The 250,076-nt window shown below is 40.8% G+C and overlaps 1 protein-coding gene and 1 pseudogene across 6 annotated transcripts, besides 7 other annotated features; both read left to right on the forward strand.

The window, feature by feature from the left end:
- Window positions 31,181-31,701: an enhancer, noted in NCBI's record as "H3K27ac hESC enhancer chrX:54556053-54556573 (GRCh37/hg19 assembly coordinates)". NCBI's record gives its function as "activates a minimal SCP1, AML or CMV promoter by ChIP-STARR-seq in naive and primed H9 embryonic stem cells {active_cell/tissue: H9 hESC(naive and primed)}" and the evidence as "EXISTENCE:reporter gene assay evidence [ECO:0000049][PMID:30033119]".
- Window positions 31,356-31,405: an enhancer, noted in NCBI's record as "active region_29671". NCBI's record gives its function as "activates an Ori minimal core promoter by ATAC-STARR-seq in GM12878 lymphoblastoid cells {active_cell/tissue: GM12878}" and the evidence as "EXISTENCE:reporter gene assay evidence [ECO:0000049][PMID:35858748]".
- Window positions 31,780-147,415, forward strand: GNL3L (G protein nucleolar 3 like). 6 transcript variants are annotated; one of them, XR_007068190.1, is made up of 19 exons: window positions 31,780-31,980; window positions 34,081-34,146; window positions 40,601-40,662; window positions 41,696-41,803; window positions 42,834-42,950; window positions 44,516-44,599; window positions 44,768-44,903; window positions 45,784-45,887; window positions 49,790-49,934; window positions 52,524-52,611; window positions 53,129-53,303; window positions 53,393-53,535; window positions 53,853-53,989; window positions 56,126-56,253; window positions 59,997-60,216; window positions 62,081-62,208; window positions 137,796-137,866; window positions 137,955-137,988; window positions 144,389-147,415. XR_007068190.1 is itself a non-coding variant. In XM_047442190.1 (17 exons), exons 2-16 carry the CDS (start codon window positions 34,128-34,130, stop codon window positions 62,161-62,163), a joined length of 1,749 nt encoding a protein of 582 aa, XP_047298146.1. In that variant the 5' UTR covers window positions 31,780-31,980; window positions 34,081-34,127; the 3' UTR covers window positions 62,164-62,208; window positions 122,406-123,122. The 6 variants fall into 6 exon arrangements, 4 of the variants coding, with proteins under 4 accessions (XP_047298146.1, XP_047298145.1, NP_001171748.1 ...); XR_007068191.1 differs by having other exon boundaries at window positions 31,780-31,863; XM_047442190.1 differs by lacking the exons at window positions 137,796-137,866; window positions 137,955-137,988; window positions 144,389-147,415 and adding an exon at window positions 122,406-123,122.
- Window positions 31,856-31,915: an enhancer, noted in NCBI's record as "active region_29672". NCBI's record gives its function as "activates an Ori minimal core promoter by ATAC-STARR-seq in GM12878 lymphoblastoid cells {active_cell/tissue: GM12878}" and the evidence as "EXISTENCE:reporter gene assay evidence [ECO:0000049][PMID:35858748]".
- Window positions 31,926-32,185: an enhancer, noted in NCBI's record as "active region_29673". NCBI's record gives its function as "activates an Ori minimal core promoter by ATAC-STARR-seq in GM12878 lymphoblastoid cells {active_cell/tissue: GM12878}" and the evidence as "EXISTENCE:reporter gene assay evidence [ECO:0000049][PMID:35858748]".
- Window positions 140,744-141,269: an enhancer, noted in NCBI's record as "H3K27ac hESC enhancer chrX:54665616-54666141 (GRCh37/hg19 assembly coordinates)". NCBI's record gives its function as "activates a minimal SCP1, AML or CMV promoter by ChIP-STARR-seq in primed H9 embryonic stem cells {active_cell/tissue: H9 hESC(primed)}" and the evidence as "EXISTENCE:reporter gene assay evidence [ECO:0000049][PMID:30033119]".
- Window positions 140,836-140,965: an enhancer, noted in NCBI's record as "active region_29674". NCBI's record gives its function as "activates an Ori minimal core promoter by ATAC-STARR-seq in GM12878 lymphoblastoid cells {active_cell/tissue: GM12878}" and the evidence as "EXISTENCE:reporter gene assay evidence [ECO:0000049][PMID:35858748]".
- Window positions 141,256-141,505: an enhancer, noted in NCBI's record as "active region_29675". NCBI's record gives its function as "activates an Ori minimal core promoter by ATAC-STARR-seq in GM12878 lymphoblastoid cells {active_cell/tissue: GM12878}" and the evidence as "EXISTENCE:reporter gene assay evidence [ECO:0000049][PMID:35858748]".
- PGAM4P1 (phosphoglycerate mutase family member 4 pseudogene 1) lies at window positions 173,546-174,395 on the forward strand (annotated as a pseudogene).

Genomic DNA, 250,076 nt, shown 5'->3' on the forward strand with positions numbered 1-250,076 from the left:
ATTTCAGTCTTGTTCTCTGGAATCTATTCTCTACACTATAGGCAGTGTATATCTTTTGAAAACATAAATAAGGCCGGGTGCGGTGGCTCACACCTGTAATACCAGCACTTTGGTAAGCCGAGGTGGGTGGATCACTTCAGGTCAGGAGTTCGAGATCAGCCTGGCCAAAATGGTGAAACCCCATCTCTACCAAAAATACAAAAATTAGCCGGGCATGGGGGCGGATGCCTGTAATCCCAGCTACTTGGGAGGCTGAGGCAGAGAATTGCTTGAACCCGGGAGGCGGAGGTTGCAGTGAGCCAAGATCATGCTGCTTCCAGCCTGGGCGACAGAGCGAGACTCGTCTCAAAAAAAAAAAAAAAAAAAAAAATATATATATATATATATATAATTAAATAAAAGTTAAATCAAATTATATCACTCCCATGTTTAGGACCCTTCAGTGAGTCTCTACTGGCTCAAAATGAAACCCACCTTCCTTAACAGGAAAGGTTAAATGGCCCTTCATGATCTGTGCCCCTGCCAGCCTTTCCGTGCTGAAATTCTTAGACTATTCCTTAGTCTCTCTAGCCTCCAAGTTTTTGCATATGCTGTTCTCGCTGAGTGAAACTTTCTCTGCATCTCCCCAATTCCACTTCATTTGTTCTTCAGATCTCAGCTCATTCAACGAATGTCTTTTGAACACAAACTATGGGCCAGGCACCATGTGATGCACTAGCTATGCAGCAGTGAATAAGACAGACATGAACAAGACAATGGTGAAAAAACTGTCCTCAGAGTTCATTGGCTGGTACTGGAGAGGATGTGAAATAAACACATAATTACAACACATAAACACACATAATTACAAATTGTGATAAGGTTATAAAGGGACAGAACAGGGTGATAGGAAAGAGAATAACGGGTATGTGTGTGTGGGGGGGTGTGATTTAGCCTGAGGGGTCAGGCAAGGGCTGCTATTTAAGCTGAGCCCTGAAGGAGTGGGAGTTGGCAGATGAGTGGACACAAAAGTGCTCCAGGCAAAGGATACAGCAAGTAGGAAGGCCCTGGGGAGAAAGAGAAATGGCCTATTTAGGAGCTATAGAAGGCTAATATGGCTAAAGCATAGTGCTTGGAAGGCAAGAGGGGTGGGATATGAGATTCAAAAGGTAGGCAGGAGCTAGATTATGCAGGGCTTTTTAGGCCATGTTAAGAAGAATGGGTTTTATTCTACAAGCAATGAAAAGGTATTGAAGCAGTGCTTTTAAATGTGGGTCAAACTGGAGAAGGTACTGAAATCAATTTAAGAATAGAAAATATAAGAATGGGCTGGGCATGGTGGCTCACGCCTGTAATCCCAGCACTTTGGGAGGCCGAGGTGGGTGGATCACCTGAGGTCAGGAGTTTGAGGCCAGCCTGACCAATATGGTGAAATCCCGTCTACTAAAAATACAAAAATTAGCCGAGTGTGGTGGAGCGTGCCTGTAATCCCAGCTACTCGAGTGGCTGAGGCAGGAGAATGGCTTGAACCCGGGAGATGGAGGTTGCAGTGAGGCGAGATCGTGCTACTGCACTCCAGCCTGGGCGACAGAGCAAGACTCCATCTCACATACACAACAAATAAATAAATTAATTAATAAAAAGAGTGTATCATAGGATCATGTAGGAAGGGTAAATATGTTTCATGAAATGCTTCAGTTTGTATCGTATGTGAACTGGATCCCGAGGAAATAGTATCTCTTTTGCAGATACCTCACATCCCCAAAATGCTGAAATACACATTGAAAGGTTTTAAGCTTGAGATTCACAGGGTATATTTAACGTTTTACAAAGATGACTTTGGTTGCTCTAGATTGAATTGCAGGTGGACAAGATTAGGAACCTACTGCGGCCAGAGATGATGGTGAGCTGACTAAGGAGGTGGCAGTGGAGATGGAGAGAGGCAGACTGATTTGAGAGATATTTAGAATTGAGAAGGCTTGGTGTGAAAGCTTGGGAGAAGGAGGGGGAGGGGGGAATCAAGGGATTCCATTCCAATCAAGGGGGGAACTCCAAGGGATCTGGTGATGGTAGGCCAGTCACTCACTGAGATGAGGAAGACAGAAAGAGGAACAGATTTTCAGGGGAAGATCAAGAGTTCAGTTTTGGATATGCTAAGCTGGACATGCCCTTGAGATATCCAAGTGGAGAAGTCAAGTAGATAGTGGTATATACATCCCAGGGGAGAAGTCTGTTTCAGATATAAGTTAGAGTTGTCAGCATAGAGATGGCATTAAAAGTCAAGAGTAGAAAAAAATCACCCTGAAACAGTAAAGACTGAGAAAGGAAGAGGATCCATGATTGAGCTTTGAGGAACTTCAACTTTACAGGTTGAGTGAAGGAGCAGGAGTTGGCAGAGACTGAAAAAGAAGTAAAGAGCTCCGGGCGCGGTGGCTCACGCCTGTAATCCCAGCACTTTGGGAGGCCGAGGCGGGCGGATCACGAGGTCAGGAGATTGAGACCATCCTGGCTAACACGGTGAAGCCCCGTCTCTACTAAAAATACAAAAAATTAGCCGGGCGTGGTGGTGGGCGCCTGTAGTTCCAGCTACTCGGGAGGCTGAGGCAGGAGAATGGTGTGAACCCGGGAGGCGGAGCTTGCAGTGAGCCGAGATCATGCCACTGCACTTCAGCCTGGGCGACAGAGTGAGACTCCATCCCCAAAAAAAAAAAAAAAAAAAAAAAAAAAGAGGCAGGGACATAACCAGGAGTGTGTCAAGGATGTTCCAAGAGTGCTGAGAAGATAAGGATTTAAAAGGGTCCATTGGCTATGGCAACATTGATATCATTGATGACCTTGATAGTAGTGGTTTTGGAGGAGTGGTGGAGGTGAACACCAGAATGGATGAAGAGTGAATGGATACCACTGGATACCATTGGTGGGAGTGTAAATTGATACAACCATTCTAGAAAAAGTTGGGCATTTTCTAGTAAAGCTGAATGATGCACATACTCTGTGACCTGGCAATTCTAGGTATATACCCCAGAGCAGCAGTTCTCACAGTGTGATCTGGGGATCCTGTGGATGGGGGTAGTGGGGAGAACCAAAACCAAAATATAGTAAGATGTTACTTGCTTTTTTACTCTCATTCTCTCAAGAATGTAGAGTGGAGTTTTCCAGAGGCTACATGACATGTGATATCACAACAGATTGAATGCAGAGGCAGATATGAGAATCCAGCTGTCTTCTATTAAGCCATACAGTAAAGAGATTTACAAAAATGTAAAACAATGCCACTCCTCACTAAATTCTTGTTTTGAAAAATAGTCATTTTTCATAAAAATATATTGTTAAGTGTAATTGGCTTATTGTTATTTTAATGTATTTAAACTTTTTCAGCTTTAATTTCAAACACGGCAAATATCAATTGATATAAACCACATAAATCAAAGCTCTTTGGGGTCTGCAATGCTTTTTAAGAATATAAAGGGATCCTGAGACCAAAAAGTTTGAGAACTGCTCCTTAAAGCAACCCTTGCACATGTATGTGTATTGGGAGTCATGTACAAGAATGTTCACAAGTCTGTTTGTAACAGCAAGAAACTGGAAACAAGAGTATAGGATAAATACACTCATACTTTTTTTTTTTTGAGATGGAGTTTCACTCTTGTTGCCCAGGCTGGAGTGCAAGGGCACGATCTCGACTCACTGCAACCTCCGCTCCTGTTCAAGCAATTCTCTGCCTCAGCCTCCCGAGTAGCTGGGATTACAGGTGTCTGCCACCACAACTGGCTAATTTTTTGTATTTTTAGTAGAGACGGGACTTTGACATGTTGGTCAGGCTGGTCTCGAACTCCTGACCTCAGGTGATCCACCCGCCTCTGCCTCTCAAAGTGCTGGGATTACAGGTGTGAGCCACGGCACCTGGCCCACTCATACATATTTACACAACAGAATACTATAAGGAAATTTTAAAAATGAATGAACTGTAGCTACATGTATCAACATGGATGAGACTCAGGAGACCTAATACTGATTCAAAAAAGTCACAGAAGAATATGTTTATATAAAGCTGAAAACCATGCAGAATTAAACAGTATGTGGATGCAGTCATATATTATAAAACAAGAAAAGCAAGGAATGAAAAATCAAAAATTCAGGATGGCAGTTACCTGTCACAGAGGTGAAGGAGACATGACTGGGGAGAGTCGTACAAGGAGTTTTGTCATTAGTAAATGATCTCTTATTGAAGCTAGGTGATAGGGACACAGATTTTTTAAATTGTTTATTCAAACTGTACAGATATGTATATTATAAAATTTATAATGTATATCATGAAAAACAAATAAATTAATTAATTAAAAAAATAAGACTAATTGCCTAGAGGGCCGGATTGTTATAGGATCCTCACTGAGGTTAGAAGGAACACTTCCTCCCACCCCAGTGAAGTGGGGTTATGTGCGTATGCAGTTCCCTTGAGAAACATGGCTGTGAAGGGAAATAGATCCTAGGGAGATAGCATGATCATAGGAAGAGGGTCAAATAATGTTTTTTTTTTAAGATGAGAGATGCTGGACTATGTTTCCTTCTGGGAATGATCCAGTAGAGAGAGAGAGAGAGAGAGAGAGAGAGAAAGGCACTAACACAAGGGAAAGGAAAGGTTGGGGTTGGGATCTAGGGTACTGAGCCTCAGAGGGTCCCTGGACCCTTAATTGTAACAGGAAGGAATGAGAAAAAGACAAATGCAAATACAGGTAACTTTACAGATTGAGTGGTGGGAAGATAAAGGCCCTGTAAAAAATTCTTGATGTTTGATGGCTTCTATTTTCTCACTGATGCATGAAGTAAGGTCATTTGCGATAGAGAAAATAGAGGGCCAGGCGCGATGGCTAAGGCCTGTAATCCCAGCACTTTGGGAGGCTGAGGTGGGAGAATGGCTGAGCCCAGGAGTTGGAGACCAACCTAGGCAACATAGTGAGACCTGTCTCTACAAAAAATTAAAAAATTAGCCAGGCATGGTGGTGCCTGCCTGTAATTCCAGCTACTTGGGAGGCTGAGGCAAGAGGATCCCTTGAGTCCAGGAGGTTGAGGCTGCAGTGAGCCATGATTGTGCCACTGCACTGCAGCCTGGGTGACAGAGCAAGACCCAGTCTCAAAAAAAAAAAAAAATTAGTCTTTTTTAGTAGCATGGTTGATAGAAATTTGTTTTTTACTATTGACAGTTTAGCAAAGTTTCAGTTTCATATAATAATAATATTTTATACATGTTTAGGACTGCTATCAAATTTGGGAAAACCCTTGTCTAGTTTCTTTCATATATGAGCTGTAAAATTTCAGGACATTTTAATTTTTTTGTAGAATGACAAATCTTCAGTACTATGATTGTTCACTGTTCATTAAACAGGGCCTTGGAAGAGACCTGTGCAAAGGAGGAGCCCTGAAGCTTAAGCTTCATTGATTTCTATGTAAATCTACCTCTGGCCTCTTTAAATTACCTCCTCCTCCAGGAAGCTTTCTCTGATTTTCCCAGGCTGAGTTTTTCCCACAGGGCTTTATTTCTGCCATTTCCCCAGTCTCTCTGAGCTTTCCCAGTCTCTCTAAGCTAGGTAGGTCTGCCTCAACTACTAGAAGGAGGGAGCTCCAGAGTACAAGGAGTCAGGACCCACTTACCCTAGAGACCGCAGTCTTCCATTAGTCTGTCAGCAAACCTTCAATTGAAGCAGTATGGCATTGTAGTCAAACATGTAGTCCTTGGAAGCAAGCAGACTGGAATTTGGCTTTTTGTATCTTCAGTGCATGGGAAAGGATTCATCCCAATCCTTGGTTTATGATATACTCTCACCATTGGTCCGGGCAGGAGCTTCATTCACTCCTAGCTCCTCTGTGTGATGTTGGGCAAGTTATTCATTGTTTGGAGTCTCAGTTTCCCCATGTGTAAACTGTGGATGATAATAACACCTACTACATCAGACCTGTGAGGTTCTGATGACATAATCCACGAAAAGGCATGCACAGGACATGGTGCCTAATGTTTAATAAATGGAGCTCTCCATGTGACTGGCACTCTATCATGAGTGTAGGATACAGTAAGGAATAACAAAGGCCTGGGCCTTGCCTTCCTGAACTCATAGTCTAGTGGGCCCCATATGGCCCAGTGCTCACCCTGATATAGCCAAGAGACTTGTGAATGATTGTTGGATCAGAAAGATTTAATCCTTTTGTCTCTATTTCTCTCTCTCCCTTTTTTTTTTTTTTTTTTTGAGACACAGTCTCACTCTGTCACCCAGGCTGGAATGCAATGGCACAGTCTCAGCTCACTGCAACCTCCGCCTCCTGGGTTCAAGCAGTTCTCCTGCCTCAGCCTCCCGAGTAGCTGGGATTACAGGTGCCCGCCACCACACCTGGCTAATTTTTGTATTTTTAGTAGAGACGGGGTTTCACCATGTTGGCCAAGCTGGTCTCGAACTCCTGACCTCGGTGATCCACCCACCTCAGCCTCCCAAAGTGCTGGGATTACAGGCATGAGCCACGGTGCCCGGCCACTATTTCTCTTTCATGTTTTTGTCTCTCTTCCTCCCAATTAGCCATCACTGTCACCACCTCTCAGACATCCCCTATCTCTGTCTCTATTTTGCTTTTTCTTGTCTCTCTGTTTACAACTGTCTGGCTGCTTCTTTTTCCTGTCTCTCCTATTCTCTTTCTCAAACTCTCTCCCCTCTCACTCTTGTTCTCTCATTCTATTAGTTATGTTGCTGGCTACCCTGTCTCCATCCTGTCTGAGTCTAACTCATGATCCTCATCTTGGTCCATGTCTCTGTCCTTATATATATGACCACATTGTTCTCTCTCATCTGTTTTTTTTTTTTTTTTTTTCTGAGACGGAGTCTCACTCTGTCACCCAAGCTGGAGTGTCGTGGTGTGATCTCAGCTCACTGCAACCTCCGCCTCCCAGGTTCAAGTGATTTTCCTGCCTCAGTCTCCTGAGTAGCTGGGATCACAGGCATGCACCACCACGCCCAGCTAATTTTTGTATTTTTAGTAGAGACGAGGTTTCACCATGTTGGCCAGGCTGGTGTCGAACTCCTGACCTCAAGTGATCTGCCTGCCTCAGCCTCCAAAAGTGCTGGGCGTGAGGCACCGCACCCTGCCTGTTTCTAAATTTCTATGTGTTCCAGAATTTCTGTCTTTTCTGTTTTCCTTTCAATTTCCCTTGGCTCCTTGGCCTCTTTTATGTATTTCCAGAAGTCTCCATCACTCTGTCCCAATTTATCCTATTTCTGGCTGTCTCTCTCAGTCCTCATCTCTGCATTGCTGCATTCATCTGTCTCTGCTCCCCGCTACCACTGTCTTTCTCTATTCTCACCTTTCTGTTCCTATCTCTGTATCTCTGTCTTCATTTTTTCCCTCTTAACATTTACATTCTTGTTTCTGTCTTTCCCTCTCTCACACACACTCCTATGTTGGTCTTCTTGCCTCCTTCTCCCTGTCTGATTCTCTCTCATTACTCTATATCCAATTTTTACCTCTATTTCTCTGTCACCATCTCTCTTGTTGGGCTGTTTTCCTCATGTGTCTGACTCTTGTCCCCATCTCTCTGTCGCTAGGTGTGCTTCATCTGCTATCTTGTCCCCAGCTCCACGTCCTTTTGTCTCTACCTGTGTCACTGACAAAGTAGTCAAGAGTATGGTCTCTGGTATTTGACTATTTATTTGGATTCCAGTCCTAGATGTGCCATTGACTTGCTGTGCCTCAGTGTCCTCATCTGTAAAATAGGGCTGATAATAGTACCTGTGCTTCATAGTGTTATTGTGAGGATTAAATGAGTTAATACATGTACACCTCTTAGAAGATGTTTCAGACAGAACACTCAAACATGTAGACTTTGACATCACTGACATTTCCCTCCCCATTGTCATCACCATCTCTGTTTCCATCTTTGTTTATCTAATCCTAGTCATTCCCCCTCCAACTACCTGGCTATTACTATTGCTTTGTTTTTCTCTCTGCCCACAATTGTTTTGTTTATAATTAATTTTATTTATTTATTTATTTATTTATTTAGAGGGAGCCTCATTCTGTTGCCCAGGCTGAAGTGCAGTGGTGCGAGCTTGGTTCACTGCAACCTCCGCCTCCTGGGTTCAAGTGATTCTCCTGCCTCAGCCTCCCAGGTAGCTGGGATTACAGACGCGCACCACCATGCCAGGCTAATTTTTTTTATTTTTAGTAGAGATGGGGTTTCACCATGTTGGCCAGGCTGGTCTTGAACTCCCGACCTCAGGCGATCTGCCCGCCTCGGCCTCCCAAAGTGCTGGGATTACGGGAGTGAGTCACCGCACCCAGCCTAATTAATTTTATTTTAAAACAATTTTTAATTGAGGCATAATATATGTACATATTTTGGGGATACATGATTTTTTTTTTTTTTTTTTGAGACGGAGTCTCGCTCTGTCACCCAGGCTGGAGTGCAGTGGCGTGATCTCGGCTCACTGCAAACTCCACCTCCCGGGTTTATGCCATTCTCCTGCCTCAGCCTCCCAAGTAGCTGGGACTACAGGCAGCCGCCACCATGACCGGCTAATTTTTTGTATTTTTTAGTAGAGACAGGGTTTCACCGTGTTAGCCAGGATGGTCTTGATCCCTGACCTTGTGATTCGCCTGCCTCGGCCTCCCAAAGTGCTGGGATTACAGGTGTGAGCCACCACGCCCGGCCTGATTTTTCTTTTTAAGATGGAGTTTCACTCTGTCCCCCAGGCTGGAATGCAGTGCTGTGTTCTCCACTCACTGCAACCTCTGCCTCCCAGGTTCAAGTGATTCTCATGCCTCAGCCTCCAGAGAAGCTGGGATTACAAGTGCGTCACCATGCCTGGCTAATTCTGTTTTTTTTAATTATTATTTTTATTATTTTTATTTTTTTTGAGACTGAGTCTTGCTCTATCACCCAGGCTGGAGTATAGTGGCGTGATCTTGGCTCACTGAAACTTCTGCCTCCCTGGTTCAAGCAATTCTACTGCCTCAGCCTCCCAAGTAGCTGGGATTACAGGCGTCCGCCACCACGCCCAGTTAATTTTTGTATTTTTGGGAGAGAAGGGGTTTCACCATGTTGGCCAGGCTGGTCTCAAACTCCTGACCTTGGTGATCCACTTGCCTCGGCTCTCAAAGTGCAGGGATTACAGGCATGAGCCACCGTGCCCAGCCTGATTTTTGTATTTTTAGTAGAGATGGTATTTCACCATGTTGAGCAGGCTGGTCTCGAACTCCTGACCTCAGGTGATCCATCCACCTTGGTCTCCCAAAGTGGTGGGATTACAGGTGTGAGCCACCACGCCTGGCTGGGGTACATATGATTTTTAACAATGTTTATTATTTTTTCAGATAGGGTCTCACTCTTTTGCCTAGGCTGGAGTGCAGTGGTGTGATCTTGGCTCCTATAGCCTCTACCTCCTAGGCTCAAGCCTTCCTCCCACCTCAGTCTACCAAGTAGCTGGGACTATAGGTGGGCACCACGTCTGGCTAATTTTTTGTTATTTATTGTGGAGATGGGGTCTTGCTATGTTGCCCTGGCTGGACTCCAACTCCTGGACTCAAGCAATCTACCCACCTTGGCCTCGGCCTTCCAAAGTAGTGGGATTACAGGCATGTGCCACTGCGCCCATCCACATATGATATTTTAATACATTTACACAATTTGTAAAAATCAATCAGTGTGATTGGGATATCCATCACCTTAAATATTTGTCTTTATGCTAGAAACATTTGAATTATTCTCTTCTAGCTATTTTGAAATGTGTAATAGGTTACTGTAAACTATAGTCACCCTACTGATCTATCGAACACTAGGTCTTATTTCTTCTATCAAATAGTATATTTGTACCCATTAATCTCTCCCTCATTTTTAATGTAGCTGCTTCTCTGACCCCAATCTCTGTCTGTCTCTGTTCCCATCTCTTTATATCTCTCCCTACATTCCTGCCTCATTTCAGCCAGTCCCTTGTTCTCCATTTTGCTCACTTCATCTTTCCATATATCTGTCTCCATCCTTCTGTTTCTTCATATTTATACAAAGAAATATTTGAGACAGGGTCTTACTCTGCTGCCCAGGTAGGAGTGCAGTGGCACAATCTCGGCTGACTGCAGCCTCAACCTCCCAGGCTCACGCGATCCTCCTACATCAGCCTCACAAGTAGCTGTCGTGGCATGTGCCACCACACCCAGCTAACTTTGTCTTTATTTTTGTAGAGACAAAGTCTCACTATGTTGCCCAGGCTGGTCTTGAACTCCTGGGATCAAGTGATCTTTCCGCCTTGGCCTCCCAAAGTGTTGGGATTACAGGCGTGAGCCACTGTGCCTGGCTTATTTTTAAAATTTTTTTTTGAGAGATGTGGTCTCATTATTTTGCCCAGCTTCGTCTCAAACTCCTGGGCTCAAGTGATCCTCCCACCTCAGCCTTCAGCCTCCCAAAGTGCTGGGATTACAAGCGTGAGCTACAGCACCCAGCCTCCTTCTATTTTTTTTTTTTTTGACATAAGGTCTAACTTTGTCACTCAGGCTGGAGTGCAGTGGCGTGGTCGTGGCTCACTGCAGCCTGGACCTCCTGGGCTCAAGTGATCCTCCTGCCTCAGCCTCCTAAGTAGCTGGGACTACAGGTGCACACAAACATGCCCGGCTAATTTTTTTATTTTGTAGAAATGGGTTTCGCCATGTTGCTGAGGCTGGTTTCGAACTCCTGGGTTCAAGTGATCTGCCCACCTTGGCTTCCTAAAATGTTGGGATTACAGGCATGAGCCACCGCACCTGGCCCTCCTTCTGTTTCTTTATCTCCATTTTTTACTGTCTGTTCTCACCCTTCAAACCCTATTTCTTGGTCTGTTTGTCTTTCTGTCCCTCTATATATCTTTATTTATTTACTTAATCTTATGCTGTTTCTTTGTCCCCATCTCCTTGTGTTTTCCTCTGGCTGCTCTGGACAATTTAGATTGGAATTGTTTTGGTAGATAATGTGGAGCTATAAAAGGGTTCAAGAGGAAGAAGTAGGCCTGGCAAGAGGTGAGTGGCAGGGTGTGGAATTTCATGGGTCTGCCAAATCCTCCTGAAAGACGTGGCCTCTGAGGTCAAGGTTAGCATAAATCCCCTCAACTCAGTCTCTTGAAAGACAAAGAATGCTGCATTTATTGGGAGGACCAGGAAGGGGTACTTTTCTGAGTGAAATTCCATCCGGAAGCTGGAATCCAGAGCATTTCCTGTTGTAATGTTTCTTCCAGACTTGGAGAGTCTGAACCTACCACGTAGCATGTGCACTCCATGCATATGCTTCTACAGCGAAAGGCATGGATACATACAGAATCCTCTACCCTTAGAGACCCAGATGTGTGCAGACACATAGAGACACACATAGAATCAGACTCTCACAGATGCAGATACTCAGAGACATGGAAAAGCACACAGAATGAATCACCCGCTGGCAGAGATGGAGACATGCATAGGGACATTGAGAGACCCACGGAATTACCCCCTCTCAGCTCAGGGACCTGTGTGAACAGATACAGAAGAATAGCTACACAGAGGATAATTTAACCAATTCCCTTTTGAAAAATTGTTCTTGCTGGGCGTGATGGCTCACGCCTGTAATCCCAGCACTTTGAGAGGCAGAGGTGGGTGGATCACCCAAAGTCAGGAGTTTGAGACCAGCCTGACCAACATGGTGAAACCCTGTCTCTACTAAAAATACAAAATTAGCCGGGCGTGGTGGCGCATGCCTGTAATCCCAGCTACTAGGGAGGCTGAGGCAGGAGAATCGCTTGAACCCGGGAGGCGGAGGTTGCAGTGAGCCAAGATCGCGCCATTGCACTCCAGCCTGGGCAATAAGAGCAAAACTCCGTCTGAAAAAAAAATTGTTCTCTTTCAGTCTTATATTTTCATATAAACAGAAGCACAGTAGAGCATCATGTATAAACATACACATTCCTAGAAGTATGCACAATCACATACAGTCACAAATATCCAAAGTCACAGAGAATCCCATTCCTTTGCTGGAAGTACAAAGGTAGGCAAACTCCCTCTGTTCCCCAAATGACAGGCATGCTGCTCCTCTGCTGCCCTCCCCTCTGTGAAGCCACCATCAGGCACTCAAGTCAGAAACCTGACCATTAGGAACTAGATGGGCTGGGTGTGGTGGCTCATGCCTGTAATCCTAGCACTTTGGGAGGCCAAGGAGATGGGGGATCACTTAAGGTCAGGAGTTCAAGACCAGCCTGGCCAACATGGTAAAACCCTGTCTCTACTAAAAATACAAAAATTAGCTGGGTGTGGTGGTGCTGTAGTCCCAGCTACTTGGGAGGCTGAGGCAGGAGAATCGCTTGAACCTGGGAGGAGGAGGTTGCAGTGAGCCAAGATTGCACCACTGCACTCCAGCCTGGGTGACAGAGTGAGAGTACGTCTGAGAAAAAAAAAAAAAAAAAGAGAGAAATATAAAATAAGAAAAATGGTATCTGAAGAAATAGAGAATTTGAATAGACCACTAAGTATTAATGAAATTAAAATCGGCTGGGCATGGTGGCTCACGCCTGTAATCCCAGCATTTTGGGAGGCTGAGGCAGGTGGATCACCTGAGGTCAGGAGTTTGAGATCAGCCTGGCCAATATGGCGAAACCCCATCTCTACTAAAATTACAGAAAATTAGCTGGGCGTGGTGGTGCTTGCCTGTAGTCCAAGACACTTGAGAGGCTGAGGCAGGAGAATTGCTTGAACCCAGGAGGCAGAGGTTGCAGTGAGCCGAGATTGCACCATTGCACTCCAGCCTCTGTGACAGAGCGAGACTCAGTTTAAAAAAAAAGAAAAAAGAAAGAAAGAAAATAAATTAAAATGGTAGTCAAGGATGTCCCCCCAAATTCAGGCCCAGATGGTTTACGGGTGTATTGTGCCAGATTCTCAAGAGAACCATTAATTCTCTTCTTGCAGAAATTATTCCAGAAAATAGAAAAGGAGAGAAAGCTTCCTGGCTCACTTTATCAGTCTAGTACAATCTTGAAATCTTGATTCTAAAACCCGATAAGGACAACAGAAGAAAAGAAAATTTTAGGCTCATTTCACTTATAAATATAGACGCACAACTTTTTTTTTTTTTTGAGACAGAGTCTCGCTCTGTCGCCCAGGCTGGAGTGCAGTGGCGCGATCTCGGCTCACTGCAAGCTCCGGCTCCCGGGTTCACACCATTCTCCTGCCTCAGCCTCCCGAGTAGCTGGAACTACAGGCACCCGCCACCACGCCTGGCCAATTTTCGTATTTTTAGTAGAGACGGGGCTTCACCGTGTTAGCCAGGATGGTCTCGATCTCCTGACCTGGTGATCCGCCTGCCTTGGCCTCCCAAAGTGCTGGGATAACAGGCGTGAGCCACCGTGCCGGGCCAGATGCACAACTCTTAACTGCCTGGGCAACATGGTGAAACCCCACCTCTACAAAAAATAATAATAAGGCCGGGCACAGTGGCTCATTCCCAGCACTTTGGGAGGCTGAGGCGGGTAGCTCACTTGAGGTCAGGAGTTTGAGACCAGTCTGGACAACATGGTGAAACCCCATCCCTACTGAAAATACAAAAATCTGGCCAGGCGTGGTGGCTCACGCCTGTAATCCCAGCACTTTGGGAGGCCGAGGCAGGCGGATGATGAGGTCAGGAGATTGAGACCATGGTGAAACCCCGTATCTACTAAAAATACAAAAAATTAGCCGGGTGTGGGGGTGGGCACCTGTAGTCCCAGTTACTCGGGAGGCTGAGGCAGGAGAATGGCGTGAACCTGGGAGTCAGAGCTTGCAGTGAGCCGAGATCACACCACTGTACTCCAGCCTGGGTGACACAGCGAGACTCCATCTCAAAAAAACCCAAAAAAACCAAAAAATTAGCCAGGTGTGGTAGTGGGCACTTGTAATCCCAGCTACTCGGGAGGCTGAGGCATGATAATCGCTTGAACCTGGGAAGCAAAGGTTGCAGTGAGCTGAGACTGCGCCACTGCACTCCAGCCTGGGCAACGGAGCAAGACTCTGTCTTAAAATAATAATAAAAAAAAATTAGCCAGGCATGGTTGTGTGTGTCTACAGTCCCAGCTACTTAGGAGGCTGAGGTGGGAGGATCATTTGAGCCCAGGAGGTCAAGGCTGCAGTGAGCCAAGGTGATGCCACTGTACTCTGACCTGGGAGACAGAGTGAGACCGTGTCTCAAAAAACAAAACAAAACAAAACAAAAACAAAAACAAAAACAAACAAAAAAAGAAAATACAGGCCAGGAACAGTGGCTAACACCTGTAACCCCAGCACTTTGGGAGGCTGAAGTGGGAGGATCACTTGAGCCCATGAGTTCAAGAGCAGCCTGGGCAACAAAGCGAGACTCTGTCTCTATAAAAAAAAAAACAAAAAATTAGCTGGGCGTGGTGGCATGCCCCTGTAGTCCCGGCTACTCCAGAGGCTGAAGTGGGAAGATTCCTTGAGTCCAGGAGGTCAAGGTTGCAGTGAGTTGTGATCATGCCACTGCACTCTAGCCTGGATGACAGAGTGGAAACCTTGTCTCAAAAAAATAAAAAAGAAAAAGGTAATAAAAAAAAGATACTTAAAATTAATCAGCAGACCAAAATATAAGCTTTTCTAAATGTCAGGATAATTACAAAAACAAGCAAACAAAACAGACTATATAGTGAAATGCTTTTAATATATAAACATATAGAAAAACATTAAAATAATATGACAGGCCGGGTGCGGTGGCTCATGCCTGTAATCCCAGCACTTTGGGAGGCCGAGGCGGGCAGATCACGAGGTCAGGAGTTTGAGACCAGCCTGGCCAACATGGTGCAACCCCATCTCTATTAAAAATACAGAAATTAGCCAGCTGCGGTGGCACGCACCTGTAATCCCAGTTACTTGAGAGGCTGAGGCAGAATTGCTTGAATCAGGGAGGCGGAGGTTGAGGTGAGCCAAGATCATGCCACTGCACTCCAGCCTGGGTGAAAGAGCAAGACTCTGTCTCGAAAAAAATAAAATAAAATAAAATAATATGGCAATACTAACACTAAACATCTTTCATATATATAAATACAAACTGTCTTAGCTCAAGTGTTTAAGGAAAAATATTTTTCTATTGGATCACTGAGCAAAACTCAATGCTATATTCAAGAGTGTCAACTAAAACAAACTGACTCAGAAAGGCTAAAAATACAAGAAAGGGCAAAGGCATGCTAATAAAAGGCAAACAAAAAAAGCAAAAATGTTGCATCTTAATTTCCGATAAGTTAGGAACTCATAAAAAGCATTGACAAGGTCATCAGAAACAAGGGAAGACTGGGAAACTGTCACAGATTGGAGGAGATATGGTGACTAAATGCAATGTCACATCTGAATTGAAGCCTAGGATAGACAAAGGATATCTAGTGGAAAACTGGTGAAATCTGAATAAAGTTTGGATTTTAGTTAATAATAACATACCAATGTTAATCTCTCAGCTCAGACGAAGGTAGTCATACAAGATGTTAACATGAGGGGCAACTAGGTAAAGGGTGTATGGAAACCCTGTACTATCTTTGCAACCTTTCTGTAAATCCAAAATTAATCAAAAATAAAAAGTTTATTACAAAGAAGCATTAATTGAGACAAAAAAGGCCACTGATATGGTTTGGCTGTGTCCCCACCCAAATCTCAACTTGAATATGTATCTCCCAGAATTCCCATGTGTTGTGGCTGGGACCCAGGGGGAGGTAATTGAATCAAGGGGGCAGGTAGTTCCAGTGCTATTCTCGTGACAGTGAATAAGTCTCACGAGATCTGATGGGTTTATCAGGGGTTTCCACTTTTGCTTCTTCCTCATTTTCTCTTGCCGCCACCATGTAAGAAGTGCCTTTTGCCTCCTGCCATGATTCTGACGCCTCACCAGCCATGTGCAACTGTAAGTCCAATTAAACCTCTTTTTCTTCCCAGTTTCAGGTATGTCTTTATCAGTAGCGTGAAAATGGACTAATATAGCCACAATTCACAATGAAGATATAAAGTTACTAATATTTTTGTACCACATGAAATAGCAATTTTCACAAAGCTGAAATAATGAGATACAAGGAGAAATAGATTATAAATTGAAACACACTAAGAACAGGAGAAATTAAACTTACCTTTCTCATTCCAGAACAGAGTAAAGGATCAAAAAACCTAGTAAGAACCAGAAAACCTAAACAGCAAACTCAATATTAGGACAAGAAGAAAATCTCAATAAATTCCAAAAAGTAAAACCAATGTAGACAATGTTCTCTGATCACAACTGGATAAAACTAGAGATCAGTGTAAAATGGATCTGAACATGTGAAAACTCAAACAACTCTTGGGTCAAGGGGAAACTCGAGCTGGTTTCAGTGGCTCATGCCTGTAGTCCCAGCACTTTGGGAGGCTGAGACGGGGGGATCACTTGAGGCCAGGAGTTTGAGACCAGCCTGGGCAACACAGTGAGATCCCTGTCTCTACAAAAAATAAAAAAGTAGCTGGGTGTCATGATGCATGTCTGTAGTCCCAGCTACTTGGGAGGTTGAGGTAGGAGGATCCCTTGAACCCAGGAGTTTGAGGCTGCAATGAGCTACGATTGCACTACTGCACTCTAGCTAGGGCAATAGAACAAGACCCTGTCTCAAAACAAACAAATGAACAAACAAAAAACAAACCAAAATTGCTGAATTTCTAGACAATAATGGCAATAAAAACATTCCGTATCAGAATCCATGGATACAGCTAAAGCAGTGGTCAGCGGAAAGTTCATAGCCTTAAAATACTTACATTACAAACAAAAAAACTAAATGAATAAGCATCAGATTGAAAAAGTTAGAGAAAGACAAAACAAATACAGGGAAGCAGAAGGAATGAATTAACAAAAATAAAAGTTAAAATAAAGGAGTTAGAAAATAGATAACAGTAGGACTAATAAATGAGTGGGTTGATTCTGTAAAAAAGAATTATATAAGCTATTAGATAACATAATCAGGAAAAGGAGAAAGCACAAATATACAAAATAAATGAAAAGTTGCACATAACTATAGTAAGAAGACATTTTAAATATCACAAAACACAACTCTATAGAAATTGTTCAAAGAACTGAAGAAATGGATAATGTCCTAGGAAAATATAATTTACAAACTGACCCTAAAAGACAAGTCCATGTAGATCAATTTTCTTTTCTTTCTTTCTTTTTTTTTTTTGAGATGGCATTTCGCTCTTGTTGCCCAGGCTGGAGTGCAATGGCACGATCTCGGCTCACCGCAACCCCTGCCTCCCGGATTCAAGCGATTCTCCTGCCTCAGCTTCCCGAGTAGCTGGGATTATAGGCATGCACCACCAAGCCTGGATAATTTTGTATTTTTAATAGAGACAGGGTTTCTCCGTGTTGGTCAGGCTGGTCTTGAGCTCCCAACCTCATGTGATCCACCCGCCTCAGCCTCCCAAAGTTTTGGGATTACAGGCGTGAGCCACCGCGCCTGGCCTTGTAGCTCAATTTTCATGGAAATAGACAAAGTTATAAAGAGCTCCCCAATTCCTCAAAGCACCAGATAGAGCAAGATCCTTTCACAAGGGGAAGTCTTTTCACACTAAAAAGCAGATAATTCAAATACTATTCTTATTTTCCTGAGCCTAAGGAAGGAACACTTTAGAAATGTTTTTATCAAGTGAATAATAACACTGATACCAAGATCTGACAAAGATTCCACAAGAAAAAGAAAACCATATAGACTAATTCTCACTTAGGAATATCGGCACAATATCCTAAATATTAACAAATAGAATCCATGACTGTGTGGGTTTTAATTGCAGGAATGCAAGAATTGTTCAATATTAGGAAATCCATTAATATAATCTAACCTATTATTAGATCTAAGTAAAAAAATCCTATCATTTTATTCAGAGATACCAAAGAGTTGTTTGTCAAAACTCAACACCCATTCTTTTATTTTTCTTCTCCTTCAGTAACTTTGGTATCAATACCCATTCTTTATAAAAACATTCAATAAAAGAGGAATATGTGGTTTCTTCCCTGATATATATTTTATCTCATTCTCTATAGATAGATAGATCCCCCAAATCCAGCATTTCACTTAACCAGGAAATACCACCAGTATTTATATGCTAAAATCAGAAACCAACTAAGGGTACCTACTCTCTCCACTACAATTTAGCATTTTATTGGAGGTTGTCTGGGCACTGTGGCTCACGCCTGTAGTCCTAGCACTTTGGCAGGCCAGGGCAGGTGGATTGCTTGAGGCCAGGAGTTTGAGACCAGCCTGGCCAACATGGTAAAACCCCATCTCTACTAAAGTTACAAAAATTAGCTGGGTGTGGTAGTGCACACCTGTAATCCCAGCTACTCAGGAGGCTGGGGCATGAGAATCACTTGAGCCTGGGAAGTGGAGGTTGCAGTGAGCCAAGATCGTGCTACTGCCCTGTGGCCTGGGTGAGAGAGAGAGACTCTGTCTTAAAAACAAAAAAACAAAAAAAAATTGCATTGGAGGTAGTAATCATTACAATTAGAAAAGAGAAATAAATTAAATATACAATTGAAATGGAAGAAGTAAAGCTATCACCATTTATAGATGATCAGATTGTACAGCCACAAAACCCAAACAAACCAATAGAGAAACTACTACAAACAAGAGAATTCTGTAAGGTAGCAGGATATAAAATTAATATATAGAAATCATTCAGTTAGAAGATATATGGAAGAGAAGGCTCCATTTATTAGAGCAACAAAAAAGATAAAATACCTATAAACAACCTTAACAAGAAATGTCTAAAACCTTAATGAGAAACATTCATAACACTCTGAAGGAACTAATGGAAAGGCATGCCACGTTCTCAGATGGGAAGACTTAAAATCATAAAGATGTCAAATTAATTTATAAATTTAGTATAAGCCCATTATCATTTTTTGGCTGCGCACGGTGGCTCACGCCTGTAATTCCAGCACTTTGGGAGGCCGAGGTGGGCAGATCACGAGGTCAGGAGTTCGAGACCAGCCTGGCCAATATGGCGAAACCCTGTGTGTACTAAAAATACAAAAATTAGCTGGGTGTGGTGGTGGGCGCCTGTAATTCCAGCTACTTGGGAGGCTGAGGAAGAAGAATCGCTTGAAGCCAGCAGGCAGAGGTTGCAGAGAGCCGAGATCGCACCACTGCACTCCAGCCTGGGCGACAGAGCGAGACTCTGTTTCAAAAAAAAGCATATCATTTTTTTTTTTTCTGAAACTAGACAAGCTGATTCTAAGTTCATATGGAAAAATAACAAGCAAGCATAGCCAGCATATCTCTGAAAAGAAAGAACGATGATGGGGGACTACTGCCACAATAATGCTGTGTTGTAAACCAAAGTGAATAATTATGTACCAAAACTCAGACAGAGTCTATGGGTCAGCTGGGAGGTTCTATGATCTGGACTAGGCTGTGTTAATCTCAACTGGGCTAGCTTATGTGTCTGCACCCAGTTGGTGGCTTGGCTGGAGGTTGGTTGGCTGCTATAGGACACACTGTCTGGGATGACCAAGCTCATTTCTACTTGTCTCTCACATCTCTCCAGGAGGCTAGTCTGAATATGTTCTCACAGCTGCGGCAGGGGTCCAAGAGAGGAAGTAGAATATGCAAGAGCTTTTTCAAGTCTCTGCTTATACCAAGTTTGCTACTATCCCATTGATTAAAGCAAGTTGTATGGCCAAACTCAAGAGTCAGTGTGGGAAGGTACTACCTTTACCAAAGTTAGATAAAGAGACACATGAAAAATTGGGGTCATTAATGCAATCTATCACAAAACTATGACTCAGTATCTAGAATCCATGAAAGAAAACATAAATTTATTTATATAAATATAAAATTTGCAGCTGGGTGCAGTGGCTAACGCCTGTAAGTTCCAGTACTTTGGGAGGCTGAGGTGGGCAGATCACCTGAGGTCAGGAGTTCGAGACCAGCCTGACCAACATGACAAAACCCCATCTCTACTAAAAATACAGAGGCCGGACACGGTGGCTCACGCCTGTAATCCCTGCACTTTGGGAGGCAGAGGCGGGTGGATTGCCTGAGGTCAGGAGTTCCAGACCAGCCTGGCCAATATAGTGAAGCTCCCTCTCTACTAAAAACACAAAAAATTAGCCAGGCATGGTGGCAGGCATCTGTAATCCCAGCTACTCGGGAGGCTGAGGCAGGAGAATCGCTTGAACCCGGGAGGCAGAGGTTGCAGTGAGCCGAGACCATGCCACTGCACTCCAGCCTGGGCAAGACAGCGAGACTCCGTCTCAAAAACAAACAAACAAACAAAAAACCTAAAAAACAAAAACAGAAATTAGCTGGGCGTGGTGGCAGGCGCCTGTAATCCCAGCTACTTGGGAGGCTGAGGCAGGATAATCATTAGAACCCAAGAGGCAGAGGTTGCAGTGACCTGAGATTGCATCACTGCACTCCAGCCTGGGCAACAGAGCGAGACTCCATCTCAAAAAATAATAATAAATAAATAAATAAAATAAAATTTGCTTTGGAAAAAAGTCCGCTAACAAAGTCTGAAGAATGATGAACTGGGGAAAAAATTGACAGCTGAGATCATTGACAAAGGTCTATCTCTGTTTATTTAATTTTTTTTTTGACAGAGTCTCGCTCTGTCACCGAGGCTGGAGTGCAGTGGCGCGATCTCGGCTCACTGCAAGCTCCGACCCCCCAGGTTCACACTATTCTCCTGCCTCAGCCTCCCGAGTAGCTGGGACTATGGCGCCCGCCACCACGCCCGGCTAATTTTTTGTATTTTTAGTAGAGACGGGGTTTCACTGTGTTAGCCAGGATGGTCTCGATCTCCTGACCTTGTGATCCGCCCACCTGGGCCTCCCAAAGTGCTGGGATTACAGGCGTGAGCCATTGCGCCCGGCCTATTTATTTAATTTTTAAAACTTGTATTTAAAGGAGTAGAGTTTATGATCTCTCTAATTATATAACAAAGTTCTGAAATGAATGAAAGGCCAGAGACCAAACAGAAAAAGGGACAGAGGATATAAATAGATAATTAATACAAAAACACATAAAAAGTCCCTTAAACACATGAAAAAATTATCATCACTCATAATAAATGAAAATCAAAACTACACTGAGATACCATTTTTTTTCTTTTTTTCCTTTTTTTTTTTTTTGAGATGGTTTTACTCGTTTCCCAGGCTGGAGTGTAGTGGCTCTATCTCGGCTCACTGCAACCTCTGCCTCCTGGTTCAAGCAATTCTCCTGCCTCAGCCTCCCAAGTAGCTGGGATTACAGGCATTCGCCACCACGCCCAGCTAATTTTGTATTTTTAGTAGAGATGGGGTTTTGCCATGTTGGCCAGGCTGGTCTTGAACTCCTGACCTCAGGTGATCTGCCTGCCTCGGCCTCCCAAAGTGCAGGAATTCCAGGCGTGAGCCACCGTGCCTGGCCTGAGATACCATTTCTATCCTATCATTGTCAAAAATCCAAAAGTCTCACAATACACTCCGTTGCTTGTGAGGCTGTGGTGAAACAGATATAATCACATTTGGCTGGTAGAAATGCAAAATGATACAACACCTGTGGAGGCAATTTTGGCAGTATCTCCCAAAGTTACAAATGTAATTCTTGGAATGTATCCTACAGAAATATTTGCATCTGTATGAACTATCTATCCTTTGTGGCACAGTCATTAAATAAATGTGCACATAACATACATTCACATTACCTAATACTTTGAGGTAGTAGTCCTATGTGCTTTCATACAGAAAGCTTTCTACTTTCATGCTTTCTACTTACCAGAAACTCTCTAGTGCTCTGATAGGGAAAGACCTCCAGGATGTATTAATTAATTAATTAATTAATTAATCTATTTATTTTGAGATGGATTCTAGCTCTGTCACCCAGGCTGGAGTGCAGTGGCGCAAACTCGGCTCACTACAACCTCTGTCTACTGCGTTAAAGCGATTCTCCTGCCTCAGCCTCCTGAGTAGCTGGGATTACAGGCGTGTGCCACTATGCCTGGCTAATTTTTGTATTTTTAGTGGAGTCTGGGTTTTGCCATGTTGGCCAGGCTGGTTTTGAACTCTTGACCTCAGGTGATCCGCCCACTTTGGTCTCCCAAAGTGCTGAAATTACAGGCGTCAGCCACTGCACCTGGCCTCCAAGATGTATTATTAAGTGAAAAAAGCAATATGTATAACAATATACATAGTACGGCACCTTCTGTGTAAGGCGGAAGGTGGAATACGCTATACATTTATATTTGTTTGCATCTGTATAAAGAAACACTAGAAGAAGACAAAATAAACTAACAAAACTGATACCTGTGGGGGTGCAGGGGAACTGGGTGGACTAGATGGGGATAAGAAATCTCAAAGTATAATTTTTAAATAGTTTCAATATTCAAAATGTGTATTTTATCTATTACAAATGACATATTCAGGCTGGGCGTGGTGGCTCATGCCTGTAACCCCAGCACTTTTGGAGGCTGAGGAGGGTGGATCACTTGAGGCCTGGAGTTCAAGACCAGACTGGCCAACATGGTGAAACCCATCTCTACTAAAAATACAAAAATCAGCCGTGCGTGGTAGCACACAGCTGTAATCCCAGCTACTCAGGAGGCTGAGGCAGGAGGATCACTTCACCCCAGGAGGCAGAGGCTGCAGTGAGCCAACATCACAACACTGCACTCCAGCCTGTGTGACAGAGCGAGACCTGATCTCAAAAAAAAAAAAAAAAAAAGTTCACAAAGTAACAAAACTCGAAGGCAATTAGAAATTTAATAAATATACAATTCTTTTTTAAAACTTACTTGTTAATGTATTTTAATGCATAAGTAATGCCTGAATACATCTGGAGGTTTTTTTTGTGTGTTGTTTTGAGACGAAGTCTTGCTCTGTTGCGCAGGCTGAAGTACAATGACGCCATCTAGGCTCACTGCAACCTCTGCCTCCTGGGTTCAAGTGATTCTCCTGCCTCAGCCTCCTGAGCAGCTGGGATTACAGGTGCCTGCCACCACGCCCAGGTAATTTTTGTATTTTTAGTAGAGATAGGGTTTCACCATGTTGGTCAGGCTGGTCTTGAACTCCTGACATCAGATGATGCCCCTGCCTCTGCCTTCCAAAGTGCTGGGATTACAGGCATGAGCCACCATGCCCAGTCCTGGAGTATTTTATCGCAAATTCCAGACCTGAGGTAATCTCACACATAAAAACCATGTTTCTCTAACACACTTTTTTTTTTTAAAAAAAAGCATAATTACAATAATGCTGACATACCCAGCATTTTTTGTGTGTGTGTGAGACATTGTCTAGCTCTGTCACCCAGGCTTGAGTGCAGTGATACGATCTGGGCACACTGCAACCTCCGCCTCCCGGGTTCAAGCAACTCTCCTGCCAAACCCTCAGGAGTAGTTGGGATTACAGGTGTGCACCACCACGCTTGGCTAATTTTTGTATTTTTTTTTTTTGAGATGGAGTCTCACTGTGTGGCCCAGGCTGGAGTGCAGTGGCACGATCTTGGCTCACTGCAAGCTCCGACCCCCCAGATTCACGCCATTCTCCTGCCTCACCCTCCCAAGTAGCTGGGACTACAGGTGCCTGCCACCATGCCTGGCTAATTTTTTTGTATTTTTAGTAGAGACAGGGTTTCACCGTGTTAACCAGGATGGTCTCAATCTCCTGACCTCGTGATCCACCCGCTTTGGCCTCCTGAAGGGCTGGGATTACAGGCGTGAGCCACCGTGCCCGGCCTAATTTTTGTATTTTTAGTAGAGATGGGGTTTCACCATGTTGGCCAGGCTGGTTTCGAACTCCTGACCTCAGGTGATCCACCCGCCTCAGCATCCCAAAGTGCTGGGATTACAGGCGTGAGCCACTGTGCCCGGTCTAACATACCCAACATATTTAACATTTATTCCTGAATATCATCTAACACCCAGTCCATGTTCTACTGTCCTTCATTATCTCAAAAATACCTTTTTTAGCCTGGCCAACATGGTGAAACCCTGTCTCTACTAAAAATGCAAAAATTAGCTGGGCATGGTGGTGCGCCCCTATAATCCCAGCTACTCGGAAGGCTGAGATGGGAGAATCGCTTGAGCCTGGGAGGCGGAGGCTGCAGTGAGCCGAGATCTTGCCACTGCACCCCAGCCTGGGTGACAGAACAAGACCCCATCTCGAAAAAAAAAATCTTTTTATACTTCATTGGAATCTGGTTGTTAACAAGACCCACACATTGCATTTGTTTGCTTTATCTCTGAAATTTCCTTTCCTTTTTATTTCTTTTTAATCTTTTTTTTTTTTTTTTTTTTTTGAGACGAGGTCTCGTTCTGTCCCTCAGGCTGGAGTGCAGTGGTGCGATCTCGGCTCACTGCAAACTCTGCCTTCCGGGTTCCAGTGATTCTCCTGCCTCAGCCTCCCCAGTAGCTGGGATTACAGGCATGTGCCATGATGCCCGGCTAATTTTTGTGTTTTTAGTAGAGATGGGGTTTCACCATGTTGGCCAGCCTGGTCTTGAACTCCTGACCTTAAGTGATCCACCCGCCTCGGCCTCCCGAAGTGCAGGGATTACAGGCATGAGCCACCATGCCCAGCCTTATTTTCTTTTTAATCTGTAATTTTCCCTCTCTTTTCTTCCTTCCATTTATTTGTTGAATATACTGGCTCTTTTGTCCTGTAAAATTTCCCAAGTTCTTGCTTTGGTGTATTGTTTCTCCCGGTACCATTTAACATGTTTCTCTTCCTATATTACCTGAATTTTTTGTAAATGAAGTTAAATAGAGATGCTCGATTAAATTGTTTCTTTTTTCCTTCTTGTTTAAAAGTATACTTCATGAATAGTGCTGTATACTTCTTATTGTACAACATAAGAAGGCACATATATCTTGTTTTCTGTCTTTGATGATAAGTTTGATGAGTAGGGTCAGATGGTATCAGCCTAATTCCTCTGTTATAATTCCCCAAATGTTTTTCACCTATGGTTTTAGCAGCCATATTTTTTCTTAAATCCATTATCTCATTAGGGATTGAATTGTAACACTGCCATTTCTCTTGCATTTATAAGTTGAGTCTTCCATAAAGAAGCTCTTTCCTTAATTATCTATTTGATTAACCTGCAATATGATTCATGTGGGAAGGCAGGAATAATGCCAGATTTTTTCCATTTGTTGATTAATTATCAGCAGAATGAGCTGATGCCTTAGCAACATCCAAGGTAACCAATTCATTTTTATTTTTATTTTTATTTTTTTTTGAGACAGAGTCTCACTGTCACCCAGGCTAGAGTGCAGTGGCGCAATCGGCTCACTGCAACTGCTGCATCCCGGGTTCAAGCGATTCTCCTGCCTCAGTCTCCCAAGTAGCTGGGACTACAGGCGCCCACCACCATGCCCAGCTAATTTTTGTATTTTAGTAGAGACGGGGTTTCACTATGTTGGCCAGGCTGGTCTTGAACTTCTGACCTCGTGATCTGCCCACCTCGGCCTCCCAAAATCCTGGGATTACAGGTGTGAGCCACTGTGCCTGACCTCATTTTTATTTTTTAAAATACACAATTCTTAAGAGAAAACTTTAATAAAGAACACAGAAGAAGATGAACTGAAGAAATGAGGGTATATTCCACGTTGTTGGATGGAATGAGTAATTATTACAATGATGGCAGTTCCTCCAAATTAATCTATAAATTTAGTGTGATCCCAATCAAAATCCCAGTTGGATTTTTGAAGACCTTGATAGACTCATTTTAAAATTTATGTGGCAATAGATCTAAGACACCTAAAAAGAACACTAAAGAGGAGGAAATGCTCCATGTGATATTTAGACACATTACAAAATACTAAAACCAAGGTGGTATTAGCCCAAGGACAGAAAAAGATGTATGTGTGTTTATGTGTGTATGCCTAATAACATATGATAATGGTGGCATGGCAAATCAATGGGAAAAGGAGGAATTGTTCAGTATTTGATGGTGGGAAACCTGGCTTACCATGTGGAGAATAATAAAGCTACATTCCCACGTATTACCACATATGAGGGTGGAATCTAGATGGATTGAAACCTATTCCACCTATTAGACTGGCAAAAATTAGCCATCTTGGTCGGGCGTGCTGACTCACGCCAGTAATCCCAGCACTTTGGGAGTCTGAGGTGGGTGGATTGCTTGAGGTCAGGTGAAACCCCATCTCTAATAAAATACAAAAATTAGCAGGGCATGGTGGCGGGCGCCTGTAATCCCAGCTACTAGGGAGGCTGAGGCAGCAGAATTGCTTGAACCCGGGAGGTGGAAGTAGCAGTGAGCCAAGATCGCACTACTGCATTAAGACTCTGTCTTAATATATGTGCTGCCGAGGAGAGCACAACAGAGACTCTGTCTTAAAAACAAAAAATAGCAAGCTAGAGAATGTCAAGTGTTAGTGAAGATGTGGGGATACAGAAATCCTCACACATGGTGAAAGTGTGAACTGGTACTGCCATCCCAGAGAACCATCTAGAAGTATTGGTGTTTTTAAGTCAAACTAAGTATATGCATACTTTAGAATGTAATCATGTGGCTCTTGAGTGTATGTTCCAAAAGAAATCCTCACACAGGTCAATAAGGGAATATGTACAAGGATGTTCACTGAAGTATTATTGGAGAGCTGGAGGCAATCTATGCAGTGAAGGCACAGTATGGTTACCATGAGCAGATAGAAGCAATGGATGAGGTCAGGTTGGGCGCAGTGGCTCACGCCTGTAATCCCAGCACTTTGGGATGCCAAGGTGGGTGGATCACCTGAGGCCAGGAATTCGAGACCAGCCTGGCCAATATGGCAAAACCCCGTCTCTACTAAAAATACACGGGCATGGTGGTGGGCGCCTGTAATTCCAGCTACTCGGGAGGCTGAGGCAGGAACCCAGGGGGCAGAGTTTGCAGTAAGCCCAGATAGCGCTACTGCACTCCAGCCTGGGCAACAGAGTGAGACACCATCTCAAAAAAAAAAAAAAAAAAAAAAAAAGAAGCAATAGATTAGATGTACACACAGCAATATGGATAGACCTTAAAAACACTAGGCTGAATGGAAAACAGAATGACTTTTTTTTTTTTTTTTTTTTAAGACAGAGTCTTACTCCATCACCCAGGCTGGAGTGCAGTGGTGTGATCTCAGCTCACTGCAACCTCTGCCTCCCAGGTTCAAGCGATTCTCGTGCCTCAGCCTCCCCAGTAGCTGGGATTAGAGGTGTGCGCCACCACACCTGGCTAATTTTTGCATTTTTAGTAGAGACAGGGTTTCGCCATGTTGGCCAGGCTGGTCTTGAACTCCTGGCCTCAAGCAATCCGCCTGCTTCGGCCTCCCAAAGTGCTGGGATTACAGGCATGAGCCACCGCACCTGGCCAGAATGAGATATTTATGTAAAAGAAAAACAAGTACAAAGTATGCTCAATAGTGAGACAATCTGATATCATGTGCCTCTTGAGGTGACACAATACAAAATAAAGGATATCCCCTATGTACTGTTCTTGCTAAAAATATTTATTCTGAATCTATTCATGTGAAAAGAACAAATGAATCCAGAATATGGGACATATTACAAGACAATTGGCCTGGACTCTTCAAAAACATAAATGTCATTTGAAACAAAAAATATAGGGGTATTATTCTAGATTAAAAGAGGTTAAAGGGATATAACAACCAAATGTAATACACAAACGTCAGGTGTGGTGGCTCATGACTGTAATCCCTGCACTTTGGGAGGCCAAGGTGGATGGATCACTCCAATGTGCAGAAACGCTGTCTCTACTTAAAATACAAAAATTAGACAGGCATGGTGGCGGGCGCCTGTAGTCCCAGCTACTTGGGAGGTGGAGGCAGGAGAATTACTTGAACCCAGGAGGTAGAGGTTGCAGTGAGCCAAGATTGCGCCACTGCACTCGAGCCTGGGCAACAGAGCAAGACTTCGTCTCAAAAAAAAAAAAAAAAAAAAAAAAAAAAAGAAACGTAGTACATAAACCTTGATTAGATCCTGGGATCAAAAAACGAAAGCTGCATTTTTGGGGATAATTGGGCGGAAATGTGAATATGGGCTATACGTGATGGCATTATTGAATTATAGTTAAATCTTCTTAGGTTTGATAATGGTATTGTGGTTATGTAGGATGATATTTGGTGAAGTATAAGGGTATATGGGCTTTCATTATACCATTCTTTCGACTGTTCTGAATTTGGAAACAATATAAAATAAAAATTTGGCCGGGTGCAGTCACCCACAATCCCATCACTTTAGGAGGCCGAGGCAAGCAGATTGCTGGAGCCCCGAGTTTGAGACCAGTAAAAAAATCTTTTTTTTTTTTTTTTGAGAGAAGTCTCGTGCTTGTCCCCCAGGTTTGAGTGCAATGGCTTGATCTTGGCTCACTGCAACCTCCGCCTCCCGGGTTCAAACGATTCTCCTGCCTCTGCCTCCCAAGTAGCTGGGATTAAGGCGCCTGCCACCACACCCAGCTAATTTTTTGTATTTTTCTTTTTGGTAGAGACAGGGTTTCACCATGTTGGCCAGGCTGGTCTCGAACTCCTGACCTCAGGTGATCCGCCTGCCTTGGCCTCCCAAAGTGCTGGGATTACAGGTGTGAGCCACAGTGCCCAGCCGAGACCAGTAAAAACATCTTTAAAAATTAGCTGGGCATGGTGATGTGCGCCTGTAGTTCCCCAGCTACTCGGGAGGGTGAGGTGGGAGGATCCCTTGAGCCCAGGAGGTGGAGGTTGCAGTGAGTGGAGGTCATGCCACTGCACTCCAGTCTGGGCGATAGAGCAAGACCCTGGCTCAAAAAAAAAAAAAAAAAAAAAGGAGGAAATACACATAAAGCAATAATACGTATTTTCCAAGAATGCATATATGCAAAAATATGCATAAAACACCTTTGAATGGCTGCCTATAGGAGGGAAATGAAAGTGGGAAGTAGAGATGAAAGAGATTTTAAAAAATAACACAATCTCTCACTAAAGTAATAAATATTCATCAAATACATGGAAAACACAGAAAAGTACAAGGAAGAAAATTAAATTCACTGATAATGTCACTTTGATTTGTTAGAAATGCAAATCCTGGGCCCTAAACCAGACTTACTGAATCAAAACTCTGGGCATGAGGCCCAGTAATTGGTGTTCTAACAAGCCCTCCCAGTGATTCTGATGCTGGGGAAAGTTAGAGAACCACTAATCTAGATTTAACTATTATTAACATTTTGTTTCAGATCCTTGTAGTCTTTTAAAAAATATGAAATATTTCGGACATACAAATAAGTATAGAGAAGATAACAAAAACCCACGTACCTACCACCTAGCTTAGAAAGTAAAATATTAGACAAACAGTTGAAGTTCCCTGTGTATCTCTCTCTCATTCTGTTCTTTTGTTTTCTTCCCCAGAGGTAATCAGTATTCTGGATTTGGTATTTCTCCTTAAAAATTATTGTTGGCTGGGGGCGGTGGCTCACACCTGGAATCCCAGCACCTTGGGAGGCCAAGATGTGGTTGGATCACTTGAGCTCAGGAACTCAAGATTAGCCTGGGCAACATGGTGAAACCCTGTCTCTACAAAAAATACAAAAATTAGCCAGGTGTGGTGGTACATGCCTGTAGTCCAGGTACTTGGGAGGCTGAGGTGGGAGGATGGCTTGAGTCAGGGAGGTGGAGGCTGCAGGGAGAGGAAATCAAGCCACTGCACTGCAGCCTGGACGACAGAGCAACATCTTGTCTGAAAAAAAAATTATTGTTTATATATCTATATAATCTATAAGCAACATTGTTTGCTGTTTTCTAGATTTTAAAACTTTATATAAATGGTTTCATACTTTATGTGTCCTCTGCAATTTGTATTTTATCTCAGTATTGTGTTTTTGAAATTTAGCTGGGTCAATGCATGCAACATGATTCATTCTTTTTCATTATAGTATTCTGCATAGTATTCTGTCATATGGCTATACCATAATTTACTTATTCATTCTCCTGTTGGTGGAATTTTGGGCTGTTCACATTTTTTTCTCTATTACAAACAGTTCTGCAATGAACATTCTTCCACATGCTCATTGAGCAAGTGTATAAGAATTTCTCTAGGAGTTAAAGTTTAGAGGTGATCTCTATCTATCTATCTACCTATTAATCAATCATCTCCAATACTAGAACTGCTGGGTCCCAGGGTCATCTTCAGCTATTCTGGATACTTCCTAATTGTTTTCCAAAGTCGTAATAACTAGTTTCCACAAGATTTCATTGTATTTTTTCCCTTATATCTTGTGCATTTGGGATTTTGTTTAAAAAGTCCTTCCCCAGTCACAAGTCACAAAGATATTCTCCTGCATATATTAACTTCATAGTTTTACCTTTCACATTCACAGTCTACCCTCTTAGGTGGAATAAATAGAGATCCAGTTTTATATTTCTTTTCATGGAGAGCCAAATTTCCCAATGCCATCTACTAAACAGCCCATTTCCCATTTTTTGTGGTGCAGGCCTGTAAACTCACCCATTTAACAAACAGTTGTTGAAGCCTGCCTCATACCAGTCTTGTGCTGGGTGTTGTTGAAAGCTTGAAGATACATGGCCCCTGCTCTCAGGGAGTTCACCCTCCTGTGGAGACACAGTCACATAAACAACTACAGTATTGTGATAAGTGCTAGCTTAGCTGTATAGGTAAGGTGCTCTGGGTTTCTAACTCATCTGCGAAAGTCAGAGAAGGTTTCATCGAAGTGACAAGAGTTAGGTCTTAGAGAAACAGAGCAAAATTGCAAATGCAGGGGGAAAGGTGAAAGTGGTCAGGGCTGGTTTCAGGTCCAGAGGAATTTCATGTGTCTCTAGGATGAGAGGTTAGAAGCCCTCCAACGATGTAGAGAGGTAGTGAGTCCTGTTTATGTAAGGGATAAAGGGACAGATGGAGTCATTTTCAGCCCGTCTGTGCTTGAAGTGGAGAAACAAACCCACCCTCGGAGGCACAGAGTTCCACCTACTCTGTGCCCCACCCCAGGGTTTAGGCTTGAGGAAGAGGAGGGGCTGGAATTAAACCATCAAGAAGAAAACATTTGCAGACTAATATTTACTATTTTGTGGGGGAGACCTCACTTCCCAGCCAGCTCCTTGAGATGGCTTCAGAAACCCCTACTTGCCCCACTCCAGAGATATAAATTCATTCCCTTCTGCAGACGCTGCTCCGGGATTGAGGGAAGGATGGAGTAGGAGGGGAAGAAGGCAAAAGGGTGGGAGAGGCTTCTAGTGTGGGAGAGGCTTCTAGTCGTTCTGGCTCCTGCTCCAGCTCGGGTTGGGTATGGCCATAGATCTGAACGTATGCAGAAAAAGCTAGGAGTGCTCAGGGATGGTCTGGGGCTCAAGGACCCGGGAAGGTGGTTGGGAATAGCTAACCAATTCACTTCAGGTGGGGAAATACTCGGCCAGACACGTGACCCAGGCGGCCATTTTCTCACACCCTGCTGTCGCCATCTTCCAGGCAGACAAAGACACCATCCCCCACCCTTGTCTGATTCGGGCGTGGTGACTGCCTGGTTATTGAGATTTGGGAGCACGCATATTTAACCCCAGACAGATGCCCGCAGACAAAATTTTGGCTTGCAAGTAAGGTATATGGCCGCACCAGTCGACCCGCCGCTTCTTCCCGGTCATTTCCCCGTCCTCCTTCTCCCTCCTCCGCTATTTCCTTAACTACGGGGCAGGCAGGAGGCGGGGCCAGCGTGGTCGCGAAGAAGGGACGGGCGGGCGTGAGCTGTCAGTCAGAAGCTCCGCCCCCCCCCCCCCCCCCCCGCGGAGACCGCACGGTGGGCGGAGTCGGGCGCCGCCGGCCTGGGATCCGGAAGTCGGAGCCTAGCTGCGCGAGAGTTTCTGCTCGCTCAACCGAGTTGTCGTGTTGCCCTCGCTTCTCAGATCCCCGCCGGAAGTGTAAGTAAGAAACTTCTCTCCTCTTTTCTCACAATGTGCGCTCACCTAGACGGCCGGGCAGTTAGGATCGTCTATTGGATGTGAAACCAGAGATGCCCGCCAACCTGGAATAGAGAGGTAAACAGCAGGATCCCTTCCAGGGTAGAAGGGACCGGAAGAGGGGCAGGGATCGCGGCACACGTGGAGACGCGCCGAATTGCCTTTTCGCGGAGTGGAGTTTGCCGGGAGAGGGGCATTGCCCCATCCCACCTAGAAAGGTGTAGACCCGGGACACACTGTGTAGAGAGGCACAAACTTCACTTGTGTGGTGAAGCGTTGATCGTCCTCAAGATAGTGAGGCTTCATTCTGCATTCACCTTGTATAGACAGGAGTCGACCCACCAAAGGCATGGGGGACATCCACCCCAACCGTGTAGAGACATCTCCCTCCACCCAGCTGAGCAGCGCAGACTTCTCCCGACTTAAGGCACTTCCTTGGCTTGGCTCTAGACAGCCGTCTCGAGGCACCTCCTCAGGACAGACAGAGGCTTTGATGTATCTGCCCCCATACCAGCATAGAGGAGCTTAGAAACATTTAATATACAGAGGGAGGGCACCTCCTCCCCATACGCGTAGACTCAGAGCCCTCAGTATCGCTCCCCAACTCACCCGTCCCCAAAGTGGTTGCAGTTACAGGCCTCAGCTTATGGACAACTAAGCCAATTGCCCCCTCCTCTTAGGTTAGAGTGAGTCCCCATTGTGGAGAATCAGACCTGATCCCTACTTCCGTAGCCCCCGTTTTACCGAATGTGTAATTTTTCGAAGCACCCAACATGCTTCGAAGCAAACAGGAACAGACCTTAATCCATGAAGAGACAGTCAGGTCTGCCCCTTGAGGGGCCGTGGGGGTAGAGGGGCTCAGATGTGTTCCTCTCCCTTTGAGGTAGACACAGATCATCCCCCTACCTCCCCCTACCTCCCCCAAAGATTTAGAATCACTAAATGTAGCAAGGGAGATACCCCACAGGAGCAGATATGCAGGTCTCCCTCCCTGTAATGTTGAGAGGGAGTGACATCGCTGATTACCTGGCAGTTCAGTGCGTATGGTCTCTCCCCTTTACCCAAGGTAGTGGAGCTCAGATCTGTTTCTCTCCACCCAGGGTAGAATCACAGACGCCCCCACCCCCAAGTATTAGGGCTGATCTATTAATTTATAGCTGCATTGCCAGCCCCCTCCACACACCACCCATGCAGAGAACCAGAGCCCCTATTTCTTTCAGTGTTAGTGTGCCGCTGACTTCAACCAGCATAAAAGATGAAAGTTGTCACAGTCCACCTTCCATAGAAGGGTCCAGAATAGCTCACTGCAGGTAAGGTGCAGACCCGCTTATTCAAAGCTGCATAGTTGTGGAATCAGGCATATCGATCCTGTACCACAGCCCTCTCCAGGGTGAAGAGACGCAGGACCCATCCCCACAATCTAGAGATAAACAGATCTGTGATTCTTTCCCCATGCAGCAGAGATGCACACAGCCACTTTGTGGGTTTCCCCAGTTTCTCTGCACCCCAGAGTAGAGGGACAGATGGCAATCCCCCCAACCCAAATCACCAAGGTATAGACCCCAGGCATATGCAGGCACAGATTTTTACCCCCTCCTCCAAGATTTTGTACTTATCTCAATCCATATAGACACTCAGGTAAGAATCCCTGTTCTCAGGCCCCTTTTCCCCAGGGTAGACTCCTGAGATCTATTTACGCCCTTCCCCACCACCTCTCCCAGGGTAGATGAGATATAGAATCCCCTACTTGGGAAAAGAGGCACTATTATCACCCCATATAGAAATAGACCATCCTTGCATGTCCCTTTCCCCTCAGTGTGGAGGTGTTGAGCACTAGTCCCCTACCTAGAATATAACACTACAGTGTGGAGGAATAAGGACCAAAGACCCCATCTGACCCCATTTGACCCCACTGGGCTCAAAGCCCAGTGGCTTTGAGCCACTGACTCCACCCCGGATGAGGTTGAGACCTATTCCTCCCTTTGGGTAGTATGACACTGCCTTCTCTGTGTGGACTCAGCCATATGAGGCTTTAGCTCCAGCTTCTCCCAGTTTTCCTAATTATTACGCCTTCCTCATAATGTTCTTTAACATTTTACCTTTAGGGGACTTAGGAGGGGGCTTGTGGCATTGTGATTCCCAGCTGTCTTCAAATTGCTTCTTCTCCCATTCTGACAGGAAGAGAGCAAGCAGATTTGAACCTATCTGCTTTCAAGCTGGTCATCATGATGAAACTTAGACACAGTGAGTTTCCTTTACCACCCCTCCCAATCCTGTGCTTTTAATGAATATTCATAGAATTTCACAGCAACTTTTTGTTTTTTTGGTTTTTGTTTTGAGATGGAGTCTCGCTCTGTCACCTAGGCTGGAGTGCAGTGGTGCAATCTCAGTTCACTGCAACCTCCGCCTCCCGGTTTCAAGCATTTCCTGCCTCAGCCTACCGAGTAGCTGGGATTATAGGTGTGTGCCACCATGCCAGGCTACTTTTTGTATTTTTAGTAGAGACGGAGTTTCACCATGTTGGCCAGGCTGGTCTCGAACTCCTGACCGCAAGTCATCTGCCTACGTCGGCCTCCCAAAGTGCTGGGATTACAGGCATGAGCCACTGCGCCCAGCCTTCACAGCAACTTTTAAAAACTGTTGAATATGTTTCACATCACTCAGTCTGGATCTTTTTCATATGGTATCATTGCTGTCCTCCTGACTTCCTTGTAAGAGAATGTTTCCATTATGCCCCATTCTCAATTTACAGATGAGGAAACTGAAGCTTAGCAAGGTTAAGTGACTTGATCTGAGGTGAATTGCGATAAAAACATATCACACTGCCTGTAACCCCGACATGTCCTAACATTTTTCTCTATCAGTTGGTACCATAAGTTGTACTAGTGATTAAGAGCGTGCCTGTAATGCCAGCTGCTTGGGAGGCTGAGGCAGGAGAATCGCTTGAGCCTGGGAAGCAGAGGTTGTGGTGAGCCAAGATCATGCCACTGCACTCCAGTCTGGGCGACAGAGTGAGACGCTGTCTCAAAAAAAAAAAAAAGGAATAAAACAAAACAAAAAAAGAAAAGAAAATGATAACATTTGGATAGCACACTGGCACTGGGCAGGCTGGATGAGGATTGTGCTCTGTTTTCTGTGTGAATGCTGGCCCTGCCAGTGGACAGCTTGGTGGGAAAAAAATACATTTTTTATATAATCATAAAAATGTCATCAAGAATCATACTGTTAATACCAAAAGCAAATAATCATACTTTTATTTTATTTTTTATGTTTTTTTGAGATGGACTCTTGCTTTGTTACCAGTAGAGACGGGGTTTTGCCATGTTGGCCAGTCTGGTCTTGAACTCCTGACCTCAAGTGATCCGCCTGCCTTGGCCTCCCAAAGTGCTGGAATTGCAGGCGTGAACCACCATGCCCGACCAAATAATCATATTTATAAGTAACACAAGAAAGGTGGTAATTATACTTTATTTAGGAACATCTAATACTAGATGATAGAAATATTGATAGTGATGGAAAAGACAAAAATTACCTCGTTAAATAAAGTAGGATATATGCATACTTAAGAATTCTGGCTGTTTAAAAGATAAAGTAGTATCATATAGAAAGATTATATGGAAAAACTGTATTGTGTGGAAAGACTATTAGATGGAAAGATCTTCAGATTTGCTAACTGAAAGCAGGCATTTGCCACTATGCCCCACTAATTTTTTTTTTCAATAGAGATGAGGGTCTTTCTATGTTGTCCAGGCTGGGCTTGAACTGCTGAGCTCAAACAATCCTCCCATCTTGGCTTCCCAAAGTGCTGGGATTACAGGCGTGAGCTACCACACCTGGTTTTTTTTTTTTTTCTTTTTAACAAGAGGGAAAAATAGTCTCAGCTTGGCACTGGTGAGTCTGGAGGGCTACGTTCTCTACCTACTGACCCCCGGATAAACGTGTGGCAGTGAAAACAACAACCACCTTTTGAGAGGCCTGCAAGTGAAGCATTGTCCTTGGGAGAGCCAAGTATCAAGGCAGGAGCTTGGACAATTGATCCCAGGGAGAGGTTGTTAGGGGAGTGCTGATCACCCAGGTGGGAGTTTCAGAGAATGTTGTGGGAAATTTGATGCTACGGCAGAGGAAGGATGAGGGGAATGAAGTCAGTGGGTGTACAGGGACATCTGTGGGTGACAGTATGGGAGATGAGGGATTAGCGAATACAGAGATCTGCTTTTGAGTACTGATGAATTGGTGATTTTAGGCCTAGATGATATTGGTGGATGCATTGAGGCTCAGAGAGGTTTTAAAAAATTCTTCAAGGTCATATAGCTAGGTAGTTGTTGAGCCAGAGTAAGAATGTCTGCTGGTTATAAAATGGTAGCTGTTTTCTCTCTGGAGTTGTTGAAAAACCTATGAGCAGAGGCTCCTGAGTGCTGGGAGGGATGACTGACTGCACCCCCTTCTCCTTTTTCCCTCCCCCCTTCTCTTCTCCCCTCTGAAGCACATTCTTTTTCTCTCCAAGTGATGTGTTTTCTTTCACTGTGTGCTTGTATCCATTGCAGGCACTCAGTTTCCAGGGAAGTTAGGCAGATGGAAATTGTTGAGTGAAATGTCCAGACCTGGTTCATTCCAAACCTCACATTTTTTTTGTTGTTGTTGTTGCAACATGAGTACTTTAGAAGAAAGGAGACTGGTGGTCTGTTTCGTGTTTATTTAAACTGTGTTTATTTAAATTCGACCCATTCACATTTGTTATGAGACGTTTATGTCTGGTCAGATTTCTACCGTCTTATTTTTTATTTATTTATTTTTTGAGATGCAGTCTCGCCCTGTCACCCGGGCTGGAGTGCAATGGCGCGATCTCAGCTCACTGCAACCTCCGCCTCCTGGGTTCAAGCGATTCTCTTGCCTCAGCCTCCCGAGTAGTTGGGATTACAGGTGCCTGCCACCATGCCCAGCTAATTTTTGTATTTTTAGTGGAGACAGGGTTTCACCATGTTGGCCAGGCTGGTCTCGAACTCCTGACCTAGTGATCCGCCCACCTCAGCCTCCCAAAGTGCTGGGATTACAGGTGTGAGCCACCGTGCACGGCTCTCTACCATCTTATTTTATATTTATTATTTATTTTGTTTCCTCTTATTCCCTTATTTATGTTTTGCTAACTTGATGAAGTTTTTAAACAATCCTCCATCGGTAATTAAGTTATGTTGGTAATTGTATTCATATTTATATCAAACATAATTAATTCTGTATTTATCACTTTACCAAAGTTAAATAATGACTATTTTGTAACCTACCCTTTCAAAATGAAACCTTTAGCATGCTTTCATGCTTTTGCTTTTCCAACCCCCATTACTTGATTCCTGGATTTTATTGAAATAATTTGGTATTTCAGTTCTGAGCTATTTCCTTATGATATGCTTCTTCGATTTTAAGAATCCTTTTTTTGTTGTTTTTTTGAGACAGGGTCTCACTCTGTCGGCCAGGCTAGAGTGCAGGTGTGATCATGGCTCACCACAACCTCCGCCTCCTGGGCTCAAGTGATCTTCCTGCCTCAGCCTCCTGAGTAGCTGGGACAACAAACATGTGCCATCACACCTGGCTAATTTTTTTTTTTTTTTGAGACAAGAGTCTTGCTGTGTTGCCCAGGCTGGAGTGCAGTGGTGCGATCTTGGCTCACTGCAACCTCCACCTCCTGGGTTCAAGCAATTTTCCTGCCTCAGCCTCTCGAGTAGCTGGGATTACAGGTGCGTGCCAACACGCCCGGCTAATTTTTGTATTTTTAGTAGAGACGGGGTTTCACCATGTTGGGCAGGCTGGTCTCAAACTCCTGACCTCAAGTCAGGCATCCGGCTAATTTTTGTATTTTTAGTAGAGACGGGGTTTCACCATGTTGGGCAGGCTGGTCTCAAACTCCTAATTTTTGTATTTTTAGTAGAGATGGGGTTTCACCATGTTGGCCAGGCTGGTCTTGAACTTCTGACCTCAAGTGATCCACCCGCCTTGGCCTCCCAAAGTGCAGGGATTATAGCTGTGAGCCATCGCTCCTGGCCTCAGTGATAAGTTTTAGTAGATTTCCGTAGATTTCCTGCCCACCACTGTTTGTTTCCTTTAGCTTGGGATCTTTATTCTGATTTAATTTTTATTTTGCCAGTAGTTTTATCCAAAAGGAAACACAGGGCCAGGCGTGGTGGCTCATGCCTGTAATCCCAGCACTTTGGGAGGCCAAGGCGAGCCAATGACTTGAGGCCAGGAGTTTGAGACCAGCCTGGCCAACATGGCGAAACCCCGTCTCTACTAAAAATAAAAAAATTAGCCAGGCACAGTGGTGCACGCCTGTAATCCCAGCTACTCCAGAGGCTGAGGCAGGAGATTTCCTTGAACCTGGGAGGTGGAGGTTGTAGTGAGCTCAGGTGGCACCACTGCACTCCAGCCTGGGCAACAGAGCGAGACTTTGTCTCAAAAAAAAAAAAAAACAGAGAGAGAGAGGGAGGGAGGGAGGGAGAGACGAAAGAAAGGAAGGAAGGAAAGGAAAGAAAGGAAAGAAAGAAAGGCAAGTGGTAATCTTTGCTCACCTGAAAATGTCTTTTTCTTACTTTCACAAAGTAAGAGTGATCTGTTGGTTAGAATTTTATCTCTTTATCTTTAGAGTTCAGAAATTTCATCAGGATATGTCCAGGGTATGTCTTTTTGGTTGTTAATCTTTTTTTTTTTTTTTTTTGAGACAGGGTCTCTGTTGTCCAGGCTGGAGTGCAATGGTGCCATCATAGCTCATTATAACTTTGAATTCCTGGGATCAACCAGTCCTCCCGCCTCAGCTTCCTGAGAGCTAGGACTACAGGTGCATGCCGCCACACCTGGTTAATTAAACTTTTTTTTTTATATAGACAAGGTCTCACTATGTTGCCTGGATTAGTCGCAAACTCCTAGTGTCAAGCGATCCTCCCACCTCAGCCTCCCAAAATGCTGGGATGACAGGGTGAGCCATGGCACCCGGCCTTGGTTGTTAATCTTGCTGCTGCCTGTGTCTTTCCAGTCTGAAACCTCAAGCCTATGTTCAACTTAAGGAACTTTCGTCTGTTATTCAGAAAATTATTGCTTCTCCATTTGTACCCTTTTCTCTTTCAGGAACTCCTGTTTAGATTTTAGCTGTCTTGGCTCTATTGTCCATTTTTTCTTTTATATTTTTGCTCATCATTTCAATTTCTTTGAATTTTTGCTCTAAGTAAGCCCCTCCTTTGGTCTTCTAGCTTATTAATTTGGTTGTTAGTGATGTCTTTTTTGTTTTTCACTATTTCTATTGAATTTTTTTAAGAGACAGAGTCTCACTATGTTGCCTAGGCTGTTCTCGAACTCCTAGGGTCAAGTGATCCTCTTGCCTCAGCCTCCCAGCTAGCAACAGGCAGGTGCTACTGTGCCCAGCTTAAGTTTTGACTGTTAAAGCAGTCTGTGTTTGTGTATTTTTTTAAGAGATGGGGTCTTGCTTTGTTGCCCAGGCTGGATTAGAACTCCTGGGCTCAAGGGATCCTCCTACCTTAACCTCTCATGTAGCTGGGGCTACAAGCATGCACCACGGCACCCAGCTTTTGAATTTTTATTCAGTGTCAAGTTTTGGAAAATCTTTTTTTCTCACACAGTTCCTTTGAAGTATCTTCTTGATTCTCCTTAAGAATTTGCAGTAGCTCGAGACTAGCCTGGCTAAATGGCAAAACCCCATCTCTACTAAAAATACAAAAATTTGTATTTTTGTATACGAATACGGGAGGCTGAGGCAGGAGAATCGCTTGAACCCGGGAGGCAGAAGTTGCAGTGAGCCCAGATCACACCACTGCACTCCATCCTGGGCAATAGAGCAAGAGTCGGTCTCAAAATAAAAAGAATTTGCAGTAGAACTTAAGTTCTGTTTCGTACCTTAACTCTGCAGTGGGAGCCAACTGATGTGATTGTGGAGCCTGTTCTCTGTGTGGTATTCTCGAGCTGCTCATATAATATATTTGTTTGTATATATCCTGAGCTTCCAGAAACTCCTGTCTCTCTAGGAATTCCTTGAGCCCCTATGAAGGTGGTAAGAATTAAAGGGAGCCATTCTTCCCAATAGGCCAACTGTGAACGGGTTGAGAGATGGGACTTCTTATTGAAGAAGGGGAGAGGCCTCATAAGTTCTTGGGCTTTGCTAAGTCATGATTGGAGAAGTGGTAGATCTCTTCTTTTTGTATCTGAGGGAGGCGGCAGCATTTTGGCTGAGTAGGTCAAGTCCCTTTGGAGGCAATGGCCTGAGCAGGGTCAGCAGGAAGGATGGTTCTTTCCCCACATACTGAGGGCATCTGCCCAGGTTTAGTGGGCTGGGACTCCTTAGATTACCTTCTCATTCTGCCAGCTCCCTCATCTCAGCCTGGCACTTAAATTGTTGAGTTTCCCCCAGTAGGAAGTTCTGGGGGAAAGAGGAGTCACAAGCACATATTCAGGTTTCTCTCTGTACAGAATTCCTCTCAGAATTATTTGAGTTTGCAGTGAAATAATGTGCAAATATTATATCCAGTACTTCCTCTGATACTATTGCTGCCATCCGCATCTCTTGTCTTGTGCTGGATCTAGACAGACATGGTATCTGAGGCTTCCTAGCTAGGTTCCCAGTGTGGCCTGGCCTTGATTCAGATGTCAACAAATATCGTGTAGATGGATGACGGCTCTTTTCTTTCTTTTTTTTCTTTTGTAGAAAATAAAAAGCCAGGTGAAGGTTCCAAGGGCCACAAGAAGATAAGTTGGCCCTACCCTCAGGTAAGGTATGCCTGTTGTTGAGGGTAAGGTCAAGAACAGGTTGCTTGTCCTGGGAGAGGCCCACTAAACCCAGTAAATATTGGGTGACTCTGGACAGAGTGCCACATTGGAGTCAGTGGATCTGGCTTTCCCTCCTTCTCTGGGTGGCCGCAGCAGAGAATCAGCAGCATTTTTCCCAAGTCATATGCAGCTTCGTGCTTGATTTACCTTGGTAGGGATTATCATTATCCCCATGTTTTAGTTGAGGAAACTGTCAGTGAGAAAGTTCCTAGGTTCAAGGTAACGCAACTGGGATTTGAGACTGTCTGATTCTCAAGTCCCTGTTTCTTATGGAGAAGAGGGAGGCCAAAACATCATCTTTGGTTCCTGGATCTCCTGGTCCTGCTGGGAAAGGTGTGGGTAAGTAAGGCTTGGGAAAGAGCAATGAGAAGAAGGTATAGGCCAGAGAAGGCTTGGGTTCTCACAATTTAGCATGGGTGAAGCTCTCAAACTTTAACCAGTCCTCTAGAATCACCTGGAGGATGGGGGAAAACATCGATTGCTGGGCCCCACCTCAGAGTTTCTGATTCAGTAGGTCTGGCATGGCATCCCATGATTTGTATTTCTAGCAAGTTCCCAGGTGCTGCTGCTACTGCTGGTCTGAGGACCACTCTTTTGAGAGTCACTTATCTAGAAAGGTTTTCCCTGGGCCTTGGGAAACCTTCCCAGCTGCCCTTCCCCTCTGAGAGGTCTCCTGTCAGTCCCTGCCTAGCTATAGGAGAGAGGACCTCTACCCAGCCAGATGGGCAGATCTTTGGGGATGGAGCCCTTTTTGCTTCTCTCCTTTCTTTGTCCCCACAACTACACTTATCTGAGAAGCTTTAACTCCTGCTGCTCACCTTGGGAGTGAGGGGATGAGAGGATGAGAGGATTGAGAGATAGAAGGGGCATTTATGAGGGGATGTTGTCTTCCTTCTAGGGCTTCTTGCTGCCTTTTTGAGGTGATTTCCATGGGTTCATTACCTCTGTTTTTTTTCTCTTATGTGGTGGCCAGCCTGCAAAGCAAAATGGGAAGAAAGCAACCTCCAAAGTGCCCTCTGCACCTCATTTTGTTCACCCCAATGATCATGCCAATCGAGAGGCTGAATTAAAGAAGAAGTGGGTAAGCTTTTTGCCTTGGTGGGGAGAGAGAGGGCCTGCCTTGAATGCCAGGTCCGCAGAAGTGTTGAATGGAAGGGCAAAGGCAAGAGTTGTTAGGGTTGTTGAGGCTATTTGTGGAAGCCGGGAGAGAGGGAGGTTACCATGATACTGGATTTATGTCTGCGTTTGTTCACCACCCAGTCCATTGCTGTCTGGCTTATGCTTCCACTGCTCTGCTGACACTGCCCCTGCTGGCCTCATCAGCGCCTTCCCTGACATCACATTCATGAATAGTATTCTTCCCTCATCTTATTGGAATGCTCAGCATTTGAGGCTATGCTTTCTTTGAAGCATGTGGACTTTCTTGTCATCTCACTCTCCTGGATGTCTTTCTTCTTTGACTAGCCACTGACAGTCTCTTTTGCCACTTTTTCCCCTTTCTTATCTTTTTTTTTGAGATGGAATTTCACCTTGTTGTCCCGGCTGGAGTGCAGTGGTGTGATCTCGATTCACTGCAACCTCTACCTCCCGGGTTCAAGCGATTCTCCTGCCTCAGCCTCCTGAGTAGCTGGGATTACAGGCATGCACCACCACGCCCAGCTAATTTTGTATTTTTAGTAGAGATGGAGTTTCACCATGTTGGTCAGGCTGGTCTTGAACTCCTGACCTCAGGTGATCCACCTGCCTTGGCCTCCCAAAGTGTTGAGATTACAGGCGTGAGCCACCCTGCCCAGCCTTCTTCCTTATCTTTAAATGATGAAGCATCCCAGGACCTTGGCTTCTTTCCATCTCTGGTCTTAAGTGGTTCCGCCTGCCTAGGATACATTCTCTCTCTGCTTTTTATACCCTCTTTTCTCTGCAACTCTTTCCTTCCCTTCATCTCTCTTTTTCTTCTTCTCAAACCCTCATCTCCTGATGTCATATCTTCCCTCTCCCTGGACCCTGCTCCTGCCACCTCTGCCATGTCGCACCATTTCCTCTGTCTGTCACCCATCCCTCCCTTAGGCTGCAGACCCAGTCAGCTCCAGTACCAGTGTGTGTTCACTTGTTAGGTTGAGGAGATGAGGGAGAAGCAGCAAGCCGCCCGGGAGCAAGAAAGACAAAAACGCAGGACCATTGAGAGCTACTGTCAGGATGTCCTAAGACGCCAGGAGGAGTTTGAGCATAAGGTAAGAGTGCAGCCCTTGCCCCTGGGTAGGTTTGCTCAAAGCATCTTTTGCCGTTTTTCTGTGAAAGGGAAGAAGGTGTGAAGTTGTTGGAGGGGAACAAGGGAATCAGTGTAGAGAGGATAGAAAACCATGGGGACGGACGAAGGGAGGGAGGGAGGGATAAAGGGAGATAAAGGGCCATTTTGAGCCTTACCCGTGACTGGACACCTCTGGAGAGCTCCTCTCTCCCAAGGTTGAGCCTGAAGACTGGGGCTGGTGGCGGAGTTGGGGGCTGGGAGAGTTACATGTGACCAGGGGATGGGGTTGGGGGAGAGGGAGCGAAAGTATGAGGAGAGGATTGAGAGACAGAGAGGAGCATATGTGAGGGGATGTTGTCTTCCTTCTAGGGCTTCTTGCTGCCTTTTTGGCAGATGTTCTTGTTTCACACACAGAATACACGCTTGCCAGCTCATACTCCCTTTTCTGATATGCAGTGTGTATGCCTCCCCCATCCTGTGTCCCTCATAGATTGTTTTTTTCACACCTCCCTCCTCCATCCCTCCCTTTCACACCCATGTGCACACTCAGGTCTCCACCTGGTGCTCGAGCACACGTATACACATAGGCGCACACATGAACCATGGGGTTCTGTCCATTTTTCTTCCAGTTCCCAGCTTTATTGGTTGGTCAAAGCTACTTTTTGGTGGCCTGAGACTCACATGATTTATTTTTTAAATTATTATTTTACTTTAAGTTCTAGGGTACACGTGCACAACGTGCAGGTTTGTTACATATGTATCCATGTGCCATGTTGGTGTGCTGCACCCATTAACTTGTCATTTACATTAGGTATATCTCCTAATGCTATCCCTCCGCCCTCCCCCCACCCTACAACAGTCCCCGGTGTGTGATGTTCCCCTTCCTGTGTCCAAGTGTTCTCATTGTTCAATTCCCACCTATGAGTGAGAACATGGGGTGTTTGGTTTTTTTGTCCTTGAAATAGTTTGCTGAGAATGATGGTTTCCAGCTTCATCCATGTCCCTACAAAGGACATGAACTCATCATTTTTTATGGCTGCATAGTATTCCATTGTGTATATGTGCCACATTTTCTTAATCCAGTCTATCATTGTTGGACATTTGGGTTGGTTCCAAGTCTTTGCTATTGTGAATAGTGCCGCAATAAACATACGTGTGCATGTGTCTTTATAGTAACATGATTTATAATCCTTTGGGTATATACCCAGTAATGGGGTGGCTGGGTCAAATGATATTTCTAGTTCTAGATCCTTGAGGAATCGCCACACTGTCTTCCACAATGGTTGAACTAGTTTCCAGTCCCACCAACAGTGTAAAAGTGTTCCTATTTCTTCACATCCTCTCCAGCACCTGTTGTTTCCTGACTTTTTAATGATCGCCATTCTAACTGGTTTGAGATGGTATTTCATTGTGGTTTTGATTTGCATTTCTCTGATGGCCAGGACTCACATGATTTTTTAAGCCTCCTATAGTTTAAAAAGCCCTGCTTCTCTTTCTCGCTCTCTCCCCCTCCTCCCCTGGACCATTCTCTTTTTTTTTCTCCTTTAGGAGGAAGTTTTGCAGGAATTAAATATGTTTCCTCAGCTGGATGACGAGGCCACGAGGAAGGCTTATTACAAGGAGTTCCGTAAGGTACAGGGTTCCATTTCTTCAGGCTTTTGCGGGAGGGTTCCAGTCCAGCCCCTTTTCCTCTCCATTTCTGTTTTTTCCTGACTGAGATGGAGATTTTTGTTTCACAGGCCTGCATCACTGCTACCCTATCCTTTTCCTGCCCTCATCTCCTGGTCCTCTGCCCTGCAGGTGGTGGAATACTCTGATGTGATTCTGGAAGTCCTGGATGCCAGAGACCCATTAGGCTGCCGCTGCTTCCAAATGGAGGAGGCTGTCCTGCGAGCACAAGGCAACAAGAAGCTGGTCCTGGTCTTGAACAAGATTGGTGGGTGTTAGGCAGGATTGGGTGTGACAGGGAAGGTGGGCAGGCCATCTTTAACGTCTAGCTTGGACCAGACACTGAACCCAGCAACTCAGTGATACTCATAATAGTCATGCAAAGTAGAAATTTTTGTTCCGATTTTCAAAGCCTGTATCACAGAGTATGGTACAAGTTAGGTGTGGAATCCAAGCCTGTCTGCCTTTCAGTCCCCTGTTCTTGCCATTTTGAGCCTTCTCTGTTTTTGGACAACCCTGGAGAGTTCCTCCTCCCTCAACTCAAAGACTGGGGCAGAGGAGCACATGGGCTCAGGAGTCACTCATGTCTAGGGTTCAGCCTCCCACCTGTCCTGATTCTTTTCTCTGAGACACTGGATAAGTCATGCCACCTCCAAGAGCTCCTGTTTCTCTAGCTGTAAAATGGGCCATGGGTATCCCAACCTCACAGATTTGTTGTAAGAATTAATGATAAAATGCTTGGTACATGGTGGTCAGTACTTCACACATGATAGCCATTCTTTTTAGGGTTATCTTTGTCATTTGGCCCAACCTAGAATGATCCAGAGAGGGGATAGGAAACACAATATTTGGGGGGTCTCTGATGCTCCTGGCGCTGTTTTGGAAAGAGAACATTTGGGACCAGATAGCTAGTTTGTCCATTTTCCCTGAGGGAACAGAGGCCCCTTCAGGGAGGGCTAACGCATCCCGTAGACCAGACTATCCTTTCTAACTCCAACCTGCGGACTGGATGGGAATGACAGGGCCAGTTGAGAGACCTGTTGATGGTAGGTGGGCCTAGCTTTGGGTACGGGTGGAGGTGTCTTTGGAGGGAACCATGGAGGTGTTGTTCTGCTTACCAGCCCCATCTGTTCCTATATTTACCCCAGACCTGGTCCCCAAGGAGGTTGTGGAGAAATGGCTGGATTACCTTCGGAATGAGTTGCCAACCGTGGCTTTCAAGGCCAGTACCCAGCATCAGGTCAAAAACCTGGTAAGCCTGGGGCTAGGGTCATCTAGCCGCTTTCAGGGTAGTTTGGGGCCAGAGCTGGGAGGGTCGTGACTTGGACTGGGACCTCCAGCCCTTTAGTAATTGAACTGGGCCTTCAACTTTGAGCTTTTTGCTCCACCGAGTGACTTTTTTTTTTTTTTTTGAGATGGAGTTTCACTCTTATTGCCCAGGTTGGAATGCAATGGTGTGATCTCGGCTTACTGCAACCTCCACCTCCTGGGTTCAAATGATTCTCCTGCCTCAGCCTCCAAAGTAGCTGGGATTACATGCACGCGTCACCATGCCCTGCTAATTTTTGTAATTTTTTTATTTTTAGTAGAGATGGGTTTTGCCATGTTGACCAGGCTGGTCTCGAACTCCTGACTTCAGGTGATCCACCCACCTCGGCCTCCCAATGTGCTGGGATTATAGGCATAAGCCAACATGCCTGGCCAGTGACTTCTTAATATTAGTTTCACTTGACTTCTTCCTGTATTATCACTCTTCAGGAAGCATTTCTTTTTTTTCAGTTGTAAGGATAAAACATAATGTCTATAGGGAATTTGTAAAATACAGTTAACTACTTGTTTGTTTGTTTATTTATTTATTTGAGACAGAGTCTCACTCTGTTGCCCAGGCTGGAGTGCAATGGCATGATCTTGGCTTACTGCAACCGCTGCCCACCAAGTTCAAGCAATTCTCCTGCCTCAGCCTCCCAAGTAGCTGGGACTACAGGCATGTGCCACCATGCCTGGCTAATTTTTGTATTTTTAGTAGACACGGGGTTTCGCCGTGTTGGCCGGGCTGGTCTCAAGCTCCTGACCTCGGGTGATCCACCCGCCTTGGCCTCCCAAAGTGCTGGGATTACAGGCGTGAGCCACCACTCCCGGTCTAACTTTATTTTTTATTTTTTGAGACAGAGTCTCACTTTGTCACCCAGGCTAGAGTGCAGTGGCACCATCTCGGCTCACTGCAATCTCTGCTTCCTGGGTTCAAGTGATTCTTGTGCCTCAGCCTCTAGAGTAGCCAGGATTGTGGCTAAGTTTTGTGTTTTTTTTTTTTAGTAGAGATAGGGTTTCACCATGTTGGCCAGGCTGGTCTCGAACTCCTGACCTCAGGTGATCTACCAGCCTTGGCTTCCCAAAATGCTAGGATTATAGCTGTGAGCCACTGTGCACAACCAACTACTTGTTAACTTTAAAAAATACGTATACCTCCAATCATTTTTCTCTTTGAAACAAATCACAGTTCTTCCCAATTATATCATTAATAGAGAAATATGTATGGTTTGTAAAATATTAATACAGAAACTGATTGTTTCTGGGAGAAAAATTGGATACTAAGGGACATTTTTTTTCAATTTTGCATTGGATGTTAAACTTATTTAAAAATAAAGTAGAAAAAATAAAATTAACTACAGATAAAGCTTAAATACCCTTTCACCAGTCTCCCTAATTCTAGTCTCCTTTATTCATGCCCAGAGGTAACTACCATTGACAGTTTGGTGTGCATTCTTCCAGACTTTATTTATTTTAGATACAGATATTTAGGGTCTCAATTGGTCATCCAGGCCTCAGTGCAGTGGCGTGATGATAGCTCATTGCAGCCTCAAACTGCTGGGCTCAAGCCATCCTCCTGCCTCAGCCTCCTGAGTACCTTGGACTATAAGTGCATGCCACCATGCCAGGCTAATTTTTATCTTTTTTATTTTTGTAGAGATGGGGGGAGGGTCTTGCTTTGGTGCCCAGGCTGGTCTTGAACTCCTGGCCTCAAGTGACCCTCCCATCTCAGCCTTCCAAAGTGCGGAGATTACAGGCGTAAGCCACTGCACTCGGCCTTCTTCCAAATGTTATTCTGTGCTTTGGATATACATAGAAGTGTATATATAAAGAGGGAATACTGTTTGGAAGTATTATGTATATCATTCTGTGGCTTAGTTTTTTTTTTCTCTTGGACATCTTTCTATAGAGATGTGCCTTTTCGAGGCTGAATACAATTAGTTTCCAGTTTTTTATCGTTATAACCTGGGCTTCCACAAATACCCTTGTACATGTCTCCTTGGCACATGGGCAAGTGTGTGTTTGTAGGTGAGGTAGAGAAAGGGAGTGGCTGGGTCATAGCCTTTCTGCATTTTACCTTTACCTAGACACTGATGAATCACCCTCCGTGATGGCTGTACCAATTTATACTCCCACCAGTGGGGTAGATGAATGTGTGAGAGGCCTCTTTTCCTACACCCTTGGCAACATTTGATAGCATTAAACTTTTAAACCTTTCAGAAACATGATACCTTATTTACATTTTCTTGGCCTTTTTAAAATTTAAATTTAAATTTTTGTTGAGATGGAGTTTCACTCTTGTTGCCCAGGCCGGAGTGGGATGGCACGATCTCGGCTCACTGCAACTTCTGCCTCCTGGGTTCAAGTGATTCTCCTCCCTCAGCCTCCCGAGTAGCTGGGATGACAGGCATGTGCTACCACGTCTGGCTAATTTTGTATTTTTAGTAGAGACAGGGTTTCACCATGTTGGTCAGGCTGGTCTTGAACTCCTGACCTCAAGTGATCCACCTGCTTTAGCTTCCCAAAGTACTGGGATTACAGGTTTGAGCCACCGTGCCCAGCTTCTTGGCCTTTTTGATGGCAAAAATAGAAGCCGCCTTTTCTTTCTTTTTTTTTTCTTTTTTTTTTTTTTGAGATGACGTCTCACTCTATCTCCCAGGCTGGGGTGCACTGGTGCAATCTTGGGTCACTGCAACCTCTGCCTCCCGGGTTCAAGTGATTCTTCTGCCCCAGCCTCCCGAGTAGCTGGGATTACAGGTGCGTGCCACCACACCCAGCTAATTTTTGTATTTTTAGTAGAGACGTGGTTTTGCCACGTTGGCCAGGCTGGTCTTAAACTCGTGACCTCAAGTGATCCGCCTGCCTTGGCCTCCCAAAGTGCTGGATTACAGGAATGAGCCACAGCACCCGGCCAGAAGCCACCTTTTCTAACAGCTGTATTTCATTTGTATTCCACTTTAAGGCTACAGCTTTTTAACCTGTTTCTTATTGATGGATATATAGGCTAATTCCAATTTTGTGATATTGGAAACAATGCTGTGGCTGGGCGTGGTGGCTCATGCCCGTAATCCCAGCACTTTGGGAGGCCAAGGTGGGCAGATTGCTTGATGCCAGGAGTTTGAGACCAGCCTGACCAACATGGCGAAACTCTGTCTTTACTAAAAATACAAAAGTTAGCCGGGTGTGGTGGTGCATGCCTGTAGTCCCAGCTACTTGGGATGTTGAGGCATGAGAATCGTTTGAACCCAGGAGGTGGAAGTTGCAGTGAGCCAAGGTTGTGCCACCACACTCCTGCCTGGGTGACAGAGTAAGACTCTGTCTCAAAGAAAAAAAGTAAGGGAAGAGGAGGGAGGGAATTCTGGGCAGAGGAAGTGGCATCAGGAGTAAAGGTTGGGATGGCTTTGTCCTGTGTGAGGAATTGAGGGAGGGTAGGCTGTGGGCCAGGCTCCCTCTCATCCCTGCGCAGGCAGGGAGGGTGGGCATCCCTGTTGTGCACACAGGGCACTGAGGCCTGGAGAAGGGAAGCAGGCTTTGCTGGACATAGGCCTGTGAGAAGTAGACCTGGAGCTCAAACCTGGCCTATTTAGAGCCAGGATGCCATCCTGCCACTGCCGAGGGAGGCAAGTGACATGTGTCGAAGCAGACGCAGGGGCAGAGGAGACTGGAGACACAAAGACAGTGGAGGGGAATGGGGAAATGACACGTGTTCAAGATCTGTGTGAGAAGCCTTCCGTTTCAGGCTGAGGAGCTCAGTGATCATAGGGAGGCCCTGAAAGTTGGAAATCTGGGCTCAGACCTCATCTGCCACCTGATGTCTCTTCTGTGATATTCAATTTTTTTTTCCAGAATCGTTGCAGTGTGCCAGTAGATCAGGCCTCTGAGTCACTGCTGAAAAGCAAAGCCTGCTTTGGAGCTGAAAACCTCATGAGGGTTCTGGGGAACTATTGCCGCCTTGGTGAAGTGCGCACCCACATTCGTGTGGGTGTTGTGGGTAAGACCTGCTGTGTGGTCATGGGGCTCAGGCTTCTTTCTTGAGCGGACACTTCGCTGGGGGAAAGGATCCTGGGAGCTTCATTGTCTTTTGCGGGGAGAGAGGAGTGGTTCAGGAGAAGGGTTTCGTGATTTGTAACTTGGATGGGTGGGCATCACTGCGTATTGAGTATTAGATTCATGGAGCAAATACAGGGTGCCAGGCTTGGACTTGGTACCATCTCATCCTATCAGAGCTATGGGAGGATGGGGTGACCGTCTACCTTTTACGGATGAGAATTCTGAGTGAGGCTCAGAGAAGGGCAAAGGGACTTTTGGAGCCCAGCCCTGTGCAAGACAAGGCAGAGCTGAGGATCAAAACCTGGGCCTTTCTGGAGCACAAGTTTCTGAGGGAGGGATGATGGGAATGGAGTAGGGAAATTGAGAGAGGCAGAGATAGATCACCAGAGAAAGAATGTGAAGCCACGTGAGAAAGACATTGGAGAGAGAGCTAGACACTGAGAAGGTATAGGTATGCATACCAGGATAGATACAGAAGAAGACACAGAGAACGCACTGGGAAGCCAGATGGCAGGATTGGTGGGGAATGGAAAGAGGAGACAGATTTACATGATGGAGGCATGTAAAGAGGGAGATACAATCAGAAACACCAAAAGGGACATAGAAACAGACATGCATACAGAGATCTGCCGAGGGAGACATAGGAAGGGTAGAGATAACCCATGTATGTAGAGAGGCAGACATGTTTTCTCAAAGAATGAGAGAGAAAAACATACTACAGGGATAGAGACAGATTCAGAGAGAGACATACATGGAAGCAGACTGGACAAGGCTGTAGATACAGAGGAACACATACACATAGCTCTTAAGTACACATACAGATCCACAAACACATACACAGACCCACGCTACAGACCCAGAGATCCAGAGGAGGCACATCTAGCGAGACAGAACCACAGTCAAAATGCATGTAGACCAAGCCCTTCCCACACACACCCACCCCAACGCTGCTCCCCCAACGCGCATAGAACCACAAGGAGGGCTGGATGTAGCAGCTCATTCATGCCTGTAGCCCCAGCACTTTGGGAGGCTGAGGCGCACAGATCACTTGAGGTCAGGAGTTTGAGACCAGCATGGCCAACATGGCGAAACCCCATGTCTACTAAAAATACAAAAATTAGATGTGTGTGGTGGCGGGCATTTGTAATCCCAGGTACTCGGGAGGCCGAGGCAGGAGAATCGCTTAAATCTGGGAGGTGGAGGTTACAGTGAGTTGAGGTTACAGTGAGTTGAGATCGTGCCACTGTTGAGATCCAGCCTGGGCAACAGAGCGAGACTCCGTCTCAAAAAAAAGAAGACACGCATGTGCCCACATACACTTTGACCCTCGAACATAATCACATACCTAGAGTTACAGAGGGACACAAATACCAGACATGTCACTATGAGGCAGGTATGTGTACCTGTACAGAGAGAAATAGAGACATACAGAGAGGAGGTTAAGGAGGCGCAGACAGGGAGAGAGTAGAAGAGACACCGTGAGACACATACAGAGAGGCATCCATGAAGTGACCAGCCCACAGAGATGAGGAGCATGGACAGAGGCTGACAGGAGTTGGCATGGAGGGAATTACAAATAGAGGCAGGATTGGTGGGGTGGAGAGAATCAGAGAGAAAAGAACAATGGCCAGAATGAGAGACAGACAAATTGGCAGAGAAAGAGGTGCTTAGATACAGAGACACAGAGAGAAACAAAGATAAGATAGAGAAAGAGACTGAGTGGGAGAGATACAAGAAAAGGAAAAAGTGGTGATACTGAGAATGGGAATGACCGAGAGAGAGAGAGAGAGAGAGAGAGAGAGATGTGTAGAGACTTCCATGCATGGTGATAATTTAGAATGAGAATGACCTAGAGAGAGGGAGGGGGGAGAGAGGTGTGCAGAGGCTTCATGCACGAGAGGTATACTTAGACATATACCTTTTTTTTCTTTAGGCAATCAGCTTTCTCGGGTTGAAACAAGCATATGCTTGAGACAATAGTACACACATGTAAATTGAGCACATACAGAAAGAGAACGGTGAGAATGAGGCCCAGTGAGGGGAAACACAAAGACATCCACAGGCTGAGAATGGCTGACAGATGCACAAACAGCAAAATACACACCTCAGGTAGACAGCTGCACAGAGAGACTGGCATCTGGAGATGACCTCCATCCCCATCCATGGAATGATACACCCAGACAGGTTGTTCTCTGTTTCTTAGACATTTCTCGATGTCCACCTTCTGTTGGATTGTGCCACTGAGGCCTTGCATTGAGGACCTCTGCCTGGCTGATTGTGAGTGGGAGGTTGGTGTCACGTCTAGAAAGAGGGACATACCTATCTAGCATGCTCACAAATGGAGGGGAGAGGTAGAAAGGCCCTGTAGGGGCTTTGTCAGGGCCTGGGGTGGGAAGGGAGGAGGTCAGGCTCAATTTTTTGGCTTCCCCATGGCCTGGTTACTACCCCTGGCTAGGCCTCCCTCACACAGGCTGGCCTGAGTGTTCCTGAGGGCCTCTTCTGCCCTGAGCCATCTGCTGCTATTTTGTAGGTCTTCCCAATGTTGGGAAGAGCAGCCTGATCAATAGCCTGAAGCGCAGCCGCGCATGCAGCGTGGGAGCTGTTCCTGGAATTACCAAGTAAGCACCTGCCTGCTCCTCCACTCCACAATTCCTTGACCCTACCATTTCCCCCCAACTCCCATGCCTTCAGCCCCTGTCCCTTTCCTTATCATGGACCATCCCCTGATGCTTTCCCCAGGCATGGGAGTCTCATAGCCCTCATTTTCCTGATACACCCTAGGTGTGGGCCAGGTCCCCACATGGGTGGTTCCCATTAGCGCCTTGAAGCTTCTGAATAACGATGCAAGATTGGGCTACAAATGGGAGCTCTGTTGACTGGATGAAGCAGCTGAGGCTTGGAGAGTCAAGCTTGCCCAAGATCCTGCAGCTCAGTCCCCAGTGGCAGAGGATAGATTAGAATCAGCCTCAAGTCTGTAGAGCCCCAGTCACCCCTCCTCCAACTCTACATCTCTCCACCTTCGTCTCTAATGCACCCTCCCCTCACTCCTTTACACTCCCACATCCCAGGCCCACCTTCGTGATTGGGGCCTCTACGATGCCAGGTACATCTGGGCTTTCTTCTTCCCCGCCCCAGATTCATGCAGGAGGTCTACCTGGACAAGTTCATCCGGCTCTTGGATGCTCCAGGCATTGTCCCAGGGCCCAACTCAGAGGTGGGCACCATCCTGCGTAACTGCGTCCACGTGCAGAAGCTGGCAGACCCTGTGACCCCAGTGGAGACCATCCTGCAGCGCTGCAACCTGGAGGAGGTCCGCAGCAGAGCCCTGGCTGATGCCCTGCCCTACTCTAAGGGCCCTTCATTCCTCCTCATGACTTCTCTCCTTCCTCCCTTCACCAGATTTCCAACTATTATGGCGTCTCTGGGTTCCAGACCACTGAGCACTTTCTGACGGCAGTGGCCCACCGTTTGGGGAAGAAGAAGAAGGGAGGCTTATATAGTCAGGAACAGGCGGCCAAAGCTGTCCTAGCTGACTGGGTGAGGTGAGGAGGGGGTTAGGGGTAAGGGTGAGGCCCGCTGGCAGCCTGGCTCCCCAAAGGGGCTCATCTGTGCTCATTGCCGCTGGGGCAGCTTGACTTCCTGGGTCTTGGGGCAGAGGATGGCCAAGGTGCCAGGTCATGTCCTGCTCGAGACTTTATGCCCAGTGATTATCCAGCAACTCAACTCCTTCTTGTTCAGAAGCCACTGTCTGGGTTTTCTTGTTCCGTTGCTGTTTCTGGCCTGCAAACTCATCGTCTCTTGGATTGTCATTGGTTCTCTCAGTGACAGCACCACTCATCTCCCCTATCTCCCAATGCAGCGGGAAGATCAGCTTCTATATACCACCACCAGCCACTCACACTCTGCCCACCCATCTCAGTGCTGAGATCGTTAAGGAAATGACCGAGGTCTTTGACATCGAGGATACTGAGCAGGCCAATGAAGACACCATGGAATGTAAGTGTGGGCAGGGTGGGTGCACTTGGTCTTGCACTAGTGGGGCCACACAGACCTGACAGCAAATCCCACTTTTGACCTCCCGCTTCCTTGGCCCTACTTGGGCTTTGGGCAAGTTGCTTAAGCAGCTTCAGGCCTAATTTCTTTTCTTGCAAGGTGGGGAATTCTAATCTGGCCCTGGCAGGGCGGGTTGGGGGAGGGTGGTTGTGAGCTTTTGGTAAATAACGAAAGAAAAAGTGCCTGGTACCCATTGAGGTGCTCTGGAAATGTGAAGCTCCATTCCTGTCTCTTGGGACCTGGAATGGACTGAGACATTCTCTCAAAAACTCTCTAATGTTGCCTTAGGCTTTTTCACAACCACTTCAGGTCCACTTCTCGATTTTCCTTCTTACCCCTATCGGTGAGTAAGGTACCCAAGTCACAGAAAGCTGATATTTGCCAAAAGGATGTCAGCAGAGGTGGCCTTTGACCCAGTTCTCCTGCCCTGTTGAAGACTCTTCCAGCTCACAGGAGCTGGGTGTCCAAAAGTATAGACTGCCTGGATTCAAATCCGAGCTTTGTTTCCTTTTTACTGTGTGATGCTAAACAAATTACTTCACTTCTTTGTCTCAATGATGTCATCTGTAAAATGGGGACAGTAAGTCCACCCGATAAGGTAGTTATGAGGATTTTTTTAATAATGTAAAAGACATTTAGAACAACAGTGCCTGGCATATAGTAAATAGATGCTCAGTAAATGTTAGTTTTTATTAAGATGATTATTTGCTGGGGAACAGAGATGTGACTCTCAGAAACTCCTGAGAATGTTTGCCCTCCTCAGATATTACTCTCTGCAGCCCTGGCTTGTGGCTCCCTGCTTCATTCTCTACACTGCCTAAGGAAGGTATCCAGTGCCTTCTGGGCTTGTCTGTAGACATTATGGGGTAGTTGAGGAAGCGTTGGCTAGCCTGGCTTCTAGATTCTCTGTTTTTTCTCTTGAGGTCCAGTAGTTTTCCTTCTCTGGGTCTTTTAGTGTCCTTGTGTTACACACGAGGTTAAGAGGACTTGCCTGCTTTCTAGTTTGTATTTCATGTGGCTTTGAGCAAGTCAGCCCCCTTTCTGAATTTGTTTCCTCTTTTTGTTTTTTTTTGAGGCAGAATCTTGCTTTGTTGCCCAGGCTGGAGTACAGTGGTATGATCTGGGCTTACTGCAATCTCTGCCTCCTGGGGTCGAGTGATTCTTGTGCCTCAGCTGCCTGAGTAGCTGGGACTATAGGTGTGCACCACCACGCCTGGCTAATTTTTTTTATTTTTAGTAGAGATGGGGTTTTGCCATGTTGGCCAGGCTGGTCTTGAACTCCTGGCTTCAAGCAATCTGCCTGCCTTGGCCTCCCAAAGTGCTGGGATTACAGACATGAGCCACTGTATCTGGCCTTAGTTTCCTCTTCTGTTAAATAGGGCAGTTGAGAGGGGTTTGAGTTTATGTTCTTATGATGATGCTTGACCCTGGCTGGATGTGAGGGCAAGAGGTGCTCCATCACTGAGAATACATTTTGGCCAAAGACTGAGGTCTGAGAAATTGAGAAGACAGTGAGGAACAGGTTTAGTGGTGAAGGTTTCCTGGAGGACTTGGCCCTAGTGCTGGATCTTGAAGGGTGAGTAGGGATTAGAAGGCCGAGGGTAGGGAATAGGGGCAAAATTATAGAAGCAGGCATGAGGGTAGTGGGGCACAGGGCAGTGGGCACATCTGAGGGTTGCAGTAGAGGCCAGCTCCAGGCAAGGGGCCAGAGAGAGGAGGAGAAAGTCTGGTCCTGGGGAGGGAATCCCAGTGCCTGCCATTTACAGAGCAGCATCTTGGGCCAGAGCATTACAGACATCTGCCATGTCTCACAGCAGCCCAGTGTGAAGAGGGCTTGTGGAATTCCCATTTTCCACATGAGGAAGCTGAAGCTCTGAGTCCAGCTCCCAGCAAGTGAATGTCCTACTGCAAAACCCATGCTTTTAATTCTTGGTGATGTGGCCTCTCAGCAGGAGTGAAAAAGTTCCTGCACCTGACTCCCCTGGGAAGCATCCATGTATCCTTTTCACTGAGGCCTGACCAGGGGGCTGGCAACAGAGGGGAGCCAGGGCCCTGACAGTGGTGTTGGTTGTGTTAAAGGCTTGGCCACCGGAGAATCTGATGAGCTGTTGGGTGACACGGACCCACTTGAAATGGAGATCAAGTTGCTCCATTCTCCGATGACGAAAATAGCAGATGCCATTGAAAATAAAACCACCGTGTATAAGGTACCTGTCATCTTTGTTCATGGCAACCCTCTTCTCTCCCCAGGGCTCTGGGAAGTGGTCAATCCCTTTTACCTGCCTTTCATGTGGTGAGATGTGGGTAGTTCACTCGCTCCCTATGGGCTTCTGGATGCCTGGCCTAGTATATCCTTTACCAAGCAATGACAGGTCCAGGAAACAGGCATGCTCTCTAAGGCAGCTTTCCCAGCTCTGGTTCTAGCCCATAGAACAGGTATCACTATCTAGCCACCCAGTTGTCCAACTTGCAAACGACTCTTTCTTCTCCCTAACTAGTACCAGGATTTTATTTTATTTTATTTTTTATTTTTTTATTTTTTTTTGAGATAGAGTCTCACTCTGTCACCCAGGCTGCAGTGCAGTGGCGTGATCTTGGCTCACTGCAGCCTTTGCCTCCCAGGTTCACATGATTCTCCTGCCTCAGCCTCCCAGTTAGCTGGAATTACAGGCATGCGCCACGACACCCGGCTTAATTTTTGTGTTTTTAGTAGAGACAGGGTTTTGCTATGTTGGCCAGGCTGGTCTCGAACCCCTGACCTCGGGTGATCTGCCTGCCTCGGCCTTCCAAAGTGCTAGGATTACAGGCATGAGCCACCATGCCTGGCCTGGGATCTTATACTCTGTCAGTCAGCAAGACCTATGTCTTCTCCCTCCTAAATCTTTTGACAAGCTTTTCATCCTTTTCATCCCTACCATTCCTGTTACCCTAAACTAAGCTTCCAGCCCTCACTTACTTGGACATATGTCCCAAGGTTTCTTTCTTTCTTTTTCTTTCTTTTTTGAGATGGAAACTCGCTCTGCCACCCAGGCTGGAGTGCAGTGGTGTGATCTCAGCTCACTGCAACCTCCGCCTCCTGGGTTCAAGCAATTCTCCTGCCTCAGCCTCCGGAGCAGCTGGGACTACAGGTGCCTGCCACCATGCCTAATTTTTTTTTTTTTTTTTTTTTTTTTTTTGTAGAGATGGGGTTTCACTGTGTTGGCCAGGCTGGTCTTGAGCTCCTGACCTCAGGTGATCCACCTGCCTCGGCCTCCCAAAGTGCTGGGATTACAGGCATGAGCCACTGCACCTGGCCGTGTCCCCTGGTTTCTAATGGCCCAGTCTGACCATGTCACCTCCCCTGCTTAAACTGATTTCATGGCTCCCCAACACCTACACAATCAAGTCCATATACCTGTGGCCTGCTATTGAAGATCTGCAGGGCATGATATGATGACTCCTAGAGGTTTTTTCAGCCTCTTCTTCTGCCAGTCCATCCTCCATCTCTGCCCTTGAGGAGTTCATATTTTAGTGGGTTTCAGACACAGACATCCGCACTGTGATGGGAGACACATAGGGTGCGGATAGGGGTCGAGGTTGGGACAGCATGGATCCAAGGACCCTAACCTGTACTACCTGTGGGTCAAGGAAGTCTTGCTTGAGTCATGTATTAGTCCGTTTTCATACTGCTGTAAAGAGCTGCCTGAGACTGGGTAATTTATAAAGGAAAGAGATTTAATTGACTCACAGTTCAGCACGGCTGGGGAGGACTCAGGAAACTTACAATCATGTCAGAAGGTGAAGGGGAAGCAGGCACCTTCTTCACAAGGTGGCAGGAAGACGAATGAACACAGGAGGAACTACCAAACACATAAAACCATCAGATCTCATGAGAACCCACTATCATGATAAGAGCATGGGGGAGACCACCCCCATGATTCAATTACTTCCACCTGGTCTCTCCCTTGACATGTAGGGATTATGGGAATTATGGGGTTTACAATTCAAGATGAGATTTTGGGTGGGGACACAGCCAAACCCTATCAAGCCACGTCTTGAAACCTGAGGAGTTCTCTGGGCAAGGGGGTCAGCAGCATGTGGTCCAGGACCCAGCCATGTCAGCCAGGCTGGTCTCGAACTCCTGACCCTAAGTGATCCGCCCTCCTTGGCCTCCCAAAGTGTTTGGATTACAGGTGTGACCCACTGCGCCCAGCCAGAGACAGACACTGTTTTTGGTACTCAGGTGTGCTCTATGTTTTTTCAGTGTTCAGTCAGGAATGACCCCTCCCCATCAGTAGTATGTTGACCACCACTATCATCCCTAACCTCAGTCACTCATCCTTCATGTTTCTGATGGGCAGTTACCATACTCTGATTAGTGGTATAGATCATTGTACCTTCTTTAGCCTGGTTGTTTCCTGAAGATGGAACCGAGGCCGGGCGCGGTGGCTCATGCCTGTAATCCCAGCACTTTGGGAAGCCAAGGCGGGTGGATCACCTGAGGTCAGGAGTTCGAGGCCAGCCTGGCCAACATGGTGAAACCCCGTCTCTACTAAAAATAAAAAAAATTAGCCAGGTGTGGTGATGCACGCCTATAATCTCAGCTACTCGAGAGGTTGAGGCAGGAGGATTGCTTGAACCTAGGAGGCACAGGCTACAGTGAGCCAAGATCATACCACTGCACTCCATCCTGGGCAACAGAGCGAAACTCCATCTCAAAAAAAAAAAGATGGAATGGAGTCACTCATTTCTCTGTCCCAGCATTGCCCCACACGGAGCTGGACACAAAGTAGATGTCAAAAAAAAAATTTTTTTTTAAGACAGGGTCTTGCTCTGGCACCCAGGCTGGAGTGCAGTGGTGTGATCTTGGCTCACTGCAGCCTTGAACTCTGGGCTCAAGCAATCCCCCCACCTCAGCCTCCCAAGTGCCTGGGATTACAGATGCAAGCCACCATGCGCAGCTAATTTTATTTTTATTTTTATTTTTTGAGACAGGGTCTTGCTCTGTTGCCCAGGCCGGAGTGCAGTGGTGCAGTCTTGGCTCACTGCAACCTGCACCTCCTGGGTTCAAGTGATTCTCCTGCCTCAGCCTCCCAAGTAGCTGGGATTATAGGCACCCCTCACCATGCCTGGCTAATTTTTGTATTTTCAGTAGAGAAAGGTTTCACCATGTTGGCCAGGCTGGTCTCGAACTCCTGACCTCAAGTGATCTGCCCGCCTCAGCCTCCCAAAGTGCTAGGATTACAGGAGTGAGCCACCATGCCCAGCCTCCCAGCTAATTTTTAACAGAATTGTTTGTAGAGACGAAGGTCTCATTTTGATGCTTAGGCTGGTCTCAAACTCCTGGGCTCAAGTGATCCTCCTGCCTTGGCCTCCCAAAGTGCTAGGATTACAGACCTAATCCTAGTGAACCACTGCGCCTGCCAGAAAATTTTTTTTTTTGAGACAGAGTCTCTGTTACCAGGCTGGAGTGCAGTGGTGCGATCTCGGCTCTCTGCAACTGCCGCCTCCCAGGTTCAAGCGATTCTCTTGCCTCAGCCTCCCGAGTAGCTAGGACTACAGGCGTGTGCCACCATTCCCAGCTAATTTTTGTATTTTTAGTAGAGACGGGGTTTCATCGTGTTGGCCAGGATGGTCTCGATCTCTTGACTTTGTGATCTGCCTGTCTCAGCCTCCCAAAGTGCTGGGATTATAGGCATGAGCCACCGTGCCTGGCCTACCTTTTCATTTTATTCTTGTAGAAGCCATGCAAACTACCCCTTATCCACCCCCCATTTGACAGATAGGGAACTGAGGCTGAGAGTTAACTAAGCACCTGCTGGAGTGTGGTGGGGCCAGAATTGGAGCCTAGTTCCACATGGCTCCAGGCTCCTGTTCTTACCCAAGCCTGTGTCCCTACCTTTTCTGCAGAAGTCTTTGGAGGTTCTCTGGGGGTTAAGACCTCATCGTTATGTTTTCTGTCTCTTCCTAGATTGGAGATCTCACTGGGTATTGCACCAATCCGAACCGTCATCAGATGGGGTGGGCTAAACGCAATGTGGACCACCGCCCTAAGAGCAACAGTATGGTGGATGTCTGCTCAGTGGACCGCCGCTCAGTGCTGCAGAGGATCATGGAGACGGACCCCCTGCAACAGGGCCAGGCTCTGGCATCTGCCCTGAAAAATAAGAAGAAGATGCAGAAACGTGCAGGTGGGAGCCCCAGACCAACCCTGTGCTCTGAAAGGGGCCCACATGGGATCTTTTTTTGTTTTTTTTTTCTGGCTCACTGCAGTCTCCGCCCCCTGGGTTCAAGCGATTCTCCTGCCTCAGCTTCCTGAGTAGCTGGGATTACAGGCACCTGCCACCATGTCCGGCTCATTTTTGTATTTTTAGTAGAGACGATGTTTCGCCATGTTGGCCAGGCTGGTCTCAAACTCCTGACCTCAGGTGATCCACTTGCCTCGGCCTTCCAAAGTGCTAGGATTACAGATGTGAGCCACTGCACGTGGCCCCACCTGGGATCTTGATTGGGGCTCCTGAATGAGTATCTCTCTGTGTCCAGCTCCAGTCTAGGGTTGGGGGCAGGGATGAGCTAGGAGGCTCAACTACTAGCACAGTGGCTCTCAAACTTCAGCTCGCATCAGGATTCCCTGGAGGGTTTGTTAAAACACAGATTTCTGTGCCCCTCCCTCATAGTTTCTAATTGAGTAGGTCTTCTGTGGGGCCTGTTAGAATTTGTATTTCTAACAGGTTCCCAGCTGATGCTATTTCTCTGGGGATCACACTGGGAGAACCACTGGCCTGCCTAGTCTATGTATCAAATAACGACCATTTATTTATCAGGTACTCTCTATGTGTTAGGTAGCTTGCAGGCTATATATCAATAGGCAATATACTCAAAATCCTACACGTACAAGAGGATATACAGTAAAATCTCTCCCACCCGCTAGTCATCCAGACCGCCCCCTCGTCAGCCAGTTAGTTTATTGTGTCTTTTCTGAGACACAAGCAAATATCTATATATTCTTTGTTCTCTTTTTCCACACAAATGCCAATCTACTGGACACATGGTTTTGCCCTATCATTTTTCCACTCACTATGTCTTAGGGATATGTCTATGTTAATACACAAAAGAACTTCTTCCCCTCGTTTTAATGGTGGTACATTGTGTAGCTGGCCCATTTGGGTTTCCATGCTGTACTTTTCACTAACTCATTGCAAAAGTCTTCCCCTTATTTGATAAGTGAGAAAACTGAGGTCCAGAGACATTAAGTGACACGCTAAAGGTAAGACAACTTGTAGTTGATGGAGCCAAAATACAGACTTTGGGTTGATTGACCCCAACAGCCCTATTCTTTGAACTAGATTGTGTTCTGTAACCAAACATACACAATCAGACATTCACTCTTGGCCTGGCTCCACACTGAGTCCTGGGAATTCAGATGAATTGCCTTTGAACTCCTAGTCTTATTAGGGAGTGAGGAGGAGACAAGAAAACAGACCTTGGCAGCACGAGCACATAGTAATCACGTTGAAGACCCAGCAAGCACAGTGAGGGAACCTAACCCAGCCTGGGGATGGTGGTTGGATAGGGGTGATCAGAGAAGGCCTCCTGGAGGAGGTGAAGTCTGGGGGGCATCCTGAGGAACAACAGGGTGTGTCTGGGGGATGGGAGGTGTGCGTGGTGAACGTTCAGGCTTATGGCGAACATACAGCCGTGTTGCCCTTTGCTGTGAGAGCTTTGTTTTGAGGGTAATGGTAGAGCACTAAGTTTGACATAGTAAAAGAAAATTATTGCTTTGGTATTTGGACAAAAATACTTGGAGCCCAGTGAGTCTGAAACCCTGAGATAGAAGCTGTGTTGGGATGATCATTTCACAGATAGAAAAATGGATTGTCTACCTGTGAAGCTGAGCAGTGGCTTCCAGCACTCACCAGTTTTGTGGTAGCGTTTGGGGGTAAGTGAGCCAGTTCAGGAGCTTGGTGTAGACCAAGGTAGATGTAGGCCAGCGTCAGCAGGCCTCCTGGTGGCAAGCCAGCCACCAAAAGATTGCCTGTATTTCTCCATTTGCAGATAAAATCGCCAGCAAGCTGTCTGATTCCATGATGTCTGCTCTCGACCTCTCTGGCAATGCTGATGATGGTGTTGGTGACTAATCGACTGATCTCACTTCCCTTCCGCTCCAAGCACCAGTTCCGGTGGTACGGGGGAATACCAGTGAAATAGTTTGGTTCTCCCTGAAGCATCTGCATATTGAAAGAACGCTTTCCCCACTGTGTGTCTTCTCCCCCTCCTCCAGTAAAAACAGTCCCGGCTAGGTGCTGTGGCTCACGTCTGTAATCCCAGCACTTTGGGAGGCCGAGGTGGGCAGATCACCTGAGGTCAGGAGTTCGAGACCAGCCTGGCCAACATGGTGAAACCCCGTCTCTACTAAAAATACAAAAAAATTTAGCCGTGCTTAGTGGCACCTATAATCCCAGCTACTTGGGAGGCTGAGGCAGGAGAATCGCCTGAACCTGGGAGACTAAGGCAGGAGAATCGCCTGAACCTGGGAGGCAGAGGTTGCAGTGAGCCCAGACGGCACCATTGCACTCTAGCCTGGGCAACAACACGAAACTCCGTCCCAAAAAAAAAAAAAAAAAAAAAATCCCAAGGGGCTGCAGCTGCCAAACCCAATACCCTCTATTTAACCCCTACTCTGTTTTACAAGAGAAATAAAAGAAGTATCAGCAGAGCTCAGGTGCTAACACCTGTTGAGGGCTGACCTACAAAACTCTGCCTACAAAACTCTCTTAGACAGGTGAATATGCCACTAGAAGTTAGGTTGCTGGTAGACCTGGGGGTCCCTGCGGGAGGGTGATGGTTTCTTTACCACCCCACAGGAGATTTCAGTGGCAAGGCATGCCTGCAGTGGGCTTTGGGCCATGCATCTTCCAAGTCCATAGGTCTTCACCTGGGTGGCAGTGAGAAAAAGTAGAAAGTAATGAGCCTCCTGTGTCTCTGGAAGGTTCTAGGGATAGGGTAGAGGGAAGAAGAGAACAAACAAGCCTGGCTTGTGCTGAAGTGTGGTAGGCACTACCCTGTTTGCGTGAAGAGAAAACAAAGCACCTGTTAGTAGGGAGGCTTTAGGGGGAAGCCCCGTCTTGGGGGCATTTCTGGGCAGATTGTGAATTGGAGGAATCTCTTTAACTGAAGTACTCTGGCTGGACCCTGCCCTTGTGTGACCATGTCTCCTATTGCACCAGCATTTGAATTCCATGGCTCAAGAGGGTTCTGGTACCATTTATTCACAGACTGTATCCTCGAGAGAGCTGCTATATATGGGAGTGTACCAGCCAACTCCTTTTCCAGTGTCTGTAAGTCACCTCATTAAAGTATAATTAGCTGTCTCCTCTGGGAGATCCTACCCCATCAGACAAGGGCAGTGAGCCCAAGCAGTGCCAGAGGCCCTCAGAAAGGGATTAGGGTAGATGATTGCAACTGAAACACAATCTTCTTTCTTTGCCAGGGTATTTTGGGGGTTTTGCCCCAAAATATACCCTGGGCATAGCATTACTGCAGTCTTGGATGTCTACCCCAAACTTCCACACCATCCTTCGACCCACAGCTGCACCTTTATTTATTTATTTTGCTCTGTTGCCCAGGCTGGAGTGCAATGGCGTGATCTCGGCTCACTGCAACCTCTGCCTCCCGGGTTCAAGTGATCCTCCTGCCTTAGCCTCCCAAGTAGCTGGGATTACAGGCACCTGCCACCACGCCTGGCTAGTTTTTGTATTTTTAGTAGAGACGATGTTTCACCATGTTGACCAGGCTGGTCTCGAACTCTTGACCTCAAGTGATCCACTCGCTTCGGCCTCCCAAAGTGCTGGGATTATAGGCGTGAGCCACTGTGCCCAGCCTCACAGCTGCATCTTAACCTTACCTTTGCCTCTGCCTCTCAAGCTGGTACCTCCTAATTTACATCCTAAGAGTGGAACCATGTGACAAGGACTGGAGTGCCATTGGCTGTGGACTGTTCAGGCAGGGAAGTACAAGACCACTCTTGTATTCAGGGGCAACCAAAGGAGAGAATTACGTACTTGTTGAGTACAAACTGCACCAAGCCCTGGAGACCCATTACCACCGTTAACCCTCAATACAGCTCTGCTAGTAAGGGATTCGTCTCCCCAAATGAAAAAAAAAAGTAATCTCAGAATGTTGGCCGAGCATGGTGGCTCACACCTGTAATCCCAGTTATGCAGGAGGCTGAGGCAGGAGAATCACTTGATCTCAGGAGGCGGAGGTTGCAGTGAGTCGACATCACACCACTGCACTCCAGCCTGGGGGACAGAGTGAGACTTCGTCTCGGAAAAAAAAAAAAAAAGTTGACAGGATGGCCAGACCCAAGTGGGCGTATTAAGTGGTGGTGCTAGGATTGGAACCCAAGCGTGATTAAAACCCTATGCAGGCCCTTTCCTCTATATTGTACTGCCTCCTTAACAAAGGAAGATTGATTAAGCCCCTACTTTGTGCCAGTCTCTGTTATCAAGTCCGTTAAATGCATTTAACGTTAAATTTTTTCTTTTTTGGTTTAAAAAACTCTAGTTTCTTAAACTACTAGTTTTTAGTGTCTTGCTAAAACTATGTGCTCTTGAATAGGCTACAACTTATTTCACACTATCTCATTGAACTCTCCTGGTATGTGATAGTGTTATAATGAAAAATTGCATACCAGGACAGCTAAGTCTATTTTGCAACCATACAGCGTTTCATAATTTAGCATTTAAAATACAGACAGTCCCCGACTTTTGGTGGTTTGATGTGGGATTTTTGGTGGAAAAGCAGTATACATTCAGAATGCACCTCTACTTATGATGGGGCTACTTCCTGGTAAACCCATTGTAATGTGCAAATTACGGGTTTATCAGGAGGTGACCCCATCGGTAATGGAGAAGTGCTGGGAGGTAAATATTAGAAATGGAAGTATCTAAATGAGTAAGAAACAGCATGGGAGCATAATTTGGCCAAAATCAAACAGAACTAAAGTAGTCATGTCGGTAAGAATTTGGGACTGCAGGCCAGTTACGATAGCTCTCACCTGTAATCCCAGCATTTTGGGAGGCCGAGGCAGGCGGATCACTTGAGGTCAGGAGTTCAAGACCAGCCTAAACAATATGGCGAAACCTCATCTCTACCAAAAAAATACAAAGATTAGCTGGGCATGGTGTCTCATGCCTGTAGTCCCAGCTACCTATGGGGCTGAGGCAGGAGGATCTCTTGAGCCCAGGAGGTCGATGCTGCATTGAGCCGAGATTGTGCCACTGCTCTCCAGCGTGGGCAACAGAGTGAGACTGTCTCAGGGGGAAAAAAAAAGAGGAAAACAAAAAAGACGTTGGGAGTGCAGTTTCTCTACCTACAGCATATCTCAAAGGTTTTTTTTAAAAAAGTATTTTCTTAACTTTTTACCTTCATTTTTCAAAACAATTAGGGTACAATTTACATATAGTAAAGTTCACTCTTTATAGTTTTAGTTATGTGAGTTTGTACAAACATATACAGGAGTGAACCACTACCACAATCGAAATATAGTTGCATCACCCCCCTAAAACTCTCCAGGCCCTTTTGTAGTCAACTCCTACCCCCGACCCTCAGATTCTGCTAACCACTGATTTGTTTTCTGCCCCTATAGTTTTGCTTTAGTATGACTGTCATATCAATAGAATCATACAATGAGTAGGCTTATTTTATGCCTTCAGGTTTTAAAAATTATAAACATTTACATTACAGTAAAATTCACTCTGGTATACAGTTCTATAAAGCTCTGATAAATGTGTAGAGTTGTGTAACCACCAATGCAACCAAGGTACAGAACAGTCCTCTTAGCCTCTCCCTACCAAATTTATTCCTGCTACTTTGTAGTCAAAACCAGTCCCCTACACCCAAACCCTGGCAGTCACTGGTTTTTTTCTTCGTTCTCTTTTTTTTTTTTTTTTTTTTGAGACAGAGTCTAGCTCTGTTGTCCAGGCTGGAGTGGTGCAGTGGCGTGATCTCGGTTCACTGCAACCTCCGCCTCCAGGGTTCAAGCGGTTCTCCTGCCTCAGCCTCCCGAGTAGCTGGGATTATGGGCGCCCGCCACCACGCCCAGCTAATTTTTGTATTTTTAGTAGAGATGGGGTTTCACTGTTTTGGCCAGGCTGGTCTCGAACTCCTGACCTCATGATCCTCCTGCCTCAGCCTCCCAAAGTGCTGGGATTACAAGAGTGAGCCACTGCGCCTGGCCTTTTTCTTTGTTCTTATATTTTTGTCTTTTTTTTTTTTTTTTTTTTGAAACAGAGTCTCACTCTTTCACTGAGGCTGGAGTGCAGTGGCGTGATCTTGGCTCACTGCAACCTCCACCTCCTGGGTTCAAGCGATTCTCCTGCCTTAGCCTCCCGAGTAACAGGGACTACAGGTGCCCACCACCATGCTGGGCTAATTTTTGTATTTTTAGTAGAGGCGGGGGTTTCTCCACACTGGCCAGGCTGGTCTTGAACTTCTGACCTCAAAAGATCCACCCACCTCGGCCTCCCAAAGTGCTGGGATTATAGGCATGAACCACCGTGTCCGGCCATATATTTTCGTCTTTTGAAGACTGTTATATACATGAAATTATATGGTATGTAGCATTTTGAGAGCGACTTCTTTTGCTATGAGTAATACATTTGAGATTCATCCATATTTCTCAGTATATTAATAGTTCTTATTTCTGAGTCACTCCATTGTGTGGATTTACTACTGTTTGTTCCCCAGTTGAAGGATGTTTAGGATCTTTGCAGTTTTGGACAATTACAAGTAAAGCTGCTATAAACATTTGTATGCAACATTTTGTGTTTTCATTTATCTATAGTAAATACCTAGAGTTGGATTGCTGGGATATATGGTAAGCATATGTTTGACATTTTAAGAAACTTCTAAACTGTTTTTCAAAGTGGCTCTACCATTTCACATTCCCATCAGTATGAAAGTTTCATTTCCACATCCTCTCTAGTACTTGGGGGTGTCAGTTTAGTTTTTTAATTTTTAAATTTTTTAATTTTTTTAATACATTTAAATAGAGATGGGGTCTCACTGTGTTGACCAGGATGGTCTTGAACTGCTGGCCTCAAGTAATCCTCCCATCTCGGTCTCCCAAAGTGCTAGGATTACAGGTGTGAGCCACCATGCCCAGCCAGGTTTTTTGACATTAAGTATGTGGTGGTATCTCATCGTTTTTATTTGCATCCTCTAATGATTTGAGCATATTTTATATGCTTATTTGCTATCTACATATCTTCTTTGGCAAGGTGTTCACATCTCTTGCATATTTTGGATTGTTTTATTATTTTTGAATTTTGAGGATTATATGCTGGATACAGGGGTGTTTTTTTTTTTTTTTTTTTTTGAAACAGAGTCCTCACCCAGGTTGGAGTGTAGTGGTGCAATCTCGGCTCACTGCAACCTCTGCCTCCTGGGTTCAAGTAATTCTCATGCCTCAGCCTCCTGAGTAGCTGGAATTACAGGCGCAGGCCACCATGCTTGGCTAACTTTTATATTTTTACCAGAGACAAGGTTTCACCATGTTGGCAAGGCTGGTCTTGAACTCTGGACCTCAAGTGATACACCCGTCTTAGCCTCCCAAAGTTCTGGGATTACAGGCATGAGCCATTGTGCCTGGCCAGTATCTTGTCTTCTCATTCTGTAAACGGTGTCTTTTTTTCATTATGGGAAAGCTTTATTGACACATTTGTTTTTATTTTTAAAAATTATGGTAAAATACACAGAACATAAACGTTACCATCTGATATGGTTTGGCTGTGTCCACACCTAAATCTCGAATTGTAGTTCCCATAATCCCCACACATATGTACCACATTTTCTTTATCCAGTCTTTCGTTGATAGACATTTAGGTCGATTCCATGTCTTTGGTATTGTGAATAGTGCTGCAGTGAACATATGTGTGCATGTGTCTTTATGGCAGAATGATTTATATTATGCATAACCAAAACTGTACTTATTAAACAATAACCTCCCAACCCCTTCTGCCCACAACCTCTGGCGACTGCCATGCTACTTTCTGTCTCTGAATTTGAATACCCTGATAGTCATATAATATTTATCTTTTTGTGACTGGCTTATTTCACTTTGCATAATGTATTCAAGCTTAATCTGTGTTGTAGCCTGCGTCAGAATTTCTTTTCTTTTTAATGCTGAGTATTATTCTATTGTGTGTATATACCACATTTTATTTATCCATTCATCCACTGATGGACATGTGCATTGTTCCCACCTTTTGGCTATTGTGAAAAATGCTGTTATGAATATGGGTATGGAGATCTCTCCCCTTATTTTGAGACAGGATCTCACTGTCACCCAGGCTGGGGTGCAGTGGTGTGCTCATAGGTCACTGTAGCTTCGACCTCCTGGGCTCAAGCGAACCTCCCACCTCCGCCTCTTGAGTAGCTGGGACCACAGGCATGTGCCACCATGGCTGTTAAATTTATTAATTTGTTTTTCTATGGATCATGCTTTTTGTGTTACATCAGAGGAGTCTTTGCTTAACATGAGATGACAAAGGTTTTCTCCCATGTTTCCTCCTAAAAGTTTTATAGTTTTAGGTTTTACATTTAGGTCTATGATCCATTTTGAGTCAATTTTTGTATATGGTACAAGGTATGAATCTATGCTTTTTAAAAAAATATGGTTACCCAATTTTTCTAGCAGTATGTGCTAAAACTTTGCTAAAGTCACTTAGTTCTAGTAGCTTTTTTTGCAGATTTAACCAGACTTTCTACATAGACAATCATATCTTCTGTGAATAAACATGGTTTTATTTCTTCATGTCTAATATATATGTCTGCATTTTTTTTTTTGTCTTATTGTAGTCGCTGGGACTTCCAGTACTACACTGAGTAAGAGTGGTGGCCAGGTGCGGTGGCTCACGCCTGTAATCCCAGCGCTTTGGGAGGCTGAGGTGGGCTGATCACCTGAGGTCGGGAGTTTGAGACCAGTCTGACCAACATGGAGAAACCCCGTCTCTACTAAAAATACAAAATTAGCTGGGTGTGGCAGCGCATGCCTGTAGTCCCAGCTACTTGGGAGGCTGAGGCAGGAGAATCTCTTGAACCCAGGAGGCAGAGGTTGCAGTGAGCCGAGATCACACCATTGCACTCTAGCCTGGGCAACAAGAGCGAAACTCCATCTCAAAAAAAAAAAAAAAGAATGGTGAGCACAGGCATCCCTGTCTTGTTTCTGACTTTGGGGGAGAGTATTCTTTCTGCCTTTAACCATTAAGTATGTTAGATTTTTGTATTGCCCTTTACTAGTATGAGGTGCTAAGGGTTTGTTTTAGGAATGGATGTTAGATTTTCTTAAATGTTTTTATGCATCTATTGAAATGATTACATGGTTTTTCTTTTGTGGTTTGTTTTTAATGTAGTTTTAATAAATTATATTGATTGATTTTCTTATGATAAACCAATCCTGCATTCCTGTGATAAACCCCACTTTGTCATGATGTATTATTCTTTTTTTTTTTTTTTTGTGAGACGGAGTCTCACTCTGTCACCCAGGCTGGAGTGCAGTGGCATGATCTTGCCTCACTGCAACCTCTGCCTCCCGGGTTCAAGTGATTCTCCTGCCTCAGCCTCCTGAGTAGCTGGGACTACAGGTGCGTGCCACCACGCCCGGCTAGTTTTTGTATTTTTAGTAGAGATGGGGTTTCACCATATTGGCCAGGCTGGTCTCGAACTCCTGACCTTGTGATCCGCCCGCCTCAGGCTCCCAAAATGCTGGGATTACAGGCATGAGCCATTGCACCCAGCCTATTCTTTTAATAAATTGTTGGGAAGTTATATTAGTTTCTATTGCTGCTGTAAAAAATTAGCACAGACTTTGTGGCTTAAAACAACACAAATCTATCATCTTACACTTCTAGAGGTGAGAGGTCCCAAATGAGTTTCACTGGGCCAAAATTGGTGTTGTCAGGGTTACACTCTCTCCAGAGACTCTAGGGGAGAATCCATTTCCTTGCCTTTTTCAGCTTCTAGAGGCTGCTTAGATTCCTAGAATAATGGCTTCTTTCCTCATCTTCAAAATAACTATGTAGTATCTTTTTTTTTTTTTTTTGAGACGGAGTCTCACACACTGTCGCCCAGGCTGTTGTGCAGTGGCACGATCTCCGCTCACTGCAACCTCTGCCTCCTGGGTTCAAGTGATTCTCCTGCCTCAGCCTCCCAAGTAGCTGGGATTAGAGGCATGCGCCACCATGCCCGGCTAATGTTTTGTATTTTTAGTAGAGATGGGGTTTCACCGTGTTGGCCAGGCTGGTCTTGAACTCCTGACCTCATGATCCATCTGCCTGGGCCTCCCAAGGTGCTGGGATTATAGGCGTGAGCCACGACGCCTGGCCAACAATGTAGTATTTTTTCTCTTTTCTGAACCTCTCTTCCAATCCTTATATCTTCTCTGACTCTGATCTTCCTGCCTCTCACTTAAAAGGACTCTTGTGATTACTTTGCATGCATTGGGATCATCTAGGATAATCTCCACATCTCAATATGTTTAAGTTAATCACATCTGGAAAGTTCCTTTAACCATGTAAAGTAACATATTCAAAAGTTTTGGAGATTAGGATCTGTAGATCTTTGAGGATGGGAGGCATTATTCAGCCTACTGCAGATGTAATTTGATAAATTTTTGCTTGGAATTTTTGCATCTACATAAGGATATTGGTCTGAAGTTTTCTTTTGTTTAATGTCTTTATCTTTGGTATCGGGGTAATGCTGACCTCATAGAATGGGTTGGGAAGTGTTTCCTGTTTTTGGAAGAGTCTGTGTACAATTGGTATCATTTCTTAAATTTTAGAGTTTACCAGTAAGTTTTATTTGTGGGAAGGTTTAAGACTACAATTTCAATTTTTAAAATATATATAGGGCTATTCAGGTTATATTTCTTCTTGTGTGAGGATTGGTAATTAGTATTTTAAAGAAAGTTCTTCATTTCATGTAGTTTATCAAATTAATTTTTGTAAAGTTGTTAATATCCTCTTATCATTTTGTATAAATTGTTAAAACGATTCTAAAATTGATAAGAAAATGCAAAGTAGTTAGAATGTAGTCAAAGCAACTCTGAAAAAGGAACAAAGTTGGAAGACTAACACAATGTGATACCACATTTGTCATTCCTGATATTAATAGTTTGTGCCTTTTTCCCCTTGATCATCTGGCTAAAGATTTATCAATTGTATTGATCATCTCAAAGAATCACATTTTGGTTTAATTGATTTTCTCTGTTTTCTGTTTTCTAATTCATTGGTTTCTGCTTTATCTTTATTGTTTCGTTTTGCTTATTATCCAAAAAGTTTATGATTTTTGTATTACTTAGAACTGTGTTATTTAACTTCCACATATTTGGACATTTTCCAGAGATCTTTCTGCTATTGACTTCTAATTTAATTACATTATGGTAAAGGAATGTACTTTATATGACTTGAATATGTTAAAACATATCAAAACTTGTTTCATGGCCCAGAATATGGTCTGTATTGGTAATATGTTTCATGTGCACTTGAGAAGAATAAATTTTGCTGTTGTTGAGTAGTCTTCTATAAATGTCAACCAAGTTAAGTTGGTTGATAGTGTTTTTCATGTCTACTATATCCAGGCTGACTTTATGCCTACTTGTTCTATCAGTTATTAAGAGAGGACTATCGAAGTCCCCAATGATAATTGTGGATTTGTCTGTTATTTTTTGTAGTTGTATCAGTTTTTATTTAATTGATTTTGAACCTTTCATGCTAGGTGCATAGACCTTTAGGATTGTCATGTCCTCTTAGTTAACTGACCCCACTATCATTCTGAAATGAACTTCCTTGTATTCTTTGTTCTGAAATGCATTTTGTCTAGTATAAATATAGCTGCTGCAGCTTTTTTGGGCTAGTTTAACTATGGTATATCTTTTTCATCCTTTTACTTTTTATGTATTTGTGTGTTTATGTTTAAAGTGCATTTATCATAGGCAGCATATAGTTGGTTCTTGCTTTTTTATCCAATTTGACAGTCTCTGCCTTTTAATTGATGTTTGGATCCATTTACATTTAATGTTATTATCAGTATGGCTAGGTTTGAGTCTATCATCTTGCTATTTGTTTTGTATTTGTTCCATGTATGCTTTGTTCCCTTTTCTCCCTTTTTCTGCCTTCTTTTGGATTACTGTTTTTTTTAATGATTCCATTGTTTTTTCTTCCTTGATTTATTAGCTGTACCTCATTGTTTTATTATCTTAGTAGTTGCTTTAGAGTTTATAGTATAAATGTTTAACTTCCTCCTCCTGGCTTTCATGCTAGTGTCATAAATTTTACTTGTAGATTTTATAAACCTTAAAATACATTGTTGTTATTTTTGTTTATACTTTAAGTCCTCTTTTAAAGAGATTTAAATAATAGAAAATAATTATATACTCACATAGTTACCATTTCTGGTATTCTTCATTGCTCTGTGTGGCTCCAGACTTCTATAAGGTAGCATTTTCTTTCTGCCTGAAGAACTTTCTTTAACATTTTTTGCATTGTGAGTCTATTGGGCAATGAATTAATTCAGCTTTTGTATGTCTGAATGTATTTTTTTTGCCGTCATCTTTGAAAGGTATTTTTGCTACATATAGAATTTAAGTTGATAGGTTTTGTCTTTCAGTACCTCAAAAGCATTGTTTCATGCTCTTCTCAATTATGTTGTTTCTAAGATGTCATCCTAATTTTTTTTTTTTTTTTTGAGACAGAGTCTTGCTCTGTTGCCCAGGCTGGACTGCAGTGGCACGATCTCAGCTCACTGCAAGCTCCACCTCCCGGGTTCATGCCATTCTCCTGCCTCAGCCTCCCGAGTAGTTGGGACTACAGGCACCGGCCACCACGCCCGACTAATGTTTTTATATTTTTTAGTAGAGATGGGGTTTTACCGTGTTAGCCAGGATGGTCTCGATCTCCTGACCTCGTGATCCATCCACCCGCCTCAGCCTCCCAAAGTGCTGGGATTACAGGTGTGAGCCACTGCGCCCGGCCTTTTTTTTTTTTTTTTTTTTGAGACAGGGTCTTGCTATGTTACTCAGGCTGGTCTCAAATTCCTGAGCTCAAGCAATCCTCCCACCTCCGCCTTGCGAGCAGCTGAGATTATAGGCGTGCACTGCTGCACCTGGCTTGAGACATCTGATGTCATCTTAATTTGTTTCTTCTATAGATAATGTGTTTTTTAATCTTTATCACTTTTGAGCAATGTAATTATAATATGCCTTGGTGGGTTTTTTTCTTTTATGTTTTTCTGCTTGGAGTTTATTGAACTTCTTGGATATTTAGGTTTATAGATTTCATCAAATTTGGAAAGTTTTTGGCCATTAATTTATCAAATATTTTTTCCTCTTCACCTGCTTTCCTCCTTCACGGACTCCAGTTACCTATTTTAAGCTGCCTGAAGTTGTCCCACAGATCATTGATGTTCTTTGGATTTTTTGGATTTTTTTTTTCTCTCTGTGTTTTATTTTGGGTAGTTTCTATTTTATTTTATTTTATTTTTATTTATTTATTTTTTTTTATTGATCATTCTTGGGTGTTTCTCACAGAAGGGGATTTGGCAGGGTCATAGGACAATAGTGGAGGGAAGGTCAGCAGATAAACAAGTGAACAAAGGTCTCTGGTTTTCCTAGGCAGAGGACCCTGCGGCCTTCTGCAGTGTTTGTGTCCCTGGGTACTTGAGATTAGGGAGTGGTGATGACTCTTAACGAGCATGCTGCCTTCAAGCATCTGTTTAACAAAGCACATCTTGCACCGCCCTTAATCCATTTAACTCTGAGTGGACACAGCACATGTTTCAGAGAGCACAGGGTTGGGGGTAAGGTCACAGATCAACAGGATCCCAAGGCAGAAGAATTTTTCTTAGTACAGAACAAAATGAAAAGTCTCCCATGTCTACTTCTTTCTACACAGACACAGCAACCATCCGATTTCTCAATCTTTTCCCCACCTTTCCCCCCTTTCTATTCCACAAAGCCGCCATTGTCATCCTGGCCCGTTCTCAATGAGCTGTTGGGCACACCTCCCAGACGGGGTGGTGGCCGGGCAGAGGGGCTCCTCACTTCCCAGTAGGGGCGGCTGGGCAGAGGCGCCCCTCACCTCCCGGATGGGGCGGCTGGCCGGGCGGGGGGCTGACCCCCCCACCTCCCTCCCGGATGGGCGGCTGGCCTGGCGGGGGGCTGACCCCCCCCACCTCCCTCCCGGACAGGGTAGCTGCCGGGCGGAGATGCTCCTCACTTCCCAGACGGGGTGGCTGCCGGGCGGAGAGGCTCCTCACTTCTCAGACGGGGCAGCTGCCGGGCGGAGGGTCTCCTCACTTCTCAGGCGGGGCGGCCGGGCAGAGACGCTCCTCACCTCCCAGACGGGGTCGCAGCCGGGCAGAGGCGCTCCTCACATCCCAGACAGGGCGGCGGGGCAGAGGCGCTCCCCACATCCCAGACGATGGGCGGCCAGGCAGAGACGCTCCTCACTTCCTAGATGTGATGGCGGCCGGGAAGAGGCGCTCCTCACTTTACAGATGGGATGGCGGCCGGGCAGAGACGCTCCTCACTTTCCAGACTGGGCAGCCAGGCAGAGGGGCTCCTCACATCCCAGACGATGGGTGGCCAGGCAGAGACGCTCCTCACTTCCCAGACGGGGTGGCGGCCGGGCAGAGGCTGCAATCTCGGCACTTTGGGAGGCCAAGGCAGGCGGCTGGGAGGTGGAGGTTGTAGCGAGCCGAGATCACGCCACTGCACTCCAGCCTGGGCGCCATTGAGCACTGAGTGAACCAGACTCCGTCTGCAATCCCGGCACCTCGGGAGGCCGAGGCTGGCGGATCACTCGCGGTTAGGAGCTGGAGACCAGCCCGGCCAACACAGCGAAACCCCATCTCCACCAAAAAAATACGAAAACCAGTCAGGCTGAGGCAGGAGAATCAGGCAGGGAGGTTGCAGTGAGCCGAGATGGCAGCAGTATAGTCCAGCTTCGGCTGGGCATGAGAGGGAGACCATGGGGAGAGGGAGACCATGGGGAGAGGGAGAGGGAGAGGGAGAGCTCTTTTTTTCTTTTCTTTGAGACAGAGTCTCGGTAGTTTCTATTTTATGCCTTCAAGTTCACAAATATTTTCTTCTGCATTGTCTAGTGTGCTGTTTGTCCCTCCAGTGTATTTCTTCAACTCAGACATTGTAGTTTTCATCTCTAGAAATTAAATTTGGGTGTTTGAAAATATTTTTTATTCCTCTATTTACCTGTTTGAACATACGGAATATAGATAACAAATGTTTAATGTACTTCTCTGATAATTCTAACATCTTTGGAAATTCTCAGTCAGCTTTGTTGATTATTCTCATTATGGGTCATATTTTTCTGCTTTTTTTTTTTTTTTGCATAACCAGTAATCTTTGATTTGATGCCAGGCCCTGTGAATTTTGCCGTTTTCATTGCTTGCATATTTTTGTATTCTTATGAACTTTTGAGCTTTGTTCTTTGATGCAGTTAAGTTATTCTGAAACAGTTTGATCGTTTTGGGTCATGCTTTTATGATTTGTTAAGCAGGTTCAGGGCATAAGTTTTTTCAGTTTGGCTGGATCATATCATCTGTGAATAAAATGGTTTTACATCTTCCTTTACAATCGATGTGCTTTTCATTTCTTTTTCTCAACTCACTATACTGACTAGGACAATGTTGTGTAGAAGTGGTGAAAGCAGACACCCTTGACTTATTTCCAACCTTAGGAGGAAAATACCGAGTCTCTTACTATTAAATATAATGTCTATTGTAGGTTTTGTAGATGCCCTTTATCAGGCTGAGGAAGTTCCATTTTATTTTTAGTTTGTTGAGAAATTTTTTTATCACGATTGAGTGTTGCATTTGTTACATGCTTTTTCTGCATTTATCGAGATGATTATATAGGTTTTCTTTTAATTCTACCAATATAGCGTATTGCATTAATTGATCTTTGAATGTTAAACCAACCTTACATGTTCGTGGAGTAAATAGCACTTGGACATAGTGTATAATACGTTTCATATGCCACTGGATTCATTTTGCTACTACTTTCTTGAGAATTTTTATGTCTATTCAAAAGGTATATTTGTATATAGTTTTCTTGTGATGTCTCTGTCTGTTTTTGGTATCAGAATAATGCTAGCCTTATAGAATAAGTTGGGAAGTGTTACTTTTATTTTTTGGAAGAATTTGTGAAAGATTGTTATTGTTTATTCTTTAAATGTTTGTTACAATTCAGCAGCAAAGCAAGCTGGGCTTGGGCTTTTCTTTGAGGCAAGATTCCTGATTCGGTATCTTGTTAAATTTCTGTTAGATTTTCTATTTATTGCATTTCTTCCTGAGTTAGTTTTGGTAATTTGTGTTGAATGTATTTGTATTTTTCAAGTTATTTAATTTGATGTCATAAAATTGTTCATAGAATTTGCTTATAATCTTTTTAACTTTTTTTCAGTAAGGTCAGTAGTGATGTCTCTTCTTTCATTCAGATTTGATAATTTGTGTTGTCTGTCTTTGTTTCTTGGTTAGTTTACCTAAAGTTTTGTCAAATTTGTTGATCTTTTTGAAGAATCAGCTTTTGGTTTCATTGACTTTCTCTATTGTTATTCTGTTTTCTATTTTGTAGATTCCTGCTCTAATTTTCATTATTTCCTTCATTTGGTTTGCTTTGGGTTCAGTGTGTTCTGTTTCTCATTTACTAAAGTACAAGTTTAGGTTATTGATGGGAGATCTTTCTTCTCTTGTGAAATAGATGAGTTTGTTCTGTTTTATTCAGCTCAATATATTTTAAATTTTCCTTGTGATTTCTTTTGTCCATGGATTACATAGAAGTATGTTGTTTAATTCCAAATATTTGTAGAATTTCCAAATTTCCTTCTGTTGTTGATTTATAATTTATCATTTTAATTTTTTGGATGAATGCACCTTCTATGATTCAAATCCTTTAAAATGTATTAATAAGGCCGAGTGCAGTGGCTCACGCCTGTAATCCCAGCACTTTGGGAGGCGGAGGCGGGCAGATCACCTGAGGTCGGGAGTTCGAGACCATCCTGGCTAACACGGTGAAACCCCATCTCTACTAAAAATACAAAAAATTAGCCGGGTGTGGTGGCGGGCGCCTGTAGTCCCAGCTACTCAGGAGGCTGAGGCAGGAGAATGGCGTGAACCCGGTAGGCGGAGGTTGCAGTGAGCTGAGATCTCGCCACTGCACTCCAGCCTGGGTGACAGAGCAAGACTCCGTCTCAAAAAACAAAAACAAACAACAAAAAAATTAGCCGGGCGTGGTGGCGCATGCCTGTAATCCCAGCAACTCGGGAGGCTGAGGCAGCAGAATTGCTTGAACCCGGGAGTCGGAGGTTGCGGTGAGCCGAGATCGCACCATTGCACTCCAGCCTGGGCAACAAGAGTGAAGCTCCATCTCAAAAAAAAATGTATTAATACTTATTCTATGGCATTGAATATTATCTGTCTTGGAGAATGTTCCATATGCATTTGAGGAAAATGTATATTCTGCCATTGTGGGATGGAGTGTTCTAAGGATGATATTAAGATCAAGTGGGTTGATAGTGTTCAGATTTTCTGTATCTTTGCTGGTATTTCTACCTTTTGTTCTAGCTATTATTGAACATCTGTTTGAAGCTTCCATATTATTATTCAGTTGTCTATTTCTCCTTTCAATTCTGTCAGTTTTCTTCATTTATTTTGGAAAATCTGTTAGATGGGTTTACAGTTTTTATATGTTCATGACAAATTGACCTTTTTATTATTATAAAATCATTGTCTTAGTCCTTAGTAACTTTTTTTGCTTTTGAAGTCTATTTTGTTTCACGTTAGTAAAACCATTTAAAGCCTCTTCTTAGAATGGTATATCTTTTACTGTCAACCCATTTTTTTATCTTTGAATACAAAGTGTGTCCCTTCTAGACTGCATATAGCTTGAACTTGCTTGTCACAGTCTGTGCCCTTTTATTGGAATATTTAACTTATTTATATTTTATTTTATTTTTTGAGATGGAGTCTTGCTCTGTTGACCAGGCTGGAGTTCAGTGACAGGATCTTGGCTCACGGCAACCTCTGCCTCCTGGGTTCTAGCAATCCTCCTGAGTAGATGGGATTTCAGGCACCCACCACCATGCCTGGGTGATTTTTGTGTTTTAGTAGAGATGGAGTTTCACCGTGTTGGCCAGGCTGGTCTTGAACTCCTGACCTTAAGTGATCCACCTGCCTCGGCCTCCCAAGGTACTGGGATTACAGGTGTGAGCCACTGTGCTCGGCCTTATTTATATTTTATATATTGTTGATATAGTTGAATTTATGTATGCCATTAAATTATTTGTTTCTATTTATCTCATGTGTTTTGTGTTTCTCTACCCCTTTTTAAATCCCGCCTTCTTTTTTGTTGTGGTAAAAAATACGTAAAGAAAAATTTACCATTTTAACCATTTTTAGGAGAACAGTTCTGTGACATTAAGTTCATTCACATTGTTGTGAACCATCAGTGCATCTATCTCCAGAACTTTTTCATCTTCACCAAATGAAACTCTGTACTCTCTAAACACTAGCTCCCCATTCTCCTTTCCCTCCAGTCCCTGGTAAACACCGTTTTGCTTTCTATCTTTAAGAATTTGACTATTCTAGGAATCACAAATAAGTGGAATCATATAATATTTCTGTTTTTGCGACTGGCTTATTTCACTTAGCATAACGTTTTCAAGGTTCATCCATGTTGTAACAGTTCACAATTTCCTTCCATTTAAGACTGAATCATACCCCATTGTATATGTATCACCGTTTTCTACCCCAGCTTTTGAAGTGTAATTGACAAGTAAAACTTGCATATATTCAAGGTGTACAGTGTGGTGCTTTGATATGCATATCCATTGTGAAATGATTATCACAATTCTGCTAATAACATCATTATCTCACATGGTAACTTTTTTTTTGTTTGGTGAGAATACTCAAGATTTCTTAAATTTCAAATATACATTATTATTAACTATAGTCATCATGCTGTACCATAGGTCTCCAGAAATTATTCATATTATAACTGCAAATTTATACCTTTTGACCAACATCTTCCCATTTCCCTCACCACCTCCAGCCTCTGGTAACCACCTTTCTACTGTTTCCAAGAGTTTAACTTTTTAAGATTTCACTTAGAAGTGAGATCATGCAGTATTTGTCTTTCTGTGTCTAAACTATTTTACTTAGCATAATTCCTCCAGGTTTACCTATGTTGTCACAGATGGCAGAATTTCCCTTTTTTTTTTGGCAGGGTCTCACTCCCGTTGCCCAGGCTGGAGTGCAGTGGCATGATCTTGGCTTCCTGCAGCCTCGAATTCCCCAGGCTCAGGTGGTCTTCCCATCTCAGCCTCCCAAGTAGCTTGGACTACAGGCGTGGGCCACAATGCCTGGCTAATTTTTTGTATTTTTAGTAGATACAGGGTTTTGCCATGTTGCCCAGGCTGGTCTCAAACTCCTGGGCTCAAGCAATCTGCCTGCCTCGGCCTCCCAAAGTGCCAGGATTACAGGTGTGAGCCACCGCACCCGGCCCTTTGTGGTAGTATTATCGTGTATTACTTCTACATATGCTGTAAAGACACACCAGATTGGTACTAGTTTTTCTTTAGTCAATTATCTATTAGAACAAATAGAAAAATAAAATTTATATTTACTTTCATTTATTCCATTTTGGCATTTATCATTTTTGTGTGTGTGTATTCAAATTTCTGTCTGAAATATTGCTTCTGCTGGAAAAACTTCCTTTTACATCTCTTGTAATGAAATTCTGCTGGGATTTTTAGTTTTTGTCTGATTTATTTCTCCTCATTTATTTATACTTTTAATTATCATATAGTAACATTTACTCTTTCTGTGTACAGTTCTATGATTTTTGACAAATACATAGATATTTAACCAACACTACAGTTAGGATAAATTAAAAACTTTATCATTCCCAATAATTCCTTGTGCTATCCTTTTTAAGTCAAATCTTTGGCCATGTATAATGTGATCTTTTAACTAACTCTAATAGTTTTGCCATTTTCAGAATGCCATATACATGGAATCATAAAGTATGTAGGCTTTTGTTTAGCTTCTTTCACTTAGCATAATGCGTTTGAGATTCATCCATTTTGTTGCATGTATCATAGTCTTCCATTGTATGGCTATACTAGAGTTCATTAGTCAATTCAAGTGCTTTCCAGTTCTTAGCAGTGTTGAATAAAGCTGCTATCAATATTTGCAAGCACATTTTTGTGTTAACCTAAGTTTTTATTCCATTTGGTAAATACCTAGAATTTGGATTTCTGGGTAGTGTATATTCTATGTTATTGGCAACTGCAAAAATGTATGGGAGTTCCAGTTTGTCTGCATCTTCACCAGCACTAACTAGTGTTAATGTTTTCTTTTAACTTTACCCATTTTAATAGTTCTGTAATAGTATCTTATTGTGGTTTGAATATGCATTTCTCTCGTGACTAATGATGTTTGGCTTTTCATGTTCTTATTTGACATTCATGCATAATCTGTAAACAAGGATTTGTTTAAATATTTGGCTTGTTTTTAAAAAGTGGGTTGTTTTGCCATTATTTAGTTTTGTGAATTATTTATATATTCTACATATATGTCTTTTGTCCTATATGTGATTTGCATATATATTCTATAAGTCCGTGGCTTGCTTTTTTATTCTCTTAACCATGTCTTTCACAGAGCAAAGGTTTTAAATTTTGTTGAACTTTATCTTTTTTTAATATGAATTATGTTTTTGGTGTTCTATCTTAGAAATCTTCGCTTTACCTGAAGTCACAATTATATTCTCCTATGTTTTTTCTAAAGTTCTATAATGTTATATTTAAAAGTTAAGTCTATTACCATTTCAATTTCTTATATAAATTTTGAGGTTTTAAAATTAATTTAGTTTAAGTTTTTGAGACAGTGTCTTGCTTTGCCGCCCAGGCTGGAGTACAGTGGCACAATTGGCCTCCAGGGCTCAAGCCATCCTCCTCCCTCAGCCTCCCAAGTAGCTGGGACCACAGGCATGCACAACCGTACCTGGCTAATTTTAATTTTAATTTTAATTTTTGTGGAGATGAGGTCTTGCTATGTGGCACAGGCTGTTCTTGATCTTGAACTCTTGGGCTCAAGAGATCCTCCTGCCTAAGCCACCCAAAGTGCTGGGATTATAGGCATCAGCCTCTACACCCAGCTAAATGGTGAGGTTTAGGTTAAAGATTTTTCTCTTAAAATGTATTTGTTTGCTCACTGCAGCCTCCACCTCCTGGGTTCAGTCGATTCTCCTGCCTCAGCCTCCCTAGTAGCTGAGACTACAGGCATGCGCCACAACGCCTGGCTAATTTTTGTATTTTTAGTAGAGACAGGGTTTTGCCATGTTGGCCAGGCTCGTCTTGAACTCCTGACCTCAGGTGATCCACCAGCCTCGGCCTCCCAAAGTGCTGGGATTACAGGCATGAGCCACTGTGCCTGGCCTAAAGTTTGTTTTTTTTTTTTTTTTTTTTTTTTTTTATACTTTAAGTTTTAGGGTACGTGTGCACAACGTGCAGGTTATTTACATATATATACATGTGCCATGTTGGTGTGCTGCACCCATTAACTCGTCATTTAACATTAGGTATATCTCCTAGTGCTATCCCTCCCCCCTCCCCCCACCCTACAACAGGCCCCGGTGTGTGATGTTCCCCTTCCTGTGTCCATGTGTTCTCATTGTTCAATTCCCACCTATGAGTGAGAACATGCGGTGTTTGGTTTTTTGTCCTTGAGATTGTTTGCTGAGAATGATGATTTCCAGTTTCATCCATGTCCCTACAAAGGACATGAACTCATCATTTTTTATGGCTGCATAGTATTCCCGTGGTGTATATGTGCCAAATTTTCTTAATCCAGTCTATCATTGATGGACATTTGGGTTGGTTCCAAGTCTGTGCTATTGTGAATAGTGCCGCAATAAACATACGTGTGCATGTGTCTTTATAGCAGCATGATTTATAATCCTTTGGGTATATACCCAGTAATGGGATGGCTGGGTCAAATGGTATTTCTAGTTCTAGATCCCTGAGGAGTCGCCACAGTGACTTCCAGTGTGGTTGAACTAGTTTCCAGTCCCACCAACAGTGTAAAAGTGTTCCTACTTCTCCACATCCTCTCCAGCACCTGTTGTTTCCTGACTTTTTAATGATTGCCATTCTAACTGGTGTGAGATGGTATCTCATTGTGGTTTTGATTTGCATTTCTCTGATGGTCTGGCCTAACCTTTTTAAGAATTTATTTATTTTTTATTTTAATTTTCTTTTGAAATAGAGTCTCACTCTGTCACCCAGGCTGGAGTGCAGTGGCACAATCTCGGCTCACTGCAACCTCTGCCTCCTGGGTTCAAGTGATTCTCCTGCCTCAGCCTCCCGAGTAGCCAGGACTACAGGCGCGTGCCACCACACCTGGCTAATTTTTGTAGTTTTAGTAGAGACGGGGTTTCCCCATGTTGGCCAGGCTGGTCTCGAACTCCTGACCTCAGGTGATCTGCCTGCCTCAGCCTCCCACAGTGCTGGGATTACAGGTATAAGCCACCACGCCTGGCCTAAACTTTTAATTTTTAGATGCAGTTGTACAAAACAATACTGAGAAATTCCATGTAAGCTTTACCCAGTTTCCCCCAATGGTAACATCTTGTAAAACTATAATACCATATAACTAACAGAATATTGATATTGATAAAGTCAAAATACAAAACATTTTAATTTTATTTTAGAGACAGGATTTCACTCTGTAACCGAGGCTGAAGTGCTGAGGCGCTCTCTTGGCTCACTGCAGCCTTGAACTCCTGGGCTCAAGTGATCCTCCCACCTCAGCCTCTGGAGTAGCTGGGACTACAGGTGCATGCCACCACACCTGGCTAAAATTTTTAAATTATTTTTTGTAGAGATGGGGTCTTGCTGTTGCTTAGACTGGTCTCAAACTCCTGGCCTCAAGTGATCCTCTTGCCTCGGACTCTCACAGTGTTGGGATCACAGGCATGAGCCACTGTGCCCCATCAATGTTGCCCTTTTATAGCCACCCACTTCTTTGCTGTCATTACGCCCTCTTTAAACCCTAGCAACTACTAATCTACTATGCATTTTAATTATTTTGTCATTTCAAGAATGTTATATTACTAGAGTCATATAGTAATCTTTTGTGATAGGATTTTTATAGTTAGAGTAATTCTTTGGAGATTCGTCCAGGTTGTTGCAACAAACAATAGTTTGTTCCTTTTTCTTACTGAATATTATTCCATGGTATAGATGTACAAGTTAGCTTAACCATTCATCTGTTGAAGGACATTAAGGCTGATTCCAATTTTTTACTGTTATCAATAAAGCTAGGATGAACATTTTTTTTGGTGCAGATTTTGGTATGAACATGTTTTAGTTTCTCTGGGATAAGTGCCCAAGAGTGGAATTTCTGAGTTATGTAGGAGTAGCTTTATATTTATTGATTGAAGAAACTGCCAAACTGTTTTCCAGAGTAGGTGCTGTCATTTGGATGTTTGTTCTCCAAAACATCATGTTGAAATTTGATCCCCAGTGTTGGAGGTGGTGCCTAATGAGAGGTGTTTGGGTCATGGGAGCAGTTCCCTCATAAATAGCTTAAATCTCCCCCTTTTGGGGGCTGCTGAATGAGTTCTTATTCTGTTAGTCCCTAGGAGAGCTGATTGTCAAGAGCTGATTGTCTGGCACCTCCCCTCTCTGTTGCTTACTCACTTGCCATGTGATTTCTGTACATGCTGGCTCCCTTTTGCCTCCCACCATGGGTAGAAGCTGCTTGATGCCCTCATCAGAATTAGATGTTGGTGTCATGCTTCTTGTACAGCCTGCAGAAGCATGAACCAAATAAATCTCTTTTCTTTATAAATTACCTAGCCTCAGGTATTCCTTTATAATAATACAAATGGACAGTAGGTATACCATTTTACATTTTCACCGACAATGTATGAGTGATACAGTTTCTTTGCATCCTCACCAGCATTTGGTGTTGTCATTAGTTTTTATTTTAGCCATTCTGTTCGATGTGTAGTGATACTTCATTGTGGTTCTAGTTTGCATTTCTTTTTTATTTTTTTGAGATGGAGTCTTACTCTGTCACCCAGGCTGGAGTGCAGTGGCACGATCTTGGCTCACTGCAACCTCTGCCTCCTGGGTTGAAGCGATTCTCCTGCCTCAGCTTCCCGAGTAGCTGGGATTAGAGGTGCGTGCCACCACGCCCAGCTAATTTTCGTATTTTTAGTAGAGATGGGGCTTCACCATGTTGGCCAGGCTGGTCTCCAACTCCTGGCCTCAAGTGATCCACCTGCCTTGGCCTCTCAAAGTGGTGGGGTTACAGGCGTGAGCCACTGCACCTGGCCTCTAGTTTGCATTTCTCTAATGGCTAATGTTGTTGAACATCTTTTATGTATTTATCTGTCACCTGTATTATCTCTTCAATGAAATGTCTGTTCATGTCTTTTGTATATTTTCTAATTGGGTTTATTATTATTATTTACTCTGGAGTCTTGAGAGAGTTCTTTATGTATTCTAGATATTAGTCATTTGTTGAATGCGTGGTTTGCAAATAATTTCTCTCAGTCTATAGCTTGTCTTTTCATCTTCCTAATAGAGTCTTTCACAGAGCGAATGTTTTAAAATTTGATGAGGTCCTATTTATTTATTTATTTTATTTATTTATTTTTTTTGAGACAGAGTTTTACTCTTGTTGCCTAAGCGGGAGTGCAATGGCATGATCTCGGCTCACTGCAACCTCCGCCTCCTGGGTTCAAGCGATTCTTCTGCCTCAGCCTCCTGAGTAGCTGGGATTACAGGCGTGCACCACCACGCCCAGCTAATTTTTGGTATTTTTAGTAGAGATGGGGTTTCACCATGTTAGCCAGGCTTGTCTCGAACTGCTGACCTCAGGTGATCCACCTGCCTCGGCCTCCTAAAGTGCTGGGATTACAGGCGAGAGCCACTGCACCCGGCCATTGATTTTTTTTCTTTATAGATCATTGATGTCAAGTCTAAGAATTCTGTGCCTGGTCCTAGATTCTGAACATTTTGCCCTATTTTTTCTATATGTTTTATGATTTTAGGTTTTACCTTTAAGTTTGCATCCATTTTGGATTGATGTTTATATAATAATTTTTTTTTTGAGACAAGGTCTCACTGTCACCCACGTTGCAGTGTAGTGGTGTGATCACAGCTCACTGCAGCCTCGACCTCCCCAAGCTCAAGTGATCTTCCTACCTCAGCCTCCCAAGTAGCCGGGACTACAGGCGTCTGCCACCATGCCCGGCTAATTTTTGTAATTTTTGTAGAGATGGGGTTTTGTCATGTTGCCCAGGCTGGTCTCCAACTTCTGGGCTCAAGTGATCTGCCTGCCTCAGTCTCCCAAAGTGCTAGGATTATAGGCGTGAGCCACTGCACCCAGCCCAAATTCAACATCTTTTCATGATAAAAACTCTACAAAATTGAGTTTGGAAAGAACATACCTCAACATAATAAAAGCCACGTATGACAGACCCACAGCTAGTATCATACTACAGTATTCTCCAGTATTTTCTTCTAATGATTTTTTTTTTTTTTTTTTGAGAGCGAGAGTCTCGCTCTGTTGCCTAAGCTGGAGTGCAGTGGCAATCTTGGCTCACTGCAACCTCTGCTTCCTGGGTTCAAGTGAGCACATCTGGGTAATTTTTGTAGTTTTATTAGACAAGGTTTCACCATGTATTCCAGGCTGGTCACAAACTCCTGGGCTGAAGTGATCCACCCGCCTCGGCCTCTGAAAGTGCTGAGATTACAGGCATGAGCACTGCTCCCGGCCATATTTATATTTTTAAAAATTTTTATGGATACATAATAGTTGCACATATATATGTGGTACATGTAATTTTTGATACAAGCATATAATGTATAATGATCAAATCAGGGTAATTAGGATATATATCACCTCAAGCATTTATCATTTATTTGTGTTAGGAACATTCCAATTATGATCTTATGAGATTGCCATCATATATGTGGTCCATGTTGACTGAAATGTTATGCAGCACGATTGTACATATATTTTATTTCTTCATCTGTTGATTGCCCAGGTTGTTAATGTATATTGGCTATTGTGAATAATATACAATGAACATGGTAGTACAGATAGCTCTTCAATATACTGATTGAATTTCCTTTGAATGTATACCCAGTGGTGGGATTCCTGGATCAAATGGTAATTCTGTTTTTAATTTTTTTGAGGAACCTCTATATTGTTTTTCATAATGGCTTTACCAATTTCCATTTTCTTTTGTTTTAAAATTTGAGACGGAGTCTCAGGCTGGAGTGCAGTGGGGAGATCTTGGCTCACTGCAACCTCTGCCTCCTGGGTTCAAGCGATTCTCCGGTCTCAGCCTTCCAAGTTGCTGGGACTACAGGCGTGTGCCACTACTCCCAGCTAGTTTATGTATTTTTAGTAGAGACGGGTTCACCATGTTGGTCAGGCTGGTCTCGAGCTCCTGACCTCAGGTGATCCACCTGCCTCGGCCTCCCAAAGTGTTGGGATTACAGGCATGAGCCACCGTGCCTGGCCTCCATTTTCAGCAACAATGCACAAGGGTTCTTTTTTCACCAATCTTCACCAAAACTTGTCTTTTGTCTTTTTGATAATTGATAGCATTTTGTTGAGAAATTTTTCATCTATGTTCATTGAGGATATTGCCTTGCAATTTTCTTCTCTTGTAGTGTCCTTATCTGGCTTTTTATTGGGGTAATTGTGGCCTCATAAAATGAATTTTGAAGTATTTTCCCTTATTTTTTTTTTAGAAGATTTTGAGAAAGATTGGTGTTCTTTTTAAATGCTTGGTATAAATCACTAGTGAAACCATATGACCCTAGTCTTTTCTTTGTTGGGATATTTTTTGATTACTGATTCAGTCTTCTAACTAATTCTAGGTCTGGTCAGATATTCAACTTCTTTATAATCCAGTCATTAGGTTTATGTTTCTAGAAATGTATCCATTTCTTCTAGGTTTTCCAATTTGTTGGCATGTAATTGTTCATAATAATATCTTACAATCTTTTATATTTATGCAGTGTCAGTTGTAATATCTCCTCTTTCATTTCTGATCTTATTTAAGTCTTCATGTTTTTTCTTAGTCTAGCTAAAGGTTTATCAATTTTGCTTATGTTTTCAAAAAACTCTTAATTTTGTTGATTGTTTCTATTGTTTTTCTAACATTTGTTCCATTTTTATCTCTAATCTGTGTTATTTTCTTCCTTCTACTTTTTGGCCTCAGTTTTTTTTTCTTTTTCTAGTTCCTTGAGGTGTAAAGTTAGATTGTTTATTTGAGATCTTTCTTTTTTGTCAATGTAGGTATTTATTGCTATAAACTTTCTTTTTAGAACTGTTTTTGATGCATGCCATCCATTTTGGCATGTTGTATTTCCATTTTTGTTTCTTTCAAGATTTTTTCTGGGTAAGGGGCTTCAAGATGGCTGATTAGAGGCATCTCCTACTACCCTTCTCCACTAAGTGGAACCAAAATAGTGAGTAGATAATCACACTTCAAATAGATCATCCAAGAGAGAATATTGGAATTCGACAGAAAAGTGACAGAAAACACCTAAAGCTAGGAAGGAGAAGGAAATGAAGCATCCTGCTGGGCCAAGATCACCTTGGATCTGGGGGAGACTCTCCAATGCAGGAAAAGGATAAGTGAGAGACCCTAGCAGTCCACATTCCCACCATGGACTCCTACAATCCTAGCTATGGGAGAGCCCCTTGACCCTTATGGGCCCTGAGACTAACATAGGGAGCTCCCTGGAAACTTCATGAAGGTTATTGCTCCAGAGGAAGCACTCATGCGGGGTCCCAAAAGCCCCTGAGTCCTAAGCAGCAGCAGCAGCAGCACAGTAGCATTTTAAGAGCCCAGCCCACAGCGGACTGCATCCTACTCTGTAACCAGGGCTGAGGCAGCAATCCTGCACCCACTGCAGAGGGGTGCCTGTGTATTCTCACATGCCCCAAGGACAAATTCCCCTTTGGCAACCTCCGTGGCTGCAAACTGCTGTGGGCCAAGACACAAGTAAAGCCAATACCCCCCAGCTTCTTACCTATGGCAACTAGGGAAAGCAATCTTGCCCTCCTCAGTAGTAGGGCCACAGTGCAGCTGCTGCTGCCTCTACCTGAGCATTCTGCCAACGGCCTGGGCCTCATTTCACCTCTACATACCACAGACAGCATCTATAGCACCATTGAGGTGCCTGAGGGCTCAGCTCAGCCCGGATCCAGCCCCCTTGTACCTGAGCACACCATCCAGGAGGCTGAGAGTGGCCCAGCCCAGTCCACCACCAGTGGCACCTAATCATTCCTCCTGGTGTCTGAGATCGGGCCCACTCAACTTGCTCCTACCACCACTGCTGGCACCCACCTACACGACCCACCTGTAGGTTTGGAGACAAGGCCAACCAACCCATCACAGCCAGTTCCAACACCAGTGCTGACTGACTACTTGGGTTTCAGAGGGTTTTCCCACCACTTCGATTGCTATCACCCATGCCATGAACACTGCCCAACGGTTTGAGAACCTGCCCACCTACCTGGTCCACTGCTGCCATTCCTGGTACCTGAGCAAGCCATCTGGAGGTCAAGAGTCAGCCTGCCTGGACACACTAACACTAGTGGCAGCATATGCTCCCATGGAGCCCAAGGACAGGCATGCTTAGCCCACCACTGCCACCATGAAACGTTCTGTAAATGTTTGTTAGGTATATTTGTTACAAAGTGCGGTTTAAATCCAATATTTCTTTGTTGGTTTTTCTCTCTGGATGATCTGTCCAATGCTAAGAATATGGCATTGAATTTTCCTCCTATTTATTGTGTTGGAGTCTATTCCTCACTTTATGCCTAATAATATTTGCTTTATATATGTGGGAGCTCCAGTGTTGTGTTTTGGGTTTGGATAGAAATTTCATTAAACCTGTGTATTAATTTGAGATAATTACCTTTTTAAAAAAACTATAATAGGCCCTCCAAAACTTGAATATAGTATAGCTCCACTAATTTAGGTCTTCTTTGATTTCATTCTTCAGTGTTTTATAGTTTTCAGAATGTAATTCCTATACATGTTTTGTTAGATTTACATCTGAGTGTCAATTTTTGGAACAATTGTAATAGGGTGTTTTTTTTTTTTTCTTTTTTCTTTTTAGACGGAGTCTCACCCTGTCACCCAGGCTGGAGTGCAGTGGCACGATCTCAGCTCACTGCAACCTCTGCCTCTCGGGTTCAAGCGATTCTCCTGCCTCACCCTCCCGAGTAGCTGGGATTATAGGCACCTACCATCATGTCCAGTTAATTTTTGTATTTTTAGCAGAGATGGGGTTTCACCATGTTGGCCAGGCTGGTCTCGAACTCCTGACCTCAGGTGATCCTTCTGCCTCAGCCTCCCAAAGTGCTAGATTACAGGCGTGAGCCACTGTGCCTGGCCAGGGTTGTACTTTTAATTTCCGTTTCCACATGGTCGTTGCTTTTATATAGAAATATAATTGAGTTCTGTATGTTTATCTTGTAATCTGTGATTTTGCTAAACTCACTAATGTGTACTAGGAGATATTTTGGTAGCTATTTTGGGATTTTCTATGTAGATTATCATGTCCTCTGCAAATTTGGACAGCTTTATGTCTTCCTTTTCAATCTGTATGTCTCTTATTTCTTTTTCTTGCCTATTGCACAGCTAGAACTTCCAGTACAATGTTGAATAGAAGTGGTATGAGAAGACATCTTTGCTTTGTTCCATATCTTAGGGAAAAGCATTCAGTCTTTTACCATTTTTTGTAATGTTAGTTGTATGTTCGTTTTTAGATGCTCTTTGTGAAATTAAGAAAATATCCATCTATTACTATTTTTTCTGAGAGCTTAAAAATTCTCATTCATAGGTATTCAATTTTATCAAGTGCTTTTCTGCATCACTTGATATGATTATATGGTTTTTCTTTCACTTTAGTCTGTTGACATGGTAGATTCCACTGATGGATTACAAATATGGAACCAGGCCGGGTGTGGTGGCTCACGCCTGTAATCTCAGCACTTTGGGAGGCTGAGGCGGGTGGATCACTTGAGGTCAGGAGTTCGAGACCAGCCTGGCCAATGTGGTGAAACCCTGTCTCTACTAAAAATACAAAAACTAGCCAGGCGTGGTGGCACACGCCTATAATCCTAGCTACTTAGGAGGCTGAGGCAGGAGAATCATTTGAACCCGGAAGGTGGAGGTTGCGGCGAGCCAAGATCGCGCTACGGCTCAAAAAAAATAAAAAATAAAAAAAAGTGGAACCAGCCATATCGGCAATGCTTTAACTTTATTCCTCAAATTTTATTATGCTTTATTTTATTTTTTATTCAATTCAATTTTTTTGATATCCTTTTGAAATACTTCCTCTTTGACCCATGTATCATTTTCAAAATGGGTTGTTTAGTTTCCAAGTGTTTGAAGATATTCTTGTTATTTTTTGATACTGATTTTTTCTTTTTTTAATTTAAAAAATTTTTGTGCGTACATAGGTATATATGTTTATGGAATACATGAGATGTTTTGATACAGGCATGCAATGTGAAATGAACACATCATGGAGAATGAGGTATTCATCCCCTCAAACATTTATCCTTTGAGTTACAAACAATCCAATTACACTCTTTAAAATGTACAATTAAGTTATTATTGACTATAGTCACCCTATAAATAGACGGAAAAATAGTCTATTATTGACTATATTCACCCTATAAATAGTTAGATGGAAAAAATAGTCTAACTATCATTGACTATAGTCACCCTATAAACAGATGGAAAAATAGTCTTATTTTTTTTTGTCCCATTAACCATCCCTACTTCCCCTCCCAATCCCCCATTACCCTTCCCGGCCTCTGGTAACCATCCTACTCTCTATGTCGATGAGTTCAATTGTTTTGATATTTAGATCCTGCATATAAGTGAGAACATGTGATGTTTATGTTTTTGTGCCTGGCTTATTACACTTAACATAATGATCTCTAGTTCCAGCCATGTTGTTGCAAATGACTGGATCTCATTCTTTTTATGACTGAATAGTACTCCATTTTGTATGTGTACCACATTTTCTTTATCCATTCATCTGTATAGATACTTAGGTTGCTTCCAAGTCTTAGCTATTGTACACAGTGCTCCAACAAACATAGGAGTGCAGATATCTCTTCCTTATACTGATTTCCTTTCTTTTGTGTACATACCCAGCAGTAGGATTGCTGGATCATATGTTGGCTCTATTTTTAGTTTTTTGAGGAACTTCCAAAGTGTTCTCCATAGTGGTTGTACTAATTTACATTCCCATCAACAGTGTGCAAGGGTTCCCTTTTCTCCACATCTTTGCCAGCATTTGTTATTGCCTGTCTTTTGGTTACAAGCCATTTTTTTTTTTTATTAATTATTATTTTTTGAGACAGAGTCTTGCTCTGTCGCCCAGGCTGGAGTGTAGTGGTGTGACCTCGGCTCACTGCAACCTCTGCCTCCCAGGTTCAAGCGATTCTCCTGCCTCAGCCTCCCGAGTAGCTGGGATTACAGGCACGTGCCACCATGCCCAGCTAATTTTTGTATTTTTAGTAGAGACGGAGTTTCACCAGGTTGGTCAGGCTGGTCTTGAACTCCTGACTTTGTGATCCGCCCGCCTCGGCCTCCCAAAGTGCTGGGATTATAGGCGTGAGCCACCGCGCCTAGCCCACAAGCCATTTTAAATAGGGTGAGATGATATCTCATTGTAGTTTTGATTTGTATTTCTCTGATGATGAATGATGTTGAGCATCTTTTCATATACTTGTTTGCCATGTATATGTCTTCTTTTGAGAAATGTCTATTCAAATATTTTGCCCAATTTTGATCAAATTTTTAGTTTTTTTCCTGCATCAATTGATATGATTATATGATTTTTCTTGTTTAGTCTGTTGACGTGGTGGGTTCCATTGATGAAAGAGTTGTTTGAACTCTTTATATATTGTGATTATTTAATCTCTTGTCAGATGGGTAATTTACAAATAATTTTCTCCCATTCTGTGAATTGTCTCTTCACTTTGTTGATCATTTCCCTTGCTGTACAGAAGCTTTTTAACTTGATGTGATCCTATTTTTGCTTTGGTTGCCTGTACTTATTGGGTATTATTCAAGAAAATTTTTACCAGACCAATGTGCTTGAGATTTTCCCCAGTGTTTTATTGTAGTAGTTTCATAGTTTGAGGTCTTAGATTTATGTATTTATTTATTTATTTATTTAGGTCTTAGATTTATTTATTTATTTATTTATTTATTCATTCATTCATTCATTCATTCAGTCAGTCAGTCAGAGCCTTGCTCTGTCGCCCAGGCTGGAGTGCAGTGGCACGATTTCGGCTCGCTGCAACCTCTGCCTTCTGGGTTCAAGCGATTCTCCTGCCTCAGCCTCCTGAGTAACTGGGACTACAGATGCACACCACCACAGCTGGCAGATTTTTGTATTTTTAGTAGAGATGGGGTTTTGCCATGTTAGCCAGGCTGGTCTTGAACTCCTGACCTCAGGTAATCCACCTGCCTCTGCCCCACAAAGTGCTGGAATTACAGGCGTGAGCCACCGTCCCCAGCCTGAGGTCTTAGATTTAGAATTTAATGCATTTTGATTTGTTTTTTGTATATGGTGAGAGATTGGGGCCCAGTTTCATTCTTCTTCATATGGATATCCAGTTTTCCCAGCACCATTTATTGAAGAGACTGTCTTCCCCCCAGTGTATGTTTTTGGCACCTTTGTAAAAAATGAGTTCACTTAGGCGGGGCGCAGTGGCTCGCTCCTGTAATCCCAGTGCTTTGGGAGCCCAAGGCTGGCAGATCACTTGAGGTCAGGGGTTCGAGACCAGCTTGGCCAACATGACAAAACCCCATCTCTACTAAAAATACAAAAATTAGCTGGGTGTGGTGGCAGGCGCCTGTAGTCCTAGCTACTCAGGAGGCTAAGGCAGGAGAATCGCTTGGACCCGGGAGGTGGAGGTTGCAGTGAGCCCAGATCACACCACTGCACTCCAGCCTGGGTGACAGAGCGAGACTTTGTCTCAAAAAAAAAAAAAAAAAATTGAGTTCACTGTAGGTGTGTAGATTTGTTTCTGAGTTCTCTACTCTGTTCCTTTGGTCTATGTGTGTGTTTTTATGCTAGTACCATGCTGTTTTGGTTACTAAAGCTCTGTAGTATAATTTGAAGTCAGGTAATGGGATTCCTTCAATTTTGTGTTTATTTTGCTAAGGATAACATTGGCTATTCTGTGTCTTCTGTGGTTCCATATAAATTTAAGGATTTTTTTTTCTATTTCTGTGAAGAATGTCATTGGTATTCTGATAGAGATTGCATTGAATCTGTAGATTGCTTAGGGTTATATGGACATTTTAATAAAACTGAATCTTCCAATTCATGAACATGGAATATTTTTCAATTTTTGGTGTCCTCTTCAATTTCTTTTAACAGTGTTTTATAGTTTCCATTATAGATATCTTTCACTTCTTTGGTTAATTCCTAGGTATTTAATTTTATTTGTGGCTATTGTAGATGGGATTACTTTTTTTCATTTCTTTTTCACATTGTTCACTGTTGTCATATAGAAATGCTACTGATTTTTGTATGTTGATTTCGAAACCTGCTACTTTTCTGAATTTACCAGTTCTAATAGAGTTTTCTTGTGGAGTCTTTAGGTTTTTCCAACTATAAAACCATATCTCCTACAATGAAGAATAATTTGATGTCTTCCTTTCCAATTACAATGCCCTTTATTTCTTTCTCTTGTTTGATTGCCCTAGCTAAGACTTCCAGTATTATGTTGAATAACAGTGATGCAAGTGGGTATGCTTGCTGTGTTCCAGATCTCGCAGGAAAGGCTTTCAGTTTTTCCCCATTCAGTATGATACTAGCTGTGGGTCTTTTGTATATGGCTTTTATTATGTTGAGGTATGTTCCTTCTATACCCAATTTTGTAGAGTTTTTATCATGAAAAGATGTTGAATTTTGCCTGGGCGCAGTGGCTCATGCCTGTAATCCTAGCACTTTGGGAGGCTGAGGCAGGTGGATCGCTTGAGCCCAGAAGTTGGAAACCAGCCTGGGCCACATGGCAAAACCCTGTCTCTACAAAAAGTACAAAAATTAGCCAGGCATGTGGCAGGTGCCTGTAGTCCCAACTACTTGGGAGGTTCAGGTGGGAGGATCACCTGAGCCCAGGAGGTTGAGGCTGTGATGATTCGTGATCATGCCACACCACTCCAGGCTGGGTGACACAGTGAAACCCTGTCTCAAAAAAAAAAAAACAAAAAGATGTTGAATTTTATCAAATGGTTTCTAAACATCGATTGAAATGATTATGTGGTTTTGTTCTTCATGCTGTTGATATGATGTATCAGAGTAGTTGATTTGCATATGTTGAACCATCCTTGTGTCCCTCGGATGAGTGTCACTTGGTCATGATGAATGATCTTTTTAATGCGTTGTTGAATTTGGTTTGTTAGTACGTTGAGGATTTTTGCATCAATATTAATCAGTGATATTGTCCTATAGTGTTTTTTTCTATTTTTGATGTGTTTTTGTCTGGTTTTAAGATCAGGATAATACTAGCTTAATAGAATGAGTTTGGAAGTATTTTCTCCTCCTCTATTTTTTGGAATAGTTTGAGTAGTATTGGTGTTAGCTTTTCTTTAAATGTTTGGTAGAATTCAGCAGTGAAGCCTTCAGGTTCTGGGCTTTTCTTTGCTGGGAGACTTTTTATCACAGCTTCTACCTTGTTACTTGTTATTGGTCTGTTCAGGTTTTGGATTTCTTCTTGTTTCAATTTTGGTAGTTTCTATGTGTCTATGAAGTAATAATTTCTTCTAGATTTTCCAGTTTATTCACATATAGTTGTACACAGTGGTCACTAATGATCCTTTGAATTTCTGTGGTATCAGTTGTAATATCTCCTTTTTCATCTCTGATTTTATTTATTTGGGTCCTTTTTTTTTTAGACTAGCTAAAGGTTTGTCAATTTTTATCTTCTCCCAACTTTTTGTTTCATTGAACTTTTATATTGTTTTCATTTCATATTTATTTATTTCTGCTCTGGTCCTTATCATTTCTTTTCTTCTACTAATTTTGTGTTTGGTTTTCTCTTGCTTTTCTAGTTATTTAAGATGCATCAGTAAGTTGTTTAAGTTTTTCTTCTTTTTTCATGTAAGCACTTATAGCTATAAACTTCCCCTCTTAGCACGGCTTTTGCTCTATCCCAAAGGTTTTTGTATGTTGTGTTTCCATTATCTTTTGTTTCAAGAAATTCATCAATTTTCTTCTTAATTTCCTCATTTACCCAGTGGTCATTCAGGAGCATATTGTTTAATTTTCATGTCTTTATATAGTTTCCAAAATTCCCCTTTTTATTGATTTCTAGTTTTATTCCATTGTGGTCAGAGAAGATGCTTGATATTATTTCAACTTTTTGAATGTTTTAAGACTTGTTTTTTGACCTAACATAACATATGGTCTATCCTTGAGAAAGATCCATGTGTTGAGGAAAAGAATGTGTACTCTGCAGTCACTGGATGAAATGTTCCATAAATATTTTTAGGTCCATTTATTCTATACTGTAGATTAAGTCTGATTTTTTTTGGTTGATTTTCTCTCTGCAAGATTTGTCCAGTGCTAAAAGTGGGATGTTGAAATCTACAGCTATTATTGTATTGGAGTCTATCTGTCTTTTTTAGCTCTAATAGTATTTGCTTTATATATCTGAATGCTCCAGTGTTGAGTGCCTATATATTTAAAATTGTTATATCCTCTTGCTGAATTGACACCTTTATCATTACATAGTGACCTTCTTTGTCTCTTCTTATAGTTTTCTGTCTTGAAATCTATTTTGTCTGATACAATTATAGCTACTCCTACTCCTTTTTGGTTTCTGTTGAGATGGAATATCTTTTCCCATCCATTTGTTTTCAGCCTATGTGTGTCTTTATAGGTGAAGCATGTTTCTTGTCAGCAACAGATCATTGGGCCTTTTTTTTTTTTTAAAAAAAAATCTATTCAGCCACTCTGTCTTTGGATTGAAGCATTTAGTGAATTTACACTCAGTGTTATTGATAAGTAAGTATTTACTCCTGCCATTTTGTTACTGGTTTTTTGGTTGTTTTGTGGTGTTCTTTCCTTCCTTCCTGTCTTCTTTTTAGTAAAGGTGATTTTCTCTGGTGGGATGATTTAATTTCTTGCTTTTTATTTTTTGTGTATACATTGTATGTTTTTTGATTTGAGGTTACCACAAGGCTTGTAAATATACTACCTTATTAACCCATTATTTTAAGCTGATAACAACTTAACACTGTTTGCCTAATTAAACAAACAAGCAATTGAAATGAAAACTAATAAAAACTCTACACTTTAACTTTGTCTCCCTGCTTTATAACCTTTTGTTTCTATTTATAGCTTGTACTATGTCTTGAAAAGTTGTTCTAGTTATTATTTTTGATTGGTTCATTATTTAGTCATTTTACTTACGATAAGAGTAGTTCACACACCACAGTTACAATGTTATAATATTCTGTGTTTTTCTGTGTACTTACTATTAGCAGTGAGTTTTGTAGCTTCAGATAATTTCTTATTGCTCATTAGTGTGTTTTTCTTTCTGACTGAAGTACTCCCTTTAGCATGTCTTGTAGGACAGGTTTGGTGTTGATGAAATCCCTCAGCTTTTGTTTGTCTGGGAAAGTGTTTATTTGTTCTTCATGTTTGAAGGATTTTTTTTTTTCCGCTGGATATGCTATTGTAGGGTAAAAGTGTTTTTTGTTTGTTTGTTTTTCCTTCAGCATTTTAAATAATTGTGCCACTCTCTCCTGGCCTGGAAGGTTTCCACTGAAAAGTCTACTGCTAGACATATGGGAGCTCCATTGTATGTTCTTTGTTTCTTTTCTTTTGCTGCTTTTAGAATCCTTTCTTTATCCTTTGGGAGTTTGGTTATTAAATGTTGTGAGGTTGTCTTTTTTAGGTTAAATCTGCATGGCGTTCTATTCCCTTCTAGTACTTGGTATTGATATATTTCTCTAGGTTTGGGAAGTTCTCTGTTATCCCTTTGAATTAACTTTCTACTCCTATTTCTTTCTCTACCTCTTCTTTAAGGCCAATAACTCTTAGATTTGCCCTTTTGAGGTTATTTTCTAGATCCCGTAGGTGGGCTTCATTGTTTTTTATTCCTTTTTCTTTTGTCTCCTCTGTGTATTTTCAAATAGCCTGTTCTCAAACTTACTAATTATTTTTTCTGCTCGATCAATTCTGCTATGACTGTGATGCATTCTTCAATATGCCACTTGGATTTTTCAACTCTAGAATTTCCACTTAATTTTTCAAAACTATGTCAATCTCTTTGTTAAATTTATCTAATAGAATTCTGAATTCCTTCTCTGTGTTATCTGGAGTTTGAGTTTGCTCCAAACAGCTGTTTTGGATTCTCTGTCCGAGGGGTCTGATATCCAGCATTGGTGCCTGGTGTCTTATTTAGTTCATCTGGTAAGCTAAATGATCTAATGAACCCTGGTGATTTATTTAGTTCATTTGGTGAGGTCATGTTTTCCTGGATGGCCTTCATACTTGTATATGTTCATCTGTGTCTGGACATTGAAGAGTTAGGCATTTATTGTAGTCTTCACAGTCTGGACTTGTTTGTACCCATCTTTCTTGGGAAGGCTTTCCAGATATTTAAAAGAAGTTAGGTGTGATCTAAGTTGTATCTGCTTTAAAAGGCACCCAAGCACAGTAACGCTGTGGTTCCTGCAAACTCATAAAGGTAGCCCCTTGATGGCCTTGAACAATATTCTGAGGAATTCTCTGGATTAGTAGGCAGAGAGTCTTGTTCTCTTCCCTTACTTTCTCCTAAACAAACAAAATCTCTCTCTGTTCTGAACCACCTAGAGCTGGGGATAAAGTGACAGAAGCACCCCTATAGCCACCACCAGTAGGACTGTGCTGTGTCAGACTTGAGAGTCCTGGGTCTCGCCCGAGGTTTACTGTAAACACTCTCTGGCTACTGCCAATGTTCGATCAAAGCCCTGGGGGCTCTACAATCAGCAGGTGGCAAAGCCACCCAGGCTTGTGTCCTTCTCTTTAGGGTAGTGAGTTACCCCAGGCTCTGGGCAGGTCCATTGTTGCCACTGGGGAGCCAGGGACTGGAGTCAAAAATCTTAGAAGTCTACCTGGTTGACTTCTAAGATTTGAGCTGGCACTCAAACCACGAGACACAGTCCTTCTCACTCTTCCCTCTCCTTTCCAAATGCAGAGTAGGCTTATCCCATAGCCACTGTCACCATAGGCCCATTGAAAGTACTGCCAGACTACTGCCTATGTTCCCTTATGGCCCAAGGTCTCTTAAGTCAGTTTGTGGTAAATGCTTCCTGGCCTGGGACTCACCCTGCCCTCCCCTCTGGCAAAGGGCAGGTCCAGAAATGCCGTCCAAGAGTCACGTCCTGGAATTGAAAACCCCAAGAGCCTGCTTGGTACTCTGCCTCCCTGCGGTGGAGCTGGTATCTAAGGTGCAAGACAAAGTCCCCTTTACTTTTCCCTCCATTTTTCTCAAGAGGATCCTTGCCCCATAGCCACTACAGCTGGTAATGTGCTGAGTCTCAACTGAAGCCAGCAAGTCTCAGAGTCTCACCCAAGGCCACTGACATAGTATCTGGGCATCACTGCTGGTTATTCAGGGCCTGAGGGCTCTTCCATTAGCAGGTGATTAATGGTGCCAGGACTGGGTCCTTCTCTTCAAGGCAGTGGCTTCCTTTCTGGCCCAGGGTGTGTCTAGAATTGTTGTCTGGGAGCTGGGGCCTGGAAAGGGGGCCTCACAACTCTGACGTATGCCTTATCTTGTGTGGCTGATCTGGTTTCCAAGATGCAAAGTAAAGTCCTCCCCATTCTTCTGTCTCCTCTCCTCAAATGGAAGGAAGGCATCTTTTTTGGGGCTGCAAGCTGTGCAGCCTGGGGTGAGGGGAGGGGTGATGCCAGCACTCCCTTAGCCACCCAGGCTGGCATCATAGTAGGTCCTGTGCCCCCCCGCCCCAATCCCGTGGCCTTGGGCCCAGTTTAGCACTTGGACTTGCCTAGGTGTTGCAGTCCTTGTGGCCTAGACTGCCTTTCAAGTTTATTTGTAGCCCCAGAACACTTTAGCCATGGTGGCTAGGCTTGCAGGAACTCAAATTCTGACTCCTGGGATCATTGATTCCCTCTGACTAGGGCTGGTTTAAATGCAACCTCTATGGGTGGGCATCAGCTGAGTTTGGTCTGGTTTTGCTTTCTGCTATAATAGGGTAGCATTGAGTTCAATGCTTCACAATTGCTGCACTCTCCCTGCCGCCAGCACACAGGAATGCTTTCTACACCCCGCTGCCACTGCTGGGGGGATGGTGGAGGGGTGGTGTTGGTGCTTCAGGACTGTTTTTGCTACCTTTTCAGTGCCTGTTTCAGCAATATGAAATTAAAACCAGGTACTGTAAGTGCTTACCTGATGTTTTGTTCTTATGAAGGTATTCTGTTGTGTGTAGTTAGTTGTTAAATTGGTGTTCTTGCAGGGGGGACAATTGGTGGAGCCTTTTATTCTACTATCTTGCTCCACCCCCTTACTATAATTATTGCTATATTAGGTAATAAGTTCATCACCTAATTTTTAATTTTCTATTTATTTCCTCTGTTTTCTTTTTCTCTGCCTTCCTCTGTCAACAAATTCTCTTAGTTTTCCTTTATCTGAAACAGATTTTCTCTGAGGAGGAGTATTTAGGAAAGCGCAAAGTCAAGAGGAGTGACAAAAACAAGGGTCACTTGAGGTATTTGAAGCCACTGGCACCAATAGCTACAGCACACATAAAAGAACCCAACTCCTAACCAGACTAACAAATTCTTATACTAAAGGTATTTTACTTTAGCTTGTATAACTTGATACCATATATTTGTCTTTTAACAAAAAAATTAGAAGGCACATCAAAAAGCAAGCAAAAGCAGTCTCAAAGGACCAAGCAAGTATCAGAACCAAACTCAGATATGATACAGATATTGGAATTTCAGACAGGACCTTAAAATATTTATGATTAATATATTGAGGGCTATAATGGAAAAATTAGAAAACATGAAATTAATAATATAAGTAGATTGGTAATATAAGTAGAGACATATAAATTCTTCAAAGGGATGAAAATGAAATACTAAGAATCTAACAGAAATAGATAGGCTCATCAGTAAATTCATTATGGCTGGGTTATTGAACTCAGTGAGTTTGAAGAGATGTCAATAGGTAATTCTAATATAAATCGCAAGATATAAAAGGATTTTTAAAAACTCAGAACATTGAATAACTATAGACTACTTCAAAAAGATGTAGCATGAACATAATTGGAATATGAGGAGAAGAAAGAGAATGGGGCAGAATAAATATTTGAAGTAACAATGGCTGAGAAATTTCCAAAGTTAATGATAGGCACCAAACCAGAGATCTGTAATTCTCAGAGAATAGCAAACAGAATAAATACCAAAAGTTAACCAAGGATATGTCATATTCAAACTGAAGGAAACTAAATACAAGGAGAAAATCTCAAACCAGAGGATAATAAAAATCGTTTCTATAGGGAACAAGAATAAAAGTTACAGTAGACTTCTTGTCAGAAATAATGCCGGCAAGAAGAGTATGGAGTGAAATATTTAAAGTACTGAGATTCAAAACTCACCAACCTAAAATTTTATATCCAGTGAAATTATCCTCCCAAAGTGAAGAAGATATAGTTTCTCAGAGACAGAGGAATACAGAAATTTATCAGCAGCAGACATACCCTTCAAGAAATGTTAAAATATTTTCTTTAGGGAGAAGGAAAATGATATAAATCTGAATCTTGAGTCTACATATACAGGAAATTATCTATCTATCTATCTATGAGAAATCTGTGTGCTATAATCATTTTTCCCCTGTAGCTAAGTTTGGTTTCTCTTTTGCTGCTTTTCAAGACTTTGCCTTTGGTTTCAGCAGTTTGACCATGGTAAGTTTGGGGTTCTTGTGAATTCTTGAATTTGTAAATTTCTTTGTTTCCAAATTTGAGAAATATATATCCATTATTTCTGAGTAGTGTTTTTTTAAGCTCTCTCTTTATTCTCTTTTCCTTTCAGGAGTCTGATAACATTAATGTTATATATTATTGTCTCTTGCTATAGTTCCACAGGTTGCTGAGGCTCTCTTCATTTTTCTGAGTCTATTTTCTCTCTGTTTCTCTGATTGGATAATTTCTACTGTTCAATGTTTGAATTCCCTGATTCTTCCTCTGTCCCCTCCATTTTTTCTGTTGGGACCATTCATTGAATTTTAAAATTTTGGTTAATGTAGTTTTCTATTCTAAAATTTCCATTTTCTTCTCTTCATATCTTCTATTTATTTGTAGAGGCTTTATATTTCTTTGATGAGACTTTCTATTTTTTCATTTGTTTCAAGCACATTCATAATTGCTTGTTGAACCAAATTTATGATGGCTAATTTAAAATCTTAGATAGTTAAAAAATCTCTGTTATCTTGGTGTTAGCATCTAATGGTTGTCTTTTGCATTCAGTTTGAATTATTTCTGGTTCTTGTTATGATGAGTAATTTTTTATTAAAATCTGGACATTTTGGGAATTATGTTATGAGACTCTAGATTTTATTCCAATCTGCTGCTTTTTTTTTTTTTTTTTTTTTTTTTTTTTTTTTTTTTAAGACGGAGTTTTGCCCTTGTTGCCCAGGCTGGAGTGCAGTGGCGTGATCTTGGCTCAGTGCAACCTCTGCATCCCGGGTTCAAGTGATTCTCCTGCCTCAGCCTCCTGAGTAGCTGGGATTACAGGCATGTGCCACCATGCCCAGCTAATTTTGTATTTTTAGTAGAGAGAGGGTTTCTCCATGTTGATCAGGCTGGTCTTGAACTCCTGACCTCAGGTGATCTGCCTGCCTCAGCCTCCCAGAGTGCTGGGATTACAGGTGTGAGCCACTGCGCCTGGCCCCAGTTTGCTTTATCTGGGTTCCTGTGACTACTCTGCTGGTTGAAGTGGGTGGGGATGGACTGCTTCATTACTGCCAGATGTAAGAAGAAGTCTAGGTTCTCCACTTGGCCTTCGTTGACACCCAAGGGTAGGCTCTTTATTATTGCTGGGCAAGGAGGGGACTTCTGTCTCCCTACTTAGGCTTTCACTTATACCTCTCTAGTGGGAGACGTTGGAGTTCCTTGTTATTGCTACTCACATGTAAAATGGTACAGCCATTTTAGAAAACAGTCTGGCAGTTCTCCAAAAAGAGGTACCATAAGTCCCAGCAACACCACTACTAGGTATAAGCCCAAGAAAAATAAAAACATATGTCCAGACAATAATTTGTACACCAATGTTTGTAGCAGCATTATTCATTGTAGCTAAAAAGTGAAACAATTTAGTCTGTCAACTGATGAATGGACAAACCAAATGTGGTATATCCATACAATGGAATATTATTCAGCAATAATAGGAAATGATGTATTGATCATGCTACAACATGGATAAACCTTGATACATTAAGCTAAGTGAAAGAAGGCAGTCACAGAGGACTAAATATTATATGATTCTATTCATATGAAATGCCCAGAATAGGTAAATATATAGGAACATAAAATAGATTCATAGCTGTTTAGAACTGGGGGGTGAGTTGGGGGCATATGAGAAATGACTGCTAATGGGTAAGGAGTTTCTTTTGGGGCTAATGGAAATGTTTTAAAATTGATTGTGATGGTGGTTGCACAATCCTGGAAATATACTAAAAGCCATTAATGTGTGTACTTTAAATGGGTGTATTATATGCTATGTGATTTATATTTCAATAAGGGTTTACAAATAAGAAAAGAAAACCCAGAGAACTTAACACGCTGTATTTCCTCAGGTTCCAACATCTCTAGCCAGTATGCTTTTTCTCTCCCCTTTCAGAGCCTTCTTATCTTTGTTTTATGTATAATATCTAGGATTTTTAGTGGGATGACCAGAGAAAATTGCATTTAATTCATCTTGTCCTGTTAGCAGAAGTCATTTGTTTTCAAAATTACCTTTTAACTTTTAAAATTAGCTTATTATAAATTTTTTGTTTATTGTCCTATAAACTTTAACACATATGTAGATTGGTTAACAGATATATGTTAATCCTGGTTATCACAACCAGGATACAGAACAGTACTATTAACCCCAAAACTGCCGTGTTTTATTTCTTTGTAGTCATGCCCTTTCCTCATTTCTAAATTCTGACAACCACTGGTCTGTTTTCTGTTACTATATAAATGGAATTATAAAAAGAATAAGTGATTTTTGAGAATAGCTTCGTTTATTCAGTGTAGTGCCTTTGAGATTCATTGAAGTTGGTTTGTGTATCAATAATTTGTTTTTTTCTTCTGGATTAGTATTCCATTATATGGATATACATACCACAGGTTGTCTATACATTCGGTCATTAAAGGATATTGGGTTGTTTCCATTTTTGATGATTATGAATGGACTTCTTAAAACATTTGTGTACAGGCTTTTTATGTACATAGTTTTAATTTCTCTAGGGTAAATACTTGGTATGGGATTTCTGGGTCGTATGTTAAGTATATGTTTAAGTTTATAAGGAACTGCCAAACTGTGTTCCAGAGCAGTTCTACCATTTTGCATATCTGTCAGCAAGGTTTGAGAATTCTAGTTCTCCTGCATCCTCACCAGCACTCGATATTGTTATATTTTTAAATTTTAGGTATTGTCATAGTATATGTCAGTAGTTATTGTACTTTTAGCTTTTATTTCCATAATGGCTAATTATGGTGAATATCTTTTCATGTGCTTATTTGCCACACTATAGCCTTTGTGGTCAAGTGTCTGCTTGGGTCTTTTGCCCATCTTTAAACTGGGCATGATTTAAACCTCCATGATACCTGCCTGCTGGTATCATGGAGGAGGTGCTTTAGAGTTTGTGAGTCTGTCCACCACAATTATACCTTTGAATAATCTATCCCCACTTTTTAGTGCAAACAGGACCCATAACTTGTGTCTAACTAGTAGAATATGACAACAGTGATGGGATGTCACTCCCACCATTAGGTTATATTACATAAAACTCTTGTCTTGCTGGATGGAGACTCTAGAGACTTTTCTTGGCTTGATGAAATAGGTGGCCATGTTGGAATAGGCTGTGTAACAAGATACTTCAGGTAGTCTCTGCAGGTGGCTTTTAGGAACTGTGGGAGACCTCTTGTTGCTAACAGCCGAGAGCTAGCAAGAAGCCAGGGCCCTCAGTCCTACTGACACAAGAAAACAAAGTCTGCCTACAATCTTAGCAAACTTTGAGGTGGATTCTTCCCCAGTCATGCCTCCAGATGATAAGGCAGGTTGGCTGACATCTTGATTTCAGTGTTGTTAAATCCTAAGCAGAGGACTCAGATAAACTGTTCCTGGAATCCTGACCTATAGAAATTGTAAGATAATAAGTGTGTAGTATTTTAAGCTGCTAATTTTGTGGTAATTAATTTGCTATGCAGCAATAATAAAATATAAGCCTAGAACATCTTGCTGTGTCAGAAAGTAAGAAGGGACTCAAATAACTGTAAGCTATGACAAAAGGACCCTGAAGTAAATTTGAAGGTGCTCTCACTAGCCATATCTGGGACAATATGAGATTCAAAATAAATAATAGTATTAATATAACTCATTGAATAAAATGGGAAATAATTAGTTCACATTTATATAAATAAATAACCAATCAATCAATGGAAAGAAGAGAGAGCTCTTCCTTGCTACTATAAGGACAACTAATTAGTATAGAAGAAATAATATAATTAGAAAATATTTATTTTGCAACCATCATAGTAATAGTTAATTCAGGCAGAAACATCAATAATTGCTAAAACTAGGGGTGAAAGTGGGATGATAAATGAATATTTACATAGCTTCAAAGTATCTTTCCACAAACTAATTAATTACAAAGGTAAAAGAATAAATTTACAGGGGAAAATCTGGAAGGTATCACCAAGAAATCAAACTTAACGTTAGCAGCAATTGGACATATTGACATTTGTACTTCTGATATGATGTACTGTGAAGGGTACAACATCACTTTCATAGTATTCCTGCCAAACATGCTTAACCTGCATCTAATCATGAGGAAGCATCAGACAAATCTTAACGTTTTGCCCATTATTGCAATAATGGCAAATGTAATAATTTGCCATTATTGCAATAGTTGGTGAAACTTGAATGTACTCTCTGGGTGAAGAATACATGGGAGTTGTTGTATTTATCTTGTAGTTTTCCCTCTGTAAGTTTAAAATTGTTTCCAAATAAAAAATTTAAAAAGGGGCCAGGAGTGGTGGCTCATATCTGTAATCCTAGCACTTTGGGAGGCCAAGGGAGTTGAGCCCAGGAGTTCGAGGCCTGGGCAACATGGTGAAACTCTGTCTCTACTAAATATATAAAAATTAGCCAAGTGTGGTGGCACATGCCTGTAGTCCCAGCTACTTGGGAGGCTGAGGTGGGAAGATCACCTGAGCCTGGGGAGGTCGAGGCTACAAGTGAGCTGTGATTGTATCACTGCACCCCAGCCTGGGTGACAGAGTAAGACCACCTCTCAAAAACACAAAGAAATTTAAAAAGGAAATATGTGCCAGGCACTGTCCCAGGTAGTAGAATACTTCTGGCAACAAAAACAGATACAAATTTCTGCTCTCATGGATTTTACCTTTTAGTGGGAGGAAATGAACACTAAATAAATCATTATACTGTAGTACGAATAAGAAAAAATATTTAAAAAATCATATCAAGTCATTTGGGAATAAATGCAATCATTAATAATAAACCAGAGGAAGAGCATAAGAGAGTGACTCCAGGACCTACCTATGTGGGCTGATAGGTGCTCTATTTAAATTAGGCTAGTCAGCAAAGGTCTCTTTGAGAGGTAATGTTTGAGTGGAGACCTAAAAGATAAAAGATTCAGTTATGCAAAGGTCTAGGGAAAGAGCACTCCAGGCATAGGAACCAGCAAGTTCAAAGTTCAAAGGACCTGAGGTGGGAATGAGCTTGGGATTTTTAGGAGTACCCCCTGGGATTATGAAGGTAGTTTAACATTGACTCCAACATTAAAAACAAAACCAAAAACAAACAAAAACAAAACAAAACAGGTGAGAATTTACAGCTATATAGTATGAACAGCAGAACTCTGAAATTTGACTTCTGGGTTCAAATCCAGTTTCTGCTACCAGCTATGTGACTCTGCGAAAACGCCTTAATCTTTCTGTGCCTCAGTTCCCTCATTTGTACATGAGAATTAATAATAGCTCCAACCTAAATAGGTTACTTGGAGAATTAAACGGATGAGTACGTGTAAAATGCTTAGGACAGTGTCCAGTGTGCTAACCCAATATATATTAGAAATTATCTTAACTGATTTGGCCTGGGCTCATTAACTGCCTGGTTGGTGTGTATGTGGCAGGATCCCAGGAAGTATAGCTTGTCTGGTTGTATGTTTCTGAGAGGGGACAGAGGAGCCCAGTCCTAAGAAATGTGACGTTGCACAGTAAGGGATGAAGGCTGCTTCCTGCTCATTCCTAGCCCCTACCAAAACCAGGTCCTGTGAAAGGGATTCTATCAGGTGTGACCCATTGAATAAAACAGGAAACCATGAATTTCCATTTGCATACATAAATAAAGACACAGTCAAAATCCCTTATTGAAGCCTAATTCTAATTTTTTATACTTAACCTAGACCCAAATTCAACTCATGTTTGAACTCTTCTAAATAAAAGCCATTCCTAATCTCTGTCCTGTATACAAATGAAGTCCTGACCCTTTGTCCAACCAAATCCTGACCACTTCTCCAGTCCGAAGTCTGCTGCTGGCTCCAAATCTAGCCTAGATCCGAATTTCACTCCAAGAGGTCCAAACTTGGCCCCATCTTCGGCCCCCCATCTTCACTTAATCTGTTACTGGCCTTGACTCAGGCCCCATTACAGCTCCGGTCTCAATCTTGGTGCTGTACTGGATAACTGTGCTGATCTTAGAAACATTTCTTATGAGGCACTCAGATTCCTGCCTTTCATTCCTAACATTTTTTAGGTGAACCATTGTGTTGGGGTGAATGAAATTATCTTGGGTGATGAGAGATGCTACTTCCATAATTTATTAGGGCCTGATCTTTCACTTATTTATTATTATCCCCTCAATGTGCTATTCCTTTTTGTCTTTGCTCGCGTTCTTCTCTTTAACTGCAATGCCTCCTCTGCTCCTGATCACCTCCCCAAATCCTTTAATGATCAACTCTTGATACTATATGTAGTGATACTATACTTCCCTTAGGACATGTTTCTGGGCCAGTGGATTCTATACCAATGTCTTTTGGACTTGCACTCACACTTTGTTTTACATCCTGATTTTTGGTGGAAAATTTCTATATAGGAGGGGCTGATCATTGGCATTCTGGGTGAATTGGTTCTTGAAAGTACATTTGCACAGCACTTTACCAGAAATTGAGAAAACAAATTTTCTAAATCAAATAATTTCAGGAGGGCTTCCATTTTGGGCAGCAGGATAACCTGAATGACCTTTCTGATTTAAACAACTAAAATTTTTAATAGAATATAAAGAAAATTAGATAGTTTAAAATGCCCTATTGAACTACCATTAGATTAAGAAGCAGATAAATCCTCAAAACAAGGTAGAGTATACGCATATAATGAGATTCTACTGAGAATTAAAGAGGACAAATGATGGAAACATGCTACAACATGGATGAACCTCAGAAACCTCATGCTAGGTGAAAGAAGGCAGGTACAGATGAGTATATACTATTTGATTCCACTTAAATGAACTTCAAGAACAGGTAAAACTAACCTATGGTATTAGAAACCAAGATAGTGTCTACACTTAGGGAGTAGTACTGGGAAGGGGCATGAGGGAAACTTCTGAGAGAAATGTTCTCTCTCTCTTTTTTTTAAGAGACCAGGTCTCACCCTGCAGACTGGAATGCAGTGGTGCAATCATAGCTCACTGTAACCTCAAACCCCTGGGCTGTAACAACCCTCCCACCTTAGCCTCCCAAGTAGCTGGGACTATAGGTGTGTGCCACTATGCCAGGCCAATTTTTTTTTTTTTTTTGAGGCAGGGTCTCAGTCTGTCTCCCAGTATGGAATGTAGTGGTGCGCTCTTGGCTCACTGTAGTCTCTGCCTCCTGGGCTCAAGTGATCCTTCCACTTTAGCCTCCCAAGTAGCTGGGACTACAGGTGCATGCCACCACGCCTGGCTAATTTTTATATTTTTTGTAGAGATGGGGTTTTGCTATGTTGCCTAGGCTGGTCTTGAACTCCTGGCCTTAAGTGATCCTCTGACCTCCGCCTCCCAAAGTGCTGGGATTATAGGTGTAAGTCACCATGCCTGACTGTTCTATATATCTTGTTCTGAGTGATGAAGATTTTTCTTTCTTTCCTTTCCTTTCCTTTCTTTCTTTCTTTCTTTCTTTCTTTCTTTCTTTCTTTCTTTCTTTCTTTCTTTCTTTCTTTCTTTCTTTCTTTCTCTTTCTTTCTTCTTTCTTTCTTTCTTTCTTTCTTTCTTTCTTTCTTTCTTTCTTTCTTTCTTTCTTTGTCTCTCTCTCTCTCTCTTTCTTTCTTTTTGTATATTTGCAAATTCATACAGCTGTTATTTGTGCTTGGAACCTACCCAAAGTCGGAAATGTAGTAGGAGAACCCCTGAGCAGAAAAAAAATGAAATTTCTAAAGACTGCACCTTAGTGTAAAGGTAAAGGAGAAATAAACCCTGTCAAGCAGAAGGGCAGAAAGAAAAATTGCTCATTTTGACTTTGTTGCTGAATTGAAAGAAAAAATTTCCCTATTGTAGCAATGGGGCACACCTAGGACCCAGATCTTGGATTTTAAGTATTATTTCTGACTAAAAAGGACTCAGAATGCCTTGGAATAATAGCTGATTCCAGGGCTGGATCAGGGAAGTTATAAGGCTGGAACATCTTGTGGTGGCAGAAAGTAAGGAAATGTCCTCCAGATGGTAGGTGCATGTCACAAGGACATAGGAGTCACCTTGAAGGAGTTTGCACTGGCCAGATCTGAGGCAATTTGATCATCATAATAAATAAAAATGTTAACAGATTATAACCATTGAATAAAATAGGGATCTATGAGTCTGCTCCAATAAATAAATAAATAAATGCAAGTCACATGTAGCTGGTGGCTACCTTATTGGATAGCACAGCTCTAGAGGATCTCACATATTTACATGAGGAGTCATGTATAAAAATGCCTATTGTAACATTGTTTGTAATAGCAGAAAATTAGAAGCAATATAAAAGTACATCAGAAGTAGAATGAATAAATAAAATTGTGGTTTATTTAGACAATGAAGCACATACAGCAGTGAAATGAATAATTTACTGTTACATGGGCCAACGTGGATGAAGCTCAGAGACATAATGTTAACTGAAAAAGCAAGTCATAAAAGAAAACACAAAATAATCTTTGATATAAAATTCAAAAGCAGGCAAAACAAGATATATAAGGATACAAACATAGCTAACAAATTAAATAGAAACAAGAAGCTACAAAATTTAGGGTAGTGGTTGTTTTTGTATAGGGGGAGTGCTGTGTGTATTGGGAAGGGCTTTTAAGGTAATATGTACCTGGGTAGTCATGTCTTTACTTTTTCTTTTTTTTGCCTGACACTTTCCACATGGAGATACATGTCATTATTTTTAAATTGCTTTTATATATGACACTTTAAGTTTTTAAATTAAAATTTTTTATTGAGGTGAAATTCACATAACCATAAAACTAACAATTTTATTTATTATTTTTTATTTTTCCATAAGTTATTGGGGTACAGGTGGTATTTGGTTACATGAGTAAGTTCTTTAGTGGTGATTTGTGAGATTCTGGTGCACCCTTCACCCAAGTAGTATACTCTGCAACATATTTGTAGTCTTTTATCCCTTGCCCCCCTCCTACTCTTTCCCCCGAGTCCCCAAAGTCCATCGTATCATTCTTATGCCTTTGCATCCTCACAGCTTAGCTCCCACATATCAGTGAGAACATACGATACTTGGTTTTCCATTCTTGAGTTACCTCACTTAGAGTAATAGTCTCCAGTCTCATCCAGGTCACTGCAAATACTGTTAATTCATTCCTTTTTATGGCTGCATAGTATTCCATCATATATACATATACCACAGTTTCTTTATCCACTCGTTTATTGATGGGCATTTGGGTTGGTTCCACGATTTTGCAGTTGTGGATTTTGCTGCTGTAAACGCGTGTGCAAGTATCTTTTTTGAATAATGACTTCTTTTCCTTTGGGTAGATACCCAGTAGTGGGATTGCTGGATCAAATGGTAGTTCTACTTTTAGTTCTTTAAGGAATCTCCACACTGTTTTCCATAGTGGCTGTACTAGTTTACATTCCCATCAGCAGTGTAGAAGTGTTCCCTGTTCGCTGCATCCACACCAATATCTACTGTTTTTTGATATTTTGATTATGGCCATTCTTGCAGGAGTAAGGCAGTATCTCATTGTGGTTTTGATTTGCATTTCCCTGATCATTAGTGATGTTGAGCATTTTTTTCATGTGTTTGTTGGCCGTTTGTATATCTTCTTTTGAGAATTGTCTATTCATGTCCTTATCCCATGTTTTGATGGATTATTTGTTTTTTTCTTACTGATTTGAGTTTTGTAGATTCTGGATATTAGTCCTTTGTCAGATGTATACATTGTATAAATTTTCTCCCACTCTGTGGGTTGTCTGTTTACTCTGCTGACTGTTCCTTTTGCCTTGCAAAGCTCTTTAGTTTAATTAGGTCCCAGCTATTCATCTCTGTTTGTATTGCATTTGCTTTTGGATTCTTGTCCATGAAATCCTTGCCTAAGCCAATGTCTAGAAGGGTTTTTCCGATGTTATCTTCTAGAATTTTTATAGTTTCAGGTCTTAGGTTTAAGTCCTTAATTTATCTCGAGTTGATTTTTGTATAAGGTGAGAGATGAGGATCCAGTTTCATTCTCCTACATGTGGCTAGCCAATTATTCCAGCACGATTTGTTGAATAGGCTGTCCTTTCCCTGCTTTATGTTTTTGTTTGCTTTGTTGAAGATCAGTTGGCTGTAAGTATTTGGGTTTATTTCTGGGTTCTCTATTCTGTTCCATTGATCTATGTGCCTATTTTTATACCAGTACCACACTGTTTTGGTGACTATGGCCTTATAGTATAGTTTAAAATCAGGTCGTGTGATGCCTCCACAATTGTTCTTTTTGCTTAGTCTTGCTTTGGCTATGTGGGCTCTTTTTTGTTTCCATATCAATTTTAGCATTGTTTTTTCTAATTCTGTGTGGAATGATGGTGGTATTTTGATGGGATTGTGTTGAATTTGTAGATTGCTTTTGGCAGTATGGTCATTTTCACAATATTTATTCTACACATCCATGAGCATGGGATGTGTTTCCATTTGTTTGTGTCATCTGTGATTTCTTTCAGCAGTGTTTTGTAGTTTTCCTCGTAGAGGTCTTTCACATCCTTGGTTAGGTATATTCCTAAGTATTTTATTTTATTTTTGTAGCTGTTGTAAAAGGGGTTAAGTTCTTGATTTGATTCTCTGCTTGGTCGCTCTTGGTATATAGCAGAGCTATTGATTTGTGTACATTAATTTGTATCCAGAAACTTGGCTGAGTTTTTTTTATCAGTTCTAGGAGCTTTCTGGAGGAGTCCTTAGGGTTTTCAAGGTAAACGATCATATCGTCAGCAAACAGTGACAGTTTGACTTCCTCTTTAGCAATTTGGATGCCTTTTATTTCTTTTTCTTGTCTGATTGCTCTGGCTAGGACTTCTAGCACTATATTGAAGAGGAGTGGTGAGAGTGGGTATCCTTGTCTTTTTCCAGTTCTCAGAGGGAATGCTTTCAACTTTTCCCCATTCAGTATTATGTTGGCTGTGGGTTTGTCATAGATGGCTTTTATTACACTAAGGTATGTCCCTTGTATGCCGATTTTGCTGAGAGTTTTAATCAAAGTGATGCTGGATTTTGTTGAATGCTTTTTCTGCATCTATTGAGGTGATCATGTGATTTTTGTTTTAATTCTGTTCGTGTGGTGTATCACATTTATTGACTTGTGTATGTTAAATCACACCTCCATCCCTGGTATGAAACCCACTTGATCATGCTGGATTATCTTTTTGATATGTTGTTGGATTCTGTTAGCTAGTAGCTTGTTAAGGATTTTAGCATCTATGTTCATCAAGGATATTGGTCTGTAGTTTTCTTTTTTGGTTATATCCTTTCCTGGTTTTGGTATTGGGGTGATGCTGGCTTCATAAAATGAATTAGGGAGAGTTCCTTTTTTCTCTGTCTTGTGGAATAGTGTCAAAAGGATTGGTACCACTTCTTTGAATGTTTGGTAGAATTCTGCTGTGAATCTGTCTGGTCTTGGACTTTTTTTTTGTTGGTAATTTTTAAATTACCATTTCAGCCTCGCTGCTTGTTATTGGTCTGTTCAGGGTATCTAATTCTTCCTGATTTAAGCTAGGAGGGTTGTATTTTTCCAGGAATTTATCCACCTCTTCTAGGTTTTCTACTTTATTTGCATAAAGGTGTGTTCATAGTACCCTTGAATGATCTTTTGTATTTCAGTGGTGTCAGTTGTAATATCTCCTGTTTCATTTCTTAGTGAGGTTATTTGGGTTTTCTCTCTTCTTTTCTTGGTTAATCTTGCTAATGGTCTATCCATTTTATTTACCTTTTCAAGGAACCAGATTTTTGTTTTATTTATCTTTTGTATTTTTTGTTTGTTTCAATTTCATTTAGTTCTGCTCTGATCTTGGTAATTTCCTTTCTTCTGTTGGGTTTGGGTTTGGCTTATTCTTGTTTCTCTAGTTCCTTGAGGTGTGAACTTAGAATGTCAGTTTGTGCTCTATCAGTCTTTTTGATGTAGGCACTTAGGACTATAAACTTTCCTCTTAGCGTTGCCTTTGCTGTATCCCCAAGGTTTTGATAGGTTGTGTCATTATTCTCTCAGTTCAAAGAATTTTTAAATTTCCTTCTTGATTTCATTTTTGACCCAATGCTCATTCAGGAGCAGATTATTTAATTTTCATTTATTTGCATGGTTCTAAAAGTTCCTTTTGGAGTTGATTTCCAGTTTCATTCCACTGTGGTCTGAGAGAGTGCTTGATATAATTCTGAAGTTTCCTTTTGGAGTTGATTTCCAGTCTTATTCCACTGTGTGTGGTCTGAGGGAGTGCTTGACAGAATTTCAATTTTCTTAAATTTACTGAGGCTAATTTTATGGCCTATCGTATGGTCTACCTTGGAGAAAGTTCCATGTGCTGTTGAATAGAATGTGTATTCTGTGGTTGTTGGACGAAATGTTCTGTATATATCTGTTAAGTCAATTTGTTCCAAGGTGTAGTTTAAATCCATTGTTTCTTTGTTCACTTTCTGTCTTGATGACCTGTCTAATGCTGTCAGTGGAATACTGAAGTCCCCCACTATTATTTGTTGCTGTCTATCTCATTTCTTAGGTCTATTAGTAATTGTTTTATAAATTTGGGGTCTCCAGTGTTAGGTGCATATATGTTTAGGATTGTGATATTTTCCTGTTGGACAAGGCCTTTTACCATTATATAATGTCCCTCTTTGTCTCTTCTAGCTGCTGTTGCTTTAAAATTTGTTTTGTCTGTTATAAGAATAGCTACCCCTGCTTGCTTTTGGTGTCCATTTGCATGAAATGCCTTTTCCCACCCCTTTACTTTATGTTAGTCCTTATGTGTTAGGTGAGTCTCCTGAAGGCAGCAGATGGTTGGTGAGTTCTTATCCATTCTGCATCTTTTAAGTGGAGCGTTTAGGCCATTTACATTCAATGTTAGTATTGAAATGTGAGGTACTGTTACTTTCATCATGCTTTTTGTTGCCCATGTACTTTGATTTTTTTGTTTTTTGTTTTTGCTTTTTAACATGTATTTTTCTTTTATAGGTCCTGTGTGATTTATGCTTTAAAGAGGTTCTGTTTTGATGTGTTCCCAGGATTTGTTTCAAGATTTAGAGTTCCTTTTAGCAATTCCTGTAGTGGTGGCTTGGTAATGGTGAATTCTCTCAGCATTTGTTTATCTGAAAATGACTGTATCTTTCCTTCATATATGATGCTTAGTTTTGCTGGATACAAAATTCTTGGCTGATAATTGTTTTGTTTGAGGAGGCTGAAGATAGGGCCCCAATCCCTTCTAGCTTGTAGGGTTTCTGCTGAGAAATCTGCTGTTAATCTGCTAAGTTTTCCATTATAGGTTACCTGGTGCTTTTGTCTCGCAGCTCTTAAAATTCTTTCTTTCGTCTTAACTTCGGATAACCTTATGATAATGTGGCTAGGCGAAGATCTTTTTGCGATGAATTTTCCAGGTATTCTTTGTGCTTCTTGTATTTGGATGTCTGGGTCTCTAGCAAGGCCAGGGAAGTTTTTCTTGATTATTCTACTGAATATGTTTTCCAAGCTTTTACGGTTCTCTTCTTTCTTAGGAACACTGATTATTCTTATGTTTGGTTGTTTAACATAATCCCAGACTCCTTGGAGACTTTGTTCATATTTCCTTACTCTTTTTTCTTTGTCTTTGTTGGATTAGGTTAATTCGAAGACCTTGTCTTTGAGCTCTGAATTTCTCTCTTCTACTTGTCCGGTTCTATTGCTGAGACTTTCGCAGAGCATTTTGCATTTCTAAAATTGTGTCCACAGTTTCCTGAATTTTTGACTGTTTTGTGTTTAAGCTATCTATTTCTTTGAATATTTCTCTCTTCAATTCTTGTATCATGTTTTTGGATTTCCTTGCATTGGGTTTCGTCTTTCTCTGGTCCCTCCTTGATTAGCTTAATAACTAACCTCCTGAACTCTTTTTCAGATAAATCAGGGACTTCTTCTTGGTTTGGATCCATTGCTGGTGAACTAGTGTGATTTTTTGGGGGGTGTTGAAGCACCTTGTTGTGTCATATTACCAGGGTTGGTTTTCTGGTTCCTTCTCATTTGGGTAGGCTCTGTTAGAGGGAAGGTCTAAGGCTGAAGGGATGTTCCCTTGATGTAGTAGTCTCCCCCTTTTCCTATGGATGTGGCTTCCTATGAGTCGAAATGCAGTGATTGTTGTCTGTCTTCTGGGTCTAGCTACCCAGCGAGTCTACCTGGCTCCCGGCTGGTACTGGGGGTTGTCCGCAGAGTCATATCATGTGAACATGAACCATCTGTGGGTCTCTCAGCTGTGTATACCAGCGCCTGTTCCTGTGGAGGTGGCAGGGGCAGGGTGGGGGGTGTGCAATAGATTCTGTGAGGATTCTTAGCTTTGTTGGTTTAATGCTCTTTTTTTGTGCTGGTTGACCTCCTGTCAGGAGGTGGTGGTTTCCAGAAAGCATCTGCTATAGTAATATAGAAAGGGACCGGCAGTGGGTGGGGCCCTAAAACTCCCAAGATTATATAACCTTTGTCTTCCACTACCAGGGTGGATAGGGAAAGACCATCAGGTGGGAGTGGGGCTAGGTGTGTCTGAGCTCACACTCTCCTTGGGTGGGCCTTGCTGTGGGTCTGTGGAGGGTGGGGGTGAGATTCCCAGATCACTGGAGTTGATTACCTAGGAGAATTATGGCTGCCTCAACTGAGTCATGCAGGTTGTCAGGGAAGTGAGGGAAGGCCAGCAGTCGCAGATCTCACCCAGCTCCCAGCAAACGAAGGGCCTGTCTCATACCCACTGTGCCCCCACAACAGCCCCAAGTCTGTTTCCAGGCGGAGGACATGACAGGCTTGAAAACTTGCCCCCGGCTACTCACCTTCCAGCTGTGATAGAAAAGGGCTTGGTTCTTCCCCTGCTTGTGGAGTCTGCACACCGGATTTGCGCCCTCCCCTGAGTTCTGATCAGGAGGCTTCTTGCCTGTTCAAATTGTTACAAAGTTCATCTAGAGATTTCCTTCTCCCTGTGGAGCTTTACCCCCTGCTCCTCTGGTCATCATCCCGCTGGATCCCTGTGGTGCCAGGCAGGAATAGCCTGTGAGGGGACGCAGCCAGCTCCCCGGGCCTTTCTGCTGCTTCCTCTACCCCTATATTTCGCTCGGCTCTCTAAATTGACTCAACTCCAGGTAAAGTCAGAAACTTGTCCTGCAAACAGAACTTCAGCTTCTCCAATGGGAGTGTGTGTTCAGGAGAGGAGGGTCTCCCTTTCCCATTTCCGCTGTTCGGGCGCTCACAGTATTTGGGGCGTCTCCTGGGTCCTGCAGGTGCAGTCTGCTTCCTTCAGAGGGTCTTTGGGTCCTCTTGGGATTGCTTGGGATTCTTGCAGTTGATCTGGAGCTGAAATTTACAACGTGAGCTTCCACCAACTGCTCTGTCCAGAGCTGCAATCTAATCTTGCCCTCCGTCCGCCATGATTGCCAAACACCTGAAACTAGTTTAAAGTGTCCTCTTCAGTGGCATTACTGTGCGACTACTCCATCTATCTAGTTTCACAACATTCTCATCACCCCAAAAGAAAACCCTATTACCATCAAGAAATCAATTCCCATTTCTCACTTCCACAGCATCTGGAAACTACCAATCTACATTCTTTTTCTATGCATTTATCTGTTCTGAATACCTCATATTAAATAGAATCATTAAATATGTGACCTTTTGTGTTTAGCTTCTTTCACTTAGCATAATGATTTTGTGGCTCATCCATGTTGTAGCATGTATCAGTTTTTCATTCCTTTTCATGGCTGAATAATATTTCATTGTAAGTAAATACCACAATTTGTTTCTCCATTCATATGTTGATGGACATTTGGGCTCTTTCCACCTTTTAGCTATTGTGAATAGTGTTGCTATGAACATACAGGTACATGTATTTGCGTACTAGTTTTCATTTCTTTTGGGTAAATACCTAGGAGTGGAATTGCTGGGTCATATGGCAACTCCATGTTTAACTTTTAGAGTAACTGTCAAACTGTTTTTCACAGCACCTTATATGTATACTTTACAATAAAAAATTTTTAAAAACCCAATAAAAGGCTGGAGATGTTAATGGAGTTAACTGGAGACGAAGTCTTCCCCTTTATCTCTACTAAGTATTTCCACCTCTGCTTTTCATCTAGTCTGTGCATTTTCTTTACCTTCGAAAACAGATGAAGGGAATTTTCCCAGAAGCCAGTACTTGCTTTTTTTTTTTTTTCCCTAAGACAGAGTCTCACTCTGTTGCCCAGGCTGGAGTGCTGTGGCGTGATCTCAGCTCACTGCAATCTCTGCCTCCCGGGTTCAAGCGATTCTCCTGCCTCAGCCTCCCGAGTAGCTGGGATTACAGGCGCCCACCACCACTCCCAGAAGCCAGTACTTCTGAATCCCAGGAGAAGCCTGTGTCAACAGCTTTTCTGAAACCTGGGAAATGTAACTGAAAAAGTAAAATATTTCCAGTAAGCATTTGTTATGTGCCAGGCAGTCTGTTAGCTGTTTCACGGATGTCATCACTTTGAAACTAATCAACTCTCCTGTGATTTTAATATTATCATGGTTTCAGTTTGTCTCTCTTGTGGTATCTAGCACAGAGCTGGAGGAACTCATTGAATGATATGGCTGGATAGGCAAGAGGTGGTGAATAAGAGGTTCAGTGTTCTCTGGGCACAGTGAGAAGGCCTGGCAAGGGCAGTGCCCGCCATATGGGCGCCACAAGCAGGCTACAGAAAGGGTTCTTCTTCAAACTGATATTCTTTAAATATTTGTTCAGCATTTATTTGGCAGGAGAAAGGAAAAACCAATTTTTTTTTAATAAAAATTGCATACCTTTCTGGATGTTCAAAATAAGGAACATATTATATGCACCAAACTTAGCATAATATTTTAACTTATTTGGAATTGCCTTTCATTTCATGGTTTTTCCATTTCTTGTAATTGGAGTGTGTTAGTCACTCACACTCACTAAGGGGAAAAGTAACTAACTGCCCATGGATAGAGACAGGAAGTCTTGTTTAAATATATTTGAAAAGTCTTTTGGCAAAATTATTTCTACTTTTAAGTAGTTTTTGTTCCCGTTTTAGTTTTTTCCCCCCCTGAACCTAACAACTCCTTAACAGGCACATTAAAATATTTTTATTTTGATAATAAACTGGATGACTTGTTGTAGACAGCCTTACACTGTGCATTTTTCAGTTTTAGGCTTTGAGAGTAAGGCTACTGCTGACCCTGGCTCCTTCTCCCCAAGTCAACTGGATAGTGTTAGCCTCAGGGCCTGGGGGGTATGAATGTGCACAATTGCAAAAATATTCCATAAATAGTATGAGCTTGTAAGGGGTTTGTTACTATTGTGTTTATTTCCATGTCAGTTAACTTTGGTAGAGAGGATGGGACCAATTTTTGCTTCACCAGTTAGTTGAGAAGTTTCTTATAGAAATCTGAGTTAATTAGCATAGATTTAATCCCATGATATTGTTTCCTTTTGTGTAGTGGGAAGCAACTGGCTAACTGGTCCACTACTTAAACTGGCTTGTTATTTGTGTGGGAAAAGGAAAAGGTCATTCTTAACCAAGAAGGAGGCTGTTCTTTAGATTTCAAGTCCATGTGCCAAGAATCTGGGGAAAGAGAAAACTTCTGTGCTTGTGCCTGGATCCCATCCTCTTCTGTTTCTTTAGCTACTTCACCAATTATCCCTTTCTTTTCAGAAGTTTCAACTTACCTTCTATTAGCATTGGAGGATGTTCAATATTTTTCCATTGGAAAAAGGAAACCCACATCCCTTTGGCTACTTCCCCATAAGCCTTCTCCTTCACACAAAACAATTTCTTGAATGAGTTGTTCACACTTACGTTTCCTCACCTTTTACCCACTCATCAACCCACTGTGATTTGGCTTTTCCCTCTGCCCTCTACTATAATTGCATCTACCACCATCAACCAACTATCTCTTACTTGTTAAATTCAGTGGCTTTTAGCTGTGTTTTCTCTCTCCTTAATTTGTCACCACATTTATCTCTGTTGACAATTTTCCCCCCGCTAGAAACTTACTCTGGCTTTCAGAAACTTCTCTGGTTGCTGGGGTCTGAATGTGTACTCCCTTCCCGCAAATTCATATGTTGAAACCTAACCTCCAAGGTGATGGAATTAAGAGGTATAGCCTTTGGGAGGTGATTAAATAATGAGGAGACCTCATAAATGGGATTAGTACCTTTATGAAAGAGGCCTGAAGGATCTTGTTTGCCCCTTCCACTGTGTGAGAACACAGCTAGAAATCACCATCTATGGGGAATGAGCCCTCACCAGACACTGAAATTGTCAGCAGTTGGATCTTGGACTTCTACACCTTCGGACCTGTAAGAAATACGTTTCTGTTATTTATAAGCTATCCAGTTTATGGTATTTTGTTGTAGCAGCCCAAACAGACTAAGACACTGATTCTCCCACTATTCCAATGGGTCTCTTTCAGTCTTCTTCATGGGCCTTTCTCAGTCTCTTTTATATATTCTTTTCCTTCCTATTCTCTAAATTTGAGTACTTTAAAAAAATTTAGCTCTCAGTTAAAAAAAATCTCATTTATTCCCCTGGCTTTCCCATGCTGGAGAGGCCACATATAGGAGCTGGCTTCAGTTATCATCTGTATGCTGATGGCTCCTAGATCTTTCCCTTTTGCTCATTCCTCCCTCTTGAGCTCTAGACATTTATATTTGAAGGCCTCCTGATTATCTGCCCCGGCAGTCTTGCAAGTATCTGAAACTCAACATATATTAAACTCTGCTTATCATCTTCATCCCCCTAGTCCTTCTAAACTTGCTCCTCCTCCTGGCTTTCCCAAGTCAGCAAATAGCCCCTCTGTCTGCTCAGTTATCCAAACAGAAACTTGAGCATCAGCCTAGAGTCAGCCCTTTCCTTCGAAGTCTTACGAATTCTCTCTTTTCAACAGATCCATGTTCTAGGTGATGTGGTAATCTTGCCTCTAGTCATTTTCCCTACAGTAAGATTGATCTTCTTGGAGTCTAGTTCTGATCACATGACTTCCATGCTCAAAAATAAGCACTAGATCACAATAGAAAAATGGATAAAGAACACAAATAGACAATTCCCAGAAGAAACACAAATGGACTGGGCTGGGCATGGTGGCTCATACCTGTAATCCCAGTGCTTTGAGAGGCTGAGGCAGGAGGAGTTGGAGCCCAGGAGTTGGAGACCAGGCTGGGCAACATAGTGAGACACCATCTCTGCAAAAAAATTTAAAAAAATTGCCAAACATGGTGACATACACCTATCATCCCAGCTACTTGGGAGGCTGAGTCAGGAGGATCTCTTGAGTCCAGGAGTTCAAGTCCATAGTGAGCTATGATTGTGCCATTGCACTCCAGCCTGGGTGGCAGAGTGAGACCCTGTTTTTAAAAAAAACCCACAAATGGGCAATAAATATCTAAGAAGGGGCTCAATCTCACTTATAATAAAAATTAAAGCACCATGATACCAGTCTTCACTTGCCAGATTTGCTAAAACCTAGGGTTAGTGAGGGGAAATGGACACTCATACACAGATGGTGGGAGTGTAAACTGGCAGAACCTTTTGGAGGCAATTTGGCAGCATGTATCAGAATATTAAGCATGTATACCCTTTGATGCACTTTTAGATTTTATTCTACAGAAATACACAAGTATATATATATACAAAGACATTTATTACATTATTGTTCACAATAAGGAATTGGAAATAATCGAAATATCAACAATGAAATTATTAAATAAGTAATGGTATATACAATATATACATAAAAGATTACTAAGCTGCTTTTAAAAATAATAAAGTATCTGTTTAACACGACATGGAAAGATGATGACAATTTATTAAGCAGAAAGAGAAAGTTTCACAATAGTGTATTAATCTCATTTCTGTAAATAATTATTTTTTGTATATATATAAAAACTTTTGGAAATATAGGTACAAACATTAACTGCGGGAGTAGGAGTTACAGGAGTAGGGAGGATGGGGGCTTATACATTCTGTTTTGCGCAATTTTTTTTTTTAATTTTTAAAGACAAGGTCTCACTGTATTGCTCAGGCTGGTCTTGAACTCCTGGGCTCAAGCAATCCTCTTGCCTCGGCCTTCCAAAATGCTGGGATTACGGATGTGAGCCACTGTGCCCAGCCTGTTTTACATACTTCTATACCCTCGATTGAGGATGTTTTGTTTCCTGAGGTAGAGATATGATATGGGGATGGAGTTAGGTGGGAAACAGATCTAGGGATATGGATGTTACCTGGTGCCAATTACAATCTGGGAAGTCCACAGAAAGACTGAGGCAACCATTAGCATTGCTAGAGGATGATGCAGATTATAGTGAACCAGGCACTGGTACAAAGAAGTTAGATTTTTTGGGGTGCTGTTCACTAGCAGAAACATTAAGGCCCCAGGTTTTTTCCACCTTTCCACTTGGCTATTTGAAATATGTCTGCCTGTTTTATTTATTTATTTGTTTTTATTTTTTGTGGGTACATAGTAGGTGTATATAATAATGGGGTACATGAAATTTGCTGATACAGGCATGCAATGTGTAATAATCACATCATGGAAAATGGGGTATCCATCCATTCAAGCATTTATCCTTTGTGTTACAAACAATACAATTATACTCTTTCGGTTATTTTAAAATGTGCAATTAAATTATTATAGACCATAGTTACCCTGGTGTGCTATCAAATTCTAGATCTTATTCATTCTTTCTATTTTTATTTTGTACCCATTAACCACCCCAACTTCTCTCTCACCACCCCCGCACCCCCATTACCCTTCCCAGCTTCTGGTAACCATCCTTATACTCTCTATCCCCGTGGGTTCAGTTGTTTTAATTTTTAGCTCCCACAAATAAGTGAGAACATGCAATGTTTGTCTTTCTGTGCCTGACTTATTTCACTTAACATAATGGCCTCCAGTTCCATGTTGTTGCAAATGGACTGGTTCTCATTCTTTTTTATGGCCAAATAGTACTCCGTTGTGTATATGTACCACATTTTTCTTTATCCATTCATCTGTTGATGGACACTTAAGCTGCTTCCAAATCTTGGCTATTATGAACAGTGCTGCAACAGACATGGGAGTGCAGATATCTCTTCCTTATAATGATTTCCTTTTTTTTAAGTACATGCCCAGCAGCGGGATTGCTGGATCATATGGTAGCTCTATTTTTAGTTTTTAAAGGAACTTCCAAACTGTTATCCATAGTGGTTGTACTAATTTACATTCCCACCAATAGCGTGTGAGGTTCCCTTTTCTCCATATCCTCTCCAGCACTTGTTATTGCCTGTCTTTTGGTTAAAAGCCTGTCTGCCTTTTTTGTAGGTGAGCTTCCTCATGGTTTCACAATGGCTGTCACAGCTCCAGACAACACATGAAGAAAGCTGTGTCCAAAGCATAAAGTGGACCTTCCTTTTTCTATGTTTCTTTTAAAGATCAAGAAAAACTTTTCTGGGAGAAAAACTTTATTAGTCAGAGTCCTGGCAGGAAACAGATCGCTACACAATGACAGGTTATCTTTTTCATAAATGGCTGCAGCAATCTCACTCATCCCACATACTTTAATACAATGAGACCTTACCATTTCCCCATTAAGAGGTGAAGTCAAGTTCTCCTCTCTTTGAATATGAGTGGGCTTGTGAATTTATCAGTCATTAGCATATAGCAGAAATGATGGCTGTGTGACCTTTTAGGCTAAGTCATATAAAATGATGCAGCTTTTGCCTGATTAATTGGAACACTTATACTTGTAGCCCTGAGCTGCCATGTAAGAAGTCCAACTGAGACAGTCATGCTGTAGAGACCAAATGTAGAAACTCTGGTCAACAGCTCAGTTGAGCTCTTAGCTGACAAGCAGTATCGACTATAAGCCATTTGAGTGAGCCTTCTTGGACATCCAGTAAAGTTTTCAGATGACTGCAGCCCAAGCTGACATCTAACTACAACTGCAAGAAAGACCCAAAGAGAACATTTTCCAGCTGAGCCCTTCCCAAATTCCTGACTCAAAAATTGTGAGAAAAATAAAATGATTGTTTTAAGCCACTAAGTTTTGGGGTATTTTGTTACACATCACTAGTAATTGGAACACACAGCCTGAGCAACATGGCAAAATCCCATCTGTACAAAAATTACAAAAATGAGCCGGGCATGATGGCCTGCACCCATAGTCCCAGCTACTTGGAAGGCTGAGGAGGGAGAATCGCTTGAACCCAGGAGGTTGAGGCTGCAGTGAGTTGTGCTCACCCCACTGCACTCCAGCCTGGGCAACAGAGAGAGGCCCTCTCTCAATAAAAATAAATAAATAATTGTAGGAAAGTCATCTTTGGATTTCCATCCACATCTCAGTTTTCATCACATGCACACCAGTTATCTTCCTTGGTGTAAAATGATAGGAACCATGTAAAGAATTATTGTATTCTTATCTGGTTCCTTTTTCAGCAGTTTCTCTTGTGGCACACATACATTTATACTTTACTTCCCTAATTTCAACATACAAAGCACACAAGGAGATTTTTATTCCACTTTACTTTTAGAGTGCTTATATTTGACAGAGTGGCACCCTGTCTCTTAAAAAAATTATACCAATTTTAATAGATACGTAGTGATTTGGTTTGGATTTGCATTTCTCTAATGACTAATAATGTTGAGCATTTTTTCACTTGCTTATTGTTTATTTGTATGTCTTTTTGTTGAGAAATATCTAAGTCCTTTTCTCCTTTTAAAATTGGGTTGTCTTTTTGTTGAGTTGCAGGAATTTTTTTTTTTTTTTTTTTTTTTTTTTTGGAGACGGAGTCTTGCTCCGTCGCCCAGGCTGGAGGGCACTGGCATGATCTTGGCATGCTGCAACCTCTGCCTCCTGGGTTCAAGCGATTCTCCTGCCTCAGCCTCCTAAGTAGCTGGGACTACAGGCACGTGCCACCATGCCCGGCTAATTTTTGTATTTTTAGTAGAGATGGGGTTTCACTATGTTGGCCAGGCTGTTCTTGAACTCCTGACCTCAGGTGATCCGCCTGCCTCGGCCTCCCAGGGTGCTGGGAGTACAGGCATAAGCCACTGCACCCGGCCGAGTTGCATGAGTTTTTAAATATTATGAATATTAAACACTTATCAGATATATAATTTATAAATATTTTCTTCCATTCTGTGAGGTTGTCTTTTCACTTTCTTGGTAATGCCCTTTCATGCATGAAATTTGTAAACTGATGAAATCTAATCTATTTTTTTCTTTTGTTGCTGTTTCATATGTTTTGGTATATTCTAGAAACCATTGCCAAGTCCAGTGTTAGGAAGATTTACCCATATATATTTTCCTAAGGGTTTTATGGTTTTAACTCTTACATTTAGGTCATTGATCAATTTTGAGTTAATTTTTGTATATGATGTGAGGTAGGGGGTCTGACTTCATTCTTTTGCATGTGGAAATTCAGTTGTCCCAGCACCATTTGTTGAAGAGACTGTTCTTACCCTATTTAATGGACTTGTCACCTTTGTCAACAATCAATTGGTCATAGGTGTATGGGTTTGTTTTTGAACTCTCAATTCTATTCCAATGGTCTATATGTCTATCTTTATACTAGTACCACACTGTTTGGATCACTTTAGTAGTAAGTTTTGAAATCAGGAAGTATGAGTCCTCCAATGTTGTTGTTCTTTTTTAAGATCATTTTGACTATTAAGGGCCCCTTGCAATTCCATATGAATTTGAAGATTGGCTTTTCCATTTCTGCAAAAAAAGGATGTTGAAATATGTTTTTTTTTCCTTTGAGACGGAGTCTCACTCTGTCGCCCAGGCTAGAGTGCAGTGGCATGATCTCAGCTCACTGCAACCTCTTGTTTCCAGGTTTAAATGATTCTCCTGCCTCAGCCTCCTGAGTAGCTGGGATTATAGGCATGTGCCACTACACCCGGCTAATTTTTGTATTTTTAGTAGAGATGGGGTTTCACCATGTTGGTCAGGCTGGTCTTGAATTCCTGACCTTGTGATCCGCCTGCCTCGGTCTCCCAAAGTGCTAGGACTACAGGCGCGCGCCACTGTGCCTGGCCAGGTGTTGAAATTTTGATAGGGATTGTTTTATATCTGTACATCCTTTTGGATAGTATTGATGTATTAACAATATTAAATCTTCCTACCCATTAACATGGGACTTGTCTTTTCATTTTTTTCAGGAATGTTTTGTAGTTTTCAGTGTACAAGCCTTTCACATTTTTGGCCAAATTTATTCTTGGTTATTTTATTCTTTTAGATGGTGTTGTAAATTGAATTATTTTTTTAATTTCCATTTTGGATTGTTCATTGCAGGTATATAGAAACACAACTAATTTTTTGTATGTTGATCTTATACTCTGTAACTTTGCTGAATTTGTTTATATACTCTTGTAGCTTTCTTGTGGATTCTTTGGGATTTTTTTTTTTTCCCTTGAGACAGGGTCTCACTCTGTCACCCTGGCTGGACTGCAGTGGCGTGAGCTCAGCTCACTGCAGCCTCGACTTCTCGGGCTCAAGTGATCTTCCTCCCTCAGCCCTCTGAGTAGCCGGGATCACAGGCATGTGCCACCATGCCTGACTAATTTTTGTAGTTTTTGGAGAGACGGGGTTTTGCAGTGTTGCCCAGGCTGTTCTCAAACTCCTTGGCTCAAGCAATTCACCCGCCTCGGCCTCCCTAAGTGCTGGGATTATTATCCTGGCTGGGTGCAGGCATAAGCCACTGCATCCAGACAGGATATTCTATATAGAGGATCATGTCATCTGTGAATAGAGATAGTTTTACATCTTTCTGTATTAGTTTGCTAGGGCAGCTATAACAAAGTACCATAGGCTGGGTGGCTTAAACAACAGACATTTATTTTCTCACAATTCTTGAGGCTTGAAGTCTGAGATCAAGGAGTTAGCAGGAATGATTTCTTTTTTTTTTCTTTTTCTTTTTTTTTTTTTTTTTGAGACAGAGTCTCGCTGTTTTGTCCAGGTTGGAGTGCAATGGCGTGATCTCGGCTCACTGCAACCTCCGTCTCCCGGGTTCAAGCGATTCTCCTGCCTCAGCCTCCCAAGTAGCTGGGATTACAGGCACCCACCACTACACCTGGCTATTTTTTTTTGTATTTTTAGTAGAGACGGGGTTTCACCATGTTAGTCAGGCTGGTCTCAAACTCCTGACCTCAGGTGATCCGCCTGCCTCGGCCTCCCAAAGTGCTGGGATTACAGGCATGAGCCACCGCACCTGGCAGGAATGATTTCTTCTGAGGCTTCTCTCTTTGGCTTGTAGATGTGTCTCCGTGTGTCTTTACATGGTCTCTTTTCTGTGTATATCTGTGTTCTAATCTCTTCATAAGAGCTTTGGCTTTGATATCATGCCATAATGAAAGTAGTTCTCTACCATTAGATATTTTGGTTATTTCCAATTTTCCCTTATTATAGGTAAGGCTATAGTAAATACTTAAACCAGTCATATTGAATTAGAGCCCATCTTAGTGAGCTCATTTTAACTTAATTACCTCTTTAATGACCCTATCTACAAATTCAGCTATATTCTAAGGTACTGGGGTTTGGGACCTCAATATATGCATTTTGGGGGGACAAAATTGAGCCCATAACACTTTCCAATTTGGATGCCTTTTATTTATTGTTCTTGTCAGATTGCTCTGACTAGAACTTCAGTACAACATTGAACAGCAGTGGTGAGAGAGGGCATTCTTGTCTTGTTCCTTATTTTAGGAAGAAAGCTTTCAGTCTCTCACCATTGAGTCAGTCTGATGTTAGCTCTGGTTTTGTTTTGTTTTTTTTTTTTTTTAATAAATGCCATTTATCATGTAGAGGAAGCGCTCTTCTATCCCTACTTTTCTGAGAGTTTTTATCATGATAGGGTGTTGGATTTTGTCAAAGAGCTTTTCTGTATCACTTGGGATGATCATATGTGTTTCTTTGACTTTGTTCTATTAATGTAGTGTATTATATTGTTTGATTTTCTTATGTTCAACCTCCCTTGCATTCCTGGGATAAATTCCACTTGGATATGGTGTATAGTCCTTTTAATATGATGTTGGATTCAGTTTGCTAATATTTTATTGAGTACTTGTGCATATATATTTGTAAGGGATATTGGTCGGTAATATTCTTTTTTTGGGCACAGTAGTATTTATTATAGCCTTATTTATAATAGGGGAAAATTGGAAATAACTAAAATATCTAATGGTAGAGAACTATTTAAATTATGGCATGACATCAAAGCCAAAAGTCATAGTTAATAATATGGATAGATTTGATTATATTACAAAATTTTAAACCACTGTATCAAAATTTTCGGACAATGACAAAGCAGAAAAAGTTTTTATAACATGACAAAATATATGTGTATATACATATATGTTTCAACACATTTTTCCTTTTATTTTTAGTTGACAGGTAATAATTATACATATTTATGGGATACAGACGGATATTATGATACATGTATACAATGTATAATGATCAAATCAGGGTGATTAACATATTCATCACCTTAAAATAAATTTGTGTTGTAAACATTCAAAATAGTCTCTTCTGACTTTTTGAAAATATACAATAAATTGTAGTTTAACCATATTAATTCTACAGTGCTGCAGAATGATAGAACTCATTCCTCATATCTAGCTGTAATTTCGTATCTGTTAACCAAACCCTCCCCAGTCTCCCTTCTCCCTCCCAGTCTCTAATACTCACAATTCTACTCTCTACTTCCATGAACTCAAATTTTTTTTAGCTCTCACATATGAGTGAAAATATGCAGTATTTATCGTTCTATGCCTGACTTATGTCACTTGATATAATATGCTGTAGGCTTGCCCATGTTGCCACTAATGACAGGATTTCATTCTTTTTAAGGTTGAGTAGTATTCTATTGTGTATATATACCATGTTTTCTTTATCCATTCATCCACTGATGGAAACTTAAGTTGATTCCATCTTGAGTATTGTGAATAGTGCTGCAATAAACATAGGGGTGCAGGTATCTTTTTGATATACTGATTTTGTTTCCTTTGGATAAATAATCTGGAGTTGCTGAATCATATGGTAGTTCTATTTTTAGTTTTTTGAGAAACCTCCACATGGTTTTTTATGTCTGCACTAATTATACTTCCACCAACAGTGTATAAGTGTTCCCCTCTCTCCATGTCCTCGCCAACATTTGTTATTTTTGTCTTTTTGAAAATAGCCATTCTGAGGTGATATGATATCTCATTGTGGTTTTGATTTGCATTTACCTGATCATTAGTGATGTTGAGCATTTTTTCCATGTTTGTTGCCATTTGTATGTCTTCTTTTGAGAAATATCTATTTAGTTCTTTTGCCCACTTTTCAATTGGATTATTTGATTTTTTTTGCTTTTGAGTTGTTTGATTTCCTTGTATATTCTGAATTTTCATCCCTTGTTGGATGAATACTTTACAAATATTTTCTCCTATTCTGCAGGCTGTCTCTTCACTCTGTTGGTTGTTTTCCTTTGATGTGCAGAAACTTTTCAATTTTTTTTTTTGAGACAGCATCTCACTCTGTCACCCAGGCTGGAGTGCAGTGGCATGATCTTGGCTCACTGCAACCTCCACCTCCTGGGTTCAAGCGATTCTCCTGCCTCAGCCTCCCAAGTAGCTGGGACTACAGATGTGCGCCACGATGCCCGGCTAATTTTTGTATTTTTAGTAGAGATGGGGTTTCACCATGTTGGCCAGGCTGGTCTCGAACTCCTGACCTCAAGTGATCCGTCCACTTTGGCCACCCAAAATGCTGGGATTACAGGTGTGAGCCACTGTGGCCAGCAGAAGTTAAACTCCTCATGTATTTCTGAAGTATCAGTTGTAATGTTTCCTTTTTCTTTTCTGACTTTATTTATTTGGGTCTTCTCTCTTTTTTTTTTCAGTTTGTCTAGCTAGTGATTTATCAATTTTGTTTATCTTTTCAAAAAACCAACTTTTTATTTTGTTGATGCTTTGTGGTTTTTCTTTAAGCCTGTATTTTGTGAAGTCCTGTTCTGATCTTTATTATTTCTTTCCTTCCACTAATTATGGTTTTGGTCTGTTTTTACTTTTCTAGTTCCTTGAAATGCATCATTAGATTGTTTACTTGAAATTTATTTTTTGGATGTAGGCATTGATTGCTATCAAGTTTCCTCTTAGCAGTGTTTTGCTCTATCCCATAAGTTTGATATATTGCATTTCTATTTTCATTTGTTTCAAGATATTTAAAAACTTTTCTTCTTAATTTATTCATTAACTCAATGATTGTTTATTAGCATGTTGTTTGTTTCATGTGTTTTACTGTTTCCAAAATTCCTCTTATTATTTTTCTTTATTATTATTTTTATTTCAATAGTTTTTGGGGAACAGGTGGTGTTACAGGTGGGGTTTGGTTACATAGATAAGTTCTTTAGTGGTGATTTCTAAGCTTCTGGTGCACCCATCACCCGAGCAGTGTACACTGTACCCAATGTGTAGTCTTTTATGCTTCACACCCCTCCCTCCCTTCCCCCTAAGTCCCCAAAGTCCATTGTATCATTCTTATGCCTTTGTGTCATCATAGCTTAGCTCCCAATTTTAAGTGAGAACATATGATGTTTGGTTTTCCATTCCTGAGTTACTTCACTTAGAATAATGGTCTCCAACTCCGTCCAGGTTGCTGAAAATGCCATTATTTTGTTCCTTTTTATGGCTGAGTAGTATTCCGTGGTGTGTGTGTGTGTGTGTGTGTGTGTGTGTGTGTGTGTGTATTCTTTATTTACTTGTTGATTGATGGGCATTTGGGCTGGTTTCATATTTTTTCAATTGTGAATTGTGCTGATATAAACATGCATGTGCAAGTGCCTTTTCATAGAGTGACTTCTTTTCCTCTGGGTGAGATTGCTGGATCAAATGGTAGATCTACTTTTAGTTCTTTAGGGAATCTTGACAATGTTTTCCATGATTGTTGTACTAGTTTACATTCCTACCAACAGTGTAAAAGTGTTGCCTTTTCAACACATCCATGCCAACATCTATTATTTTTTGATTTTTAAATTATGGTCATTCTTCCAGGAGTAAAGTGGTATTGCATTGTGGTTTTGATTTGCATTTTCCTGATAATTAGTGACGTTGAGCATTTTTTTTCATATGTTTGTTTGCCATTGGTATATCTTCTTTTGAGAATTGTCTATTCCTGTCCTTAGCCCACTTTTTGGTGGGATTATTTGTTGTTTTTTTTTCCTGCTGATTTGTTTGAATTCCTTGTAAATTTTGGATATTAGTTCTTTGTCAGATGCATAGTTTGCAGGTATTTTCTCCCACTATGTGGGTCGTCTGTTTACTCTTTTGCTTATTTCTTTTGCTGTGCAGAAGTTTTTTTAGTTTAATTAAGTTTCCTCTTCGTTTTTGTATTATATAAAACATAATATAATATAATTATAAAATATAATTATATAAAATATAATTATAATTAAATATAAAATATAATTATAAAATATAATTTATATATAAAAATTATATATATATAATTTTTTGCAGCTATTGTAAAAGGGGTTGAGTTCTTGATTTGATTCTCAGCTTGGTTACTGTTGGTGTATAGTAGGGCTACTGATTTGTGTATGTTGCTTTTGTATCCTGAAACTTTACTGAATTCATTTATCAGATCTAGAAGCTTTCTGGAGGAATCTTTAGGGTTTTCTAAGTATAGGATCATATCATCAGTGAACAGTGACAGTTTGACTTCCTTTTTATCAATTTGGATGTCCTTTATTTCTTTCTCTTGTCTGATTGCTCTGGCTAGGACTTCAAGTACTATGTTGAATAGAAGTGGTGAAAGTGAGCATCCTTGCCTTGTTCCAGTTCTCAGAGAGAATGCTTTCAACTTTTCCCCATTCAGTGTAATGTGGGCTGTGGGTTTGTCATAGATGACTTTTATTACACTAAGGTATGTCCCTTGTATGCCGATTGTGCTGAGGTTTTAATAATAAAGGGATGCTGGATTTTGTCAAATGCTTTTTCTGTGTTTATTGAGATGATCATGTGATTTTTGTTTTTAATTCTCTTTATGTGTATTACATTTATTGACTTGTATATATTAAACTATCCCTGCATTCCTGGTATAAAACCCACTTGATCATGGTGGATTATCTTTTTGATATGCTGTTGGATTTGGTTAGCTAGTATTTTGTCAAGAATTTTTGCATCTATGTTCATCAGGGATATTGGTCTGTAGTTTTCTTTTTTGGTTATGTCCTCTCCTGGTTTTGGTATTAGGGTGATACTGGCTTCATAGAATGATTTAGGGAGGATTTCCTTTACTCTATCTTTTGCAATAGTTTCAGTAGGATTGGTACCAATTCTTTGACTGTCTGATCGAATTCAGCTGTGAATGCATTTGGTCCTCTACTTTTTTTTGTTGGCAATTTTTTATTTTCATTTCAATCTCACTGCTTGTTATCAGTCTATTCAGAGTTTATATTTCTTCCTGGTTTAATCTAGAAGGGTTGTATGTTTCCAGGTATTTATCCATTTCCTCTAAGTTTTCTAGTTTGTGCATGTAAAGGTGTTCATAGTAGCCTTGAATGATCTTTTGTATTTTTGTGGTATCAGTTGTAATATCTCCCTTTTCATTTCCAATTGAGCTTATTTGGATCTTCTGTCTTCTTTTCTCGGTGAATCTCATTAATGGTCTATCAATTTTGTTTATCTTTTCAAAGAACCAGCTTTTTGTTTCATTTATCTTTTGTATTTTTTTGTTAAAATTTTATTTAGTTCTGCTCTGATCTTTCTTACTTCTTTTCTTCTGCTGGGTTTGGGTTTGGTTTGTTCTTGTTTCTGTAGTTCCTTGAGGTGTGACCTTAGCTTATCTATTTGTGCTTTTTCTGACTTTTTGATGTAGGCATTTAATGCTATGAACTTTCCTCTTAGCACCACTTTTGCCATGTCCCAGAGGTTTTGATAGGTTGTGTCACTATTATTGTTCAGTTCAAAGAACATTTTAATTTCCATCTTGATTTCATTGTTGACTCAAAGATCATTTAGGAGCAGATTATTTAATTTCCATGTATTTGCATGGTTTTGAGGGTTCTTTTTGGAGTTGATTTCCAATTTTGTTCCACTGTAGTCTGAGAGAGTACTTGGTATAATTTCGATTTTCTTTTGTTTTCTTTTCTCCTTCTTTCCTTCCTTCCTTCCTTCCTTCCTTCCTTCCTTCCTTTCTTTCTTTTTCTTTCTTTCTTTCTTTCTTTCTTTCTTTCTCTTTCTTTCCCTTTCTTTCCCTTTCTTTCTTTCTCTTTCTTTCTTTCTTTCTTTCTTTTCTCTCTCTCTCTCTCTTTCTTTTTTGAGACAGAGTGTCACTTTGTCACCCAGGCTGGAGTGCAGGGCACAATATTGGCTCACTGTAACCTCTGCCTCCTGGGTTCAAGTGATTATCCTGCCTCAGCCTCCTGAGTAGCTGGGATTACAGGCGTCCATCACCACTCCCGGCTAATTTTTATATTTTTAATAGAGATGGGGTTTCACCATGTTAGCCAGGCTGGTCTCTAACTCCTGACCTCAGGCGATCCACCCGCCTCAGCCTTCTAAAGTGCTGGGATTACAGGCATGAGCCACCTCTCCTAGCCTAATTTCAATTTTCTTAAATGTATTGAGACTTGTTTTGTGGCCTATCATATGGTCTATCTTGGAGAATGTTTCATGTGCTGATGAATAGAATGTGTATTCTAAAGTTGTTGGGTAGAATGTTCTGTAAATATCTGTTAAATCCATTTGTTCAAGGGTATAGTTAAAGTACATTTTTTCTTTGTTGACTTTCTGTCTTGATGACCTGTCTAGTGCTGTCAGTGGAGTATCAAAGTCCCTCACTATTACTATGTTGCCATCTATCTCATTTCTTATCTAGTAGTATCTAACAAATACTACTAGGTCTAGTAGTAATTGTTTTATAAATTTGGGAGCACTTATATATAAAAGTGCATATATATTTGGGATTGTGATATTTTCCTGTTGGACTAGTCCTTTTATCATTATGTAATGTCCCTCTTTGTCTTTTTTAACTGTTTTTGCTTTAAAGTCTGTTTTGTCTGATATAAGAATAGCTACTCCTGCTCGCTTTTGGTGTTCTTTTGCATGGAATATCTTTTTCCAACCCTTTACCTTAAGTTTATGTGAAACCTTATGTGTTAGGTGAGTCTCTTGAAGACAGCAGGTACTTGATAGGTGAATTCTTATCCATTCTGCCATTCTGTATCTTTTAAGTGGAGCATCTAGGCCATTTACATTCAATGTTAGTATTGAGATGTGAGGTACTATTCTATTCATCATGCTGTTGTTGCCCGAATATCTTGTTTGTTTTTCCATTGTGTTATTGTTTTATAGGCCCTGTGAGATTTATGCTTTAAGGAGGTTCTATTTTTGGTGTATTTTGAGGTTTGGTTTCAAGATTTAGAACTCCTTATAGCAGTTCTTGCAGTGCTTGCTTAGTAGTGGCAAATTCTCTCAGCATTTGTTTGTCTGAAAAAGACGTTAGCTTTCCTTCATTTATGAAGCTTAGTTTCACTGGATACAAAATTTTTGGCTGATAATCGTTTTGTTTAAGGAGGCTAAAAATAGGACCTCAATCCCTTCTAGCTTGTAGGGTTTCTGCTGAAAAATCTGCTGTTAATCTGATAGGTTTTCCTTTTTTGGTTACCTGATGCTTTTGCCTCACAGCTCTTAAGATTCTTTCCTTCATCTTGACTTTAGATAACCTGATGACTGTGTATCTAGGTGATGATCTTTCTGTGATGAATTTCCCAAGTGTTCTTTGAGTCTCTTGTATTTGGATGTCTAGATTTCTAGCAAGGCCAGGGAAGTTTTCCTTAATTATTCCCCGAAATAAGTTTTCCAAATTTTAGATTTCTCTTCTTCCTCAGGAACACCAATTATTCTTAGTTTTTTTTTTTAACATAATTTCAAACTTTTTGGAGGCTTTGTTCTTTTTTGGATTTTTTTTCTTTGTTTTTGTTGGATTGGGTTAATTCAAAAGTCTTCGAGCTGTAAAGTTCTTTCTTCTACTTGTTCTATTCTATTGTTGAAACTTTTCAGTGTATTCTTCATTTCATCGAATGTGTCTTTCATTTCCAGAAGTTGTGATTTGTTTTTTATTTATGCTGTCTATTTCTCTGGAGATTTTCCTTCCATATCCTGTATTATGTTTTTAATTTCTTTAAATCCGTTTTCACTTTTCTCTGGTGCCTCCTTGAGTAGCTTAATAATCAACCTTCTGAATTATTTTTCTGGCAATTCAGAGATTTCTTCTTGGTTTTGATCCATTGCTGGTAAGCTAGTGCGATCTTTTGGGTGTGTTATAGAACCTTGTTTTGTCATATTACCAGAAATGTTTTTCTGGTTTCTTCTCATTTTGGTAGACTATGTCAGAGGGAAGATCGGTGACTCAAGGGCTGCTGTTCAGATTCTTTAGTCCCATGGGGTGGTCCCTTGATGGAGTGCTTTCCCACTTCTCCTAAGGACGGGGCTTCCTGAGAGCGAGAGTGCAGTGATTGTTATTGTTCTTCTTCTACTGGGCTCTGGGCTGGTACTCGGGAGTGTCTGCAAAGAGTCCTGTGATGTGATCCATCTTCGGGTCTCTTAGCCACGAATACCAGCACCTGCTACAAGTGGAGGAAGCAGGGTAGTGAAGTGGTTGTAGTTTTGTTTAGTGTGCTGTTTTTCTCAAATCCTGTTTATGCTAGCTATGAAGTTGTCACATGGGCAGATTCTGGCCCTCTGGTTAGTCAGAATGTTACAGGCAGTGGAATTAAGTATTATTTTCTCCTTCCTTGGAGCAGGGTTGTTCTGTTATGAGTTGCTTTAACCTTCCACCAGGAGATAGCTTTCAAGAGAGCATCAGCTGTGGTAGTATAGGGAGATACAAGCTTGCCTTAAGGTCACCTGGATAAGTATTCAGGTTTCTCAGGTGATGGGCAGGGCCATAGAGCACCCATGAGTTTTATGTCTTTTGTCTTCAGCCACCAGGGCTTGTAGAGAAAGACCATCAGGTGGGGGCAGGGTTAGGCAAGTCTGAGCTCAGATTGTCTTTCAGGGGGACTTGCTGCGGCCAAAGAGAGGGATGGCAGGGGTGGTTCTCAGGCCAATGGAGTTATGTTCCAAGGGGGGATTATGGCTACCTCTGCTCCTTCATACAGGTTGCCAGGGAAGTGGGGGAAAAGCCAGCAGTGACAGGCCTCACTCAGTTCCCACACAGCCAGCAAGGCCAGTCTCAGTCCCGCCATGCTCCTCCAACAGCCAACAGAGCTGAATTTGTATCCAGGCCTCTGGTATGCAGGGCTGAGATCTTGCCTCTGGCTGCAAAGCTTCCAGCTGAGAAAGCAAGCAGGGCTTTCAGGCCTCACTCCTTCCTGCCTTCTGCAGCTGGATAGATAATTCTTGGCTAACAGTTTCAGCATTTAAAGTATGTCATCTTAGTGTGTTTTGGCCTTCATGATTTCTGGTGCGAAATCAACTGTCAGTTGTATCAAGGATCGTATGTAATGAGTCACTTCTTTCACTGCTTTCAAGATTCTCTTTGTCTTTGTGTTTTAACAGTTTGACTCTAATGTGTCTCAGTGTGTGCCTCTTTGAGAGTATGCTGCTTGGAGTTCATATAGCTTCTTGGATTTGTAGATTCTTATTTTCCTTCACATTTGGGAAATCCTTGGCCATTATTTCTTCAAATATTATTTTGTTCTCTCTTCTCTTTCTTAGACTCAAATAATATGTATGTGGGTTAGCTTATGGTGTCCTATGGGTCCCTTAAGCTCTGTTCACTTTTATTCTTTTTCCTTTCCTTTTTTTTGAGATGGAGTTTCACTCTTGTTACCTGGGCTGGAGTGCAATGGCGCTATCTCGGCTCCCTGCCACCTCCATCTCCCGGGTTCAAATGATTGTCTTGCCTCAGCCTCCCAAGTAGCTGGGATTACAGGCATGTGCCATCACGCCCGGCTAATTTGTATTTTTTTTTGTTTTTGTTTTTTTGAGACGGAGTCTTGCTCTGTCACCAGGCTGGAGCGCAGTGGCGTGATCTCGGCTCATTGCAACCTCCACCTCCTGGGTTCAAGCGAGTCTCCTGCCTCAGCCTCCCAAGTAGCTGGGAGTACAGGTGCATGCCACCAAGCCTGGCTAATTTTTTTTTTTTTTTGTATTTTTAGTAGACACGGGGTTTCACCATGTTACCCAGGATGACCTCGATCTCCTGACCTTGTGATCTGCCTGCCTTAGCCTCCCAAAGTGCTGGGATTACAGGTGTGAACCACTGCGCCCGGCTCTTTTTTTTTTTTTTTTTTTTGAGATGGAGTCTCGCTCTGTCACGCAGGCTGGAGTGCAGTGGCATGATCTCGGCTCACTACAACCTCTGCCTCCTGGGGGTTCAAGCGATTCTCCTGCCTCAGCCTCCTGAGTAGCTGGGATTACAGGTGCCCGCCACCATGCCAAGCTAATTTTTGTATTTTTAGTAGAGACAGGGTTTTGCCGTGTTGGCCAGGCTGGTCTTGAACTCCTGACATCAAGTGATCCACCCATCTCGGCCTCCCAAAGTGCTGGGATTACAAGCATGAGCCACTGTGCCTGGCCAATTCTTTCTTTTCTCCTCAGACTTGATAATTTCGATTATCCTATCCTTAAGTTCACTGATTCTTTATTGTGCCATCTTAGATCTGCTGTTCAATACCTCTAGTCAATTTTTCATTTCAATCATTGTACTTTTCAGCTCCAAAATTTCTGTTTGGTTCCTTTTTATGCTCTGTCTTTTAAATTGATATTCTAATTTTGCTCATACGTCATATTCCTAATTTCCTTTAGTTATTTGTTCATGTTTTCCTTTAGTTCTGTGAGCATATTTAAGTCAATTGTTTTAAAGTGTTTGTCTATTAAATTTGATGTCTGGACTTCCTCAGGAATAGTTTCTGTCAATTTAGTTTGTTTCTGTAAATGGGCCATAATTTCCTATTTCTTTGTATGTTTTGTGATATTTTTTGTTGAAAGCTATATGTTTGAATATCATAAAATGTTAAGGGGGTACATTAAATTCTCCTTTTTCCTCTGAGTTCGCTGTTTATTTAATTTATGTGAAGGCTATAGTAGTCCATTTGTTTAGTGACTTTCCCAAAGTACTTTTAGGAAGACCGTTTTTTTGTGTGTGTAGTCATTGATATTTCTGTTTTTCAGTTTGTGCTCAGCTAGTGTTTTGATAGGATTTCCTTGAATGTCAGGAACTAAAAAAAAAAAAAAAATCAATCAAACAAACAAAAATTACCTCCCCCACCTCATCCTTGCAGAATCATTTTGTTCTAGGGCATTTTTTTTCAACACCTAACTAGGCTTGCACTAAGCATAGGACTCAGCCAGTGGTGAAACATTAGAGTTTTCACATGTTGTTTTTCTGAGGATGTGTCTTGTGTGGAGCATGCACATGGCTTTCTAAATCTCCCCATATATGTGGCTTCTTTTGAATGTCCGAATTTCTCAAATAAACTCTCCCCAGCTCTTGCTCTCAGTCCTTAGGTGGTCTGTTTTGTTTTGATCATAATCTTTTCCCCTGAGATCTGCATATTGCTCATTTTTTCTTGCATTGATTTTGAGCTTGCCATTTTATAGCCTCAGTTCTGAGTGAAGTGAAACACAGATGAATACTTTATGTCAGTCTTTTAGCCCCAAGGCAGGTTAGAACATACATACACAACAATATGCAAATAAGGTCTGCTCTGTTTCCTCCAGGATCAGGAACAAGTTTCCCGCAGGAGAATGTGGACTTTCCTATTCAAGACCATGACTGCACTGGAGAGGAGGTGGGGCAAGAGCAAGTAAATATGCCATAAAACTTTCTTACCATTTTGAAGTTGCCTTTATCTTTCTTTTTTTCAACTTTTATTTTAGGTTCAGAGAGTACATATGCAAATTTGTTACATGGGTAAGTTGCATGTCACTGAAGTTTGGTGTACAAATGATCCCATCACCCAGGTAGTGAGCATAGTATACAATAGGTAGTTTTTCAACCCTGGCCCCCTCCCCCTCCCACCTCTAGTAGTCCCCAGTGTCTATTGTTCCCATTTTTATGTCCATGTGTACTCAATGTTTAGCTCCCACTTATAAGTGAGATGTGGTATTTGGTTCCCTGTTCCTGTGTTAATTTGCTTAGGATGATGACCTCAAGCTGCATTCATATTGCTGCAAAAGACATGATTTCATTCTTTTTTATGGCTGCACAGTATTCCACAGTATATATGTATCACATTTTCTTTATCCAATCCACTGTTGATGGGCATCTAGGTTGATTCTGTATCTTTGCTATTGTGAATAGCACTGTGATGAACATACACATGCATGTGTCTTTTTAGTAGAATGGTTTATTTTCCTTTGGGTATATGAGACTTCCAGTAATGGGATTGCTCAGTCAAATGGTAGCTCTGTTTTAAGTTCTTTGAGAAATCACACTGCTTTCCACAGTGGCTGAACTAATTTACATTTCCACCATAAGTGTATAAGTGTTCCCTTTTCTCTGCAACCTCACTGGCATCTGTTATTGCCTTTTTCTTTATTCAGCATTTGCTTGGTTGCTATAAACTTTTCATTGTTTTCCAGAGTTTTGAGAAAGTTGGTTCTGTCAGTTTCTGCTTGATTATCAGTTTCTGTAGGGGAACAAGAGCTTGGAGCTGCCTACTTCACCATTTTGCCAATGTACTACTGCCTCCATCATTTTCTACTGCCTTATCTTCCTTCTTTATTTTTTTCATTGTACATATTATGACCCCGAAATTAAATTCCAAATGTATTTCTTGACTTGGTAATTGTCTGTTTCTCTCAGTAGAATGTTGGCTCCAGGAGTACAGGGACTGCATCTGTCTTATTTACCCTTGTGTACCGCTAGAAGTGTCAGGCTGTGTGTGTGTATACACACATATATATTTTGCAGTTTGTATGTATACACACATATACACACATGTGTGCACACATGTGCATGCACACACACACACATATATATCTCACTATCTACTTTTGAATGAATGTTATGCCAGTAGTTCCCAATACTGGTCTGTCATCTTGTGCAAGGGCCTGATATAGTTTTTGCCAATCTGCAGTAAAATGAAGATAAAAAGGACACTGTAGTGTATATTTGATTTAAAGGCCTCTGCTTTATCTTATTTACTTGCTAATTTGTGCAAAACTGCAAAAGATATGTATAAATCAGGGAAATGTAAATACTTGGATATTTTATAATATTAGGAAATTATTCTTAAATTTTTAGATATTCTGTGGTATTATGGTTATTATTATAAAAGAGTTCTTATATTTTAAACACATGAACTCAAATATTTATGGAGAAAATGGCGTCTAGCATTTGCTTCAAAGTAATCTGGGATACGATGTGTGTTGGGGTTTGAGATGTAAGATGCTTGGCCAGGAGGTGATAATTGAGAAGCTGGGTGAGAGGTACTTGGGGGTTCATTTACTCTTCTTTCTACTTTTGCATATGTTAAAAATTTTCATATTAAAGATAAATTAAAAAGTTCGTTCCTTTAATGGGGGATTATGTGTAATTGTCTTTTCTTAAAATGATGGTGATAGAAGGCAGTAGTTTGTTTTTAGTGTCCTTCTTCCGCAATATTTTATCCATCCTTTGCAATTTTTTGAAATATTGTTTGGGCTGTGAAGTCCTAAACTCTTGGGACTGTGAACTTGTGGGACTGGATCTGATCACATGAGGCCACAAACATTTACTGACAAGATCCTGGGTGCCAGACCCTGTTCTGGACTAAAAATATACAGCGAATTAGACACAGTCCACATTCCTGAGAATTGCTGTAGAAAATGAGGTAAGAAATGTAAAATCCTTCACACAGTGCCTGATACAGTGTAAGTGCTCAATAAACATTAAGTATCATCATCACCACCCTCACTACTATCATCATCACCTTCGATATCTTTCCATGTCAGTTTATATATAGCTCATTAAATTAATTAATTAATTAATTGAGATAGTCTGGCTCTGTTGCCCAGGCTGGAGTGCAGTGGCGCAATCTCCGGCCCACTGCAACCTCCGCCTCCCGGGTTCAAGCGTTTCTCCTGCTTCAGCCTTCTGAGTAGCTGGGATTACAGGCGCCTGGCTAATTTTTGTATTTTTAGTAGAGACGGGGTTTCACCATGCTGGTCTCGAACTTCTGACCTCAGGTGATCCACCCACCTCGGCCTCTCAAAGTATTGGCATTACAGCCGTCAGCCACCATGCCCGGCCTATATATAGCCCATTTTAAACTGATAAGTTTATCAACCATCTCCTGCCCCCACTGATACTTTCAATTTTTCGTTATTGCCAACAAATCAGCACGGCTTACACTTGTTCATAAGGCTCCTTGCAGTTTTTTGTCCTCTAGATCTAAGGTTCTTAAAGTGTGGTCTTGAACCAGTTTGCCCCAGCATTACCCTGGAAGTTGTTAGAAACACAAGTTCCTAATCTCTGATAGTAGATGGGCCACAACAATCTGTGTTTTAACAAAGCCCTGTAGGTGATCCGCATACACTTCTCTAGGAGTCTTGGATGTATATATATGGAAATGGGATTGCTGAGCCAATAGGATATATACCTTTAAAATAATGTTTTTTAAAATAAAATAGAGAGGGAGGGTCTCACTGTGTTGCCCATGCTGGTCTCAAACTCATGGACTCAAGTGATCCACCCACCTTGGCCTCCCAAAGTGCTGGGATTACAGGCGTTACATTAAAAAAAATTTAATAGTCAAAGAGCTCTCCAAATCAGGCACGAACTTTTACTTATATATTAAGGTCTTACTTTGAATAGGGTTACTAAGCCTGCTGAAATAACCCCTTTTCTTCCGGTACCCACTTTCATCCGACGTGCCCCGCCCGCCCGACTCGATTGCATCAGCCTCCTGTCAGCCCCGCCCCAGTGTACTTGCACTCGCAAGCGCAGCTGGGTTATCTTGGGACTAGACGCTCACGGGGCGGGGCTTCGATTCTCACTCTTGGAGCGGGGAGGCCAAAAGAGTCGGAAAGGGGCGTTATCTCTTTCGGAAGTGAGTGGGACAATGGCGAGCAAGCGGTCGTGAGCCTTGAGCTTTGCAGCTTTTCTTGGCTCCCATTTCCTCCTAAAGCCACGAGTTTACCAGCGTCTCTTACAAGTAGTGTGTCGCCACTTTAAAAAAAACATCAGGAAAGGAAAAGGGAGAACCCCGGAGCCCGAAGCTACGCCCGCCTGCGGCAGGGGTGCGCCAATTGTCCAGTGGTGAGGGCGCATGCGAACCATTGACAATGACGTAATCTTGCAGCTCACAGCCGGAGTGAGGCTTTCGGGGAGGGAGGAGCTCCGGTGAGAGTAACAGGGTCGGATTTGTCTGGGCCAGGCCCAGGCTGAGACGCCTACTAGGGGATGGAGGGCCCCAGAAGGAGGGAGAGGGAGGAGTCTTGGACTCTCTCGGAGAACGAGGCTGGGGCTGGCCACCGAGAGTGGAAGCCGCTGTCCAGAGGTTAGAGCCACCCAAGAGCTGGTAGTCGAGTGGCCGCCAGGGGGTGACCGTGCCTGCGTACGTCCACAAGTGGGCCCATAAAGACTGGCCCATATATTTTTGAAACTGTTTATTTTTGTATCTGTTTCCTCTTCTGCCCTGACATCCCAGAGAAAGAGTTGTGGGTGATTGACCTTTGAATCACCAGCACCTCGGGGAGGGCCTGGTACAAAGAAGACACATTTTTAAGGCGGTTGATTGACGGAAGGAAAAGACTGAAAAAACGAAAACAACAAGCCAAAAACCCCAAACCCAGAGATACCCATACATGACATAAAGTTAAGGCCTTTTTAAAAAGTAATAATAGAGGAGAAATTTTAAATGTCCATCAGCAGAGCTTGAGGCCATGCAGTTTTTAGGTTGTTGCAGTCAGAGTGTACACACAACCCTGCATCCTTAGTTATGGCATAATAATTTTTCTCTGTTGCTATAGAATCTCCACAGCCGTCATCTCTCAGCAATGGTTGTAGAATGTTCCATTAGACAGCTGTGCCACAATTCACTTAACCCTTCTCTTGTTGGATATTAAAACTACTTTCTAGTGTTTGACCACCAAAATATATCTCTGCAAGGAATAATTTTGTGCTTAGAGCTTTTCCTGTAGGAGTAGGGGTGGGTGGATATCGATTTAGGAGCAGAATTACCAGGAAAATGTCATAAACATGTTTTAGGCTCTTGTCGACCCGCTTTCCTGAAAGGGATCATACCCGTTGACATCAGAAGCCAAGTCCGAAATCAAACCTGGTGGACTCCGGGTCTTGTCTGTCTCCAGGCTGGTTTTAATTTCCGTATCCTGCAGCAATGCAGAAGTTTATTATTAGTTCTGACCTTTGGGGCAAGGCAAACACACACCAAAGGTTCGGGGACAACTTTAGCAACTGCAACAGCTGACATTGTGAGCGGGTGCAGCTCAGGTTTCAAGCTTGAGCAACTGGGTTGGATGAACTTGCCTCACTGAGACAGGGAATCTGAGAAGAGGAACAGGTTTGGGAGGGAGCAGATGAGATCAGTTTTAAATACATTTAGTTCGAGGTGCCTTTGGGACATCTAAAGGGAGGTATCCAGGAGACAGGCATACATACGGATAAACAACAGTTTTTGCCCTTCTCTGAACTCCCAGAGCTCCCTATCTGTGGATTTCTCATGGCTCAGTTTGCCTTTTACCTTTTACTATCCTCAGAGCTCCTTGAGGCCAGGATAAGGGCCTCATTCATTTGTGTATCCTTCCTCCCAGTGCCCAGTACAGTGCTTTATACCTAGAAGGCCATAAAAGTCTGTCCTGTATAATGAAATTTCATTGATTTCTTAATTGGATGATTCCTGCAGTAGGGGTCCTGATCTGGGTGAAAAAGTTTGGGAACCTTAAGAGTTCTGGGAAGGCTTCCTGTAAGAGGTGGCATAATGTTACCGTGAATAATTATGACTATTTGTTGAACACCTGCCATGTTCCAGTCACTCTGCTGCACACATGCATCAGAGATGCCACCACTATCTTTGATGGCCACTGGCCATCTTTACATCCCCTTCTGGGAGCACTGGCTCTACTTACAGCTCCTACCAAATGATCAAGCAAGGACTAACTATGTATTACATCCACCCTTCCTTTAGGATACAGCACCTGATCCAAGGCCAGCCCACAACCTGTGAGTTGTATGGCCCAGCTTTAGAAGATGAGGTGGGCCAATCAGATTGCTCTCTTGGGAATGTGAAATAAGAGATCCAGAGGAGAGTTGCCAGTTAGTTGTGGGGAGCTGAGCTGACAGGTCCAGTAGACCAGGATGCTGGGTAGGTGGGTGCAGCATTATGAATCAGGTCAAGTGCCTGTTAAAATCCTGGGGGAGCAGTTCAAGGTGGTTGGCTGAATGAGGAAGCTGGGGCAGATGTACAGAGAGAAGCAGACATGTAGTGCAGATGAATTACATTAATGGTAAAGCTCCAGAGCAGAGGGTCCATGCCTCATCCAGAAATTTCCTGCAGCTCCAGGCTTAATAAGCTTTATCTGTACTTCACTTCCTGCCCTTGGATTTCTGATTCGTGATCTAGCTTCACTGGGTTTCTGTTCCTTGCATCCAAAAGAGTCTTAACAAAAACAGCCTTTTAAATAGGTTTAATTTAATTTGCACTTCGGCCCTCTGAGGTGAGTGTACTTTTCCTCATTTTACAAGTGAAGAAACTGAGGCTTAGTGAGATTAACTTGACTAAGGTGACACAGCCAGTGATGGAGCTGGTCTGTCAGATTCTCTTAATCTTTTTTTTAAAAGCATTAATATGTTATTTTTATTTTTAAAAATGACCACAAGCTTGTCATATAAAAACAAAAGCAATCAATACAGACATAATCTGATCTGAACATCAATCAGCTCCTTCGACTCTTCCTTTCATTTATTTCCTTTCAATGTAAAGGAATGTAGCTCCAGCTACATTGGCCTCTGTTTCCAGAACACGCCAAGGTTGTTCTCACCTTTGGTCCTTTATACTGAGTGTTCCTTCTCTTTATTTAAAAAAAAATTTTTTTTCCTTCGCCAGCTTTAAACAGAGAGTCCCTTCTCTTTGTAATGCTTTTCCCCTTGCTTTTCCAGTGGCTGGCTCCTTCTTGTCATTGTCTTCACTCAATTGTCACTTCTTCAGAGAGGACTTTGCCAAACCACGCAGTATGAAATAGCCCACACAACTCTTGGCCCCACTGCTTTCTGTCATATAAACTCCTTTTTATTCCCTGCATAGCCCTTGTCACTGTTTGAAATTGCGTTGCTCATTTATGTAATTGTTTATTGTCTGCCTCCTCTTCAGAAATGAGAACAGAAGCCTTATCTGTATCCTGAGGATCTAAAACTGCTGGTATGTAAGTTCAATCAATATTTGTAGAATAAATGAATGTATAAACTAAAAACAAAGTTCTCATCCAATGCTTTTCTCTCCTAATACCAATCTCCAGAGACAGTAACTGTTAACAGTTTTGTCTACATCTTCCCATTTTCCATGCATATACAAACAAGCATGTATCTTTCTGCATAAAGATAAATATGAATATATGCTTTTGTTTACACCAATGAAAGTTCTATAATTGCCTTTTTCATATAACACTTAACATCTTCCTGTACCAATACATATACATCTACCTTATTAAAAACAAGACAAAACAAATTCATATTATTACAATGTATGGAGTTACCAGAATTTATTTAATTGGATGTCTTTTAGTGGTTATTTTTTTCTAATTTTTTGTTTTTATGTGTTGTAATATTGAAATAAATATTCTTATTATATATGTATTTGCACAAATGTCTCCCACACCCATTTGTTGTCTTTTGTCTTTGCTTGTGGTATATGCAAAGATAAACTTTGTTTAAACTTATATGGTTAGGTTTACCAATCATTCCCTTTATGGTTTTTGGGTTTTGTTTTCTTTTTAAATAATTTAATTTAATTTTAATTTTTATGGGTACACAATTTAATTTTTATGGGTTGTACATGCCTATGGGTTACATGTGATATTTTTATACCTGTTTATGATGTGTAATGATCCAGTCAGGGTAATTGGGATAACCATCACCTCAAACATTTATCATTTCTTTGTGTTGGGAATATTCCAAATCTACTCTTTTAGTTATTTTGAAATATACAATAAATTATTGTTAACTATAGTCACCCTATGGTGCTACCAAACACTAGATCTTATTCCTACCATCTAACTGTATTTTTGTACCCATTAACCAACCCCTCCTTATCCCCACCTCTCCACTACCCTTGCCAGCCTCTGGTAATCATCCTACTACTCTCTACCTCCACAAGATCAGTGTTTTCTTAACTCCCACGTATGAGTGAGAACATGTGATATTTGTTTTTCTGTGCCTGGCTTATTTCACTTAACATAATGTCATGCATGTTGTTATAAATGACAGGATTTCACTCTTTTTGTATGGCTGAATAATATTCAATTATGTATATATACCACATTTTCTTTATCAATTCATCCGTTGATGGACACTTAGGTTGATTCTGTGTCTTGACTATATTGAATAGTGCTACAATAAACATGGGAGTGCAGATATCTCTCCAATATACTGATTTCCTTTCTTTTGGATGTATACCTAGCACTGGGATTGCTGGATAATATGGCAGTTCTAGTTTTAGTTTTTTGAGGAATCTCCAAACTGTTTTCCATAGTGGCTGTACTACTTTCCATTCCCACTAACAGTGTACAAACATTCTCCTTTCTCAGCATCCTTGCCAGCATCCGTTATTTTTTGTCCTTTTGAGAAAAGCCATTTTAACTGCAGTGATTACAAATACTTTACCCACTCCAAAATTATGTATTAAAAATGATTCATCCATGTTGTCTGCTAGTACTTTTATGGTTTCAGTTTTACAGTTAAATCTTTGATCTATCTGGAATTTATTTTGGGGTAGGATTTAGGACAGGGATCTAGCTTCTTTTCCTTTCAAATGCTAAGTCTACTGTCTCTGTACCATCTATTGACTAATAATTATTGACTCATTGAATTGGAATGTCACCTTTATCAAATATGGAGTTTTCATATGTGCTTTTGTTTATTTCTGCACTATTTTATTCTATTGATCTGAATGTCTGTGCCTGCACCAGTGCCACCCCATTGTAATTAATGTAACTTCAAAATATATATCTTCATATCTGGTTGGGCAAAGCCTCTTTTGCTTCTTTTTCAGAAAATTTCTGCCTGTTTTCACATACTTATTCTTCCAGGTGAATCTTAGCACACATTGTGAAAGTAAAAATAATATAAAATTGCCTATTGACATTTTGACCGGGATTATATTGAATTTATAGGTTAATTTAGAGAAAATCATTGTCTTTTATAATATCGAATCTTCCTATTGGAGAGTAAGGTATGGATTTCTAGTTATTCAATTTTTTATGTTAGTAGAATTTTAAAGTTTTATTTTTATATGTTTTATGTGTTCCTTGTTAGGTTTATTCCTATTTTAGTTGCTATTGTGAAGGGGATATTTTTCCCTTATCTTTTTGAACTGGTTGTGGGAAAGCAATTACCAGTACGTCACTAAATCCTATTATTGTTTTTAATAGGTTTTCCATAAATTTCCTCAGGCTTTCAAGTTACACAGCTATGTCATCAACAAATAGAGATTATTTTGCTCCTATAATAGCTATCCCAAGTTTGTGCCTCATTTAATTATCTTGTCTAATTGTGTTATGTATTGCCTTCAGAATAGTAATAGTGGTGATAATGGGGCTTGCACCTTTTCTCTGACTTTAATGGAGAGTCTCACATTTCATTATTCAGCATGATACTGGTTTTCGGTTAGAAATATAGAGTATAAAAAGTATGTCAAGAAAGTATCCATTCCTAGATAACTAAATCAGAAATACATCTTGAATTTTGTTAAATTCATCTTTTGGGCATCCATTGAGATGACCGTGTGGGTTTTTTCATTTGACCTATTAGTACAATGAATTATGTGTATTTCCTAATATTGAATAACTCTTGCACTCTTAGAATGGACCCCACAGTTTTTACTTCTTCAATTTACTGCTGAATTCCATTTGTTAATATTTTATTTATTTTACATCAATATGTATAAGTGAGATTTGTCTGTGGCTTTCTTACATGTGAACTTTGTTCGGAGTCCATGCATTTCCCAAACTGTTTTTTGTAGTCCCTGACCATTCAAGGACTGAAGATGTGCCTATATTAAGGGAGGACTCCACTGAATGCCAGCCATCCATCCCTTCCATGTTTCTTTGCTGCATATTATCGTTTCTGAGACATTTTATATGCTCCTTGGATATCTATGGGAATAAACATCATTAATTGTAAATGTGGAGATGCTAGCACAGATTGTTTAATCCAAGTAGACTATTTAAACAAACTGCAGTGGAATTTACTGAGAAATGATAAATGATGGCTATTCTATTATTTTATGTTTGTTCTTTAAAAAATCAATATTGTTTATAAAGGTAATTATTACTTTGTATTAAGTGATTAATACAGTATTAAAGGCTCTTAATAAAAAAAGTCAGCCTCCATCCTATCATTCCACATACCCTATTCTTCTTTCCATGTCAACAAATGCAGTTCTAGCTGTTTCCCCTCATATTATGTCCATATTTCTATATAATGTGCATATATTGCTATTTATTTATTTTAAAATAATAGACTTCATATTTTAGAGCAGTTTAAGGTTTATAGAAAAAATGAATGGTGGCTGGGCATGGTGGTTCACGCCTGTAATCTTGGCACTTTGGGAGGCCGAGGCAGGCGGGTCACTTGAGGTCAGGAGTTCGAGACCAGCCTGGCCAACATGGAGAAACCCCATCTCTACTAAAAATACAAAAATTAGCCAGGCATGGTGGCACGCGCCTGTAGTCCCAGCTACTCGGGAGGCTGAGACAGGAGAATCGCTTGAACCCGGGAGGGGGAAGTTGCAGTGAGCTGAGATCACTGCACTCCAGCCTGGGCGACAGAGCGAGACTCCATCTCAAAAAAAAAGAATGGAAAGTACAGAGAGTTCCTATATGACCCCTCTCCCCACTCCTCCCTGCCCACCAATTTCCCCTTTGATTAATATGTTGCTTTAGATATTTAGATTAAAATATTTTAGATATTATTTTAAAATATATTTTAAAATATTTAGATATTTAGATCAAAATGGTATATTTTTTATAATTATGAGCCATTATTGATACATTATTATTAGCTAAATTCCATAGCTTACATTAGGGTTCATTCTTTGTGTTGTATATTCTATGGGTTTTGACAAATGTATAATGACGTATCCACTGTTATAGTGTCAGAGAAAATAGTTTCACTGTCCTACAATCCCTTGCGATTTGCCTATTCATCCTTCTCTTCCTCCTCCAGAAATGCTGGCAACCACTGATCTTTTTACTGCCTGGAAAGGGGAGTTTTTGCTTTTCCCAAAATGTCATATAGTTGGAATCACACAGCCTTTTCACGTTGGTTATTTTCACTTAGCAATATATATTTAAGGCTTATCAATGTCGTCTTGTGGTTTGGGAGCTTATTTCTTTTTATTGATGAATAACATGCCATTCTATGAAGGTACCAGAATTTGTCCACTCATCTATTGAAGGACACTGTGATTGCTTCCAAGTTTTGGTAATTCTGAATAAAGCTGCTGTAAATGTTTCTGTGCAGTTTTTGCATAAACATAAATCTCAATTCATTTGGGTAAATATCAAGGAGTGCAATTACTGGATCATATGGTAAGAGTATGTTTAGTTTTGTAAGAAAATGCCAAACCATCTTCCACAGTGGCTACACCATTTTGCTTTCCTACCAGCAATGAATGAGAGCTCCTGTTGCTCCACATCCTCGCCAGCATTTGGTGTTTTCAGTATTTTGAATTTTGGCTATTCTAATAGGTGTGTAGGTGTGTAGTGGTATCTCTCTTTCTCTTTTTTTTTTCTTTTGAGACGGAGTCTGGCTGTGTTGCCCAGGCCAGAGTGCAGTGGTGCCATCTCAGCTCACTGCAACCTCCGCCTCCTGGATTCAAGTGATTCTCCTGCCTCAGCCTCCCTAGTAGCTGGGACTACAGGCACCCACCACCATGCCTGGCTAATTTTTGTATTTTTAGTAGAAACAGGGTTTTGCCATGTTGGCAAGGCTGGTCTTGAACTCCTGGCCTCAAGTGATCCTCCTGCCTCTGCCTCCCAAAGTGTTGGGATTACAGGCGTGAGCCACCGCGCCCGGCCTCATTGTTTTAATTTGCATTTCTCTGATGACATATGATGTTGAGCATTTTTTCATATGCTTGTTTGCCATCTGTGTATCTTTCTTGGTGAGTCATCTCTTCAGATCTTTTGTCCCAATTTTAATTGCTTCCTTTTTTTTATAGTTGAGTTTTAAGAGTTCTTTGTATATTTTGGATGTAAGTTCTTTATTAGAAGTATTTTGCAAGTATTTTTTCCTAGTCTGTGGCTTTTGTTTCATTTTCTTTACAGTGTCTTCCTGTGTCTATGGTTGAATATATGTTATTAATTTTGAAAAATTCTCAATCATTATTACTTCAAAGCTTTAGTTTGTCTCTTTCTCTATTTGCCTTTTGGTATTCCCAATATGCATATGTTACCCTTTTTGTAATTGTCCCACAGTTCTTGGATATTTTGTTTCATTTTTCTAATTCCTTTTTCTCTTTGTATTTCCATCTTGGAAATTTATATTGGCATATCTTCAAGCTCACTGATTCTTTCCTTGGCTAGGTCCAGTCTATTGATGTGCCCATCAAAGGAATTCTTTATTTCTCTTATGGTGTTTCTGATTTCTAGCATTTCCTTTTGATTTTTTTTCTTAGAGTGTCCATCTGCCTGCTTGCTTCACCTATCCATTTTTGCATATTGTCCACTTTTTCCATTAGAGCCCTTAGCATATTAACAGTAGTTAATCTAAAGTCCTGATCTGATAATTTCAAAATATCTGCCATATCTAAGTCAGGTTCTGATGCTCACTCTGTCCCTTCAAACTGTGTTTTATTTTTTAGTATGCCTTGTAATTTTTTTGTTTAAAGCTAGACATGATGCAATGGATAAAAGTAACTTGGTACTGGTTCCAGTGGTAGGCTTCTGCTCCAGTAAGCTGTGATTTTCTGTATTTGCTTATAGCTCCAATTTTTGGAGTAGCAGTTTGCCCTGTGACCTCAATGCCTTGATAGACCTAAGAAGAGTTGTTTAGTTTCAGCTTGTTCAGATTTTTTCTTATTGTGAGGACAGAGGCAACAACTTCCAAGCTCCTTCTGTGTTGGACTAAGAGTTCTTACTTATTTGTTATTTGTTAACATCGTTTATTTTAAAAACAGCTTTATTGAAGTATTATTTACATACATTTAACTGCACCCATTTAAAATGTGCAATTTCATCAGTTTTAATATATATATCATAAGACAATCACTATATTTAAGATAAAGAACATAATTATGCTGGGCGCAGTGGCTCACACCTGTAATCCCAGCACTTTGGAGGCCGAGGGGTGTGGATCACCTGAGGTCAGGAGTTTGAGACAAGCCTGGCCAACATGGTGAAAACCCGTCTCTACTAAAAATACAAAAATTAGCCAGGCATGGTGGCAGGTGCCTGTAGTCCCAGCTACTTGGGAGACTGAGGCACGAAAATCGCTTGAACCCAGGAGGTGGAGGTTGCAGTGAGCTGAGATCGTGCCACTGCACTCCAGCCTGTGCGACAGAGCCAGATTTCATCTAAAAAAAAAAAAAAGATAAAGAACATAATTATTATTTCTCAAAATTTCTTATTTCCCTTTGTAAATCTTTCCTCTTGCTCTACTACACTTTCCCAAGGTTTATTAATTTGTTTTCTGTTACAATAGACTAGTTTGCATTTTCTAGAGTTTTATAATCTGGATTTTTTCATTCAGTATAAATATTTTGAGATTAATTGAGTTTGTTGTGTGTATAAATAATTCATTTCTACATATTACTGAATAGTATTCCATTGTATGACCATACCAAATTTGTTTACCCATTCACTTGTGGATTGATATTTAGGTTGTTTCTAGCTTTTGATTATTACAAACACAGCTGTTATGAACAAGTGGACATTTGGTGGACATTTTGTGGACATTTGGTTATTTCTCTTGAATAAATTCCAAGGAGTAGAATGGCTTGTTTATATGGTAGGTGTATGTTTCATTTTTAAAGAAATTATAATTCTTACATATAAATACAACATTCTCCAAGATGGAGTACATGTTTGTCACAAGATGGGTCTTAACAACTTTAAGAAGATTGTTATCATACCAAATATCTTTTCTGACAATAGTGGAAGGAAATTACAACTCAGTAGCAGTGGGAAATCTGGAAAATTCACAAATATGTGGAAACTAAACAGCACATTTTTGAAAAACCAATGGGTCAAAGAAGAGATCCAAATTAGAAAATATCTTGAAACAAACAAAAATACAACATACCAAAGCTTATAGGATGCAGCAAAACCTATACTAAGAGGTAAGTTTATAAATACCTACATTAAAAAAGAAGAAAAGAAGAGGGACAGTACAAGATGGCAGAATAGAAGGCTCCACCAATAGTCCCCCATACAAGGACATGATTTAACAATTATCTATGCAAACAAAGTACTTTCAGTACTTTCAGTACTTTTCAGGTGAGTACTCACAGTACTCGATTTTAACATCACGTCACTGAAAGAGGCATGGAAGAGGGTAGGAAAGAGTCTTGAATTGCTGCTGCCACTTATCCCCCATCCCTTGGCAGCTGGTGCATGGCATGAAGAGAGAATCTGAGCACTTGGGAGAGGGTGAGTGCAGCAATTGTGAGACATTGCAGGGAACTCAGTGCTGCCTTTTCATAGCAGAAAGCAAAACCAGGCTGCACTCAGCTGATGCCCACCCACAGAGGGAGTATTTAAACCAGTCCTAGCCAGAGGGGAATTGCCCATTCCCAGCAGTCAGAACTTGAGTTCTGGCAAGCCTCACCACCACATGCTAAAGTGCTCTGGGGCTCCAAATAAACTTGAAAGACAATTCTAGGCCACAAGCATTGCAACTCCTAGGTGAGTCCTAGGGCTGAACTGAGTTCAGAGCCAGTGGACGAGGCGGGGGGAGGCATGTGACCTATTGGAGACACCAGCCGGGCAGCTAAGAAAGTACTTGAATCACCTCTACCCCAACCCTAGACTCCACAGCTCCTGGCTCCAAAAGAGACCCCTTTCCAGGCTGTAGCTCCCAGAGTAAATTTCTAGACACACCCTGGGCCAGAAAGGAATCAACTACCTTGAAGGGACTCTAGTCCCTGACTCCTGGATGGCACCTCTGGACCTGCCCTGGGCCTGAGGGAGCTCATCACCCTTAAGGGAAGGACACGGGCCTGGCTGTATTTTCTACCTGCAGATTGTAGAGCCTCAAGGCCTAGAACGAACATAGGTGGTAGCCAGGTAGTGGTTACAGTGGGCCTTGGGCAAGACTCAGTGCTGTGCTGGCTTCATGTATGGCCAGTACAGTCCCAGTGGTGGGTGCTTGTGTCACTCCACCCTCAGCTCCAGGTGGCCTAGAACAGAGAGAGAGAGAGAGAGAGAGAGAGAGGTTCTGTTTGGGAGAAGAGAAAAAGAGTCTCTCCCTGGTAATCCAGAGAATTCTTCCAGATTTTTTTTTTTTTTTGAGACGGAGTCTCGCTCGTTGCCCAGGCTGGAGTGCAGTGGTGCAATCCCAGCTCACTGCAAGCTCCACCTCCTGGGTTCATGCCATTTTCCTGCCTCAGCCTCCCGAGTAGCTGGGACTACAGGTGCCCGCCACCACGCCCGGCTAATTTTTTGTATTTTTAATAGAGACGGGGTTTGGTTTCACCGTGTTAGCCAGGATGGTCTCAATCTCCTGACCTCGTGATCCGCCCGCCTTGGCCTCCCAAAGTGCTGGGATTACAGGCGTGAGCCACCGCGCCTGGCCAAATTCTTCCAGATCTTAAACAAGATCACCAAGGTAGTATCTCTTTGAGTCAGCAAGAACCACAGTGATATTGAGGTTGGGGTGTTCCCTAATACAGATAGAGCTTAGATCACAAAACCCAAGTTCCTTTGGATACATGGAAAGCTTTCCCAAGAAGGAACGGTACAAACAAGCCTAGATTGTGAAAACTACAATAAATACCTAACTCTTAAAATGCCTAGACACAGATGAACATCTGTAAATGTCATCAAGACCATCCGGGAAAACATGACCTTGTCAAATGAACTAAATAAATCACCAGGGTTTATTAGTCACCAGGCACTAATCCTGAAGAGATGGATATATGTGACCTTTCAGATGGAGAATTCAAAATAGCTATTTTGATGAAACTAAAAGAAATTCAAGATAGCACAGAGAAGGAATTCAGAATTCTATTAGATAAATTTAACAAAGAGATTGAAATAAGAAGAATCAAGCAGAAATTCTGGAGTTGAAAAATGCAAGTGATATACTGAAGAATGCATCAGAGTCCTTTAATAACAGAATTGTTCAAGCAGAAGAATTAGTGAGCTTGAAGACAGGCTATTTGAAAACACACAGAGGAGACAAAAGCTAAGAGAATAAAAAACAATGAAGCACACCTACAAGATCTAGAAAATAGCCTCAAAAGGGCAAATCTAGAAGTTATTGGCTGCAAAGAGGAAGTAGAGAAAGAGATAGAGGTAGAAAGTTTATTCAAAGGGATAATAAAATCCCAAAGGCTGGGTGTGGTGGCTCATGCCTGTAATCCCAGCACTTTGGGAAGCTGAGGTGGGCAGATCACATGAGGTCAGGAGTTCAAGACCAGCCTGGCCAACATGGTGAAACCCTGTCTCTACTAAAAATAGAAAATTAGCTGGGCATGGTGGTGGGCGCCTGTAATCCCAGCTACTTGGGAGGCTGAGGCAGGAGAATCAGTTGAACCCAGGAGGCAGAGATTGCAGTGAACCGAGATCATGCCACTGCACTCCAGTCTGGGCAACACAGCAAGGCTCCATCTCAGAAAAAACAAACAAACAACAACAACAACAAACAAAAACAAAACCCAACAAGTGATAATAACAGAGAACTCCCCAAATCTAGAGAAATATATTAATATCCAAGTTCAAGAAGGTTATAGACTACCAAGCAGATTTAACCCAAAGAAGACTACCTCAAGGCATTTAATAACCAAACTCCCAAAGGTCAAGGATAAAGAATGGAACCTAAAAGCAGCAAGAGAAGAGAAACAAATAGCAGACAATGAGTCTTCAATATGTCTGGCAGCAGACTTTTCAGTGGAAACCTTAAAGGCCAAGAGAGAGTGGCATAATATATTTAAAATGCTGAAGGAAAAAATTTTTACCCTAGCATAGTGTATCCAGTGAAAATATCCTTCATAAGTGAAGGAGAAATATAGACTTTCCCAGACAAAGAAAAGCTGAGGAATTGTATCACCACCAGACCTGTTCCACAAGACATGCTAAATGGAATACTTCAGTCAGAAAGAAAAGAACATTAATGAACCATATCATCTGAAGGTACAAAACTTCTTGGTAATAGTAAGTACACAGAAAAACACAAGCTATTATAACACGGTAACTGTGGTGTATAAACTATTCTTACCTTAAGTAGAAAGACTAAATGATAAAGCAATAAAAAATAACTAGAACAACTTTTCAAGACATAGATAGTACAATATAATATAAACAGAAACAACGAAAGGTTCTAAAGTGGGGGGATGAAGTTAAGGTGTAGAGTTTTTTTAGTTTTCTTTTTGCTTGTTTGTTTATGCAAACAATGTTAAGTTGTTATCAGCTTAAAGTAATGGGTTATAAGATAGTATTTACAAGCCTCATGGTAATCTCAAATAAAAAAACATACAATGGATACAAAAAAAATAAAAAGCAAGAAACTAAATTATATTGCTGGAGAAAATCACCTTCACTAAAAGAAAGACAGGAAGGAAGAAAAGACGGAGAACACCACAAAACAACCAGGAAACAAATAACAAAATGACAGGAGTAAGTCCTTACTTATCAATAATAACATAGAATGGAAATGGACTAACCCCCCCAATCAAAAGACATAGAATGGCTGAATGGATTTAAAAAAAGTCTCAACGATCTGATTGCCTGCAAGAAACACACTTCACCAATAAAGATACACATAGGGCGTGGCATGGCGCGGTGGCTCACACCTTTAATCCCAGCACTTTGGGAGGCCAAGGCAGGCGGATCATGAGATTAGGAGATAGAGACCAGCCTGGCCAACATGGTGAAACCCTGTCTCTACTAAAAATACAAAAAATCAGCTGGGTGTGGTGGCACTTGCCTGTAGATCCAGCTACTTGGAAGGCTGGGGCAGAAGAATTGCTTAAACCCAGGAAGCAGAGGTTGCAGTGAGCCGAGATCGCACCACTGCACTCCAGCCTGGGTGACAGAGCGAGACTCTGTCTCAAAAAAAAAAAAAAAAAAAATACACATAGACTGAAAATAAAGGGATGGGAAAAGATATTCCATGCCATTGGAAACCAAAAAAGAGCAGGGATAGCTGTACTTATATCAGAGAAAACAGATTTCAAGATAAAAACCACAAGAAGAGACAAAAAGGTCACTATATAAAGGGGTCGATTCAGTAAGAGGGTATAATAATTGTAAATATATATGCACCCAATACTAGTGCACCCAGATTTATATAGCAAATGTTACTAGAGCTAAAAAGAGAGATAGACTCCATACAATAATGCCTGGAGACTTCAACACCCCACTTTCAGCATTGGACAGATCTTCCAGACAGAAAATCAACATAGAAATGTCGGCTTTTGTCTATAGTATACAACAAATGGACCTAATAGACACAGAACATTTCATTTAGTGGCTGCAGAGTACCCATTCTTTTCCTCAGCACATTGATCATTCTCAAGGATGGACCATATGTTAAGTCAAAAAACAAGTCTTAAAACATTCAAAAAAGTGAAATAATATCAAGCATCTTCTGTTACCACAATGGAATAAAACTAGAAATCAACAACAAGAGGATTTTTGGAAACTATAAAAACACATTGAAATTAGACAGTATGCTCCTGCATGATCAGTGAGTCAATGAAACAATTATGGAGAAAACTGATAAATTTCTTGAAACGAGATAATGGAAACACAACATACTCAAATCTTTGGAATACAGCAAAAGCAGTACTAAGAGGGAAGTTTATAGCTATAATTGCCTACATCAAAAAAGAAGAAAAGTTTTAAAAACAACCTAGTAATGCATCTTAAAGAACTAGAAAAGCAAGGGCAAACCAAATCCAAAATTAGAAGAAAAGAAATAAAAATCAGAGCAGAAATGAGTGAATATGAAATTAAGAAAACAATACAAAATTAAATGAAACAAAAAGTTGACATTTTGAAACCAAAACTGACAAATTATAGCCAGACTAACTAAGAAAAAAAGAGAGAAGACCCAAATAAATAAAATCATAGAAGAAAAAAGAGATATTACAACTGATACTGCAGAAATTCAAATAATCATTCATGGTTGCTATGAGCAACTATATGTGAATAAAACTGGAAAATCTAGAAGAAATTGATTAATTCCTAGACACATACAACCTACCAAAATTGAAACAAGAAGAAATCCAAAAGCTGAACAGGCCAATAACAAATAACAAGATGAAAGCCTTAATAAAACATCTCCAATCAAGGAAAAGCCCAGAACCTGATGGATTGACTGCTGAATTCTACCAAACATTTAAAGAAGAACTAATACCAATCCTATTCAAACTATTCCAAAAAAACAGAGGAGGAGGGACTACTTCCAAACTCAGTCTACGAGGCCAGCGTTACCCTGATCCTCAAACCAGACAAAAGCAAATAAAACAAAAACTATAGGCCAATATCACTGATGAATATTGATAGAAAAATCCTCAACAAAATATGAGCAAACCAAATTCAATAACACATTAAAAAGAACATTCATTAAGACCAAGTGAGATTTACCTGAGGGATGTAAGGATAATTCAACATATTCAAGTTAATTAATGTGATACATCATATCGACAGAGTGAGGGACGAAACCACGTGTTCATTTCAATTGATCCTAAAAAAGCATTTGATAAATGAATAAAGAGAATGTGGTATATACATACAATGGAATACCATTCCATTGTTTTTCTTACTGCTTTCAAAATATTCTCTTTTTCTCCATCTTTTCAACATTTTTGATATGTATCTGGGTATGGATGTCTAGTTAATCCTACTTGGATTTTGTTGAGCTTCTTGTGTTCATAGATTAATGCTTTTCATCAAATTTGGAAAGTTTTTAGCCTCTATTTATTGTAATATTTTTTTCTGCTCTTTTTTAGCTTTTCTCTCCTTGTACTCTTGTTGTGCATACATTGGTGTGTTTGATGATGTCCATATTTCTTTGAGGCTCTGTTCATTTTTCCTCATTGTGTTTTCTTTCTTTTTTTTGAGATGGAGTCTTGCTCTCTCTCAGGCTGGAGTGCAGTGGTGTGATCTCGGCTCACTGCAACCTCCGCCTCCCGAATTCAAGCGACTCTCTTGTCTCAGCCTCCTGAATAGCTCGGACTACAGGCGCCTGCCACCATGCCCAGCTAATTTTTGTGTATTTTTAGTAGAGACGGGGTTTCACCATGTTGGCCAGACTGGTTTCAAACTCCTGACCTCAGGCGATCCACCCGCTTCGGCCTCCCAAAGTGCTGGGATTACAGGCGTGAGCCACCACGCCTGGCCTATACTGCCTTTTAATATGTATAACATATATAGCCTCTTTATATATATAGCATATATACTATATTATATATATATCATTATGAGATAGTATAAACTATATATATAGATATATAAAATGCCTGGTATATATACTAAATATATTTTATATACATATATATATAAAGTACAAAACAAACCAGGCATTTTATATTTTTGTATATATAAGTATATATATGTAAAGTATATTTATATAAAGTATAAAATAAACCAGGCACGGTGGCTCATGCCTATAACCTAGTTCTTTGGTCAGCTGAAGTGGGAGGATCACTTGAGTCCAGGAGTTCAAGATCAGCCTGGACAACACAGGGAGACCTGTCTCTACAATAAATAAATAAATAAATTAAATTAGTTGAGCATGGCAACGTGCGCTTGTAGTCTTAGCTACTCAGGAGGCTGAGGTGGGAGGATTGCTTGAGCCCAGGAATTCGAGGCTGCAGTAAGCTGTGATCTCTGCACTCCAGCCTGGGTGACAAAGGAAGACCCTGAGTCTAATATATGTGTGTGTGTGTAGTTTGTATAGTTACCTGTGTAGTTACCTTTACTAGTGGTCTTTATTTCTTTTTATTTTTCTTTTTTTTTTTTAGAACGGGTCTCACTATGTTGACCAGGCTGGCCTTGAACTCCTGGGCTCAAGCTATTCTCCCGCCTCGGCCTCCCAAAGTGCTGGGATTACAGGTGTGAGCCACCATACCCGGCTGGTCTTTATTTCTTTATATAGATTTGAATTGCTGTTTAGTGTCCTTTTATTTCAGCCTTGATTAACTTCCTTCAGTATTGTTTGCAGTGTAGGTGTGCTACAAACAAATTCTCTCAGTTTTGGTTTATCCTGTAATATCTTAATTTCTGCTTCACTTTTTAAAAATAATTTTGACTTTTATTTTAGATTCCGGGGGTATATGTGCAGCTTTGTCACATGGGTATATTGCGTGATGCTGAGGTTTGGGATTCGAATGATCCTGTGACCCAAATCGTGAGTATAGTACACAACAGTTAGTTTTTCAACCCTTGCCCCCTCCCTGTGTCTATTGTTGCCATTTTAATGTCCATTAGCACCCAATATTTAGTTCCATCTTATGTGAGAACATGCAGTATTTTGTTTTCTGTTCCTGTGTTAATTTGCTTAGGATAATTGCCTCCAGCTGCATTCATGTTGCTGCAAAGGATGTGATTTCATTCTTTTGTATGACTGTGTAGTATTCCATGGTGTATATGTGCCACATTTTCTTTTTCCAATCCAATGTTGATGGGCATCTAGATTGATTCCAGGTCTTTGCTATTGTGAATAGTGCTGTGATGAACATACAAATGCATGTGTTTTTGCTAGAATGATTTATTTTCTTTTGGATATATACCCAGTAATGGGATTGCTGGGTTGAATGGTAGTTCTTTTTTAAGTTCTTTGAGAAGTCTTCAAACTGCTTTCCACGGTGGCCAAACTAATTTACATTCCCACCAACAGTATATAAGCATTCCCTTTTCTCTGCAGCCTCACCAATATCTGCTGGCTTTTTACTTTTTAGCCATTCTAACTTGTGTAAGATAGTATCTCATGGTTTTGATTTGCGTTTCTCTGATAATTAGTGATGTTGAGCATTTTTCATTTTTGTTGGCAGCTTGTATGTCTTCTTTTGAGAAATATCTGTTCATGTCTTTTCCCCACTATTTATTTATGTATTTATTTGAGATGGAGTCTTGCTCTGTCGCCCAGGCTGGAGTGCAGTGGTGCGATCTTGGCTCACTGCAACCTCTGCCTCCCAGGATCAAGTGATTCTCCTGTCTCAGCTTCCCAAGTAGCTGGGATTACAGGTGTGTGCCATCATGCCTGGCTAATTTTTTGTATTTTTAGTAGAGGTGGGGTTTCGCCATGTTGGCCAGGCTGGTCTTGAACACCTAACCTCAAGTGATCCACCCACCTTGGCCTCCCAAAGTGTTGGGATTACAGGCATGAGCCATTGTGCCTGGCCTTGCTCACTTTTTAATGGAGTTATTTGTTTTGCTTGTTGAATTGTTTAAATTCCTTTTAGATTCTGGATATTAGACCTTTGTTGCATGCATAGTTTGTGAATATTTTCTCCCATTCTGTAGGTTGTCTGTTTACTCTGTTGATAGTTTCTTTTGCTGTGTGGAAGCTCTCTGGTTTAACTAGATTCCACTTGTCAATTTATATTTTTGTTGCAATTGCTTTTGAAGACTTAGTCATAAATTCTTTCCCAAGGCTGATGTCCAGAAAGGTATTTCCCAGGTTTTCTTCTAGGACTTTTCTACTTCGAGATCTTACACTTAAATCTTTAATCTATCTTGGGTTAATTTTTGTATATGTTGAAAGTTGGGGTCCAGTTTCATTCTTCTGCATATAGCTAGCCTGTTATCCTGGCACCAAGTATTGAATAGGGTGTCATTTCCCCATTGGTTATTTTTGTTGACTTTGTTGAAGATCAGATGGCTGTAGGTTTGTGGCTTTATTTCTGAGATCTCTATTCTGTTCCATTGGTCTATATGTCTGTTTTCATACCATTACCATGCTGTTTTGGTTACTGTGGCCTTGTAGTTTGAAGTTGGGTAATGTGATGCCTCTGGCTTTGTTCTTTTTGCTTAGGATGGCTTTGTCTATTTGGGCCCTTTTTTGGGTTGGATATGAATTTTAGAATAGTTTTTTTCTAATTCTGTGAAAAATGATGTTGGTAATTTGATAGGAATAGCATTGAATCTGTAGATTGCTTTGGGCAGTATGGCCATTTTAATGATATCGATTCTCCCAATCAATGAGCATGGAATTGTTCTCCATTTGTTTGTGTCATCTATGATTTCTTTTAGCTGTGTTTTGTAGCCCTTGTAGAGGTCTTTTTTGTCCTGGTTACATATATTCCTGGTATTTTACTTTTTTGTGACTATTGTAAATGGGATTGTGTTCCTGATTTGGCTCTCAGCTTGAATGTTATTGGTGTGTAAAAATGCTACTGATTTTTGTACATTGATTTTGTATCCTGAAACTTTACTCAAGTTATTTATTAGTTCTAGAAGCCTTTTGGTGGAGTCTTTAGGGTTTTCTAGCTATATAATCATATCATCAACGAAGAGAGATAATTTGACTTCTTTTTTCCTTATTTGGATGCCTTTTATTTCTTTCTCTTGCCTGATTGCTCTGGCAAGGACTTCCAGTACTATACGGAATAGAAGCAGTGAGAGTGGACATCTTTGTCTTGTTTCAGTTCTCAACAGGAATGCTTCCAGCCTTTGTCCATTCAGCATGATGTTGGCTGTGAGTTTGTCATAGATGGTTCTTGTTATTTTAAGGTATGTTCCTTCAATGCCTAGTTTGTTGGTCTCCTTCAGTTTTGAAAGATAGTTTGGGTGGATATGGAAATCTTGTTGGACAGTCTTTTGCTTTCAGCTGTTTGAATATGTCATTTCAGTTCCTCAAGCTTCCATAGTTTCTGATAAGAAATCAGCTGTTAATCTTATTTGGGATCCCTTGTTCATGACGAGTTGCTTCTCTCTTGCTACTTTTAAGATTCTCTCTTTCTCTTTGGCTTTGTAAAGTTTGACTATTTTGTGAATTTTGTCAAGCTTCTTGAATGCGTTATTGATGTTTTTCATCAAATTTGGGAAATTTTCAGCTATGATTTCTTCAAATACTCCTTCTACCCCTTTCTCTTTCTGGAAATCTCATATATTGCTGGTAAGAATGAAAATGTTTGTATCTTGATGGTGTCCCACATTTCTCTGAAGCTCTGTTTGTTTTCATTCATTCTTTTTTTTCCTGTTCATTTCAGTTGACCCATCTTCAAGTTTAGTTTTTTTTTTTGCTGTTTTTTTTTTTTTTTTTTTTTTTTTTTACTTTTTTTCCAGTTGAAATATGCTGTTGAGCTTGTCTAGTGAATTTTAAAATTTGGTTATTATATTTTTCAACTCTAGAATTTCTATTTGGTCTTTTAAAAATTCTCTTTATTGATATATTCTACTTTCTACTTGTTCTCTTTCCTTTTGTTCTTTAGATATAATTTTCTTTAGTTCTTTGAACATATTTATAAAAGCCGTTTAAAAATCTTTAGTAATTTTAAGTGCAAGTATCCTCAAAGTCAACTTCTTTTGACTTTACCTTTTCCTATGTGTGAGCCATACTTTTTTGTTTCTTTGCATGTCTTATAGTTGTTTGAACAAACTTGGACATTTCAAATAATAAAGTGACAATTCTGTAAATCAGATTTTCCTCCCTCCTATTCCCAGGGTCTTTTGTTGTTATTTGTTGTTGTTGATGGTTATGTTGCTGTTTGTCTGTTTAATGACTTTCCTGAACTAATTCTGTAAAGTTTGTGTTCTTTGTCATGTGTGGCCACTGAAATCTCTGTTCAGATAGCTTAATGGTCAGGTAATGACTGGCCAGAGATTTTCTTAAATTCATTGCACCACTAAGTCTCCTAGACTTTGCCAAGGGGCTCTGTTTGAGTGTTGGGAATATCTTTAACACTGCAACAGGCACTTTACAACACTGCATTAGCCTTCACTTTTTGATTGCACAGAATCTCCACTTACAGCAGATGTGAAAGATTAGATTTCTCAGGTCTTTCCTGGACATTTTTGCAGCCCTGCACATGCACATAGCCTTTTAGATTCCCAGGAATATGTTGGAGCTTTTCAAAGCCTTCCATGGACATCTTGTTTCCCAAGTTTTCCTTTTAAGTTTTTCAGTAAGCTTGTTTGTCCCAACTGTGATTCTCCACCTCAGACAACTGTGATGTTTAATAATTGCAGCTGATTGTTTTCTACAAACTCCCTGAGGAAAAGGCTGTACACATGAAGAAAGGTCAGAGTCAGGTCAAATAAGACAGAGTCCTGTAATTGGGGTTTCCAGATAATGTCCTGACAGGTCGAATAGTGACAATACACTTGAGATGGGGCTTTGGGGAGCAGCAAAACCTGTATTTCTCATCAGATGGCTACTAAGCTGCTGGATTTCATGGCTACAATGATTGTGAGGCTGTTGGTTTTCAAGGCTACCATGGAGCTGGAGAAAGGTGATGAGAATAGGGCAAGTTAGAAAGTCACACAGCTCAATATTCTTACCAAGATTCTGTTATTTTATTGAATAAATGCTCCTCGAATTGTTGGCATGCCTTTTTAAAAAAAGAAAATTTCCCGAGTTAAGAAAAAGTTGTTTTTGATAATTTTTGGAAGTGTTTTTGTTGCTTTTATGGTGAGCAGATTTTTGGAACTCCTTATTCTGTCATTCTGTTGTTTATTTCATCCTACTGCTTTCTTTCATTATATTTGTATTTTTATATTTTCCCTATTTTAACTTTTAACTTGCCTCTAATGTTATGTTTCAAGTCAGTTTCTTGTAACCAGCAGATATTTGTATTATTTTGCTCCATTTTTTCAATGTCTGCCATCTAATTTGTGTATTTAGACCATTTTTCTTTTGTTTTTAATATACTTTATTTTTATTTTTAATAGACTTTATTTGTTAGAGGAGTTTTAGGTTCACAGTAAAACTAAGTGGAAGAGATTTCCCACCTACTCTCTGTCCCCACGCTTGCCTATCCTCTCCCATTATCAATATCCTCTTCCAGAGTGGTACATTTTTTATAACTGATGAACCTACATTGGTACATTGTTATCATCCAAAGTCCATAGCTTATATTAAGATTCACTCTTGGCATTGTACATTCTATGGGTTTTGACACACACATATAATGACACATATCCAGCACTATAGTGTCATACAAAATAGTTTCACTGCCCTAAAAATTCTCTGTGTCCTGTATATTTATCCTTCCCTTTCCCCCAAATCATGGTAACTACTTATCTTTTTACTGTATTCATAGCTTTGCCTTTTTCAGAACGTCATATAGTTGGAATCGTATATAGCCTTTTCAGATTGTCTTCTTTTAAGTTTCTATATCTTTTTATGGCTTGAAAACTTATTTCCTTTTAGTGCTTAATAACATTCCAATGTCTGGATTTACTGTAGTTTAATTATCCATTCACTTACTGAAGGACATCTTGGTTGTTTCCAAGATTTGGCAATTATGAATAAAGCTGTTTTTGCTTTTTTTTTTGTTTTTTAAGGCAAGGTCTCACTCTGTCACCCAGTAGGCTGGAGTGCAGTGGCACTATCTTGGCTCACAGCAACCTCTGCCTCCTGGGCTCAAGCGATCCTCCTGCCCCAGCTTCCGAGTAGCTGGGACCACAGGCACGTACCACCATGCCTGACTAATTTTTGTATTTTTTGTAGAGACGAGATTTTGCCATATTGCCCAGGCTGGTCTTGAACTCCTGGGCTCAAGTGATCCACCTGCCTTGGCCTCCCAAAGTGCTAGGATTACAGGCATGAGCCACTGCACCTGGCCTTAAAGCTGTTTTTTTTCTTGTGTGTGTATGTAGACATAAGATTTTAACTCATTTGTGTAAATACCAAGGAGCAAAACTGCTGGATCATATGGTATATTTAGTTTTGGAAGAAACTGCCAAACTGTCTTCTATAGTGACTGTACCATTTTGCATTTCCACCACCAATAAATGAGAATTTTGTTGCTCCACATTCTCACCAGCATGTTGTCAGCGTTCTGGATTTTGGTCACTCTAATAGGTGTATAGTGGTATCTCATTGTTGTTTTAGTTTATAGTTCCCTAATGACATATGATGTTGAGCTTCTTTGCATATGCTTATTTACCATCTGTGTATCTTTTCTGGTGAGTTTTTTTTTTTTTTTTTTTTTGAGACGGAGTTTCGCTCTTGTTGCCCAGGCTGGAGTGCAATGGCACGAGCTTGGCTCACCGCAACCTCTGCCTCCCAGGTTCAAGCAGTTCTCCTGCCTGAGCCTCCCAAGTAGCTGGGATTACAGGCACGCACCACTGCGCCTGGCTAATTTTGTATTTTTAGTAGAGATGGGGTTTCTCCATGTTGAGGCTGGTCTTGAACTCCTGACCTCAGGTGATCCGCCCACCTCGGCCTCCCAAAGTGCTGGGATTACAGGCGTGAGCCACTGCGCCTGGCCTCTTTTATCTAATTTTTAATCAAGTTGTTTATTTTCTTATAGTTGAATTTTAAAGAGTTCATTGTATATTTAGGATAACAGTCCTTTATCAGATGTGTCTTTTGCAAGTATTTTCTTCCAGTCTGTGGCTTGTTTTTTCATTCTCTTGACAGTTTCTTTCACTGAGCAGAACTTTTAAATTTTAATAAATACCAGCTTATCAATTATGTTTTTCCTGTATTATGCCTTTGATGTTTATGTATAAGTATTTGTTTTAATACTTGTTTTCAATTCTTTTTGTTATATACCTAGGAATGGAATTGCTTGGTCATGTGATAACATGTTTAACTTTTTTGTGCAACTGCCAAACTTTTTCAAAGTGGTTGCACCATTTTACATTTCCACCAGCCATGTATGAGGGTTGCGATTTCTCCTTATCCTCACCAATACTAGTTAATATTCCTCCTTTTTATTATAGCCATCCTAGTAATGTAAAGTGATATCTCTTTATGGTTTTTATTTGTATTTCCCAGATGTCTTAATGATATTGAGTGTCTTTTTATATGGCTGTAGCCATTTGGATATCTTTTTGTATCTTTTTTGATGAAATGTCTATTCAAATTCTTTGCCCATTTTTAAATTGGGTGATATGTTTTCATTGTTAAGGTATGTGCTTTATATATTCTGTGTACAAATTCCTTATTATATATATAATTTGCAAATATTTTCTCCCATTCTGTGTATTATCTTTTCACTTTCTTGATGGTATCCTTTGAATCACAAACATTTTAAGTTTTTATGAAGTCCAAGCAATTTATCTCACTTTTGTCATTTTTGCCTTTGGTGTCATATCTAAGAAAACATTTCCTAGTTCAAAGTCATGAAGATTCTTGCACAGGTTTTCTTCTGGGAGTTTTGGCTCTTGCATTTAGGTCTTTGATCCACTTTGAATTAAGTTTTAAAGGCGGTGAGGTAGAGATACATCTTCATTTTTAAATGCGGATCTCCAATTCCTCCAGCATCATTTGTTGGAAATACTATTATTTCCTATTGAGTTGTATTGGCATCCTTGTTGAAAACCAATTGATCACAGATATGTAAGTTAATTCCTGGACCTCAACTTTTATTCCATTGATCTATATGCCTATTATTATGCCTGTACCACATTGTCTTGATTACAGTAGCTGTTTAGTAAGTTTTAAAATTGAGAAGTGTGAGTCTTCCAACTTTGGTCTTCTTTTTCAAGGTTGTCTTGGTTATTCTATGTTCCTTGTATTTTCACATGAATTTTAGAATCAGCTTTGGCAATTACAGCTGGGGTTTTGGATATGTATTTCAATGAATCTGTATTAGTTTGGGGAGTATATTTCTATTTCTTGATTTATCAATTTTAGACTTTATCCATAATAAGTAAGAGCTTGTATATCCCACCCTTCCCATTATTTCCTGTCCTCCCATCCCTCCAAAAATGTTGTATCTTAATTTTTCACCGTCAATAACTTGTATTTACATTATTATAAATATGTAAATACTGTTTACTGTTGAGTTATGTAGTGCTCTGTGACTAATTCTCCTTTCTTTTTTCTTTTTTTATTATACTTTAAGTTCTAGGGTACATGTGCACACCGTGCAGGTTAGTTACATATGTATACATGTGCCATGTTGGTGTGCTGTACCCATTAACTCATCATTTACATTAGGTATATCTCCTAATGCTATCCCTCCCCACTCCCCCGACCCCACGACAGGCCCCGGTTTGTGATGTTCCCCTTCCTGTGTCCAAGTGTTCTCATTGTTCAATTCCCACCTATGAGTGAGAACATGCGGTGTTTGGTTTTCTGTCCTTCTGATAGTTTGCTGAGAATGATGGTTTCCAGCTTCATCCATGTCCCTACAAAGGACATGAACTCATCAATTTTTATGGCTGCATAGTATTCCATGGTGTATATGTGCCACATTTTCTTAATCCAGTCTATCATTGTTGGACATTTGGGTTGGTTCCAAGTCTTTGCTATTGTGAATAGTGCCGCAATAAACATACATGTGCATGTGTTTTTATAGCAGCATGATTTATAATCCTTTGAGTATATATCCAGTAATGGGATGGCTGGGTCAAATGGTATTTCTAGTTCTAGATCCCTGAGGAATCTCCACACTGTCTTCCACAATGGTTGAACTAGTTTCCAGTCCCACCAACGGTGTAAAAGTGTTCCTATTTCTCCACATCCTCTCCAGCACCTGTTGTTTCCTGACTTTTTAATGATTGCCATTCTAACTGGTGTGAGATGGTATCTCATTGTCATTTTGATTTGCATTTCTCTGATGGCCAGTGATGATGAACATTTTTTCATCTGTCTGTTGGCTGCATAAATGTCTGCTTTTGAGAAGTGTCTGTTCATATCCTTCGCCCACTTGTTGATGGCGTTGTTTGTTTTTTTCTTGTAAATTTGTTTGAGTTCTTTGTAGGTTCTGGATATTAGCCCTTTGTCAGATGAATAGATTGCAAAAATTTTCTCCCATTTTGTAGGTTGCCTGTTCACTCTGATGGTAGTTTCTTTTGCTGTGCAGAAGCTCTTTAGTTTAATTAGATCCCATTTGTCAATTTTGGCTTTTGTTGCCATTGCTTTTGGTGTTTTAGACATGAAGTCCTTGCCCATGCCTATGTCCTGAATCATATTGCCTAGGTTTTCTTCTAGTGTTTTTATGGTTTTAGATCTAACATTTAAGTGTTTAATCCATCTTGAATTAATTTTTGTATATGGTGTAAGGAAGGGATCCAGTTTCAGCTTTCTACATATGGCTAGTCAGTTTTCCCAGCACCATTTATTAAATAGGGAATCCTTTCCTCATTTCTTGTTTTTGTCAGGTTTGTCAAAGATCAGGTAGTTGTAGATGTGTGGTATTATTTCTGAGGGCTCTATTCTATTCCATTGGTCTGTATCTCCATTTTGGTACCAGTACCATGCTGTTTTGGTTACTGTAGCCTTGTAGTATAGTTTGAAGTCAGGTAGCATGATGCCTCCAGCTTTGTTCTTTTGGCTTCGGATTGACTTGGTAATGTGGGCTCTTTTTTGGTTCCATATGAGCTTTAAAGTTTTTTCCAATTCTGTGAAGAAAGTCATTGGTAGCTTGATGGGGATGGCATTGAATCTATAAATTACCTTGGGCAGTATGACCATTTTCACCATATTGATTGTTCCTATCCATGAGCATGGAATGTTCTTCCATTTGTTTGTGTCTTCTTTTGTTTCATTGAGCAGTGGTTTGTAGTTCTTGAAGAAGTCCTTCACATCCATTGTAAGTTGGTTTCCTGGGTATTTTATTCTCTTTGAAGCAATTGTGACTGGGAGTTCACTCATGATTTGGCTCTCTGTTTGTCTGTTATTGGTGTATAGGAAAGCTTGTGATTTTTGCACATTGATTTTGTATCCTGAGACTTTGCTGAAGTTGCTTTATCAGCTTAAGAAGATTTTTGGCTGAGACGATGGGGTTTTCTAAATATACAATCATGTCATCTGCAAACAGGGACAATTTGACTTCCTCTTTTCCTAATCGAATACCCTTTATTTCTTTCTCTTGCCTGATTGCCCTGGCCAGAACTTCCAACACTATGTTGAATAGGAGTGGTGAGAGAGGGCATCCCTGTCTTGTGCCAGTTTTCAAAGGGAATGCTTCCAGTTTTTGCCCATTCAGTATGATATTGGCTGTGGGTTTGTCATAAATAGCCCTTATTATTTTGAGATACGTCCCACCAATACCTAATTTATTGAGAGTTTTTAGCATGAAGGCTGTTGAATTTTGTCAAAGGCCTTTTCTGCATCTATTGAGATAATCATGTGTTTTTGTCGTTGTTTCTGTTTATATGCTGTATTACGTTTATTGATTTGCGTATGTTAAACCAGCCTTGCATCCCAGGGATGAAGCCCACTTGATCATGGTGGATAAGCTTTTTGATGTGCTGCTGGATTCGGTTTGCCAGTATTTTATTGAGGATTTTTGCATCGATGTTCATCAGGGATATTGGTCTAAAATTCTCTTTTTTTGTTGTGTCTCTGCCAGGCTTTGGTATCAGGATGATGCTGGTCTCATAAAATGAGTTAGGGAGGATTCCCTCTTTTTCTATTGATTGTAATAGTTTCAGAAGGAATGGTACCAGCTCCTCCTTGTACCTCTGGTAGAATTTGGCTGTGAATCCGACTGGTCCTGGACTTTTTTTGGTTGGTAGGCTATTAATTATTGCCTCAATTTCAGAGCCTGTTATTGGTCTATTCAGAGATTCAACTTCTTCCTGGTTTAGTCTTGGGAGGGTGTATCCGTCCAGGAATTTATCCATTTCTTCTAGATTTTCTAGTTTATTTGCATAGAGGTGTTTATAGCATTCTCTGATGGTAGTTTGTATTTCTGTGGGATCGGTGGTGATATCCCCTTTATCATTTTTTTATTGCGTCTATTTGATTCTTCTTTCTTTTTGAATGAAGGCAGAAATAAAGATGTTCTTTGAAACCAGTGAGAACAAAGACACAACATACCAGAATCTCTGGGACACATTCAAAGCAGTGTGTAGAGGGAAATTTATAGCACTAAATGCCCACAAGAGAAAGCAGGAAAGATCCAAAATTGACACCTTATCATCACAATTAAAAGAACTAGAAAAGCAAGAGCAAACATATTCAAAAGCTAGCAGAAGGCAAGAAATAACTAAAATCGGAGCAGAACTGAAGGAAATAGAGACACAAAAAGCCCTTCAAAAAATTAATGAATCCAGGAGCTGGGTTTTTGAAAGGATCAACAAAATGGATAGACCGCTAGCAAGACTAATAAAGAAGAAAAGAGAGAAGAATCAAATAGACACAATAAAAATGATAAAGGGGATATCACGACCGATCCCGCAGAAATACAAACTACCATCAGAGAATACTACAAACAGCTCTACACAAATAAACTAGAAAGTCTAGAAGAAATGGATAAATTCCTTGACACATACACCCTCCCAAGACTAAACCAGGAAGAAGTTGACTCTCTGAATAGACCAATAACAGGCTCTGAATTGTGGCAATAATCAATAGCTTACCAACCAAAAAGAGTCCAGGACCAGATGGATTCACAGCTGAATTCTACCAGAGGTACAAGGAGGAGCTGGTACCATTCCTTCTGAAACTATTCCAATCAATAGAAAAAGAGGGAATCCTCCCTAACTCATTTCATGAGGCCAGCATCATTCTGATACCAAAGCCGGGCAGAGACACAACCAAAAAAGAGAATTTTAGACCAATATCCTTGATGAACATCGATGCAAAAATCCTCAATAAAATACTGGCAAACCGAATCCAGCAGCACATCAAAAAGCTTATCCACCATGATCAAGTGGGCTTCATCCCTGGGATGCAAGGCTGGTTCAATATATGCAAATCAATAAATGTAATCCAGCATATAAACAGAACCAAAGACAAAAACCACATGATTGTCTCAATAGATGCAGAAAAGGCCTTTGACAAAACTCAACAACCCTTCATGCTAAAATCTCTCAATAAATTAGGTATTGATGGGACATAACTCAAAATAATAAGGGCTATTTATGACAAACCCACAGCCAATATCATACTGAATGGGCAAAAACTGGAAGCATTCCCTTTGAAAACGGGCACAAGACAGGGATGCCCTCTCTCACCACTCCTATTCAACATAGTGTTGGAAGTTCTGGCCAGGGCAATCAGGCAGGAGAAGGAAATAAAGGGTATTCAATTAGGAAAAGAGGAAGTCAAATTGTCCCTGTTTGCAGATGACATGATTATACATCTAGAAAATCCCATGTCTCAGCCCAAAATCTCCTTAAGCTGATAAAGCAACTTCAGCAAAGTCTCAGGATACAAAATCAATGTGCAAAAATCACAAGCATTCTTATACACCAATAACAGACAAACAGAGAGCCAAATCATGAGTGAACTCCCAGTCACAATTGCTTCAAAGAGAATAAAATACCTAGGAATCCAACTTACAAGGGATGTGAAGGACCTCTTCAAGGAGAACTGCAAACCACTGCTCAATGAAATAAAAGAGGATACAAACAAATGGAAGAACATTCCATCCTCATGGATAGGAAGAATCAATATTGTGAAAATGGCCATACTGCCCAAGGTAATTTATAGATTCAATGCCATTCCCATCAAGCTACCAATGACTTTCTTCACAGAATTGGAAAAAACTTTAAAGTTCATATGGAACCAAAAAAGAGCCCGCATCGCCAAGTCAACCCTAAGCCAAAAGAACAAAGCTGGAGGCATCATGCTACCTGACTTCAAACTATACCACAAGGCTACAATTCTTCCTCAGTTCTATGGGGGCGAAATGACTTGTTCCTTGGTGGCATTCAAATTTTTCCTTCCTTTCCTCTGCTAAGTTAATTATTGCTTATCAATCTGCTTTTTGTCTCTCCAGAACTTGCTGAAATCTCATCTATTATTGTTTTATTTCCCACTCCCTTTACCCCCATGGGCTTTTATGGTTCTTTTTCTTTTACTATCATTTAGTAGAGTTTGGGATTGTGTTAAAGTTGCCTGTGGATTGATATTTAGCCATATTAAAAACACATAAATGTAATGTAACTATGAAATTGTGACTGGCACAAACTATGCTCTGGCGCCTATCTGGATTGTGGTCACATCAGTGCATAATCATTTTCAAAGGAATTTAGTTGTCTTAGCTCATGTGATGGACTCAAGGCTGTTTTTGCAGAGTTCTGTTTCTGTTGACTATAATCATTCATTTTAATGTTAAAGTTGTTTACTACTTGATTATTGGAAGGTATCTCTAGACTAAAATCATTGACATAATGAAAAGAAATCTTTAAATCTTATTTTTAAAAAGTAATACATGCACATAGTAACAAAAATGTCAAATAGCACAAAAGAGTATTCACTGAAAAATAAGTCTCCTTTACTCTCCAGTCCCCCAGCTACCCACTTCCTTTCCTTAGAGGCAATTACTGTTTCTAGTTTCTTGCATTCTTTCCGATATATTATAGGTATATTCAAGCATATATACCTTTCACTGTCACTGAAATGGCAGTATTCTATGTGTACTGACATGTATCTTGCTTTTTTCATTTAACAATATATCTTGGCGATATTCCATTTCAATGGACATAGGATCTTACCTTTTTTCTTCTGGTGGTTTTACAGTATTCTGTTGTATTAATACACTGCAATTTATTTAACCAGTTTCTTATTGATGGACATTTAGGTTGTTTCCAACCTTTTCTGCTACAAATATTGCTGCAGTGAATTTCTTCACCTTTTGTACATGTTTGAGTGTATTTGTGATATAAATTCCTATAAGTACAGTTGTTGGTTCAAAGAATATGTAGCTTTTCTTTTCTTTTCTTTTTTTTGTTTTTTTTAGACAGAGTCTTGCTCTGTCACCCAGGCTGGAGTGCAGTGGTGTGATCTCGGCTCACTGCAACCTCTGCCTCTCCCGGGTTCAAGCGATTTTCCTGCCTCAGCCTCCCGAGTAGCTGGGATTACAGGCACCCGCAACCATGTCCAGCTAATTTTTGGATTTGTAGTAGACACGGGGTTTCACTATGTTGGCCAGGCAGGTCTTGAATTCCTGACCTCAAGTGATCCACCCACCTTGGCCTCCCAAAGCGCTGGGATTACAGGCGTGAGCCACCATGCCTGACCAATATATAGCTTTAAAATTTGTCTTTGTCTTTTTGAAATGTCCCAGAGATATTTGTGAAAGCATCCTTGCTTTATGACAATAAGATGTTTGTAGGAACATTTTGCTTTCTTTCGTCTACTGCTCAAGGAACCCTGATTCCGTTTGGCAGAAAAAAAAAGATCTGGGGGATTAGGGGGGGTTTTAGATTTTTCTACATGACTACTGTTGGTAGGGAGAGGCAATCTGAATGATTTAAGTAACAAAGTGAAAGTTTTTAAGGGTGCGAGTTCATGTTGATGTTTCCAGTTTAACTTCAAGTCCTTTCTTGCTTACTGCTGTTATGAGAAATTTAAATAATTTATTCTTTTTCTTTTCATTTGTGCTACCATCTTTAATGCTCTTTTATTTATCTTCTTCTACTAACTCAAATATATTATGTTGCATATTGTCATAACAAACCATGTATTTAAATTATAATACTGTTCTGGGCTTGAGAAATACCTATTTCTTTTCTGCTCCCTGACAAGATAGGTTTCAAAGCATACGAGTTTAGATAATCCTTTATGACCACACCATCCAAACACAGAACTGGCCGTGGAAAGAAATTTTAACCTCCTGCCCATGGAGTCTCAGGGAATTCTGAGGGCATAGGGCACCCAGCATCAAAATAGAGTCCCCATGCACTTAATGGAAGTTAATGGGAAGGACAGCTAAGCAAACACTGGCTTGTGAGGTTTTTAACTAAAACCTTCCTCCAGCTTTTCTTTCCCACGTGCCAAAACAGTCTTGGCTTTTTTCCTTTGAGCCTCACTACTTCAACTTGTTTTTTTTTTTTTTTTTCATATTTTTCTTCACTGATGCTGCTGCTCATTTATTTGTTATAGGCAGTCTGAGCACTGAACTTCAATTTTTCATAGGACCTTGACTTCTTTGTTGACTTGAATGACTTCAAGGTTGTCCTAGTTTAAAGCCATCTAAGACAGTAAAAAAAAAAAAAAAAATCCCAGAAAATACATTATCAAGAATTGTGAGCCCACGGCCACGGCCACTCCAGGTTCCACAGCAAGAGCACCCAGCAGACCATGAGGAGGTGAATCAGGGTGGGCAGGTGCTGCCAGATGCTGGCTTCCCATCAGCGCAGAAGAGAGCAATCTGGACTCTCTGGACACTGTGCATGCTATTGACCCAATGTAGTGGCCTGTAGTGAGGACTTGGCGCCTCAGTGAATGGCACTATGGGGGTCTGACCAGACTCCATAAAGCAGAAACTGCTGCCAAGAATGGTGAGGCCTAGGTAAAGATGTAGATGTGCTCTTATGATGTCTCACCACCTCTGATGGAGCCCTACCACCCCTTCTATAGCAGCATTAGTAAGGATTGCAGGTATACAGACCTCACTGAAGATCAACTACCCTCTTGTGAGAGTCTGAAGGATACTATTGCAAGAGCTCTGGCCTTTTGGAATGAAGATATAGTTCCCCAGATAAAGAAGAGGAATTGGATATTGATTGAAGCCCATGACAACAGCCTTACAGGCATTATCAAGCATCTGGAGGGTCTCTCTGAAGTGGCTATCATGGAACTGAACCTGCTTACTGGTATTCCCATTGCCTATGAATTGGCCGAGAACTTGAACCCCATCAAGTCCATGCAGTTCTTAGGGGATGAAGAGGCTATGTGTAAAGCCATGGAAGCTGTGGCTGCCCAGGGCAAGGCCAAGAAGTGAAGACCATCAGGCAGACTAGTGTCCTCAGAAGCACCCTCCCTGCCCATCCCTTCTTCTGCCCCTACTTCCTGTACGTCACATTGACCACATCTGTAGGCATCTGAAGTTGTAGATGCAGATGGGGACTGATGGCTCCCATTTTCATTTCAGCCATTTGTCTCCTGCACCCACTCTCTTCAAACAATCCAGACAGGATAGCACCTCTGGGGCAAGGGGCTCAGTCCAAGCCCAGGGAAATCTCCACTTATCCAAGAGGGCTGAGAGGTAGTGACTCAGGTTTTTACCAGGGTTTTGTGTGCAAAGGACCTGCTTTAGTAAGGGATAGGAAGAAAACATGCTAAGGCATGGCCGATGAGGAGAAGCAAGAGAGCCTGTTTGCCCTTAGGAGGCAATCTTGTGTTCTTCTGTAGTCAGGCCACTTACTGGGGTACTCTAGTCATTCCAGTGGAAGATGAACGTAACCTGCATGGTGATGTAAAATAAAAAAATCCCCAAACCAAACAAAAAAACCCTGTTTCCTTCCTGACCCCAGAGGAGCTGGCTCCACTTGAAGATTGAGATCAATCCTGAATTAAATTTTTGTTGCATTTACTTTTACAAAAAAAGTATAGAAATAATATGAAACAAAAACCCTCCTGGGGTTTCTAGTGGTGGTTGAAATAGTCCCACATGTGGTTATCAGAAAATAAGCCCTTCCTCACACCAATATCAGATAATCTCCTTGACTTGTAAGGGATAGGAATACATCCTGCTGTGTATTTTGGAATTCCTCCCGATATGGTTTGAATTTGTGTTACTGCCCAAATCTCATGTGGAATTGTAAATCCCAATGTTGTAGAAGGGGCCTGGTGGGAGGTAATTAAATCATGGGGGCATATTTCCCCCTTGCTGTTCTCATGATAGTGAGTGAGTTCTCACAAGACCTGGTTGTTTGAAAGTGTATGGCACCTTCCCCTTTTCCCTCTTCCTCCTTCTCCAGCCATGTAAGATGTGCCTACTTCCACCTTCACCTTCTGCCATGATTGTAAGTTTCCAGAGGCCTTCCCAGCCATGCTTCCTGTACAGCCTGCAGAACCATGAGTCAATTAAACCTCTTTTCTTTATAAATTACCCAGTCTCAGGTAGTTCTTTATAGAAATTTGAGAACAGATTAATACACCCCCCACCACCTTGTTTTGAGGCAGTGAAATGCCTCTTGATCATGTTTCAGTGTGTTTTTCATGGCCTGATTTCTTTTCTTTCTTTCTTTTTTATTTCAATTGTTTTTGGGATACAGGTGTTTTTCGGTTACATGGATAAGTTCTTTAGTGGTGATTTCTGAGACTTTAGTACACCTGCTACCCGAGCAGTGTACACTGTACCCTATATGTAGTCTTCCCCTCTGAGTCCCCAAAGTCCATTATGTCATTCTTATGCCTTTTCATTGCCTGATTTCTGAATCATGTTCTAGTTGCTTGGCCCTGCCACATGGGCCCAGTACTCATTTTGGGCATAAATATACTAAATATTTTTTTCCAGATCAGTATAATAAAGGAGTGATGTACAATTACAAAATTGTGATGAAAATGTGCCAAATAATAATTTTAAAATCTACTTACTAACCTCATGTGGCTCAATTTCAATAAGGTCCTATAATTTTCACAACACTGGGTGTGCTTCATGAAGACCAATTCAAAAAAGACAAAAGCACAATTGAATTATCCACATTATAGTTACAATTTTACATTCTTAATATGCCCAGGTAACTCTTGACACCATTTCAAATAAGCTTCAGTCATATTTGGCATATACTGAGGCTGGCATTTTTTTCCACATGAAAGCAAATGGAAAATTGATAAAATTACAGTTGTAGAGAACCTCAGCAATTCCAGGTTTGGTGCAAATATCCATATTTTTGCTAAATATTCTAGAACTGTATCCCCAACTTTGCATTGGGGATAGATATAGAAATTATTATTTGTTTACCATAGGTATAAAACCTATAGTTACTTTTGAAGAATTAAAGCCAACCCCAAAAGATTTATGCACCTAACAAGGTTTTTTTTCATACTTTATTAGTTTTGTCTAAAGAAAAGGTTTTTAGTACGAAAATTTCCAGTTGTCTATGTATAAATGTAAATCTTTAAGAATCATTTAATATAGGATATTTACCAAAGATATGGGAACTGTGTAGCCCTATTCTCAGCGCAGAAGCAGTGACTTCTAGTGAAGATTTAAAATGGGCTCAGATGAGAGGAAAAAACTCGGAACCCTAGACTTGGAAAAGAACTGTTAAAAGCCCCATCTCTGAGCATGTTATCACTTATGGATCTTTCTCTTTTATCTGCTATTGAAGTATTATGAGTTTCAGTCCAGCAAGGTCATATTTCTTTAAAAGAAAAATCAGTGCCCCAAATATGAAAATTACACAACTTATTGACACACTACTAGCTCCCATCCCAGTATGGCCAAATCTTTCTCTGAAAAAAAAAAAGTATACTAAAATACAAAATTTCACAACCTTATTTCTGGTAACACTTTAGTTTAATTGTCACATGATTATTCAACTTCAATAACTTAGATATTTATGGATCATAGCAGAACTGGTAGTGCTTATAACTTTGTAACTTTCCATGCATAGAACCCTTCTAGGTTAAGCACATATATTTCAAAAAGAAGTTTCAAAAAACAGTTTCTGAAATAATATTAGGAATGAGAAATAAATAAAGGGCATCCAAATAGGAAGAGAGGAAGTCAAACTACCCCTGTTTGTAGATGATATGATTCTATATCTAGAAAACCCCATAGTCTCAGCCCAAAGGATCCTTAAGCTGATAAACAACTTCAGCAAATTATCGGTATACAAAATCAATATGCAAAAATCACTAGCACTCCTATACAACAACATTCAAGCTGAAAGCCAAATCAGGAACGCAGTCCCATTCACAATTACCACACACACAAAGTAAAATACCTATGAATACAGATAATCAAGGAGGTGAAAGATCTCTACAAGCAGAACTACAAAACACTGCTCAAAGAAATCAGAGATGATACAAACAAATGGAAAAACATTCCATAGTTATGGATAGGAAGAATCAATATCATTACAATGGCCATACTGCCCAAAGCAATTTATAGATTCAACACTATTTCTATTAAACTACCAATGACATTCATTCCAGAAACAGAAGAAGGTATTTTAAAATTCATGAGGAACCAAAAAGGAGCCCGAATAAGCAAAGCAATCCTAAGCAAAAGAACAAAGCTGGAGGCATCACACTATCTGACTTTAGACTATATTACAGAGCTATGGTAACCAAAACAGCATGGTACTAGTACATAAACAGGCACAAAGTCAAATGAAACAGAATAAAGAACCCAGAAATAAGACCACACACCTACAACTATTGGATCTTTGACAAAGCTGACAAAAACAAGCAATGGGGAAAAGACTCCCTATTCAATAAATGATGCTGGGATAACTGGCTAGCCACAAGTAGAAGACTGAAACCAGACCCCTTCCTTATACCACATACAAAAATTAACTCAAGATAGATTAAAAACTTAAATGTAAAACCTGAAATTATAAAAACCCTGGAAGGCAACCTAGGCAATACAATTCTGGAATAGGAACAAGCAAAGATTTCATGACAAAGACACCAAAAGCAATTGCAACAAAAGCAAAAATGGACAAATGGGATCTAATTAAACTAAAGAGCTTCTGCACAGCAAAAGAAACTATTAACATAGTGAACAGATAACTTACAGAATGGGAGAAAAATTTTGCAAGCTATGCATCTGAGAAAGGTCTAATATTCAGCATCCATAAGGAACTTAAACAAATGTACAAGGTAAAAACCTCAAACAACCCAATTAAAAAGTGGGCAAAGGACGTGAAAAGACACTTTTAAAAAGAAGATATGCATGTGGCCAACAATCATATGAAAAAAAGCTTAACATCACTGATACATTAGAGAAATGCAAATCAAAACCACAATGAGATACTGTCTCATACAAGTCAGAATGGCTATTATCAAAAAGTCAAAAAATAACGTGCTGGTGAGGTTGCAGAGAAAAAAGAATGCTTATAAACTGTCTTCAACCATTGTGGAAGACAGTGTGGCCATTCCTCAAAGATATAAAAACAGAAATACCATTCGACCTGCAGTCCCATTGCTGGGTATGGAATCAACCTAAATGGCTATCAATGATAGACTGGATAAAGAAAATGTTGTACATATACACCATGGAATACTATGCAGCCATAAAAAAAGAACAAGATTTTGTCCTTTGTGGGAACATGGATAGAGCTGGAGGCCATTATCCTTAGCAAACTAACACAGGAACAGAAAACCAAATACCACATGGTCTCACTTATAAATGGGAGCTAAATGATGAGAACACATGAACACATAATGGGGAACAACACCCACTGGGGCCTATTGGAGGAGGGAGGATGGAAGGAGGGAAAGGATAAGGAAAAATAGCTAATGGGTACTAGGCTTAATACCTGGGTGATGAAATAATCTGTAAAACAAACCTCCATGACACATGTTTACCTATATAACAAACCTGCCCATGTACCCTTGAACTTAATAGTTAAATTAAAAAAGAATGAAAATGTTGTGTTCTCAGTTAAATATTATTAATTGTTTGCTTAAGAGATGCCTTTCCAAGCAAAGGATTAATGTAGATACTTTGAAGCCTATGAACACTATTTTTTTAACCCAATTAATTAGTTTCAATTGCTTTTGTACATGGCACAAACTCAATGTCAGAACCTCTTATATTTACTCTTATACTTCGAAGATCTAGATACTTGCTAGCAAGCAGATAAAAATTAAGAACACACACTTTAAAAACAGAGTTACTCTCAATAAAATAGTGTTTATAATGAGTTCTAGCACTCAAAAATAGTCACAGTTTAAGAACCTAGCTGCTTCTTTAAAGAAGGGTCAGAAGAGCTGGAACATCATTTATTGTTTATCCTCATCACTTCCCCTTACCGTTTTCTATAGTTTTTTTAAATATATGTAGTTCTCCTTGCTTTGTGGGCCCTATATCATCAACAAATGTCAGCGATTTCTTCCACTTTTCCTCGAGAGTTTCCTTGTAAAAGGCCAGTTCATTTCCCCCTTATCCTCAACACTTCATCCTTGGAACAAAATTCCTAAGGGTCTCTTAAAAATATATTTTTTAAAATTTCCATAGGTCTTGGGGGAACAGGTGATATTTGGTTATGTGAGTAAGTTACTTAATGGTGATTTGTGAGATTTTGGTGCACCCATCACCAAGCAGTATACACTGAACACAATTTGTAGTCTTTTATCCCTCATCCCTCTCTCACCCTTTCCCTTGAGTCCCCAAAGTCCATTGTATCATTCTTATGCCTTTGCATCCTCATAGTTTAGCCCCCACTTATGAGTGAGAACATACGATATTTGGTTTTCCATTCCTGAGCTACTTCACTTTCTTTATCTATCATTGATGGGCATTTGGGTTGGTTCCATGTCTTTGCTATTGTAAATAGTGCTGCAATAAACATATGTGTGCATGTATCTTTATAATAGAATGATTTATATTCTTTTGGGTATATACCCAGTAATGGGATTGCTGGGTCAAATGGTATTTCTGGTTCTAGATCTTTGAGGAATCACCACACTGTCTTCCACAATGGTTGAACTAATTTACATTCCCACCAACAGTGTAAAAGCATTCCTATTTATCCACAGTCTTGCCAGCATCTGTTGTTTCTTGACTTTTTAATAATCTCTATTCTGACTGGCATGAAATGGTATGTCATTGTGGTTTTGATTTGCATTTCTCTAATGATCAGTGATATTGAGCTGTTTTTCATGTTTGTTGGCCTGCATGTATGTCTTCTTTTGAAAATTGTCTGTTCATGTCCTTTGCCCACTTTTTAATGGGATTGTTTGTTTTTTTCTTATACATTTGTTTTAGTTCCTTGTAAATTCCGGATAGTAAACATTTGTCAGATGGGTAGATTGCAAAAATTTTCTCCATTCCCTAGGTTGCCTGTTTGCTCTGATGATAGTTTCTTTTGCTGTGCAGAAGCTCTTTAGTTTAATTAGATCCCATTTGTAAATCTTAGTTTTTGTTGTAATTGCTCTTGGCGGTTCATCATAAAATCTTTGCCTAAGTTTTCTAGGGTTTTGGGTTTTACATTTAAGCTTTTAATCCATCTTGAGTTAATTTTTGTATAAGGTGTAAGGAAGAGGTCCAGTTTCAGTTTTCTGCATATGGCTAGCCAGTTACTCCAGGACCATTTATTAAATAGGGAATTCTTCCCCCATTGCTTGTTTTTGTCAGGTTTGTAGAAGATCAGATTGTTATAGATGTGTGGTGTTATTTCTGAGGTCTCTATTCTGTTCCATTGGTCTGTATGTCTGTTTTGGTACCAGTACCATGCTGTTTTGGTTGCTGTAGCCTTGTAGTATAATTTGAAGTCAGGTAGTGTGATGCCTCCAGCTTTGTTAATTTTGCTTAGGATTGTCTTGGCTATACAGGCTGTATTCAAGATACCCATCTAACTTGCAAAGACACACATAGGCTCAAGATAAAGGGATGGAGAAAAATTTACCAAGCAAATGGAAAGCAGAAAAATCAGGGGTTGCAATCCTAGTCTCTGACAAAACAGACTTTAAACCAACAAAGATTAAAAAAAAAGACAAAGGTATTTCATAATGGTAAAGGGATCAATGCAACAAGAAGAGCTAACTATCCTAAATATTATGCACCCAATACAGGAGCACCCAGATTCATAAAGTTCTTAGAGACCTACAAAGAGACCTAGACTCCCACACAATAATAGTGGGAGATTTTAACACGACACTGCCAATATTAGACAGATCAATGAGACAGAAAAGTTAACAAGGATATTCAGGACTTGAACTCAGCTCTGGCTCGAGTGGACCTAATAGATATCTACAGAACTCTCCACCTCAAAACAACAGAATATATATTATTCTCAGCACCACATCGCACTTACTCTAAAATCGACCACATAATTGGAAGTAAAACACTCCTCAGCAAATGCAAAAGAATGGAGATCATAACAAACAATCCCTTAGACCACAGTGCAATTAAATGAGAACTCAAGATTAGGACACTCACTCAAAACCACACAACTACATGAAAATTGAACAACCTGTTCCTGAATGACTCCTGGGTAAATAATGAAATTAAGGCAGAAATCAAGAAGTTATTTGAAACCAATGAGAACAAAGACACAACATACCAGAATCTCTGGGATGCAGCTAAAGCAGTGTTAAGAGAGAAATTCATAGCACCAAATGCCCACATTGGAAAGCTAGAAAGACCTGAAATCGATATCCTGGCATCACACTTAAAATAACTAGAGAAGCAAGAGGAAACAAATCCAAAAGCTAGCAGGAGACAAGAAGTAACTAAGATCAGAGAGGAACTGAAGGAGATAGAACACGAAAGACCCTTAAAAAAATCAATGAATCCAGGAGCTGTTTTTTTGAAAAAATTGATAAAATAGACCACTAGCTAGACTAACAAAGGAGAAAAGAGGGAAGAATCAAATAGATGCAACAAAAAATGATAAAAGGGATACCACCACTGACCCCACAGAAATACAAACTACCATCAGAGAATACTATAAACACCTCTATGCAAATAAACTAGAAAATCTAGAAGAAGTGGATAAATTCCTGGACACATACACCCTCCCAAGAGTAAACCATGAAGTCGAATCCCTGAACAGACCAATAACAAGTTCTGAAATTGAGGCAGTAATAAATAGCCTACCAACCAAAAAAAGCCCAGGACCAGATGGATTCAGAGCTGAATTGTACCAGAGGTACAAGGAGGAGCTGGTACCATTCCTTCTGAAATCTTTCCAAACAATTGAAAAGGAGGGACTTCTCCCTAACTCATTTTAAGAGGCCAGTATCATCCTGACACAAAAACCTGTCAGAGACACAACAAAAATGAAATCTTCAGGCCAATATCCCTGATTAACCTCAATGCAAAAATCCTCAATAAAATACTGGCAAACTGAATCCAGCAGCACATCAAAAAGCTTATCCACCATGATCAAGTCAGCTTCATCCTTGGATGCAATGCTGGTTCAGCATATGCAAATAAGTAAACATAATTCACCACATAAACAGAACCAACGACATAAACCACACGATTATCTCAATAGATGAAGAAAAGGCCTTTTGTAAAATTCAACATCCCTTCATGTTAAAAATTCTCAATAAACTAAGTATTGATGGAACATATCTCAAAACAATAAGAGCTATTTGTGATAAACCCACAGCCAATACTGAATAATCAATAGCTGGAAGCATTTCCTTTGAAAACTGGCACAAGACAAGGATACCCTCTCTCACCACTCCTACTCAGCATAGTATTGGAAGTTCTGGCCAGGGCAATCAGGTAAGAGAAATAAATAAATTGTATTCAAATAGGAAGAGAGGAAGTCAAATCCTTAAACTGACAAGCAACTTCAGCAAAGTCTCAGGATACAAAATCAATGTGCAGAAATCACAAGCATTTCTATACACCAATAATAGACAAGCAGAGAGCCAAATCATGAGTGAACTTCCATTCACAATTGCTATGAAGAGAATAAAATACTTAGGAATACAGCTAACTAGGGACACAAAGGATCTCTTCAAGGAAAACTACAAACCACTGCTCAAGGAAATAAAAGAGGACACAAACAAACGGAACAACATTCCATTCTCATGGATAGGAAGAATCAATATCATGAAAATGGCCATACTGCCCAAAGTAATTTATATATTCAATGCTATTTCCATCAAACTACCATTGACATTCTTCACAGAATTAGAAAAATCTACTTTAAAATTCAACGGAATCATTCACTCCTTTTATTCCTCTTCATGAGTGCTGCAGACTGCAGCTGCTTCCAATTGGCATTTTGGCCCCTCTGAAAAACATTTTTTCAATGTTAACCTGGTATTTTGCAGCTTCACAAAACTCACATCTTAGTTTTAGTTTTAGTTGCTCTTTTATAAAGTGCATCAAATTTTCTGTGTAGATGATTGCATCATTTGCTAATAAATACATTTTAAATTCTTTCTTTTTAATCTGAATGCCTTTTATTTCTTTTTCTTGCCTGATTGCACTTGCTACCACCTTCAGTACGATGTTGGAAAGAAGTAGTGAAAGTAAACATCCCTGTATTGGTCCTGATATTGGCTGCAGATTTTTTGAAGATGTCCTTTATCAGGTTGAGAAAATTCCTTTCTATTCTTATTTTTCTGTGAGTTTTTAAAAAACAGAAATGAGTGTTTTATGTTATCAAATGGTTTTACAGTATTTATTAGTATAATCATGTGATTATGTGATTTTTCTCAGTTTGTTAATATGGGGAATGTCAGTGTTTGATTTTTTTTCTGTTTATCTCCAACTTTCTTTTTATTATACTTTAAGTTTTAGGGTACATGTGCACAACGTGCAGGTTTGTTACATATGTATACATGTGCCATGTTGGTGTGCTGCACCCATTAACTCGTCATTTAACATTAGGTATATCTCCTAATGCTATCCCTCCCCGCTCCTCCCACCCCACGACAGGCCCCGGTGTGTGATGTTCCCCTTCCTGCGTCCATGTGTTCTCATTGTTCAATTCCCACCTATGAGTGAGAACATGCTGTGTTTGGTTTTCTGTCCTTGCAATAGTTTGCTGAGAATGATGGTTTCCAGCTTCATCCATGTCCCTACAAATGACATGAACTCATCATTTTTTTTGGCTGCCTAGTATTCCATGGTGTATATGTGCCACATTTTCTTAATCCAGTCTATCATTGTTGGACATTTGGGTTGGTTCCAAGTCTTTGCTATTGTGAATAGTGCCACAATAAACATACGTGTGCATGTGTCTTTATAGCAGCATGATTTATAATCCTTTGGGTATATACCCAGTAATGGGATGGCTGGGTCAAATGGTATTTCTAGTTCTAGAACGTTGAGGTAATCACCACACTGACTTCCACAATGGTTGAACTAGTTTCCAGTCCCACCAACAGTGTAAAAGTGTTCCTATTTCTCCACATCCTCTCCAGCACCTGTTGTTTCCTGACTTTTTAATGATTGCCATTCTAACTGGTGTGAGATGGTATCTCATTGTGGTTTTGATTTGCATTTCTCTGATGGCCAGTGATGATAAGCATTTTTTCATGTGTCTTTTGTCTGCATAAATATCTTCTTTTGAGAAGTGTCTGTTCATATCCTTCACCCACTTTTTGATGGGGTTGTTTGTTTTTTTCTTGTAAATTTGTTTGAGTTCATTGTAGATTCTGGATATTAGCCCTTTGTCAGATGAGTAGATTGCAAAAATTTTCTCCCATTTTGTAGGTTACCTGTTCACTCTGATGGTAGTTTCTTTTGCTGTGCAGAAGCTCTTTAGTTTAATTAGATCCCATTTGTCAGATTACATGATTGTATATCTAGAAAACCCCATCGTCTCAGCCCAAAATCTCCTTAAGCTGATAGGCAACTTCAGCAAAGTCTCAGGATACAAAATCAATGTACAAAAATCACAGGCATTCTTATACACCAATAACAGACAAACAGAGAGCCAAATCATGAGTGAACTCCCAGTCACAATTGCTTCAAAGAGAATAAAATACCTAGGAATCCAACTTACAAGGGAAGTGAAGGACCTCTTCAAGGAGAACTACAAACCACTGCTCAATGAAATAAAAGAGGACACAGACAAATGGAAGAACATTCCATGCTCATGGGTAGGAAGAATCAATATCATGAAAATGGCCATACTGCCCAAGGTAATTTATAGATTTTTTTTTTCATAGCGCCTCCCTGCATATGCAAGTTTTTCTCCTCTTATTACATTTACTATTACCTCCAAGCCATTAAATTCCATCTTTACATCTTGTACTGGAAAAGCATTAAATAAAGAGTTTAAATGTGTGGAGACAGAGAACATTTTGTATCGGTGGAATGATTTTAGTTTCAAGCCCTTATAGGGAATCCATTCTGTTTATACAAACTTTTTTCCTAAACTACTCCTCATCACAAACCATTGATAAAAGGCAGATTGCTGATGCTTCCTTTACCTCTTTTCAAAAATAATTCATGTGCAGAGGTTTTTGATGAGCTTCCAATTTTTAGCGTACTTATTTTAATTAACTGAAGTCCATTGTTTACATTAGAGTTCACTATTTGTATTGTACATTTTATGGGTTTGAGCAAACATATAATGTCGTATAGCCACCATTAAGTATCATACAGAATAATTTTACTGTTCCAAAAATTCCCTGTGCTTCACCCATTCATCTCGCTCCCCTGGACTCTTGGCAACCACTGATCTTTTAGTTCCTATAGTTTTGCTTTTTACAGAATGTCATATGGTTGCAATCATATAATAGGTAGTCTTTTCAGATTGGTTTCCTTCACTTAGCAATATCTATTGAAGGTTCCTCCATATCTTTTCATGACTTCAAAGATTACCTCCTTTTAGTGCTAAATAATATTCCATTGTCTGGATTTACCACAGCTTATTTATCCCTTCATCTACTGAGGGGCATCTTAATTGCTTCCAAGTACTGACAATTATAAATAAAGCTGCTATAAATATTTGTGTGCAGGTTTTTGTGTGGACATGAATTTTCAACCCATTTGGGTAAACCCAAGGAGCACAATTTCTGGATCATACGGTAAAAGTTTGTTTAATTTTGGAAGAAACTGCCGAACTGTCTTCCAATGTGGCTGTACCATTTTGCAGTCCCACAAGCAGTGAATCAGAGTTCCTGTTGTTCCACATCCTTGCCAGCATTTGATAGTGTTGGTGTTTTGGATTTTGGTCATTCTAATAGGGGTATAATGGTATCTCATTGTTGTTCTAATTTGTAATTCCCTAATGACCTATGATATTGAGCATCTTTGCATATGCTTATTTGCCATATCTTTGTTGGTGAGATGTATATTCAGGTATTTTGCCCATTGTTAAAGTAGGGTTACTCATTTACTTATAGTTGAGCTTTAACTGTTCTTTGCGTATTTTGGATAACAGTCTCTTTTACAAGTATTTTCTCCCAGTGTGTGACTTGTCATTTCATTCTCTTGACAATGTCTTCCACAGAGCAGTTTTTAATTTTTATGAAGTCAAGCTTATTGGTTATTTCTTTTATGTATTATACCTTTGATTTTGTACCTGAAAGGTCATCCCCATACCCAATGTCACCTAGATTTTCTCCTGTGTTATCTTCTAGGAGTTTTATAGTTTTGCATTTGCATTTTATTTTTAGGTTTATGATTTATTTTGAGTTTTTTTGTGAAAGATGTAAGGTTTGCATCTGTATTTGTGGGTTTTTTGTGCATATGGGTGTCCAGTTGTTCCAGCACTACTTGTTTAAAAGGCCCTATTTGCTCCACTCTATTGCCTTTGCTTCATTGTCAAAGATCAGTTGACTATATGTGGGTCTATTTCCGGGCTTTCCATTATATTCCACTAATCTATTTGTCTATTTTTTCATCATTACCACACAGTCTTGATTACTATAGCTTTATAGTAAGTCTTGAAGTCTAGTAGCGCCAGTACTCCAACTTTGTTCTCCTTCAATACTATGCTAGCTATTTTGGGTCTTTCACCTCATCTTATAATTTTTAGAATAAGTTTAGTAATAACCATAAAATAAAATGCTGAGATTTTAATTAGGACTGCCTTGTACCTATGGAACTAGTTGAGAAGAAATGACATCTTCACAATATTGAGTCTTCCTACCCAAGAGCATGGAATATCTCTTCATTTATTCAGTTTTTCTTTGATTTCTTTCATCAGGGTTTAGACGTTTTTCCTTTCCTTTCCTTTCCTTTTCTCCTTTCTTTCTTTCTTTTTCTTTCTTTCCTTCTTCCTTCCTTCCTTCCTTCCTTCCTTCCTTCCTTTCTTTCCTTCTTCCTTCCTTCCTTCCTTCCTTCCTTCCTTCCTTCCTTTCTTTCTTTCTTTCTTTCTTTCTTTCTTTCTTTCTTTCTTTCTTTCTTTTTCTTTCTTTCTTTCTTTCTTTTTGAGATGGGGTCTTACTCTGTCACCTAGGCTGGCGTGCAGTGGCGTGATCCGAGCTCACTGCAACCTCTGCCTCCTGGGTTCAAGTATTCTTGTGCCTTAGCGATCCGAGTAGCTGGGACTACAGGTGTGTGTCACCATGCCTGACTAATTTTTGTATTTTTAGTAGAGACAGGGTTTCACCATGTTGGCCAGGCTGGTCTTGAACTCCTGACCTCAAGTGATCCACCCACCTCTCCCTCCCAAAATGCTGGAATTACAGGCATGACCCACCACGTCTGGCTATGGGTTTTGCAGTTTTTCTTATACAGATCTTTTACAGATTTTGTTAGATTTATACCTGTGTTTCATTCTTTTGTGTACTAATGTAAATGATGTTGTGTTTTAAATTTCCAGTTCTACTTGTTCATTGTTGGTATATAGGAAAATGATTGAATTTTATATATTAAGTTTATATCCTGCAATCTTGTTGTAATCACTTATTAGTTCCAGGAGATTGCTTTTTTTTGTATCACAGAAAATATTTATTTATATTTGTTGAAACAGCACTTTGAGTTAAACAGATTTTTATCACATCAGTCTTGTGCATATGTAAAGAAAATGTATGAAATAAATTGGTTAAGTCATAATTATAACTTCATATCCTGAGTCCAACTCTTCTTACTCACTTTTCAAACCACAGTCATTGATGTCTACATTTTTTCGCACAATGTCTGCCCCGGTGTTGTCAAGAGTACTGGTTATGCAGCACTTTTTGACAGAGTGCTCCAACAGTGTCTTCTGTTTAATGGCAGCAGGGAGCTTTGGACAAAACGATGTTTGATGCCTTAATAATAGTAATAATAGTACTGCTCAACACTACTGTCACACCAGCCTCTTGTTGCTATGAATTTTGTTTCGTCAATTCACAGGGTTTTGACAATTTATAGTTCCAGGAGATTGTTTAATGAATCTTTTGGATTTTCGACATAAACAATCACATCATCAGTGAAGATAGACAGCTTTATTTCTTCCTTCCCAATATGTATACCTTTTATTTTCTTTCCTTATCTTATTGCATTAAAAATATTGATTTCCAGCATAATATTGAAAAGGAGTGGTGAAAGGGGACATCCTTGCCTTTTTACTGATCCTAGTGGGAAAGTTTCTACTTTCCCGCCCTTAAGCATAATGTTAGCTGTAGTCTTTTTGTAGATGTTCTTTATCAAGTTAAGGAAGTTTCCCTCTATTCCTAGTTTGCTGAGAGTTTTTTGAAAAAACTCATGAATGGGGCTGAGCGTGGTGGCTCATGCCTGTAATGCCAGCACTTTGGGAGGCTGAGGTGGGCGGATCCCCTGAGATCAGGAGTTTGAGACCAGCCAGGCCAACATGGTGAAACCCTGTCTCTACTAAAAATACAAAAATCAGCCGGGCATGGTGGTGCACACCTGTAATCTCAGCTACTTGGGAGGCTGAGGTAGGAGAATCACTTGCACCCGGGATGTGGAGGTTGCAGTGAGATGAGATCATGCCAACTGCACTCCAGCCTGGGTGGCAGAGCAAGATTGTCTCAAAAAAAAAAAAAAAGTACCTCATGAATGGGTGTTGGTTTTGTCAAATGCTTTTTCTGCATCTATTGATATGATCATTTGGTTTTCTTCTTTAGCTTGTTGATGTGATGGCTTACAAAAACTGATTTTCCAATGTCAAACCAGCCTTGCATATGTGGGATAAATCCCACTTGGTCATGATGTATAATTCTTTTTATACATTGTTGGATTCAATTTGTTAATATTTTGTTGAGGCTTTCTGCATCTATGTTCATAAGATAAAACTGATAAAAGATATTGGTCTGAGGATTTTTTTCTTGTATGTCATTGTCTGGTTTTTGGTGTTAGGGTAATGCTGACCTCATAATGAGTTAGAAAGTAGTCCCTCTGCATCTATCTTCAGGAATAGATTGTAAGGAAATGCTGTAATTTTTTCATAATTATTTGGTAAAATGCACCAGTGAACCCATTAGTGTACTTTCTGTTTTAAAAAGTTATTACTTTTTTATTCAATTTCTTTAATAGATATAGGTCTATGCCAATTGCCTGTTTCTTCTTGTGTGAGCTTTGGTAGATGTATCTTTCAGGAAATTCGTCCATTTTATCTAGGCTACAAAATTTGTGGATGTAGAGTTGCTCATAATATTTCTTTATTATCCTTTTAATGTCCATGGTGTCTGTAGTGATGTTCCCTGTTTCATGTCTGATATTAATAATTTGTGTCTTCTTTCTTTTTTTCTTAACCTAGCTAGAGGCTTATTTTATTTATCTTTTCAAAACACCAGCTTTTGGTTTTATTGATTTTCTCTATTGATTTTCTGTTTTCAATTCCATTGATTTTGCTCTAATTTTTAATTGTTTATTATCTTCTCTTACTTTGGATTTAATTTACTCTTCCTTTTCTAGTTTCCTAAGGTTGAAACTGAGATTATTGATCTTAGATCTTCTTTTCTAAAACATGCATTTAATGCTAATAAGTTTCCCTGTAGGTACTGCTTTTGCTGCACCCCACAGATTTTTATATGTGGTACTTTCATTTTCATTTAGTTCAAAATATTTTTATATCTATCTTGGAAATTTTTCTTTGACCTATGTATTATTTAGAACTATGTCATTTAATCTCTTAAGTATTTGGGGGTTTTCCAGCTATCTTTCCTTATTTATTTCCAGATTAATTTCATTGTGGTCTGCGAGCAAATATTATATGATTTCTATTCTTTTAAATGTCACGATGTATTTTATGGCTCAGAATGTGGTCTATCTTGAAGAATGTTCCATGTGAACTTGGGAAGAATGTGTCCACTGTTGCTGGATGAAGCTTGATAGATGTCAATTATACTCAGCTTTATTAATGGTGCTGTTGAGTTTAACTCTGTCCTTACTGACTTTTTATCTGCAGAATTTGTCCATTTCTGATAGATGAGTGTTGAAGTCTCCAACTATAACAGTAGATTCATTTATTTCTCTTGCAGTTCTATCAGTTTTTCCTCATATATTTTGATGCTCTGTTATTAAGTGCATACATATTAAGGATTGTGTTATGTCTCTTTGAATAAATGACCTCTTTATTGTATGTAATATTCCCCCTTATCCCTGATAGCTTTTCTTGCTCTGAAGTCTTTTCTGTCTGAAATTAGTATAGCTATTCCAGTTTTCTTTTGATTAGTGTTAGCATAGTATATCTTTCTCCATCCCTTTAAAAAATCTATTAAGTCAGTTTCTCTAACACAGGAACAGAAAGCCAAATACCACATGTTCGCACTTATAAGTGGGAGCTAAATTATGAGAACACATGCATTCTAAGAGAGGAACAACAGACACTGGGGCCTATCAGAGGGTGAAGAGTGGAAGGAGGGAGAGGATCAGAAGTAACAACTACTGAGTGCTAGGCTTAGTACCTGGGTGATGAAATAATCAGTACAACCAACCCCCATGACATGAGTTTACCTATATAAAAAATCTGGACATGTACCTCTGAACCTAGAATAAAAATTAAAAAAATAAAGTGGGTTTCTTGTATACAGCATATAGTTGGGCCTTATTTTCTGATCCATGCTTAATATCTCTTATTGATATATTTAGACAGTTGATGTTTATTGATATAGTTGTATTAATATCTACTACTTTTTAAAACTATTTTCTATTTGTTGCTTTTGCTCTTTGTTCCTATTTTTGTCTTCTACTCTTTTTCTGCCTTTTGCACTACTACTTCAGCATTTGATGATTCTATTTTCTCAACTTTCTTAGTATGTCAGTTTTACCGTTAGGTTTTCTGCTTTTTCAAGTGGTTGCCTTAGACATTGCAATATGCATTTAAAACTAATCCAGGTCCATTTTCAAATAACATTATACCACTTCACAGGTAGTGCAAATACCTTATAATCAAATATAATAAAAATACTATTCCTCCTTCTCATTCTTTGTATCAGTACTGTCATTCATTTCACTTATACATATGCATGCCCACACACACATACACCCATCCCTACACACAAGCATACATAATTGAATAAAGATGCTCCTTGACTTATGATGGGGTCACGTTTTAAGAGTATTGAATGTATATCACTTTCACATTATCATAAAGTTGAACATCATAAATGAGACCATCTAAGTTGGGGACCATCTGTACATTGTTACAATTATTATTTGAACAAACTGTTTCATTAGTTAAATCAATTAAGAATAAAAAAGTTTTTATTTTACCTTTACTTATTCCCTCTCCAGTTCTCCTTTTTAAAATGCTGATCTGAGTTTCTGACCTAGATCATTTTTTTTGTCTCTGAAGAATTATCTCTTAAGATTTCTTGCAAGGCAGGTCTACTGGCAAGAAAATTCGTTCATATCTTTTTGTCTGAGAAGTTCTTTACATTTGAAGGATAATTTCACAGGGTAGAGAATTCTAGGTTGTTGTTTTTTCTTCTCAACACTTTAAACATTTCACTGTACTCTCTTCTTGCTTGCATGGCTTCTGAGAGGTCAGATATATCTCTTAACTTTTCTACAAGTAATATATTTTTCTTTCTGACATTGACATTTTCTTTATTTTTTATTTTCTCCAGTTTGAATATGATATACCCGAGTATGGTTTTTGACATTTATCCTGCTTGGTGTTCTCTGAGCTTCCTGGACCTGTGGTTTGGTGTCTCACTTTAATTTTGGGGAAATTTTCCATCATTATGGTTTCAAATATTTATTGAGTCCCTTTCTCTCTTCTCCTTCTGGTGTACTTACTAATGTGTATGTTACACTTTTTGTAGTTGTCTCACAGTTCGTGGATATTCTGTTCTTTTTAACGTCTTTTTTCTCTTCACTTTTTCATTTTGGAAGTTTCCATTGATATATCCTAAAGCTCAGAATTCTTTTCCTCAGCCATGTCCAGTCTACTAATGAGCCCATCAAAGACATTTTTTATTTCTGCTATAGTTTTTTATTTTTAGCTTTTAAAAATTCTTTCTTAGAATTTCCTTCTCTGTACTTGCATTGCCCATCTATTCCTGCATGTTTTGTACTTTACCCATTAGAGCCCTTAGCATAGGTAATAGGGTTCTCCAGAGAAGCAACCAATAGGAGATATACACACACACACACAAACACACGTGCACGTGCTTTATTATAAGAAAGTGGCTCATGTGATTATGGAGGCTAGTCCAGTTGAGTTCCTGGAGGTAAAACTCACAAAAGCGTAGAATCTTCTCTATGCTTGGGCCCCTCTCAGGTTTTTTACTTTCAAACTTGTCTATGTTGAACTTTAGCAATTAGTCAATTAAAATTCAGGTTTTTCTACCCCTGTACTGGTTCCCGTGGTGGTTTCAGCTCATGGTTTTCTGCTTTGGTAAGTTGTGATTCTTTGTCCTTGCCTGTCTGTCTCTCCAATTTTTGGGAAAATGATTTGTTGTCTAACTTAACTTCTCTGGAAGATCTAAGATGAGTTGGTGATTTTTCCATTTGTTCACCTGTTTACTTTTTGTTAGGATAGAGTGACAACTTCCATGCTAGCTGGCTCTTTTATTATTGTTATTATTCTTTCATCACTCCTGCATTTCCAAACATCTTATTGCTTTGAGACATGTTCTTGTTGACCAAATCATATTCATCCAATCCCCCCAAATCAATATATTTTGCTTCTGCCAGTGAAACATAATGTATGAAACATTCTCAAAATGCTTGATTGCATAGAATCTCTTACAAGTACTTGTCCCATATATACTTCTGAATCTGACAAGTTCTCCTTATTTTAATATATTTCCATCCTTAGCAATGCTACCCATGAAATCTGATTTTTACTAAACTTATCTAAGTGGCTTCATTATCTCCAAATCAGTGGTAAGAAGAGGAACCTGTGTGGCCTTCAGGTACTGATAACTCTGTGTCCCAGAAAGGGATACTCCAACTTTACCACCATGACGAATGAGCAGAGTGAATTGAAACCTAGGAGAATCTGGGGATAGAGCTAGAAGGAGCCTGCTACTAGTGGGAAATTAGGTCCCTTCGAGATCATGTGTTTTATCTTAAAAATTTATTTAAGTTTTGTATTATCCTTCATGCTATATCAGTGTTATTGTCATGCAAACATAATATTTTTAATGCCTCTTAATGCATAATCCTGTGATCTGTCCCAAGCATGTTACCATAAGGTACAAACACTTCATATCAGTAAGACTATAACTGTGACCACAGTTGACAAAGACTCAAAATAATAGAAACTTAAACAAGACAGAAATAGAATTCTCTGTCATGTAGAAGTTCCAAGCTGATATGGAAGCTTGGCTCTATGAAGTCTATCTGGGGCTCAGGTTTCTTCTGTCTTGTTACTCTGCAATCCCTAGGCAATTGACTACATGCAAATGGTCCATAAGATAAGGGATCAGTGCAGAGGCTATTGTGTTGATACAAATGATGTTAGCTTGGATTAGCCCAGTGAAGGTAAAGATGGAGAAACCTGAATAGATTCAAGAGCTGTTTAAGAGAAAAATAGACATAACTTAATGGTGATTGGTTATGAGGGGTGATGAGGTGAGAGACATAAAGTTACCAAGGATGTGTTCTACCTGTTAAGAGTAGATGGTGATGATTGTCATAGAGACAGGGAAAGCTGGAAGAGGAACAGAGTTGAGGAAAAAGATCATGAGTTTGATTTTGAATATGTTGAGATAATACTGAGTAGTCATTAAGAACATGGGTTCTGTAAAGACAAAAACCACATGATTATTTCAAAAGATGTAGAAAAGCCTTTTGATAAAATTCAACATCCATTCATGTTAAAAACTCTCAATAAAGTGGGTATTAAAGGAACATACCTCAAAATAATAAGAGCCATATATGACAAACTCACAGCCAATATCATATTGAATAGGCAAAAGCTGGAAGCAGTCCCCTTGAAAACTGGCACAAGACAAAACATGCCCTCTCTTGCCACTCCTATTCAACATAGTATTGGAAGTTCTGGTCAGGGCAATCAGGCAAGAGAAAGAAATAAAGGGTGTTCAAATAGCAAGAGAGACAGTCAAACTATCTCTGTTTGCAGATGTTTATGGCTTTTATTTTCTAATCCCAATTCTAGAAAAGTCCATCATCTCAGCTCAAATACTTCTTAAGCTGATAAGCAACTTCAGCAAAATCTCAGGATACAAAATCAATGTGCAAAAATCGCTGGCATTCCTATACATCAACAACAGTCAAGCAGTGAGCCAAATCATGGATGAACTCCCATTAACAATTGCCACCAAAAAAAATACTGAGGAATACACCTGACAAGGAAAGTGAAGGACCTCTTCAAGGAGAACTATGAACCACTGCTCAAAGAAATCAGAGGTGACACAAACAAATGGAAAACATTCCATGCTCATGGATAGGAAAAATCAGCATCCTGAGGATGGCCATATTGCCCAAAGCAATTTACATATTCAATGCTATTTGCATTAAACTACCATTGACATTCTTCACAGAACTAGAAAAAACTATTTTAAAATTCATACAAAACCAAAAAGATCCTGAATAGCCAAGGCAATCTTAAGCAAAAAGAACAAAGCTTGTGGCATCATGCTACCCAACTTCAAAGTAGACTACAGGGTTACAGTAACCAAAACAGCATGGTACTGGTACAATAACAGACATGTAGACCAATGTAACAGAATAGAGAACCTGGAAATAAGACAGCACACCTACAACTATCATATCTTTGACAAACCTGACAAAAACAAGCAATGGGGAAAGGATTCCCTACTTCATAAATGGTGCTGGGATAACTGGCTAGCCATATGCAGAAAACTGAAACTGAATCCCTTCCTTACACCATATACAAAAGTTAACTCAAGATGGATGAAAGACTTAAATGTAAAACCCAAAACTATAAAAACCCTAGAAGAAAACCTAAGCAATACCATTCAGGACATAGGCACGGGCAAAGATTTTATGACAAAAACACCAAAGGGAATCGCAACAAAGGCAAAAGTTGATAATTGGGATCTAATTAAACTAAAGCGCTTCTGCACAGTGAAAGAAACTATCAACAGAGTAAATAGACAACCTGCAGGATGGGAGAAAATTTTTGCAAACTATGCATCTGAAAAAGGTCTAATATCCAGCATTTATAAGGAACTTAAACAAATATACAATAAAAAGCAACCCCATTAAAAAGTAGGCAAAGGACATGAAAAGACACTTCTCAAAAGAAGGCATACATGTGGCTAACAATCATATAAAAAAGCTCAACATCACTGATCATTAGAGAAATGCAAATCAAAAACCACAATGAGTTGCCATCTCACACCAGTCAGAATGGCTATTAAAAAGTTAAAAAATAACGTGCTGGCGAGGTTCTGGAGAAAATGAAATGCCTTTACACTGTTGGGAGTGTAAACTAGTTTAATTATTGTGGAAGACAGTGTGGTGATTCTTCAAAGACCTAGAGACAGAAATACCATTTGACCCAGCAGTCATATTGCTGGGAATATGCCCAAAGGACTATAAATCATTCTATTATAAAGACACACACACGTATGTTCATTGTAGTACTGTTCACAATAGCTAAGACATGGAATCAACCTAAATGTCCATCAGTGATAGACTGAATAAAGAAAATATAGTACGTATACACCATGGAATACTATGTAGCCATAAAAAGAGTGAGATCATGTTTTTGCAGGTACATGGATGGAGCTGGAGGCCATTATCCTTAGCAAACTAACATAGGAACAGAAAACCAAATATGGCATGTTCTCACTTATAAATGGGAGCTAAATGATGAGAACACATGAACACATAGAAGGGAGCAATGCACACTGGGGCCTACCAGAGGGTGGAGGGTGGGAAGAGGGAGAGGATCTGGAAAAATAACTAGCGGATGCTAGGCCTAAAACCTTGGTGATGAAATAATCTGTTTAACAAACCCTAGTGACACAGGTTTACCTTTGTAACAGACCTGCACATCCTGCACATGTACCCCGAACTTAAAAGTTAAAAAAAAAAACATGGGTTCTTGAGTCAGATTGGCTCGGATTGAATCTTGGTCCCACAAATTACTACATGCATAATCTAGAGGTGAGTTGTTAACCCTCTCTGTGCCTGAGCTTTATCTGCAAAATGCAGCTAATACTACTTTATGTGATTTTCCTGAGGATTAAATAACAGTATATGTAAAGTGCTTAGAATAGCACCAGGGACAGAGTAAATTTTCAATAATTAGTAGCTATGATGTCAAATCTGAAATACCTTTGAGAGTTTAGTAGAGTTATCAAGTAGGCAGTTGGATATATGGGAATTCAGGGTGGCCACCAGGGCTGGAGATATAATTTATAAGTGGGCAGAGTTAAAAGAGTTAACATAGCAGGTCTGACAACGATCCTTTGAAAGGCCGTATTGCAAGGTTGGCCCTTGGCTGACATCAGAAAACTTGGATTTCAGGAGTTTTTTCACCCTTCCTAGGACTGATAAGAGCGGCTCACTGTGCCTAAATTGTTTGTATAAACAATGTGGTTTTATGCTGAATACTTGTTTTCCTCATGGGAGTCTGGAATTTTTGGTACATGCTAGGCAGAGGGTATCTATATGACCCATCTTCAATAAAAACCCTGGTCACTGAGTCTCTAAGGAGTATCCTTGGCAGACAAGATTTCACATGTATTGTCACATTTTGTTGCTGGAGGAAATAAGCATGTCCTGTATGGCACCACTGGGAGAGGAATCTTAGAAACTTGTACCTGATTTCCTCCAGAGAGCGCTCTGTACGCCTTTTCCCTGTGCTGATTTTGTTTGTATCCTTTCACTGTAACAAATTTTAGCCACAAGTATGACTATATGCTGAGTCCTCTGATTCTTCCCAGTGAGTCAAACTTAAGATTTTAAATTTTGCCTTCAGATCTTGTCATACTATAATATGTATAAGTCTAGAAAATGTTAGCAATACATTTTTATGGAGCCTTTGATTAATATTTAGTCCCATTACAAACTTAATTAAACTCCTTAACCCCATTTTACCAATGAAGAAATTGAAGGTCAGAGAGGTTAGGTTCCTTGCTCAAGGTCCCAAGGCCCTAAGTCTGCCTGATTCCTCAGCCCCACACTCTTTCCATTAAACCACATTCTTTCATAATAATGTTGTATATTTTATTTCACAGGCTCCACCTTCTTTTCTTGTGGCTCTACTTGCCCCTGTATTCTTAAAATCTGCAAAATACTGTTTAGACTGTCATTAGGAGACAACTTCCACGGAAAGGTTACTTCAAGTCTTTTGATATTTTTCTCCCCACAGGGGAACTCTGCAGGTGAAACTGCCCAGCTGAGAGAGGTACATGGCTTGGAGGCAAGCCTTTCACTTCCTCTTTCCTAGTAAACATCAGTTTCTGGGGAGCTACTGTCTCTTAGAAATAGATCCCACTTAAAGGGCCAGAACAGTAGGGGTAGCCCCAGCTTAAAAACCCTTCAGGCTATGAAAGATCCTATCTTCCTTGAAGCTGTCATTTTCCTAACTGCCTGTCCTTATAGAATCGTAAACGGCCAGACAACATGAGCCCAGTCCTGTTGGCGTCAGTACAGATCCTCTGAGATCTGATTCAGTGCTCTGACTTAGTACTTCACAACGATGTTCTGCCTTACTGGGTGCTGGATTGTCCTGCTCTGAATCATGTTAGGACAGGGTGGCTGTGTAAACAGAAATGACATCTACATCTCAGCATCTGTAAAACAAGTGAAGTGTTGCCATGATAAGCGGGAAGAGACTGGCTTTGGAGTCAGACAGACCTGAGTGTGTATTCCAAGCTCTACCCCCTACTAGATCAATAACCAAACCACCATCAGCTGTGTCTACATCTGTACAAGGTCGAGACCTACCTCTCAGGATCTCTGTGGAATGACATATGTAAAAAGTCCAGCACCAATTAGAGATTTGATCAAGGCTATGATTGAAATTGTCTGTCCACGTGTTTCCCTCTCAACATTATGAGCTAGCTGCTCAAGGACAGGGACTCTCTGCATCATCTGTGTCACCCATACATCCTGAATACCACCCAGAACATAACAGATGTCAGTAAATGCTTGTGAAGCAAAACTAAACCAGGACTGTCTCTTTTTAAAATTTTTGTGGGTACACAGTAGGTGTATATATTTATGGGTTACATGATAAATTTTGATAGAGTCATGCAATGCATAATAATCACATCAGGGTAAATAGGGTATCTATCTACTCAAGCATTTATCCTTTGTGTTACAAACAATTCAATTATATTCTTTTGGTTATTTAAAAATGTACACTTAAATTATTTTTGATTATAGTCACCCTGTTGTGTTATCAACCACTAGATCTTATTCATTCTTTCTATTTTGTACCCATTAACCACCCCCACTTTTCCACCACCCTGAATTACCCCTCCCAGCCTCTAATAATCATCCTTCTAGTCTCTATCTCCATGAGTTCAATTACTTTAATTTTTAACTCTCACAATTAAGTAAGAACCTGTGAAATTGGGCCTGTCTCTTCATCTGAAAAGTGAGGGGGTTCAACTTGCGGGTTCTTTGTAACTCTGACATCCTGTTTCTATGGAAACTGATGATGTGTCTATGTTGATATCAACCTCCTTTACACAGAAGTTAAATTTGCTACATTGTGACCATTGTCATGATTTTTTTTATCGTGTGTCTTTGAGCTGCATATGACTAAGGCTGGGCCAGATATGGTTTCTTACTCTCCACCAGATTGGATGACACAGAAACAGAAGTTTCACACATGATAGCCTTGGTACCATAGTAATATGATTATCCATAATGAACAGCATTCACTCATTTATGAAAACACAGCTTGCGGCAGTTCCAAGATGGCCGAATAGGAATAGCTCCAGTCTACAGCTCCCAGCGTGAGCGATGCAGAAGATGAATGATTTCTGCATTTCCAACTGAGGTGCTGGGTTCATCTCACTGGGGATTGTCAGACAGTGGGTGCAGGACAGTGGGTGCAGTGCACTGAGCATGAGCCAAAGCAGGGCGAGGCATTGCCTTACCCAGGAAGTGCAAGGGGTAAGGGAATTCCCTTTCCTAGCCAAGGAAAAGGGTGACAGACGGCACCTGGAGAATCGGGTCACTCCCACCCTAATACTGCGTTTTTCCGATGGTCTTAGCAAACGGCACACCAGGAGATCATATCCTACGCCTGGCTCGGAGGGTCCTACATCCACGGAGCCTCGCTCATTGCTAGCACAGCAGTCTGAGATCAAACTGAAAGATGGCAGCGAGGCTGGGGGAGGGGTGCCCGCCATTGCTGAGGCTTGAGTAGGTAAACAAAGTGGCCAGGAAGCTCGAACTGGGTGGAGCCCACTGCAGCTCACGGAGGCCTGCGTGCCTCTGTAGACTCCCCTCCTAGGGGCAGGGCATAGCCAAACAAAAGGCAGCAGAAACCTCTGCAGACTTAAATGTCCCTGTCTGACAGCTTGGAAGACAGTAGTGGTTCTCCCAGGATACAGCTTGAGATCTAAGAATGGACAGACTGCCTCCTCAAGTGGGTCCCTGACCCCCGAGCAGCCTAACTGGGAGGCACCCCCCCCCCGAGTAGGGGCAGACTGACATCTCACACGGCCAGGTACCCCTCTGACACAAAACTTCCAGAGGAATAATCAGGCAGCAACATTTGCTGTTCACCAATATTCCCTGTTCTGCAGCCTCCACTGCTGATACCCAGGCAAACAGGCTCTGGAGTTGAACTCCAGCAAACTCCAACAGACCTGCAGCTGAGGGTCCTGACTGTTAGAAGGAAAACTAACAAACAGAAAGGACATCCACACCAAAACCCCATCTATACATCACCATCATCAAAGACCAAAGGTAGATAAAACCACAAAGATGGGAAAAAACAGAGCAGAAAAACTGGAAATTCTAAAAATCAGAGCGCCTCTCCTCCTCTAAAGGAACACAGCTCCTCACCAGCAATGGAACAAAGCTGGATGGAGAATGACTTTGATGAGTTGAGAGGAGAAGGCTTCAAATGGTCAAACTTCTCTGAGCTAGAGGAGGAAGTTCAAACCCATGGCAAAGAAGTTAAAAACCTTGAAAAAAAAATTAGACGAATGGCTAACTAGAATAACCAATGCAGAGAAGTCCTTAAAGGACCAGATAGAGCTGAAAACCATGGCACGAGAACTACGTGACAAATGCACAAGCTTCAGTAGCCAATTCGATCAACTGGAAGAAAGGGTATCAGTGACAGAAGATCAAATGAACGAAATGAAGCAAGAAGAGAAGTTTAGAGAAAAAAGAATAAAAAGAAATGAACAAAGCCTCCAAGAAATATGGGACTATGTGAAAAGACCAAATCTACGTCTGATTGGTGTACCTGAAAGTGGCGGGGAGAATGGAACCAAGTTGGAAAACACTCTGCAGGATATTATCCAGGAGAACTTCCCCAATCTAGCAAGGCAGGCCAACATTCAAATTCAGGAAATACAGAGAACACCACAAAGATACTCCTCAAGAAGAGCAACTCCAAGACACATAATTGTCAGATTCACCAAAGTTGAAATGAAGGAAAAAATGTTAAGGGCAGCCAGAGAGAAAGGTCGGGTTACCCACAAACGGAAGCCCATCAGACTAACAGCTGATCTCTCGGCAGAAACTCTACAAGCCAGAAGAGAGTGGGGGCCAATATTCGACATTCTTAAAGAAAAGAATTTTCAACCCAGAATTTCATATCCAGCCAAACTAAGCTTCATAAGCGAAGGAGAAATAAAATACTTTACAGACAAGCAAATGCTGAGAGATTTTGTCACCACCAAGCCTGCCCTACAAGAGCTCCTGAAGGAAGCACTAAACATGGAAAGGAACAACCAGTACCAGCCACTGCAAAAACATGCCAAATTGTAAAGACCATCAAGGCTAGGAAGAAACTGCATCAACAAAAGAGCAAAATAACTAGCTAACATCATAATGACAGGATCAAATTCACACATAACAATATTAACCTTAAATGTAAATGGGCTAAATGCTCCAATTAAAAGACACAGACTGGCAAATTGGATAAAGAGTCAAGACCCATCAGTGTGCTGTATTCAGGAAACCCATCTCACCTGCAGAGAAACACATAGGCTCAAAATAAAGGGATGGAGGAAGATCTACCAAGAAAATGGAAAACAAAAAAAGGCAGGGGTTGCAATCCTAGTCTCTGATAAAACAGACTTTAAACCAACAAAGATCAAAAGAGACAAAGAAGGCCGTTACATAATGGTAAAGGGATCAATTCAACAAGAAGAGCTAAATATCTTAAATATATATGCATCCAATACAGGAGCACCCAGATTCATAAAGCAAGTCCGTAGAGACCTACAAAGAGACTTAGACTCCCACACAATAATAATGGGAGACTTTAACACCCCACTGTCAACATTAGACAGATCAACAAGACAGAAAGTTAACAAGGATATCCAGGAATTGAATTCAGCTCTGCACCAAGCGGACCTAATAGACATCTACAGAACTCTCCACCCCAAATCAGCAGAATATACATTCTTCTCAGCACCACACCGCACTTATTCCAAAATTGACCACATAGTTGGAAGTAAAGCACTCCTCAGCAAATGTAAAAGAACAGAAATTATAACAAACTGTCTCTCAGGCCACAGGGCAATCAAACTAGAACTCAGGATTAAGAAACTCACTCAAAGCTGCTCAACTACATGGAAACTGAACAACCTGCTTCTGAATGACTACTGAGTACATAATGTAATAAAGGCAGAAATAAAGATGTTCTTTGAAGCCAACGAGAACAAAGACACAACATACCAGAATCTCTGGGACATATTTAAAGCAGTGTGTAGAGGGAATTTATAGGACTAAATGCCCACAACAGAAAGCAGGAGAGATCTAAAATGGACACCCTAACATCACAATTAAAAGAACTAGAGAAGCAAGAGCAAACACATTCAAAAGCTATCAGAAGGCAAGAAATAACTAAGATCAGAGCAGAACTGAAGGACATAGAGACACAAAAAACCCTTCAAAAACTCAATGAATCCAGGAGCTGGTTTTTTGAAAAGATCAACAAAATTGATAGACCGCTAGCAAGACTGATAAAGAAGAAAAGAGAGAAGAATCAAATAGACGCAATAAAAAATGATAAAGGTGATATCACCACCGAGCCCACAGAAATACAAACTACTATCCGAGAATACTATAAACACCTCTATGCAAATAAACTAGAAAATCTAGAAGAAATGGACAAATTCCTGGACACATACACCCTCCCAAGACTAAACCAGGAAGAAGTTGAATCTCTGAATAGACCAATAACAGGCTCTGAAATTGAGGCAATAATTAATAGCTTACCAACCAAAAAAAGTCCAGGACCAGATGGATTCACAGCCGAATTCTACCAGAGGTACAAGGAGGAGCTGGTACCATTCCTTCTGAAACTATTCCAATCAATAGAAAAAGAGGGAATCCTTCCTAACTCATTTTATGAGGCCAGCATCATCCTGATACCAAAGCCTGGCAGAGACACAACAAAAAAAGAGAATTTTAGATCAATATCCCTGATGAACATCGATGCAAAAATCCTCAGTAAAATACTGGCAAACTGAATCCAGCAGCACATCAAAAAGCTTATCCACCATGATCAAGTGGGCTTCATCCCTGGGATGCAAGGCTGGTTCAACATATGCAAATCAATAAACGTAATCCAGCATATAAACAGAACCAATGACCAAAAACACATGATTATCTCAGTAGATGCAGAAAAGGCCTTTGACAAAATTCAACAGCCCTTTATGCTAAAAACTCTCAATAAATTAGGTAATGGTGGGACGTATCTCAAAATAATAAGAGCTACTTATGACAAACCCACAGCCAATATCATACTGAATGGGCAAAAACTGGAAGCATTCCCTTTGAAAACGGGCACAAGACAGGGATGCCCTCTCTCACCACTCCTATGCAACATAGTGTTGGAAGTTCTGGCCAGGGCAATCAGGCAAGAGAAGGAAATAAAGAGTATTCAATTAGGAAAAGAGGAAGTCAAATTGTCCCTGTTTGCAGATGACATGATTATATATCTAGAAAACCCCATTGTTTCAGCCCAAAATCTCCTTAAGCTGATAAGCAACTTCAGCAAAGTCTCAGGATACAAAATCAATGTGCAAAAATCACAAGCATTCTTATACACTAATAACAGACAAACAGAGAGCCAAATCATGAGTGAATTCCCACTCACAATTGCCTCAAAGAGAATAAAATACCTAGGAATCCAACTTACAAGAGATGTGAAGGACCTCTTCAAGGAGAACTACAAACCACTGCTCAATGAAATAAAAGAGGACACAAACAAATGGAAGAACATTCCATGCTCATGGTTAGGAAGAATCAATATCATGAAGATACATTTTCCAAAAGAAGACATACAAATGGCCAACAAGCATATGAAAAAATGCTCAGCATCACTAATCATCAGGGAAATATAAATTAAAGCCACAATGGGATATCATCTCACACAAGTCAGAATGGCTATTATTTAAAAGACAAAAAATAACAGACGTTGGTGAGGATGTGAAGAAAAGGGAATGCTTATACACTTTTGGTAGAAATGTAAAGTAGTACAACCTCTATGGAAAACAGTATGGAGATTTCTCAAGCAACTAAAAATAGAGCTACCATTCGATCCAGCAATTCTACTACTGGATATCTACCCAAAGGAAAATAAATCATTATATTAGAAACATACCTGCACTTATATATGTTCATAGCAGCACTGTGGAATCAACAAGCAAAGATATGGGATCAACTGAAATGTCCATCCATGGATGACTGGATAAAGAAAACGTGACATATATACACCATGGAATATTATTCAGCTGTAAAAAGCATGAAATTATATATATATATATATATATATTTTTTTTTTTTTGAGACAGAGTCTCACTGTCGCCCAGGCTGGAGTGCAGTGGCGTGATCTTGGCTCATTGCAAGCTCCGCCTCCCGGGTTCACGCCATTCTCCTGCCTCAGCCTCCCGAGTAGCTGGGACTACAGGCGCCTGCCACCATGCCCGGCTAATTTTTTGTATTTTTAGTAGAGACAGGGTTTCACTGTGTTAGCCAGGATGGTCTCGATCTCCTGACCTCGTGATTCACCCACCTCGGCCTCCCAAAGTGCTGGGATTACAGGTGTGAGCCACCGCGCCTGGCCGAAATTATATCTTTTGCAGCAACTTGGATAGAACTGGAAGCCATTATCATAAGTAAAATAATGCAGAAACAGAAAATCAAATGCCACATGTTCTCACTCATATATGAGAACTAAATAATGTGTACATATGGACATAGAGAGTGGAATAATAGACATTGGAGACTCAGAAGGGCCAGTGGATAGAAGGGAGTGGATGATGAGAAATTACTTAATGGGTACAATGTACATTATTCGGCTGATAGGTATGCTAAAAGCCCAGACTTCACCACTACACAATATACTCATGTAACAAAACTGCACTTGTACTCCCTAAATTTATATTAAAAAGGCCAAAAAAACCCCCTCAAAACTAAATCTTGAGTGAAAAAGCAAGATAGTGATATATTTACTATGATACTATTTATAATTAATTACAAAACCTATAAGACAATACTCTATGTTGTCAATGAATAGGTTAATATGTAGTGAAAGTATAAGAACTTCCAAGAATATAACAAACAACAAATTCAGCATAGTGGTGACCACTGGACAGAGAGAAAGAGAGGAGAGGGAAAGGATTGGGAGGGGTACACAGAGATTTTAACTATATCTGCAATATTTTATTTCCTAAAAAGAAAGATATCTGAATCAAATTAGGCAAAATTCCAAGATTTGACAAGTCTGAGTGAGGAGTGTAGTATTATTCCCTGTGATTTTGAATGCTTGAAATATTTTACTGAACAAAGGAAAAGCATGAACAAGGAGATAAAAGAATTTGCTACTCTTGGAAGCTTCATTTTCTCAACAAGCCAGCATTTCTTTTTCCTCCATCTTTACCAGGAAAATTTCATTTTCTCAAGCTAGTTCCATGGTAGGTCTTTCTTCATTTACAGGTCAGCACAGGCTCCCACAAACACTTGACCCATCTGGCTTTGAGCTTAATCCTTGGTGGGGGTAGGGGTGAGCCTTTTTGTCTCCTTTTGACCCTTGATAGGCTAGCATCAACCAGGACACTGTCACGTAATTACTAAATAAAACAGATTTCGGAAGATGTTGGTTACCAGATCACTATTTCATGACTAATAATTCATACTCACATTCGGGTCTCACATACTTATGTACAAGGCAATGCACATAAGTTTTTATTGAACTCTTCATTTTACATTTATCTTAGAGCCCTATTGGACGCGACTCCTTTTTGCTAACTGCCTTTCAGCTATTAAAAAGCTGCATATTAGAAATGTTATGCGCCTTCCTTGGTGGCATCTCATATGCCACAAGCTGAACAGCTTTACCTCCACTTTTCAATATACACTTTTCAGTGAGCAAACATCTCACACTTGTCCTTAAAAGTTGTTAATACAAACAAGCTCATTTTATACTGGGATGCATTTCTCTTTGTACAGTTACAAATCTCTAAATATTCCTCAGAGGTGGAGGATCAGTCTATTGGTTGGTTCCTTTGATGCCATGCTCTAGTCATCTTGCATTCCTCTGCCCTCCCAATCTAAGTCCACTAACGAGGTCAGACTTACATCATGTAGTGCCATTACCCAAATTGATTTGTGCCAGAGTGGTCTTAAATTATTCCCTATTATATGTTGAGGTGAGAGAAGAAGAGCTCAGTGCAAAGCTAAGAAAGACTAGTGTGTTACAGTGGTTTCCATTTTCCAGTTCTGTTCATCTGAGTCCTGAAAATCTTAGCTCTAAAGCTCACTGTCAGCCTATGTTATCAATATAAGCTCATGGATTATGTGGCACAACCTGAAGCTTGAGAAACATTTCCATTTGAATGCCAACTTACAGTCACTTGTTTCCAATGATTCTAGTTAATATTCCAATGATCCTAGTTAATATTACCTAGTTAATATTATTCCACATACTACAAATTTCCTGATATTAAATGCTTACAGTTGTCGATATATTTTTGAGCCAATGCATCTACATTTTCATAGTTCCTGAACTTATTTATTTTAGTCAACTTATTGGTATCTAGTACATTTAGAATAGCAGAACCAGTGCAATCACCCAATGTCTTCGTTTTCATCCAAGAAGTTCAGATTTTGACCCAATGGCTCATAAAGCTGTACTACATTGACTTGATAACAGAAACATGTACATTTTAAAATTAGCATTAAGTGTCATTTTTCACAGAATGCAAACAATATATCAATATAATTACAGAAGGTAAAACTTGTATTGCCTGCTAAGATCTATGCTTTTGGGAATAACTATGATATATGAGTTGTGTTCTTGGCAGAGCAGAGTGTATCCGATCAAGGACAAGTTTGAACAGTGTTATCTCTAGGAAGTCTTCATTGTCTGGACTTTTGTCTGCATTAGAATTGACTCTTCATCTTGAATTTGTACAAATGTTCCCCATTTGTGACAGTTCCCATACCTTATGTTCTTTTCTCTAGTCAGGCCAATTGATAAATCCACTACAGAAACTCCTTTTGAATATAATCACTGCCAACAGAGAACAAGCGAGGATCTTCTAGGGTTGTTGGATCAAGCCTGAAATTCTACCACTTGGCAATTCCCCATCCTCTCATCTGCTTACTGGATAAAATGCTGAACGTATCCAATTTCCAGTGGAAATTAGAGGAAAGAGCCAAATAGGCTAGCTTAAGAAATTAAATCTACCCTAGATAGCATAAAGTTGTTTACCAGTAATATGTCTCAATATAACAAACAAAGTTATTTCTGTTCATCACAAATATTGATGATATATCCAAACTCTTTTTTAGTTAAACAAAATACCCACATGCATCACATGCTCAGGACTCTTCAAACACTATTCCTCAGACAATTGCTTGCACAATAAGTAACACTTGCATAGCAAAAGTACTCCATGAGAAGCTCTCAGCAGATAAAGTTGAATCCAATTAAACCTGAAAAACAATATTATACACTTTTCTAATTAGTTTGATGTACAGGCTGACTTTTTTGTCATGCTCACACCAGCCAGATGTGAGAACACAAATTCTGGTAGAACTTACATTTCATTTCTCCAAAGAATTTTGTCTTAATGAATTTTTTATATTTGACATCATTTCTTTTTTAATTTTTAATTTTTGTGGGTACATAGTAGGTACATATATTTATGGGGTATATGAGATATTTTGATACAGGTGTATAGTGTGTAATAATCACATCAGGGTAAATCGGTGTCTGTCACCTCAAGCATTTGTCCTTTGTGTTACAGAAAATTCAATTATACTCCTTTAGTTATTTTTAAATGTACAATTACATTATTTCTTACTACAGTCAACCTGTTGCACTATGAAACACTAGATCTTAATCATTCTTTCTATTTTTTTGTGTGTCCATTAGCCATCTCCACTTCCCCATCACCCCACAATTACCCTTCCCAGCCTCTGGTAACCATTCTTCTACTCTCTATCTCCATGAGTTCAATTGTTTTAATTTTCAGCTCCCACAAATAAGTGAGGACATGTGATGTTTGCCTTTCTGTGCCTGGATTATTTAATGACCCCAGTTTCATCCATGTTGTTGCAAATGACAGGATCTCATTCTTTTTATGGCTGAGTAGTACTTCATTGTGTATATGTGCCACTTTTTTTTATCCGCTCATCTATTGATTTACACTTAGGTTGCTTTCAAATCTTGGCTATTGGGAATAGTGCTGCAATAAATATGGGAGTGTAGATACCTTTTTGATATCCTGATTTCCTTTCTTTTTCCTTTCTTTTGGGTACACACCTAGCAGTGGATTGCTGGATCAGTGGCTCTATTTTTATTTTTCAAGGAACTTCCAAACTGTTTTCCATAGTGGTTGTACTAATTTACATTCCCACCAACAATGTACAAGGGTTCCCTTTTCTCCACACCCTCACCAGCATTTGTGATTGCCTGTCTTTTGGATAAAAGTCATTTTAACTGGAGTAAGATGATATTTCATTGTAGTTTTGATTTTTACTTCTCTGATGATCAATTACGTTGAGCACCTTTTCATATACCTGTTTGCCATTTGTATGTTGTTTGAGAAATTGGCATCATTTCTTGATTACCTTGTCATACTTCTCACAATAAAAATCTATATATAGACTGAAATTAAATATTTTTATCTCTCAGAGCTATAAGGATCTAAGTATTAAATTTTTCTTCAAGATTGAGTTATAATTATTAGTATGTAACTGATAAAAAACATAAATTACATATTTGAAAAAACACAGAAGGTAAAATTTTATTGGAAACATATCCCCATGAGATCAATGGAACTTCTAAAACTAGTTGAGGTATCCACAGGTCAATATAATTTACTGTTAGAATGAGACAGCATTAAGAGACACTGCTCTTCCTGTTTTTCATTTATATAGATTTAAGAACTGGGAAATAAATAAGTAGATAAGAATGAATGAACATTTTGTTATAACAAAGTCACTCAGTTCTTTGAACTCCTTATGCTAAAAATCATATACTGATTCATCATCAAAATTATTCATAATGATTTACTAGCTGCCAACTCCATTACATTCTTCTTATCCATTTTGTTGAAAGCAAATAATTAGAAAGCATTTGGTTCACAAAAGGATTTATTTCCTACTAACACAATCACTCACTTTCTCAACAACAAAATCAGTATTTGGAATTTCCCCTTTGTTGGATGCCTGGAGGTTTTTGACACTCTGTGACTAGTGCTCTAGGGTAGTGTGAGGCTTGCCTTTCTTTTGTAAACAGGAAGGATTGTAAAAGTAGAGGTGGTGAGGGAGAACGGGTACTTGGGCAGGTCGGTTTTAGAAAAGAGTAAGTATTGAAGCTGAGGATGTGGAAATTGATTCCCTTAAAATGACACGTTCCTATGAACCCTTTGCAACCTCTTTGTGTGCCACCAGGAGTAACCATCCCCCAGTTTGAAGGCTGTGTGCCTAATAGACTTAGTGTAACTCCTAGGTGATCAATATACTGTTAAAGAAAATGCATTTGGTTTTCCAAAGTGTTCTCTCATACATTTCCTTCTTGCCAGTGCCCAGGGATCTATTTATGGCTGGCAGGATTGATATTGCCTGTGGCAGATAAAGAACTTGTGGCCCAGAGAGAGGGAAGAGTGATTTGTCCAAAAAGTCACAGCCAATGTTTCTGGTCCCTTGTCCCCAAGGTCTGAGCTTTTGGGACCACTCCACATTGCCTTGCAAGCTCCCGTCCTAATCAGTCAGACATCAGCAAGTACTTATTGAAGACTTCTTGGCTTCCCAACATCATGCCAGGCAGCCCCATCCTCTGTCCTTTCCTTTTCCACTAAACTTCTCACTCACTATACTTGTTTAACTCCCGCTAATTTGCTGACATTTACTGAGCACTCATTGCTAGTCAATAGTGCTTTATATATCTTACTTAACCCTTACAAAACCACAATGGGGTTGGTACTATGTTCACACTGTTTTAAGGGTCTGTCCTTAAAATTGAGGATGACAGTCCACCATAGATGAAACACAATTTTTATTTTTTCACCACAGTGGAATAGAAATTATAGGACATCAGGACACCAAGTCTAGGTAGTGGATTTCACTCTGCCTTTTGTTTTCTAATTTCAGCAATTCCAGGGGTTACCCTTATTCTTTGCCTTGAGATACTCAGTCTCAGGCCCTAAACCAGGTCGGTATAGGTCATTCCAGATTGAATACAGAGAGCTCAGTTTCAGAGTCAACCTGTGTCTAAGCACCAGCTGACCTGAGGGGGAAACATTCAGGGTGGCCTCAGGTCAGCTTTGTTATAGGGTTGTGAAATTCGTGCAGGGCACAAAGTTGCAGAGTCAAAAGTACAAGTTGGGGCTGAAATCCAGGCTATGCTCTACTTGTCAAGTCCCACCCACACAGGGCTGCAGCCATCCAAAAAGGAGGCTCTTTCCATATTCATCTGTCTAAATGGGTCACCTTTCTCTTAGGTACACAAGACCATCATATAGGCTGCCAGATGTCCTGGTAATGTTCTCAGTCTCTGTTGATTCATTTTGTCAATAATGTAAATGACGTGTACTGGTTTTCAGTTTTAGAATCAATCCATATACAAGGTCTGGTAGACCTAGTTATATTTACAGAACAGAATAGGAATGTTATCAGCATCGAAAATGTAACAGCAAAACAATGACTGTCAGAAAGTGATAGGAAAATAAAAACCTCTAATATCTTCATCTTATGTAGATAGAATTGCGATACTGATTGCCAGTGATGAAACAAACATAAATGAATTATGCTTTTAAATCAATAAGTTAGAAAACAGTTAAACCCCCGGGCACAGTGGCTCACACCTGTAATCCCAGCACTTTGGGAGGCCGAGGCAGGTGGATCACGAGGTCAGGAGTTTGAGACCAGCCCGGCCAATATGGTGAAACGCTGTCTCTACTAAAAATACAAAAAAATTAGCTGGGCATTGTGGTGCATGCCTGTAATCCCAGCTACTCGAGAGGCTGAGGCAGGAGAACTGCTTGAACCCGGGAGGTGGAGGTTGCAGTGAGCTGGGATCACACCACAACACTCCAGCCTGGGTGACAGAGCAAGACTCTGTCTCAAAAAAAAAAAAAAAAAAAAAAAAAAGTAAAGAAAAGAAAAGAAAAAGAAAACAAACCTGAGAAAGCAGGACAGAATGCTAAAGATTGCAACATAAATTAATTAGATGAAAAATTAAGGAATAAAGGCATAGAATTCATAGTTACAAAGGTAACAAGAAGAAAAACAAAATAATAATATATCTATGTTACAGCTTTGCCTTTGTCCAGTGTAGACCCCAGGGCACATCCCTTCGTAGGCTCTTTTGACACCCTCTTACCCTCCACTCAGTCTCCCTTGCCCCCTTCCCTGAAGCAGCCAAGCAATGCAGACAGGGCCTTCTCCCTGTTTTTCTTTATCATTATCTTCATTCTCTGTATCTTTATTTTCTGTCCCTTCATTATCTCTTTATTCTCTGGGTCATTATTTTCCATCTTTCTAAATATTTGTATCACTTTACATCTCTATTGCTCTTTCAATTTCTCTCTGTGTCTTTCTGTAATTTTGGCTCTACCTTTCTGGCTCCTTCCCCATCGGTTCCAAAACTGCACCATGCTGTTTGGACAAACAAAATACCTGATCCTGGACTATGCATACCTTGCCAGCATATAACCTTCACCCAATCTCAACCCAGAGCATAGCCAAGTTTCTCACAGGAGAGATGTATACTCTGGAGATTGGACTCATCTCATCTCTGCTTCAACCCTTGAAACCTCCCCTATAAACTTCATAAAATTAGGGAAGAAAGGAGGGGAAAAAGTAAAATAAACCAAGCTTGCAGCATATTCAGCTTTAATCAAGTCAACTTACTCTCTGGCCTGTTTCCACATAGCTGTTTGTGCCTACTGTCTTAGAATCATGTAGACCCTGTTACATGATTACAGTTCCTCTTAACTGCTCTACAGATAACAATTTGAACATTATGAAATGTTGTTTTCCCTTTGAGATATTCCTGCAGGTTCTGCATACTGAAGAAACTACTATTTCAGCTGGTCTGAAGGACCCCACTGATGCCAGCTGACCTGAAGGACTCCATGAAAAGCTGACTCACCAAAGAATGCAGTTTCCATATCCTGATGATTTCATCCCCCTTGCCCCGACAAATCAACAACCCCTCATCCTCCACGATCCCCTTAATAAATAACTCCAGCCCAGAACTCCTTGGGGAGATGGATTTGAGGTTCTCCTCCCATCTCCTTGCTTGATGTGGGGTGCCCTGTGATGATTACATTCTTTTTTTGCTGCATTTTTGCTGTCTTAGTGTAATTGGTTAGTTATTGTGCATTGGGCATATGAGCCTGTTGGTCCTATAACATCTTCAGCCCACTGCAAGCAGCCTCACCCTGATTCCTCTGCTCAATCTACTCCAGGACAGGTAGTAAGGGCTCCTTGATCTCGTATCCATTAATTCTTTCTTCCTGAGGGACCCTCTCATTCCACGCTTTTCCTTTTTCTCTCATTCTCTCCCCTTCTTTCTTCTCCCATCCCTTTTTCTCCCCCTTCTTCTCCTCCTCTGCCCAATCCCACCACTGAAGTTCCTCAGGGCCATGCCAGAGCCTCTTTTTCTTCTCTCCTCTCCCCACTCTGCATAATCCCCCTGGGTAAACTCATTTGCCCTTGTTGTCTCAACCACCAGCCTCAGCCATATTCTTACTCCTTCAAACTCTGAGGAAGCTGCAGCCCCAACCCTCTTCCCCCTAAAAAACACACCACAGGGCATTCTGCCCTCAATTTCGGTGAATCATGACCTCTGATGTCTGTTCATGGACATAGGACCATTTATCCAGCTCCTCCCTTGAAACCCTGTCTTCCTCTGCTTGCCAGAACACCATTTGCTCCTGCCTTTCTTTTACTCCTTTGGCAGCTCCTTCTCTGGCTCCTTGCTGGCATTTTTCTTTGCTTCTGTTTCCTCCTTAAACATCCACATTCTCAGGGCCCTGACCTCTTCCTCTCCAAACACCCTCTGAGGGAGGTCTTAAAATTTATAGCCATGGCTTGGGAAAGGAGGAGACACGGAGTGGGTCTTGAAAGATGCACAGGAAATTTCTGTGGCAGCTGTAAGGCTCATAGGCATGAAGCAGATGACCTCGCTGAGATAAGGCCAGGCCACAGCCTCCTGGACCCAGAGAAATGTTGGAGAACTTGGCAGGGCTGCAGACAGAGGACATTAAATACATGTCCTGCATTCAGTGATTCTATTCTGCATACTGTATTGACTATCAAGACCTCCTAAATGTACCAGATTCAGCTTTTTAAAATAAATTACTAAAAACTTGGTAGTTGGAGTTACTTTTCAGCCACAGTAATTGGCTCTTAAATTGCCAGTTTAAAGGGGAACACTACTTTTTGCAATGTAAAAAAAAAAATCCTACCTCCCCAAATAAAGACAATCTGTAAATTGTTCAGACGACTGTCTTTCTGCAGGTTTGGCTGAAGGAAGACCAAAAGGAGTGAAAGAATTAAAAGTACTTTTTAAAAAATTTTTTTGACGGAGTTTTGCTCTGCCGCCCAAGCTGGAATGCAGTGGCACGATCTTGGCTCACTGCAACCTTCGCCTCCCGGGTTCCAGTGATTCTCGTGTCTCAGCCTCCCGAGTAGCTGGGATTACAGGCATGCGCCACCTCGCCCCGCTAATTTTGTATTTTTAGTAGAGACGGGGTTGCACCATGTTGGCCAAGCTGGTCTCAAACTCCTGTCTCAAGTGATCTTCCCACCTCAGCCTCCCTAAGTTCTGGGATTACAGGCGTGAGCCACCGTGCCTGGCCTAAAAGTACTTATTTTTCATATTCAGGAAAGGAAAAGACTGTTCTTTGGCCAAAGTCTCAAGCTGTGAACAGTATTAATTAGTGATAACTTTGTGTGTGTGTGTGTGTGTGTGTGTGTGTGTGTATACACTGAAAGCCAATCAGCAAGCAATAGCCTCACTTCAGTAACTGCAGTTCTGAGAGCAAATTAATGACAGCCCAAAACTTCTGAAAGTCTATCAGAAATGCCCAGTCCTAAAACTCAGCCAATCAGTGATAACTCCCCAAAGTCAGCCAATCCGAGACAGCCCCACACTTCCAGACATCAGCCAATCATTGAGCACTCGATCCAGCTGCCATGTTCTAGAAGTCACTCCTTGACAGCAGCTTTAGTCCAGTGAGCACAGCAATGCACTGAAAGTCTGTTAGGCCCTCCACACTCCTGCTTATCAATGCTGGTCAATCCCTGAACTCCAGGCTTCCCATAACCTTCTCAAAGCTCTGGCTTTGTTCTGGAAGACTGTGACTTACAAATACAGATCTCTGTTGTAGGCGTACAGGAAGTTACTCTTTTTTTGCATCAGATTTCAAGTTCAATTTATTGTTAGTTCACAAGTTCACATCCCATTCAACAGCCCAACCTCTATTTACAGTTGGTTATAAGTTACAACTTCCTAGTGACAGACATACTTTTCAATTCTTAGAGTGGTTGCTTTATCAATTTTTAAAATTTGTGTATATTTGAATCTCAAAATGCCAAAACACAAGCATGATATATTCCATGATATATTTAAGAGTGTACATTTATTAAATGAGGGAAAAGTCCTTTTGAAGATCTTGGTTTAGTATATAATTGTTCATTTAATGTCAAAAATGGTAGAAAATCAGATATAAACCAGCATATAACAGCTAAGCACAAGATATATGATTTCATGAACTGGTACCAAAGAAAATAATAAAATAGCAGACATTTGTTAAGAAAAAATCAGGTGAAAAAAATAAAGCAGAAGCTGTAATAGTCTTCTACTCTGTTTATTATCATCAATCTTGCATCTCAAATGACAATTTGAACATACTGCTACCAGTATGTTCAAATTTTCTGATTCTAAAATTAAAAGCAAATTTTCAAGTGCCAAGATGAAATCTACTGCAATAATCTAAAATGTAATAACTCCATTTAATATTACAGAGATTATCAAGATCTTAATGTCTCATCATTTTTACAGCAAAGCCATTGAAGCACCTATTCTCAACAGAATAAAAACCTTTCCCTTTGCTTGTGCAATATTTTTCTTGGGGTAAAGTCTTGTGAGTATAATTCCTTCCAGATCAAACTTCAGAAATGAGCAAATTTTTGCAGAGACTCTCTTATTGAGTTAGGAGTTAATGAGAAAAATGTACCACTTTTGGTGGAAATGATACAAACTTTAGCGGATGTTTGCATAAAGGTGCAGACTATATTTATTCAAGGTTGGAAAAAAGCCTGCATGATTCTAGGGAAGATGTCCTGCCCATATTTTGCATAATGACACTCCACTAGCATCTGATGTCCTTTCTGTTAACATTGAAGTAATTGTCATGAAATTCTTCTCTTACTTTGGCATTTACACTGTTCAAATTTAGCAAATACAAGATTTAAAAATTTTTATTATATTATATTATATTTTATTTTAGTTTTAGACAGGGTCTCATTCTGTCACCCATGCTGGAGAGCAGTGGTGCGATCTTGGCTCACTGCACCCTTGACCTCCCCAGACTCAAGCGATCCTCCCACCTCAGCCTCCTGAGGAGCTGGGACTACAGGTGCACGCCACTGTGCTCAGCTAATTTTTGTATTTTTTGTAGAGATCGGGTTTCATCATGTTGCCCAGGCTGGTCTCCAGCTCCTGGGCTCAAGCGATCCGCCTGCCTCAGCCTCCCAAAGTGCTGGGATTAAAGGCATGAGCCGCTGTACCCAGCCATGATTTTTTTTAATTAAAAAAAAATTATTGGCATCCAGTATTCTTCAACTCTCATGCATTCAAAAATCTGTTGGCTCTCTTTTACAAATACAGTTGAGAAAATCTTCAGTTTATTTGAAGCCCTTAAACCATACTTTAATTTTGAAGAAGAGCCCTACCCCAAATTCTCGTTGACTGTTTTAATAACCCATTTAGTGAAGCCTACTTACTTTGTGTTCATAGTTGTCAATATCTCTGTAACAATAGAATTGCAAATTGAAAGAAGAGCAGATAGTGTTATTGAAGTAATACATTGCTTAAAGGGATTTGATTGCATTAAAGAAAAAATTAATCAAAAACTTTTCCATTTACGTTTAGAAGCTATTCTTGAAAGGGATAATGTTATCTATAAACAGGAAAAAATATGACTTGAAGTGGATAATTATTATAGTACCTGCCATGACTATCTTTTGAGATGAATTTCATCCCTTGAAGAATTTGATTCTTTTACTTGGATATTACCAAATACTCTTCCAGCATAGGAACAAGTGGAGTCATCATATGTAGTCTTGAGAAAGGGAATAAAAATTGATGATAATGCTATTTTTATCAGTGGACAACATTTTAAAAAATTGTTAACACATGCCATTTAATCCTGAAGAATGGAAAAAGAAATTATGCTGTGAAAGATGGTATTATGCACTTCATACATCTTCATTATGCAGGAAGTACATAATACTTCAACAAATGAAATTTGAAGAGAAATTATCAGAGTTGTTAACTTTATGCCAGTCCATGTTCAGTATACTGGTTCACAATGCTAACATCCAATGTGTTTTCTCATTAAACAGTGTTCAATTAACAAAAGAACAAAATAAATTAGATGTGATCAGTGTAGAAGCCATTTTACAGCACATACACATTTGACAAACATTGGTATAAATGTAGCTCTAAGGAATCCTTTCTATGTCTATCATGGAATTATGAAAATGAATTAGTTTTACAATAAGCCTACTGTTACTAATGTAGTAGTCTAAACTTTAAGGCAGTGAGTTTACTTGAATTGAAAGGAATTACTCAGGTTGGAGCAGAGATGTGTGGAAAGGTCTGCATGAAGTGATGAGTAAACTCCAGTGTGATGAAGGCTGAGAAGACAATAGTTTGGGGATGGGTGAGAATGATGTTGGCTCTATGCACTGGCAAGAGGGCATAAAGAACAGACTCAAAGAGAAGCAAGGTTCTAGTGAAGATGAGTTGTTATACTCCTACCAAATTAAAGATGTCTGTGGGACATTCAAGCAGAGATGTGTAGCAGGCAGTTGCAGTTGGATACATGGATTTGGAGCTAGAAAAGAGAAAGGTCTTGTGTTACGAACTAGTGAGAGAGCTATTACAGAGAAGATAACTGGCATAGCCAACACTGAATAGATAACTGTCTGTATAGACTAGAAAGACTTCCACTTCTGATGCTTTGAGTCTTACTATGTAGCTGCCTATATGTTGGGAAGGACCCTGGCCTGAGCATGGCAGATTCTAGGCCGGCTTTTAGGAATGGAATGTATCTTGATGTGGACTCAGGTAACTATATTTGTGTCTGTTCTGCCTGTGAGGCAAAAAAGGACCTGAGCCAGAGCATGGCTGACCAGAAGCTTGAAAGTAATGAAGAGGACCCTGGGGTATGGGTAGGGGTTTCTGTTTAAATAAGTGAGGAGTGGCAGGTTGTGTCAAGCAGGGTCAGGTTAAGTGTAATCTTTTATGTGTACTGGGTGGAGTAAGGGCTTTGGTATGTGACGGGCCTGAACAAAGACTGTGTGTCTCTGGGTGTGACTGGGATAGTCACAGATATGAGCAGAAAAGAAGTAAAGGGCCCTTCATATGACTAGGGGCTGTCCTGATGCATGTGAAGAATACTTCAGGGCCAGGTTTGTATGGAGGACTAGCTCCAGGACTGAGGGGCAGGGAGGAGGATCCTGTGCTGGGCAAGGGAGTTTTACAAACTTCTACTGGAGATTTTTCAGAAATATCTGTGGATTGATGATGTGGTGTGAACCACAGTAGTATCCAAAACTAAGAAATTTATCTCCATCAGGTTTCACCTCGACTACACATAAATGTGTGAATTTTTATCGCCACTAACCTGCTAAAGTTCATGGCTTGACAGGGAGAGACATTTCTTACTAGCTGTAGTGCTGAGCTCTTATAAGTCAATGGTTTTCAAATTACCTGAGGTAAACGACTCATTGTGATAGGATTCAGCAAATATTACATAATATTTTGCATAGAGTATAAGCATTTTTGTGCAAGCTGTGTTTTCTTTTTTATCTTTTTATTTATTTATTTTTAATTTTTTCTTATGTTTTTTATTTTTTTATTATACTTTAAGTTTTAGGGTACATGTGCACAACGTGCAGGTTTGTTAAATATGTATACATGTGCCATGTTGGTGTGCTGTACCCATTAACTCGTCATTTACATTAGGTATATCTCCTAATGCTATCCCTCCCCCCTCCCCCCACCCTACAACAGGCCCCGGTGTGTGATGTTCCCCTTCCTGTGTCCATGTGTTCTCATTGTTCAGTTTCCACCTATGAGTGAGAACATGTGGTGTTTGGTTTTTTGTCCTTGAGACAGTTTGCTGAGAATGATGGTTTCCAGTTTCATCCATGTCCCTACAAAGGACATGAACTCATCCTTTTTTATGGCTGCAAAGTATTCCATGGTGTATATGTGCCACATTTTCTTAATCCAGTCTATCATTGTTGGACATTTGGGGTGGTTCCAGGTCTTTGCTACTGTGAATAGTGCTGCAATAAACATACGTGTGCATGTGTCTTTATAGCAGCATGATTTATAATCCTTTGGGTATATACCCAGAAATGGGATGGCTGGGTCAAATGGTATTTCTAGTTCTAGATCCCTGAGGAATCGCCACACTGTCTTCCACAATGGTTGAACTAGTTTCTAGTCCCACCAACAGTGTAAAAGTGTTCCTATTTCTCCACATCCTCTCCAGCACCTGTCGTTTCCTGACTTTTTAATGATCGCCATTCTAACTGGTGTGAGATGGTATCTCATTGTGGTTTTGATTTGCATTTCTCTGACGGCCAGTGATGATGAGCATTTTTTCATGTGTCTGTTGGCTGCATAAATGTCTGCTTTTGAGAAGTGTCTGTTCATATCCTTCACCCACTTTTTGATGGGGTTGTTTGTTTTTTTCTTGTAAGTTTGTTTGAGTTCTTTGTAGATTCTGGATATTAGCCCTTTGTCAGATAAGTAGATTGCAAAAATTTTCTCCCATTCTGTAGGTTGCCTGTTCACTCTGATGGTAGTTTCTTTTGCTGTGCAGAAGCTCTTTAGTTTAATTAGATCCCATTTGTCAATTCTGGCTTTTGTTGCCATTGCTTTTGGTGTTTTAGACATGAAGTCCTTGCCCATGCCTATGTGCTGAATGGTATTGCCTAGGTTTTCTTCTAGGGTTTTTAAGGTTTTAGGTCTAACATTTAAGTCTTTAATCCATCTTGAATTAATTTTTGTATAAGGTGTAAGGAAGGGATTCAGTTTCAGCTTTCTACATATGGCTAGCCAGTTTTCCCAGCACCATTTATTAAATAGGGAATCCTTTCCCCATTTCTTGTTTTTGTCAGGTTTGTCAAAGATCAGGTGGTTGTAGATGTGTGGTGTTATTTCTCAGGGCTCTATTCTGTTCCATTGGTCTATGTCTCTGTTTTGGTACCAGTACCATGCTGTTTTGGTTACTGTAGCCTTGTAGTATAGTTTGAAGTCAGGTAGCATGATGCCTCCAGCTTTGTTCTTTTGGCTTAGGATTGACTTGGCAATGCAGGCTTTTTTGGTTCCATATGAACTCTAAAGTAGTTGTTTCCAATTCTGTGAAGAAAGTCCTTGGTAGCTTGATGGGGATGGCATTGAATCTATAAATTACCTTGGGCAGTATGGCCATTTTCACCATATTGATTGTTCCTATCCATGAGCATGGAATGTTCTTCCATTTGTTTGTGTCCTCTTTTATTTCATTGAGCAGTGGTTTGTAGTTCTCCTTGAAGAGGTCCTTCACAGCCCTTGTAAGTTGGATTCCTAGGTGTTTTATTCTCTTTGAAGCAATTGTGACTGGGAGTTCACTCATGATTTGGCTCTCTGTTTGTCTGTTATTGGTGTATAAGAATGCTTGTGATTTTTGCATATTGATTTTGTATCCTGAGACTTTGCTGAAGTTGCTTATCAGCTTAAGGAGGTTTTGGGCTGAGACAATGGGGTTTTCTAGATATACAATCATGTCATCTGCAAACAGGGACAATTTGACTTCCTCTTTTCCTAATTGAATACCCTTTATTTCCTTCTCCTGCCTGATTGCCCTGGCCAGAACTTCCAACACTATGTTGCATAGGAGTGGTGAGAGAGGGCACCCCTGTCTTGTGCCCGTTTTCAAAGGGAATGCTTCCAGTTTTTGCCCATTCAGTATGATATTGGCTGTGGGTTTGTCATAAATAGCTCTTATTATTTTCAGATACGTCCCATCAATAGCTATTTTATTGAGAGTTTTTAGCATAAAGGGCTGTTGAATTTTGTCAAAGGCCTTTTCTGCATCTATTGAGATAATCATGTGTTTTTGGTCATTGGTTCTGTTATATGCTGGATTACGTTTGTTGATTTGCATATGTTGAACCAGCCTTGCATCCCAGGGATGAAGCCCACTTGATCATGGTGGATAAGCTTTTTGATGTGCTGCTGGATTCAGTTTGTCAGTATTTTACTGAGGATTTTTGCATCGATGTTCATCAGGGATATTGGTCTAAAATTCTCTTTTTTTGTTGTGTCTCTGCCAGGCTTTGGTATCAGGATGATGCTGGCCTCATAAAGTGAGTTAGGGAGGATTCCCTCTTTTTCTATTGATTGGAATAGTTTCAGAAGGAATGGTACCAGCTCCTCCTTGTACCTCTGGTAGAATTTGGCTGTGAATCTGTCTGGTCCTGGACTTTTTTTGGTTGGTAAGCTATTAATTATTGCCTCAATTTCAGAGCCTGTTATTTGTCTATTCAGAGATTCAACTTCTTCCTGGTTTAGTCTTGGGAGAGTGTATGTGTCGAGGAATTTATTCATTTCTTCTAGACTTTCTAGTTTATTTGCATAGAGGTGTTTATAGTATTCTCTGATGGTAGTTTGTATTTCTGTGGGCTCGGTGGTGATATCCCCTTTATCATTTTTTATTGCGTCTATTTGATTCTTCTCTCTTTTCTTCTTTATCAGTCTTGCTAGCAGTCTATCAGTTTTGTTGATCTTTTCAAAAAACCAGCTCCTGGATTCATTGATTTTTTGAAGGGTTTTTTTGTGTTTCTGTCTCCTTCAGTTCTGCTCTGATCTTCGTTATTTCTTGCCTTCTGCTAGCTTTTGAATGTGTTTGCTCTTGCTTCTCTAGTTCTTTTAATTGTGATGTTAGGGTGTCAGTATTGGATCTTTCCTGCTTTCTCTTGTGCGCATTTAGTGCTATAAATTTCCCTCTACACACTGTTTTAAATGTGTCCCAGCGATTCTGGTATGTTGTGTCTTTGTTCTTGTTGGTTTCAAAGAACATCTTTATTTCTGCCTTCATTTCATTATGTACCCAGTAATCATTCAGGAGCAGGTTGTTCAGTTTCCACGTAGTTGTGCAGTTTTGAGTGAGTTTCTTAATCTCGATTTCTAGTTTGATTGCACTGTGGTCTGAGAGACAGGTTGTTATAATTTCTGTTCTTTTACATTTGCTGAGGAGTGCTTTACTTCCAACTATGTGGTCAATTTTGGAGTAAGTGTGGTGTGGTGCTGAGAAGAATGTATATTCTGTTGATTTGGGGTGGAGAGTTCTGTAGATGTCTATTAGGTCTGCTTGGTGCAGAGCTGAGTTCAATTCCTGGATATCCCTGTTAACTTTCTGTCTTGTTGATCTGTCTAATGTTGACAGTGGGGTGTTAAATTCTCCCATTATTATTGTGTGGGAGTCTAAGTCTCTTTGTAGGTCTCTAAGGACTTGCTTTATGAATCTGGGTGCTCCTGTATTGGATGCGTATATATTTAAGATATTTAGCTCTTCTTGTTGAATTGATCCATTTACCATTATGTAACAGCCGTCTTTGTCTCTTTTGATCTTTGTTGGTTTAAAGTCTGTTTTATCAGAGACTGGGATTGCAACCCGTGCCTTTTTTTGTTTTCCATTTGCTTGGTAGATCTTCCTCCATCCCTTTATTTTGAGCCTATGTGTGTCTCTGCAGGTGAGATGGGTTTCCTGAATACAGCACACTGATGAGTCTTGACTCTTTATCCAATTTGCCTGTCTGTATCTTTTAATTGGAGCATTTAGCCCATTTACATTTAAGGTTAATATTGTTATGTGTGAATTTGATCCTGTCGTTATGATATTAGCTGGTTATTTTGCTCATTAGTTGATGCAGTTTCTTCCTAGCCTCAATGGTCTTTACAATTTGGCATGTTTTTGCAGTGGCTGGTACTGGTTGTTCCTTTCCATGTTTAGTGCTTCCTTCAGGAGCTCTGGTAGGGCAGGCCTGGTGGTGACAAAATCTCTCAGCGTTTGTTTGTCTCTAAAGTATTTTATTTCTCCTTCATTTATGAAGCTTAGTTTGGCTGGATATGAAATTCTGGGTTGAAAATTCTTTTCTTTAAGAATGTGGAATATTGGTCCCCACTCTCTTCTGGCTTGCGGAGTTTCTGCCGAGAGATCAGCTGTTAGTCTGATGGGCTTCCCTTTGTGGATAAACCGACCTTTCTGTCTGGAATATAACCTATCATTTATTTTCCAGTTGTTCTGCTTCTGGAGTGGGGATAATGAGAATATTCAGTTACTTATTGAGGTCACTTGCAACTTAGGTACCAGGGAAAGTAAGCTCCAAATATATTAATCCTCCATTCCTTGACCTGCCCTACCCCATTCCCCATGTCAGAGTCATGCATCATAGAGTATCTTTTGGGTATTCAGCAGTCATGCAGTTGCAATTCTCTCTCTTGCTCCCGGGGCTCCTCAAGGAAGTTGAATGGCATCAGAGGTTAGAAGGGTAGCAGATGGTGTGGTAAGATGAGCCCAGGTCCCAGGTAGGATATAGTCCAGTGCGAGTAACAACTCAAAACCTCTGCCAGGTCCTGTAGGTTAACAGACCCCATTGAGACCAATAATAGAGCTTCCAGTGTTTTTTTAGAGGCAGACAGGAGGAAAGACCAATTGATAACATCATGAGCCCAGCATCTCAAGACTGGAAAATACCTTGGAATTTATGTGAAACCAACTGCCGACCTAAAGAAGGACTGCCTTCCACTCCTCCCCCAAGGTTCCAGTCAAGGAATAATCCACACTCCTATATAGCTCCATGGATGGAAACCATCATTCCAGGGGTCAGGGCCTTAGGCTGACATGGAATTGGCTTCCAGATTTGTGTTCGGTTAGATCCAGTAATACAGACTGCCAACTGAGAACTCCCTCCTGTGGTTTTTCCTGATTGATCTGTCTTCTTTGAGCTTTAAACTCCTTATCCTGTCATCCACAATACCACCTGATTCCCTTGAAAACTCTTCTCTGCCATCATATCCTGCCCCTGTTCAGAACCATTTAGTGGTGACTCATTGCTGACAGAGTAATATCCGCATTCTTTAGCCTGGCATTCATGCAAGGGCATAGCGAAGAGAGGACATAGGTCCATGGATGCAAGTTTATGAAAGTGCCACAAAGATGCCAGCCAATAATTTATTTCAACGTTGCATTGAGTAACTATCTATAGATTTGCTGAACATCAGGTGTATGAATGCACTCTTGTTTTGCTATCTGTTTATTCAATTCTGAGCTATTCTAGCACCAGTGTAAGGAGAGAGGGCACAAACACATTACGTTGAGCCTAGGCACCATTTGTGTTCCCCAGTGTTTTCAGACTCACTCCTTCCAGTTTCCTTCCCTTTTAGCTGAGTTGTATGTAGGTACAAGTGCTGTGAGGGAAAAGCTACCTCCCCATCCTGCTGCAGTGGAAGAGAGAAAGAGTGAGGTGGAATGGGGCTATTCCTTTTATCTGGGTCACTTTTTTCTCAGATAATTGAATGGTTCCCTTCCTTAGCTCCTTTATTTCCTAGAGTGAGTGACTGCCCTGGTTTGCCTATAACCAAGGGATTGCCCAGGGCATGAGATTTTCAGTGCCAAAACCAAGACAGTGCTGGGAAAACCAGGTGGTTGATCACTCCAGTTGCTTAATTGTCTACTTAACGGAGGGCTTCCCCTGACCAGCCACTCTGTCTAAAATAATGCACACTCCCTTCCCCACAATCTCTTTTGTTTTACCTTACTTTATTTTTCCACTTCAGCTCTGTTTGTTTGCTTATTTTCAGTCTCCCTGGTTGCAGTGTAAGCTCTATGAAGGTGGAATTTTTTTCTATCTTGTCACTAATATATCCTTAACACATAGAACAGTACCTGATACATAACAAGCAATCGATACCTACTGTTGCCTGACATTCATCCAGTTTGCTTCTAGAAAGCTCGAGATATTTTTGTTTTTTAAAAAATTGCTGAACTGCAAGGCTAGGAGGACTTACTACCTGTCATGGCTACTGGCGATCATTTACTCTGCCAGGTGCCCTACTAACAGGGTTTGACCTGTCATTTAAATGTAAATATGGCTTAGGTTCCACTCTGTAATTTTGAGCTGTTTATCCTGGCAATCCGACCTCCTTAATACCTCTTGTATTCCTCTCTTCTTTAAACCCCATTGTCCTTGCTCTAGATTAGGCCTTAATACCTCTAAAGCACTGACTCTTAAAACAGATCAAACTCATCACGCTACAATTTGGTTCTAACTTCAGGGCTTTGCTTTAGTTATTTATTCCCTCTTGCTTAGAACATTCTGTCCCCAGATCTAGTTGTGGGTGGGCCCATTGTTTCATTCGGGTCTCAACTGAAATGTCACCTCCTCAGGGAGACTTTCCCTGACTTACCTATCCAAATAAGCCCCAGCAGTCACTGTTCTTTTATCCTATTTCATTTTCTCCATAACACCTATTACTTTCTGAAATTAATTATCTTTATTTTTCTTATGTGGCTATTTACTGTTCTCTCTGCTACTAACTTCATGAACACAGGACTTTTGTCTGTCTAGTTCACTATTCTAACCCCAGAGGCCAGCACAATGCACAGAACATAATAGGAACTTCCAGGCTAGTCCCCTCCAATCCACCTTGTACAGCAGCCTCTAAAGGGCTGTTCCTAATCTGCAAATCCGATGTCAACCTTCTGCCTAAAATCTTTACAGGCTCTCTTACTGTCCCTGGGATAAAGTCAAAGCTTCTCAGTCCAGTGTTCAAGGCTCTCCAGGAACTGTGGGCATGGACAGTCCACAGCTTGTTTTTGGCTTCCCTTCCCCTCTCCCCAACTTGAACCCTCTAATTCAGAAGACGTACTAAACTGCGTACAGTTCTTGAATCCTCCAGGCTTTTGAAAGCCCACATACTTTCATTCATGTTGTTTCCATTGCCTGGGATACCATTACTTTGCCTTGGCACTGAGAAAATCCCTACTCCTTCCTGACTGAAGAGAACAGTGTGGTTTATGAACAGCAATCTAGTTGGAAGGAGGAGTGTGTTAAGACTTTCTTACAGTTGTATATGTACACCAAAGCCAATGGATTTACTCATCTGGGATATTACTGACTTGAAAATTCAGCCAAGTCTTCTTAGGATGACTTTTTAGAAGTAGCTATATTGAGGTATAATTTACATGCCATAAAATTCACGTTATAAGTATACAATGCAAAAATTTTAGTAAATTTATAGGGTTGTGTAATTATTACTGCAATCCAGTTTTAGAACATTTTCATCACCTCCAAAAATTCCCTCCTGTCTGTTTACATTTAATCTGAACTCCCACCTCCAGCCCAAGGCAACGATTGATCTGATTTTCATCTCTATAAATTTGCCCTTTCTCTGAATTGTGTATAAATCATATAATAAGTAATCTTTTGTGTGCATCAGTACTTCATTTCTTTTATTGATGAATAGTATTTCTTTTTTATAATTTCAACTTTTATTTTAGATTCAGCGGGTACATGTGTAGGCTTGTCACATGGGTGTATTGTCTGATCCTGAGGTTTGGGATGTGAATGATCCCATCACCCAGGTAATGAGTATGATACCCAATAGTCAGTTTTTCAACCTTTACCCCTCTCCCTCCCTCCCTGCTCCAGTAGTCCCCAGTGTCTATTGCTGCTATATTTATGTCCATGAGTGCCTAATGTTTAGCTCTTACTTATAAGTGAGAATATGTGGTATTTGGTTTTCTGTTCCTCTTTTAATTCACTTAGGATGATGGCCTCCAGCTCCATCCATGTTGCTGCAAAGGACATGATTTTATTCTTTTTTATGGCTGCATAGTATTCCATCGTATATATGTATCACATTTTCTTTTTCCAATCCATGATTGGTGAACACCTAGGTTGATTCCATGTTTTTGCTATTGTGAATAGAGCTGCAATGAACATATGAGTGCATATGTCTGCTTTGTAGGATGATTTATTTTCTTTTGGATATATACCCAGTAACAGAATTGCTGGGTCTAAACATAGCTCTGTTTTAAGTTCTTTGAGAAATCTCCAAACTGCTTTCCACATTGGCTGAACTAATTTACATTCCCACCAACAATGTATAAGTGTTCCTTTTTTGCCACAGCCTCAGAAGCATCTGTTATTTTTTAACTTTTTCATAATAGCCATTCTGACTGCTGTGAGATGGTATCTCACTGTGTTTTCATTTGCATTTCACTAATTATTAGTGATGATGAGTATTTATTTACTTATTTAATTATTATACTTTAAGTTCTAGGGTACTTGTGCACAATGTGCGGTTTTGTTACATATGTATGCATGTGCCATGTTGGTTTGCTGCACCCATCAACTCGTCATTTACATTGGGTATTTCTCCTAACGTTATCGCTCCCCCAGCCCCCCACCCCACAACAGGCCCTGGTATGTTATGTTCCCCTCCCTGTGTCCATGTGTTCTCATTGTTCAACTCCCGCTTATGAGTGAGAACATGTGGTGTTTGGTTTTCTGTCCTTGTGATATTTTGCTGAGAATGATGGTTTCCGGCTTCATCCATGTCCCTGCAAAGGACATGAAGATGATGAATATTTTTTCATACGTTTGTTGGCCACCTGTATGCCTTCTTTTGAGAAGTGTCTTTTCATGTCCTTTGCCCATTTTTTAATGGGGTTATTTGTTTTTTGCTTGGTGATTTGTTTACATTGCTTATAGATTCTGGATATTCGACCTTTGTTGGGTGCATAGTTTGTGAATATTTTCCCCTGATTCTGTAGGTTGTCTGTTTACTCTGTTGCTGTGCAGAATCTCTTCAATTTAATTAGGTCCCACTTGTCAATTTTTGGTTTTGTTGCAATTGCTTTTGGGAACTTAGCCAAAAATTCCTTGCCAAGCTTGAGGTCAAGAAGGGTATTTCTTAGGTTTTCTTCTAGGATTTTCACAGTTTGAGGCCTTACATTTCAGTCTTTAATTCATCTTGACTTAATTTTTGTATATGGTGAAAAGTAGGAGTCCAGTTTCGTTCTCCTGCATATGGCTAGCCACTGAATAGTATTTCATTGTATGTATATATCACATTTTGTTAATCCATTCATTTGTCAGTGAACACTTGGGTTACTTTCATCTTTTGGCTGTTGTGAATAATGCTGCTGTGAACATGGCTGTCAAATATCTTTCCAATAGCCTGCTTTAGCTTCTTTTCAGTATATCAAGCAGTGGAATTGTTGTACTGGGCAAGGATTTTTTGAGTAAGATCTCAAAAGCACAAGCAATGAAAACACAAAAATAGACAAATGGACAAATGTGATTACATCAAGCTGAAAACTTCTGCACAGCTAAGGAAACAATCAATAAAGTGAAGAGACAACCTACAGAATGAGAGAAAGTATTTGCAAACTATGCCTCTGACAAGGAGTTAATATCCAGAATATATAAGAAACTCATTTCAATAGCAAAAAAACCCAAATAATCCAATTTAAAGTGGTCAAACATAAACCAATGGAACAGAATAGAGAATGCAGAAATAAGACCTCACACCTCACACCTACAACTATCTGATCTTCAACAAACCTGACAAAAACAAGCAATTGGGAAAGGATTCCCTATTCAATAAATGATGCTGGGATCACTGGCTAGCCTTATGCAGAAAATTGACACTGGACCCCTTCCTTATACCATATACAAAATTTAACCCAAGATGAATTAGAGACTTAAATGTAAAACCCAAAACTATAAAAACTCTAGAAGAAAACCTAGGCAATACCATTCAGGACATAGGCACGGGCAAGGACTTCGTGATGAAGATGCCAAAAGAAATTGCAACAAAAGCACAAATTGACAAATGGGATCTAATTAAAATAAAGAGCTTCTGCACAGCAAAAGAAACTATCAACAGAGTAAACAGAACCTACAGAATGGGAGTAAATTTTTGCAATTTACCCATTTGACAAATGTCTAGTATCCAGAATTTATAAGGAACTTAAACAAATTTACAAGAAAAAACAAACAACCCCATTAAATAGTGGGCAAAGGACATGAACCAACACTTTTCAAAAGAAGACATACACGCAGCCAACAATTATATGGAAAAAAAGCTCAACATCACTGATCATTAGAGAAACAAATCAAAACCACAGTGAGATACTGTCTCACACCAATCAGAATGGCTACTATTAAAAAGTCCCAAAACAACATATGCTTGCAAGTTTGCAGAGAAAAAGGAACACTTATACACTGTTGGTGAGCGTGTAAATTAGTTCAACCACTATGGAAGATAGTGTGGCCGTTCCTCAAAGACCTAAAAACAGAAATACCATTTGACCCAGGAATCCCATTACTGGGTATATACCCAAAGGAATATAGATTTTTCTATTATAAAGACACATGCATATGTATGTCCATTGCAGCACTTTTTACAATAGCAAAGACATGGAATCAACCTAAATGCCCATCGGTGATAGACTGGATAAAGAAACTATGGTACATATATACCATGGAATACTATGCAGCCATAAAAAAGAATGAGATTATGTTATTTGTAGGGACATGGATGAAGCTGGAGGTCATTATCCTTAGCAAACTAATGTAGGAACGGAAAACCAAATATGGCATGTTCTCACTTATAAGTGGGAGCTAAATAATGAGAACTCATGAACACAGAAAAGGTAACGACAGACACTGGGGTCTACTTGAGGGTGGGAGGAGATAGAGGAGCAGAAAATAACTATTAGGTACTAAGCTTAGTACCTGGGTGATAAAATAATCTGTACAACACACCTCCGGGACACACATTTACCTATGTGACAAATCTGCACATGTACCCTTGAACTTAAAAGTTAAATAAAAAATGGTCAAAAGACCTGAATATACATTTCTCTAAAGAAAACATGCAAATTACCAAGAGCTATGTGAAAAATGTTCAACATCTCTAATCATCAGGGAAATGCAAATCAAAACCACAATGAGATATTACCTTACCTTCATTAGAATGGTTATTATCAAAAAGACAAAAAATAACTAATGCTGGTGAGGATGCAGAGAAAATGGAACTCTTACACGCTGTTGGTAGGAATGTAAATTTGTACAACCATTATGGAAAACAGTATGTAGGTTTCTCAAAAAATTAAAAATAGAACCACCATTTGACCCAGTAGTCCCATTACTGGGCGTGTATCCAAAGGAAATGAAATCAGTATATCAAAGAGACATTTGTACTCTCATGTTTATTGCAGCACTATTGACAATAGCCAAGATAAGAAATCAACCCAAATCCTCATCTAGAAATGAATGGATAAAGAAAATGTCTTTATCCATTTATACACACACACACACACACACACACTCACACTCACACACACACACACTCACACACACACACACACACACACAATGGAATACTATTAAGCCATAAAGCAGAATGAAATCCTGTCATGTGCAGCAACATGGATGAGCTTGGAGGACACTATGTTAAGTGAAATAAGCCAGGCACGGGAAGACAAACACTGCATGATTTCTCTCATATGTGAAACCTAAAACAGTTGACTTCATAGAAGTAGGGAGTAGACTAGTGATTACCAAACGCTGGGAAGTGTAGAGAGGGGCGCCAGGAGAAGTTGATCAATGGGTACAAATTTACAGTTAGACAGGAAGAATAAGTTCTGGTGTTCTATAACACAGTAGGGTGACTATAGCAAATAACAATGTAGTATGTATTTCAAGATAGCTGGAAGAGAAGATTTTGAATGTTGTCACCACAAAGAAATGATATATGTTCAAAGTCATGGATATAGGAATTACCCCAATAATTACTCTCATTTGATCATTATACAATGTATACATGCACTGAAACATCACACTGTACCCCAGAAATATGTACAATTATTTTGTGTCAATTATACATTTAAAAACTAATTAAATAAAGCAAAGTTCAGACTGTTTCCAAAGCCACTCCAGGTTTTAATTTATCTTTTGAGTCACGTAGGTGCATGCACACAGCCTCAGGACAGGGCAGGATGCTTGTGACCTCTCAGGCTCCACCCAGGAATATGCTTGTCCCAACCATGACGACAGCCTCAGGATAGTAGAGCCTGAATTGTTAGGTTCTCACCCACTTGCCCACTGTCAAGCAGTCACTTCCACTGATAATGAGTCTTGTCATGGGCATTGTCTACTGTTCCAAGTCAAGTGAGCTCCCATTGACAGTGGTAGGGAAACTGCAGGTGCTCATTGCCTGCACCACCCTTGCAGAACTTCTTCGCTTGCCTAGCTAAGGGATGGGGATGGGAGTAACCCAAGGCCAGAATGCCATAGATTTCCACCGTTCTCGTTCCAAGTTCAGCAGTTTTTAAAGTATAAACACTTCTTAGATTGTTGTATGCCTTTGGGTTCTGAAAGAGTTGTGTTTCATCAATTTTGTCTAGCTTTATAGTTACTTTTTTTTTGGTAGCAGGATTTGCTGATCTCCTTATTTAGCCATAGCAGGAAATCTCTCAGGATTATTTTAGTCACACTACATAAAATTGAGAAACTGCAGTTATCTATATTGAAGAATTTAATTAATTATCATTCAATTTATGTGGGATGGATGAGCAGTTGATGGAGCTTATACTGGGAAAGACTAATATTCCACAAAGCCACCCCTAAGCCTCTATATTACCTGGTATACACACAAATCTCTCTTTTTTGTTTGCTATTGTCTGTTTATATCTGTCTCCTCTTAGGTCTTGGAATGTCTCAGGCCTAGGGATGAGGTCTGAGTGCTCTCTGATTCCCAAACTTCTTCAGCAATAGCCTAGCACAGAGAAGTTTTCTGTAAATGTTAAGATGAATGAATCCACCAACTGGGGAAGAGACTCACTGGAGGTGTGACCCACTGACATTATCCCCACAGTGTGGATTATTCCCAGCATGACTCAGCTAGACAGGATGAAAAACAGCCTTGGAGAAGGACTTGGCAAGTTTCTCTGCCACTAACTTACTGTGAGATCCCAGGCAAAGTCTTTTCCCTCTCTAGGTCTCAGCTACTGCATCTGAGAAAGGAGAACATTGGAGTGGAGAGTCTTTAAGGTACCTCCTACCTCTGCTTGTCTGTAAGGAATAATAACATTAAATACCATTTATGTATTGGAACTTGCATTGGGTACTATGAATACATATATGTGCATACAAATACATATATTTCATCCTTAAAACCCTGCAAAATAGGACTGATTCTCTCCATTTTACAAAGCAGAGACAGACTTACAGGGGAGAGCTGACTGACCTGTAGTCACATAGCAGGGGAGAAGGAAATGATGTGTGCCCACACCTACTCGAGTGGATGACAGTAGAGGAGACTGGACACTCTGTTCTGTACCATCAGCCTTTTGTACCATATGTCTGTTTGCTCTTAGCCCTAGTGGTTCTTGAGCTCTAGCCCTGGAATCCTGGAGGCACAGGTTTAACCATCCCCTATGCATCCTAAGGATCTTCTGGCTCTAATGTGAGCAGACAGTTAGTGACTAGGTAGGGACCAGATAAGAAAGAAGAGGATTAAGGGTAGAGACCGAATGCAATGCTCTCTTCCTCTTCTCTTGCTTTTTTGAAGTCTATCCATCTCTGAAGGTCCAGAAGCTTCACTTCCTCAAGAAGCCCTCCCAGTCTTAAACCTTGTTCCAGAGGATTTGGTGCTATTTTCCTAAGCGTTCCTCCTATGTGGGTGAAGCACTCACTCCAATCAGCCTTGAAGGAGGACAGGGAGGACATCTCTCTCATAATCTCCACATTTTTCTCCTAGTGTTGCTAGTTTACCATACTTGGGAAATGCTTATTGAGCAACTGGTAGTAGAGTATGTGGTTCCACTGTAGAAACCCTGGGTAGAGTGACAGTAAGGCCAGATATAGTGGGTATTTTACTTCTATTTTTGGTCACCAATTCTTTTCTTGTGCTTGATAATACACTATCTTATGAGGCAGAGCCTATCTGCCACTCGAGAAGCTGAAAAAGCCACCTACTCACTACCCAAACTTCTTTGAAACTAGGGCTTGGGCACATGACCAGACTCCACCAGTTACATTAGTATATCCCTTGGCATCAGGAGTTAATGCTTAAAGAAGCAGGGAATGCATGGAATCTATTCTGGTGATGGGTGAATGCAGCTGAAGATGAGATAATCTGGTTTCCAGAGGCAATGGAAGTGTCCAGTCCACCACTACAAATGGTGGCATCCAGTTTCTAGTGGTGTTGTGAACAGTGTTTCCTCTTGGAAACTTCCGAGGTGAGATTTTGGGCATCATTCCTGGCTGTGTTGCTTCTGTACCTGGTTCTCCAGCTCTTTCAGACTCTGTGAACTATCTAATACCTGTTTAGCAAATTCCTTTCTACTTAAATCAGCCAGAGCTTATTCCTATTGCTTATAACCAAGAACTGACACATTGGGGATTCTAGTCCTGGTTCTGCCATGAAGAAACAGCTACATGAGGATCTGTCAGAGCTCATCTCTATGTTGTCATTTTGTGCCATGGCTTCTATGAAGGTCAAGATTTTTGGCTGCATTGCAATAGCTTTATCTTGACTTGATCTTCTGGTACAAGTGCTACTCCATTATTAGTGGGTACTTATACCTTTGAACTGGTTTACAGTGTTTATTATAGCGAAACCATTTATTCTAATGTAGTGACATGCTTGGTGGTCTATCCAGCATCAATTTTACCCCTCATCCAATATACAGCAGCTATGCAGTTAGGTGGGGTTGACATAACTTTTATATCCAAGAATGGGCCCATATTTGGCCTAAGCCAGTTAGCACAAACTCATATCCTAGGACACAATGATTGGTTCTGAAATGGACATGCACCCAAATTAGAGTGAACATCAACTTTTCTTTTTTTTTTAAATTTTATTATTATTACACTTTAAGTTTTAGGGTACATGTGCACAACGTGCAGGTTTGTTACATATGTATACATGTGCCATGCTGCTGTGCTGCACCCATTAACTCGTCATTTAGCATTAGGTATATCTAATAAAGCTATCCCTCCCCCCTCCCCCCACCCCACAACAGTCTCCAGAGTGTGATGTTCCCCTTCCTGTGTCCATGTGTTCTCATTGTTCAATTCCCACCTATGAGTGAGAACATGGGGTGTTTGGTTTTTTGTCCTTGCCGTAGTTTGCTGAGAATGATGGTTTCCAGTTTCATCCATGTCCCTACAAAGGACATGAACTCATCATTTTTTATGGCTGCATAGTATTCCATGGTGTATATGTGCCACATTTTCTTAATCCAGTCTATCATTGTTGGACATTTGGGTTGGTTCCAAGTCTTTGCTATTGTGAATAGTGCCACAATAAACATATATGTGCATGTGTCTTTATAGCAGCATGATTTATAATCCTTTGGGTATATACCCCGTAATGGGATGGCTGGGTCAAATGGTATTTCTAGTTCTAGATCCCTGAGGAATCGCCACACTGACTTCCACAATGGTTGAACTAGTTTCCAGTCCCACCAACAGTGTAAAAGTGTTCTTATTTCTCCTCATCCTCTCCATCACCTGTTGTTTCCTGACTTTTTAATGATCGCCATTCTAACTGGTGTGAGATGGTATCTCATTGTGGTTTTGATTTGCATTTCTCTGATGGCCAGTGATGATGAGCATTTTTTCATGTGTTTTTTGGCTGCATAAATGTCTTCTTTTGAGAAGTGTCTGTTCATATCTTTTGCCCACTTTTTGATGGGGTTGTTTGTTTTTTTCTTGTAAATTTCTTTGAGTTCACTGTAGATTCTGGATATTAGCCCTTTGTCAGATGAGTAGGTTGTGAAAATTTTCTCCCATTTTGTGGGTTGCCTGATCACTCTGATGGTAGTTTCTTTTGCTGTGCAGAAGCTCTTTAGTTTAATTAGATCCCATTTGTCAATTTTGGCTTTTGTTGCCATTGCTTTTGGTGTTTTAGACATCAAGTCCTTGCCCATGCCTATGTCCTGAATGGTATTGCCTAGGTTTTCTTCTAGGGTTTTTATGGTTTTAGGTCTAACATTTAGGTCTTTCATCCATCTTGAATTAATTTTTGTATAAGGTGTAAGGAAGAGATCCAGTTTCAGCTTTCTGCATATGACTAGCCAGTTTTCCCAGCACCATTTATTAAATAGGGAATCCTTTCCCCATTTCTTGTTTTTGTCAGGTTTGTCAAAGATCAGATAGTTGTAGATGCATGGCACTATTTCTGAGGGCTCTGTTCTGTTCCATTGATCTATATCTCTGTTTTGGTACGAGTACCATGCTGTTTTGGTTACTGTAGCCTTGTACTGTAGTTTGAAGTCAGGTAGCGTGATGCCTTCAGCTTTGTTCTTTTGGCTTAGGATTGACTTGGTAATGCGGGCTCTTTTTTGGTTCCATATGAACTCTAAAGTAGTTTTTTCCAATTCCGTGAAGAAAGTCATTGATAGCTTGATGGGGATGGCATTGAATCTATAAATTACCTTGGGCAGTATGGCCATTTTCACTATATTGATTGTTCCTACCCATGAGCATGGAATGTTCTTCCGTTTGTTTGTATCCTCTTTTATTTCATTGAGCAGTGGTTTGTAGTTCTCCTTGAAGAGGTCCTTCACATCCCTTGTAAATTGGATTCCTAGGTATTTTATTCTCTTTGAAGCAATTGTGAATGGGAGTTCTCATGATTTGGCTCTCTGTTTGTCTCTTACTGGTGTATAAGAATGCTTGTGATTTTTGCACATTGATTTTGTATCCTGAGACTTTCCTGAAGTTGCTTATCAGCTTAAAGAGATTTTGGGCTGAGACAAGGGGGTTTTCCAGATATTAAATCATGTCATCTGCAAACAAGGACAATTTGACTCCCTCTTTTCCTAATTGAATACCCTTTACTTCCTTCTCCTGCCTGATTGCCCTGGCCAGAACTTCCAACACTATGTTGAATAGGAGTGGTGAGAGAGGGCATCCTTGTCTTGTGCCCGTTTTCAAAGGGAATGCTTCCAGTTTTTGCCCATTCAGTATGATACTGGCTGTGGGTTTGTCATAAACAGCTCTTATTATTTTGAGATAGGTCCCATCAATACCTATTTTATTGAGAGTTTTTAGCATGAAGCATTGTTGAATTTTGTCAAAGGCCTTTTCTGCATCTATTGAGATAATCATGTGTTTTTTGTCTTTGGTTCTGTTTATATGCTGGATTGCATTTATTGATTTGCATATGTTGAACCAGCCTTGCATCCCAGGGATGAAGCCCACTTGATCATGGTGGATGAGCTTTTTGATGTGCTGCTGGATTCAGTTTGCCAGTATTTTACTGAGGATTTTTGCATCAATGTTCATCAAGGATATTGGTCTAAAATTCTCTTTTTTGGTTGTGTCTCTGCCCGGCTTTGGTATCAGGATGATGCTGGCCTCATAAAATGAGTTAGGGAGGATTCCCTCTTTTTCTATTGATTGTAATAGTTTCAGAAGGAATGGTACCAGCTCCTCCTTGTACCTCTGGTAGAATTCGGCTGTGAATCCATCTGGTCCTGGACTTTTTTTGTTGGTAAGCTATTAATTATTGCCTGGATTTCAGAGCCTGTTATTGGTATACTCAGAGATTCAACTTCTTCCTGGTTTATCCTTGGGAGGGTGTACGTGTCAAGGAATTTATCCATTTCTTCTAGATTTTCTAGTTTATTTGCATAGAGGTGTTTATAGTATTCTCTGATGGTAGTTTGTATTTCTGTGGGATCGGTGGTGATATCCCCTTTGTCATTTGTTATTACATCTATTTGATTCTTCTTTCTTTTCTTCTTTATCAGTCTTGCTAGCGGTCTATCAGTTTTGTTGATCTTTTCATAAAACGAGCTCCTGGATTCCTTGATTTTTTGAAGGGTTTTTTGTGTCTCTATCTCCTTCAGTTCTTCTCTGATCTTAGTTATTTCTTGCCTTCTGATAGCTTTTGAATGTGTTTGCTCTTGCTTCTCTAGTTCTGTTAATTGTGATGTTAGTGTGTCAATTTTGGATCTTTCCTGCTTTCTCTTGTGGGCATTTAGTGCTATAAATTTCCCTCTACACACTGCTTTGAATGTGTCCCAGAGATTCTGGTATTTGTGTCTTTGTTCTCGTTGGTTTCAAAGAACATCTTTATTTCTGCCTTCATTTCTTTATGTACTCAGTAGTCATTCAGGAGCAGGTTGTTCGGTTTCCATGTAGTTGAGCTGTTTTGAGTGAGTCTCTTAATCCTGAGTTCTAGTTTGATTGCACTGTGGTCTGAGAGACAGTTTGTTATAATTTCTATTCTTTTACATTTGCTGAGGAGTGCTTTACTTCCAACTATGTGGTCAGTTTTGGAATAGGTGTGGTGTGGTGCTGAGAAGAATGTATATTCTGTTGATTTGGGGTGGAGAGTTCTATAGATGTCTATTAGATCCACTTGGTGCAGAGCTGAATTCAATTCTTAGATATCCTTGTTAACTTTCTGTCTCATTGATCTGTCTACTGTTGACAGTGGGGTGTTAAAATCTCCCATTATTATTGTGTGGGAGTCTAAGTCTCTTTGTAGATCTCTAAGGACTTGCTTTATGAATCTGAATCTTGGTGCTCCTGTATTGGGTGCATATATATTTAGGATATTTAGCTCTTCATGTTGAATTGATCCCTTTACCATTATGTAATGGCCTTCTTTGTCTCTTTTTAACTTTGTTGGTTTAAAGTCTGTTGTATCAGAGACTAGGATTGCAACCCCTTCCTTTTTCTTGTTTTCCATTTGCTTGTTAGATCTTCCTCCATCCCTTTATTTTGAGCCTATGTGTGTCTCTGCACGTGAGATGGGTTTCCTGAATACAGCACACTGATGGGTCTTGACTCTTTATCCAACTTGCCAGCCTGTGTCTTTTAATTGGAGCATTTAGCCCATTTACATTTAAGGTTAATATTGTTATGTGTGAATTTGATCCTGTCATTATGATGTTAGCTGGTTATTTTGCTCGTTAGTTGATGCAGTTTCTTCCTAGCCTCAATGGCCTTTACAATTTGGCATGTTTTTGCAGTGGCTGGTACTGGTTGTTCCTTTCCATGTTTAGTGCTTCCTTCAGGAGCTCTTTTAGGGCAGGCCTGGTGGTGAGAAAATCAGTCAGCATTTGCTTGTCTGTAAAGTATTTTATTTCTCCTTCACTTATGAAGCTTAGTTTGACTGGATATGAAATTCTGGGTTGAAAATTCTTTTCTTTAAGAATGTTGAGCTCTCCCTCTCCCTCTCCCTCTCCTCCCTCTTTGCACGGTCTCCCTCTGATGCTGAGCCAAGGCTGTACTGTACTGCCACCATCTCGACTCACTGCAACCTCCCTGCCTGATTCTCCTGCCTCAGCCTGCCGAGTGCCTGGGATTGCAGGCGCATGCCGCCACGCCTGACTGGTTTTCGTATTTTTTGGTGGAGACGGGGTTTCGCCGTTTTGGCCGGGCTGGTCTCCAGCTCCTGACCGCGAGGGATCTGCCAGCCTCGGCCTCTCGAGGTGCCAGGATTACAGACGGAGTCTTGCTCACTCATTGCTCAACGTTGCCCAGGCTGGAGTGCAGTGGCGTGATCTCGGCTCGCTACAACCTCAACCTCCCAGCCACCTGCCTTGGCCTCCCAAAGTGCTGAGATTGCAGCCTCTACCCGGCCGCCACCCCATCTAGGAAGTGAGGAGTGTCTCTGCCTGGCCGCCCGTCATCTGGGATGTGAGGAGCCCCTCTGCCTGGCTGCCCAGTCTGGGAAGTGATGAGCGCCTCTTCCCGGCCGTCATCCCATCTAGGAAGTGAGGAGCGTCTCTGCCCGGCTGCCCATCGTCTGGGATATGGGGAGCGCCTCTGCCCCACCACCCCGTCTGAAATGTGAAGAGCGCCTCTGCCCGGCTGCGACCCGGTCTGGGAACTGAGGAGTGTCTCTGCCCCACCGCCACCCCGTCTGGGAGGTGAGGAGCATCTCTGACCGGCCCCCCTGTCTGAGAAGTGAGGAGCCCTTCCGCCCGGCAGCCACACCGTCTGGGAAGTGAGGAGCCCCTCTGCCCGGCAGCCGCCCCGTCTGGGAAGTGAGGAGCGTCTCTGCCCAGCAGCCGCCCTATCCGGGAGGTGGGGGGCAGCCCCCGCCCGGCCAGCCTCCCCATCCGGGAGGTGGGGGGCAGCCCCCACCTGGCCAGCTACCCCGTCTGGGAGGTGGGGGCAGCCCCCGCCTGGCCAAAGTGGGGGGCAGCCCCTGCCCGGCCGCTGCCCCATCTGGGATGTGGGTGGTGCCTCTGCCCAGCCGCCCCGTCTGGGAAGTGAGGAGCCCCTCTGCCTGACCACCACCCCGTCTGGGAGGTATACCCAACAGCTCATTGAGAATGGGCCATGATGATGATGGCGGTTTTGTCGAACAGAAAAGGGGGAAATGTGGGGAAAAGAAAGAGAGATCAGATTGTTACTGTGTCTGTGTAGAAAGAAGTAGACATAGGAGATGCCATTTTGTTCTGTACTAAGAAAAATTCTTCTGCCTTGGGATGCTGTTAATCTATAACCTTACCCCCAACCCCGTGCTCTCTGAAACACGTGCTGTGTCCACTAAGGGTTAAATGGATTAAGGGCGGTGCAAGATGTGCTTTGTTAAACAGATGTTTGAAGGCAGCATACTCGTTAAGAGTCATCACCACTCCCTAATCTCAAGTACCCAGGGACACAAACACTGCAGAAGGTGGCAGGGCCCTCTGCCTAGGAAAACCAGAGACCTTTGTTCACGTTTATCTGCTGACCTTCCCTCCACTATTGTCCTATGACCCTGCCAAATCCCCCTCTCTGAGAAACACCCAAGGATGATCAATAAATACTAAAAAAATTAAAAAAAAAAAGAATGTTGAATATTGGCCCCCACTCTCTTCTGGCTTGTAGAGTTTCTGCCAAGAGATCAGCTCTTAGTCTGATGGGCTTCCCTTTGTGGGTAACCTGACCTTTCTCTCTGGCTGCCCTTAATATTTTTTCCTTCATTTCAACTTTGGTGAATCTGACAATTACGTGTCTTGGAGTTTCTCTTCTTGAGGAGTATCTTTGTGGCATTCTCTGTATTTCCTGAACGTGAATGTTGGCCTGCCTTGCTAGATTGGGGAAGTTCTCCTGGATAATATCCTGCAGAGTGTTTTCCAACTTGGTTCCATTCTCCCCCTCACTTTCAGGTACACCAATCAGACATAGATTTGGTCTTTTCACATAGTCCCGTATTTCTTGGAGGCTTTGTTCATTTCTTTTTATTCTTTTCTCTCTAAACTTCTCTTCTCACTTCATTTCATTCATTTCGTCTTCCATCACTGATACCCTTTCTTCCAGTTGATCGAATCGGCTACTGAGGCTTGTGCATTCATCACGTAGTTCTTGTGCCGTGGTTTTCAGCTCCATCAGGTCCTTTAAGGACTTCTCTGCATTGGTTATTCTAGTTAGCCATTCGTCTGATCTTTTTTCAAGGTTTTTAACTTCTTTGCCATGGGCTCGAACTTCCTCCTCTAGCTCAGAGAAGTTTGACCATCTGAAGCCTTCTCCTCTCAACTCGTCAAAGTCATTCTCCATCCAGCTTTGTTCCATTGCTGGTGAGGAGCTGTGTTCCTTTGGAGGAGGAGAGGCGCTCTGATTTTTAGAATTTCCAGTTTTTCTGCTCTGTTTCTTCCCCATCTTTGTGGTTTTATCTACCTTTGGTCTTTGATGATGGTGACGTACAGATGGGTTTTTGGTGTGGATGTCCTTTCTGTTTGTTAGTTTTCCTTCTAACAGTCAGGACCCTCAGCTGCAGGTCTTTTGGAGTTTGCTGGAGGTCCACTCCAGACCCTGTTTGCCTGGGTATCAGCGGTGGTGTCTGCAGAACAGCAGATATTGGTGAACCGCAAATGCTGCTGCCTGATCGATCGTTCCTCTGGAAGTTTTGCCTCAGAGGAGTACCCAGCCATGTGAGGTGTCAGTCTGCCCCTACTGGGGGGTGCCTCCCAGTTAGGCTGCTCGGGGGTCAGGGACCCACTTGAGGAGGCAGTCTGCCCATTCTCAGATCTCAAGCTGCATGCTGGGAGAACCACTACTGTCTTCCAAGCTGTCAGACAGGGACATTTACGTCTGCAGAGGTTACTGCTGCCTTTTGTTTGTCTGTGCCCTGCACCCAGAGGTGGAGCCTACAGAGGCAGGCAGGACTCCTTGCGCTGTGGTGGGCTCCACCCAGTTCAAGCTTCCGGGCTGCTTTGTTTACCTACTCAAGCCTCGGCAATGGCAGGCACCCCTCCCCCAGCCTTGCTGCCACCTTGCAGTTTGATCTCAGACTGCTGTGCTAGTAATGAGCAAGACTCCATGGGCGTAGGACCCTCCAAGCCATGTGCAGGATATAATCTCCTGGTGTGCCGTTTTTTTAAGCCCATTGGAAAAGTGCAGTATTAGGGTGGAAGTGACCTGATTTTCCAGGTGCCGTCTGTCACCCCTTTCTTTGACTAGGAATGGGAATTCCCTGACCTCTTGTGCTTCCCGGGTGAGGCGATGCCTCGCCCTGCTTCAGCTCACCCATGGTGTGCCGCACCCACTGTCCTGCACCCACTATCCGGCACTCCCCTGTGAGATGAACCCGGTACCTCAGTTGGAAATGCAGAAATCACCCCTCTTCTGCGTCGTTCATGCTGGGAGCTGTAGACTGGAGCTCTTCCTATTCAGCCATCTTGGCTCCACCTCTGTGTGGCCCATTTCTGTGTAGTCCCAAGTCTGCATGCATAACTCTTTGCATATGCCTCAATGAATGTATGCCCCCGTTTCTGTGTGCCCCAGCACCAGTGTACCTCACTTTATGTATATCCCAGTATTTGCTTCTTCCACTCTTTGTGAGCCCCAGTGTCTGTGTATCTCAGTGTTTTTTTTCATGTCCTTGTCACTGTGGGACTGAGGTTCTGTGTGTCTCTGCATCAGCATGTTGTTGTGTCTCTGAGTTCCAGTTTTTGTGTGCTTCAGTCTCTGTACCTCAGTTTCTGGTGTCCCAGTGGCATGTATGTCCTAGGTTCTGTATGTTTCTCTCTCTGTGTTTTGCAGTGTCTGTGTATACCGGTACCTGTGTACTAGTGTCTGATCCCATTATCTTCATGTGTCAGTGTCCCTGTGTGTTCTGACATCTGTTCTAATGTCTATGTGTGTTAAGTATTAGTGCATGCCAGTGCCTCTATGTGTTTTAGTGGGTGTCTATGTTTTCCAATGGCTGTATGCATCTTTTTTTTTTTCTTTTTTTGTGACAGAGTCTTGCTCTTGTTGCCCAGGCTGGAGTGCAATGGCGTGATCTTCGCTCACTGCAACCTCCGCCTTCTAGGTTCAAGCAATTCTCCTGCCTCAGCCTCCTGATTACAGGTGCCTGCCATTACGCCCAGCTAATTTATATATATTTTTTAGTAGATACGGGGTTTTCACATGTTGGCCAGGCTGGTCTCGAAATCCTGACCTCAGGTGAATTGTTTGAGCTCTTTATACATTCTGGTTATTAATCCCTTGTCAGATGGGTAGTTTGCAAATATTTTGTCCCATTCTGTGGGTTGTCTCTTCACTTTGCTGATTGTACCTTTGCTGTGCAGAAGCTTTTTAACTTGCGTTGATCCCATTTGTCCATTTTTGCTTTGGTTGCCTGTGCTTGTGGGATATTGCTCAAGAAATTTTTGACCAGACCAATGACCTGAAGATTTTCCCCAATGTTTTCTTATAGTAGTTTCATAGTGTGAAGTCTTAGATTTAAGTCTTTAATCCATTTTGATTTGATTTTATATGTGGTGAGAGATTGAGGTCTAGTTTTATTCTTCTGCATATGGATATCCAGTTTTCCCAGCACCACTTATTGAAGAGACTTTCCTTTCCCCAATGTATGTTCTTGGCACCTTTGTTGAAAAGGAGTTCACTGTAGTTGTGTGGATTTGTTTCTGGGTTCTCTGTTTTGTTCCATTGGTCTATATGTATGTTTTACACGAGTACCATGCTGTTTTGGTTACTATACCCTTGTGGTATAATTAGAAGTCAGGTAATGTGATTCCTCCAGTTTTGTTCTTCTGGCTTAGGATAACTTTGGCTTTTCTGGGTCTTCTGTGGTTCCATGCAAGTTTTAGAATTTTTTTTTCTATTTCCGTGAAGAATGTCATTGGGATTTTGATAGGGATTGCATTAAATCTGTAGATTGCTTTGAGTAGCATGGACATTTTAAAAATATTGAGTCTTCCAACATGTCAACATGGAATATCTTTCCATTTTTAAATAACTTCTTCAATATCTTACATCAATGTTTTACAGTTTTCATTGCAGAGATTTTTCACTTCTTTAGTTAACTTAATTCTTAGGTATTTTATTTGTAGCTACTGTAAATGGGATTACTATCCTAATTTCTTTTTCAGATTGTTTGCAATTGCCATATAAAAATGCTACTAATTTTTGTATGTTGGCTTTGTATTCTGAAAGTTTACTGAATTTATCATTTCTAATACTTTTCTTGTGGAGTCTTTAGGTTTCTCCAAATATAAAATTCAATCATCTGCAAACAAGGGTAATTTGACTTCTTCCTTTCCCATTTGGATACTTTTTATTTCTCTATCCTATCTAATTGCTCTAGCTGGGACTTCCTGTACTCTATTGTGTAACAGTGGTGAAAGTGGGCATACTTGTTGTGTTTCAGAATTTAGAGGAAAGGCTTTCAGTTTTTCCCCATTTAGTATGATACTAGCTGTGGGTCTGCCATATATAGTTTTTATTATGTTGAGGTATGTTCCTTCTATAACCAGTTTTTGGAGGGTTTTTATCATGAAGGAATGTTGAATTTTATCAAGTGCTTTTTCAACATCAATTGAAATGATTATATGGTTTTGTCCTTCATTTGGTTGATAATAATACATCACATTGATTGATTTGCATACGTTGAACCATACTTGCATCCCTGGGATAAATTCTACTTGGTGATGATGAATGATCTTTTCAATGTGTTGTTGAATTCAGTTTACTATTTTTTTTTTGAGATGGAGTCTTGCTCTGTTGCTCAGGCTGGAGTGCAGTGGTGCAATCTCAGCTCACTGCAAGCTCCGCCTCCTGGGTTCATGCCATTCTCCTGCCTCAGCCTCCTGAGTAGCTGGGACTACAGTTGCCTGCCACCATTCCCGGCTAATTTTTTGTATTTTTAGTAGAGACAGAGTTTCACTGTGTTAGCCAGGATGGTCTCGATCTACTGACTTCATGATCCGCCCACCTTGGCCTCCCAAAGTGCTGGGATTACAGGTGTAAGCCACCGCGCCTGGCAGTTTGCTAATATTTTGTTGAGGATTTTTGCATCCACACTCATCAGAGTTGTTGGCCTATAGTTTTCTTTTCTTTTCTTTCTTTCTTTCTTTTTTTTTTTTTCTGATGTGTTTTTGTCTGGTTTTGATATCAGGGCAATACTGGCCTCATAGAATGAGTTTGGAAGTATTCCCTCCTCCTCTATTTTTTTGGAATAATTTGCGTAGGCTAATTTTTGTATTTTTAGTAGAGACAGGGTTTCACCTTGTTAGCCAGGATGGTCTCGATCTCCTGACCTCGTGATCTGCCCGCCTTGGCCTCCCAAAGTGCTGGGATTATAGGCGTGAGCCACCACGCCTGGCCGGACTTCTCTTTATTGGGAGACATTTTGTTTGATCCTATTAATAGTTACTGGTTTGTTCACGTTTGGATTTCTTCATGGTTCAATCTTGGTAGGTCGTATGTGTCTAGGACTTTGTCCATTTCTTCTAGATTTTCCAATTTATTGGCATATAGCTGCTCATAGTAGCCACTAATGATCCTTTGAATTTCTGCAGTATCATTTTGTAATGTCTCTTTTTTCTCCTCTTATTTTATTTATTTGGATCACCTCTCTTTTTTCTTAGTCTGGCTAAAGGTTTGTTAATTTTGTTGAACTTTTCAAAAAAAACTTTTTGTTTAATTGATCTTTTGTATTGTTTTCTTCATTTCAATTTCCTTTATTTCTTCTCTGATCTTCATTATTTCTTTTCTTTTGCTAATTTTGGGTTTGGTTTGCTCTTGCTTTTCTAGTTCCTTCAGATGTATCATTAGGTTGTTTAAGCTTTTCTTCATCTTTAATGTGGGCATTTATACTATAAAGTTCCCTCTGAGTACTGCTTTTGCTGTATCCCATAAGTTTTGGGATGTTGTGTTCCCATTGTCTTTTCTTTCAAGAAAATTTTTAATTTCCTTCTTAATTTCTTCATTGACCTATTGGTCATTCAGGAGCATATTGTTTAATTTCCATGTATTTCTATAGTTGCCAAAATTTCTCTTATTGATTTAGAAATGAATAGTTTTACTTCATTGTGGTCAAATAAGAACCTTGATGTTATTTCAGTTTTTTGAATGTTTTAAGACTTGTTTTGTGACCTAACATATGGTCTTTCCTTGAAAATGATCCAAGTGCTAAGGAAAATAATGTGTACTCTGCAGCCATTGGATGAAATATTCTGTAAATATGTATCAGGTCCACTTAGTCTATAGTGCAAATTAAGTCTGAGTTTGTTAATTTTCTGTCTGGAAGATCTGTCCAATATTAAAAGTGGGATGTTGAAGTCTCCACTTATTATTCTATTGGGGTCTATCTCTCTCTTTGCTTGTAATAATATTTACTTTATATATCTGGGTATTCCATTGTTGGGTGCGTATATATTTAAAATTGTCATATCCTCTTGCTTATTGACCCTTTTATCATTATATAGTCTCTTCTTATAGTTTTTGCCTTGGAATCTATTTTCTTCTGATACAAGTACAACTACTCCTACTCTTTTTTGGTTTCCATTGTCACGGAATATCTTTTTCCATCCCTTTATTTGCAGTCTATGTGTGTCTTAATAGGTGAAGCGTGTTTCTTGTAGGCACCAGATCAATGGATCTTGTTTTTTTTTTTTAATCTATTCAGCCACTCTATGTCTTTTGATTGGAACATTTAGCCCATTTGCATTCAACGTTATTATTGATAAGTAAAGACTTACTCCTGGCATTTTGTTATTGGTTTTCCTATTTTTTTGTGGTCTGCTTTTCCTTCTTTTTTCCATTCTGTCTTTCTTTTAGCAAAGGTGATTTTCTTTGGTGATATGATTTAGTTTCTTATTTTCTTGTTTTTTGTGTATCTGTCATGCGTTTTTTGCTTTGAGGTTACCATGAAGCTTGTAAATACTATCTTATAACCCTGGGTTTTTTTTTGTGTGTGTGGTCTTCTCTTCTTTCTCCTTCCTGTCTTCCTTTTAGTGAAGATGATTTTCTATAATGATATGATTTTGCCAGGTGCAGTGGCTCATGCCTGTAATCCCAGCACTTTGGGAGGCCGAAGTGAGTGGATCATGAGGTCAGGAGATTGAGACCATCCTGGTTAACACAGTGAAACCCCATCTGTACTAAAAATACAAAAATTTATCCAAGTGTGGTGGCGAGTGCCTGTGGTCCCAGCTACTTGGGAGGCTGAGGCAGGGGAATGGCATCAACCCAGGAGGCAGAGCTTGCAGCTAGCTGAGATCGCACCACTGAACTCCAGCCTGGGTGACAGAGCGAGACTCAGTATCAAAAAAAAAAAAAAAAAAAAGATATGATTTAGTCTCTTGCTTTTTTATTTTTTGTGTGTCTGTTGCATGTTTTTCAGTTTGAGTTTACCATGAGGCTTTCAAATACTTTCTTATAATCCATTATTTTAAGCTGATAACAACCCTGTTTGCACAAACAGACATAAAGAAAATTATTAAAGACTTTATGCCTTAACTTCATCTCCTCATTTTCTAATTTTTTGTTGTTACTATTTAGGTCTTATCGTACTATGTCTTGGAAAGTTGTTGTAGTTAGTAGTTTTGATTGGCTCATCATTTAGTCTTTCTACTTAGGATAAGAGTAGTTTACACACCACAGTTACAGTGTTATATTCTGTGTTTTTCTGTGTATCTTCAGGTGATTATTTATTGCTCAGTCATATCCTTGTCTTTCTGATTGAAGTACTCCCTTTAGCACTTCTTATAGGATGAGTCTGTTATTGATGAAATCCTTCAGCTTTTGTTTGTCTGGGAAAGTCTTTATTTCTCCTACATGTTTGAAGGGCATTTTCATGAGATTTACTTTTCTAGGGTAAAAGTATTTTTCCTTTCGCATTTTAATATGCCATGCCACTCTCTCTTGGCCTTTATGATTTCCACTGAAAAGTCTGTTGTCAGACACATGGGAGATTCATCGTCTGTTATTTGTTTCACTGCTTTTAGGATGCTTTCTTTAACCTTGACCTTTGGGAGTTTGATTATTAAATACCTTGAGGTAGTCTTCTTTGGGTGAAATCTGCTTGGTGTTCTATAATCTTTTTGTGCTTGAATATTGATATCTTTCTCTAAGTTTGGGAAGTTCTCTGTTATTATCCCTTTGAATAAACTTTCTACCCCTATCTCTTTCTCTACCTCCTCTTTAAGGCTAATAACTCTTAGATTTGCTCTATTGAAGCTATTTTCTAGATCCTGCAGGCATGCTTCATTGTTTTTTATTCTTTTTTCTTTTGTCTCTGACTGTGAATTTTCAAATAGCTTGTCTTGAAGCTCATTAATTCTGTCTTCTGCTTGATCATTTCTGCTATTAAAAGACTCCAATGCATTCTTCAGTATATCAATCGCATTTTTCAACCCCAGAATTTGTTTCATTCTTTTAAATTATTTCAATCTCTTCGAATTCTGAATTCCTTCTCTGCATTAGCTTGAATTTCTTTGAGTTTCCTTAACACAGCTATTTTGAATTATCTTTGATATCACATTTCTTTAATATGTGAAAGGTCACATATCTCTATTTCTCCAGGATTGGTCCCTGGTGCCTTATTTAGTTCATTTGGTGAGGTCATGCTTTTCTCGATGGTCTTGAGACTTGTGGATGTTCGCCTGTGTTTGGGCATTGAAGAGTTAGGTATTTAGTCTAGTCTTCACAGTCTGGGCCTGTTTGTACCCATCCTTCTTGGGAAGGCTTTCCAGATATTAGAAAAGACTTAGGTGTTGTGATCTAAGCTGTATCTGCATTAGGGGCAACCAAAGCCCAGTAATGCTGTGGTTCTTGCAGACTTGTAGAGGTATTGTCTTGATGGTCTTGGACAAGATCTGGAAGAATACTTTGGATTTCCAGGCAGAGACTCTTTTTTCTCTTCTCTCTCTTTCTCCCAAACAAGTCTTTCTGTTATGAGCCACCTGGAGTTCTGGGTGGAGTGAAACAAGCACCTCTGTGGCCGCCACTATTAAAACTGCACTGTGTCAGACTTGAAGTCAGCACAGCACTGGGCCTCACCCAAGTCTTGGCATAACCACTCTTTGGCTACCACCTATGTTTGCTCAAGGCCCTGGGGCTTTATAATCAGCAGGTGGCAAAGTCAGTCAGGCTTATGTCCTTCCCTTCAGGGCAGTGAGTTCCCTCAGGCCCCGAATAGGTCCAGAGATGCCACCCAGGTACCAGGTACTGGAGTCAAAAACCTTAGAAATCTACCTGATGTTCTATTGTACTGTGGCTGAGATGAAACTCAATCCACAAGACACAGTCCTTCCCAATCTTCCCTCACTTTTCTAAAGGCAGAGGAGCCTCACCCCATGCCCACTGCCACCACAGACTCACAGGGAGTACTGCCAGGCTACCACTGATGTTCCCTTAAGAATCAAGGGCTCTTCAATCAGCGTGTGTTAGATGTTGCCTGGCCTGGGACTCACCATTTAGGGCAGTGGGCTCCCCTCTGGCCTAAGGCAGGTCCAGAAATGCCATCCAAGATCCAATACCTGGAATTGGTAACCCTAAGAGCCCTCTTCATGCTCTACCCTGCAAGTTTGAGCTGGTACCTAAGGTGCAAGACAAAGTCCCCTTTACTTTTCCTTCCACTTTAGTGGAAGGAGTGAGTCTTGCCCCATAGCCATTACAGCTGGGAATGTGTTAAGTCTCATCTGAAGCCAGCAAGTCTGAGAGTCTCACCCAAGGCTCTTGACGTAGTACCTGGGTATCACTGTTAGTTATTCAGGGACCAAGGGCTCTTCAGTTAGCAGGCAAGGAATCCTGCCACAACTGGGTCCTTCCCTTCAATGCAGCAGGTTCCCTTCTGGCCCAGGGTGTGTCTAGAAATGTTGTCTGGGAACTGGGGCCTAGAAAGGGTGCCTCACAACTCTGACCAGTACCCTGTCCCATTGTAGCTTAGGTGGTATCCAAGATGCAAGACAAAGTCCTCCCCACTCTTCCCTCTTCTCTCCTCAAGTGGAAGGAAGAAGTCTCTTTCGGAGCTGCCAGCTATGCAGCCTGGGGTTAGGGGAGGTGTTGTGCCAGTACTCCCTTTGCCTCCCTGCCTAATGTCTCTGTCGGTTGAGTGGCCTCCCCTCCCCAGTCCACTGTTTCAGTGCCCAGTTTAGCACTAGGACTTGCTTAGGAGTTGCAGTCCTTGTGTCCTAGACTGCCTTTCATGTTTATTTGGGGCCCCAAAACACTTTGGCCCAAGGTGGTGTGGCTTGTGGGAACTCAAATTTCAACTGCTGGGATGGGCAATTGCCCTCTGGCTAGGGCTAATTTAAATGTTCCCTCTGTGTGCAGGCGTCAGCTGAGTTCGTTATTTTGCTTTCTGCTATGACAGGGCAGCACTGAGTTCAATGCCTCACTTCAATTGCTGTGCTTTCCCTCTTCCAAGTAGTCAGATTCTCTCTCCACACCCCTCAGCCACTGCTAGGGGATGGGGAGGTGGTGTCAGTGAGTCAAGACTGTTTTTCCTACCTCTTCAGTGCCTCTTTCAGTGATATGAAGTTAAAACCAGGTACTGTGAGTGCTCACCTGATTTTTTGTTCTTAAGAAGTTGCTTTTTTTGTGTAGATAGTTGTTTAATTGGTGTCCTTGAGGGGAAGGCAGGGGATGATAGGTGGAGCCTTCTATTCCGCCATCTTACACTGCCTCCCTCTGTATTCTTCTGTCTGGGTGTCTCTGAGGCTCTGTGTTCCAGGGTCTGCATGTTCATAAATCTGCATATGCCTCTTTCCATATGCCCTGTGTTAGTGAGTCCCCGAGTCTGTGCATTTCTGGAACTTTACTTTCCATGTTTGTGTCTCTGTGTTTCTGTATTTATCCTCTTCTCCATCTATTTTCCCCAGCTTTTGTCGATATCTCTGTATTATTGTTTCTTTATGTTACTGTGGTTGTGTTTTAAGTTGTTCTGTGATTCAGTCCCTCTCTTTTTCAGTTCCTGTGTCTTTTTCTCTGGGTTCCCATGACTGTTGACATTTCTGTGAGTCTGTTTGTCAGGGTGTCTTTCCGCATCTGTTTCTCTTTCTGTGTCACTCTGCCCCTGGTTTTGTTTTGGTCTGGCTCACCTCCTCTGTGTTCCTGCCTCTCTGTTTGCGTCTGGTGTCTGGTTCCATATCTTTTTATCTTTAAGCCACTATCTCTGTGTACCTGGGTCTGATTCCCTGTTCCCATGCCTTCTGTTGTGGCCTTGGTTGTCTGTCTGTGTGTAACTTTTTCTGGTGTTGCCAGGTGCATGTTGGTTCGGTGTCTTTGCACCCTTGCTTCTCTGGATATACTTCTTTGTCACATGTTTATGCCCATTTGCTTATATTCTGTCTGTCTGATCTATGTGTTTAGGTTTCCTTGTTCCTGTTTCTATCTTACCAGACATGTCCCTGTGTTTCTGTCTCTGTGTCTAGCCTGTGTCCATATGACTGTGTTTGTGGGTTCACATCCCTATGTCTACTTGTTCTGGGTTCTCTGTCTCTGAATTCCCAATGTGCCTCTCACTGTGTCACCATGTCCCCATTTTACCTGGGTCTGCATCTTGCCTCTCCTTATGTCTCTGGCCTGAACCTTATCTCTTTTCTTGTAACTGTTCAAGTATCCGAGTCTCCATGTCTTTATCTGTGGATCTGTGAACATATGAGTCTGTGCTCCTGTCTCACTCTTAGTGTATTCCTTTGCCTATATCCCTATCTTTGTCACC

The sequence above is a fragment of the Homo sapiens genome, chromosome X, assembly GCF_000001405.40.
Source record: "Homo sapiens chromosome X, GRCh38.p14 Primary Assembly".
In the NCBI taxonomy this organism is placed as follows: Eukaryota; Metazoa; Chordata; class Mammalia; order Primates; family Hominidae; genus Homo; species Homo sapiens.

Bases quoted from the DNA above. Each gene is read 5' to 3' on its own strand.
- GNL3L (XM_047442190.1), top strand. The intron at 40,663-41,695 runs GTAAGGTATGCC...TGTGGTGGCCAG, and splicing joins TAAGTTGGCCCTACCCTCAG to CCTGCAAAGCAAAATGGGAA. The intron at 44,904-45,783 runs GTGGGTGTTAGG...TATTTACCCCAG, and splicing joins CCTGGTCTTGAACAAGATTG to ACCTGGTCCCCAAGGAGGTT.